The following is a 288,358-nucleotide window of genomic DNA, read 5'->3' as shown; positions in this document are numbered from 1 at the left end:
TCCATAGCTCCCTTCACCCCCACCACCGCACCTTAACCTTGCTTTTAGATCATTATGCATTCTTCCAAAGTGTCTGTCTTATGCTCTGAGTATACTCAGGTTTTAGGTTTATACAATTCAAAAATGAAGCATCTGGGGGGATTTGCCAGATTGCTCAGTTGGTTAGAGTGTGAGCTCTTAACAACAGGTTGCTAGTTCGATTCCCACATGGGCCAGTGAACTGCACCCTCCACAACTAGATTGAAAACAATGGATTGAGCTTGAAACTGAGCCGCCGGTGGCAGGCTGGTTGGCTCAGTGGTTGGAGCGCCGTGCTCATAACACCGAGGTCGCCGGTTTGAGTTCTACATGGGCCAATGAGCTGCACCCTCCACAACTAGATTGAAAACAACAACTTGACTTGGAGCTGATGGGTCCTAGAAAAACATATTGTTCCCCAATATTCTCCAATTAAACACATACCCCCCCACACACAAATGAAGCATCTGAAACTGAGGGAATAAATACTGCTCACTAAATGTGAGAAAAATAGTGAGGGGTACTAGGCTATTAAGTGGGTTGGTAATAGGAGGAATTACAGTAAAAATCCCCAAACATTGTCCCATCACATTAAAAAAAAAATCATATCCTTTCCCCACCCCCAATTTCACAGTTGAATTGAAGGCCAAAATCAGCATACTGTCACCCTGACACATGTTTATTTATGGAGAGGAAGCACTTTCTTTGACTCAGTAGTTCTGGGCGGGCTAAATGGCTTGCCTCTCCACTCACAGACAATAACCTCCCTTTTCTCAGAACATAATCACCAACTCATCTGTGTTTGAATCTCTGCTTGCATCATATTCTCCACGGATTTTTTCTGGACTAAATTCACTCGGTTTCACTAACACCCCAGGCAGCCCAGGCCCTCCCTGGAACCACTCGCTCTCCCCTCCTGGGAACAAGGTGTGTCTCTCCCTTTGTACTCATGTGAGCAATAGTTTTGAGAACGGGGATAATAACAATGATATTTTCTCTGCACTTTCCAGCTTACAAGGCTCTCATGCCTGGACAATGGTCTCCCAGGATGAGAGCCCTGTGAAGCAAGTATCATTCTTTTAAATGCAATGCAGTAGAGGCTTTGAGGGGCTGACTGGGCCCTTATACTCAAGTTGGTCCCAGGCCTGTGCACTCAGGCCTTCTGACATAGGATCCTGGGCTTTCCCTCCCAATTCTGTCCCCTTCTTTCAACCAAGACTGATGTGAACTTAAATGAGATCATTTGTTCATTCAGCAAACATCTACTGCGTGTTTTGTGTCAGGCCTGTATGAAGCATGGTGATCGCAACAGTCCCAGACTTTGCCCTCATGAGGCTTATGATCAGAAAGGGAAAGAGACATTTAACAAATAATCACACAAACATATAATTTAAAAATGTGTAAGGGCCTCGAAGGAAGTCATAGGAGCGACGGGGTGGGGCGCATGGGGAGAAGTCGATGAGCGGTGGGGGAGAAGGTGGGACCGATTTCCTGGCGAAGTGGTTTTTGAAATCAGTAGGTACTAAGTGGACAGGGATTGGGGCTAGAATTCCAGTATTTGTAAAGACCCTGAGGCAAGAGGGAACCTGGGCCTTGAAGGATGTGAGTTGCAGAGAGGATGGTCCGTGGTCAGATCCAAGCGGGCTCTGGGGACTCTGCAGGATATTTTGCATTTTATCCTGAGTGCCATTGGAAGCCAATGATGGTTTTAAACAAGGGGTTGGGGTGGGTCAGTGGTGGTGGTGGTGTCTTGATCCTGTTAGCGTTTTAAAAAGATTTTCTGGGTGCTGTGTGGAGGATGAGCTGAGAACGGTGGTAGAAGTGAGCGGTCATTTAGGAGGCCATTGCAGGAGTCCAGGTGAGCTTGGGTTCGAAAGGTGAATCAAGGCATAGAAGCGGCAAAGATATGCTTTTATCATTATGTATGTACTTATCAGTCAGGGTTCTCAGCAGGAAGATCTCGAAATGGGGTAATTTGAACAGCATTTAATAAAGGGATGACTTCTGAAGGTGTGGCAGGTCTAGGGAAATGAATAGGCAGCAGCAAAGCATTTCCACTACTCGGACTGAAGGGGTTGGGGGAGGGGACCGTTACCGACACTCAGAGACACCATTGGACAGGAGCTTTGGCCTTCAGTAGAGGGACACAGCCAACCCACATGAGGAGCAGCGAGGGATAAAATACCCAACCCTACCGTCACCTGCCCTCCAGCATCTGGTGGTGTTCTCCACTGGCAAACCCAACCAGCAGTGGGACAAGGAGTGTTGGTGCTGCCCACGCAGGGCACGCTCCCAGGGGCATAGAGTGGGGTGGAGGAGGGTGGAGCGTGGATCTCAGGGGCACACAGTTCTGCAACGCCATATAGATTCTGTATGTTTTCTTCCAACCTCACACTCCTCCCCTGCCACCACCAATGAAATGATCAATTTTTTGTAGATGGAGATTTTCTCTTTATATCGTAATGCATTATGTGTTAGGTGAAATACGGTAGTGTTCACCGTTTGGAACAATACGAAGTCTTTGCTTTGGTTTTCTCCGTTTTGACTATATTAACAGTTGGTTTAATAAAATCCTGTGAAATCTCTTTTCCACAAAAACCACCGAGCAACTGGCAGGGGTGTAAAGATTTTAGGAGTGGGGAGCTCATGTCCTCCATTTCTCGTAATTTCGCTAGAGACTCTATCATAGAGCAGCTCCCCGTGGCGCTGGCTCACCTCTCCTCGCATAGAATGGGGGCACTACTGGGTTGTTGGACAACCGCCTTAGGTCCATGATTCCTGAGTAGGTAGAACGAATCAATTAAAAGGCTGCGAGCAGTAGATTTGCTCTGTTCCTCCTGTTTGCCCTGGACCAGTGCAAGGCTGCACTCCTGAGTAAGGACACAGGTTCTGTAGCCCCAAACCTTCCCTCAGGCTTGAATACCACTAGGGACAAGGAGTTTAATTTAACTGAGTCCCTTAGTCTCGTCCTCGACTGTAGTTGTAATAGCAGTAAAACTGACATTTCAATCTTGACTGATCCCTGAGTTTATCTTCTAAATTGGTTCCAAACATGAGTGGGAAAGGGGGATTTTATTTACTGAATCCTCTAAAATCTCAGTGCTGGGCACTGCTAGCCCGGAAAAGGAAGTAGCACTGTGACCTATCCAGATCTCTTGCAGATAAACAGAGAGAGCTCAGGCCTTACTGCGACCTCAGGCACTTAGAGACGGGAGACATTACTTGGCGATCAGTAATGTCTGGACTGTAAAATGTCAGCCCCCTATGGAGAAGTGTTGAGAACTTGGGCGTATGCATCAGACCAGTTGTTTGAGTTTTGGCTCTGACATGTTTTAGCTACAGGGTGTTTGGCAATTTACTTAAGCTCTTTGGGGCCTTAATCATCTCACCTGTAAACTGGAAATAATTAATATTATCTGTGTTAGAGGAGTATTGCTAGTATTAAATATGACAGTGCGTGTGAAGTTCCTGGAATATAATAGCTCAATGAATTTTAGGTCTTAATTTTTATTATCATCACAGTTTAAGAAATTTTCCTAAGACAGGCATAAGTACCCTTCTAAAAGGCCAAGAGGGCCCAGGTATTCGCTTTGGCTTTGCCTGAAATACAGGGTAGGAGGAAGTACTCTGCCACAGGGAAAGAATGTTCTGGAATACATTCCTAAGACTTCTAGTACTTTTATCTCTGGTAATGAGATCTCTGAGTACAAAGTCAAATAGTTGAAATGTATCTCCTTTGTTAATAGAAGAGTTACTGGAGTTGAAATAGTCTCTATTGTGCTATTCAACTTTTGATATAGTATTCAAGTAATACCCTCTATCAGTTCTACATGTATATATTAGGTTGGTGCAAAAGTAATTGCGGTTTTTGCAATTATTTTTAACCTTTTAAACCGCAATTACTTTTGCACCAACCTAATATCTCAAATGGAACTTTAAACAAATTTTTTAAGCATTACCTAATTTAGCTGCTCTCTCAGGTTTATGTCTTAGTGTACCTAGGTCTGTGCCTAAATATAAATAATTGAAAGTTGACTATACTGTAAGGTTTTAACTTTTTTTGAAGGTGTAACTTTTTTTGTCAAGTTACTTTTCCTAACCTTTGGTAAAAAGTTACAAACCTGTTTGTGAAATGATTACAAAATAGCTCTCAAGAATCAACAGGATGAGCTTGAGGGCAAAATCATTTATTTAGTTGTTTAATCAATTACGAGCAAGATTTCCTTCTATTCAACAGACAATTGATTGCAATTTATAATCTACATGCTGATGGAGAAAAGGTTAATGGAAATTTTAATGAAAACAAAATGATAAATAGTAGTTTTAAGTTCTGAGGAGCTAATGCTCCCCATATTGTACTTACTGAGCTTCTGAAATTTTAAAACAAGAGGGATATTAGGAAAAAAAATCATAAAACATAATTATGCCAAATAAAGGCCATTCACTGTTTGAGTCAAGTCCAATGAATTTTTCTAGAACAACAAGAAAGCCTTATAGAGCACAAAGTCAGGAACAAGATAGGTAGGGGAATAAATGAATGAGTAGTGTTAAGTGGGAAACATAATTGGGGACTGAACCATCCCTTTAATTGGTCTTATAAAGACCAATGGAAGGCCTGGCCCTGCCCTCTAGAAGTATGGGTACTTTTGTCATTTGAAAACTTTTCTTTCTTCTCTCAAACTCCAAGCTCATTGAGCCTAGCAGAGTAACTAGCCATCAAGTAAATATTTGTTGATTTGATAAATCCAAGCACAGTCTTGGGGAGGCTGATCTTTCTCTACTGGTAAAATATGAATGGTGTTTGAAGGTAGATCAGACTTGACCTGCTCACGTGCTCTTAGTTATAATTCAACGTTTTATACATTTAGTCAGTTAACAGAGCAACTCAATATGTGCATTGGAATTGTCTTACTTGTCCCCAGTTATTTTGGAGCCATGCAACATTCCAAAGAAGCTTCAGAGCAATGCTGCATAATTTGATTCAATGACTACCATTAGGGACAATTAAGACCTAAAGAAGATGATTAATAAGTCATTAAAAGTGTTACCTAAAATATGCTTGGTTAAAGTTTACAGAGTATTTGTGGAAGCCTTTGCTTTTCTGTATCTCGTGGCCCCCTAGTCATTCTTCAAGATTCAGTAGAAATATCTCCTTTCTGAAGTTCTCCCCAATTCCTGTCTAAGCAAAGTTAGTGACTCCTTCACAGTGTCCCAGCAACACTCTGTGGCTCGTGATGGCACCATAATTTTCTGCTTAGATATTATCACATTGTTTTGAAATTGTCATCTGACTCAGGCTCTTTGATGTTCAACTTGATATTAGCAATTACTGGCCTGTGGCTTCATGCCTACCAAAGAATCAGGAATCAGTCAGGCCCTAGCTGGTGCTCTGTAACGATTAGTCAAATAACTGAATAACAAAATAGACACTCAAATCAATTTTTCTTAAAGAGGCAGTGTAGTTATACCATACTCTGTGCATCTGAGAAATGTTGCTGGAGTGAATGATGCCGCATGAATGCTGTTTGGAAAACCATATCTAAGTGACTTTTCCAGTTCTACAGGCTCAGGTATGTTAATAAGCAATAATTTCAGTAAGCTGTGGGTGGACCTGGACTATAAGGGAGGTGGAGCCTAGTGAACTACCCTCTCCCAGCCCCAAATGGGCATTTAAATTTAGGTAGCAATAAGTTGGAACCATACCACTCATGGACATCTGAGTCCTCGAACTCCAGCCATCTCTTTTGGGTGGTTTAAGATTCTACTTAGAGAATATATTTGCTCACTTCTTGCTCTGTATACACATCTCTATTAAAAGCACTTACCCTGCTATTAGTTATTTGCCTCTGTCTTGAGGCCAGACAAGTCTGTGAAATACTTGATGGTGAGGCCTCTGTCTCATTTATTTTTATATTTCAATTGCCTGATGCATTGCTTGCTATATAGTATATAATCAATAAACAGTTCTTGATGGAAATGAATAAGGGAAAATAGATTGAAAATAACTCCTTTTCTTTGTCCACTAACCTGATTTGTGTTTCCTACACTTGCCCAGTCTCGGTCTCTGAAGTTCTGGATCTGAGTCTCTCACCTAAAGTTAGGCTTTTAAACCCAAACATTTAAAGTCACACAAAAAACATTCCATCTTTTGATAAATATTTATTGAGTGCTTAGTATGTGCCAAGTGCTTTGAATACAAATATGAATGAGACGTGGCCTCGACCTCAATGAGCTCACCGTATCATTAAATAGCATATAGCAGCAGTTATTAGTTAATGGTCATCCACGCTAATGGTTTTACTCAGAATTCAGCTATCCCTAAGCTCTTGGGCACTATGAGAAATTACTGAGATGGAACATATATTTGTGTAAACCATTACTTAAAGGGAATAAAGTGCCATAACCTTTTCCCATAATGGAATTCTTTTCCAGAAAAAAATGTCAAGTCTCAGAGTTATGAATATTGAAAATTTTACCAGTACAAACACTTTAGTAAACAGAAAGAAATAGGAAATGTATAGTTTTAGTGCTATCTAGGCTTAAAAATAATTTTTTTTTTTTTTTAAGTCAAGTGTCAGGTTGTCAGGTCAGCGGCTTTTCAAGTATTTTTTTTTTTAAAAAATCACAACCTGTATGGGAAAGGTTTGTATTTAATGATAACTTTTTATAACACAGAGGATGTCTGAGAAGAATGCTTATAATATCATGTTGTAGATTGTTGTACACTTCTCAGCAGGCAGACCATAATTGCCTTAATGATGGAAGAAAGAAGAATATACCAGCCAGAATGTTAGCACCAGAAGTGAGGCAATCTTCCCACTTAGAATGTTAGTACATGTCAGTCTGAACGGTGGAATTACATCTTACACAAGGGTTGAGTTCTAAGTACAGCACATTGATAAACATTTCATCAATATTATCCTTGGAAATCCCTTAGAGAGAAGGCTAATGTTGGAGACTACAGTGGCTTTGTAGTGTGTCAACTTAGCAAAACTGAAACTACTTTTCGGAGAATTCCCTTTCATGTCTGGTTCTGGATTAGGGTTGGCCACAAGGAAAGCTTGCATGTGAAGGCAGAAAGGAAGTGGCAGCCATTATGCTTGTAAGGTGGATCTATAGCACTAGTTGCTGTGGTAGCTTGTGCACATTGTTGCTTATCTAAAGCCTTACCTTGTTGGTTGTGGGGCTGCAACTGGGCCTGTGGCTCCGTCAGCTCCTGCCAGATCTCCTTTCAGTTCTCTAAGTCTTGAACCAAGTGCATATGTAGCTCTGTAGTGAAAGGAACCCTCTACTTCTATATGTCACCAGCCTCATAAAATCGAGAGGTGGTAAGAGACAGATGCAAGTTCTGTTTTGCTCTCTGAGTTTCCAGTTTGTCCCTGTGGGTTTCAGTTTGTCTTTGCCCTTCCCCACTTTTCTTCTCAATGCCAGTCTTAGTGACCTACAGCAACTTCAGACCCACCAACAGATGCCTAGACAATAGCTTTCCATAAACTTTTTACCAACTTCCATAATTGTGTAAGGTCCTTATATTCCTTCTTCTGTATCTCATAGTGGTTCTGCTTATTTGCCTGAACTCCAACCAATACTGAGATTAACATATGCATATATCTTTTAATTAATCCATTGACAAGATTTCCGCGTATCCTGCCATCCCATCCGCCATCCCCTATCCCATCGAGTACCGGGTACAGTAGTTGGCTTGAATTTAAGGACACTTTTAAAAATCCACATCTTAATACCCTAGATTCATATTCAGTGCAGTAATATGCCCACACAGGGAGAGACACTTATGAGCTAAGGGGAAACAGATTCATGCTGTCCCTCTCAATTTCACTACAGAGCATGGTTCATTGAGTGGGAATAGCACGCAAAATCAGCCATACCTCGTTAGGTTATTATTTCCCTTTCCTTTCCTTTATGTTTGTGGTTTCCTTGATCACATGTAGTTGAACTTCATTAAGAAAAACTCACATATTAGGTTGGTGCAAAAGTAACTGCGGTTTTTACAATTGTTTTTAACCTTTTAAACTGCAATTCCGTTTGCACCAACCTAATACAATGCAGCCCTACTGTAAGCGCGCTGGCTTCTTCATCAGACGTTTCCTTCATTTCATTTCGAGTTTCAGGACTGATAACTTTCTGCCCTCAGTTATTTCACTCCTGGGCACCCTTGCTCTGTAGAAATTGCATTCCCCTCTTTTCTTCTCCTTCCCCTCAGTCTCCTCAGCCCTGCTTCAGCTTTAATCTTCCTTCCCCAACATCTACAATTGGGCTTTGCATGATTGCTACTTCAAAGCTGTAACTGTGCAAATTATAGCTGTGGATTTTGTTCTGGAAGGGAAATGAGTGTGCCTAGGCCCTTTGAAAACTTCTTGGGAAACACCCCCAATCCTAGAAGGATTAAAGGAGGATCATGATTTATCCCATTGTTCAATAAGAACAAAGTTTCTTGGAAGAAGATGTTATGTCAGTACTGTTACTCCAGAATTGTGTAAATCTTATACTTGGCTGTGAGTTTTAATTAATGAACTGCTTACATTAAGGTTGGATCCTTGATTTATTGAGATTTTGTTTCACCTACATTGCACTTAACTAAATCCACAAGCTTCAAACTTCATTTACTATCTTGTTTCAACTGAAAACACGTTTCCCTTACAATATTTATACCTTTCTTAATAGGATAGTTATGGAAAAACAAGACTTTATTCACTATAATGATATTAGAAAATAGTAAAAGTTCACTCGTTTTGTTTTTACCTCCCCCCTTCCCTATCTCAAAGCCCACAGAGGTTCCCCATTGCTTAGAAGAGAACGACTCAACCTTTTTTCACCCAATCCATGTCTTAATGATTTCCACTTGGCATCATAGTCCCAAGGAGGCATACACTCTGGATTATATTTGTAACCCATATCCCTCTGGCTTCACCAGTGCAAATGAGGTCACAGTTTAACCTATCTTGATTGATAGTCTCCACCTGCATAAGAGCAGGATGCCCTTCTCAGGTTCCTTCTCATTTCTTTGAGGAAGTCTCCAGGATTGTTTCACACGGGCTCCCAGCCCTGTGCATGTGACCATGCTGTTCCTAATTTCCAGCCTGTTGATCCCTGTGTTGGCCAAGGATTGATGCTGCCTCTGTCACTCTGACTTCAAGGTGAGTTACTCTTTTATTACCGGACTAAGCACAGACACAGACCCTTTCCATAAGTCTATGGAGACCAAGCTTTGACATTAACCAAAACTGTACTGGAACTCAGGAAAACAAGAAATTGCAGCAAAGAAACTTATAACTATAATAGTTATTAAATATGGAGGCTCTTGGAGCCAGCCCACCACTTTGGGGTGTCTTGCTTAGTGATTCCCTGGCTATAAGATTTCTTATCCAACTGGTTACCAACCTGCTGCCAACCTACCGAGGATGGCAGCTATCCTCATGACCACCCAAGGAGCCTGGATATTTTGGGCTCTAAGCTTAAGAGAGTAAAGCCCCAAGAAAAATGGGTTCCTGCCTCATCTCCAGTTTAAGATCTGCCTTCCCTGTTGTCATCTCAGGCCCCAGATCTGCCTCTTCCCGGGATGACTGGGAGTGGGAAGGTCTTCTGCTCCTAGGAGAGACCTCACTTCCTATCCACAGCTGAGGCCTTCAAAGAAACCATAATAGAACTCCAACCATCCAGTTTCATACAATGGATAAACAGATGTAGGAGAGTCACTTCTTATATTTCTCTCTTCCAAAATACAACAGAAAGGACAGCTCCTCCTTTTCTAAATTCTCAAAGTTTGGGATTAGTAGTTTTAAATAACATCAGATATGTTGAATTTTGCCAAATCTAGTCAAGTTTTTATTTATGCATTTTTCCCAGTATGAAGTGAAAATTGTGCCTGCATGTTCTTCTGTGGTCTCAGTTTCTAATGCCCCAGTAGCACCTACTCAATCAAAAGCATACATATCTCAAGGAAAAAACAAATTTTTTAAAAAGCCCACGTATCTCTAAGGCAACCAGTTTCTTCTTTGGATTGCAAGGTACAGTCTAGACCCATACTTAGAAGGAAACCCATCTGCAAAGGAAATAATTTGCAGAATATACATCTGCTTTAAACATGTAAAAATTTTTACTTTAGATCCACAGCTTCTAAAACAGTCCATGTTATTTGCATAATTAAATAGTTCATTTACGTGTCAGTCAGTACAGGTTATGCCGCAATAACAAACAATTCTCAAATTTTAAGTGGCTTAAAATAACAAAGATTTCTTTCGTACTTATGCTATGTATCAGCCTAAGATTTCTGGGGAGCTTCTTTCTGCTTGTTGGCCTGGAAATTAAGTCATGTAATGTTTCCTTCCTTAGGCTATCGCCTAGGAATCTCACTCCCTACACTTTTCCAACGTCATCTTTTGCTAGCCCTCAAAAATAATAGCTCTACCTATGTTTCTCTGTCGACCAGAAATACCATCCCTATTTCTTCTTGCCAACATACGTCCATTTACTGAAAATCCAGCTCAAAAGTCACCTTTTAAAATAAAACATCCAATATGCCCGTTTCTGTTTCTTCAGCATTTCAGTAGAAAATTTCACTCTATATAGATTTGTGTTTGATCATACCTGGCTTGATGTATATTTTCTAATTGATTACTTGGATAGATTACAACTTCCTAGAGGTGGTTCCTTTGCTTTGTATGCTGCAAAGTGCCTTGTACAAAGTGGACAAGCAGAGTCTTAATCAATTGTTGTTGAGTTAATTAATTTGCTCAGCCTGTCTAGGAAGTAAAAGTAGTTCTAAACATGTTTATTTCAAGCCACAGTTGTAAGTCTCAGCCAGGCTATTTTAAACAAAAAAAGAGGTGCTCATATTGAGGTTATGATACAGCTACTTTTAGTCTTTACTTTGTCTTATTTGACACATAGACTAATGTTAGGGTGTTTTTTTAAAAAGCTCAGATTTCTCAAAGAAATTATTCCAGTGAGAAAAAAGAATCAATTTCCTTAGTCTCTCTGTTCAAGCTAAACATGCCAAGAAAAAACTCTTGAAAAATACAAATTAATAGCTGCAAAAATAAGACTACAAACTGAAAAAGTCAGCAGAGAAAAACAAAAAAAATGGAATAGTGCTATGTCTATTAAATAAATTGAATCCATAGTTAAAACCTACACCTCCCCCCTCCAAAAAAGAAAACAAGAAAAAAAAACAAAAACCTGTAGGTCCAGATGGCCTCACTGGTGAATTCTACCAAACATTACATTAAAAAAAAATAATATCAATTCTACTCAAAAGTCTTCCAGAAAATTGAAAAGAAGGGAATACTTCCCAACTCACTTGTGATATCAGCATTATTGTGAGAGCTATCCAATATTCATTAACACAGATGCAAAAGACCTTAACAAAGTAGTTGCAAATTGAATCCAGCAATATACAAAAAGGCTAATAAAGCATTACTAAGTGAGGTTTATCCCAGGAATGCTAGGTTGGTTCAACATTCGAAAATGAACATATTTCACTGTATGGACAGCCTAAAAAATAAAAGCCATATGATTATTTCAATAGGTGTATAAAAGACTGACAAAATTCAAGATCCATTCATCAAAAAACTTTGCAAACTAGGAATAGAAATGAATGCCCTCAACCTGAGTGCATCTACAAAATAATAATAATAATCATTATCATCGTTACCATCTACAAAAAAACTTAATGGTGATTGACTCTTAGATCTTCCTACTAAGATCAGGAACAAGAAGGGATTTTTGTTGCACTGAGGTCCTAGCAAGTACAATAGGCAAGAAAAACAAATAAAAGACATACATTTGGAAGGGAAAATTTGTAACTGTTTATATTTTCAGATGATATGATTGTCTACACAGAAAATCCCAGAGAATCTACCAAAAAGCTGCTAGATCTTTTTAGTAACATTAGCCAAATTTCAGGATGCAAGAACAATATATTTTTTAAAAACCAATTGTATTTGTAGATGCTAGTAAGGGACAATTGGAAACAGAAAATTTTTTGAAAGTACCATTTAAAATAGCATCCAAAACATGGAATACTTAAAGATAAACCTAACAGGATATCTGCAAAACTTGTATGCTAAAGGCTAAAAAACACTGAATGCAGAAATAATAAAATACCTAAGTAAATGGAGTGCATACTGTCTTTATGGATCAAAAGACTAAATTTCCTTCAAATTGATAAGTACAATTTCAATGAAAATCCTAGGAGGCTTTTAGTAGAAATTGACAAGCTGATTTTAAAAAGAATATGGAAAAGCAAAAGATCCAGATAGAATAGCCAAAAGAATTTTTAAAAGAACAAAGTAGAAGGACTAACTCTACCTGATTTCAAGACTTACTATAAATCTACAGTATGATATTGGCAAAAGGATAGACACGTAGATCAATTGAATGAGTAGAGAGCACAGAAATAGACCACACAGATAGTAACTGATTTTCAGCACAGGTGCCAAGACAATACAATAAAGAAAGGATAGCCTTTGCAATAAATGGTGCTGGAGTATTTGGACGTCTATTTGTAAAAAGTGACATCCATATGTAAAAATCAATCCGTACCTCAAGCTATATTCAAAAGTTAACTAGAAATGGATCAAAGGCCTAAATTTAAACTTTAAATTATAAAATCTCTGAAAGAAAACAGGAAGAAAAATCTTTGCAACATTGGGTTAGGCAATGATTTCTTAGAAAGAACACAAAAAGCATGATCCATAAAATTAAAAAGTTGATAAAATTAGATTTCATCAAAATTTTAAACTTCTGCTCTTCAAGTTACATTGTGAAGAGAATGAAAGGACAAACCACAGACAGGGAGAAAATATTTGCTAAACACCCATTCGATAAAGGACTGGTAAGCAGAAAGTATATTCTCAGAATTTTCAAAACTCAATAATGAGAAAAGCAACAAACCATTACAGTGAGCAAAAGATCTGAACAGATACTTCATCAAAGAAGAAGTACACATGGCAAATAAGCACATGAAAAGAATGCTCAGTATCACTAGTCAGTAAAGAAATGCAAAGTATAAGCAAAATGGGATACCACTACACACCTGTTATAATGGCTCAAAAACAACAAACTGATAATACAAAATGCTGGTGAGGGTGTTGAGTAACTGGAACTCTCATGCTTTTACTGGTAGGAATGAAAAGTGGTGCAGCCACTTAGGGAAAGAGTTTGAAAGTTTCTTATAGATCCCAAAACCTGGGCATGAATTTTTATTTAGAGCAGCTTTATTCGTATTTATCCAAAACTAGAAACAACCAAACAACCAGATAATTGAATGAATAAATAAGTTGTGGTCCATCCATATAATCACAATGGAATAATTCAGCAATAAAAAGGTATGCACTACTATTAATAATACGTGTACAACATTGCTGAATTTAAAAGCATTTTGCTGAGTGAAAGAAGTCAGATTCAAAAGGCTACATACTGTACGATTCTATTTATATGACATTCTGGAAAAGGAAGAAATCATATCTGTGGTTGCTGGGTACCAGGGGCTGGGGTAGGACTACAAAATCACATGGAGGATCTTTTTAAGGAGAAGAAGATATTCTCTACCTTAATCGTGTGGGTGGTGACCTGACTGTACAGGCATAACTTGGAGATATGGTGGGTTTGGTTCCAGAACCACCGCAATAAAGCGAGCATCGCAATAAAGTAAGTCGTAATCTTTTTGGCTGGTGGAAGGTCTTGCCTTCCATTTGTAAAAAATGCAACATCTGTGAAGTGCAATAAAGTAAACCAAATCAAATGAGATAATGCCTGTATAAACTTCTCAAAATTCATAGAACTGTACGTTTTAGAGGATGGATTGTACTGTTTGTCAATTATGCTTCAATTAAAAAACACCACTTTATAGGCCACCTAAAGAAAGCGTGTGTGAATGAAATTACGAGGATCAAATTCAGCTCAGTGTGGCTGTTCCAGCATCTCTGCTGCTCCAGCTGCTGCTCCACACACTTTGCTACCTGGCGCTGGGCTCATGGTCATGAGCAGGTGTGTTGAGGAGAGAAGGAAGAAACTTCCCTTTCTGAGCTCAACACTGCCTGGGAATTCCTTGCTTTGTCCAGGGAAGACAACACCAAAGACAAACAAACACAAACAAAACCTCCTCTGCTGGAAACTAGTAATTTAAAAATAAATTATCTATCAAATTTAAAGGGCACTGTCTGACTTGAATACTTTTTAAATAATCCAGTTTGCAAATGAGTTAAGGCCCTCATCAGACGTGATGTCTTTTCCAGTTTTTGCATTTCATTAAACCCACAAATTCTGCATTCTCTTCCTTAGATATTTTCTTCCCCACATCTCGATATGTGCATCTCAAAGGAGATAGGCTTATCCTTAAGATATGAGGAAAATTTCCAGCATGTTTTGCCAAAAAAACAAACAAAAGTTCATTGTGATAGGGAGCATTTGCACAACAGTGAAAATTTGTGAGGTAGCGCTCAAGCGATTCCTGCAGCTTTCCAAACAAGTGTAACAGCTGTGAAGAAGTTCTAAGCAAAAGACTGCAGGTCAAATATGATTCTGAATGTTACATTTTGGAAGACTTGCTTTTTTCCCCTCTAATAGTCTCAATAGGAGGTCTCACCAAGCATATTTTATATCCATATTGCCAGACACTTCTAAAAATTCAAAGAACAACACCAAGGTGTCTTATTTCAAATGTTGGGCCACACCATTTCCCATGACAGTTGATTATTTTCCCTTCTGTGCTTGAGGCCTGACATTTCACAGGGGGATGAGTGGAGATTTGGGTGTTTCCTATGCCTTAGAACCTGGCATAGAAATATATGACAACCATATTTCTTATATTTTCTTGGACTTATACAATTACAGACTTTTTTCTTCCCAGTTGTCAAGCCTTGTGTCCTAGATTTTGACAGAGAAATACAGTCATTTTATTTAGAAGAGTACAGAAGATGGGCTAACCCCAAAAGCTCTGCATCCGTCCTCAACAAATTATACCTTACCCACAACAGACCCATTATTTTGTTATTTTTATGACATCAGTATGACAGTATTTAATGGCATGAAAATACTGAGGGAGATGTGGTTGTATGAAAAGTAAGTCTTGAAAATGTATAAATAATAATTACTGGATAGACTTACTTCTCAACTAAGAAACTAGATGTCTTTTCTCAAACCGTCAGACTTTTATTATAATCTGCTTGCCTCTATTTGCTTTAACTTTTGCTTAATTTTTTTTTAATGAAATGAACTGAATTGAATTGTGTTTGGGAGGACTTTCTGTGTGTAAAAATCAATATGTCAAAGTATGATTCTTACAGAGCAGTGCTGATTACAACCTGGAACACAAGACAAACCCCTCCATTATAGCGTTTCCATACTCTAAAGAGTGAGACCATGATATTAATAATATCTCTGTCCCTCCAAGATACTTAAACTCAGTATTGCCCAGGCAGAACACTGAATTTTGCCCACCAAAACTTACTTTTTTATCTTTTTAGGTGCTTATGTTTAAAAGTCATTGTTCATCTCTGTCCTTCAGCTCCCAAATTGAACACATCAGCAAATTGCAAATACAAATCAAATCTGCCCACTTTTCTACATCCCCATGGAACTAGTCAAAACCACCATCTTGTCCAGAGCAGGGATTGGTAAACTTGTTTTGTAAAGGGCCGATAGTAAATATTTCGGCTATGTAGACCATACAGTCTCTATGGCATTTGCTCGACTCTGCCATTACAGAACAAAAGCAGCCATAGACAATATGTAAAGAAATGCATATAGCTGAATTCCAATCAAATTTTATTTATGAAAACAGACACGTGGAAGTGGTTTCCTGACCCCTAATCTAGGCTACTTCAGTAAGCTTTTTTCTCCCCACATCCACTCTTCCTCCCCTCCCATTCTTTTTTATTGCAACCAGAAGTATCTTCATAAGTGAAATCTGATCACTTCATATCTACCAAAGACTTTCTCTTGCTCTAAGTTCTAAAATTCTTATCATGGCCAAAAGGCCCTGTATTTTCTGATGTAACTGCTGCTCCACTTTCATGAAGTATCATTTCCCTCATCTCCATATTTCATTCACAGGGTTCCATTCTTCCTTCCTGCAATGCTCTCTCCAACTGCCACTGCCCAGTTAATTCCCAACTATGCAAGTCTCAGTTTATATGTCACTTACCTTAAAAGGTCTGTTCTCACCACCACCTTCATCCAGACTAGTTTAGATACCCCACTACTTACTACTTACCCTTCATAGCAGTTGTAATTAAATAGCTAATTCTGTAATTACTTGTTTAGTGTTTCTCTCATTAGATAACAAGCTCCCCGAGGCTAAGGACCACGTCTTATTCACTGCTGTATCTCCTAGGTCCAACGCAGTGCCTGATATACAGTACATATATCAATCAGTTAGTAATACAGTCTAGCTGTAAATAACAGAACCTGATTGCAATAGCTGAACCAAATAGAGACTTATTTTTATAACACATGAAAAAAACTGAAGATAGGCAATCCATGGCTGATACAGTATCTCCATAATGTCATCCAATTTCTGTTATCCATCTCTTTTTCTATTCTGTATTCTCATGGTTGCAAAATGGCTACCACAGTTCCAGAAATTGCATCTGCATAAAAGTCAAAGATACTGTCAAATGAGTCTGCCCCCTAAAACAAAACAAAACAGAAAACCAAAAACTCTTCCCTTTACTTCTCTTTGTCTAGACTGGGTCACATGGCAACCCAGCTGCAAGTGTATCTGAGAAGTTTATTTCAGCAGAACACATTGACATCTTGAAAAAGGTGGGATTATATTAGTAAGGAGTATGAGGAGAATGACTATTGAATAGACAAGTAGTAGTGTCTGCCCTAGTAGGCAGGTTCAATAAATATTTTTTGAGTAACCAAATGACCTCAAAACTAATTTGAACTTGAAACAATTCTGCAGAAAAAGAATGTGAATAACAATGGCATCTGGATCTCTATCAATTTTCTTTTTCTTTTTAATAAATTGCACTCTTGTGCTTAATTTTATTGGTCTTCATTTGCTGTAACTGTTTTCGAGGGTCAGGAAAAAGGCATTTAAATGGGCAAAATCCAAACTTACAATAACTGGTGTTTTTGGCTTTTGCTCCTGCAGAGATTTTCAAACAATATTACCCTTAAATGGCTTTACTAATATGTGCATTTTAAGCCAACATTATTTTCTTTGGAAATACCTTATTACAAAATTATAATATATAAATATTTTAGCAGTAATAACATGGGTAATAGTCCTTAACGGCCTGATCTGCCTATGGGCTTCTAGTTCAGTGTATGGTATTATTTTCAGGCAATGCTATAAAAATCTGATTTTACGTTGCCCCGCTGTGAATATCTTCAAGTCAAATAGCAGAAGCGATACTCTCCTCTTATTTAATTTTTTAATAGCTCCCTAACCTACATTCAGAAGACGTTCTACATAAAATGTAACCAGAAGACAGTCTGAATAACAAAACAATCTAATCTTCTGCTGTCTGCTTTTTTTTAGTGTAAACTTTTTCTTTTTCAGTTCTGATTCAGTTTAGCCAAGTGAAAATTGGATTTTTCTGAGGTAGAGAAGAATTGGAGCGAAAATGTGTTTTTAAGATTCAGGTACAATATTAAGACTTTTGCTGTGCTTAGTATCACTTGAGAACTTGTGATCTGGAAAACTTAAATCATTTTACAAATATCAGCCCCTTGGTCAAAGCCCTGGATCTGTTGGACTGCTTAGTGCCCTGGCCTCTTTGCTTAGTAAATGCTCCATGACTTCCTTTTGGGGAGTCACCTCTCCCATGTGTGCGGACTTAGTAGGATTGCTAGGACCCAAGCCAGCAGTTGGGTTCATCTTTAAGGCTTTGTACCACATCTTCTTTGGTTGGGGTTGATTTACCGAATGAGACCACTCAGAGACTGCCTTGGTTCCCATCCTTTCACAGCTTGATTCTCCAACTTCCCTTTGACTATGTGAACTGGTTTACATCCTTCCAATAAATTCCTTTTCTGTTGGTTCTAGTTGTTGCAACCATAGAGCCCTAGGAATACAACCCACTAGACCAGAATATGAGCTCTATGAGGCAAGGGCTCTGCAGAGACTGCTAGAGAACCACCCAGTGCCTTTCTTCTTTACTAATAGACTCTCAGTTTCATTTGGGTGGAAATATGTCCAGCTAAAAATGGCCCTCCCTCACATCTGGTTTGCAGCGGGAGGTAGCCATGTGCTATAGCTCTGGCCAATGACGTGAGCAGAAGTCTGTTGAGGATTTTTGGGGATTTTTGCCTCCTTACAAGGGCATTGCCTCTTTCTTCTTTTTTCTTCTCTTTCTTGTTTAGAATGCATATATGATCACAGGTGACTTGTGATCATGAAATGACAAGTATGAGTATGAAAAGCTGCCCTTTAAGGAAGGTGAGCAGAAAGGTAGAAAGAAAGGTGTGTGCCCTGATGGTATCACAGCACATGCCCCAGCCCTGGCTGCCTCCGTCGTGATTTCTTATTAAGTGCAAATCATGAAACCCTGTTTGGGAAAGCTAGTGTCATGGCATTCTCCATTACTTAGAGCCTTAGGGTTTCCTAACTGATATGGGTGCTTTGTTTATTTTATTCAGTGTTTTAACCCCTACCCCTAAAACATTAACATTACCTGGCATATAATAGACATTAAATATATGTATTTGTTGAATGAATGAATGACGATTCATTCCAACAGGAGAATCCCCATTTCTGCATATAAACCCTTAATCATCACCATCTCACAGACAGGGAAAATGTTACAGATATTTAATGTACTTGCAGTTAGTGGCTGTATCATTTGACTTATCCATTATGATGTATAGACTTTATCCAAGTAAGTTGCAGAAGAGAAAACGAAAACGTTTGAAGAGAAAAAGAACATATGTAAGAAAGAACAAATCATTATTTAATAATTTATGAACCAGGAACTATGGCAAAATGAGATATTTCAGAATTTGAGGATCTCGTTTGTTCTTTCATCCCATTGCCCTGGTCTTTTGCTGTAAGTCGTGCATACTTACTTGTGGTTCATACTCAATTGAACATACCATCACCTTTTCCTTCAGAAATAAAGTATAACAACTTATCTACTATCTGTAAGATATAAACTCTGAGTTATTTTCTCAACAATCATGAAAACACAGGTCAGAATTATTCTCTTTTATTCTTATTATCCTATTCTCTTGTCTGCTCCTTGTGGTCTGCGGCACCATATGGGTTATGAAGCTGTTGTTTCTCAGCTCCACCTTCGACGATCCGCTCTGTGACACTGGGGCTGGAACTGGGCAGTCCACCTTTTTTTTCGCCATCTGGCTCCTGTTGAGTCACACCAATAGGAGACACTGAAGGGAAACTGGAAGGCAGGAGGAGTAAAGGGGAACTTGGCCCTCCTTGGTTGTTTGTTGCTACCACCGGTGCCACTCTAGCAATGGCCCTTTTCTTGTGGTAGTTTACTCCAGTCCCCATCTTTTTCCTCACCTTGCTCAAGATCAGTCTCATTGTCCCCTAATCAGAGGTGCCAGTACCAGCTGGGTAGTATCTCCTTCCACGAGGTCTGAGTAGCAGCTCAGTGTGACACTTCTTCGAACCTCATAGGTTTTATTTATTTACTTATTTACTTATTTATTTATTTAATTTATTGGGGGGTGACATTGGTTAATAAAATTATATAGGTTTCAAGTGTACAATTCTATAATACACCATCTGTATATTTCATTGTGTGTTCACCTCATAGGTTTTTGAAATGCCAACATCTTTCCTTTGTTTCGCCAGCCCGCAGGGGAGAAGCTACACTTCTCTTTGTGTTCCTTTAGTGCCTTGCAGCCCTCCAACGCCATCCATCCAGTTCCTCATATCTTATTTTCTCTGTTCAAGTAACTGAGGTAGTTTCTGTTTTCCTGGCTGAATCTTGAATGACATGTGCACCGTCCCTAACACAGCAGAACTGTGGCTGATATGGACTTGTCTTGTGTGAACTACCCCGTTTCCAATGGTGTCTAATCACCTATATCACCTCTGCTTCCACCAAAATAGCTCCTCTTTATATATTTGGCTGCCGTGTGAGATTCTTGGTCCGCAGGCTCAAAAATGTTGGAAAACCACCAAACTGAGCTACTTGGTCCTGAATACCAAGAAGCGATTTAAAGACAGAACTTAAGAAAATTGTAGTCCATAAAATCTTTACTTTGAGGAAATTAAAGAAATGTTAAATAGTTAATAAGTCACCAAGACCTGTGAGATTTTTCAAAACCCAAAGCTGTCATCTCCTTAGTGTCCTCCTAATTAGAAGCAATGTGTTCAGTTTCTTCTTTTGCCCCATGAAAATCCTGATCACCCTTTACGGCCCGACCCTACTGCCATTCCCTTTTAGAGAGCCTTCCCTTGCTAGCCAGCACACATTTCCCTCTTTTGTAAATGGATATGATATGGGGTTCCTTCACTTAATCAAATAGAGCGCTGTGCTTGCTCCTCAATGATAAGAGTCCTTAAGGCAGGACACTTTCTTCTCAAATGAAAGACTATTCATTTGCATTTGTGCTAGAAGTGGTATTTGGTAAGTCCAACTGGGCAGCAGGAAGCAGGGGAAAGAACAAAGAACTGAGAATTAGAAATCTAGATTCATGTTTGAGATCTAATCTCAGGTAAGTCATTCAGTTCACCCATGAACATGGACCACCTTCTTGGTTTTAATCACTCCTTGGAGTCTCAGTCACGTCATCTGTGAAGTGGAGAGAATAAATAAAACCCATCTTACAGGTGATGTTGGGCTCAGGTGAGATAATAGATGTGACACTGCTCTATAACTGTTCATGTTGTGTCAGAGTAAGTGCTCTAAATGGACCTATTGAGTTAAGTTTTATATGGTCAGTACTCTCAAGGCAATTACATAAAACGAGTGTTTTCTCTTGGTCGCTTGACCTCTTTAGGGTTTTATGCTATTCTAATTTGGTTGTGTCACAACCGTTTTTAAGGGCCTATTACCCCACATCATTGGCCATGCAGCCTAATACCCATGATATGGCCCCTATAAATTATCCATTAGCCTCTGGAACTTTGCCAGGATCCATTCAGCCAAAGAGCTCAGACTTGAATTGATCAGACATGGAAGTAGTTACGTAGTAAATGCTCTTGAGGGCCTGCAGCAGAAAGAACGAGAAGCGGGGCAGGGAGAACCCAGCTCATCAGTGCAGAGCATGGGAATAGTCATCCAAGTATTCCCACAATAAAATATAATGAACTTAATATACAAAGTGTCCTATCTCGTAATGTTCTCTTCCATTTAAAGTATTTTTAATGCAAAGCAAACATAATCTGATATTGCCTTGTGTTTGGAGCATCCATCTAAAGTATTTCTAGTTTATATGTCTGGAAATCACCTAGACTTGGGGAATGGAATGCCTTGGTTTGGGTTCCCTTGAAAGCAGAGCCTGAGATAGGCAGTTGGGTGCAGGTAGTTAATTTGGGAGGTGAGTGAGGGAGCCCAAGAATGAGACCGGTAACGAAGAATAATCTGCTGCGAGAATTGTGGGGAAGACAATTCTGCTGAGATCACCTGAGCAGCTTACAGGACACCTAGAATTGTCTCCTGAAAGACAGTGGCACCTGCCTCCCCTCAGTGGAGAGCTTCCGCATAGCTCTAGCTCCCCTGCACTTCCTGGCTGTGCTCCTTATGCCCAGGTGAGTAAACTACAGCATGCTGAGTGCGGTATTGCCTTTGAGGTGGGCTGCTGGTGAGGTGGAGAGCTCACTCCTAACTGTCCATTGCAGCTGTAGCTGACATCAGAAGTGGCAGAGAACATGTAACAAGGACACCAGAGGCACCCATGACCTGGAAGTTCTGCTTTTATGGGTACAGATTATCCTGATTATAAAACAGTTACATGTAATTGGTAGTTGTTTTCAACAACAACAATAATCTAAAATGTATTGAGTAGTCTGTGTGCCAGTTTCTGTAGTAAGCATTTAAAAAATATTTCCTCCAGGTAGCTATCATTATTCTGGTTATTATTATTAAAATAACTACAGTTGCGTGCAATGAATTCCCAACTAGAATAATTTGAACCATTTTTGTCATTATTATTACTAGTAACAATAAATATTATACACGCAGTCAAAACAACTTCAGATTCTGGATTGAAGAGGAGCCTGACTCCTGGGTCAGATTTTACTTTAAAATATCCAGATATTACCCAATTATGGTGTTTCAGTGTTAGTAGGGAAGAGAGGGTTGACTTATATCCAGCAAGCCATATTCCGTGCAGAAACTTGTAGCCTATTGTGACTGACTGTTACAGATGGGACATGTGTTGTGTTGGAGAAAAGTCAAGAATCTTTGCTCTAGGCTATGCCTTCCTTTTTTTTTTTTTAAACTTAAACTAAAAAAAAAAAAGAAAGTTCTTTGCAATATCATGTATTTTTAATTTGCTAGCAGGAAGTATATTAGATATGATCATCTTGAACATTTTCCACTTGGCTCTTAACTATCAAATTCCCTCGGAGGAAGTGTTGAAGGGCCTTCTTCTACCCTGGGGACCATAAACTAAAGAAAGCGCCAATCAAATTGGTCCCCTTCCATTCAAGATTGGCAGCAGGGGAAATGGCAGGTGCAGTGGTGCTCTAGGAAACCTGTGTTGTAGAGTGTGCTCCAGTGGTATCCAGGCCTGATTTATGCCTGGTAGCTCCTTTGCAGAAAGCTTCACACGTGAACGTTAAAGGCACAGAACACCCAGAGAATTGATATCAGTACTCCAATAATTGTGATTACACATATATATGTAGATTTCATCTTGCTGCCTTCCTATTGGATGTATACCTCATGACCACAGACACCAGAACAAGTACGACCGCGTTGTTGATTTGTGATGCTAGTGGCAGGAGTGCTGTGCTAAGAGACAGGTGAGCTGCAGTTCCACATCCAGCTCAGCAAAGGTGAATGTTGGGGCCAGACTTCCTGAGATGTAAGCTCCCTTCTAGCATCACATTCCATGGTATATTGGGTGCAGTTCAATATTTTTTCTCTTCTTGTTTGGGATATAGTTAGTTATGGAAGAGAGCAAAGACAGAGAAGTTTCCAAATCAATAACAAATTCAAAGCCAAATAGAAATATGCTTGATAGTAGATTAATGTACACACTTTTGCTCCACTTAGAATATTTTTTCAAATATTCAGATTTATTTTCAAATTATATTTTAATTAACATATGTTATGTGCTCATGTTTTGTTTTGTTTTTAAATTCCATTCATTTTAAGACTTTCAACTACACATTTCTTTGTCTTGAGATTCTAGTAAAATCTTGAAATGAAATGATTATTGATTTGCATCAGTCTCTTTCTAAAAGAGCTTGGAGGTGGCTTCTTGGTGTGTAGGTGTGGTATTTAGAGAACTGGCATTGTTACCCTGTTGATCCCCGTCTGGTGGTATTTTAGGATTTTCTGATCCTTCCACCTGGTGATTTTCCCCATACTATGTTTACTGTTTATTTTTTAACTTCCGGACTCCTCAATTCTGAACTCTTTCTTGTTGATGCTCTTTGGAAACATAATTTCTAAACCCATCAATTGCACTCTGAAGATCCAGTTCTTTTTTAAAAGTAGTTCCAAATCCTCTATTCAATTCAGGTATATTTCGATACAGCAACTCAGAAAAAACAAAATCGATCTTATTTTTCTCTCCTTGCCTGATTTTTAAAGCAGGTAATTTCAGATGCTATTAAAGTTGAACAAACATACTTGAAAATGAGTTGACTCTTTAACAAAGAGCAAAATATAGTCTAACAAATGGGAGGCAACATCATAGTATGTTTTTTTCATAGCAAAAAATTGGAAGCCTTGTAAATGTCCAAAAATAGAGATCTGATTAAACAAATGATGGTACATTTATACATTGGATTATTCCTGTGCTAGTAAAAATAGGTTGTAGAAAATTATTTTATAATGTGAAAAAGGCTTTTAAGAGTACTGTTAATGTGATGGAAGGAGACTGACTCTGGGTGGTGAACACACAATGTGATATATAGATGATGTATTACAGAATTGTACACCTGAAATCTATGTAACTTTACTAACAATTGTCACCCCAATAAACTTTAATTTTAAAAAAAAAGAGTATTGTTAATGACAAAAGCAGGTTGTATAACAGAATTTACAAGTAAATCTGTTTTTTAATTTTAAAATTGTGTGCAATACATAGAGAAAAGAACTGAAAGGATATAGGCAGAAACATTCATAGGAACTCTATCTATATTGGGAAAGTGGAGTATTAGGAGTAATTAAATTTTTTATTGTTTGTCATCTAAAGCTTCCTAAAATGTGTATAAGACATCTATTATTTTGTGATAAGAAAGGAAACAATACAAAAATAAATTTCAGATGGATGAAATAGTAAATGTAAAAATAAAATAGTAAAAATCTTAGAAGAAAATTTAGGAGACTATATAATGTGGGAAAATAAAAATAGGCAAAAAAGTAAGTAGGTTGAAAAATATATGCAATGCATATATCAGATAAGGGGGTAAGAGCTATAATATACCATCTCTATAAACACATTAAGTAAAGAAACTCAAACATCAAACAACTCAATAGTAGACTGGATTAGGCATTCAGATAGGCAGTTCACACAACTGTAAAGACAAGTAGTATATGGAAAAGGTGTTTCATATTCCTAGCAGTTAGGCAAATGCAGATTAAATAAAAATGAAATATTTGACACTCACTGGAATGGCAGAAATCAAAAAAAGTATTAATACCTCATGCTGTCAGGTACAGAAGACAGTCCTCTGAATAGTGCTTGCTAAATGTGTATCATGCTTTCACTTTTTTGGAAAGCAGTGTCGCAAGGAAATTGAAAGACATTTGTTCCAGCAGTCTGATAGGAGATGCATTATATCCCTCATCCAACATTTTTTCCATGTGGAGAGAGCTCCATTTGAGGACCAATCCTGACTTCCCTCCACTCCTCCAAACTCTCTTCAGCAGTTGAAGAGCAGTGAATTATCTGAGGGGTAAATTTGAGGGTCAGGATTTGAGCATGTGTAGCTTAGCCCCTCTCCTTGCCACTCTGGCATCTGCCTACATGCAGAGACCATGTGCTCTGATACTTTCTTGGCCATATGGTAAGCTCAGGGTCAAGGCTCTTCCCCCATAGGGGGCCTATAGTTAATTAGCACTGTCTGAGCCTGGATGAGGGGTGAGTGAGTTTGGTGCCTCTGGAGACGGGCTCCTTAGATCTCCCCTCAAGATAACTTGCTGTGAGAAGCACAACTGGTTCACAGGCTCCAGCTGCCACACCTTCAGATCTGCCACAGCATTGATGCTGAGGCTACCCTCTCTGTGGGTTGGTCGGTCTTCATTCTGTAGCCCTCGAATGACATGGGTGAGACTTTCTCAGAGCTACACTGCAGTTGAGGCTTTTCCTATCCGATCCTTCCTTCCCTCTTTCCTTGCACAGATGTCAGACCTGCATTATAATCTGTAGGCTGTCCCTGCTTACTCCTCCCTTTCCGTTTTATGCCTCAGAAATTTTTTCTCCAGTAAATTATTTGCCAGTTTAATTCTGTCTTGGTGACTGCTTCTCAGAGGACCCAGACACACATCTGGCACTAGGAATGATCTGAGAAAGCAGGCAGTAAGAAGGGATTGAGCCTGGATTATTTGCTGCTGACGAGGCAGCTCTCACCCTATGTGTATCCTATGGTTTCCTATGGCTGCTGTAAAATATTATCACAGACTTAGTGGTTTAAAACACACACATTTATTATCTTAAAGTTCTGAAAGCTAGAAGTCCAAGATGGGTTTCACTGGCTACAACAAGGTGTCAGCAGGGCTGTGTACTTTCTGGAGGCTCTAATGGAGAATTTGTTTTCTTGCCTTTTCCATCCTCTACATGCCACCAGGATTCAGTAGCTTATAGTCCTTTCCTCCATCTTGAAAGCCAGCAGCATAACATCTTCAGATCTCTCACTGACTGACTGTCCTATCTCCTTCTCTCACTTATATATATAAGGACTCCGATGACTGCATTAGACCCACCAATGTATAATCCAGGATGATCTCCTCATGCCAAGATCCTCCGCCTTATCACATCTGCAAAGTCCCTTTTGCCATCTAAGAAAACATATTTACAGGTTCTGGTGATTTGGACGTGGACATCTTTGGGGCGGGGCTTTGTTCTATTCTACCTATCACACCATGTGATATGTGTGGCATAGATAGTCCCTAGTATTATTAGACGGTATAAGCAGCCCAATTACTAAAACTTCACTGTTGGTGACCTGAGTGGATGGAAACATCCTTGAAGATTCAGATATTTGAAATGTAGTGGGGAGAACAAATGCATATGAAGACATTGGTGTTTAGAGGTTGTATTAATGCTCTGTAGAGAGAAGAGGTCTGTAATGAGAGGCTGAGGACTGTTAATAAACCTGGAAAGGCTAAGTGTGAGAGCTAGAGGGCTTTTCTGTAGGGACTACTAGGGAGTTTACAAAGAGGTCCTGTCTTTTTAGTGGAAGCATGGATAGAGCTGAGGAGCAAGTGCAGGGCTTAGTAGTTAGAATCGAAGACCTTTAGATTCTCAACAAGCCAGGTCTGTAGTGGTAAGGGCAGGGCCCTAGTTAGGAGAGCGCAGGACCCTGATATATGAGATGAGGACATCTAGGCGGATGCCCATAAGCATCGTGGTTCTGTAGACTCCTCTGAACCCTCAGACTTTCAGTTCACCCCTGTCCATGAAGTGCCAGCACTTCCGTCATGTGGGAAGACACCGCAGAGACCTCATCTCTACAAGGCAACTCAATAGTAGAGATGTTGTCCCTGCTGCCTCTCCTGAATAACTAGGGTTAACTCCCAGCAGAACCCAGCTGGAGATATGCTAGGCCAGATAAGGGGAGACTAACTAGCACGTACTAGCAGGAGCCAGAGAGGTATGCCTGGGAATAAATTTTGATGGGCTTAAGGAGGCAGAACATAAAACTGGATAAGCAAGAATTTACTCCCTTTCTCAGGTCATGGGATTTAATGCTGGCAAAGACCCCAGGGCAAGACCCCTGCTGCGTAGGGTGACTCTTAGAAATCTGGGCTGTGTCCAGTGGCCTAGCTGGCTGCCCAGGGGCCTGGGGGGAAAAGGATGGGCACTATTCCTCAAGGAGACCACCAGTGCCTTAGTGGCAACTCAACGACATTGGATCCCTCCGTCCTGCAGGGGCTGGTGGTTTGTCCTCACAGGGATAAATACCTATTCTCGGTATGGGTTTGCCTTTCATATCTGCAAAGCTGCAGCTGTAACTCATCCAGGAGCTTACAGAATGACTGATCCACAGGCATGGAATCCCAGACAGCGTAACACCCAAACACAGGCTCCACTTTACAGGAGGTAGGTCAAAACCAGCTGACTTGGACATATTTATGCAATGTATTGTTAAATGCAAAAAGCAAAATCTATAGAAGTGTATGTATAGTGTGATCCCATTTTTGAAAAACAATGACAACTCTACCTCATATATGTATTTATGTTTGCTTATGATTCTAGCAGCATGGAAATGTCTTGAAATGATACAGACCAGGTCATTAGCACTGATTACATGGGAATTGGGATGGAGCAGAGGGATGTCTAGAAGAGAGAGGTAAGACAGAGAGTAGGAGGAGGTTTTTTTTTTTTTAAAGACTACATTTTAAAAAATTGTCCATGATGAAAAAAATATTTGATATTATCCCATTTGTACAAATTACAGGAAAGATGGCCACTAAAACATGAGTAGTGGTTATCTTAAAGCGATAGAATTCCAAAATATGCCAGCATCTGTCATCATCTGTTGCTTTTTGGCAAAACACTCAGTCTTCTACATGGAAACCTCTGTGCCTTATCCACTGTGGTTTTCAGTGTTTTCATCTATGAAATAGAAAACCAAGGTTTCTGTGGTGTGCGAAGGCAATAATAGGGTTGCAATATTTCAGTTGAAGTTAAACAGCTTAATTCAGTACAGAAAAAAAAAGTTCTGAATGTGTGATATATGCCACGTAGGTTGCTGAGTGCTGGGATATGGAGATGAATAAGACACAATGTTATAGTACAGAGCTTATCTTAGTCAGTCAGGCTGTTATAACAAAAATACCATAAACTGGGCGGCTTATAAATAACACACATTTATTTCTCACAATTGTGGAGGATGGGAAGTCCAAGATTATGGCGCTGGCAGATTTGGTGTCTGGTGCAGATCTGCTTCCTGGTTCAGAGACAGCTGTCTTTTCTCTGTGACTTCACACAGTAGAAGGGGCAAGAGGCCTCTCTGGGATCTTTTCATTAGGGCACTAATCCCCTGCCTGAGGGCGCCACCCTCCCAATCTAATCACCTCCCAAAGGCCCCACCTCCAAATACCATCACATTGGGGATTAGGTTTCAACATAGGAAGTTTGGATGGACACAAACATTCAGACCACCGCAGAGAGAGAATCCACCTAATAACAGATTAACTTAGTACATGTGGGAAGTGCTATGACAATGGTGTTACTGGATGGTATGGGGGCTAGAGTAGGGAAGGATAAATGATACTCAGTAGCTCTCCACCCCACCTAAAAATATGCCCATTTTCTTTGCCTTAGGGATATGTAACATGCTTTCAACTATTACAAAATGGGTGCCTAAAATAAAGGTTGAAAGGAAATATGGCTAAATCTTGACAGTCGTGATAGAATTATGAGTGGTGGTCTACTTCTTTACTCTTTTCTGTATTTTCCTAATTTTTTTTCCGATGAGTGTATAATGGGGACTTTTTATTTTATTTTGGTTGGATTATGTCAGCTAGGACGGTAGCACTTCCCTTTTACATGCATGAAATGCTCTCTAATGAACCGAAGTGAGGGATTTATCAATTTGTACTTAATATGGTCAACATCTTAAAACATATGGAGTTCATGAGAGACATCTAGTAAAAGGTATCCTAAGTGGTGAAAGGTTTGGAAGCCACCAGACAAGAACCCAAAGATATTTTCTGGCTCTGGGATTCTATGGACAAAGCCCCTGCTGTTCCCTTATGTGTTCCACTCTGACATGATCTCTTCGAAGAAAAGATATGGGGTGGATCTGACAGTTATCCATTGATCTCACTGCCAGGTTTTTCTGCCTCTGTAGACTCCTCACAAACCATGGAAGCCAACACAGTAATTTTAATTCTTTCCTGATAGCAACCCTGATAGATTGACATTGTATGTGTCTGGAAATGGAAATTGAAAGGTCAAATGATTTGCCTAGAAAGTTTCAGAATTAGGGCTACGTATTAAAATTCTTAGTCTTCTTTGTCCATAAGCCTTGAAAATAGCTTCAGAGCTGTTGGGGAATATCCCTTTTTGCTGCTGCCGCTGTTGCTGCTTCAAATGCAGCTGGTGTCCAGTCTGGGCACTGGCATTACCCATCACTTTCCTGATCCCTAACTTCTCTCCCCTGTGTGCTGCACAGCACTTACTTCCGCTGCCATAACACTCATCACATCTTAACTAGAATTACCTAATGTCTATCTTTTCCCAGAAATTAGAAGACCTTTTCCATTGTTTTTCCCAAATGCCTAAGAGAGTACCTGACAGAAGTGGTAATTAAGTAACTGATATATAAATTAATAAATAAATATGTGACTTTGGGTCATGTCATGGCTAAACATATTAAGTGCTTACAATGTACCAAGCGTGATTCCAAGTGTTTTATACGTATTAACTCATTTAATTCTCCCAACAACCCAAGGGGGTAGGTACTATTATTATTCTTATTTCGTACATGAAGACAATAAAGAGGAGTGAGGTTAATTAACGTGCCAAGTCACACAGCTAGTGAATGGTAGAGTTGAGACTTGAACCCAGTCAGACTGATTCTGTAATCTGGCTCTTAATCACTATTCCACACTGCTTTTTGGGTCCTTGAACCTCTCTCTATACCTTAATTTTTCTAACAGAAAAATAGCTAGTCACTGGATTGTTGGAAGAATTAAAAAACAAAAAAGTACACATAAAACTTTGTAGGCATTAGGTATTATTACTTTTATTGTTATCATTAATATCATTAATATGTTATCAATAATATTGTTAACCATTAAATATCACTTTTCTACCAAGAAAAATCAAATATGATGATTAAAAAACATATTGCTGGGTAATTGGTAATATTAATGGATTAAAAGCTTCCCTTTTATTAGTGAGTTAAAAAGTTAATCTTAACTTTTTTTTCCAGTCTTTATGAATGACTTTGGGAAAATAATTTCTTGTCACTTAGTTGGGTTTCATTCCCCGATCCCATAAGTGGCATTTGCTGCGTTGTAACCCTATTCATCAGTTGCTGAACTTGATACTATTCAGGAAATGTTCATAGAGCATTGGGGTGGTGACTGAGCGAGGGGATTTACCTTCTCAACTGAGAAGGGAGAGAGTCTCCCCCTAGCGTTGGCCTTTGTGTAGAAAGATCTGAAGCCCGCTTCAGGCTCTTCATAGGGACTTTGTGATTTAGTCTGATTCTGTTGACGGGAGTGAAAATTTTGGAGCTAAGAGTTCAGAGTCCCAGTTCTGCAGCAGCAGAAATGGGGATTTAGCTAGCATATTAAGTGTTTTATGTAGACTATGGATGACTGTAGCCGCACACTGTTGAATACCTATGTATTCACAGATGTTCTGCCCATTTTTCTTTGAATCACTTAGTTTTTAGGTGCTTGACCCTTTATCAGTTCAGGATTAATAGTAATCACTCTACAACCCAGTACAAGGTTAACTTGAGCAATACGGGATTAAATAAGAAAAGAACCTAGTTTTCATCAGGTACCTACTAAGTAACAAGTTCCTTAACAAGAATCATCTTTTCAATTCACATAACTCTTAAGGTAGGTCTGAGAACCGAGGCTCAGAGATCTTTAGGGGATTACCCGATTATTATACATCAGAAACATAATAAATGTTTAAAGCCCAGTTCCAAAGCCTATGCTCTCTTCTTTACACTTTACTGTTCAACCTGTTGCTCTTGACTTCTCAGGGGGCTTATGAGAATGACTCTGTTCCAGCCTCTACTGAGTAGAGCCTGGCATCTATGTTTCTCTGAATTCTTCCCTTCCTTCAGTTAACTTACCAATCCTAGTATCCGTAGATGTGGGTCTCTGTACTTTGATAGTTAACCTGACAAATTGCCACTGTTACTATTCATGGATAATAGTTCAGTTTACGGATAATAATCTTAGAGAGTATCTTTACGCAAAAGAGTGGCTGGTACCTTACATAGAATTGTAAGAGATTAGAACTGGATAGGGCATTATTTAAAACATCTGTGTTTTAAATCACCTTAGAGTTTGGCAACCAAATCTTTCAAAATCTGGGGCTGTGATGGCAAAATAATAAAAGTGATGCTTGCTGGTGAAAAAGGAGGCCTCTTGTTATGTCTTAAAGCACAGCTTTTTCATCCTACATGTGGGGCCTGCCAGGCCAATAATTTATGATAGGCTTACGTACTATCTTATATTTTCCTAGCAATTTAGTATTTAACTGGGAGTAGAGGAGTGGGGGGAGAGGGAGAAGTAGGAGGGAGGATGTTTGGCGGTTGGCCAGTTTTGTGAGCAAGTTTTGGTTTTTGTGGTTCTGTAGTTATTTCAGTGAATAAAGTATGCCTTTCATATAGCCCGGATTGGTTATAAGTTGGCATTGAGTGATGGCCAATTATAGGTTATTCGTATTTGGATCGATGTCCCAGACATGAGCACATTAACCCCAAATCCTATTATCTCACACATGTGAACCAGATTGTTTTTAATGTGATGACATTTTCACTGTCTACAAACCTGAGTTCTGATGTAGTAAAAATCGTCAGCAGATATAAGCAGAAATAAGCAGCTGGGTTGATATCTACACAGTCAGTGACATGACATGTGTAAATTAATTGATGTCTGCTTGTGCCACTTAGGGGTTCAGCTTGAGAGTACATGACTTTGGTGAATTTCCTCTAGTTCCTCGTCTTATTCCCCATCTCCTTGGGATTCCAGCTCTTCCTGGCATCTAGAAATCTCTCTTCTTTTAATGTCTGTAGATTATAAATCCCTGTCTTCAGGCAGTTTCTTTATTTTCCAAGATATTGGTTTTTAGACCTGTTAGTGCTACGGCTTTTATCTATTTTAATCTTCTTTGTGTCTCTCCATAACAATTTTAATTAATAGGCAGACTTTCTTTATAGATGAAATGCTCATACCTCCTAAAGACATATCATCACAGCTATTAGAATCATTTATTCACATGCTATCCCATTTTCCATCTCTGCAGGAGCAGGCAAATTTTTCTTCAAACCATTATCTCTACAGCTAATGAATTGAACCCAAAATTATTCTGAATTACACAGCTGCATCTCAGACTTGTTTTTGTTTAGGGGGTCCTCTTTGAGGCTGGCTGCCTGATCATCCCTTTTGTGGTCTTCAAGTAGGAGGGAAAAACTCTGACTCCTTACTAAAATATTTTAAAAGAAAAAACCACAGACTACTTTCTTCTGGTCTGATACATGATGCCATCTCATCCCAGTGGTTCATAATTTAAGTTTGGATTGCACGACATTTAGTATTATAGGATCGTGTTTTCCCCATCTATAAAAAGGAGAATATCTATCTAGCCTGCTCACACAACTATTGTGACTACAAATACATTTGCAATGTGTGAAATGCTACACAAAACATATATACATATACATGTATCAGTGGGTCTCATTTGGCCTGCTTTTGGTACCCGCTCCCCCAGGGAACATTAGCAGTATCTGGAGACATTATGGAGTGTTAAAACTTGGTGGAAGGTGCTACTGGCATCCCGCATGTAGAGGTCCGGGATGCTGCTAAGCATCCTATAATACACAGAGCAGCCTCCCACAACAAAGAAGTACGTGGCCTTAAATGTCAATAATGCCAAGGTGGAGAAATGCTGAATATGATACAAGAAGCAGAAACTGAGTTTTGTTCAATAATCGTCTTCTCTCCCGCCTCTCTCCTATGTCCATCCGGGCTTATAGATACTTTCCTAACGAATCTTTTTCTCTTGTGGGCAAACTGAATGAGGTAATGAAATGCTAATTGAAAGCGCCCTTCCTTCTACAGGTCGTTAGACAAAGGAAGCAAATTTGATAAACACTATTTTTAGCCTTTCTTATGAATTGACAAACATCGTATAGATGAGTTTTAGTTGTTGGAAGGATCAGGAGGAGCAGTTAGTCTCTGTTTTTATTTCCACGCTCTGGTTTGTCTTCAGTATAATACCTAGTCGTTAAAGAACAGAATCCTAGGACCTAGGGTGGTTGCCAGACATATCCATTTCACCTTCTATAGGTCAGTGACGGAGTCATCACAGACAGATGGTGTCTAATCTCTCCCCGTTAATCGCCATCCTAATGGTAGTGAGAGCCGGCATCCATTGCGCATTTATAGGGTGCATGACCTGACATGCATGACCTTATTTTGTCTTCACAACAACCCTGAAAAATAGAGAGTTATAGCGTGCTAGTTAAAATCTTTTTTAGAACTTTTAGAAAAAGTTTACCAATAGAACTTTCTGGAGTTGAAACTTGCTTCTGCTGCTCATTCAATTCTCCTAAAATGGTCAGGAAATAAATAAATATTTTAGTCAGGAGTTCCTGTCTGCAGAGCTCTTTGAGACTTCAATAACATTTCCTTCAAGAAACATGAGCTTTAGCACGAACACGATAGCCCAAATCACTGTAAATACTATATAACCAGTAAATGGTGTAAATGTTTGCTAATAAGTTAATGGTTATTGAAATTATAGAATAGATCTTTATATATTGATACAGGTAGATCTCAATACAGTGAGTTTAACATAAAGCTGTATGTTGAACAGTATGTATAGCATAATACATTTATGTTGAAAATATATCTATACATTCTTTTTTAAATAAATTTTTATATTTCAATTACAGTTGACATACAATATTATATTAGTTTCAGGTGTACAACGTAGTGATTACCATATTTTGCTGTGTATAATGCACTCCTGTGTATACTGTGCACCCATGTTTTTGGCCCAAACTTTCAGGGGAAAAAATCTTTTGTTTTAATTTTTTAATTCAAAATTTTATTTTGTTTATATTTACATACTTGTTTCTTTGTATTATAGAGGAATTTTAGCATTTATTTATTTATTATTACACTTTGAACTCATAAGCATAAATAAAGGAATTAAAAACATTAAAAACATATATATATATATACGGAATTAGTACTACCCATGTATAATGCACATCCTTATTTTTCCGTCACAAATTTGGGCAAAAAAGTATGCATTATACATGGCAAAATATGGTAGATATTTGTATAACTTACGAGATGATCACCCATCTGACACTATGTATAGTTATTACCATATTATTGACTATATCCTTTATGCTATACCCGTGACTATTTTGCAACTATCAATTTATACTTAATCCCTTCATCATTTTCACCCATCCCCCCTACCCTCTCCCCTCTGGCTACTATCAAAATATTCTCTGTATCTATGAGTGTGTTTCTTTTTTTTTTTTTTAATGAGTGTGTTTCTGTTTTGTTTGTTTATTTGTTCTTTAGATTCCACATATAAGCAAAATCACATTGCAACTGTCTTTCTCTGTCTGACTTACTCCACTCAGCACAATACTCTCCAGGTCCATCCATGCCACCTAAGATGGCAAAATACCATTCTTTATTATGGCTGAGTAATATTGCATTGTATACGTACGTGTACCACCTACTCTTTTTGCATTCATCCACTGATGGACATCCACATTGCCTCCATATCTTGGCTATTGTAAATGATGCTGCAATGAACATATGGATGCACATGTTCCTTCAAAATAGTGTTTTGGGTTGCTTCGGATAAATGTCTAGAATTACTGGGTCCTTTTTTTTCCTTTTGTTATAGCCTTTGTGTTAAAGTCTATTTTGTCTGGTATAAGTATTGCTACTTCAGATTTTTTATTTTTATTTTTTTCTATTTCCATTTTCATGAAATACCTTTTCTATCCCTTTACTTTCAGTCTTCAATCTGAAGTGAGTCTCTTGTAGGCAGCATATACAAGAGTCCTGGTTTCTTATCCATTCAGCCACCCCATGCTTTTGATTGGAGCATTTAATCCATTTACATTTAAAGGAATTTTTGATAGATTTGTATTAATTGCCATTTTATTTTTAGTTTATATCTTTTCCCCCCCTCTTCTTCTTAAAGAAGTCCCTTTAACATTTCTTGTAATATTGGCTTGGTGGTGATGAACTCTTTTAGCTTTTCCTTGTCTGGGAAGCTCTTTTATCTATACTTCCATTCTAAATGATAACTGCTGGATAGAGTAATCTTGGTTGCCAGTCCTTGCTTTTCATCACTGAATGTTCTGTGCCAATCCTTTCTGGCCTGCAAAGTTTCTGTTGAGAAATCAGCTGACAGTCTAATGGGAACTCCCTTATAGGTAACTAACTGCTTTTCTCTTGCTGCTTTTGAGATTCTCTGTCTTTAACCTCTGGCATTTTAATTATGATGTGTCTTGGTGTGGGCCTCTGGTTCATCTTGTTTGGGATTCTCTGCACTTCCTGGGCTTGTATGTCTATTTCCTTCACCAGGTTAGGGAAGTTTTCCATCATTATTTCTTCAAATAGGTTTTTAATGCCTTGCTCTCTCTCCTCCTTCTGGTACCCCTATGATGTGAATGTTGGTACACTTGATGTCCCAGAGACCCCTTAAACTATCCTCATTTTTAGGGGATTCTTTTTGCTGTTCTGATCGAGTATTTTCTGCTACTATATCTTCTAAATTGCTGATTTAGTCCCCTGCTTTATCTAATTTGTTGATTCCCTCTAATGTATTCTTCATTTCAGTTATCGTATTCTTCATTTATGACTGGTTCTTTTTTGTTTTCTATCATCATTTTTGCATTTCCTATCTCTTTGTTGAAGTTTTCACTGAGATCACTGAGCATTCTTATAAGCAGTGTTTTGAACTCTGCATCTAGCAGATTACTTGTTTCCATTTTGTGTAGTTCCATTTCTGGAGTTTTGTTCTGTTCTTTTATTTGGGACATGTTTCCTTGTCTCCACAGTTTGGCTGCCTCCCTGTATTTCTTTCTATGTATTAAGTAGAGCTGCTATGTTTCCTGGTCTTAGTAGGTGTCCTATGGGGCCCAATGGCACAGTCTCTCTCGTCACTTGAGCCAGTTGCTCCAGGTGTGTCCCTTGTATTGGTTGTGTGTGCCTTCCTATTGTAGTTGAAACTTGTTTGCTGTTTACATGTCAATGAGAGAGATTGACCCTTAAGCTGATTGGTTGTCAGGACTGGCTGTGACTACAGTGGAGGAGCTGCTGTGCAAGGGCTGACCCTAGGAGCATGATTTAAGTTAGCAGGGCTCTGGTGCCTGCCTGCCTAGTCTGCCCTTTGGGTGTGTCTTCAGTGGAGGAAGCTGGGTGGTGCTCCAGCTTAGTTAAAGCTGGCCAGCAGGTGTGCTGTCCCTGGGGCCTCCTGGAATGGGCCACAAAGCAATCCACAGATGGCTGCCACCTGCGCTGGGCTTGGAGCTCCCTGGGAGAGGCTAAGCTGCAAACAAAGGTTTGCTGACATTAGTGCCAGACTTGGCGCTGCTTAGCAAGAAGTATGGGGCATGTTGAGGCCAGATGCTGCTTGTTTGAGGTTTGTGAACCTTTGAGAGGTTTTAGGAAAGTCTGCATCATGAGCCAAGACAGGCCATTTATATGGAAAAGCCACTGAAAGTGGCTTATGTGGGACTGCAAGTTGGGTGGGTTGGGGTCTCAGGGAATCACCAGGACAGGATGACCAGTGTTGTCCAGGTTGATGGAGATTCAGATATGGCACCCACCTGTGTCTGCAGTCTGGAAGGGGGGAAGGCTCAACAAAGGATCAATGGATTCTGCCAGCACTTCTGTCTGGGAGAAAGCTGCCCCTCTTGCTCTTGCTCTGAAGCCAGACAATTCAGTTCCTCTCTTTATGTCCCTGGTATCTTTTGAGCTGCTGCCCCAGTGCTGGAGCACAGAACGAGTGAGTTCATCAATGAGTAAGTCCATTTGTGGGCTCTTTAAGAGGAGCGTCTGGGACTCCAGCTGCTGCCCATCTCATCCAGCCATCATCTCCACTGGTTTCCACAGCCCAAAGTTGTTGAGACTTCTCTTCCTGGCACTGGAAACCTGGGCTGGTGAGCCTGGTGTGAGGCTGGGACCTCTCGGTCCTCAGGGGACACCTCCACAGCTGAGATATCCCTCCTGATTTTTAACTACCACACATGGATGTGGGACCAGCCTGTTCTATATCTCTGCCCTTCCTACCAGTCTCGATGTGGCTTCTTCTGTGTGTCCTTAGTTGTAGAACTTCTGGTTCAGCTAGACTTCAGACAATTCTCCATGATGGTTATACTGCAGTTTAGTTGTAATTTTGATGTGGTCGCAAGAGGATGCAAACACAATGTTTACCTACTCCACCAGTTTGACCAGATATATTTATACATTCTTAAATAGGCAAATTGTCACGTAGAAGAAATTTTGCCAAATTGTGAAGTTAGGTTCCCTTTAGGATTAAGATTACAGAGAAGCATTTTCTTTCTCTACATAATTTAAATCTTTTATAATGATCATATATCATTCCAGAGAGCAATAAAGATGTTTCCATTTAAAATATACAAACAATAGAAATTAAGAGTAGCTCAAGATAGCCATGCAAAATACGATTTTTCACAAAGTGGAAGTAATAAACCAAATAATGGTTAATATTAATTTAATGCTTACTCTGTAGGTAGTATGGTACTAAACATTTTATATACAGGAACTCATTTAATCATTGCAACTTTACGAGATTAGTCTAAATTTTATTCCCATTTTACAAATGAGGCAACCAATGCACAGAAAAAGTAAATAAGTTGTCCAAAGTCACAGAGCTAATATTTGGTTGAATCAGGACTTGAACTTGGGCCATCTGGCTTCAGAGCCCATAAACTGAATCTTCATCTGGAAGTGCCAGATGAATGGCCCCAGTGAGTACTAGAGAGCTTTGGAGGGGAAGGGACTTGAGGACTTGTGGTCACTTTGGGTTCTCTCTGCAGCAATCATTATGTTCCTACCAGACTTTGAGCCCCTACAGGGAAATCACAGTATCTGGGGCACGTTTATTTTCCCCTCCGCCACTAGAATCGGGTCTTTTCCATATAGACAGCAGGCATTTAACAGATACTTGTTGTATTTAAAGTTTTTAAATAGCCTAAGATTAATTTGTTTTCTTAGTGTGGTTAGAATCCATTTCATAGAAAAACTCTTCATGTGGAAAAGGATTTGACTGTTTTGTGTATGATCAGAGGTGAGAGGGTCTAAGAGGTTAAAGAAGGTGTGCATTTCGTTGGTCATTCAACTTGCGTTCTTGAACACCTGACACGTGCAGGCAGTGTTCTGGGGTGCAACAAGACTTATAACATCTTGGCTTTCATAGCATTTACATCTCAATGGTGAAAGTTGTCAGAAACAAACTGGGAAAACACCGGGAACACAGATAGTGTCTGACCCTTAGGGATATCACAAACGTAAGGTTTTGAGAGTTGTATGAAATGTATATTTTGTAATAAAGTGTTACTTTAACAGAAAACTGAAAGAAAAAATTTCTAGTGTCAGATAAGTCACTGGTGCTGTATTATTAGAACAAAGAAATTAAACTTAATGGCACCAGAGGGAAAATGGTAAAAATGATTTTCTGGTCACGTGTTATTAATCATAATAAAATAAATAGAGGAGTGGTGAAGTGGGGGAAAGGGCTGGGTTGTTCATACCCTCAAGGCATGGCACAGTTAGCAGGAGACAAAAGCTGCGTTTTCATTCCAGCTTAACTCTTTCCTAGGCTTTACACAACACCCCAAAATGTATGTGTGGCTTTGGTATTCCTAGGGGCCATAAAGTCCACCTTTAATGATCCTCATACAAGCCTCAGAGTTGCTTTATGTTGTCCTTGGAGACAGAAAATAAGCTTTTACCTCTCTTCTGGATTCATTTTCAAAAATGATTCTTGGAAATGAGTTTTCCTTAGACACATTTATATCTAATGACAGCCTAATATCTTACACACCATTACTGTATGTAATAACAATGTGACAAAACTGACAAGCACTAGACTATAGATGTAAGGCAATTAGCTGTGGAGGGAGAACTATCCAGTAGAAAGGATGAGCATCATCGTACCGTGTGGTGACTTAATGGTTACTAAGTGATGAATGTGGACATCTCCTGAGGCAAAACTTCAAAGAAATGAAAATTGTCGTCACGGCCCCACTTTTCTTTTTTGGCATACACTTTCCTGCTGCCAAGTCCTTCCTGCGTAGAGAAAAGTCCTAGCCCAGAGACCTAACTCTTAGTAAGTGATCAGTAGCTCTTATTGAATGGATGGATGGAGTCATTCACGGTAAGGTACAAGGAACCTACCATGTCACCCATTTAAGTTTCAGGCGGTGCTTATGTCAGGAATGAAGAGCTGATGGGATTTTAGGGATCAGTGAGATGTTTTTAGACGGAAAGGACTTCTTTCAGGTACTCTTCCGCTTCGTATACAGTCCAGGGTGTGGGGAGGACTGGCGAAGTCAGCAGACTCTGGAGCAGGGCTATCAGGGATTGCTGTGTCATCCTGAGCATTTTTCTCGGCGGTGAATGGGGCTAATTCATCTTATCTGCCTCCTAGAGATGTTCTGCGGATCAAATGACTGAATTCACATAGAGTGTGACCAGGCACAGGGGTGGCACTGCTTCCTCTTTCCCTCTCACCCTCCCCTCTTTGTGAGAGCCCATTTTCTTCCTCTTGGATAGGGGAAGATTTCATCTACTCCTACTTGTCCCCTTGCACACTCTGCTCCGTGCTTTTCCTCGGATACACCAGACAAACTTGCCCAGTCAGCCGTCTGCACTAACTCTTTCCTCTTCTGAGAATGCATTTCTTCAGACATCCCTCAGTGAATTCTTTCACCTCCTTCAGGTATTTACTCAAACATCACCTGCTCCTTGAGGCTTACTATGACCACCCTGTAAGAGTTACACCCACCCTGTCATTCAGTATTCCTGAAACCACTTACTCTGCTTTTTTATTTATTTCAATAGCTCTCACCACGTCTGAATATACTCTATATTTACTTATTTATTATAGATTATTGATGATGCATTTCTCCCCAACCAGGAGGCAAATTCCTAGAGGGCACACATGTTTGTGTTTTGGGTTCACTGGTGTATCCAAGTGCTACAATAATAGCCAGGCATGTAGTAGGCACTGAACAAATGTTTGGTGAACAAATGAATGGTTAACATGAACTGCCGAGCATTTGCAAATAAATTGAAATGTAAAGACAAATCACCATCCTCCTGTCATCTAAACATGATAAGAAATCTAGGGTTTATCTTTGACTCTTCTCTCTCCTTTCCTCTTCATATCCAACTGGTCAGTAGGCCCTGAGGATTCTGCCTCTGAAATATCCTTCAATCCATTTCTTTTTCTCCATTTCTACACCTCATGCTTCATTAATTCATACAGAATTCTCTACTGCCAGTATTTTTTCTTCTCCTGTAGTTCCTTGCTACGTTCTGACACAAGGATTGCTTATGTAAAATACAAATTTATTTAAGTCGCACAAAAACCTTCAGTGTCTCCCAGGATGAAATCCAACCCAGGATGAAATCCAAATTGACCCTACCTAACAGCTCTGCCACTAACAAACCTTCTGAGGGAGGCAGAATAACTACCCACCCACCTCCCCACACACACACAAGATGACCATGTCATAATTCCAAGAACCTAGGAATATGTCAGGTTACATGACAAAGGGGAATAATGTTACAAATGGAATTAAAATCGCTAATCAATTTACCTTAAAATAAGGAGATTAACCTTGGTTATTTAGGTGGGCCTAATATAATCAAGGGTCTTTAAAAAGTGGAAGAGAGAGTCAGAAGGAAACGTGACTGCAGATGAAGGTCAGAGTGATGCAATGTGAGAAGGACTTGCCCAGCTGACTTTGAGGATGGAGGAAGGAGGCCACAGGCCAAGGATGTGGGCAACTGCTAGAAGCTGAAAGTCCAGGAAATGGATTCTACAACAATCCTAGAGCCTCCAGAAGAAAATGCTGCCCTGTTGACACCTTGATTGTAACTGGATGAGATCTGTGTCAGATGTCTGACATCCAGCACTGTAAGATAATAATCTGTGTTGTTTTAAGCCACCAAATTTTGTGTCATTTGTTATAGCAGCAATAGAAAACTAACACATTGTGATTTTTTTTTTTTTTTTTTGCCTCCTTGGGCTTAGAATTTCTGAGGCTACACTGTAAAATGGGAATAAGTGATACCAACCTTGAAGGCTATTGTAAGGATTAAAGACAATATTTGCAAATGCCTAGCCATGTCCCACCCATAGTAGGTACTGAATAAATCATAGCTCTTAACTCTCATCGTCATTTCCTTCCAAGCCATATTGTCATTTCCAAGGATAATCCATCATTTACTCTTAAATATACTTCCAGGGAACAACCCAGTGCCTACCTAGTAAACCTCATTCATTAAGGCTCCATTTAACATCCTCTCATTGGACAAAGCTTCCCAAATCCCGCTCCCATTCCAGGGAAATATCATTTACTCTCTCCCTCTGCTTCTTCAACTTCATGATTCATATAAGAACTATGCGATGTAACTATTATTCCCAGAGGCTTAGATGAAGGTGAGGCAATCAAGGTGCCATGAGAACAAAATTTAAGGAAGCACTCACCCTCAGGTTTGTGGAAGTCCTCATCCTGGTCCTGGTCCTGATGAGTCCCATTTTATTGACTAAGAAACCCAGGGTTAGGGAGAGGAAGTATCTTGCTGGCAGGTGGCAGAGGGGACAAAACCTATATTCTTTCTTTACTATCCACAAGCTCTAAGAACAGAGCTTGGCAACACAGCTGATGCTCAAGCATTTGTCAAAAGGATGAACTGAGGTGGTAGGTTGGGGAGCAAGGTGCCTGGTAGTTGATGTAGCAGTGGTAATAATGATGCTGATACTGTATTTCCAACCTTTACCTCATATGTACTGTGCTCGGCATTCTGCTAAGTGCTTTGCATGTAATTCTCCTCACAACTCTATGAGTTAGGCATTATTATTATTATCATTTTCATTCTAATAGGAAGCAGGCTCAGAGAAATTAATCCCCTTTATTCCTGAGGTCACACAGCTAGTAAGTTTTCATTAGTCCTACCGTGTTTCCCCGAAAATAAGACCTAGCCAAACAATCAGCTCTAATGCGTCTTTTGGAGCAAAAATTAATATAAGACCCGGCCTTATTTTACTATAATATAAGACCGGGTATAATATAATATAATATAATATAATATAATATAATATAATATAATATAATATAATATAATATAATATAATATAATATAATACTGGGTCTTATGTAAGACCGGGTCTTATATTAATTTTTGCTCCAAAAGACGCATTAGAGCTGATTATCCGGCTAGGTCTTATTTTCGGGGAAACACGGTAGTATGAGAACCTGAGCACCCTGGCTCAGGAGCCTTTAAATTTGATTTTGTTTCTTTTATTTTAAAGGACTTATTGAATATTTTGTGTCTGTAAGAATAATCAAAGGCTAGTTACCCATGTAAGGGTTAGCTCTGAAGTTTCAAGGGTCTAATGGTGTTTTTAAACCTCTCTAAGGAGGGCAGGTCCGTCCTATGTCAGCAGGGCAGATGTAGGAATGAGATATTGAAGTGGGCACTGAACCTGAAGGAAACACACTCAGGAAAGAAGACATGCCAGCCCCGGTCTTGTGCAGTGTGTTTACTCATCTGTTATGAGCTCACTCTAATGCAACTTTACTTTTTGTGTAATAAATTGTATTAACTTTATGCTTGAGTGAGTTATCTCTCAAAATAGAAAAATGTGTATTTCCAGGAGTCTTCTTTCATTTACACATGGAAGTCTATAGGAGTTTAAAAGATGGATGTTAAGAGCCTCAGTGATAGCTAAGAAATTGCTATTTCAGTCTTGAAAATTGCCTTTTCTACTGGAAACACTGAGCAAAGAAAGACCATCTGATCTTGCTGCATTGGAAAAAATTATTCAGGGGCTGAGATGGCCTCTAAAATTTGATCCCCTTTCCCCCCTCATAATATGGTAAAAATTAAAACTTGGGTCCCTCAGAATATCTAATAAATAGGATAATACAGGAAGCAAAATTGTATTATTTCTTTTAATGAAAGAAGGCACCCAAATGTTCTGAGCCTTTTTTCTTTATTGTGCTGAGATTCATGTAACTCATAAGTTTGGTGCTAACTTTCTCTACACAAAGAGCTTAGTCTCCCATCTTTAGACCACAGCTACCTTACTTAGGTTTGATGACAAACAGCTGCAGTGATTTGGCTACATCTGTATAATTTGAATGGCCCAAGTCCTATAGCAATGTCTAATCCTTTTTCTTTAACAGCCACATAAAAGTAGGTGAGCCCTCCTTTATATACAACTGTGGAAAGTCAAAGATCCTTTCCAACTTCTCCCCAGTGTGGGAAGAGTGCTTGTATTTTCTTCGTGGTAGCCTTACACCCTTGATTGCAAATATTTACTGTCAACACAATTCTCCATTTCTTGGTTGATCTCTCTACTGCTTTTGTCCTTTGCGAAACCCTCTCTAACAATGCTATTGAATGTAATAGCCTTTTAATGAAAGTTAGGGACTCAGTGGGAGACCGCAACGCAGAGCAGGAAGCCATCCAAAAATGAATATTAGAATTTCTAGTTTCCAACTAGGATGTGGAAAACCGGAAAGAGTGTTGCTCCCACCCAATGAACAAGAAAAACTTAAATAATTGACAAAATCGTAAATTGTCTTGAATCTCTCAGAAAATTGAATTCACAGGGCAAACAACTAGCCTGAAGTCTAAAGAAAGCGAAAGACCTCTAACAAGAGGCAGTGTGCCAACCCTGGCAGAACTCAGCAGCCATCGGATAAGAAGAGTTGGGTTAAATATTTTACCAAATTGCTAAAGACTAGGGGTGGGCAAGTTTGAAACTGTGGAACACCGAGGTGCCACTCAAGCAAGGAAAATGTGTAACTGTTTGGAGGCCTTCCTTCACCAATGTTCGCAGGGAAGACTGGTGCGCCTTGGGCACTTAGAGAAAGCCTACCTCGGTGATGCAGTCTTAGAGGAGGGAAGCAGCTACTTCTGTGGAAAAGCCATGACACTTGGTGTGGATCCTTTTCTCTTTGAAGAATAAAGGCCTTAAGACACTGAGGGGAGCAGCAAACCCTGAAGCCCTAAAGGCATTTTGAAGACCTGTGTGGTTGAGGGATAGATAAAAGGAAAACAAACAAACAAACAGACAAAAAAACAACTCCTCTGTTTCAAGAGGTGGGGCAAGGAACCATCTGGGACCCAGGCTATTAGAAGTCCCTTATGCCTCTTATGCCTTTTTTACCTGGGTGATCATTACCTGGGGAAGATCATTAAGCAAGTCTTACCTCTGATACTCAGGGACACAGAGCCTGCCGACAACTGAGGCTGGACTAAGACAACAGACAGCCACCCTCCTGTTTCCCACAACCTGCACTCCCACCAAGCTGGAAAGCACTGAGTAACAAACAACAGCCGTCTTCTGGGGCAAAGGCAGATTCTCTCTAAGGTTTAGGTGCACAGGTAAGACGTAAAGCTGAAGATGGAGCAGGAATGTTGAGAAAATCCCTCTGCCAAGCCAGCCTCCACAGAAGTCATTTTTAATTGCTCTAAAAGTTAAGTGACTGACTGTAAAGAAATAGCAACATAGTTTGGTTTAAAAGCATGGGTAGAAGTAAGATACTGAAAACAATAGTACAAAAGATGGGAGGAAGAAATTGGGAACATACAGTCGTAAGGTTAGGTTCTTATACTAAACATAAAGCATTATTTAAAGTCATACATTATAAACCCTAGGATAACTACTAAAAACTCTTAAAAAGAGATTTTAAAAAAAACAGCCAGTTATGGAGATATAAGAAAGAAGGAAAAAAAGCAGGCAAAGAAAGGAACAAAGAACAGATGGAACAAATAGAAAACACCTAGCAAGACTGTTGACTGTAGTCCAGTCATATCCTTAATTATATTACATGGAAGTGGTCTGAATATACAAAGTATAAACCAGGAATTGGCAGAATGGATTAAAAAATTACCCGTCTACAAGAAAATCATTTCAATAATAATGACATAGGTAGGTTGAATTGAAAGAATGAAAAAAGATGCACCATGCAAACACTAATCGAAAGAAAGATGGAGTGTTTATGTGAATGTCAGACTAAGTAAAGTTCAGAACAAGGTCTATTACCAGGGATAAAGGAGGACATTACCTGAGATAAGGGGTCAGTTCACCAAGAAGACAGCAATCCTATTATAGACGCATCTAACAACAGATCCTAAAAAATTGATAGAACTGGAAGGAGAATTAGACAAATCCACAATTATAGCTGGAGGCTTTAGCACTCCTCTCGGAATAATTAATAGAACAAGGTGACAGAAAAATCACGAAGGACGTAGAAGACCTGAAGAACTCGAGCAACTAACTTGACCTAATTGACATTTATAGTACACTCAACCCAATACCAGCAGAATACACGTTCTTTTCAATTGCACATGGAACACACACCAAGATAAACCATAGTCTGGAACATAAAACAAAGCTCAACAAAGAACCAGTGGAAGCTTTGAAATGATAGCTTTTTAAAAATACTTCAAAAGTCAGGATCACATTTTAGAAAGAGCTCAGGTCAGTGAACATTTGCTTCTCAGCCAAACTACAGTTTCTGTCAGTGGAAGGGGGCACCAGAAAAAGTGCATTTCCAGAGAGAATCCTTGGAGGTGTGCCCTCACCACTGCAAACTAGTTGGTCGTTCAAGTGGAAAGAGGGTATATGTTAGGAAATCGCTCAAAAGGCTGAGTTGAAGGACTTATGTTTCCTCTTTTTTAAAAGAAAAAAAGAAGAAGAAGAAGAAGAAATACCAGACCTTCCATCCCATGAAACTGGGAGTACATTAAATCATTCTTCCATTCAACAAATATTTTAGGGCCTATACTCGTATGTGTTAGGTGCTTTTTTAAGGGCTGAGGATATGAGAAAAATAATAAAGGAACTGGCTTCGTGGAGCTTAAATTAAACTGTAGTGAAACAGACAGACTCAAACACATAAATATATAATTTAATACCAGGTAATGATTCATGTTTGGAAGGAAAATAATTCAGGTAAACACACAAACGAAAATGGCATGGAATGCAATTGTAAGTTATGGTCTAAGACAGACTCTCCGAGGCCTCCTTTTTCTGTCCTCATTCTATATCTTTCATGTTTCTTTCCTTCATCTCTGAGGGGTTGACATTTGAGCAGAGACCTGAATGAAGTGAGGTAGCTAGCCATGCAGATGTGTGATTGAAGAGTCTTCCAGGCAGAGGGAAGTGTACATACCCTGATGCGTAATCTTGGTGTATGTGTGTGTACTTGGCTTGTGTGAGAAACAAGAGTGGGGCAAGTGTGGCCGGGGGCTGGAGCAGTGTGAGAGAGGAGAGCGCAGGGAGATCAGATCTGAAACACAGACTGGGGCCAGATGCTGTAGGACCTTGTAAACTGTGGTATGAAGTTTCTAGAGTGCCTGCTTTCCCTAAAATGCGATGAGGGACTTATTGGATACACACACATACAAATGCACGTGTGCGCGCACACACACACATGCAGGAACACACTCAAGTGTAGCCTCGAGAAGACTCTTTGGAGAGACTGTTGTTTCTGTGGCATTTTTTATTATTTGAAGGACTCCTTTGTGCTGGTACAAGGGGAAATTACATGAGCTGGGTAAATGTAGGAATGCCTTGCTGGCCCTCCATGGACCACAGGGAAGCTGATGAAGGCTGGGACAGGCTGCCTCAGGAGGATTTAGATGGATAGTAATGCCTTAGTTCTGGGTGCAATATAGAAATAATAGGGAAACTCTGACATTTTTAAAGCACTTTTTTCCCCCTCCAGATTCCTACTGGTTTCCCTTTTCTAGTAAAAGAGACATCTGCTTCTATGTAGAGAAGAGGCTTCAGGCCCTGAATTATAGTGTGGTAATTCATGCTTAACTGAATGGCTGCATAGCCCTCAGTCCTGCGTCTCCTAACACACACGATACTAATTATTGGACTATAATTCATACTGTGTGAGTTCTTATTGCTTATCTTTCTTGTAGGATACAGATTACTAGGAGCATATAGTGCCTGTGAATGACCAGCATGTGCACTCAAATAACATTAGGCAAGCAATTTCACATAGCACTGAAGAAGGTAAAAGGGTAAAGAGAAATAACAAAATGGCCTTTGAGAGACAAAGATTGTTTTTCGCAAAGTGCGTTAACTAATTAATAGTGGTAGCAATGGCACACAGCCTGCTCATATGAAAACTTTCTATCAAAACTTTAGTCCCTCTTGTAAGGAAAAGGGCCTATAAACTAACCTTTCAGCCTTTTAAAGAGATTATAAAAGGCATTGATATTTGCCTGTGAATTCACCTGCAGAGCTGATGAAACTTCGGTGATGGATTTGGGAAACCTATTTATTTGTCATAGCTTAAGGAAAAAGCTTTGGTGTCTTTTGATGGTTCAAGAACCAGAACTTGTGAAACCATGGGAATAATACAAATTGGTAGGAAACAATAACATTCTCACAGCTGGACCATCTGGTGGGTTATTCAGACATGACAGTGTATATCACTGAACGGCTGCCATAAAACACCAAAAGAAGATAAGAGCTGCCATCAACTTCTAATTTTCTAAGCCTTAAATTGCCTTTAGTTCCTTAAGTTCTGGAAATGAGGACTTCATTTGCCATGGTCTCAGCATCTTCCCAAATGTGATCTTTTTAAACAAATTATTTTAGTAGACTTTAGAACAAGAACATGACATCTTCATGGTCAATTGTGTGCCAATGAAGTGTGTGTTCTTCTTCAAATAAATGTCATGTGCTCCACTATGCACTGCCCTGTTTAAAGAAGAATATCTGTTTTTATTCATCTCAATTTTTAAAGTCTCTCTCTCTCTCTCTCTCTCTCTCTCTCTCTCTCTCTCTCTCTCTCTCTCTCTCTTTTTCTCTCTCTCTCTCCAAGGACACCTGTGATCTCACACTGCCAGTGTGTGAACCCTGGCTTCTCCACTTACTGGCTATGTGGCAAGTTACTTAGCCTTTTAGGTCCCCAGTTTCCTAATCTTAAAACAGCCGTATGATTGTTGAGAGAAGCAAGTAAGTTAATTAAGAGCTTTGAACACTGCCTGTTAGGTAGCAATGTTAGTCATCTTTGTGACAATAACAGTAATTATTACTATTTTTATTACTAAGTAGAATTGGGTGTAATCTCAGCCTCTCATTCTTTCTTGATTGGCCAGTAGAATGGCTTATACATAAAGAGGCCTCAACAATAGTTAACTAATCAATCCAGATCATGTTATATAAATGTGAACAACAACAATGGTAACAATAAAAACAACTCATCTATTGTGCTACTATTATGTAGCAGGCTCTGTTCTAGATGCTTTCCACAGTCAACAGGTATTTATTAAATGTCTCCTGGATGACTAAGACATTGGAGATGCAGCAGTGAACAAAACAGACTTGGTTCCTGCCCTGTGAAGTAGTTATTATTAGTACTATTTTGTAGGTGAAGACATAGAAACTCCCAGGATTTAACTTGCTTACTGCCACAATGTTAGTAAGTGACAACTTCCTGAAGAGCTGTGTGACTTGAAAGCCCATTACATTTTGCTTTTTCCCTTGGTTTACCACGTAGAGTCTTTGAGATTCAATAATACAAGCCAAATTTGGGGCATTTTGAGCACCATAGGCATAATATTGGTATGGGTTGTAATACATTGAGTAATAAATAAATAAATAATTAAAATCCATGAGTCATAAAGACGGTTGGGATAGAAGAAAAAGAAAGCTCTTCTTTAAAGAAGAATGCCAATAATATGTAGACAGAATGATGGAAATAGGAAATCACCATTTTGCAACCCCCAATTTAACAATTGATTAAGGCAAGGATTCATAATAAATCCTAAAACTCACACTGGGTAAAGGCTTGTTGGAGATCTGGTTATTTATACAGTCTCAAAGTATCACTCCACAGGATAGTTATTAATTATAAAAGGAAAAGCTACCTTTACAATGGATCAAATTTAGCATCTCCAATAATAAGACAAGCCCACTTTATGCGGTGCAACAAGGAAAACACAGCATTGTCTGTGTATTACTCTTACAATATTCTAACTTTAATCATGAGGGAACAACCAGACAAATTCGGAATGTAGAAAAGACATTCTATAAGACAGCTGGCCTGGGCTCTTGTAAAAAAAACAATGTGGAAAAACAGAAACAAAAAGACATGCTATTCTATTGTAAAACAAACTAAAGAGATGTAACAACCAAATACAATGCTAAAACCTTGATTGCATTCTGGATCAAAAATTTAAAAAAACAGTTATAAAAGACATTTTAGCATCAAACAGGAACATTAGAATATGGACTGTATATTAAATGATAATATTGAATTAAATTTCTTGGTTGGGATAATGATATTGTGGGGTTATGAAAGAGAATATCTTATTCTTAAGATAAACATGCTGAAGTATTTAGGGACAATGTGTCATGTGTCATGCTGTCTGCAATTTAATTTCAAATGCATCAGCTCAAAATGTGTGTGCATATATGCATATATAGCATATATTATCTATTCACATATACATACATATATAGAGGGATATTAAGCAAGCAAATGTAGCAGAACAATCTAGGAGAAAGGTCTACAGGTATTCGTTGTATTATTCTTTCTACTTTCTGTGTGTTTGAAGTTTTTCAACATTAAAAGTTGGGAGAAAAATATAAACAATGAATTTTTTTTTTACAGAATAAATAAAGCTCAGGAATATAATACCTCCAGTAGCAAAGATAAACAAAGATGAAATTTCTTCCCCTGGTTATAGGAAGAAGGTGTCTACCCTATAGCTCCCAGGTTTACAGGTCTTTGCTTCTATTGATCAAGATTTTAATCAGTGAATGTGAATCCAAATTTCTGAGAGACAGAATCTAGTTAGTTAAACTTTGGTTTCAATGTAACCTAGTTCTGGATTAATCACCAGTAACCAAGGTGTTTGGAACTTTTTAGCTAGCACAGTGTGCCGTGCTAGATTTTACATATAAGAGAGATTTAAACAAGTGGTACTTGTTTTTCTCAGTCTGACTTATTTCACTTAGCATTTCACTTATTTCACTGTCCCTGTGAATGGGAAGGGGGATGTAGGGACCTGCTGGCCAGACGTTCTGGAGGACACTTTCTGTGATAGAGGCTGGCTCCTGCGCTACATGGATATACAGAATGAGGAGTTTGCTAGGAAAAGAAAATGGAATGAGTAGCATACTTGGGTAGGAATAGCTTCTCTAAGGCGGTAGTAATCTCTACATTTTAAAAAGATGTAACTCTTTCAGACAAAACCAAACCAAATAAAAACCAGCACAAAAAAAACCCACCCACTTTAAACATATGTATACAGAGGGTGCCAAGAAAATGTATATATATATTTTAAGAAAGAAAAGAAACTGTATTAAAATTGTAATACTCAATATATCCCGATAAAAAAGATGAATACAACTCACGTGTATACATGTGTTTGGCACCCCTGGTATTTGTTTTGTTAGTAAACTTCCCATTTACTCTATTTTACTAATGTTTTATTTTATAAAACACCCACAAAGATAGACATTAACAAGTATGAGACAAAATTAAATGTTAATCAAAGTTCATGTATTTTCTTCTCTCACTCCAATGTTTTGTGCTCCATTTTGCAACCACTTCAGCGGTGGTTTTTTTTAACACTGGGATTCCTTTATTGGCATCTACACATATATTTATCAATACCTGAAGAAGCTCTTAATTTGATTATATAATGCAAAAAGAAAAAGTAATTGAACTCTTTAAATTCATTGCTTTTGAAAGAGTAGTATATAGATTTTTATAAATAATGTTTATTTTCCCTTATCAATGTCTTAAGCTCATCAATAGCTATATCTTTCCTCAAAATAAAATCTGTTCCTTAGCTTACTATCCTTCCTATTGGTCTCAACTTCTCTCTCCTAGCTCTCTTCCATGTTGGTATTCACTATAGTTTTTTGTTGGGGGGGGTGTTAAATTTAATTTGAGTATTAGTTTTAGGTGTACAAAACAACATAATGATTAGACATTTACACCTCTCACAAAGTGATAACCCCACCAAATCTACTATCCCTCTGACATCGTATATAGCTATTACAATACCATTGACTATATTCCCTATGCTGTACTTTACATCCTGTGAATATATACATATATATGCATATATATATATATATTAATTATAGTTAGCATTCAATATTATTTTATATTAGTTTCAGGTGTACAGCGCAGTGGTTAGGCATTTATATAATCTATGAAGTGATCCCCCTGGTAAGTCCAGTACCCATCTGACACCCTACATAGTCTTTACAACAATATTGATTATATTCCTCACACTGTATTTCACCTCCCTGTGACTATTTTGTGACGACCAATTTGTATTTTTTAATCCCGTCACTTTCTCACCCATGCCCCCAACCTCTCCATCTAGCAAACATCAGTTTTTTTCTCTGTATCTATGAGTCTATTTCTGTTTTGTTTGTTCATTTATTCTGTTCTTTAGATTTCACATATAGGAGAGATCTAAACAAGTGGTACTTGTTTTTCTCAGTCTGACTTATTTCACTTAGCATAATATCCTTTAGGTCCATCCATGTTGTCGCAAATGGTAAGATTTCATTCTTTTTCATGGCAGAGTAATACTTCATTGTAAAAATGTACCATCTTTTCTTTACTCAATTGTCTATTTGTGGGCATTTTGGTTGTTTCCATATCTTGGCTATTGTAAATAGCGCTGCAGTAAACATAGGAGTGCACATATTTTTTTGAATCAGTGTTTTGGACTTTTCTGGATAAATACCTGGGATTGGAATTGGTGGGTCATAAGTAGTTCTATTTTTAATTTTTTGAGGACCCTCCATACTGTTTTCCATAGTGGCTGCACCAATTTGCAATCCTACCAACAGTGCACAAGGGTTCCCTTTTCTACATATCCTCACCAGCACTTGTTTGTTGATTTATTGATGATGGCATTCTGACAGGAGTGAGGTGGTATCGCATTGTGGTTTTTATTTGCATTTCTCTGATGTTGAGAATCTCTTCATATGTCTATTGGCCATCTGCATGTCCTCTTTGGAGAAAGAGGCCATCTATTCATGTCCTCTGCCCATTTTTTAATTGGATTATTTGTTTTTTTGATGTTGAGTTGTATGAGGTTTTTTTTATAACACTATAGTTTTCATTATGTACTTTTATCATATATTACTTAATCATTGTTTAGACTAGTGATCTGCAAACTTTTTTGATCATGTGCCCATATTAGAAAAAAAATTTTTGAGCACGCACACACATATGCTTAATTTTAAATTATATCATATAAACTATATAATAGATTATGTACATTATAAAAGTTTCACTAAGATAATTTTTTAGAAAGAAGATTGACAAATAAATATAATAAGTAGATATTTTAATATCTTCCTATAGCATACCACCTGTGTTAGTCAAGGTGAGGGAGAGAGCGAGAGAGAGAGAGAGAGAGAGAGAGAGAGAGAGAGAGAGATTTTAAAGAATTGATTTACATGATTATGGAAAAGTCCGAAGTCCAAAATCTGCCAGGTAAGATGGCAGGCTGGAAACTCAGGGAAGAGTTGATGTTGCAGTTTAAGTCCAAAGGTAGTCTTCTGGCAGAATTTCTTCTTCCGTGTCTGGTTCAAGGGTTTTGCTTATTCGGATCTCTAGGTAGGCTGTGAATCTCCTAAAGTTATATATATATAAAATTTGTGATTATGTGAAGAGGGTTTGTAGTTTTCACCAGATACTGAAAGGAATTTGGATTCATTGAAAAGATAAGGGTTAATACACCAATTATTTCCACTTCTATTTGCTATTTCACAAATTGATTAGCTAGAACTCCTGAAGGTGTGGCTCTTCTCTGAAATGTGGGGACAGATAAGCTCAGGGAAGAGGGATAAGAGAGGAAGGCAGTAGACAGAGGGAGGTGGCCCGGTGGTGAAGAGCATGAACTTGGGCACTACATTTTCTGGATTTTGAACCCTGACTTGGACACTTACTACTCATGTAAACTTTGACAAGTTACTTAACCTCAGTTTTTGTAAAGTGGGAATGATAATAGTAATCTTTTATAATCATAGCATTGTTTTGAAAATGAAAGGACATCAAAAAAATAAAAAGCATATAGAATGACAACTGGCATCAAGTGTGTCATTGCAATTATTTTTATTATTACTAAATCTCTAATGTTTCTAACTTAGGGGGCTGAGTGGATAATGATGCCATGAATATTCATCTTTGCATCTGGTATAGGGCTGCCCCAGTGCCTTTCACATCAGGGAATTTCATAAAGGTTTGTTGAGTGGAACACAATTCATAAAGATTTGTTGAATGGGAATCTCTGTGTTGAACTCCTGAAAGTCCATTCCTATCCTTTGATTCAACGTGCCTACTCCTTCTAGCTCACTCTGTCTACGTTAGGGCATTCCGTTGGACGTGTAAGAAACCAGAGTGTTTGGGGATCACGCTGGTACATTCTAGGAGAGGAGGGTAAAAACCAGGAAGGTCCATGTCTATGCATTACCCACACTGCTTTTTAAAAAACACCTGTGGCTGGGAGGGAGAGTAGACTTATTTATCAGCAATAGTTGCATCACAAAAGTTTTAAGTAGTCTAAGAGAAAATGTGTTTATTTTTAATATCTACTAAATATAATCTATGGACAAGCATTTTGAATACTTGTGTTTAGAAATGACTGTGAGATAAAAGGATTAAAGCAGAGAAACCCAAAGAAGTTGAGAACTTGATTTCTGTCTGTATTGGTTCTCCAGAGAAACAGAACCAATAGGATGTGTGTATATAGAATAAGATTTTTTTTAAAGGAACTGACTCACGTAATTATGGAGGCTAGCAAGTCCAAAAGCTGCAGAGTGGACTGGCAGGCTGGAGACCCAGAAACGGGCTAGTGCTGTGGTTCAAGTCCAAAGGCCATCAGACTGAAGACCCAGGAAAGAATCAATGCTGGAGTTCAAGGTCAATTCCCTCTTGCTCAGGGAGGTCAATCTTTTGTTCTGTTTAGGCCCTCAACTGATTGGGTCAGACCCACCCACGTTATGGAGGGCATCCGCTTTACTCAAAGTCCACTGATTTAAATGTTAATCTCACCCTCATAGAAACATCCAGAATGATGTTTGACCATATATTTAGGCACTGTGGCCCAGCCAATTGCACATAAAATTCACCACACATTGTCTTAGAATATACAAAGAGAAAAGCTTGGGGTCACACGCAACGCAATAGAAAAGTATGACTAAGGGCAAGTTTTAGATTCAGAACACTTGAGTTAAAATCCCATTTCCACCCCTTGATAAATGGGTGGGAACTTTGGGGAAGATACCACAGATGGTAACGTTAGGCATACCTGGAAATGAGGTAAGTTTTAACTTTTCCAGTGACAGGACCTCAAAATATTGTTTTGTATAAACATGTGAAATATATAAACATATGAAAACAGATTCAAATGTAAGATGTAATTTGTAATATTTACATGTATAGTTACATGTACATATTTAAAATTCTATCATATATGAAATAGCTCATTAGTTTAGAAGTATTGCTTTTTTTCACTCTCATACTTCATGGAATACTTTGTTTCAGATTCTTCCCACGCCCCTTCGACATCAGTGTCTTTGTTTCTTTCAGCTACTTTCTGAGTTGCGGCACAGATTTTTGGAGCATAGCTTCTCATCCATCCAAATTGTGTGAGAATCCAAACTTTGAATCGTTGTTTGATGCTGTCACTAGAAATTTTATCCCACTTCATAAGTCTATTTTCATAACATTAGGAAGTGGATTTTTAAATTCTTTAGGTGAACAATCATTATGTTTACAATATAACCTCTTCGAGTGATTTTTAAAAGACTTGACATAAGCTCTATTAGCTGCTCCCCCCAACCCCAGAGTAATTAGTAAGTCTGGATTAAATTTCTTTCTCTCTGTCTCTGTCTCTCTCTCTCTCTCTCTCTCTTACACACACTCTCTTGCTCTCTCACTCTCTCTCTCCCTCGTTCTATTTAAATACATCAGTTCTACCAGATTACGTTCATTAGCATCCAAAACTGGCTCCAAGTAGGATCATTTCAGATAACTATGTCTTTCTCATAGTATTCTGATGCTCAAAATCTTGTAATGAAAACATGCCTTATGAGAGGACTTTCTGTAGAATTGAATATGAACCAACATTTTTTTTTTCTGATGGATAATTTTGGGAAAATATATATTATTTGGATATATAGAATTTATTGTTTTATGGGGATAATGGCAGTAATTACCTCATTAGGTTGTAATGAAGATTAAATGAGATAATTTAAGGAAATCCATTGGTATAGTGCCAATACACGGTTAGGGCTCTAAAAGGTCAATTATAATTAATAAGCAATGTGACAGTATGTTGCAGATATCCCTTCCTTGCTCCACTAGTAAATGAGAAACAAGATAAAATGGGCTTGGAATTCTTTTCTTCCTTCTCCAGGTGCGGATTGCATGCCAGGCTTGTTTTGACTCTGAAACCTTCCTCAAAGCTGTTAGAGAATTTCACTGGGATCCATAATGCACCATGGAGGTGGCCACCACTTGCATCCTTCTGTTTGTATCCTATTAGGGCACTGCAAAAGCTGGTTATGTCCTTCCTTATCGTGCCACATTCAGGCAGCTGTATTTCCTCAGTAAGAGCTGCTGCTTGTGGGCAGTTTTAGATTTCTCACGCAATCCAAGATCAGGATCCTGTATGATTAGTTACCATGAAATAGTCTTGTCTCCTTCTGAAAGGGTGTAGTCTTCTCCTCCACCCCCACCATCAATTTAGCCCCTTAGGCAAAATTGAGGTAGATAACAACTTCAGAAGTTACTTCTGTGAAAACTTCTCAAAACACAGATAAAGGGAAAACCCTTAAACCTCCTTGTAATAATAATAGTAGCAGAGCCATTATTTTAGCACATCTGTAGTTTGTGTTTCAAGGGAGAGGGAAATATCTTGTGTCACCCTGTTGTTCTCTCTATTTTTATCCTGAAACTATGAAAGACTAGCCAATTACAAGAATAACAGCCAACTTGGAATTTTCCCCGTAACTGTTATCTTCTCCATCCCGTAAATTTAAAGATCAATCTGAGACCAACTTGTGTTGCAGTGTAAGTCAAGTATGTGCAATTATTAGGGTGAATCAGGAGAACCTGACAATATGATTTCTTGTCACATTAAAGGAAGTACTATCCTTATGGTTCATAGAATGAAGGGTACTTGAAGGCAATTTGGCTCAAATTCAGTGAATATCTCACAATGAGAATGGATTTTAGTTTGACAGGGACAGCAGGCTGACAGATGTGTATCAAATAGCATCTGTAGCATATGAAAATTAATTTTTCACGACCAGTAAGATATAAATATAGTAATGTTTCTCATTTTAAAATATCATTTACATCAACCAGAAATGTGATAGGTTAGGGAGAAAATTCACAGTCTATAAATAGTACTGCCTTGGAGTTCTCATCTGTGGGTAAATGGACAAGTGTGGTGGGGATTCCTTTCCCTGCATGTGGACTTACATCCCACTGTCCATACAACATTTCCATTTGGTTCTCTTGAAAGCACATTTTACTATCATCCCGTCTCCCAAACTTGGCTGTCTTCCTGCATTTCCTCTCTTTGTGCATGGAAGTGCCATCCATTTAATGGAACAAAGCAGAAACCCAGAAACCATCCTAGGTACCTCCTTCTTCCTCACCCCCTTATCCAATCCATCCTACCTCTTCTGTAACTGTCCACTTTTCTTCCTTTCCGTTGAGGACATCCTAGTCATCATCCAAAGTTCCCTGTGTTACCATCAAGGCCTTGTGCTTTAAAATGCACCTGGGATTTGTTTTAATGGGGTATGGTAAGACCTGCAGACACAGAAACGACTGTCACAAAGGAAGAAATGTGTAGTCACAGATCTCTAGAAACACGAAGCATGGCATGCCACCCAAGTGGCCCACATGGAGAAAGCACCAGAATGAGTCAGGAGCCAGGGGGAGTGAAGGGAAAATGCGGGCAAGAGCCTTTATTTTGGTGTCTGTGGGAAGGAATGGGCAAGGAAGTATAAGCAGGATTAATATTGGGTAGTTTGAGTCATTTCAGTGTGCTCTAGGGTAAGGGAGCTGTCCCTAACTGTCTGGTACTTGGCCCTGGTGTGATTAGGACAGGGGCATAGTGGCCCGGATAAAGGAAGTAGTTGGGGGTTTGGGTTTGGACTGGTCGGTTTGCATATGAAAGGAGCACTTGTAGGCAAATCCTTTACCGTCTCTATAACTTGGCTAGCCTTGGGATAGGCAGTATCTCCAGAGCCAGCAAGGCCCTAAATGCCAAAACATCAGAAACACCTGGTTAATGTACCATGTAACTAGTTTCTTTGCACCCACTCTCCCCCACCAGAGTGAGATCTTTAAAAAATACAAATATGAAAACATTTAATTCTTAGTCCCAATCCATCAGTAGCTTCCCATTGCTCTTCCTACAAGGCCTGAAGCGTCTGGTCCCTGTCTGCCTACCTTGGAGCCTATTTCATTGCCCAACCTCTTCCCTTTATGAACCCAGCTATGCTGGCTTGATGTTAGCTGTTTAAAGGGGGACGTTCCCTCCCTGGACTTTTGCATGTACAGTTCTCTCTGAATGGAACATGCTGCTCCACTTTCTCTTCCCTATGTTGCTACCCCACCACTCCGGAGCTATCAGCTTAAACATCACTTCCTCATGGAAACCTTCTCCTCCAGCCCCAGACAAGGTCATGTTTCCTGTTTTAAATTCCCACAGCATTTCATGATCCTCTTTCAGTGTACTTATCACAGTTTGTGATTATATGCTTATTTGTGGGGTTAATTTCTGCTGCCTGGGATCCATGAAGGAGGGACTGTGTCTATTTGACTCCCAGTTTGTTCCTAATTCCTAGCAGAGTGCCTCAAAACATATGGAAGCCTTCAATAAATATAAGTTAAATGAGTGAATAAATGCCAGTCTGGCTTTAGGATATAGACAATATTTTCAACTTAAAGACTAAGCTGGAAGAACAGAAATGGTTTTCCTGAGACTGCTTTTTTAAAAAAAACACTCGAAGCTGATGCATAATTGCTGTGAGTGATGTGTTATCAGAAGTGATGGGAGCCATACTGACCTGTCTCCAGTGGGCATTGTGTGTCATGGCAATATGACATCTGGCATGATTTGGAACACGAAGCAAATAGATTGTGAAAAGTCCTAAGTATATGGAAGTTTTTTTCTCTTTTCATGAGGATCATCTGAAAATTGCTTAGTGGTCAATGGCCTGTTTTATGGCCGGCTCTTCAGGGAAGATGAGAAAAGACAGTCTATAGGAAGCTCTTTTAAAATTGTATATAGAAAGGGAAACTTTGACTTGCTTTCCTTTTAATCACTCGTTACAAAAATTTAATTATAAGAATATGACACTGATAGTAACCATTCCCCAGATGTTTATTACGAGGAAAGAATCCTAATAAAAAAAATAGGCATCTATACACTGGATTAGTTAAAATTAGACTTGTGCTGTGCGGTACTCTAGAAAGAGTGCCTGAATTTCAAATTTTAAAAAGAAGATAGAGCATGTCAAATGAGGAACCCACTTTAGCATAACTAAAGTGCCACAGAACAGAGCAGACAATTCCCTGTCAAGAACTCTACTATCCTAACAGGAGATGTCAAAGCTTTTCCCTTTATACCAGTTCTGAAGGCACAGTGGAGTTTTAAAATCTTTTTTATAGTTCAACTCTCCACTTCCCCACGCCCCCACTCCTTCCTCTCTAGAGCTTATCTTCTCTTTGCATAGGAACAATGTGATCAGATGAAGCAGAGAATGGATGGAACAGACCCGATCCGTGTTGCAACTAGATGGTCATGGTGCTGTGGCGTATATTTGATCTGCAGAATACTATTGGTTTGTCCTGCAAAGGGTTTAAAGTTTCATGAATAATTTGTAACACTTAAAATTAAGACATTGTACATGAGTATCCCCATCTTTAATTGAAAACTGGGACACCCTGGGAGTCCTGAGCCCACGTTCCTACGTGGCCCTCATTCTCTTGCTGAGTACAGCTCTTGAACAGGGCACATGCTCGCCAGTGTGCCAGAGTCACTACGTGGCCCCTCGTCACATTTTTACGTTATCTGCCTGGCCCTGTAGGCATTTGACTTTGTGATTCTTAGAATGCATGATATAAGCAATTACATTAATTCTCCATTTGCTCCGACTGTAAAGAGAGTCTTTTACAGTGTAATCCACATAAAGAGCTCCTTTCTGAAATCCATGAGACTAGCACAATTTACAGTGACCAGAGTGTGATGACATATTTTGTGGATCACCTCTCTGTGAAGCTTTAAATATAAAGAACTCATTCGTTTACAGATTTTAAAAAACTTATTTCTTACAGAATTGTCAGGTGTTTCTCTTCATCTTTGTGGTGAAAGAAGAAAAGTTACTGGGGTACCTGATTCCAGAGATCTAAAGGATGGCATGCAATGGCTATCTATAAATGTCACTGGGCCATTACCTAATTTCTTGATTACTCTGAGTATCTTAACTTGTGAATACCCTGAGGTTGTTATAAGAAAAATCACAAATGGACGTGATGCTTACCTAGAAGCTAGTTCATGACTGTTTGCTTTACCTTTTACTTCGATTTCACTCTCACATAGCTGGTATAACATCAGAACAATTAGTCAATCTAGGACAACAATGCAATGGAACCAAAACATGGATTAGGAAAAAATGTACAAATAAGTCAAGAAACACACCACATTTTCAGCTTATATTCTATAGGACAAACTTTCCTAATATTAGGGTGTCTCTATCGTTCTTGACTTATTTACATAGTGATGAAAAGTTGAATTCATGAAATTGGAAATTAGATTGTGTGCCATTGTATCTTTAGCACAGAGAATAGAAACTAGCACATAATAGGCACTCAATAAAGTAGAAAAATAAGGGTGACATTTTAGACACAAACATATGTACGAATGAGTTACAGCCATTTTTGTGAAGGACAGGTCAAAGTTATATACAGTGTTAAACACTGAGGTAACTAGAATATTTAAGGAAAAAAAAAAAACCTCTGACTTTAATGATAGGGTACATTGGCTTGGTTTGTGTTCCAAAATTCTTAGGTGTCCAAAATATGCCTCTCTCCACTGTCTTCCATGGACCCACGAGTCTATGGAAAACCACAGCATCTCTCTTCTACCTTAGAGCATTTCTCTGCATTCAGTAATATCTTTTATTTCAATATTTATAGACTGGTGAACTATTCCCAGCCTATTCCTATGGTTCTGTCCCGAAAAACACTTGTGTTGGCAGGGTCCTGCACAAGGCTGCTTGGCCAAGAGCACCTGAAATCTAGTCTCTCGGTGGCTTCAGGGAGCCTTACAATCTGAGCCATCCTTGTCATTGACCATCTTCCTTTACTCCTATTGTTACTTATTCTTCACATTGACCAGCTTGGCTGTCACACTCTATTTCTATAACTTATTTGCTCAAGTATCTACCACAGACTTGGACTTCCGCATTTCATTGTTCAAAAACAGAACAAAGACTTCTGGCTTCTGGTTCCACATGCAAGGAGCTGGGAAGTCACTGATCCATTTTAACCACAAGTAAAAAGCAGATTGAATTAACAGATTGAAAAATTAACAACTCTTCTAGGGTCTAACAGAAAAGAAAGGACACAGGGCGATTGCTGTCCCCAGCGTTGGAGAGAGAAGTGACTACAGGGAGACATGGCTTACTGGAGCAGACTCACAAGCGGAAACTGCCACAAAAACCAGAATTGGGGTAGGAATCCTAAACTGTCACTGGTAGATATTAATCCAACTATTTCAACAATCACTTTGCACATCAATAGTCTACATGTACCAATTAAAAAACAGCTATTATCAGAGTATGTAAAAGAAAAACAAAATTTAACTATACGTTATCTACCAGAAACAACATTTAAATATAAAGACATATATAGATTAAAAGTGAATGGATGGAGAAAAATATACCATGCTAACATCAAAAGGAAGCAAGAGTAGCTTTATTAATTTCAAACAGAGCAGACTTCAAAGCAAGGAAAGTTATTACAGACAAAGGGGTTAATTTTCCAAGAAGACATAACATTCCTTAACATGTATGTACCTTATAACAGAGTGTTAAATTCTGTGAGGGAAAAACTGATAAAACTGCAAGGAGAAATAGCTGAACTCACTATCACAGTTGGAGACTTGAACACCCCTTTATCAGACATGGACAGAGACAGCAAGCAGAAAATCAGTAAGGGCATAGTTTAACTCAACAGTACCCTCAGTCACCTAGATGTGACTCACATCTATCATGGAACATTCACGAAGATAGATCACATTCAGGGAGATAAAGTATATCTTAACAAATTTAAAAGAAGAGAAATTATACAATGTCTGCTCTCAGATTGCAATGGAATTAACCTAGAAATCAATACCGGAAAGATAACTGGAAAATCTCAAAATAAGTGGAGATCAAACAACATACTTCTAAATAACACCGGGGTCAAGGAAGAAATCTCGAAAGAAATTTCAAAATATATTGGGCTAAATGAAGGTGAAAACACAATTTATCGAAATTTGTAGGATGCAGCAAAAGCAGTGGTTAGAGGAAAATCACCAGCAATGAATATATGTATTAGAAAAAAAGAAAGATCTTAAAATCAATCACCTAAGTTTCCACCTTAGGAAACTAGAAAAAGAAGAGCAAATTAGATCCAAAGTAAGCAGAAAAAAATAAATAAGAAGAACCAGAGGAGAAATCAATAAAATTGAAAACAGGAAATCAATAGAGAAAATCATTGAAACCAAAAGCGGGTTCTTTGAAATGAAATGATAAACTTTTAGCTAGCCTAACTAGAGGGAAGGAGAGAGAGAGAAAGGATACAAATTAGTATTAATAATATCAGAAATGAAAGAGTAGACATCACTACAGAGCCCATGGACATTAAAACGATAATAAATGAATACTATGAACAACGATATGCCCACAAACTTGACAATCTAGATGAATGGACCAATTCTTTGAAAAGTACAATATATCAAAACTCACACAAGAAGAAACAGACAATAGGCCTATATGAAAGAAATTGAATCAATAATTAATAACCTTCCAAAACAGAAAGCACCAGCCTAGATGGGTTTGTTTTCTTATAGCTGGCTTTTAAGAATTCTTTGTATATTTTGGATAACAGATTTTTTTATCAGAGGTATCTTCTGCAAATATTTTCTGCCAGTCTGCATCTTGTGTTTCATTCTCTTGACAGTATCTTTCAAAGAGCAGAAGTTTTCCATTTTAATAAAGTCCAGCTTATCAATTATTTTTTTCATAATCATGCATGCCTTTGGTGTTGTATCTAGAGTCATCGCCATTCCCAAGATCATCAAGATTTTCTCCTATGTTATCTTCTGTAATCCGTTTTGAGATTTTTTGTGTGTGTGTGAAGTGTGTAAGAACTGTGTCTAGATTTATTTATTTTTTTGCATATGGATGTCCAGTTGTTCCAGCATTATTTGTTAAAAAGATCATTTTTGCTCCATTGTATTGCCTTGCTTCTTGCTCCTATATGCATCTGGGTGTGCTCCTGGGTTCTCTATTCTGTTCCATTGCTCTATTTGTTCTTTTGCCAATACCACATTGCCTGATTACTGTGAGAATCATCATGGATGGAGAAAAGGCTCATCTGATGTAGCAAAGTAAATGGTGACGAACGGGGTGGAAATTTGAAGCTTGGCAATTTAGATGCTCTTACTGTGACTTAAAGTGGTGCTATTCAAAATATGACTTGTGAGCTTGATGGAAATGCACATTCTCAGACCCGAAGCTGGACCTAACGAATCAGAATCTCTGGCAATGAGGTCCTGATTTTCCAGGTGATTTGGGTATGCACTGAAGTTTGAGAAGCACTGGCTTAGAGGACAGTCTTTCCTACCCAATTGAAGACTATATAGAAGATGGAGGAAAGAAGGAGCCTTGGAGGGGTGTGCGTGGATTAATTCTGGGGTTTGAAGAGACAGAGATCTTTGGTACAAATGGCAATTTAAAACTGGCATCCCAGGATCCGTAAGGGGAAGGCCATTTACTCTTTTTTTTTTTTTAATTTATTGGGGTGACAATTGTTAGTAAAATTACATAGATTTCAGGTGTGCAATTCTGTATCACATCATCTATAAATTACATTGTGTGTTCACCACCCAGAGTCAGTTCTCCTTCCATCACCATATATTTGATCCCCCTTACCCTCATCTCCCACCCCCCAACCCCCTTACCCTCTGAAGGCCATTTACTCTTGAGAGGATATTGGTATACATGAGTTGAGCTTCTAGAAAGTGAGCAACTTCTGGAAAGGCACCTCTTTCCTTATACATCTGGAAAATTTGAACTGACTCCTAAGGTCAGAAATAATGGTGTCCTACAGTCATGCCCACCCATGTGTGGAATCAAGGACATGACTCCAGATGCACAGACATGTCATGGATACCACACTTATCAGAGAGTGTTCAATGGGGGCCCCAGGCAGGTTTGCCAGGCATAGCAAATGCTCGCACTTCCTCCCTGGCACAGATTCTTATGAAAAGTGTAGAAAGTAAGGTCACAGTTCATTTTATAGTAGATGATTATCATGAAGACCTTTCTGACTTTCTCTGAGAGCCTGGGAATATGTAGATAAATAATGTTTTCATGCCCAGAGTAGATTTTTTTTTTATTTTTAAATCTGCATTGATTTATCAAGTAGAACATGATAATGTCTATGAATGAAGCTGGGCACTTTCCTTTGATGCCAGGCTACTTGACAGAATTTTTAAAAAGCTGCTGGTATCTACTATTCTCTCTTTGTATTTCCTGATCTACCTTACTCTGAACACAAATACAGAAAAGACCCCCAAACCAAAAAAAAAAAAACACCAGATAATGTCCAGTTACCCTTACTACCACGGAAATAGACAAGATGACCCAGACTTCCTACTATGTATGATTACATGAAGATCAAAATGAATCAGAGCTTTGCCATTTCTACCAGTCACAATTATTATAAATATCTTCATCAGTTCTTTAATAACATTCTATACTAGCTTGACTAATAAAATTGATGGACTTTGACATGTAATATTCACAGATGCTAACAAAACTGTTATGATAGCTATGGTTGTGATAAATTATTTTTGAAGATGCATATTTGGAGGGATGCTCTTATTAAATGCTGCACCATAAGTCCATGTCCAGAACTGTCTGCAGCAAGGCCTCAGAAAATATCGATTTTAAATTAAGTATGACATTTAATCTTTTCTATCAAAACAGAAGACTGTACAAAAACAAAAAGGAAGATAAAGGTTGGACTTCTGAAAAGAAATGAGAAAAGATGTGACAGTAGCTCTTAGATCAAACGGATTGATATTTAGAAGGTAACCCATCCATGGATTAGTGAATTTAGATGGCAGATCTTTTAGAAAATTAGCTTATAGAACTACCTTTTTTATTTCGTGAACAATCTTAGTTGACGAGACAGGCTATGGAGAAAAACAAATTGCATTTATGATGTATCATTTGTGTTTCATTGTCCTTAGTGATGCTGTGTATGGAATTCTATGAGGACATAGAATTCCACTATAATTTATCATTTATGTTTCACTGTTCTTAGCAATGTTGTGGATGAGAGGACATAGAATCCCACTGTTTTTCTCTCAACATCAAATTGATGGGGTCTCAGGGCAGCCACAGATGTGGCTGATGGCTGGATCCAAGAGGTCACAGTTATCTCCTCAAACCTACTTGACAGAAACCTGAAATACTAAGTTATTCTACATAAATAAAAATTTAAAAAACCACATGAACCTTTTTATTCGTTCAGTCAGACAAACCCACCCAACAAGCAGCCTTTGGAAATAGTGGCTAACTTCTCTTTCAAGCCCTAATGCTGGGCTGTAAGGGACCTTCATTTGTACGTCAATATTTTCAGGATGTTATTTGCAACATAGTTGAGGTTGCCTGACCCTGATCTGTCACGTATTAAGCCGGAATCTTTTGCATCAGACTGAGGGCAGCTGGCACTAGCCATCTTCTTTTCCTGATAAAAGACATCTGAATATGAGTCAGGGAAACTTGGTACCAATCTTTAATGATCAATCCATTAGCACTTGTCAAACAGATCTCCCTCGTTTATGGCCATGTTTATTGTATGTAATTAAATTTGGCAAAAAAATTATTGAGTCTGTTCTAAGTGCAAGGTACTGTGGAGGAATCAAACAAAATTAATTATTTAATATAGTATAATATAATAGTAACAAGTTGTTGTTAGGTCTTAATTATTTCCAAAGTACTGGCACATTCATCATCTCATTTGACTTTCTCAACAATTCTTACCCCTTACAGATGAGGACAGTGAAGCCCGGAGGGGTGGAACACCTTGTAGTGGTCATTGGTGACCAGTCTTTGGTGACAGAACACAGACGAAAACTAACTCCCCCGCCTTCTGATCAGAGTTCTCACCATCATTCTTATCTCTGCCCAACTTGCAACAAGCAATTGATTTGTTGCCATCCACTCTTTATTGATGAACATGATGTGGTGGAAAACATCATTGTACACAGCATTTCCTGGTTGCTGAGCCACTCTTCACCCTGGACGTGAAAGATGCTGCCTGCCAAGTGAACCTGACCCAGAAGGCGAGAGGTTTACGGCATTAACAGGTACACATCAAGTCGTCATCTATCATTGTAATAGCTCATTCTTTTTAACCTTGCTCCGAAGTGTGATGCCTCTGTTAAGACTCAATTTTGGACGGAAGAAAGAGAATAGTTCTCTCCTAAAGAGCATGCTTACTTTATCAAATGCACTTTAAGACAAGATGAAGCCTACTCCTTCCTTGACTTTGTGTGAAATCCTCTCCCTAGAGCAGACTGGAGATCCTTAGCCAATTCCATCAGATGTTAACATTTGGTTTCTTATTAACATTTAGCCCAAACCTAGGAGAGTTCTAGGAAACTCCATGACACTCTCCTTTTTTTTTTCATTCCCTTATCTAATCCATAAGTAAGTCCTCCTGGCTCTATCTCTAAAATGTATCCCCTCTATCCAACCTTGTCTCTTCCTCTCACCTGCTACCCTGTGAATCCAACCTGCCGATGCTTCAGCCTGCCCTTCTCTGGTAGGAGCTATAGCTCTAATGATTGATTCCATTTCCTTCCACTCTTGCCCCGGTTACTGTCCAGCCTCCGCAAAGTACCAGAGAAATGCTTTTAAAATGTAAAATCTTCTCACTTCCTGTTTGAAATCTTTCACTGCCTTCCCATTAATTAAACTGAAACCCGAATCCCTTGCCTTGTCTGCCTGTCAGCAGTCATGGCCTTCACGGCTCCCTTGCATGCTGCTCCAGCTACACAGGATATTAGTGCATGCCAAGCTCCTTGCCATCAGTGGGCGGCTGAAAATTGCTCCCCCACCCTCCAAATATACCCACATCCTAATCCCTGGAGCTTGTGGATGTTACTTTATGTGGCAAAAAACCCCCAAGGAATGTGATTTAAAAATGGTTTGTTTGTTTGTTTTTTGCAGATTAAATTAGGTACTGTGAGGTGGAGAGATAGATTATCCGGGGAGATGGATGGTGCCTAAATGCCATCCCAAGTGTCTTTATAAGACAAAGGCAGAGGAAGATTAGTTACGCAGAGGAGATTTGAAGATGCTGGCCTTGAAGATTGGAGTGATTAAAACACAAGCCAAGAAATGCCGCAGCCTCCAGAAGTTGGGAGAGGCAAGGAATGGATTTTCTCCTAGCGCCTCCAGAGGGAGTGTGGCCCTGTGAACACCTTGTTTACAGAATCCTGGCCTCGAAAACTGTGAGAGAATAAATTTCTGTTGTTTTAAACCACCAAATTTGTGGTAATTTGTTAGAGCAGCTATGAGAAATTAACATACCATGAGACTTTTGTGGGTTCTTCTGCTTGCAGCTTATTTATATGAGACCTTGTTATATTTGCCTCTTTCTTGTTCTTTAGGACTCATTTGAAAATGTCACCTCCTCAGGAAGGTCTTCTCTGACCATTGGAGTTAAGGTACCTGGCTCCATTCAGACATTCTTTATTCCATTTACATGTTTTGTTTTCATCATTAAAAATATATATATTTATATGTAGTTTTCTTTGACTTATTATCTTATTCAAGCCATAAAACAGTATCTGGCATATAGTAGGTGTTTACTAAATATTTGTTAAAGGAGGGAAGAAAAGGAAAGAATATTACTAATTGCCTGGTGATAAAGAAACTGTTTTTAATAAACAGCTGGGCTTGTGAAAGATCTTTGGCTCCTATGGTGAATATCTTCTGCTGTTGATAAGATTGCCTATTTACAATCCTATAAATAAAATACAGCGTACCCAGTTAAATACCCAGTTAAATATGAATTTCAGATAAACACAAATAATTTTTACTGCAAGTACATCCCACAAAATAAGTATGCCCCATCAAATATTGCATAGGACAGACTTATCGTAAATGTGATTCATTATCCAAATTGAAAATTCAAATTTAGCTGAGCATCTTGTTTTGTTTTGTTTTGTTTTGTTTTTACAAATCTGGCAATCCCAATTGTAGAACACTACAGATCTCTGTCATAAACAGAGATTATTATTCTGCCAGGAGTGAGGGGATAAACTAAAAAAAAGAAAAAAAATTCATTTGAAAATGTTTTCTCACAATTGTTCTTCAAAGTCTTAGAACTATACACATACCAGTAGGTTTATCCTTCTCTCTTTGCAGGAAAACTAAAGAAGTGCTTGTCGACTCACATCTCCCAGGGAAGGGAAGCACCCGCTCTGCAAAGGCAAGCCCTGATGGTTTCACGAGTAAATCTGCACGCAGGGCGCCAGAACTGGGCCTAGACTGATCCCGCACAGTGGAACTATTTATATATGTGAAGGCAACATGAGTATCTAGGATGTGTTTTCATTCCCTGTATAAAGTGCTTTTGGGGGGATTGTGATGAGATTTTATGCATGCATCTTTTTACTCACTCCCTCTTCCTTATTCCCCAGATCTTGGCCGATAAATAGACAAAAGATGGATTGACAGAGGAGATGAAACATCATTAGGGCTTTCTGGTCATGGCCAACGTGGAGACTGGGGCCTCTCACCACCATTCCAATGGAAGACCTGGACCTGCAGAACACATCCCTACTCGGACCATGCCGAGAGGGAGAATAGAGACCTGGCGACTCTGGCAGTGGCAGGCCCTGCTCGTTGTGCTGACAGAGAGACCGGATAAGCAACCCTGTGCTCTGAAAGCAAGAGGCCATGAATCATGTGCCCAGTGGCTGTTAGCCTGCCAGGTCCACTCAGTAGAGAGTGTGGCCTGATAAATGTCCAGTCTGAGCAGCCAGACCTCTTCCTATGGAGAGGGGAAGTCAGGAGGACGTGGGGGATGGATACTCCCTCTCTAGCACTTCCTTGTCTCAGAGAAAGTGTTTGTGGATGTTCCCTTCTCTTTGGGTCAAGGCAGGAATATGAAAAGAGGAACATAATTACTTCTCCCTAAAATGCTGCTTTGGGGAAGGGGGGTATTTATAGGACGGTGTCGTCAGTACAATTGATAGATGTGACCAACCTTTAAGCCTGCTTAAAGATTCATTGTGAGAACCAAAAAGTTTCCACTGGGCAGCAGAATTCTTGGAATGACCCACAAAGCATATTCCAATATTTGTGTTTACCTTCAAGTCCCTTGGAAATCTAGGAAGCTCTACGTTGGAAAGGCTGCCCATCAGTAAGGAAACAGAGGGTGCCAGCCATCCAGATGCAGAGGCCCCAAACTTCATGCCTCAGTTTACCCACAGTCATACAATGGGAGGCTCAATTCTGTTCAGTTCTTCTCAATAAGTTCTCCCATCACAACATAGGAAAATACTCTAGAAGAAGAAATTCAAATAATGACTGAAAATTGAAATCCATTGCTAGGGCAACACAGTTTTTTTTGTTTGTTTTGTTTTGTTTTTAATATACAAACAAGATTCCTCTCAATCATCTAAAGAGAAAGGGAAATTAAAGAAGTGTCTTAATGAGGACACACCCCCATCTTTCACAAATTCCCCTGGAATTTTGTTTTAAATGTGACCATCACAAAGACAGTCTCCTTTCTAGTCAGCATCAACTTAGAATAAGTTTTGTGATTATTTTGTTTTTTAAAATGCATTAATTTTACATTTTAAAGAACACACTGAGCCCTAGTGGTTACAAATAGAATTAAGTATATTTTTCAAAGACTCAAACTTCAAGAACTGAGCCTGAGGTAAATTCACTCTTCTGGGTCATTGTTTAATATGTCTAGTAGGTAATTTGCCCAACTCTATTCTGATGTCTTAAAGAAATAAGTGTAAATCTAGTGGATGAGCCCATGCAATTGGATTGTTGTATCTCTTTAAAAACCATAAGATCTGGATCAAAGTTCTGTAGAAGAAAATGCTCAAGTTTAGCTTCACAATACTTTTTACATGCTTCTGTTAATTTCTAGCAATATGTGAGACTCCTTAAAGTTTTATACATTCTAAATTTCCCTATAATATATAATCAACCAATTAAAATACTTGTAGAAAAGCAATCTTATACATTAAAATTTTTCACTGTTCTAATTAAAAAATAATATGTGTGTTCATCGTAAAAATCTCAAGGTGTATAGAGTAAAATATAGAAATTTTCTTTCCTTTCACTCTAATTCTACACTCCAGAGATAACCATGGTTAACAATTTGATGTGTATCATTTCAGACTTTTTCTTAAGTACATAGAAACACACGCACACATAAATAAAATAAATAAAAACATATATTTTTATTTACTTTAATCTTTATTATGAAAATTTCAAACTTAAAGAAGTACAATATTATAATGAGCCAATATATGCCTATCACCCAGCTTCAACTGTTTTCAATTTATAGTCAATCTTGTTTGATCTACACTGCCACCCACTTTGTTCCACCCCCTCACTGGATTATTTGTAAGTAAATATAAGACATTATAACATTTAATTAGCAAAACTTTCATATTTATCTCTAAAAGGTAACAACTTTTAAAACCAATTACCACACCTCAAATTTACTAAGTAAATAACTATTGAATAACATCAAAGTACCTAGTGTTCAAATTTTCCCAATTTATAGGTACAGGTAAATAGATATATAGATATAGCTATATATACAGAGGGTGCCAAAAAATGTATACACGTTTTAAGAAAGGAAAACTGTATTAAAATTGTAATACTTAATATATACCAATAACAAAAGATGAATACAAGTCATGTTTGACTTCTGCAATTACAAGAGGTGCTCAAAGTGGTTACCATCAGCGTCCAGACACTTCTGATTATGGCGAACTACTGCTTGAGCAATGCTGACCAAAGTGTCCACTTGTATACATTTTTTTTGATACCCTCAGTATATAGATATGGATATAGACAAATTTTTAAATAAAAACTGAATGATACTAGACATAGTGCTACATAACTTGCAAAAAAATTAAACTTTGAAGAAAGACACTTGACAAAACAATGTTGTTGGGATTCAAAGGAACTCTTGCGTTTATGTTTTACACCCCTCCTCTTTATAAAATCCTAGTCATCTAAGCCAGGCTTTAGGCTCACTTCCTTTATGAATGGCTAGTAATGCCAAACATCTTTTTATGTGTTTATTTTCCATCCATATATCCTCACTGCAAAAAGAACTCTCAAAACGCCACACTAAAAAAAAAAAAATAGACAATCTAATTAGAAAATACACAAAAAGACATGAAGAAACATTGCACTGAGGAATATAAATCCTTTGTCAGATATGTCATTTGCAAATATTTTCTCCCAGGCTCTAGTATGTCTTTTCATCCTCTTAACAGGCTCTTTCACATAGCAAAGTTTGTCATTTTGATACAGTCCAATCTTTTTTTCCTTTATGGAACATGCTTTTGGTGTCACGTCTTAGAATCATCACTAGGCCTTAGGTGCCTAAGATTTCTCCTACGGTATCTTCTAAAAGTTTTATAGTTTATGAATTAAATGTAAGCTCATGATTCATTTTGGATTAAGTTTTACATAAGGTATGAGACTCAGGCTGGAGTATTCTTTTTCTATGCACAGCCAGTTATCCCAGTTCCACTGATTGAATTGCTTTTACACCTTTGTCAGAAATCAGTTGGATGTCCTCGTGTGGGGTTATTTCTGGGTTCTCTATTCTGTTCCATTGATATATGCATTTATTGATTAATATAAAATTTATGTAATGTTTGTAAATATTTCCTACCACACTTCCTAGTCTCCTGTCCACTATAGTCACCTGTCCACTATAGTCACCTGTCCACTATAGTCACCTGTCCACTATAGTTTATTACTGTGCTCAGCCAGGGCCTCTTACTCATTGGGTTCCTGGAGGATGATTGGGTTCCTGGAGGATGGTCTGTTAGAGAGATGCAGAGAATCTTGAATAGTATTTTGTTCTAATGGTATCGTGTGAATTTTCTTGTGAAAACTAGTTTCTTTATTAAGAATTTTTTGAAATTACCAAGAATAGGAAAATTTCAAGTTCATCTTCGTGTCATTTATTATTTGATGTTTATGTGATCCAAATGTCCTACATTTCATTTCCCTTTCATGCCCAACTTTCAACAATCTGTATCCCTTTCCATTTTTCTAGGTTCTATTCTTTCTTTCAGGTATCTCTGAGAATACTCTCATGCTTACATGTCCCACTAGTGTATCCTGGTTGGCTGTCACTTTAGCGGACCGTCGGGCCTCGACCCCAGTTCAGCTCTTCTGCAGGCCCCTCTCACTGCCTTGAAATAGGTTTTCTTCTGGCTGTGCTGCAGTTCTTTCTATACTCCTTTGCTTTAGGTATGGGCACAGTTCAGTGTGAAGGCTCTAGGTCCTCTCAGGGCTTTTCTGGGGATGTGTCTTCCCTGGTTCCACGTGTGTGCTTCTCCCCCCACCACCCCGTCCCCTGTTTCCCCATATACATGGCTGCTTTTGAAGGTCTTAATTTCCCATGAGTCTTCCTTGCTTCTTCTCAAGGCCTTAGATGTTCTGTTGTATTCCTTTTCCTATAATCCCTTAACCCAGGCATCCACTGTCTTCCTGCAGCTCTTATGTACCACAGTGCCCACCACTGCTTCTAGAGGCCTCCAACTGATATCCAAAGTATGCCACCATTCCCGTCTATGCCCTCAGTAAGGTGAGACAGACACCAGTCCCCCGGGACCCCCCAGACAAGCCAGAAAGTGGCAAGCAAGTTCCACTCTTTTCTTTCTGTCCCAAGGTATGTACCAGCAATTGACATCTTCCTACCAACCATACCTCAGCACAAGGGAGAGAGGGGCATGGAGAATAGGGTAACGGTGAGCAGAAACACCATGAAATTTCCTACCCTTTTGAGTATGACCTTTCTTGGTTAGGCATTCGCTTGTTTGCTGTAACTTTTCGACTGGTTTCTAGAATTCTTACAAAGCTACTTTGGTCTGTAAGTTATTGTTTATTGTGTTTCTGTGAGAACAAGGGTTAGGAGCTTACTAGTTGGCCATCTTGTGGGTATCACTCTACTATATAAGTCTTTTGATAGTAAGCAACCTTATACCTTTTTGGAAATATGTCATGAAAATTGAATACATAAAATAAATTTACATCATTTAAGAGGAAAACCAATTATATAATATTAATATATTTGTGCTTCAGAGAACTGAGCAGAAGAAACTAAGGTTTTCTTGAGAGATTAGTGCTCAGAGTAAATGCAATAAAAAAGCAGTGAATGGCAGTGGCTTAAATAGCTCCAGACCTGGGAGGCCAGAAGTTTAAAAATGACCTCCAAATAAAATAAGATAACATTTAGTGATTGTTGTAACATTTGGAGATTAAAGTAGTTAATTGGTCCATGAGTTTTTTGTTTTGCAAAATAGGTTTTGCATCAGTTAGGAGTATGTTCATTTGTAAGAAAAAGAATATTATTTATCAGTGGTTTAATAAATATGGTTACTTTTTCTCATATAGGAAGTCTGGAGATACAAAGATTCAGGCCGTGGTTCAGCAGCCCAATGATGCCAGAATGCGGGTTGTCATCCTTCTGTCCTTACCCTGAAGGTGGCAAAGCAGTTCCTGCTGCCCCACATTCAAAGCAGGAAGAAGAGGGAAACTTGGTTTCAGTTATCAGACCCTTTATTAGGAAAGCTCATGTTTCCTAGGAATCCCTGGGAGGCTTCAGGTTACAGGTCATTGGCCATAGCAGTGCCACAATACCTTCTTTGCTGCAGAGGAGACTGAGAAAGTGAGTCTTTACATGTTTCATTCTGTGCTGTGGAAGGTGGCAAGAGAGAAGGGATGTGGGAATGGCTGCTGGGTAAGCAGATCCGGCAGTGTTTCCCCAGGGATATTCAATGAGCAAAATCCCACTTGGTCCTCACGCATGTAAGCAAGAAATTCTACGCCTTTATTTTATCACAGACTCTGTAGTGCCCGAAGTAGTCTGACAGAGAGGAGCACACACAAAGAATATTCCTCAGTGCCTGTTTTAAGATGCAGTTTTGTATTTTGGAACAAAAGCATATATTGCCTTTTCTCCCTATTAACAATTTTAACAGCATTATGACCTTTTTTTATTAACTCATTCAACCAACATTAATTAGGCATCATCTATGTGATAGTAATTATAGTAGATACTGAGAATTCACTGATGGATAAGATCCCTAGCCTCAAGTAGTCCATAGTCCAGAATGTAAACACTTTGATGTAAACAATTATTTATAGACAATTATAATTTATTATAAAAAGAGCATGGATGAGCATATATGGTGAAATGTGCATCCAGCTCTGATGATATACATATTCTTAGTCTGCAGACAAATTTTGAGCTTGTTTGTTTTGCTAGGAGATCCAGGAAGATCGATCGGTTTAGAGATGACTCTAAGTTCCTTGAGCAAATATCACGTTGTAATGATGCTAACTTTTGTTAATCTTTACATGGTCCCTGAAGTCTTTGAAGCCTGTAGATCTTTTATATAAGGCTTGCTTACCCAACCTGATGATAATACAGTGGTTTGAATTTAGGTACCAGTGCTACGCTTAAAAATGATGAATGTGATTGGCTTTCAGCTTTATATCTAAAAAGGATTGGTGCGTTACTATGTCTGGTTCACTTGATGTACCTGGACCCTGAGTCTACGAGTAAGACTAAGTCAGAACTGCACTAGGCAGCCTGAGGCACTTTGCTTTAGGGCCACTGAGATCCACTGTTGTCAATCAGATAACATGGAGTGATTTTCCACCCCACACCCCTTCACTTTTCTGCTGTCAGAAGCACCAAACTACCTGGAATCATGAGAAAATTTCATTTTTCTTCTCTGCTGGGAATCTTCTCCCTTTTTTCCCAGTGGATTACATGAACCAGGACACGGCATTAAAGCTTACTTTTCTTTACTTTGTGACTCCGTGTCTCTGTACAAAAGTCCCTTATTTAGAAGAGAAGTCCACAAACTCCAACCCATGGGCCAGATACTATAGTCATGTAATCTGTGAGCTAAGAATAGTTTTTACATTTTTAATTGGTTGAAAAACTCAAAAGACGGATTTTTTTGGAAAATCACATGAAATTAAAAATTCAGTGTTGACAAATGAACTTGTGTTGAAACCCAGCCGTGTTCATTTGTTTACACATTGGCTATGGCTGCTTTTGAGCTGCAATGGCAGAGAGGAATAGTTGCAACAGGGACTGTATCATCTGCAAAGCTTAACATTTACTATTGGTCCTTTACAAAAAAATTTTGCCGACTTCTGATTTAGAAGAAAAATATCCACCTCTGATATAGAAAAGAAATCTATGATCACAGCAATATACTGAACTAACTAAATTGGGATTGTATATCACACATCAGTCTACTGAAGTGTAGAGGCATTGGCACAGCACCGTGGTGATCAGGCATTTTTAACAGCAGAAATGTTATTTGAAGTAATTTTTTTATTGGTTTATTGATGTATTTATTCATTCAATGTGAAACCATATATATAATATATACGTTTACTACATGAGATATAAAAATAATTTGTATGCACATATTCTGGATTGGTCTCTGGATTGGTCCCTAAGGTCCTTCTAGTTGTCTCCAAAGTTCTGTGGCTCTAGGTTTGCCTCTGCAGCCTCAGCCCCTTAATGTCTATGCATCAAGGCTCTGAGTTGGAAGGACTCTGTGGTATTGCTAGGAGCTCTACATGACCCCGAAGGTTCACTGTTCCCACCTTAGTAAATGGCACTGATCACCTCTAAAAACCAAAATCCTGCATATTAACTGTGACAACCTTTGTTCTCCTTTATCCCCACAGTCCACCCACCACAAAGCTCCATCAGTTCTGTCTCCTAAATGTCTTGCCCAAGTGTCCTTATCTTTTCCCTTTGCACTGCTACCTCCCTAACCAATGATACCAGCACCTGGACTACTGGAAAAGGCTCCAATGATATCGTTATTCTCTTTTGCTCCCCTCAAACCACTCTCCATAAAGCAGCCAGTGTAGGCTTTGAAAAATGTAGACCTGATGCAAGATTCCCTGATTTCAAATCCTTGCGTCTTCCCATTGACTTTCTCTTCAGGCCCATCTCTTACCTGCCTCTTCCTAAAACCCAACCACATTGGTCTTCCTTCAGTTCCTTTATTGAGTTCTCCCTCAGGGCCTCCAACCTTACTATTTCTTGCTTCTCACCCCCTTTGCTTAAGTATTCATTTTTATTTTTTAGTTTTTGTGTTTTGTTTACGAAAGGAAATACTTAGTTCTTATTATGTTCTAGATACTGTGTTAAGAGCTCAGAATACAGGGATGGAGAAAACATAATCCTGTCTCACAGACTTTCTAATCTAACAGGGGCATGAAACAAGTAGTCTTCAAATAATGAATTGCTTTTGTGCTAAGTGCTAGGAAGCTGAAATACAGGAAGATTTCAGAGACTAAAACAGGGGTATTGATCTAATCTTCGGGGCACGGGGAAACCTTTGTGGAAGTACTATTTAGGTGAACCTCTTAGGTTGAGCAATGATTCTCTAGGTAAGGAGATAAGAGAATTCCAAGCCAAGAGGAAAACAAGGACAAAGATCCCAAGACTGAAAAGAATTGAAAGAGAGGTCTAGTTCCAGAGCATGAAGAGTAAGAGAAAAACTGAAAATAAAGGCAGGGCCTAGATCATGCAGGGTCTCGTAGCCCCTGCTAAGCATTTTGGCCATTGAGGAATTTAAGCTTAAGTGTCCCTTCCTCCAGGAAGCCTTCCTTCACTCTCCAAACTGGGTAGGGCCACCAGCCCCCATTCCCAGCTCTGACATCACACACACATTATACCTAGCACAGTGCTTGGAATATAGTAAGAGCACAATATATACATGTTAAATGAATGAATGAATCTCAGAATAAAATTCAGACTCCTTTAATGTTGTCCTAGACCCACTGTGAATCGGCACTGACCTATCTTTCCAGTCTCACCCTTTCCTCGGTTCACACATCCTGAGCTCCAATCACAGCAGACTTCCTCAGCATACCAGATACGCCCCACACTGCTTGTTATCCCAGCAGGAATGTACTCCCCTCTGTCTGCCTGGGAGCATGTAGCTCATCCTTCGCCACTCGCCTGGATCCCAGCATTCTGTTCCTTTGACTCTGTTTCCATAGCCCAGTGGTTCTCAAAGTGTGGTCCCTGGCCAGCAGCAAACTGGTTAGATATGAAAATTCTCACCACAGACTTCCTAAAAACCTGGGGGTGGGACAATCTGTGGTTAAACAAGTCTTCCAGGTGATTCTAAGGCATATTAATATTTGAATCACTGCTCTAGCACACTGCTGTATTTCTAGGTTAGGATTTTAAAGTTTAATTTAGATTGAATTCTGGTTAATAGTTTATTTGTCAGTATCCCCAATTAGAATGTAAGTAGCCTGAAGGCAAGAACCAGATCTTACCTATACTTAATTCCACCACAGTGAAATAAAGAGGCAAGGAAGCACCGGGTAGTTGTGGGTGGTTAATGCTACTCCTTCTATTCCTAATACTATTTAAGGTTTCCTCCTCTGCAAATAAATTGATTGGCAAAGGAAGATATATTATAGTGTAATATAGTATGTTACGTTACACATTATATTACACTATACTGTATTGCATTTCACTACAGTAATTCATTCACTTGCAACATTCTCCGTGATGGGTCCTGGACTCCAATCTCAGGAACCTGATAAGAAGAAAGTGTTCTGAGGGGAGACTGATTTGTCTTGCCTAGTCAGCATTTAGAATTTTCAGCAGTGCTTCTCAGACATTAACATGAATATGGATCACCTGGGATCTTTTAAAACTGTAGCTTTCTGAGTCGGTAGGTCTGTGGAGAGGCCCGGCAGTCTGCATATCTCACAAGCTCCCAGGTAATCCTGATGCTGCTGGTCTGAGTAGACCCCAGAGGAAATTTTGCAAACAGACTATCTTCTTGCAAACTGGCTTTGCAGCTTCTTCTTGCACAGGGTGATTTAGTGTGAGGTCCAACTTTTTGTGTGTGATGTTTTTATCCATGCATGGGTCAAAGTCCCTAGCCAACAGTTCTCAATCCTGGCTGCACTTTTGAGGGACTTGGAGGTGCTTTTGAAAAATACAATACCCAGGCTCTACATTCTGAGAGCTGGATTTAATGAACCACAGCGCTAGGCAATGAAGTGAAACAGGTGCATAAATTTCTGTGTTCTATACAGCAGGTCTGTGAAACATCTGCCCTTGAGAAGTTTTTTGTCTAAATGATAAGATGATACAATGCATATTAAGAAGGACTTATCATTACCATTATTCAAAGGAAAAACAAAAAGAAAACCTTGTTTTTGATATAAAATATGGCAGACCACCTACTGCTTAGGATGGAAACCAAAGAGGAGTCCTGCTAATACTGGTATGTGCTCTTTTCTCTGGATGCACGCCTACGGAAATTATTTGGAAGAATAGAAATCTTGCCTGTCTTCCTGAATGATGAGGACAGCCATCATTATTTGTGCAGTGTGGCACATTTGCAGATACTAGGCTGAAGCATATTGGATTACGTTCCAATTCTTAATTCCCTCCTTTGTTACGGAATTACAAAACATCCATGCCCTTGCTATGTGACTTTTCAGTGCCTCCTACAAGAGTAGGGAGAGCATATACTCTTGTCTATTTGATGTTAGGCTGGGTCAATGGAATGTCACCACCCAGAGACACTAAATGTTCTTGAGTTATTTTGCTTGGCTTCTGTCACCGCTGCCATTCTACAATAAGATCACAGCAAGGATAGCAGAGGTTCCGGCTCACCCTCAAAAGATCTGGGGTGCAGTTCAGACATCTGTATTTATTAAATATTAAACACAGGTAATTCACAGACCTGGTTTAAGGGACTAGAAAGCAAAACAGGTAATGTAGATGTATTTTGTCCAATACAGTTATGTTCTTTTTAGCTAAATATCTGAAATATATGCAATCTGATGATTTCTGTCCCTGTTTAATTGTAAAATAAGGACATGATGGTTAGTATTTCATAAAGGATTCAATTTAAAACATTTTTATTTTGAGAATGTGATATTTTCTCTTTTTTCATTTAAATTGTTTCATTTTGAAATGATGGTAATAGGTGGTTAGCTATGTAGTTTTTCTTAGCAAAATAAAAAGTTGTAAGTTAGAAATCTAATGTATGTTCATAATTTTGGTGGGGTTCAGGGGTAAGTGCAGAATTTTCATGGTATGTGACTCCAAAGCTAGGGAACCACCTTTACAATCTATTAACTTCACTCAATGTGGATAAATCAAACTTAGAAGAAGACGACTATTATCTGAGGATTAAACCAAGCTATAGTTTCAAGGTCCTTCCTAGTGGCTGACAGGAGAAGCGAAATATGCCCTAAATAAACCCATTCTAATTAGGTGCTATACCTTACTGCCATATTTTGCGTTAGGTCTTTTGTTTTTTTTTTAACTTCATCTTAGGTTGGTGAGACTTCTCTGCAGAAGTCAGGGATGAATAAAATAGATTTTAGCTAAGCAAATGTAGTGTTTATAACAAACCATTCCTAATCATACAAAAATGTCAAAATCACTCTTTCTAATAGTGTTATGAGATGTTCTGAAATGGTAAGCTGTTAATTCCTCTTTCTGGGATTTCTAGCTGACTGTCAAAATAATGGTAATATCACCTGATATATTTTTGATATTAAAAAGAAAAGATTGGCAACATCTTCACAAATATGCAGTACTGCAGAACTGAGACAAATGGTACCAGACGGCTATGAACAGATCCCCTTGATTATTGTTTGGAGGTGCAGGAACTTCTTCAAACCCATGAGGTAGCAGTGGGGTGGCAGAAGCACACTGGTACAGGGACAGGTGAGACCTGGCCATCTGTGCGACCTGGGACAAGTCACTTAATCTTTCTGGGCCCCAGTTTATTTACCTATAAAAGGAAGGGTTTAGATTAGATGGGTTTTAAGGACTTGATCAAATATAAAATTCTATGAAATTATTTACATTGGTTTAGTAACATGTCCACATGAAGAGAAAAAATAAGGTTAGTTTGGCCAAGTTATCTCTCACTACTTTCTTAGAAGGCAATGCTTTTGCAAATGAGGAAACAGACCCACAGAAGGGTTAACTAACTTGCCCAATATCATACACAAACTTTAAACTTGATCTTTTGAATCTAAACTTTAAAATGTATGTAGATCTAAAGGGAGTCAAATATATGGTGATAGAAGGAGAACTGACTCTGGGCGGTAAATACACAATGTGATATACAGATGATGTATTGCAGAATTGTAAACCTGAAACCTATGTAATTTTACTAACCCTTGTCACCCCAATAAATTTAATGTAAAAAAATGTATGTAGATCTAGTTTTCCAAAAGAACAGCTTCAAAAAATTCTATTATCTATATTTTACTTTAGGCAGATAATAAAATAATTTTTATCCTTTTTAAAGTGGATTGTTAAAAAGCATATACAAATAAAGTCCTCTGTGTACTCCTCCCCATTCCCACCCTCCTTCCTGTCCCCTGAAATAACTACAATCCAGAATTTGGTGTTTATATACTTCTCAGAACATCTTTTCATTTAGCTGTGTATACCTCTAGACATATAATATTATCATACTGTTTTCCTTGTTTTAAAATTCAATATAATTGAAATTTATGATATATGGGTTCTGCATTTTATTTTATTCATTTCTTAGTGAATTTTTAAAATATTGTGAAAGTATGATATAGTGTAATAAACATGGTATTTTGTCATTTGAAACTTATAAATAAACAAACAAACAAACAAAATGGATAGTTAGATCCAGGGAAATTTTTCTTATTTAAAACAAAATGAACTATCTCTAAATACTAAGTGCCCTGACTGTAAAAGTCTTTATATCTTGTCTTTAAAAGATGAACAAAAACCAATTCAACAAACTAAGAAACGACTCCTTTCTCTCCCAATTTTTATCACATGTGCATGTGTGTGTGTGTGATAAAGAGGCTAACAATCTTATTTTATCCCATTACTTTTTATTCACATTCATTATAATGTAGGAATTATCTGAGATCTATGAAACATTGCCCAGGTGAAACCCTGCTATCCTTAGTTTTCAGATAAGAAGATCAAAGCCCAGATGTGTTAACTTTCTCAAGGTCACACAGAAAATTAGTCAAGCCTGGGATTACTCTTAAATTCCCAGACCCGGATGCTTTCCTCCCATTAGGCCGTTGTCCTCTCACAGAGTCAGTGTAGATTACTAATTCCTCTGCACAACTTGGGGATGCTTAGAAAATGCATCCTTCGTAATCACAGCATCCCTGAACATGGACACAGGTGGTATTCCCAGGTAAAGACTGATGGGTTTTCAACAGGAAGTTAGGGAGCTTACAGCATAAATTCACAAGAAAAGAAACTAAAGTGTGAGGACAACCTAAATTTTTACTATCAGTCAAGCCAGGGCTTTCATACCAGGATTCCATTTTGTCCTCTGGGCTGACCACTCTACTTCTACCAAGCATTTGTTTTTAATGTGGTGATGTCTCTGGGACTAGTATTCAATGGCATAAAGACCTTATCTCTTCAGTTTGATTTTTTTATATTTATTTATTTTTTATTTTTTTTTTTAGTGAAAGCAGATTTCCATGTATTTTGTAAGAACTCCTTTGGCGGTAACTACGTAAATCGTATTCAAACAAATTTCCCCAACCCTAATTAGAATATTGTTTTATTACTCTGCACATTTTCTAAATCTCGCACTAATTAAATGCATATTGTACTTCATTATTACCAGCAAACAACTATCTGTACTCAAGATTTATGGCTGTGTACTGTGCTGGTTGATGACTGTATCAGCATTTCAGTTTCAATGCATTTTGGAGGTTTAGAGCTTATCTGGAAAATTAATTGCAGCTGAAAACCTGGCAAGCCTGATCTTACACAAACCAGCCTGGGGCCCCCCTCCAGCTCCCGGCTCCTTTTTCTGGACCAGCTGCCAGGGTAGTGGAGTGAGGAGTGGAAGAGGGGGGAGGTAAGAGGAGGATGGATGGGGGAGAGTGGAATGCCATCCCTTTCTCCGAGCTTTCCTACCAATTATTGGAACCTGTCTGGAGGGGAAATGAAAGTTCTTCTCTGCCTAATGAACACAGTGAGTGGACAGAGCCCTGAGTTCCCTGCGCTCCTTTAGCAAGCCAGCCAGATGTAGGCTGCTGTCAATACTGGCAGCTTTTTCCCTTTATTATTTTTTAAGCAAAGATTTCAGTGCTTTTCTGTTTTGTTTGGTTTCGAGTAGATTTCAGCTGTGGGTTTTCAAGATAGGGGTGTGTTTGTTGGCTTAGAAGCAGATGGATGACCCTTGAAGGCAACTGGACTTTTTCCTGCCAGCTTGTCCCTTAACTTTTCCAAATGGAGGACAGGGAACAATAAGACAGCTACTCTGGCTGGCGGCCTTGCCACCAAGTAGTCAACATTTCTGCTTCGTGAATTTAATTGAACTCTACTTAGGAACATGAAAGAACAGTTTTCTAAAAAACAAACCAGGAGAGTTTACCTAATTGTGTTTTTTTTTTTACTAATTTCCGGGAAGATCCTGGTAATAGACTAGGAATTCTTTTAGCTTACCCTGAAAACTGAAAAGCAAAGTATCCCTGTTGAATTCAGGGCCATTTGGGTGCAAGGAGCAGAAACAAAACAGCCGTTTAAGAACATGGCATCTAAGAGCTAGAAGTCTAGTTGAACCTAATGAGAATCTGGAATTGTAAACTGGGAAGTCTTTAGGGACCAAGATTTCTCTCTCTCGTGCCCTCAATTAGCTTCTCTTTCTCTCCACTGTGTATCTCATTTCTAGCTCTTTTAGGACATCTGCTTCTCATCGGAGTCTGGTTCTCTTTTCTTGCTCATCCATCCACCCAGTTCCCAAACTCCTAGCCCTAAGGGTCTATATGACTCTCCAGTTCCAGTGACTACCACTAATTACTATAGTTTTGCTATCTCAGTTTAAATTATTGAGAAAGGCTCTAATTTGAGTCAGTTTGGACCAGATGACCAGCCCATGCCGAATGTTTTAATGGGCATGGTGGTACGATTGTGGCATTGTGGCAACACCATGACCACTAGATCATTACTTTTGCAGAATCCATGACAGCAGTATTGCTAAAGGAGAGGGTGTTGGCTGGGCACCAAGGCACCCATTCCAACTGTGATATAATAGGACCCAAGATTATACATACACACTAAATGGCTTAATGACAGGCAAGTGGTATCATCTGTGAAAGATAGCTCACATAAAACACTTTAATTCAATGGCTCTTAAATACTCGAGGGCATAAACACCCTTGGCGAGCTTACTGAAAATGCAGAGGCCAGGGCTCCTTTTCGAGATCCTGATTGAGTGGGATGGCAAACAGCAACCAAAACGTTTTAATAAGCCCTTTAGGTGAGTCTGATGCATGTGGTCCACATGCCTCATTTTGAGAGGCCCTGGTTTCTGATCCTTAAGGTGTAGTCAGGTGTAATTCGTGGTGGAGCATGTCTTTGCTGACACTTAGTTATGATGGTGCAGAAGGCCTCTGACTCCCTTGCGACTGGAACAGGTTAGGTAGTGGGAATGAACTGCATGCTACATCTGAGCTTTGGCTGGGACTTAGTGATGTGCATGTATAAACAGTTCAGGAGCCTATTCAGAGACACCCCAAGTGCTTTCATTTTACTAGATGTAGTTCCTGCCCAGAAAATAAAAGGTGAGTTAATTATGAAATAACATGGTCATATTAATAACGCCATACCAGTCAGCACTACAGTGAGGATGGATAGAAAACTGTCAGGGGTGACACGAAGGAAGTTGCAGTGCCATTACTCCCGCTTCACAGGAGCGTCATTAAGGAGGATAATTTAATTCCTTTCATCCTTGTTTCCAGGGTTTCATACCTTCCTGAAAGTGCTAATTTTAAAGAGCACAGATTTATAATTTTTCATCCCCAAAGTTAAAAATACACTTCACATTTGCAAGCTTGCTGTTTCATGTGGGTTTCAGGATGATTTTAGGCTTGCTGGTGGGCCAAACATCTCCCTCATAGCACCCAGGGTTCGGGATGTTTCACTGGATGGAAAAAAACAAAAAGGCAGTTGAGGAAGAATGAAATTAAAAAGAAATTAAGATATGAGCTTTGTACAGCCAAGTACATCATCTTCTTTCCACATGAAGCACAGAGGGTGGTTTTTCCAGGCGCACACAGGCGCATGGCACCTGTGTTCATTTAAGTGATTACACATTCAACAAAATTTGAATGTGTGATGTGCAATCATTTGAATCACTCATTATACATTAAAATAAACTGACACAAACACAACTTGTTCTCAGCTGCTTTTGAGAAACTAAGTAAATTAAACGAAAGAACGAAATGAAGGTGATGCAAGGCTGAAGAGTTGACATCCAATAGAATCAGAGAATTCAGAATTCTGTCTTTGACTACGATCAAATAACTTTCAGTGCTGGTGTGCAGTTAGAAAAGCAGAAAAAAAGGGAAGGAGACTGTCTCGTCCCTGCCCTGGACCACCACACCTGGGGCTCCCAGACCACTTATTTCTCACTAGGCTTTGGGCACGAGCCCAGATAACCACGTAGCACAAAGGGAAATAGTAGAGAAAAACAGTTAAAAAAACTAAAAAATAAAGTCAGCAAGTGACAGGAATGTAATTCTCAGGGGAAGTACAGGTGCTTTTCCCCCCAACTCTGCTACACTGGTTGCTGTCTCTTCCTTTTCTTCCATGGCTCATGATTTCTACAACCCACGTGATTGGGGCTTCTGATCCTATCAATCCACTGAAACTGTTTTCGAGGTTTATCATCATGCCAAATCCAAATGTCCCTTCCTTCTCATCTTTTTTGACCTGTCAGCATTTGGAATGAATGATCCCCTCCCACTTTGCCGCCTACCTGAAGTATCTTCTCTTGCCTTCCACAATGACGCTGTTCTAGTTTTCCTCCTTCCTCCTGACACTTTTCCTCCACGTCTCCTTCCCCGTTCAGTGTTTAATGACAAACGCCGGAGCATGGTTTGGGATGAGCGGCTTTTCTCTGTCTAGGGGATCAGATCTAGTCTTACATATGCATGCGGATGAATCCAGACTTACCTATATAGGTCCACAAGCATTCCTCAACTCCTCATTTATATACCCAATGCTTCCTTGATATTCTGACTTAGAAGTCTTACTAAGATCTGAAACTTAACATTGTGAAGACAGAAATCTTAATTTTACACTGATCTCTTCTAAACAACATCATCTCGGCCCACCCAGTTACTCAGGCAAAAAAATATAACAACTCCTGTCCAGCCCTGTCTTCATCCTACATCCAATTCATTATGAAACCCACTCAAGACAACACCCAAAATGTTTCCAAAATCCATCAGGTGCCAACTGCCATCATCTTTCATCTTGATGACTATCATAGCTGTCTAATAGGTTCTCTCCTTCTAGTAGTAGCCAGAATGCTCTTTCCCCCAATTTTCTTGACATGTTACCTTGTCAATCCATCATATTTTTCCTGGCTACCACATTTGCATTTTAACTGATCTCCTAATTCGGCAACCTAAGAGGTCCTCTAAAACTATAAATCAGATTTGACACTTCCTACAGTAGCTTCCTATTACTTTTAGAATAAAATTTGAGCTTATGGTGAACTTCAGATCCTTAAAAGATCTATTCCTGAATTGTATGAGCACATTTTCTACAATTATTAATTTCACAGAATGTTCTTTTAAAAACTTAAATCAGATTTCATCATTCCTCAGATTAAAAACCTTCAAAGTCTAGTAATCCTTACAACATTGTACAATGTTTTGTCCGTTAAGAATACTTTTGGCTCCATGTAATGGAAAAACTAATTGTGTTTTAAGCAAAAAGGGATTAATTTTTCTCACAGAACAAGAAATCCTGAGTAGGCAATTGGTATTGGTGCAGGTTTTTTTTAATGATTCCATGAAGTAAGTGCTCAGATTCTTTTCTCTTTCTCTGCCATCCTTAGTATGTTGGTGTATGACCTTATGCATGTTGCCTCATGGTTCGGAGATGGTTGTTACAGCTCCAGACATCACATCGATACCACGCATGTTCAAGGTAAGAAAAAGGTAGAAAAGGTAAGAGCTATACAAGCAAACTTATTCCTGCTCTAAGGCCTTTGCACTTTTCATTTCTTTCAGCTGGAATGAATTTTCCTCTGATTTTCATATGGTCTGCTTATTCAGGTCACAGCACAAATGTCATCTCAGAGAGATGAATTACTAATTCAAAGTAGCATCTCCTAGTTGTTCACCATCACTATATGTTTGTTTTTTTCCTTATAGAAATCTCTACTAGTTTTCTAGGGCTGCTGCAGCAAAGTATCACAGACTAGGTGGCTTAAGGTCTTAATCAGCATAGGCTACTATAACAAAAAAACCACATGGGGGCTTAAACAACAGAAATTTGTTTCTCACTGTTCTGGAGGTTGGGAAGTCCATGATCAAGGTACCTGCTGGTTCAGTTCCTGGTGAGAACCCTCTTTTCTGGTTTGCAGATGGTCACTTTCTTGCTATGCCCTCACATGGCAGGGAGAGAGAGAGAGGAAGCGAACTCTCTTGTCTCTTTATAACAGCACCAATCCTGTCATGGAGTCTCTACTCTCATGACCTAATTACCTCCCAAAGGCCCCCATTTTCAAAGCCCATCACACTGGGGACTAGGGTTTCAACATATGAATTTGGAGTTGGAGGACATATTAAGCCCATAGCACTTAAACAACAGAAATTTACTGTCTCGTATTAATATTTCTGGAGTCCGAGGTCAAGATATGTCATTCACCTTAACGACCTCATTTTAATGTGATTACCTCCGTAAAGACCCTATCTCCAAGTAAGGTCTTGTGCTGCGGTACTGGGGTTTAGTCATCTAACACATGAATTTGGGAAGAGGGCACGATTCAACCCATAACAGACTCAATAAATATGTGTTAAATGAATAGATGGATTTTAATCATAGCACCATTTGCTGAACATTTACAATGTGTCAAGAGCTACTTGAGACACTTTATCCTGTCTCCTTGAATCTTCACAATAATCCAATAAAGGAGGTACTATGTGCATTCTCTTTTAGAAATGAGAAAACCACAGCTAGAGATAGAGTGAGTAGTGTAGCAGTATAGGGGAGACATAAAATAAAGGCTGAAACGTCTCTAGCAAAATAGTGAGGAAAACGTCCTTTGAGACATCTTTATTATCTTTGGTCACTTAGGATCCTGATTAGACAAGAAGACTGAAATAGAGGGTTTAGACAGGGATCAGCAAACTCGTTTCTGTAAAATATATATTTTAGGCTTCTGAGTCACATGGTTTCTGTGACAATTACTCTGCCGTTGTAGTAAGAAGCAGCTATAGATAATACATAAATAAATGACTGTGGTTATGTTCCAATAAAACTTTATTTACAAAAGCTGGTGGCTAGCCAGATTTGGCCAATAGCCCATAAAACGTTTGTTAAAGCCTTGTTTAGGGAAATTTTCACTTCGGTTTTCTTTACTTTTGTTTTCCTAAAAGTATATTAATTTTATGAATTTAAAAAAACAACTGTGCTGATCTTTTGAGATGCCCAGCATTTGCTTCCCTCTTTTAGAGAGGGTTCTAAAGCGTTCAAAACCTGAGAGGCACTGAAAAACTCCCCAAATGTCCTCTGTAATGTTCTCTCCTGTAGGACAGAAGAGAGATCTAAGGGTCAGGTGCAAAGCCTGTTAATCCTGGGTTTCATTCCTGGCTGAGGGATGGACAAACATGTGGCTTTGGTGCCAGTTATTTCAATTCTCCATGAGTTGAAAGGAAAGTTATTGTCTTTCCTGATGAGATTACAAAACAAATATTATTTGTCTAAGAATGTAGTCCTTGTTGAACCTTAGGGGTACTCTGGATAAATATGCTTGATAAATAGGCAGGGTAAGAGTAACCTGATTTAGAAGTGCTGAAGAATTCTCCCCTATTGCCCGAATATTTATATATTTTCAACTTTTGAGTCCCTCTGTCACTTCTCAGACTTGTGTTGAGTGTCTTGTGTTACAGACCTTAAGGACTCCACTTGATTTTATTTTATTTTCTCACTATCTGCCCTGCTCTGCTCTAGTCCTTGGAGTTTTTTTTTTTTTTTTCCTACATCTAGATTCAGAGCAAGACGGGGTTCCCACCTGCCCCATGCTCTACCCCCAAGGAGCAGGGTCCATATGGACCCATGTCCATCTCATTTTAAGTAGTTTACTACTAAAGCAACCTGGGAAACAAGTAATGACAGAAATGAACATGGGAGTTATATGTCTGATAAAGATCTTACAATACTGCACCCCAGAATAAGACTCCTCCATGTTTTCATGTTCTTTTTTAAGGGGGAAAAAAAGTAATATTTTTCCTTATTACAACAGTAATAACTTGGCCTATAATTTTGGCAACGTGGAGACTAAATATCCTAAAAAGTCACCCACTACAAAACTCCTAGGAATGCTAGATAAAATATAACAAACATCCTTTAAACACATAGCTGAAATCATAAAAATGTAAGGGAAATCTCCAGGGGCCAAAAACAAAGAGGCAGCTGGAAACCTGTGTGGCAATTCATCCGGAAGCACTGAGTTCCCAGGGAACATTTGTCAATTCTAATAACCAAGAGGCTTTCATTTTAACGGTTGAACAGGAGATAGATGAGGCTTTAGACCATGCAGGATGGGGAATTGGAACTTAGGGGCTCCTTCACAGCCAGAACCTCAAGGGTTACATTGTGAATGAAAGAATGGACTAGAAAAAAATCCACCTGCTGGCAAAGAGAAATGACAAGGATTCATGACCTAAGCTTCAGGTTGGAAAAAAAGTGTCTTCCCTAATGTAGTCAAGGCCTTCCCATATGAGAGCTTGGGATTTGAACTTATATACCTGAATGTCTAGGAAACCCTAGTCTGAGGAATTTAAGTAGTTCCTCTTTGAGAGGACATGGCAAAAACAAATATATATCTCCCATGGAAGATTGTCTCAGGCTCTGTAGGATTCTTATAGATGAAACCCCAAATGTGACCTCAGAGTTCAAAATTTCAAAACATATAAGAAATGAACCATTATGTGTAACAATAATAGTTGAAACAACAAAAAATAAAATTACATACCCAAGATGTTCTGATATTGAATTATCAGATTCAGCATATAAGTAGATTTACTATGTCTTTTTGCCAATACCACTCTGATTACTTTACCTTTATAGTTAAGTTTTGAAGTCAAGAAGTGTGAAATCTCTAGCTTTGTTCTTTTTCAAGATTAGTTTGGCTATTTGCAATTCCTTGAGATTCTATCTGAATTTTAGGATGAATTTTCTTAATTCTGCAAAAAACATCATTGGGATTTTGATAGGGATTGTATTAACTCTATAGATCACTTTGGGTAGTATTGACATTTTAACAATATTATGTATTCAAATCCATGAGCACAGGATGTCTTTCCATTTATTGGTGTCTTTAATTTCTTTCAGCAATGATTTCTAGTTTTCAGTATACAAACCTTTTATTTCCTTGGTTAAGTTTATTCTTAAGTAGTTTGCTCATTTTGATGCTATTGTGAATGAAACTGTTTTCCTAATTTCCTTTTCAGCCTTTTCATTGTTAATGCATAGAAAAGCAACTGATTTTTGTGTTGATTTTGTATCCTGTAGCCATACTAACTTCATTTATAGGTTGTAAGATTTTTTTTGTGTGGAATAGTTAGGGTTGTCTACTTATAAAATATTGTCTGTGAACAGAGATAATTTCACTTCTTCCTTTTCAGTTTGGATGCCTTTTATTTGTTTGTTCTTGACTAATTGCTCTAGTTAGGACTTACAGTGCTATGTTGAGTGGAAGTAGGCACCCTTGTCTTGTTCTTGATCTTAGAGGTAAAACTATCAGTCTTTCACCACTGAGTATGATGTTGCTGTGGGCTTTTCATATATGGTCTTTATTATACTGATGTAGTTACCTTTCATTCCCAGTTTGTTGAGTGTTTATATCATGAAAAGGTGTCAAATTTTGTCAAATGATTTTTTCTGCATCAATTGAGATGATCATGGGTTCCCCCACTTCATTACATTAATGTGGTATATTATGTTAATTAATATTTGTATGTTGAACCATCCTTGCATTCCAGGAATAAATCCCACTTGGTCATAGTGTATAATCCTTTTAATGTGCTGTTAAATTCTATCTGCTAGTATTTTCTTGAGGATTTTAGCAGCGATATTCATCAGGGATATTGGCCTGTAATTTCCTTGTAGTGTCTTTACCAGGATTTGGTATCAGTGTAATGCCATCACCTTGTTCTCTGCATTTATGGGTCTGTTTCTGTTTTGTTTTGTATATTAATTTGTTTTGGTTTGTTTTTAGATTCCACATTTAAGTGAAATAATACAATATTTGTATTTTTCTGTCTGACTTATTTACTTAGCATAACACCCTTTAGCTTCATCCATGTTGTCACAAATGGCAAGATTTCATTCTTTTTATTGCTGAATATTCCATTGTGTGTGTGTGTGTGTGTGTGTGTGTGTGTGTGTGTATCACATCTTCTTTATCCATTCATCTATCGATGGAAACCCAGGTTGCTTCCATATCTTGGTTATTGTAAATAATGCTACAGTGACATACAGGTGCACATATCTTTTCAAGTTAGTGTTTATTTTATTCAGATAAATACCTAGCAGTGGAATTTCTGGGTCATATGGCAGCTCTAATTTTAATTTTATGAAGAACATTCATACTGTTTTCCATAACGGCTGCACCAATTTACAATCCCACCAACAGTGTATAAGGGTTCCCTTTTCTCCACATCCTCCCCAGGATTGTTACTTGTAAATTTTTAATGATGGCCATTTTGACCAGTATGAGGTGATGGCTCATTGTGGTTTTGATTTGCATTTCCTTGATGATTAGTAATGCTGAGCATCTTTTCATATGTCTGTTGGCCATCTGTATGTCCTCTTTGGAATAATGTCTAGTAAGGTCCTCTGCCCATTTTTAATTGTATTGTTTATTTTTTTGGTGTTAAGCTGTATGAGTTACTTACATATTTTAGATATTAACCCCTTCTTCAGTGTATCATCAGCGAATATCTTCTTCCATTTAAGTAGGTTGTCTTTTCATTTTGTTGATGGTTGCCTTTGTTGTGTGAAATGTTATTAGTTTGCTGTAGTCCCATTTGTTTATTTTTTCTTTTGTTGCCCTTGCCCAAGGAGACATATTCCAAAAGGTATTGCTAATACCAATGTCAAAGAATTTATAACCTATGTTTTCTTCTAGGAATTCTATGGTTTCAGGTCTTACATTTAAATCTAATCCATTTCGAGTTTATTTTTGTATATGGTATAAGAAAGTGATCCAATTTCATCTTTTTTTTTGCATGTATCTGTCCTTTTTATCTGTCCAGATTGAAGAGACTGTCTTTACCACATTGTATATTCTTGCCTCGTTTGTCATAGATTAATTGACCATATAAGCAAAGATTTATTTCTGGGCTCTCTACTCCACTGACCTATATATCTGTTTTTATACCAGTACCATACTGTTTTGATTATTATAGCCTTGTAGTATAAATATTCTATCTATTATTGAAAGTGACTTATTGAAGTCTCCTACTATTACTGTGTCTATTTCTATTCTGTCACTGTTTGCTTCATAGATTTTGGAGCTCTGATGTTTGTTGTAAATATATTTATAATTGTTATATCTTCTTGCTGAATTGACTCTTTTGTCATCATAGAATGTCTTTCTCATAACAGTTTTTGACTTAAAGTCTATTTTTTCTGCTTTTAGAGTAGTGTCCCCTGCTCTCTTTCGGTTACTATTTGCATAGAATATTTTTTCCATCCTCTCAATTCCAGCCTATGTATGTCCTTTGATCTAAAGTGAGTTTCTTACAGACATCACATAAGAATCTTGCTTTTAAATCTATCCTTACTATCTATGTCTTTTGATTGGGTAATTCAATTCATTTAGGTTTAAAGTAAGTACTGATAGTGAAGGATTTATTATTGCCATTTTATTTGTTTTCTGTATGTCTTACAGATTTATTGTTGCTTATTGCCTTCCTTTGTGTTTAGTTGATTTCTTTTATAGTGATACATTTTGGTTCCCTTCTGATTTTATTTTGTGTATATTCTATAGATATTTTCTTTATAGTTACCATGAGAATTATATATAACATACTAAATTTATAGCAATTCATTTTAAATGATTACCAACTTAAGTTCAGTTGTATACAAAAACTATATCTCTGTCCCCTTTGTGATTTATGTCATAAATTAAATCTTTAATGTGTGTCCACTAACATAGATTTATTATTTTTTTACATTTTCTTTTAACTCTGTATAATAATTAAAAAGGAGTTATGAAACAAAATTATAGTACTACTTTTTTTGTATTTGCCTATGTATTTACCTTTAGAAGAAAACTTTGTTTTTTTATGGCACTGAGTGACTTTCTGGTATTCTTTCATTTCAACTTGAAGAACTCCCTTTTCTCATGGGGCAGATCTAATGGTAATGAACTAGCTCAATTTTTATCTAGACTGTCCTAATTTCTCCTTCATTTTTGAAGGCCAGTTTTTCCTGATATAGAATTATGTGCTAACAGTCTTTCTCTTATACCATTTTAAATATCTCATCTTACACTGCCACTGGCTTATAAAGTTTCTGCTGAAAATGTTGCTGGTAATCTTGAGCATCCATTGTAAGTGATGAGTCACTTTTCCCTTGCTCCTTTCAAGATTCTTTTTGTATTTGACTTTAGACAACATGATTATACTGTGTATCAATGTGAATATCTTCTGGTTTGTCCTACTTGGACATCATTGTTTCTTTTATTTGTATATCTATGTTTTTCTCAAATTTGGGAAATTTTCAGCCATTATTTCTTTAAATAAGCTTTCTGACTTTATTTCTGTGTGTTCCTTCTGGGATTCCCGTACTGTGTATATTGGTCTGTATGATGGAGTCCCATAAGTCCCATAGCCTCTGTTCACCTATTTTTATTTATTTTTTTATTTTATTTGCTTTTCATACTTGGTAATTATAAATGACCTATTTTCAAGTTTCCTGATTTTTTCCATCTACTTGTTTGGATCCACTATTGAATCTCTCTAATGAATTTTCAATTTAGTTATTGTGTTTTTCAGCTCCAGAATTAATTTATCTTATATAATTTCTATCTCTGTTGATATGCACATTGTCTTCTAATATAATTTTTTAGATTTCCTTTAGTTCTCTGTCCGTTTTTTTTATTTTAGCTCATTGAGCATACATAAGATGGTTGTTTTAAAAACTTGGTTTAGTGAATCCAAAGCCTGTTTTTCTTTAGGGTTGGTTTTTGATATTTACAGTGTTCCTTTGACTGTCCAATGTTAATTTTTTCTTTCTTTCTTTTTTTCTCTCTTTTCCTTATTACATCTATCTTTAATCACTTTTCTACATGATTTATAGGATGGTCAGCACATCCATTCAGTGAAATGTTATAAACCTGGTGAGCAAATAGCACTCCTAGAAACTCTTATTTTATTTTAATTTTTCCAGCTTTATTGAAATATAATTGACATATAACATTGTGTAAATTTAAGGTGTACAATGTGTTGGTTTGATATGCAAATATATTGCATGAATGATTACACAATAGCATTTGCTAACACCTCCATCATGTCACATAATTATATTTTGTGGTGAAAACATTTAAGATTTATTCTCTTATAAATTTTTAAGTACATAATACAGCATTATTAACTGTAAACACCAGAATTTATTCCTCTTATAACAGGAAGTTTGTACTTTTTGACTAACATCTCTTCATTTCCTCACTCTCAGCCCCTAGTAACCAAAATTTTACTCTGTTTCTATGAGTTTGGCTTTTTTAGATTCCATGGATAAAGGATATCATACAGTATTTGTCTTTGTCTGACTTATTTCACTTAGGATAATGCCCTCAAAATCCATCTGAATTGTCACAAATAACATGGTTTCCTTTTACTCATGGCTGAATTATATTCCATTGTATTTGTATTTCATGCGTTTTTTTTATCCATTCACCTATAGGCAGACACCTAGGCTGTTTCCATATCTGGGCTGTTGTTAATAATGCTTCAATTAAAATGGAAGTGCAGAAGTCTCTTAGAGATCCTGTTTTAAAGTCTTTTGGATGTATACCTAGAAGTTGGGTTGCTGAATCATATGGTAGTTCTATTTTTAATTTTTTTGAGGAACATCCATACATTTTTTCCATAGTGGCTGTACCAATTTACATTCCACCAACGGTATACAAGGGTTCCCTGTTCTTTACAATCTCACCAACACTTGTGTTGTCTTGTCTTTTTTATGATAGCCATTCTAACAGGTGTGAGGTAATATCTCATTTGGTTTTGATTTTAATTTCCATGATGACTAGTGATGTTGAGCACCTTTTCATGTAACTGTTGGCCATTTGTATGTCTTCTTTAGAAAAATGTCTATTCAGATCCTCTGCCAATTTTTAAATCAGATTTATTTTTTTTCTATTGAGTTATATGTTTTCTTAATATATTTTGTATATTAACTCCTAGCAGGTATATTGTTTGCAAATATTTCCTCTCATTCTATAGGCTGCCTTTTCATTTTGTTGATGGTTTCTTCTGCTGTGAAAAAATATTTTAGTTTAATGTAGTCCCACTTATTAATTTTGTTTTTGTTGCTTGTGCTTTTGGTTTCATATCCAAAAAGTCATTGTCAAAATCAGTATCAAGGGGTGTTTTCCTATGTTGTCTTCTAGGAGTTTTCTGGTTTCAGTTCATATGTTCAAGTCTTTAATTCAGTTACATTTAATTTTTGTGAGTAGTATCAGATGGGGGTATAATTTCATTTTTATGCACGTGATTATCCAGTTTTCCCAGCACCATTCATAAACAGACTATCCTTTCCCCATTGAGTGTCTTGGCTCCCTTGTCAAATATTAGTTGATTGTGTATGCAAAAGGTTTATTTCTGGGCTCCTGATTCTGTTACATTAGCCTATGTGTCTATTTCTATTCCAGGACCATATTGTTTCGAAACAGTAGCTTTGTAGTATATTTCGAAATCAGGAAGTGTGATACCGCAACTTTTTTCTTCTTTCTCAAGATTGCTTTGGCTATTTGAGGTCTTTTGTGATTCCATACAAATTTGAGATTTTTAAAAAATTCTGTGAAAAATACCATTGAAATTTTTATATGGAATGCATTGAATCTATCCATGGCTTTCGGGATATGGACATTTTAACAATACTAATACTCTGACTATGAACATGGGCTATCTTTCCATTTGTGTCTTCTTCAATTTATGTCATCAGTCTTATAATTTTCTACAGATCTTTCATCTTTTTGATTAAATTTATTCCTAAGTATTTTATTGTTTTTGATTCTATTGTGAATGGCATACTTTTCTTTGTTTCTTTTTCAGATAATTTGTTTTTAATAGATAGAAATGCTACTGATTTTTGTATGTTGATTTTGTATCCTGCAACTTTACTGAATTTCTTGATTAGATCTAAAAGCTTTTGGTGGAATCTTTAGGATTTTCTGTATGTTAGATCATATCGTATCATCTGCAAATAAAGACAATTTTACTTTTTCTTTTCTGATTTTGATTCTACCTATGTATTTTCCTGATCGCTCTGGCTAGGACCTCCATTACTATGTTGAGGAGAAGAGTTGAGAGTGAGCACCCTTGTCTTGTTCCTGATCTTAGAAGAAAAGTTTTCAACCTTTCACCATTGAGTATGATGTTAACTGTGGGCTTGTCAAATATGGCCTTTATTGTGTTGAAGTATTTTCTTTGCATACCCAATATGTTGAGAGTTTTTGTCACGAGAGTTATTTTCATGTAGAGAGTACATCTCTCAATGATCATCTATTGAGATGATCATATAATGTATGTCTTGTATTATATTGTGGTGTATCACATATAGTGATTTGTATATGTTGAACCATCCTTGTATACTAGGGATAAATCCTGCTTGATTGTGGTGTATGATCCTTTTATTGTGCTGTTGAATTCAATTTTGCTAACATTTTGTTGAGAATTTTTGCATCTATATTTATCGAGTAATTTGATATGTAGTTTTCTTGTAGTTTCCTTATCTGGTTTTTGTATCAGGGTAATGCTGGCCTCATACAATTAATTAGAGAGTGTTCCCTTGTCTTCATTCTGGAATTTTTGAAGAATTTGACCAACGAGTTGGTATTATTTTTTCTTTAAATATTTAATAGAATTAACCAGTAAAACCATCTGGTGTTGGGCTTTTCGGTGTTGTTGGAGGTTTTTAATTACTGAGTCAGATTTCTTACTCATTATTGGACTGTTTAGATTTTCTTTTTATTTATGATTCAGGTTTGTTATATTGTGTGTTTCTAGAAAGGAACATATTCATTTCTTCTATGTTATCCAATTTGTTGAAGTATAATTGTTCATAGTAGTTTCTCATGATATTTTGTATTTCTGTGGCATCAGTTGTAATGTATCCTCTTTCATTTTATGTATTTTAGTATTCTCTTCTTTTATTCTTAGTTTAGCTAAAAGTTTGTCAATTTGGTTTATATTTTCAAAAAAAAACCCAATAAGCTCTTAGTTTCATTCATCTTTTTAAATGTTATTTTGGCCTCTGTTTTATTTATTTCTGCTCTGATCTTTATTTCTTTCCTCTGGTAACTTTGGGCTTAGTTTGTTTTTCTAGTTTCTTAAGGTGTAAAATTAAGTTGTTTGTTTGAGATTTTTCTTTTGTTAATGTAGGTGTTCATCATTATAAACTCCCTCTTAAAAATGCTTTGCACCAAGCAATAAGTTTTGGTATATCGTGTTTCCATTTTTGTCTGTTTCAAGATATTTGTGGATTCTGTTTTTTTCTTCTTTGACCCATTGGCTGTGAGGGCATATGTTGTTTGATTTCCACATATTGGTGAATTTTCCAGGTTTCTTCTCGTTTTTGATTGTTAGCTTCATTCTGCTATGGTCAAAAAGATACTTGGTATGACTTCAATCTTCTTAAGTTTCCTAAAACTTGTTTTGTGATCTGTCATATGATGTACATTAGATAATGTTTTATTTGCACTTGAGAAAAATGTGTATTCTGCTGTTATTGGATGGGATGTTCTGTATTTGTTAGTTCCATTTGATCTAAAGCATCAACAACTGTGTCATCTTTGGTGAACACTGTGGGTGGTCTGCAGTAGCTGCAAGCACTGTTGGTGTTCTCAGTTGTGCTTTCATGTCCAGTGGCTGGGGACCAAAGCAGGAAGTGCTAGTGGTGTGCACACACTTGGCTTCAGGGACCAGCTGCAGGTGTCTATATGGTGTCAGGGGCAGGTTGCAAACACACCTGTAGTGGTGGGGGCCAGAACAGACAGCCAGGGCAGGGGACAACTACAGGCTCATTGGCAGCTGCATTACCCTGGCTGTCTGTGTACTTTCACATTGCTGCATAATCTCCCCCGGGCATGTGCACTGCAGTGGAGACCAGTGGTGTGCATTATAAACCTCCCTCTTATAAAGACGAGCAGCGTGCAAAAGCACAGCTGGAGGGGTTATCCCCGAGTATGCACATGGGTGGGGGTTGGTTGTGCAAATCTAGGCTGGAGTCTGGCAACCAACCAGCCACAGAGGCCTGGGTTGGCTTTCAGTGCTGTTCCCAGACTCCAGCTGGTGGGGGTTAAGGGGTAGAGACAGGGAAGGACTTGGTTGGCTGGAAACGGTGAATGCAAATACCTGTGGGGTGAAAGCTGGGGAAATCTGCCAGGAAGTCACAGAAGCTATGTAGGCTGTTGGTTCCTTCTGTGGTGAAAGTTGTTGGGTTTATCTATAAAGCAGGTCACTGTGAATTGTGATCACTAGTGTTTTATGGCAGCTACTGGTAGCCTCGGCTTTTCTTCCTTTTCCTTGCTGTCTCTATATATCTTAGCTTTGCCAATCGGTGTGGGGTGAAACCAAAGAAGCTCCCTCATGTGGTGCCTCAAAAGGCTGGGAAAGCTGGCCACTCACCCTACTCTCTCTTTCCCAGTGAGCGGAACCCTTTCTAGCTGTGAAATTCCCTCTTGGCACTAAGCAATTCTGGCTTTGGGGATGAGATGATGCAGGCAAAGTGAAGCTGTATTCCTTCTCTTTTTGTGTAGTTATTCTCAGGTTTTTTGTTCTACTGGGTTGCTAAAGTTTCTTGAGTGGACCCCAGAGCTCACCCAGAGCTGCTTTTGTCCATGGACAGCTGTGTAAGTGTTGATGTTTGCTGCAGGGGTGAAGGCTGGGTTCTCCTATGTCACCTCCCTGTTTCTTTGTATGCCTTGTGATCTTTAACTGAAAATTGGGCATTTAAAAATACAGCCACTTCTTCCCATCTTTGCTGACTAGCTCCATGAGGTGGAGGATATCCCCTAACCAGGCCAGTGTGAAGGGTTAAGGCATTCTTAGGCCTTTTCTGGGCATGTATCTTTTCTGGACCTGTGCGTGTGCTTTCTTCCCAATATTCTTGTATACACAGCTGTTTTTAAATGTCTGAATTCCCCTTAGTCTCATCCCTGCTTCTTCATCTCTGCTTAGATACTCTTTTGCCTGTACTCTCTTGACCTTACTTGTTCGTCTTCTGTAGTCCCCTTGTAGTTGTGCACATGCCGGGTGCCCACCACTGCCATCCATGGCTTTCATCCTTCTATCCAAGCTATGCTGCCATTCCTGTCTGAGCTCTGGGTCAGGTGAGACAGAAACTAGTTTCTTGGGCATCCAAAAAGCCAGAATGTTGCCAACATTTTCCCTAGGGAACCTAGAATCAGATGCCTCTTCCACACCATGCCATGTTCAAGGAGGGGTGGGGCAAGGTTGATCAAAAACCCTCAACATTTCCTGCCATTTTGAGTGTGGGTTTTTTTTCTTGATTTGAGGGTTCACTTTGTTGTTGCAGACCCTTGACCAATTTCCAGAGCTCCCCCAAAGCTATTTTAGTCAGTCTCTAGTTGTTTATTTGATGTTTCCTTGGGGGGAAAAGGGCTTGGAGCTTCCTATTCCACCATCTTGCTGACATTATTTGAGACACAAATTCTTAAGCACACATAGAATATTTACAAATATAGGTTATATACCAGTTCAAAATCAGGTTTCAACAAATGTCAAAAAATAAGTATTACAATATACAGAAACTTTTCTTGCTATAAGGCAATTAAGGTCAGACTTGATCATGTAACGAAGCTGCTACAAATTTCAAATCTCACAACAATTATCTCTTAGGTAAAAAGGAAATTAAACTCAAGCTATCTTTAAGAATGAAAGTGGCATAACGTCATGTCGATTGAAAAGCAAAACAAAACAGATAAACAAAAATTTTAAGTATTTAGAATTTAATCACCACAACAAAAACTACACATAAAAGTTTGTGGATTGTAGCTAAAATGGGATGTAGAGGGAAATTTATGGTGTTAAACGCCAATATTAGAAAATTAATGAGCCAAACAACACTACTGCATCTCTAATATGTCAAACAATGTCTGTTACACACTAGCAACACAAATATTTCTTGAGTGAATTATTGAATGAATCTAACTTAAGAAATTATATGGAGAATATAAAATAAACCTGAAGAAAATAGCAAAGAACAAAATAGATATATTGAATAGAAAATAAAGATATAATAGTCAAAAGTTTGTTCTTTCGAAAGTCTAAGAGACAAACCTAGTTCAAATATGATAGTCAAATTACATATTGAATACCCTGGTGCTTATTGTTTCTAGCTAGGCTGAATGAAAACGAGAGCCAGCATTTACCTCTGAGTGTTTGTTTAAAGGCCCAGATTCAAATGCTCGTATGCCCAGACAGTCTCTCTTTTACCATTCTCCTATGGATGAGGAATAACAGGACATTAATGTGATAACCTTGCTTGATCTGTTTCCCAACTAGGTTTGTCTCCAACTGTAGGAACCAAGTAGGAATCAGTCATGAGAACCAACAGCAGATGAGTTCAGGAGTTTGTTCAATGCAGCATTAAGATATGGGGATTGAGAGCTTCAGAGTCCCAGATCCACTCTGTTGGTCATTTACATTAGCCTCTATATGTCCTATAACAAAATCATTGGTGTTGACCCATCTTGGAAGGCTGTTGTAGACTATGTTAGACTAATACTCACTTTAGTGGTGGGCGGGTGGTTGATGGCCAGCAGAGAGCTGTCAGTGGTGGCTGGAGAAGTAGCAGCATCAATAGTGAAGACACACAGGACACACTGCCTCACAGCTCATAATCAGGACTTCTGACCACTCAGCGATTGTATTAAACCATCACTTCCAGGTTTACTCATCTTGATTTGGTATCTTGAGCAATCAATTGTCATTTCCATTTTAACCTATTCTACTTTTGTGGGTATGCTTCCTAACTCCCTTAGCGGCATTCATTTACTCAGTAATCCATTCATTCAACAAGTATTTATTGAACATCTACTCTCTGCCAGGTCTGCTATGGATACAATAGTGAATACTACACTGTCCTCCTTGTTTGAAGGAAATGTCTTTAATGGGATTGCTTTCTGCCTATTCCTCGCAGGATCAATGTACAACCATGATTTTGCACTGGGTCTTTAAATAGCACCATGATTTGTAGTTCTGACCACTTTTTGCATGCTAGTCCATTAATATTGCAGGTTACATTCCCTCCCTTGGAACCCCAAAATTTCCAGGTAAAGTAGAGCCTGGAATCCAAAACATATACAAATATGTGCTGAATGTGGCAGGATCCACAAAAGAAATGGCAGCAGGGCCATCAAACTATGCAGCCCAGGACACACAGCTGGGAAATGTAGAATTCCCAGAGCTCAGCAGGCATCAGGTAGAGTTGAGGGGCTTGTCTGAGAAGAAGCACTGATGCAGCGCTCATGTTGGAGCCTGAGCTGCAATGGAGTCCACTGACATTAACCAGAAGCTGGCTATCACATGCACTGAGAGTGCAAAGCATATATGGGTCTTTGCTGCCACCCTCACACTTGGAATTTCATTGTCCAAATCAAATGTGGATGCCATGGTTGGCTCTGGCTCAAATTTTTATTATGATAAAGCAGTGTGTCTCAGAGCAAGCAGAGGCTATTTATTCTGAGCTTGATGTAGGTTTTGGTCTTAAAATGTTGAGAACACCCCAAAAAACACATTTATGTGAATCATATTTATTAATGTTTAGTGTAATAGAAACTAAAACTGAGACTTTTAAAGAGCTATTAATTAAATCTTAAATAACAATAAATCCATTGCATGTGAAACATAAAGTGTTTTAATGAAAAATAACTGTTTTTCAAAATGTTAGGAGAGTGCATTGTTTTATGTTTCTAATGTCTGGCTTAATAGAAAACAGCTGGATGCTGATAACTGCTGCTGTGTTCAATCCATGGCGGTATCCAGTGTTATGTAGCCTCTGGAACTCTACTGCACACTTGTGAGGGCAAGAGTGGAAAAGGCAGATAATGTCTTCATATTATTATGAAAATAGTTTTGCCTTTGTGGACCTCCTGGAAAGGTCCCAGGCCCTCCCAGGAGAACTTAGACCACACTTTGCGAATCATTGTTCTGGAATCTCACAAGGCTGACAAGGTGTTTTCAACCTATGTCAATATTTCTTAGACTTTTCCACCTAAGTTCCAAATGAATAGAAGAAAACAAAAGTATAACTCAAGAATCTAGGTGAAAACAGCTCACCTCACCAAAGCAGCATGCAACTTTTAAAAATATTGTTATTTTCTATTAAAAATTCATTCACATTTTACATTCAATTCCACAATGTACATGTGTTTGTTTTAAGTTGGCCCTTTCTTCCCTAATCATTGAAACATTAACCTCCAAGAGGATGCCCGTGTTCATCCTGTGGTTTATTATACTTCCTGACACACTGAATCCAGTGTGAGACATTAGGGACTTCAAAATGACATTAAGTGGTGGGAGCTATTTAGTCCCATTTTAGGAAGCTAGAGCCTAGAGAGGTTAAATAACTTTGTGGAAATAAGCAAAGATCAATCAAGTGAGAACAAGCAGAGGCTATTTATTCTGAGCTTGATGTAACAAAGGAGTTAGCCACTGTCACATGTGTTTTGGCAGAGACTCAAAGGCAGGCACAGGAATGGGAAAGCTTTATAGTGGAAAAAGGGAAGGCTTCAGGTGTGCCCTGATTAGAGGTTGTTGGCAGTGGGCAGCTGGAGGCAGGCTAACTAGAAGTGGGGTGTCCTACGTGACTGGTTAGAGGTACATATTTGGCTTTCTCTGGGTAGTCCTAAGTTGGAAGCAGGCACCAAAATTGGAGAAATTAAGTCATTTATTAATCAAGTCCTGGCCATTTGGAGCTGACTGTTTCAGGAGTATATTGTTTGGCTTCCTAAACCGTCACTAGAGATAGCAATCTGACTTCCTAAAGTCTGACTGACAGCAGGTTGGGTTCCTGGTCTGATTATTGTAAAGGGTTGGTTTCCTGGGCAGGTTGGCGCAGATAGGGGTTAGAGTTCTATTTATCTGTATGGTCTGGATGTTGTCTATATGTATATTCATCGTCTCAGCTTGCTAAAGGTTATGAGGCCAGCCAGTGGCTTTCCCATACCCCACACAGGCTGCCTGGAACCCCAGTAAAATAACCATCAACACCATCTTCTACCCAAACATTGCCCTCATTCTTTTTCAGTGACTTTCTGTTCTATTCTAAATGTACTTGTTGGCTCTAATTAAAACAGGATACATTTTTGGTGAGGCCAACTCTATTCTTGAGATACTTATATATAAATAGATTAAAATCCTCACTCTAGACCCAAAGTTTCAGTTCATTTACAATATGTAGGATGGTGGGGAGGGAGAGGGAGTTCATTTTCCCCAGGGCCTGGTCCACAGAATACAAAATTTTGTTTAGTTTGGATGGTGTAGCATGGCCCAATAGTTCCTAAAAAAATGGAGGACAGAAGAAAAGAGATGTTTATCACAGACATGTGCCCAGACTGTATCCATGGGCTGCAGCATTGAGGGGTGGTTGGTGTTCTGTCTTTCTTACCTTTAGGTGCAGCAGCTGGCAGAAAGCAGGGCAATTAATATTAAGTAATTAGGTAGCCATAAGTGAATGGATATGTTAAGCAGGACAAGATTTAGAAAATGATACTGTGTTATTATCGTGGCTGACAAACTGCAAAGGATTGGAGCCCAAGAACACTCAGGGACAGAGTCCCAAAGAGACACGCAGGGACCTGTTCTTTTTCTAATGTGGAGTGCCACCATCGAGTGTTAGGAATTATATCATTTCACATCCAAAGGGTGTGACCTTCAAAAGGTGACATGAAAGAATATTATCTGGGAAAAGTTTTATTCTAGGTTTTCAGTGCAATCTCCTAGATTAAAACAAGGGAGATAATGAAGTGATTTATCCTTGCAAAGAAAGTTGAAGAGGTCCTTAAACATATTACCCTGCCTAATTATTAGCAAAGGGTGAGCATTACAATGTTTCTTTCTGGGCCCTAGTGAGATTCCTGTGGTTGTATCTGACCTACTGCCACCAATGAAAAGGGCAACTGAGACAACTTCCTGGGAGCTGCTCTTTACATGTTTGCTTTTAAATATTTTGGGGTGCAGCCAAAATGGAGTATGTTTTGATAATTACACCCATGGTCTTTGTCATAGCAGAGATGAGGGACCTAGAATCTCGTATTACTTGCTGGATCTCCTGAGAGATTTGCTTTCTTTCCTGATTGTCTTCATTTCCCTGACTCTTTAAACTGCTTTCCACCTTCCCGTTCTAGCCCATCTTTGAGAAAGGGTTGTTCTACAATTTTGATTTTGAAGCCAGAGCACTGGGATGGTGGATACCGATTGTTCCAAAGGAAACAATATACTTGAAGGTAAAATTTGATTGGTCTATTTAAAAACAAAGTAGAGGAGAAAAGGTCCAGTGGTGAGGTTAGCCCTTGAATTTTGGTGGTCAGCGCTTGCAGCTCATTCTGTACCACAGAGCAGGCAACTTCTCCTTGGTTTCCTCATCGATAATAGAAACTTACCACTCTAGTCACCACAAGTGACTCTTAGGACAGAGAAAGTAATGGCAAGGTATGTATTTTGTAACCATACATGTGCTTATTATTATGCTGAACAATATTAGGAATCACTTTCAACTTATTTTAGAGTTCTGAGGTGGAGTGCTTCTAATCGCAAGACCTAGGTGTGATCGTGGCAAAGTGCCCAGATGGGTGACTGAAAAATGAAGGGTAGGGCCAGGGATCTTGCAGGTCCCTTCCAGTAGGTTAAATGATGAAAATAAAATCAAATCACTTCAGCATTGCAAAAGCTCCGATGTGCTAAACAGCTTCAGGAAATGAGGCAAAGGGGTCTTCCTATTTATGCTTGCCCTGTGGAGTCTGAAGACTCTGAGCTGAGGTGAAATCTTGCTTCCCTAACATGAGAGCTGGTCTCAAACTCTTTTTTGAATTTGAGGTCCAGGCACCTTCTGAGCATCTCAGAGGAGTGAGTTTAGACTGAAGGGAAATGAGTCTTCACCAGGGACAAAGATGAGATTGTTGCTTCCAGTTTTTCCTTCTGAAGTCTTTCATAAGTTCTCCAATGGCTATCAAAGGCAAAACTCTGTGTTACGTTCATAGCTTCACTTCTGGTGGGCCAATCTACATTTCCAGAAGATTTATCTGTTGTAGTTTACCAACCTTCCCTCTCCTACAACCCAATAATGATTCAAGGGCAGGAGTTGGCCAAAGTAACACTTCCCAGTGTTTGTCATACCCACCCAGCAATCCCACCCCCCACCTTGCATCAGATAGTAATGTGAAATAAATGAAGACCAGTCAGATGAGAACAAGCAAAGGCTATTTATTCCAAACTCCCTATAGCAAGTGAGTCAGTCATCATCAATTGCATTTGGGCAGAGACCCAGGCAGAAATAGAAGTGGGAAAGCTTTATAGTGGAAAAAGGGAAGGTTTGGGGAGTGCCCTGGTTGACATGGGGAAGCTGTAGGTGGGCTAACTAAAAGTGGGGTGTCCTGTGTAATTGGTTAGTGCTGATACCATGTTTCCCCGAAAATAAGACCTAGCCGGATAATCAGCTTTAATGCTTCTTTTGGAGCAAAAATTAATATAAGACCGAGTCTTATATTATTATTTTACATTATATATTATATTATATTGTATTATATTATATTCTATTAAAGACTGGGTCTTACAGTAAAATAGGACCAGGGCTTATATTAATTTTTGCTCCAAAAGACACATTAGAGCTGATGGTCCGGCTAGGTCTTATTTTCGGGGAAACACGGTATTTGGCTTGCTTAGGTTGGTCCTAAGTTGGAAGTAGGGACAATAATTAGGAAAGCTGTCAGTGTTAATCTAAGTGCTGGCCTTTGGAGCTGATTGTCACAGGGGTTATTGTTTGGCTTCCTGAACTGTCACCACAGATAAAACAGTTTGACTTCCTGTAAGTCCTGGTCTGATTATTGTAGATAAGGGGTTGGTTTCCTGAGGTGGTTACTACAGGTTGCGGATCAGAGTTCTGTTTTTATATATAGTCTGGCCATTGCCCACTTGTTTATTCAGTCTCCCAGTAACGAAGGGTGACAAAGGAGGACATGGGCTAAATGGCTTCATGGAAGGTGTCCTCTAAAGAACAGGAGAAAGAAGAGTTTGCACTCCCTCCACTTATGGCTTCTTGGCCACAGCTGGCCAGCAAACTGGAGTACTTTAAAAGGAAATGGAATAGACTAAATTAATAACTGCTATTTCAGATATTTTAAAGCATTTCATTAAGTGGAAATAAACATTCAAACTTTCCTTAAAAAGTGAAATAATTTCCTAAACTTAAGAATAGGATTTGGGCTGAACTTAAAAGCTTCAGGAAAGAAGTAGCTTTTCTGACCTGCAACTTTATAATATACTGAATATAATTTTTTGAAAACCAAAGCAAATCTCTGGGTCTCTTTGGGGCAGACTGCCCTTGATGACCTCAACTCCCACCTCCTGGGACCTCTGGGGAATGGAATGGGCTGGACTGGGGCGAGAGTAAGACTTAGGTTTCTTGCACAACCTTTTTGTACAGCTTGGGACTTTTTTTTAACATGTGGCATTTCTTTTATAAACATATACTACTTTTATAATCCTTTAAAAATCTACTTAAAATCTCTCTACCAAAAAATCATGTCGACAGTGAGATAATGCACAAGTAAACATCTAGCATGGTGCCAGGTGGGGGTCAGATAAATACCAGTTACAGTAGTCGCCCCTTTTCTTCAGGGGATATGTTCCAAGACCCTCAGTGGATGCCTGAAACCTCATAGTACGAACCCTACATATACTATGTTTTTAGTACCGAACCCTATATATACTATGTTTTTTTCTATACATACATGTCTATAATAGTTTAACTTATAAATTAGTTATAAATTAGAGGTTAACAATAATTAATAAAATAGAACGATTATAATATACTGTAATAAGTTATGTGAATATGGTCTCTCTCTTGGCAAACTAGCACAAATTTCTTTTTCCTTCACAATTTCCTAGATAGAAGATTCGTTCTTACTTAGATCTTAGTAACCTGAGCAAATGATTGTTTTCTTTCCATATTGAGAACTTTCACCTTTTCCCCTTAAAGGAAGCACTTTAAGGCTTCTCTTTAGCATATCTGAATTGCCAGTGTTACTACACTGGTGTTTTGGGGCCATTGCTAATTAAAACAAGGGTTGCTTGAACCCAAGCACTGCAATACTGTTGCAGACCTGATAACCAAGATGGCTACTAAGTGACCAATCAGCGGGTGGCTTCGACAGTGTGGAGATGCTGGACGAAGGGATGTCTCATGTCCCAGGCAGGACGAGATTTCATCACGCTACTCAGAACAGTGCACAATTTAAATCTTATGAATTACTTCTGGAATTTTCATTTAGTATTTTTGGATCGCAGTTGACTGCGGTTAACTGAAACCATAGAATGTGAAAACGTGGATAAGGGAGAACTACTGTATTTAAGATCTCACCATGCCCCCTCAATGAGAAGGGGGTACTTGGCTTAAGAAATGAACTTCTAGTTGCCCCTTTGCTGGACTTACAATGCTTAAAGGGAAGAATAACATTATTAGTGCCGGTCCCAAGGGTATTATTTAAGGATAAGAAAAGGCTTCTTTCTGTTGGTCCAGTTATAGACTATATTTGAGTTATAGTTTGATGGACACCTAATGAGATTTAAGCTGGTGAAAAAAAAAAGGAAGGATGGAGTGAGTTAAGATACGGAGTTATATTGTCTAGGATTAAAAAACAAGTTGATTTTTTTTTTTTTTGTAATAAGATTATCCTTTATATTCTATATTCTCCATAATTTCCCCTTTCTGTACCCAGGGCCACTGCAGGCCCAAATACAGCCTTTCTGAGACTTAGTTACTTGCCCTCTCTGGGTGACATTGCCCGTGATCATGGTTTAGCAAGCAGAAGCCATCTTTATGCAATTAGACAAGGGACCTCTTCCACCTACCGGAAGCGGCTGGACACTGGCGCACCTGTCATGGTCAGCAGAGGTGGGCTGGTTCTCAGGTGCCCCCTGGCCTTCGGGCTTGGTGCCCTCTGTAGGGCTTAATCCCAACAACTCTATGCAGCAGCCCTGGCTGAATCCTCACCCCCACCTTTCCCCAGAAAAGCCATGTTTCAAAGTAAGTATAGGCTGCAAAAAACTATAATTTTAGACATAATCTATATAACATTTGTTATATGAGTTATATATAACTGGTAACTAGCAGGTATATACTTGCTCTTTCTTAAAAACATTAAGAGAATTAAATAGAGTAGACCCCAGTATTGTTTTTAAAATGATTTTATTAAAATGCTCATAATTATAAAAGGATATTAAAATGCAAGAAATCACAAAACATTATAAATTTTACATTGTATGCCACAGTGTATGAAGAGCATTATGAATATTTCAGTTCTGCTTTAGTTAAGCGACTCATACATTTTAAATTTTCAAACATCATAAAATATAATACAAACATGACAAAATGGTATAAGAAGTGTTTCAAGAAAAGAGCACATTCTGCCCCCCACTGTCATTGTGAATTAATGTTTTCTGAAACTAAAGATGCATGCGCAATTGAAAGGGAAGACTTTGGTGACAGTTTATCACATGGCCTTGTTTAGTTGACCAACAAAAAATGATAGCTTTCCCTTTCTAATGATATAAATATCTGAGGGACATTTCAAGAAAAATCCCCTGAGTGTTTTGGTCTAAGGCTTCCATTCATTAAAATTCACAGGCATTACAAAAGGATACAGAACAAAACCTTTCTAGTGGTTAACACTGGGCAGGCTTAGGGCCACATTTTCCCTTCATAGGTCCACCACCACACCCATCATTTTCCCAGGGGGTGCCGCCTCTGAGCACATGGACAGATCCAGCTCAGGACTGCCACAGACACAGCCCCACATTTTTCTTCACCACCGACAACTCAGCACCAGACTGACATTAACACTGTGGATGTCACGGTGATCCTGGGTCCCCAGTACAACTCAGCTGTTTGGGGAGTATTGGCGGTGTCATACATCATATCTGCTGCCTTTAAAAAGGTTGAGGTTTTTTCCCTTCCTGTCCACAGAAGCACATTTCAGACCATGGAAGCAATTTATGCAAGATGATTTAGGAAAACATAAATGCATAATTATTTTAAAGTTTTATATACAAGGAGATAAGGCAAAAACATTTCCTTTTCTATGCTTCCATAAGCAATGAATGATTGCCAAATCCAATAGCAGGAGACAGTCATACAGTTCAGAGAGGTAATCCGAGACGAAGTGATACCACTTCCAGGACTAGTATCACAGGTGAGCGGGGAAAGGAACAGTGGCACGCCCGGCTACGCTGTGTGGAATGAGAAACAGTTTCCTCACTGGGAAGAAATTCATTTCTCACTTCCTGTGCAGTCAGACCTCATGTGGACTGATTGGAGCACTTTCTGATCACATCATCAGCATTGTCAAGAAAGATAGTGAAATACTGTCTCTGATCCAGTGAGACAATTCAAAAGTCCAGATACTGCTTTGATGAATACGACCTAAATACTGCTTTTATTTTCTTTTACTATTCATGGCAGGCATTTAGAATTGTGACCTGGAGTTAGGCTACTCTATTATAAGAAGCCTCTAAATCTGCTCACTAAAATACGTTTCCTTTCCTTTACTGCTGGGGTTCTGAGTGGCGTGGCTCCTGGGTATCTAGGCCGTTAGCAGCATCCCAGTGGGTGGTGGCCCATCTAGCAAGAACCCGGTGCCAGAAACCCTCTCCTGCACCCAGCACTTCCCTGTTACCAGTCAAGGGTGAGGGGTGCGGGCCCTGTGTAGCACCTGGGAGGCAGTAAAGCGCTGCAGAGACTGCTGAGCTGAACAAATCGAGGGCAAGATATGCATGGTGCAGGACTTCAGCAGGAAGTTACCTCCAGCTAATGGCAGCGTTTGTGACGAAATCGTTTTTCTTTTCTTACCCTAGAGTCTGACTGGCTTTGGCTGGGGGCTGGTAGCTCAAATCAAATCCAGAGTCTCCTTTCTTGATTGGGAATAACCTGGGTCTTCTCCTGTCTTTCTCCTCCCTTCCCACAAATGCTCCCCTGGTATAAACAAGCAATTACAAACAAGTTACTGGACTGGGAATAGGAAAATGGAGGGTGCAAGCAGCTAGCTAACTATGGCAGATACTTTGGGATGCTGATCACTTGGACATGCAAAATCCCTGCGGGAAGGTGCTCCCCTCTGGGAACACCGTGTGGCTCACAATTAGGGCACTTGGTGTTCTCTCAATCATGCACACACAGCTTCATGTCACAATGGCTGTATAGCGAGCCATTCTCCATGGTGCTTGTGATTTGTAATACTGTATGTTCCTCCTGCAGCTAATAAATAAAGGGCAACTGGTGGGAAATTGATGGGCTTATTTCTTCCAGACCATTATGTTGATAATGTAATTTTAATCATTTGATTTCATTTTTTTCAAGAAACTACACCTCTTTAGAAGAGGTAAATTAATTAACCTGATCAATAGGCGTTACAAGTTTATTTCAATCTAACTTTCCCAGCTTTTGTAATCTTATTCCCTTGAGGGTTGCAAAGCAGTCAACATTGATTAGGCACAGTACATGCTAGGACTGCTCCTGGAAGATAAAAGGTGTCACTGTGTATTAGTACAAATATGCTTCAGAACCTTGCAATTTTTATTCCAATCCATTAAGAGTATTTCTTTGAGATGGAAAGATAGGACAAAATTAAGAGTGAAACTATTTCCCGTTAACTGAGGTTTCCTTTTCTGTAGGGATGTGATAATATACCTAAATATCATGAATTCTTGACTCTATTTGCCACTTAATACAGCATTCTGAGTTAGCAATTTTTAATCATGCAAAAGATAGTATGTCTTGTCTTTAATGATGCCATTGTAAGGGAATAACTCTGGAACAATCTGGCAAAGTGTAGAAATGAAACACTACCTAAAAATAAAGATCATGGGTTTGAGAACAGAAATGAATGAAGTAATCACAGGGAAAAAAAGAATCCATTCTGCTTTAGAAGGGGTGTTTTTAAAGCACATTAAGAGACTTTTTCTGTGATACTGAAATTCCAATTTATCAAAAAAGGTAACATTTTAGGTTTTCCAGGTGATTAGTTTTATGCCCTTCTTGATCTAAGTTTTACATTTTCCAGTTCCTGCGTCGCTAGCTGAAACTGAAAAATAATCTACATGAAAATGGCAATAGTCAAAGACTCATATTTGCCAAAGTGACTGAACTTAAACATTCTCATTAGAGATTCATAATATTTTTTGACAGAGCAAAATTCTTTAAAGTGCTTCTCAGAACATAAAGCTCTTATTCTAATTTTGGTCGTAAATTGTTATCGACTGCTTCTACTATCCTCTCAGCCAAGAACCCCATATTTTTTGTCATGTCTTTGAGGTGATTCTCATGAAGAAGCTTTTGGGTTAGGTATTTTTCTCTCTTGATCTTGCTCTTCGTGCTTTTCGATACGTCTGGAATTGCATATGAAATGAAAAATTTCACAGAGTAGATGACATGCTGAAGGAGAGAAGAAGAAAAAAGTCAACCACAAAGCTATGGAGGGGAACAGAGTTCCTGTCATTTACTTTAGCTGGTCATTATGGCAGTGTGTGTGGACAAGGTGGTGGGCATTCGGCACGTCCATCCCGTCTCTCCTGCCATGATGTGGCTCTGCCAAGGAGTTACATTGTTCCTTTATATATTTCAAGGATATTAGGTGATATGTAGGAAAGAATATATCTAATAGCTCTAACACTCATCATGACACTGACAATGCTGTAGTTTTGTGTGTGCGCCTTCCTAGCTCGTTCCCAAGCCTCTTCCTCAAAGGTAAACACACCATCTGTGCAAGTATATCACTTTTACTTTTGAAAAAAAACAGTTTAACAAAATATGTATATATCCCCCATAACACATTGTTTAGTCTTGCTTGATGTGACCTTTATAAAACTCATAATGTGATAGATGAAAAAAATGTTTTCATTCAAAAGTAGTTTTTAAGATTTATCAGTGTTACCGAGCACGACGATCGTCCATTCATTTTCACTTCTGTACGGCATTCCATTGTTTGAATGTACTATAATTTATTCGTTTCTAGTTTTTGTACGAGAAACAATGATGCTGGATATGTTCTGGCACTGGGATTCTGAGCACATCTGTGAGAGTTTCTCAAGGGTATGCACGTAGTCCCAACTGCTGAGACTCTACGTAACATGAATGTTCAATTTTACAAGATGGTACCAAAGTGTTTTCCAAGGCATTTATACCAGCTTGCACTCCCCCCGGCAGTGTGGGACGGTTTCAGCTGCTCTGCATCCTTGCCAGCACTTGTTATCATCAGACTTTTTTTCCCTTAACCAACAGTGATTATGAAAGGTACTTTCACTTTGGTCTTGCTTTGCATTTCTCTGACGACTAAGGAGGGTGAACACCTTTATATTTATTCAGTATTCAAAAATTCCTGACCTAGCAAGGGCATAGAGATAGTATGCAATAAACATAATTTAAAACAAGTAAATTATACATGCTGTTAAAAAGTGATAAGAGCTATGGGAAAATAGTAAAGCAGAGTAAAAATTATTGTATTATGGTGGGAAGTGAATTTAAAATGGATTTTGTATAGATTAGTGGATGTGTCACATTGAGCAAAGACTTGCAGGAGGTGAGGGAATTAGCCACGCAGATATCAAGAGGAAAGCCATTCGAGGCAAAGGGAATAGCCAGTGCCAAGTCGATATGGTGGAAGCCTGCAGGCTGTGGTCCAGGAATGGCAAGGCTGGAGTGAAGGGAGCAAGGAGGAGAGAAGGGGCATCAGAGAGGTAACGGAGTGGGGCCAAATTGTGTAAGGCCTTGTATGTCATTGTAAGGACTGTGGCTTTTACTCTGAGTGAGACATGAAGACAACAGAAAGCCGAGCGAGAAGACTGTTGCCTTCATTTTGGCAAGAAATGATGGTGGCTGTGACCTGTGGTAGCAACAGAGTTGGTAAAAAGGTGTCAGATCTGTGAAAAAGCCAATAGGACTGGATGTGGGGTAAGTGGGGGAGAGAAAACAAGGAATTGCCATGATTGAGAGTGGGAAGACTGACTGTGGATGGAACCGATTTAGGGCAGGGTAGGGAGAAGAACATTAAAAGTGACTTTAAGCAAACATGGGAATTTGGGGCTGTATATTGGAGATATCTGTTAGCTATCCAAGCAGAAAAGTCAAGTAAGGAGTTGGAGTCATGAGTTGAGTTCAGAAGAGAGTTGTTTTAGGATAGCCACTTGTGACTCATTGGCATATAGATGGCATTTAAAGCCCAAACACTGCATCAGATCATCAAAGCTGTGAGTAGAGAGAAAAGCAGACAACCAAGGAATGAGCCCTAGGACATTCAGGAGAGACGGAAGGGGCTGGAAAAGAAATTAAGAGACTGCCTAGGGAGGTCCGAGGAAAGGAAGAAAAAAAAATGTTTTCTTAGGAGCCAAGTGAGGAAGAATTTCAAGGAAGAGAGCGTGAGCAGCTGTGTTAAAGGCTTCTGATAAGTAAGGTAATGTGAGGGTGGAGAATATTTTGAGATGAGAGAGAGATGAGTGTGTTTGAATGATGGAAATTACATAGTAAAGAGGCAAAAATTGATGCTGTAGGAAAGAGGGTTTTTCCCCCCATCTGTTTCTGAGGTAGGTAATTTTTATAGATATGTGGATTTTCTGTTACACTACCCTTGCATTTCTGTGATATAGTCAATGTGGTATGATGCCATCTTTTAAAAATATATTGCTAGAGTCAGTCTGCACATCTTCCTAATAGGTGAGATTAGCTTATAATTTTCTTTTTCTATTCATGTCTGATTTTAGGATCTAAAAGGAGAGTATTTCCTTTTTGTGATAGATGGAGGAGTTTGTATAAGACTGAAATAATCTGTTCTAGAAAGTTTGTATCACTCTCCTATAAAACCATGTGGACTGGTAGTTTCATTGTGGAAAGATTCTTCAGTTACTCAAGGTTTACAGTTACCTTCTTGAGCATTTTGAAGATATTAGACTACTCTCTTCTGACTTCCATATTGCTGTTAAAAAGTGCTCTTTCTCATTTTAATTTTCTTTGTCCGTCATCTGTCTTTGGTTACTTTTAACGTCTTTGGTGTGCTACATTTTCCTTATAATGTGTGTAAGTGTGGATTTTTTTATCTCTTCTGCTTAATTTTTTTTGTGTGGGAAAAATTTTAGCCAATAACTGCAAATATTACCTCTCCTCCATTTTTTTTCATCCTATGATTTTTTTTTGGAAAGCTGGTCCTCATTGTGTCTTCCTTATTGCTTAACTTCTTTCTCATATGTTCCATTTTCTTATCTCCTGTGATGTGTTAGGGGTAATTTTTTCAGACTTATCTGCCAATTCACTAATTCTCCCTTCAGTTTAAGCCATGTTAGTTTTTCATTTCAATAATTGTATATTTTCATTTCTAAAAGTTCTATTTATTTTTCAAAATTGCCATGTCATTGTTCATAGTTTCTTATTGTTTGCTCAGTTTTGATCGTCATTTATTAGTTTAAACATTTTTACGTACAGTTAATTTATATTCCTTATCTGATCATTCAAACTCTTGACGTTATTGAGGGTTCAAGTCAGTTGTTTTTTTCCAGCTGAATCTCACTCATGAATGTCATTGATCTTTGATTATAAGCTCATATTTGAGATTTCTCAATATAATTCTCATATTTATCAATCTGAGAAAAACCTGGGGTCTAAATTGAAGACACTTTTCTCCAGAAAAGATATACATTTCCTTCTGCTCTGGGACAAATTTAGCCCCTTTTGGGGTCTCTGGCTTAATCTAAGAGTCTCAAGCTCAGCTTTTTCACTTCACTTCTGACCCAAGTCTTGGTCTCCTTGAGCTTTCAGATGGAGGCATGATAACAGCAGTTGTTCTCAGAGCACTCCTGAACTTTAGGGGTGCTCACTACTCTATTTTCGCAAATCATCTCCCCCCACCCCCTTTGTAGACTCTCCTCCCTTCTAGTGAGCTCAGAAATGCACAGGAAACTATGTTTTAAGCTGATTCTAAAGGTTTCGTAGGGAGATAGGCCCTCACAGTATCTAGGCCACCATGACATCAAAATTACAAGTTCGAAACACTTTGGCAACAACAGATTTTAATATAAACTAGTGACTCTTGCTGATATATTAGATACTGTACTTCAGGAATCCAGTTGTAATGGTCAGCTAATGAGGAATTATTTTCTTCTGTTAGTGTTTGGTCGCTATTAAAAAAAACCCTAGAAAACTTATACCACTTCTTTCCTAACAGATTCTGATTTTGTTTGGAGAAAACCAAATATATCCTGTCTCAGACTTCTTCACTTCTAGGAGGAACCATGTGCTATAGTTCTAGCCAATGAGATATAGAGGGCAGGCTGCTCTGGTGGCTTCTGGCAAAGCATTTTCTTTCCTGACAGGAACAGATATGGCTAGCATTGCCCTTCTCCTCCTCCTTGCCTAGAACACAAACATATTATCTGGAATTGCAGCATTCAGACTGCAACCATAAAGTGATACTCAGTGAGAGGAAACCTAGAAAACCAGAGATGTGGTCCTTATATCAGTGAGCTGGTATTGATTCAGGAGTAATCACCGACTACCAGTGAACTTTATGTGAGAAAAATCAACCCTTGTTTGTTTAAGCCACTACAGATGGGTTTCCTGTTTCTTGCAGCTAAATGTAATCCTCACTCACCACACCAATCAAGCAACTACTAAGGCTTTGGAAGTTGGTAGTTAGTTATTCACTCAGTGTAAGAAGTAAAGCTGGCTAGATCAATTTCAAATGTATAGCTCCCTTAGTCATTTTTCAGAGCTGGTTAATTTTAGGGACATGAAAAAAAAAACTATTGTAAGAAGGCATATTATGGAAATCAATAAAAATATGAAAGTCAATAAAAACACTTCATAATACAAACAAAATTATTATAGCAATAAAAGTTTCTCAAGGCAGCAATCCCATATGCTCCATCTTGAATAAGTCCCTTCTCAGGTTAACATGCAGCCCTGTGCCTTGCTCCCAAAGGCACTCAATTAATACTGAATTGAAAAGAACTGAATCCCCTTAGCACACAACATGCTTTTAACTTTTAAAGCAGATAAGCAACTCCATTTAATTAATGAGAGCTTCACGGGTATTCTCAGGTCAAATCTGATTAATAAATATCCTAAAATAATTATTAGCAAGAGATAAGAATGTATTGTACGTTTTAAGTCAGAGTTGGCAACACTTAAAGCTAATAAAGGGTCTATAAATACACTGCCTTATTAACTATTTCAAAGTACTTCTCCTACCTCCATGACAATGATAAAAGCCAGCTTGGCTGCAATCACATGCCAATAGTAGATGTTGTGTTTATATTCTTGTGGGTGTCCTGGAGGGTACCGGAAATCACGATACCTGGAAATAAAATAGAGGCAGATCAGGAGATTATCCTTTTTGGTCAAAGGCTGTAAACAAGGGCCCATTTAGAAAGAGGTCATATTTAATACAATGCTCTTTTAAATTGGACATCACATAAATTTGTCCAAGAGTTTAATTTGGTAGTAAAACCCTGAAATAACTATTCCAGTAATACTTCATTTTACATACAATAGGAAAATCATGGTAATAACAGATTCCAGCTCTATAAAAAGAGAACAAAAGTACCTTAAATTTTTTGATAAGAGTTTTATCCCTGCTTCCTCAAGAGTATAACTAAAACAATTTAGCATATTTTCAGAAACGTGCTTACAAATTTATTTATATGGTGTCATAGATTTACATGGTGTCATCAGGGTTCACTCAGCTAAGGGGCTATCTCTCCCTGTAGAAAGTACTATCTGCTTATTATAATTTTCCTCCTAATTTCCCTGTTGTCAGATGTCTGTGCTACTGCTGGTAGTGTTTCTCCCTCAGGTAGCTTATCTCTAATTTTCTGCCTGTAACCTATTAGACCTAGAAGTATTTAAGTATTCTTTAGAATTACGGAAAGTAAAAGTAAGCAGATTCAATGTGGGATTCTGAAGCGGCCCTACTATGTGTAACTTTTACTATGTGAAACATTTATTTGGGTCTTATTTCTGGTGTCTTAGTTGTGTTGTTGGGAATTTGAATCAGAAGGCTTTGAGGAGTTAAACTAAATGAATTTTAAAGTCTCCTGTAGGTTTAAGACTCTGATTGAACACAAAACCTCAATGAACTATACAGTCTACAAACTTTATCAACTGATAATCTAGTTGATGTATACTGTCCACAGTTGATCTTACCAGCCATTAGAATCAATGCCGAGAGCTTTGGAATACCCTTAGAGAATACTGCCGGGCTGCGCTGAGGCATTCATTCGCATTTCTTGTCTTTGTATTCCTTTAAATGAGGGTGCTGGTTTGTAGTTCACCATTGTCAGATTGTGCTTGAATAACACATTAGTCATAACTCAATTATCTTGCTTTTTGGAACTCTCCGAGTTTCCTCATTTCTTAGATATAAGACTTTTCTCCTGGATCAGTCTCTCCCTGTAATCATTTGAAACTCTCATCTTTAAACCAACCTTGCTTTATGGTTCGGCTTGAAAGCTCTAACCCTATTTTGTATTAACTTTTATATCTTATCCTTTTTTAAGTTGAATTGAAAAGAAAGCTGGGAAAAGAAGTCTCTAGCAATTTTATTTAAATGATACCATATAGAATTACATTTAATTCTATGTGGTATTAATTACATTACATTAATACCACATGTAATTACATTAATACCACATAGAATTAAAAGGACTTTTACATTATAATAAAAGTTCTTTAAAAGATGAAGTACATTTTTAAACCCATAGCAGAACTTGCCTGCATGTGGTGTGGTTACCAAGCCCAGTGTATGGGTTTCCTTTGCTTCTGTTTTTGTAGTCTGCGATGTTGAAGAAGGAGAGGCTATTGTTGATGTATCCCTCCATGGTGTAGTGGGGGTGGTCGCCATAGGGAGGGACGGAGAAGGACCAGTAGTACACCAGGCGGGGAATCATGTCTGATGTGAAAGCAATGATCATGGCCTGTGTTGGGAGGAAAACAAGAAAGGGGGCATTAATTTAGAGCCTTTATAGCTTTGGCTACCAAACAGGCCAGAATTACGTTTTCATCAATTTAAAAAAAAAATTAAAAATTCAGAAACCTTAATTGTTTCCTAACTATATCTATAATAAATGGAGATAGTGAATATCCTAAAATCTTTGAGCAGCTGATTTAAAATAGTAGAACAGTTTACTGTTCTTTTGGTCTTCAATTCTAAGAAATGTGCAGTTCAAAAGCCAACGCTTGACAGTTGCCTGTTACGTTTCTTAAGTACAGTAAGAATAATTGTAGATTCTGGTATTGCGGATAACTTGAGAGTTACCTGCATATAACATATGTAAATTATATTTTTAAAAACTAGAATATAACAAAATTCAATCAACCTTGGAGCTCTATTCAACATAATTTAAATCTTTTACGATTTAGATGTAGAAGGCCCTTTTGTATATGTAACATTAAGGTCAACGTTCTGAAAATAATTGGGCTTTATAGAATTCCTTTGTAGAGTAAATAATACAAAACTGATTTTTTTACCACTTGCCTCTTAAAAATGGAATGTAAACTGCATAAAGTATGATTTCCTTGATCTAAATTAATAATGGCTTTTACATTCATATTTTTTCTCCTATAGTATATTGACCTGTTTAAACAAGTCAACCCATAATCTGATTTATTTTAAACCCTCAGTATATACTTAGGTATGTTGCTTCATTAGAAAGCAATAATTTTAAAATTAATTTTAATAAAATGTAGGTAGCAAAAAAACAATATTGGGTTGCTCCATTCACACAGTCAAGTAATGATGTCTATTTTGTTAGATCTAGTGTCTGAGCCTCTAAACTTCCAAAAGATATAATGGATAAAGTTATGAACATTATAAATTATCAAATAATAAAGTTTCATGTGCTCCCAAGTTAAAGGTATGAATATGGGTCAAACTTAAACCTGGGTCTGTGTCAGGCAGACATCTATTAGGAAGTCAAGCTTTTATGAATTACATGAATTTTCTCTAAAATTCTTTAATCTGGCCTTTAAGCTCTCTCCAATGTGAAAAACTGGTTTAAAGGAAGGAGAAAGTCAAAAATATATTTTAATCCAAATTCTATGTGAAAAAACAAAGCTAAATGATTCGGTCATTTACTGAAGCAGAAGAACAGACATGTGTTTGGCAGACAACATGATTCTGAATAGTATTTATCTGAACATATGGTTTAGACACAATGAGACCACAAGCCAACAAACAAGATCTCAGGCAAAGCAAGAAAAACAACTAAGGGGCTTTTCTATTGCAAAATTTCCCCCCTATTGCCAGCTTTTTCATTTCCTCTGAAATGAAATATTTGTGTATTTGTGTGTGTGTGTCTGCCTGCCTGCCTGTGGTAGCGGTGTAAGACAAGAATATTTCACTTTTTTCCCGATTTCAATAGATTAAAATTTTTATCATTTAACTGAACTATGGCTTTTTATAGAATCACCTGCAGATGTGCTTTAGGAAGCTACAAAAATTCCAACAAGGAAGATAATTCTATTATCTTCTGACAAGATACTTTTTCCTCCTAAACTGAGCTGCTCTGAGACATGCTGCAAGAGTACAAATAAATGCAGTGTGCCTCGTTTCCCATGCTGTTCCAAACACAATTTTCCATTTATATCAAAATAAATTAAAATTGCTCTTCAATAGCAGATGCTCTGGCATGATACGACAATGTCAATTCAGCTTATTTATTGAGCCAGCAGCTTTTAAATGAATGATTTTATAACAAACTCTTGCGTGATGTCCATTCTCATCCCCGGTGGCTATTCTCTCCTTCCTACAGGTAGAAGTTCTCCCATTATGGGAAGTTAGCCCTCCCTCGTATGTTAGACTGGGGAGGCACACATCAGGTATGTGAGGGGATAATATACATGTTTAATTCCTACAAATACATACAGGACCTGCATCGTGAAAGCTGTAACAAATCCTAATAATATGGAAAAAAGGAACGTCCATCGTTTAATGAGTTATCTAATAAGCAGTTTTCCTGGGGTGTAAAATGCCTAAGTTACAAGAAGAAAAGAACCTGGGTAAGAACCAGCAGCACCAATGAGCGGGTGTGTGTGTGGCTGTGTGCGCGCACACACACACACATAAAGTAGCCCTGAAAAAACGGCCAAGACTTCATCTGGGCTAATGCAGTGGAGCCAGGCTGGGATACTAGGAAACATGCTTAATACAATCAAAGCAGAATGCTTGAGGAATGGGGGGTGTGAGTCAATTGAATTTTCTGGTTAGCTGAAGGTCAAAGAAAAACACTTTTAGTTTCAAACCTTGTTGCTGAAATTTTTCCTACAGCACGTAAGTCCACGTTCCTGCCTTACTTAGAGTAATACAACATATTGAACATGACAGATTCATTCTCTCATGACTGTGGAACTGGAAAGGCCTCACTGTCATGCTTCTGCCCATCAGTCTTCATTTCGCAGCACAGTGGATATTGAAGGTGTGGGCTGTTTGGGTGAATGGAAACTGATATAACCTAGCAGTTGTTTGTGTGTGTGATTTGCAACTTTCTCCAAAAAGGAGGAATAGCATGCAATTCAGATAAATTGAGGGTTCTTGGGGGTGACCCCTGGGTTCCAGATAACTTGTTTTATTGTGTAAAGCTGTAACCATACTCAGACAGTGACACGCTATAAAATTCTTGTGCCTCTAGTTTAGGCACCTGTCAAAGTCTACTCAGAGTCACTGATAATGATGAGTAATTAAGATGATAAAATAGCAGCTAACATTCCACAAGGAGCAGGCTCTGTGCATTCCATACATTAACTTTCTGAATTCCCTAACCACCCTTTGTGGTATATAATAGTCTTAAAATATGTGATAGGGAATTGTTCAACTTACAAATGATAAAATGAAGCTCTGAAGTGTAATGCCTGGTCCAATGTCATGCAGCTGGGAAGCTGCAGTGCTAGGAGCTGGAGCTTGGGTCTGCCCCGACTCTGCAGTGCTCAGCAGCTTCCCTCATCCAGGAGCCAAATTTTGTTCTGCTTCCACAAGTGCTTGTGGGAAAGGCTGGGGACTCAGGGGGAGTGTAGCTTGATTAAGAAATTAAAACTGAGATATCACTTTGTTGGGGATTGTGACCTGGGAGTGAAATGAGAGAGGAAATAGTCCTGGTTAGCAGTATTTTAGGGGGAAGGAGGTCCACTGATGAGCTGGCATGGGAATTGCTCTGAGAGCTCCCTGTTGGATTGTGGGGTAAGAAAGAGACTGACTGTTCAGACAGGTCCATGATCAATCAGGTTGTAAACAACTGAGTTCTGTTCCCTCACAGCTGGAGTACACAGGGTATGAGGCTGCTTAGCTAATGACCAGCGAACAAGTGGCGAGCATAGACTAATGCGTGTGGGGTGGGAGGGAGATAGAAGACCTGCCCTAAACCCACCTCCCTGAGGAACCTCTGCCCTAGCAGACAAGGAAGGTAACACAGGATTAGGAATGCACGAAGTGTTCACATTCATCATCAAACAGTTAATATTTTAAGTTGATCATTTGGAATATACAACAAAATATGGTGGAATGATAGCTGTTATTTTAGGACCCTCAAATTCTAAATGGATAGATTTCTATGTCCATTATAAAAACACTTTTGGATAACTCCTTTTATATACTCACATGAGGATTCAAAGAGTCGGTACTTATTGTTATTACTATTACCATGTTTCTATCGAACAAAAACTTCACTAAATGTGAAGCAATAGTATAATGGTTAGTCTTCTTAGCAACTGCCTCTGTAAGAGGTCTTGAATTTGTAAGTTACAAAATATAACTATAAACAAACAATTAAAATACATTAAAGAATAACAATTACAGTTATAACAACTATTGTTGATATGAATGACAGTCTTGGCATCGGTCTCCCATTTTAAGAAATACCAAACATTTGACTCCTCAGGTAGCAACGCTAATGCAATTTCAGACTTTTCAAGATCTTTTCTCTGTGAAGCCTGGGTTTTACTCACATTGGTCACCACAGCCAGAATTGCTATTCCTTGCATGATGGGCTGCCATGCTCCGATGTCTTGGGCTTTTTCTGGCACCATGCGTCTATACTGGGTGGTCATTTTCCACGCGTCCACTCTTATTTCCAATATATTGTTCACCAGCGCCAACAGAGGGGCCAGTGGAAAAGAGGCCACAAATAAGGTGACGAACCCAAACTGAATAACTGTCAATGGAATGGACACACATCATGGAGTGGTGGATGGATGGAAGGACAACATTTCCTTTACTTTTATAAAGAAAGAGAAAGGCAAACAACACACTAAACCCCACCTAGAACAGACATCTATGGTAATAACAGTGTTCAACGGTGACAGTATCCAAACAAAACACATATATGAGATCTTTGGGAAAAAGACAAATTACAGCCTGTTTCTTTCACATATATGCATACACTTAATAGGAATAATATTATTTAAAAACCTTAAATCAACCAAAGCTATATGCTTGTAAATAATCTTGGGATACTCTAAGCATATTTTCCATTCTTAGTGTTGAAATAATAGAATGTTGGAAGATGATTCGAGATTCAGGATTAAAAAATATATATTGTGGCAGTATCTAACAAGTTAAAAGAAATGTACCTTTGGGAGGACTATACTTAAAGAATATTGGAGGAAATATGCTGAAAATAGGCCAATGGGCCAGCTCCTCTGAGTCTGGCAATGCAAGTGCAGCACATTCAGAGAATTTGTGATATTACAAATCACAGTAATGTATATGATACGAGTGTCTTACTCAGTCAAAATATAATCCTTTAGGAATTTTCATCTTGAAGTTTTAGTCTGTGGTTACAGTAAGTCAAGATTCAGGTGGTGGCTTAGAAGTGCTTTTCTCCTTGTCTGTAATTTCCACGGCATGTACCATGTATACACTATGCCATACTGTACTTTTCAGTTTTAGACCCCTCCCTCCTAACTGGCAGACCTTTAAAGTAAACTAGTACAGGTATGTAACGAAGGCTGGATGAGCAGAAAATGTACTGCCCCTTTAGGGCACTTCTCAGACAAGGGGGAGGGACCATGCTGGCCAGGAAGGGCAAGACGGTGGAGAGGTGGCGAGGTAGGAGGAGCTGGCATGTGCGGCTGGTCTGAGAGGCCAGGGTGTGTTATAGATGAGCAGACAGGGCTGAAAAGATCTGACACGTCTCCAGACCAGGCAGGAATGGTCACATTCAGTGAAATCAGAGAGGCAAGAGAGGCAAGGACCAGAGTTGGTGATGTCATAGAGTCAGCAGCATAGCAGTGATGTCAACATCTGTGTCTATGACTTATCTAACCCCAAATGAACGTATCCACCTACAGCAGCCACGCAAGTAACAGGAATGAACAGAATGGGTGCCGTCAACTGTAAACTGGTGAACTGGCAAAGTACATGTCCTAATGGAAGGGACCACTCCTAGCTTCCCTGTTGGAAGGAGGGCCCAATGTTGCCAGATCTCATTATTCAAGAGAAGCCAGAAATTCGGACTATATTAGCAATAAACTCCGTTAAAAATCCCCCCAAAATAAAATAAACCATTTAGAATGATAGCAAAAGCGCAGACTATTTAGAAATACATTAGTGAGAAATGTGAAGACATGATAATTGACTTAAAAAAATAAAGTAAAACAAATAATGACGAGTGAATGGTAGAATGTATCATACTCTTAATTGGGCAGACTTGTTTGGGGACATAACAAACTTTTCCTCCAAAATGCAATTTAGAATTTGAATGTAAATTTAGTTTATAATCCCAAATGGATTTCAGAAAAAAGGATGAAAGGTGATGCTAAAATTCTTCAAGAAATATACACAAGCACCCGAGTGAAATAACGAGGACGGATGTTTGAACGGATAGTATTAGGGAACATTCTAAAAAAACAATAAAATGGGACCAGTTCTAGGAACTATTAATATATATCATAATGCTATGGTAATTCACACAGTTTAGAGCAGGTGTGATAATAGCATGAATTAAACAGAAAAGATGCAGATATTCAGGGGATTTTAATATATTATAAAAGTGATACTTCAAATCAGTAGATTCAAGTATTGGATCAATTAGCTGAGTCACTGGGAAAACTGATTTGGAGTCCTCACTTTTGACACCAAAATAAATATACCAGATGGTATAATCTGTTCTGATATTCAAGCGAGAAGGACTTTCTAAACACCTTTTGAAACCAGGAACAAAAGGTAAGAAGAACAAGAAAGCAAAGACCTATCAATTCAGCAAGGCAAAAATTTACGCCCATTGGAAAAATAAAACCCTTGCTGGAACTTTTTCATGACCCTATACCACTCACTGATACTTTGCATGCTGTCTTTTTCACTTTAAAGTCCAGTTTCTTGAAGAAGTGCCTACATTGATTGTCTCTCCACCATTCATTCCTGCCTGAAAGCTTTCTATCCTACTGTAGCCCTCACCACTGCACTGAAACGAGGCTCTTGCTAAATTCACAGGTGGCTGCATATTCCAAAGCCAGTGTACATTTCAGCGCTTATTTAGCTGATCACTAGGCAGCTTTTGATATGGCCATTTTACTGTCTGTGGAAAGTTTCTCCCTCTTTGATTTTTGTTTTACTTAAATAATTTTAAAAAGCCAAGGTGTGTGTGTATCTCTGTGTGTGTATATGTATATATATGTGTACACACACACACACACACTTTTTTTAAGGCTACCTACTATAGTGCTTTTTCCCCTTTTGGAAAGCTCACGCTGCAAAGACAAGGAAATGTCAGTGCAGGTGGTGGACAGAAACAGAGCAGAGATGAGAGATGGGGGAAGACAGCTTGAGTTCTGGACAGTGTGTGTGGGAGGGGTGGGTATGTGTAGCACTGGAGAGAGAGGAAAAGAAAAAGATGGGTGCAAGGAGATGTTGAACAACAAGTCATATTATAGTAAATTAAATGGAGAAAATAATATGAGAGTCATTGTTTCAACAGATTTTTAACATGGCAGGGTGGAAGAGGAAGTACCAGAGACAAATAGGGCCCACTTCGTCACTTTCCTGATATTTCATTTATGGCACCTGCCCAGTGGGAAGGCATCCTCATGTTCCTGAGACACTGGTGTGTCTGCTGTGCTCTAAATACAAAGCGGTGTCTTATGACTTCCAGATTGAAAGACTGACAGACTATTTCTCTTACGTCCTGTGTCTGAGTTCTGAGAAATCAGGACCAGACACTTAGGGAGGCAATTTTGGTTAACACCCCAGGGTTACTCTAATAATCTCAAGGGATGGTGGGGAATTCACTAAATAAAAAGCAATTTCCCTCAGAGAACACTCCCCCCACCCAAACCATATGCTGTCCAGAACTCGGTGGGGTTGGCTGGGCACTGTTAATGTAAACTCAGCTAACAGTTGTATGTGTGTGTTGAAACTCCAAGCTCCAGTCTCTTAGATAAATATTTATGAGCACTAGGTCCAGCAGTGGTGCTCCAGCTGAGGACGGAAAAATGGAAAGGCTTTGCTAGCTACCTCCAGCAGGAACCATCTAGCCAGGGAAAGAGGCATGCATACAATCACATGCCAAAAAGACAAAAATCAAGTTAATGCCTGGAGAAAAGAGCAGCTCATCTGTGTGAAAAGTTGAGGGTCATTGCTGAGGTCTGGCCAGAACTCCTGATAGAAAGGAAGAGAAAGGTATTTCGGGCCAAAGGGGAACAGAACTGGTGGCTGGGGACAAGGCCTAAGCAAGGGTGGAGGGTTTGTCAAAAGATGTTCCCCTTCATAATGAAAAAGGTAGATGGTGGTATCATTAATGGATGTGGGGAAAACAGAAAGGAGGAGGAAACTGTGTGGTGATGTCACCATCACCAAAGGAACTCTATTTATTTTAGAGGAACAAAAATAATTCAAGAGGCACTTGGAAAGTCTATCTCCCACAAACTAAAAGAACAAAAAATCGATTTCACTCTGGTGCTGAATACAGAATAACAGACTTCCTGTTCTCAGAAATTAATTTTTCTATTCCAATAGGTACTATTTGGATAATAGGAAAACAATTTAATAAATCTAAAAAAGTCTGTAACAGTTGTTATTCCATCTTTCCTTGTAGGGTAGAGTAGGGCCAGGCCTAATTACTTAGTTAGTAATTATTTTAATGAGACTAAGAAACTCTAAAAGTCCCATCAACTTCTCCCCAAAACATGACCTCTCAATGTCATTTACCTGACTAATCAACTACAGGAAAAAATAACTTGAAGTTTTTTGGGAGTGCTAAAATAACGAATGATTTCTACCCAAAAATGTTTATTAATAATGTTGATAATAGTTCCTTAAGAAATATTTGTAATTATGATTTATTTTAAGATAACTGATAATTGTCTTGTAGTCCTTCTGAAGATAAACAGAATAAATCAATAAACATAGTTTCTACATTATACATGGCAGCTACACCCTTAATCGAATGTGGTCACAAAATACAACAAAGCAAAAATGAAATTCAAATCAGACTCCAGGCTGCAAAGCATTGTTGACTAAAAAAGCTGCAGGATGAACTTTTTACTCACTGAAGGAAACAGATGTGTTTCCACGCATAATGTATATTTTTAAAAGCAATTATTTTATATATAGAATGTGATTTAATAAAAAACCGCTCTCTCTCTCTCTGCAGACTTATAAGCAAGAAGCACAAAGGGGTGTCTTTACAAACACAAACCCCTAAGCATAAATGCAAGACCTGTCAACCAAAATGTTGTACCTCCTTTCTATTCTCCTAAGCTTAAAAAAAAAAAAAAATTGTAATTCAGTGCAATGGTTAGCTGAAAGGGCACAGATACAAAACATCTATTGGATATAAGCATGTCATGCATAATAGAAAAGATGGTGTTTCCTATGGAAATCTATTTTGAGATGCATCCATTTAAAGGCAACTGAGAGCTCAAAATCAAGTTCCACTGATGAGAAACAGAGCACAAGCAAATACTACACAAATGGACAAAGACATTCAGGAAGATCCTGTGCTAAATCTTAATTCCAGACCAGAAAAATGGTTCTGAATTCAAGCCAGTGCTTAGCCATGAGGTCACTCCAGGAACCGGGCAGAAAACACGGGCCAGAAGAAACAGACACACTGTCAAAGGCAGTGTGAGGTGTGAAGGGGAGGTGGGTGCCATGAACGCTTCTGTGACAAGAAGTAACATGCTCCTGCAGGTTTTCTGTACCAGCTTGCTGAAGTGACTCAGTTCGGAAGTGTATCGGCCAACAGCTGTGCCTGCATGGACTCCACCCCAAGCTGCATCACATCTAATAATAGTTCTCAGTTCATTCTCCGACAACATGGTTAGGATGCTCTGAGAATTAATGGTGAAGACGTACCTCAATGACTATTCTGTTTCATTGGTAATACATCTTTAGCTTTGTACAAACATAAATACTGACAAAGAGACACAGTCACCTTATTTGAAAGCCTGACTGTATAATTTTATCTAGTGGAGAAAAACATCCTCCTCTTCATTTCAATATGCGAAATAATTATTTGGCTTCATAAGCCATACTTCTGGGATCCAAAACATGCTCCAGTACAATTTACAGCACCTACAACTTCACTCGTGACTTACTCATTTCGAGATATTCATAAAACAATCCCAGTCTGCCCATGAGTTGCAGATGGTAGTCCTGTTCCCATCGTGGGGTTATCTTCTCTGAGCCTGAAACTGTGCCATAGCGTCCAATCAGATTCTTGATCCACCTGCCAAAAAGATCAAATTATTATATCAATTAGGACACTATCAGATCAAGGTCGACATCTCAGGTGGAATACATCATCTTCCCAATAAATTAGTTTTTTATTTGCATGCCAAATCTCTCATTTCTGCCTCCCCACCCAAAAATATTTTGAAAAACAGTAGTGACTGTGTACTTTGGTTTATCAAAATTCTAACTGCTATGTTTTCTCTTACTGCCTTTTCATGTGGGCAGTTTAGTTTTTTAAAAGACACTGTCCCTCATTTGATTAACTTTATTTTTTTTCATTTCCGTGCTATTATCCAAAATAGTCTTTCCAGTATGGAAATCACCAAAAGAAATACAGGCATAGGATGTGAGCTGGTGGTAAGTGCTGTGGAGAAAAATAAAATAGGACAAGGAGTGGAGAGTGTTTGCATTTGTGGGAGGGAGGAGTGGGAATGATGGCAGGGAGGCCTCACTAAGAGTGACATTTGAATAGATATGAAGGAGGCAACCGGGCAGGGGAAAAGTGACAACAGAGACGTGGAGGCAGGAGCCCGCCTCCCACGTGTGATGGACAGTATGGGGGGTGGTGGTCCAGGACTAGTACTAGGAAACGAGTCTGGGGGGAGGGGTGATGAAGAAACCATTGGGAGGATTTGGGCATTTTTTACTCTGAGGGAATTGGGGAGCCACTGAGGGGCACTGAGAGAAAAGTGACATACTTTAGCATTAGATAAAACAGGTCTAAGACCCTATTTTAAGCTGAATAGATCAAGGACCAGAGACGTGAAACACTTTCTCAAAGTCACAGTGCAGAGCTAAGAGAAAACAGCCTTGGAGGGTGGCCCAGGGCTCTACCCACTACTGGATACTGTCCCCACAGAGCTGTCTTTTTGTCTCTTCTTATATGGTAAGTTTTTCTCTTTCTCAAAGCCTGTGTCCCACATAAGTGCTTCCCCGTTTTTTATGGCGAAATTTCCTGGAAAGAAACCGAAGTTGGCAGTGAAGTGAGGGGTGCACCTGTGGCAGAGAGAACCGTTGTTCCCTAGAGCAACAGCTGGCTTGTGGGTTTATTTGTGGAGTTCATCAGAAGAGGCACAGCAAACAACTTCAAAACTGGATATAAACATCTCACTAAGCTTCGGCTGATTAAAGAACTTGTTTGTATGGATTTCAAATTCGGACAATGAGGCTTCACAGTACTCTAAAGACGGTTGTACACACACACACACACACACACACACACACACACGGTGTAAGATATGAATTACAAATAGCTCACCATGCTGGGTTTCCTAGTGCTACTGATGTCAGCGTTAACTTTTCACTGACCACTTCCCGGATTTTACTAAGGGAAGGTTTCTCTGAAACAGAACATGCCTCTGGCTTCACAATCTCCCCACTTCTTTCTCTCCTATGATATTAGGGACATAGCACAGGGATATGGTCTCAGACACCCCAGAATCCACACTTCATTGCTCACTCCCTGTTTAACTTTGGTCAGTCAAGTTCAAAAAAATAGGGTGACAAAACCTACACTGCCCAGGGTTGCTGTCAGGATTAAATGATTCAAAGCACCCTTGTGTGGGATCTTCTTTTGACCAATGCACGTTTACTGGTGGAGGCCAACTGTAAATACAGCCTAAAGTACTTAGAATCTTGGCTCAGGGACACAATGCTTTTTGGACGGGTGGATCTGACTGCAGCACTTGTAAGAACAGGGAACATTAGTGTTTCTTCCTATGCTCCAACCCAAAGCTCTGTAATCAGTCAAGTCTGGGAATCTGCAGTTTTACAGACATTCCAGGGGCCTTGTGATGTAGGTGGCACCAAGGACACACATGTCCATCCCCCTTCGTGATACCCACATTTGAGATTATTGGTTTCTATTGGTTTATTCTTTTGCTCTGCCTCATACTTCCAGCCTCAACCTCTTGCTGAATCCTCTCCAGGGCCCATAAAAGCAGGTCTTTACTATTACTGGGGCCCCAAACCTATCACAATTTGGATTCAGGATGACACTTCTGTTCTGGCAGTCACTTGTGTGACTAATCTGCTACTTTCCTCTTGCACTCCACTGCCTTCCCTCACCCATGATAGGCCACATTAAGTCTTTCTGAATACTATGTTTCCCTGAAAATAAGACCTAGCTGGACCATCAGCTCTAACGCATCTTTTGGAGCAAAAATTAATATAAGACCTGGTTTTATTTTCCTATAATATAAGACCGGGTATAATATAATATAATATAATATAATATAATATAATATAATATAATACCGGGTCTTATATAAGACCGGGTCTTATATTAATTTTTGCTCCAAAAGACACATTAGAGCTGATTTCCGGCTAGGTCTTATTTGAAGGGAAACATGGTAGCTTTCTTTTCTGAGATACAGACTCTGTGCCTCCTGTTCAGTCTTTCTCAGTTGAACCACTCATCTGTAGAAGGAAATCTTGGGTCATAGTCCATCCATCATGATCCTTGGTCTATTGGGTTGTGATTCCAGTGCTGGGATATCAATCTTGACTGCACATGAGAATCACCTAGAGAAGGTTTTAAAAATAGACACCAGACCCTTCTTCCCCTGGCCAAGGTTGGAAGCATCCTACTGTTATCAGGGGTTACAAAATAATTTCTTTAGGAATTTACCATGCGTATAAGCATAACAGCATCATGATAAATTGCCCTTTACTAAAGCACAATGTGAAGTACTTTGTACCTCATTTGCTCTTTGTATCTTCATTATCATATTTAATCCACATACTACAAATAATCACCATTTCTATTTAGGACATTCCCCAGTATTCCCACTTGCTAATTTGAATACAAGCATCCTTTACTCTCTGAATCTATTTTATTCCTGAGTTTACTGTTCCTGAATTTGAAAAGTGAGTGTGGATAGTGAGGGATACCTGTGTTGAGCGTTCTCTTATGTCAGGTCTTTGGTTCATCCTCTAGCCAAATCATGTAAGAGAAAATATCCCTTCTCAAGATACCAGTTCAATTTTCTTTTAAGTAGTACATATCCATTGTAGAAAATAGAGAAAACATACAAAGGAAGAAATTATGGCCACTCATTATCTCAACACCAAAGGATGATACTACTGGCATTTTGGATATTTAACTCCATTTCCTTAATATTTTAACATAAAAATTTCTCCAGAGTGAGTTGTGTAACACAGGAATCTTGCTAGCCTTTTGTCAAGTATGCACAGAATAACATTCCCAGGAATGCCTCAAATATCAAAATACTAAGTGAAGGTAGAAAGGCCAAAGACCTCTGAGCTTGTTCTCCGGGTCCAACAAACAGTTTACCAATGTTATGTATTTGAAACATATGAGTAACTCACTCACTCAGTTGGTGCTGAGAGAGCCTACCAAATGCCAGGTACTGATCTAGGTGCTAGAAAGACTCCAAAGGGAACCTAATCACAGTGTCAGATATGCTTCTTCATTTGTTCCAAGAATCCTAGCCAAGGACCTCAGGTGGGGTTAAGGGTGGAGGAAGGTAAGTTTATGGTGGAATTCACTTTACTTCATCCTTTTGACATACTTAAAGGGCATGAAAACAGCTGCTGACTTACAAGGCCTTTCTCCCCCTTTCTGTGTATTTTTGGGATGGGTGTCCTTTTGGGTGGCAAGAGTAACTAATATATCCTTCGTATGTTAGGATTCTGTATGAAAAAAGTTAGAAGGAAACTGGCACCTCTACACACAGAAGAAGCTTTGATGAGAAGAGCCCAAGCCACACTCTAATTTGGATAACATTTGGCATTCCCAGTTTTCAAACAAAGGAAAGCTATTCAAAACATACTACCTAAATATTTTAGGCCAAGAGTAGAAATATCAGAAGGCACGGTTCAGGTCACTGTAATTTGCCACAATGGGCTTACCTGAAGTGAAGGTATAAACATGGATCCATTTACATTGTTGGTTGGACCACCTTATCTGGAGATTTTTAATAAGCACAGAGTCGTCTACTTCATTTTAGAGGTGGGCAGGCATGCAGCTATGTGGACGGGCGGGCTGTGTTATCCCCCGTCCTATCCCCAAGATCATACAACTTAATACTCACGGAAATAACACCTCTTGTATGTTATTCCAGATTGCTTTTCCTCCCATGATTATTGTCAGCTGTGTTGTCAGTTCAAGGAGACAGCCACCTGGGTCACACTGGAATATTAAAAAGAAAAATCTCATTTAAATTTTAGATGGGTCTAACATGAAATAGAGTCCTCAATTTCTTTTTTTTCTGATGTTCTGTTTAGGCTAAAAAAAAAGTCTAAGAATGTACAATGAAGAAATGCTGGGCAACTGAGAGAAAACACCAAGCAGCTTACATTGTCAAGAGAATATAATTCTATATTCATACCTCTTCATTTCTATATTTTCCCAGCCAATAAACAGGATCTCCTGGATAACCTACAAATTTTCCCTTAAAGAATGCAATGTAGAAACACGAAGAGTAGTAGTTGACAAACTGGAATAAGAACATCTTCATCGTTAGGCTATTTTCATAATCAGTCTGGGTCCTTGGGAGTTCTGTAGTTAAAGCAAAGAAAATAAGACTTTAAAATTGTGAACAGCTTTGAGACCCTAATCAAAGACACTGATAAATGAGTTAACATGTTAAAAAAAAAAATCACACTGTTTCCATTTCAGCTGTCTTGAATTCCTTAATATAGCTACTTGTGTTAATTCAAGTTTACACATTGTTATAAGAGTTTCTCCCCCATAAATACAATATTCCACAGGGCAAAAAATATGCAACTGTTCCTTAAAATTTACAAGCACGATGTTATCAAATGGTCAGGAACTGTCTTTTCTTAGGTCTAAACAGACAGAAAATGGTCATTGAACAGGCTGCTAAATGATATTTCCTTGTCTTCCTGAATCTCAATAAGGTTGGTGTTGAAGAAAACAAATAAAACAAGGGTCCACTTGCTAGAAGCATTTGGGGAAGAACAAACAGGTCATCCTCCTAGTTTAGAATTTAAATTGGGCTGACCATTCTCAGAAGATGCCCACCGAGTACAGCATTCAGAGGATGACCCAGGCATGTGCAGCATATGGGAAGCACTTAACTTTGGACACAAAGCAGTTGCCTGGGATACAAGCCAGAGAGAAGAAAGGTTCATTACAAAAGCCAGAGCTGATGGGACTGGAGCTGTATTAATATGGACAGAAAGGGAAAACACACGTAACAGGGTGATTGCCTGTCCTCTCAGCAACAGAGGGGCATGTCTGCCACTGGAACCACGACCCTATTTCACTTATTTGCAATAAAGAAGACTATTGACTTTCAACAATAGGGTACAGGATCTAATGTAATTGAAAATATTATTCAGCACTGATCTGTTTACAAAAAGCTCAGATATTGTAACAACTGTCTTCGCTTTGTCCCTTTTACTCATGCAAAGCTGTAGATAATTCATTTCCTATACAGTCTAGAGAAAATACATTTATACTTGAAATTTTCTAAAAATTGTAACATACTGGAATTGAAATGCCTAAAAGATACAGTCTCTATTTTAGCCAGGTTCTAAAAATGTCTTCGAAATGCCCTAAGCGATGGTGGGAACTTACCAAAATTAGTAATCATGATCGCCACTTTCTCATAGATGATGTTCAAAATCATGATGATCACAAAGCTGATGAGGGAAGCAGTTATGGAGGTGGCTGTATGTGGAGTCAGATACTTCTGGATGGGGTCTGTTCCATTAATGTTCTTGGGAAGTTTTGCAGAAAATACAATGAACACTGATAGCCTGTAGACAATGATCCCAATAACTGAAGCGATGATCAGTAGGATCTGAAAACACAAACACAGCAGCATGAGACTCACCAACAACCATATTTTTACACTGAAAAATTGGCCCGACGCTTAAATGGGCAAGGCGCACGTGTGAAGTGATGTTAAATCACACATAAGTGCCACAAGAGAGGTGGAAATCGAGCATGTTAAATTTCGAAGAAAGGAAAAGGAATAAAGACAAAAAGAGAATGCATCCGGGCGGACAGGTGGCTCAGTTGGTTAGAGCATGAGCTCTGGGCAACAAGGTTGCCGGTTCAATTCCCACATGGGCCAGTGAGCTGCACCCTCCGCAACTAGAATGAAGACAACGAGCTACAGCTGAGTTGCCACTGAGCTCCCGGGCCACCGGACAGCTAAGTTGGTTGGAGCATGTCCTCTCAACCATAAGGTTGCCGGTTCGACTCCTGCAAGGGATGGTGGGCTGCACCCCCTGCAACTAAGATTGAACAACGGCAACTGGACTTGGAGCTGAGCTGCGCCCTCCACAACTAAGATTGAAAGGATAGCAACTTGTCTTAGAGCTGATGGGTCCTGGGAAAAACACACTGTTCCCCAATAAAGTCCTGGAAATACACACTGTTCCCCAGTAAAGTCCTGTTCCCCTTCCCCAATAAAATCTTAAAAAAAAAAAAAAAAAGAGAATGCATCCACTATAGTAAGATGTTAACAATAAGAGAAGTTGCGGGGTATATGGGAACTCTGTACTTTCTGTGCAATTTTTCTATAAACCTAAAACTGCTCTGAAAAAAGGTGTATTAAAAAAATGGGGGAGAGAAAGAGTATATCTTCCGATGGGGTAAAAATGGAATAACTGGTAGCATACCCTGGTAGTCTGTGATAGCAGAACCAGGAAAACATCCCTTCTACAATTATGAAATTATTTAGGTTATGAGTTAGTTTCTGCTCATTTAAAATCCATTAAGGGGCTATGTGACCTTCCGACAGAGAACCTAGCACTTCTTCAGGGCACTTGATAGGTTCAGTATTTCTTCATTAGGAGACAGGGAAGCTTTTCATTCTCCTTCCTCAAGTTTCTTACATATTTTTGTCACTATAACATACTTTTCTGATCATAACCTTAATATATGCTCATCATAGCAAATGTGGAAGTACCCTGTAGCGGACACTAGCTGCTTTTGCTACCCTGGATCTATTTCCAGTCTTAGAAAAGGACCCAGATTTTGCTTCTGGGGGAATAACCTCTCTATTGTTTCAGTCCTGTGGTTTGGGCTACATTGCCCCCCACCCTTTCCCCCAGACTCCAGAGGTAGATCCTGATTGGTTTGAGACAAATAGGTATCTCATCCTATTGGCTTCAGCAACTGATTCAAGGACTGACAAATAACATAATAAGAGCCACTGAGATGTGAGGCGATATCTACCCGTGTTCATGGGAAAGAGAAGCTTCCTTTATCCATAGAGGAATCTGCGAAAAGAGACCTCTCTTGGCTTGGACGTGCTGTGAGATCTGGAATGTTGCAGCTATTTTGCAACCATATGGGAGTGCCCACAACTAGCACGCTGGGAGATAGCTGGACACAGAATGAAGACAGAACAAACCACAGCCCTTGACATCATTTGGGCGGCAGCATCTATCCTAAAGCCGTACCTCAGACCTGGGATTTTCAGTTACAGGAACCAATAAATCCCACCCATCCCCATTTTCTTTTTTTGGCTGGAGATTGATTTTCTGTCACCTACAACTGAAAGACGCCTAACTATAAAAATAAAGATTAAAAAAAAATACAGGAAAAAATGTATCTGCTATCTATATATAGGCATAATTCCTTCAGAGATGTGCAGTATGCATATTAAAAATCATTTTAATAATTAATTTTACTTTTTCCTGAAGTTTATCATACCCATATTTACGTGTCATAAAATATTTTCACGGTCAGACCATTTTATGCCTGCAGAGTATTCTACTGTATGAAGGGTTGGAAGTAGGATATTTTGGCTGAGATATATGTTATATACACATACATGTACACACACATATATAAATATATATTTGTAATAAATATGTCTGTGACTAAATACTTAATGACTTTTACTTACCATTTTGAAATACTTCCTGATTAAAGTTTTTAAAATCTAAATTAGTGGGTTAAAGCATATGAATATTTTGATTCTTGATACATACCACCAAACTGCTTTCTAAGAAGGCCAGGGCAGCGCAAAATTCCAATAGCCTAGGTGTGAGAGCACGGACCACTGCATTTCATCCTCACAAACACTGAGTCTTATCACTTGAGAAATGAAAAACTATATCTCCTTTTAATGTGCACTGATTTAATTATTATCAAGGTTTGACATCTGCCATGATATTTTTTCCTTTGTGAATGGTGTTCATGTTCTCTGCCTCCTTAGCTCCTGAGATCTTTGGACTTTTTATGTATTGAAGGTATTAACCCTTTGCCCTATTTGTTAACAAATATTTCCTCTGATGTTTTGTTTAAACTTAGGATGTTTTTGATATACAGAAATCTTTAAATATTTTCCTCTGAAACGTCTTCCCTTGCTATTAAGTTTAGAAAATCTTTTTACATCTAGAAATTGTATATTCATCAATATTTATTTCTAATTTTGTGTGTGTATGTGTGTGTGTGTGTGTATGTGTTACTTTGTCTAATGTTTCTGGAATTTATTATAGTATGTAGTTCACAGTATGGTTTCAATATGCATATTTACCTTTCCCCCCCAATATCTAACAAGGGTTCCATTACAACTTACTGAATAGTCTTTATTTATCCCACTGATTTAGAATGCCTCCCTCCTTAGATATTAAATTATTATGATATCAGGGTTCATACTGGGCTTCTTACCCTATTCTCTAGTCTGGCTATTTTTGAGTCAATAAAACTCTCATTATATTACTAATTATTATATTACCAATATGATTTTATTAATAATAAATCCAAAGTTAATTTCATAAGTGCTGGTATTTTAGAAATATTGTCTTTTGATCTAGAATCATTTGTTTAAGGCTTCTTTTATGCCTTTCAGTAGTTTTTATGTTTTCTATGGTAGTTCCCATTATCTTTTTGTTAAAGCTATTCCTAGACATTTTATTTTAGTTGTTACCTTCGGAAAATTTTAGAATTCTTAATGCCTCCCGTTTGGTTTCTTCACCAGAAACTGGAAAATCCTGGACTACTGATCTGATTTAAACAAAAGAGGTGAAAGGAACTGAAAGAACCACTGTGTACAGATAGACATTCAGAACCCTCAAGTGTTGTTCCATGTGGTGGCTAAGTAGTTCTCTGGAAACAATTCCCTCTCTCTCTGTGGTACTAAATAGTTTCCAGCTCAGATTTTGGTTTCCTCGACATTTAAATTTCAGTAATAAAAATTTTGTGAAAGACTCTTACCCAGAATAAGACAGCACTTGCACACAGGGCTATACGTATACATTTTCCCCAGGTTGTAAAGGGAACGCGCTCTTCTTCCTAATTTAAAAATGAAAAAAGAAGAAGAAATTTAGTCAATCAAGGGAGTACGCCAATGAAATAATTTTTCTCCTGATCGGTCATTAAATCCTTGGCTTACTTTAATTTTTCTAAAAATTAGTTTTCAAATATAGCCTCCTTACTCATAATTGCATGGTTTTTGTTAACAATTTCAAACATACATATAAAACGTGCAGTGTTCATTTTAAATAATATATTTTGAAAATGCAGGCATGAATAATAACAGTTTAGCTGCCATAACTTGAGGTCAGGGTCGGGTTTCTGGCAATGCCAAGCTATAAAGCTGCATTTCTGAGCTTGTTTTAGATTTTAGAAGTGACAGCAATGATAGCACACAGTCCATGCAGGACAAAACATTTCACAGAAATCTGCAAATACTAGGTATCCAGTATGTGTTTCTTGGTTGAGCGTTACATATCAGTTTGGTATAACGATGAATTTTTAGTTTTCATTTTACACTTTACAAGAATATATTTAAAGCTTTAAGAGAGGAAATCACTACGTCTCATGATTTACCTGGATAGTAAGAGCACTTGTAGTATAATAATAGCTGTGAATACTTTGGTGCCAGGTACTATTCTAAGTAGGTTCTATACATTAAGTGGATTAATCCTTACTACAATCATATGAGGAAGCAACTGTATTTTTCCTAATTTTACAGTTGAGGAAACAATGGCACAAAGAAGTTAATTTGTCCAAGATCATTCAGCCAGTAAGTTGCTGTGTTCAGATTTGAAGTCTTCCTCAAGACTTGACCACCCCACTATACACTTCGCTAAACCAATGGAGGATGTGTTAGCAACAAAAGGAAAATGAGGAAGGAAATGAAAAATGAGCCTTCACTGGCAATTTTCTAACAAGCAGTTTCAATGGAAATTTAACCTATGAGTTGGCAATTTTAAATTTAAAATTGACAGATTTAAATGACCAAATTGTCTTTTCTTCAGTAGTTTTCCTACAATGCCAATATAAGCTTTTGTTTTTCAGTACTCCAAAAATGTGATGAACGTCTAATTTTGTCTAAGTTTCAGCTTTCATTCTGAATGTACAATCTTTCAACAACAGATGCTTTGACCCTGTGTTCTGTAGTAAACAGTGGCAACCATTCATAATGGGGATTATTTGAAGCTTGTTGCATTGTAAAAGACAAACGTCATCTTCTCTTGATAACTGAATCTCATTTTTCTCCCCATTTATAAATTGAGGAGGTTGAACTACTCCCGCCAGTCCCTTTTAGTGCTGACATTCTGTAAATCTGTGATTCAATTTATAAAATCTAGAGTTGGGAACATTTTCAGATGCTCTTGGTAAAAGCATTTCTATCCAAGAGTTATTCGTATTCAGAACCTACTGCCCTTATGCTGATGACTGCAAGTACCATCAGCTTTAAATTTTATGTGTTGGTGGAAAGAAGCAATAATGCAGATGATTCAAAAATCATCTTTTGCTGGCTTTAGAACATTTATACAGAGAGATATATAGTTGTTGTTTTTTTTCAACAGTAGCAGCAGCAAATTTACCTTTCCAATGATACAAAATACCTCCTAGTGTGCCTGGACATAGTTGGAGCTCAACAAATGTTTTCCTTCTTCATCCTTCCTCTAACTTTGGGCTAAGAGCCACACTATTTTGTGCACATTCTAACCAGAAGGGGGAGCAGTGACTGAGGCTTAGGGCAAGACAAAGGGTCAGCTAGTCTAGGATGAAAGGGGCTGAAATAATGAAGGTGCATGTGAAAAACTGAGAATCAACTATAAAAACCTGTGCATCTTTCCTTATACATTTAGATACAGAGTCTGATTTTTATTTTTGCTTTATTTTTTTAACTGATATTATGAAAGAAAGGACACAAACCAATGCATCCTTTCTTATACAGCAGGTCTTCAAATAACATCATTTCTTTCAATGTCATTTCATTACAATGTTGACGAGATGATGTAGGAACTTAACTCGTGTTTATATCAATGAGCCTACAGTAAAACTGGTTTTATTATATATCATCTCGCTTAAAGCCTCAGAACTTATTGACAACATTGAGAACTTACTACACATTTATTTCAGAGTAATTTTTTTGTTCATTTTTACTGTTGTTAAGAAAGAAGGAACCACATTTATCTCCTATGTCCATTGTTCTTAGCATAACTTCTTCATCTTGGGTGCACATTAGAATCACCAGAGGAGCTCTAAAAAAAATCCCTGTGCCCTGAACACACCCAGACCACTAAGTACCATCAGAGTATGTGGTGATGGGACCTGGGCATCTGTATTTTCTAAGGTCCCCAGGTGACCCCAATGTGCAGCCAAGGTTGAGAACCCCTGCAATAAACAGACTAAAATGCATCTAAATAGCATCCTTCTTACCTGAGTAATCTCATTTATCACCACGTGAGTACACTGTGCCTCGTATTCTGGCCGGGGTTGTTCTTCCTGCTGTAACTCAACAGTGTCCCATTCATACTCAAGTTCAGCTTGGCGCCGCTTCCAAAACTCCAAAAACAAGGTAACTAATAGAGAGAGCAAAATCATGTGGATCTTTAATGATGATTGATGCTTCAGAAATCTGTACCAAATAATATTATGCATAAGACGTATATGGTCAGTAAAATCTAATTTATACATGATACTAATATTTAAAAGAGGAAAATGAGTTCTTTTTGGAAAATGTTGATAATTTATTCCACTATTGCTCTTATGTGAAAACAGATTATAACTTACAGGGAAGGTAATAATACGATGGTCAGAAGGCATATGAGTGTTTCTAATGCTAAAGTGTCTGCTACCAGCACTTTACTGCCAACTAAACACAAATAACTATCATAATTCAAAAGCAGTTCATCATCCATCCTTCAGGCTGCTCTTTCCCACATCCCTCTCCCTTTCTTCTTTCTTAAGGGTGGGGGGATGCTTTAGTAGTTCCCAAATCTCTATTTACCACCACCCAAGCCACCCCAAAGTAAGACAATAATATTATTAAATATGGAAAACTGATTTTCCTCAATCTTGTGTAAAGTATAAATGAAAAAATTTTTACAAAGTTTTATTATTTTTTTAAGACTTATTACTTAAAATGCTAAATAAAAACAACATTAAATGTTAACTGAAAGTCCCTAGGCCCTTCTTCCAATCAGACTGCTACCACTAAGCTCTTCTTATATAGAAATTCTGAAATTACCACTAGTATACTGACAAATATTTTTTGAATGTCTATGATATGCTGAGAATAAAGAGAAAAAAGACATAGTCCCTACTATAAGGGTCTCTTAGGTATATGAGAATTATAGTGAAGTGATAGTTACAGTAGACTATTAAGAGGGCTATGATAAAAAAATAACATAGGTTGTTCTGGGCACACAGAGCCAGGCCATACAACCAAAGAAAGCCAGGTACTTTCCAGGTACTGCAAATAGTCTGGAAGTGAGCTCACGGTATGATAAAGAGGGTGGGGCAGCCAGGTGGAGAGATCCACGGGGCACATCACAAAGGACTTTGTGTGTGCTATGCAAAATGGGGAAGATAGGATCTACCTCATGGTCTGTTGTGAACTTAATGACATAATATCTGGAAAGGCCCTCATAACCCTTTGAGGTAATTGTTACTGCTATCCCCATTTTTGATACCAAGAAACAGAGGCACAGAAAGGTTTAAATACTTGCCGAGATTACAGTGTTGGAATAAGAAATCAATCCCAGGCATTCCTGGCTCCAGAGCCCAAGCACTTCTTACTACGAGGTACTGCCCAAAGCTGCCTGCTCCTCAGCTACCCTGCTCCATAACCCATCTTCCTTTGGCTCTGTACCATGCATGGCACCCATTCTTTACCTAGGTGTCATCACTGCTTGCTTTTCCAGTTTCTGATTCTGGCACTCCTCTCAGGTATACTGCTAGTAACTGTCGTCTGGTCCCACACACTGCCTCCATGGGTACACCAACCCTCTTGTGGCCATTGCTGTGGCTACCTGAATGTTTACAAGGGAATATAGATGGCGACTCAGCTTTTTGCTATAGGTGCTATTGTTAATGGAGGCATAGAACTCAGTAGGGGAGACCATTTCTTATCTCCTACTTGGTTGGGGAGCTGGAGGGAAGCTAGTCTTCCTTGTGCAACTTTGAAACCCAAGGCAGGAGTTATGTAAGGCCTCCTAGGCTCTTTAAATAGCAATGATGCCCCTGCCCTGCTCCCCACCAAAACCTGTCATCAAGTTGTAGTTTACATTGTCACCCATTGTCCCCATCAGGGAGCAGAGGCAATGGCCTAATCGTCTACCAAGTTCCATCTCCTGGCACAACAGCTACAATGGGATGAGTTATCTTTGGAGGGTGAAATTTGCAAAGCCTTGGGTGTTATTTCCTGATACTCTCAGGTTACTCAAATGCCAAATCTCCTAAGTGAATAACTTGTGAGAGAAATTTAGCTGGCTTACCTGTCAGAGCCCTGACAGTAGGACTGATCTATCTAAGGCCATGGCTTAGGCAAGGGACCCACATTGTTGAATGTTTGGTATGATATTGATGCCTCCATCACTGAGAAACTGTCCAGCCATTTATATTCTTGTCCCCAATCAGGGGGAAATGAGGTATCAATGGGATGAAAGTCTTGAGGGACCAAGCTATAACTGGCTCGTTCCATTCCCTACCTGATCCATGCCGGCCTCATGTGGCAAATACTCCCAAAAGAGAACTCTACTGGGACGAACGAGTCATGCATGAGCTAACTTTTCTTGGGCTGCATCTGAAGCAGCACAATATATGCCACCCACTTACTGAAGTCCCCTAGGTTCACATCTCCTTGATAAACGCCCATGTACCCCCATTAAACAGGAAACCCCTCCTTTTTACTTTTTCTGAGAACTGCCAGGATTGCAATACTCTCCACCCCTGAAATTCTTTCAACTCTGTCTCTCATCTAAACTATGAAATCAGTCCAGTGGTAGCGTACCTTCTCTCAAAAAGCGCACACTTTATTCCCTATGCTGACCTCCACTTCTGTGCTTCAATATAGATAGCACTTATGCATCCTGACCTATATTTGCTCCTATGTTTATTTTTTATCATGCCCACTAGAATGTGACCTTCATGGGTGGGGATCTTGTTTCATTCATGTTGCAGCACTAGCACACAGCAGGCACGGAATAAATATTAGCTGTAGGAAGCCATTCAAGAAACTGGAGGCCCCTCATCACGTGGGAGCTCTGAAGGATGGAATCATCCACTCAGAGGGCCCAGATGACTCCAACTGCTCCTCTCTGTGCATGGCCATCCACTTCCCATCATTCTCTGCTACACCAGTCCACTTGGACCCTCAGTTCACCCTGTATCCAGCAACGGATCTGGATAAGCTGAGATGGAGAACAAACCATGGAGAATGTGACAGGGTATTGGTGAGGTCATGGTAGTTCTAGCCTCTTGACCACTGGAAGAAGTTCAGGGTAAACAGACTGAAGGAATCACCATGTATTCCCTCTGACCTCACAGCTTCCTTAAAGCACTAGGACTACACACTGGCAGCAACTGTGGCCTAAGGAAAGAAACTATGGGTGGGAAGAAAGTGTCTGGCCCATTATGGCCTCTATGAACCCAGCCTACTGGAAAAAGCCCTCTAACGCCACTCCATACATCTTCCTTATGTTTCTGTAATTCCTCTAAATTTTGCAATTTTAATCTAAATGTTGGAAATGTAGATGTTTTTGCAATGCTTTTTCAAAAATGGAGAAAATCCCCAGTTTCTTTCTCTACAAAGTAAATAAAATACTTTTCATTTTATAAAACTGCTTACTTTCATGAAATATCTTTAAACATATCTGTTTTTAAAGAAAATTGTGGTTAAGAACATTAAAGTCCTGCTCACGCTGGCACCTAGAGGCTGGCATAAATGAAACGAACCAGGATTTATCTCAAGGCTGGTAAAATGAGGCTGGAAGCCTGGTGTTTTCTTCTTGTTACACCTGTGTCAGGTAAAGTAGAACCAAGGGCATGGAACCACCATTTTCTAACCCATTCCTATTATTCAAAGCCCCAGACAGAACAGTGCTATTATATCAATCGAGTAAATATTTCTTCATCTTTCTGAAAGGTTCCTACAATTTTATTACTATACACTGCATTTTGTCATTGATCTAAAGGCTGATGACAGCCAAATTATTTGCAAAGCTCTTATTCTGTGCTTGTCACTTTCTGTCTTTGGGGACTTGAGCAATTTAATTTTCCTGAGTGTCATTTTCCTCATTTTTAAAATAGGAGTATAATAGCCATCCATTTACTCACTATCTATCTAGCAACAGTGTCAACAGGAGACGACTTATGAAAAGAAAACTTACTTTTCTCACAAAAAGCAATATAAGCAACTTTAATCAGCACTATAAAGGAAGAACAGTGAACACCATTTTCTGTCCTCCCTGAACTTGAACATAAGGGGTAAAGAGGCTGCTGTTTACCAAATCTTGAACTTGAGGAGCAGTTCTGCCTAGGAAGTGATAGGACGGTCATGCAAGCAAAAAATGATCTGGTGAGAAATAATGAGTTAACAAATCCTCAATCTTGAAGGCAAAAACCCTGAGACTTGCAGAAATGGATGGGAGTTTCTTAGATCCTCATTTCACACAGCCAAGGATTTGCAGGGTCCATGGAAGACACTGGTAACCTAGTATAACCACCCAATGTTCTGGAGTACCCCTGGGCCACATCCCTGCAGACTCACATAGCTGTGTGTCCCACATTGGGAGCGCCAGGGCCTGGGGTGACTGTGCATGATGTCAGACAGGGATTTCCAGTTCTGTATCTTTTGCTCTCTCCCTGCAATCAAACAACTGGTGGAACTCCAGATGGGGGCACTGCAATTATATTCTCTGGCAAGTCACGCACCATGAAGCTCTAGCTGATTAGAACACAGTTAGGACTCTTACATCAACGTATAACAAGAGAAGAGGGACAGCTGCTCAGGACCTTGGGAGTTAAGAACAGCTTATCCTCTTAATCATGATACTATTACATTTAGAGAAAGTATGCATCAGATGAAGAAGATGTCCATATACACAAAAAGGGGTTCAGATCACTAGAGCGTTGGTGGTTTTATATCTAGCAATATCTATGGACAAGAGGCACACTCTGGTAGATGGGATTGTGCTGGTAGCTATAAGAGTTTGCTGCTGAAGAGCTAGGACATTTTAACAGGTCTTGAAACTATTCAGATTTCTTTACTCACAAAGGCAGATGAAGTAGATGAGTCTGCTCAGCCCTTATTCCGACTTCCTAATTGAAAGACTGCAAAATTGAAAACTACATTTCTCAGACTCTCTTGCAGCTAGGGTTCCAGATGTGATTTTTAACATCTGCATCAGATGCATCCGTGTGTCACTTAAATCAGAAACTAAGTTGAAGGGAGGCAGAAGTGGTTGTAGGAGCTGTGTTACTTTGCTGGTGTGGACCCAGCAAGAGAGCACAACTCTGGAACTAACAGTCCCAACAGCCATTTCCTGACCGTCAAGTGCACCTAGTTAGGGTAACAGAATCCTGATCCCCTAACTCCTTATAAGCCAGGTTTCTGGTGTTTTTCCAGAAATCACTAAGCCTAGACTAGAACTCAAAAGTGAAAATGAAAAATTGCGATCATGCATCCAAGAGCCTGGATCCAGGGAAAATAAGGTAGAAGTAGGTAAGACGTAACAAGAAATGAGGAGGGGAGGATATGTTAAGAACCTTTTTTTCAACCACAGGTTAGTGTTTAGGACCCTATGAGTCAGTATGAATGGGTAGGCTGGTTTGGCCTAGAAGGGTGAACATTTTTCAGATAAGTATATGATTTGAACTATATTTTTATTATAAAATTTTTTCTGTCCTCAACTTCTATAACTCCTAGGGAGCAGAAAAATACTAAGTGCCATATATGTCTGGGCACAAAAGAAATGCTACAGGAATATGATGACGGTGATATGAAAAACTTCACATGATCTTCCTGCTTCTTTAGTTATACAATTTCAGGCTTTCTGTAATGAGGTTCACAGCAGTAGTTCTCATAAGGCAGAGGTAACAAGAAAAGCAATATAAGGCACTTAAAATAAAGACTTCATCATACATATATCTCCTTAAAGATACACATATGGTGTGACGAGCAGGGCTGAAATGTTTTCTGCATTCTAAAATCTGATGAAATAAAATCAACAGCTCAATATGCTTAAGTCAGTTCTATAAACATAGTGTAATTAATGATCACAAAAAGCAATGTCAGCTAGGAAATCTGAGGTTTGTCTTTACAGTGCCAAAATTAATATATATATATATATATATATATATATATATATATATATATATATTGCTTTAATTAAGATGTCTATTTAAATTAGGGCTGTCAGCATCCATTAGTATATGGAGTTCAATAGAGGTGTTAGAATTTTATATATTATGAAACTAAGGTTTAGACCAGAGTTAAAAGTGCCCACCACCAATGTGTTCAGCACCTATGCTCCTACAGGGGAAAAAATGATTGTTTTATAGTACAGAGGCTCTTAATACATGAATTTAAATTGTATTCTTCTATGTGTCAAATATTAGCCAGTGTTCGGTCTCCAGCTAAAACATGCTGTGTCTGAATGGCAATGTAACTTATGAGTTACAGTCTACTCATCTTACAGACTACTTTGGCCATCTTACAGTCTACTTTATTCAAGAGTGGCAGCTAGTTTCTCTAAAAAGTGTCCAAAATAATTATTGTCTATTCTCAGATCCACTTGGTGACCCTTCATAGGCATGATCACTGCAAAAGAGAAATACTGCCGAGGACACCTGTAAAGAACTATTTCTGTGAGTCACATGTGTTGATGTGTTGTCTTAAGAACAAGAGACTTGGTTCTGTTTCTTCCCCCACCTATATATAACCTGAACTCTATTTTCCCCTTGACTTACACAGTGAAATTGGAAAGCCATTTATCTTTGAAAATGGAATTTTTTTTTTCTTCTGCGATGGAACATTTACATCAATTAAACATGTAAAAGTTTGCATTTAAAGAAAATAATTGCCTCATGAATAATGCTGTTCAAAGCAAATAATATGAATATAATGTTAAAGCTTCTATATGAGAATTACACAGAGGGCGCCAAAAAAATGTGTACACATGTTAAGAAAGGAAAACTGTATTAAAATTGTAATACTCAATATATACCAATAACAAAAGATGAATACAAGTCACGTGTATACATTTTTTGGCACCCCCAGAACTTTTAGATTTATTAAATAAGATGAAATATTACTATAAGAGTAGCACATACTTATTAAATACTTGCTTATATATTGGGGTTTTGAAAATTAATCTGGGGAACGTAATTTAGTGGTTACCAGAGGGTAAGGGGGTTGGGGGGTGGGAGATGAGGGTAAGGGGGATCAAATATATGGTGATGGAAGGAGAACTGACTCTGGGTGGTGAACACACAATGTAATTTATAGATGATGTGATACAGAATTGTACACCTGAAATCTATGTAATTTTACTAACAATTGTCACCCCAATAAATTAAAAAAAAATAAAAAAAATAAATACTTGCTTATATAGAAGTGTATAAAAAAGAAAGCTTACCTCTGTAATCTCTATGTAGGTGCTTCCCCTGAACCCCAACCCCGTGAAAGTCAGGTTGGTTCACAGCTGTGGGATTGTTACAATAATGGCTCCCAATGAATTATGCCTCCCTCCATCCAAGCCCTTGGGAAATCCTCCCACCTCCTCATATTGTTGTTGGCTTGGCCATGACTTGCTTTGGCTGATGGGACTCTTGCAAACTTGATGCAACCACAGGCTTAATGAATGGCTGTGCACTGGGGTTTGTCCTATTTTGCTTCTCTTTGGAACCCTACAGCAACCATGTGAAGAATCTCGGGCTAGCTCACTGGAGGATGAGAGACCCTGTGGAGCAAGATGAACCAGCCCACTGAGCCCATGGACCAAACCAGCCTGGTGACTGCTAGACCATCTACCCCAGTGCAGCTGCCAGAGAAATCAGCTGAGCCAGCCCATGCCTGAAGGTCCTCCCACAGGACTCAGAGAATCATGAGAATAATAAACATGTGTTTTAAGCACTACATTTTGAGGCAGTCTCTTATGCAATAACTAATACAATGGCCTTAAGAGTTATAAATGGAGTTCTAGGGAAGCTGAAGCTTAGGTAATCCAAAACCCTAAAAGTGGGTTACTTTGATAGCCTATATAAAACTTGTATAATGTTATTAAACTGGGTGCTTGCATAATGTTAGGATTTTTTGTTTTTGTTTTTTTAATGTTAAGAGGCAAAAGTAAACTGAAAACAAGGTAAAAAACTTACCCCATACCCCCATAAAGACTGCAAAGACCAGGGTTCCAAAACTGTCAAAGATGCACAATTTCTGGAAAATAACAATAATGACATATAAATGAATCCTGTTCTCCACTTAGAATTCATCAAATATGCACTGCTTCGTGTATATAGAGTCCGAATTTCTTTTTAAAGCTGATAACAAGTTTAACAATCACTGTATGTAGTACATACTAATAGATGGGATTTCTTGTTCTTCTGTAAGCAAACAGCCTTGTTGTACTTACCAGACTGCACTTTCCAATGGAATCTTTTGATATAATAAAGAAATAGGCATAGCTGTTAAGATTCCGTTCTGTCTAAAGTCTCTATCAGGCTTTTACATAGTAGCCTCATCTATGAGCTGTCATAAAAAGAATTTGAGGAAGTAGTATGGTCCTAAGAATACAATGAACTCCCAGCAACTTTTAGGTTATGATTTGCATCTTATCATCATCCCACCTTGATCAGAGGATAAGTTCCTGAATTCCTGCTTTAATTAAGAGAAGTACAAAGCTGGTTTCTTCTCAGATGGCTCTCCTCCAGGAGAGCTCTGTTTCCTGAAACCCAAAGAAGGCTTTTCTACCATCACTGACAGAGGCTTCCCTTAGAATAAAGATGCACAGGTGCTTTTGCTGACATTACAAAGGGCATAATGACCATGAATGAATAAATGACATGCCTGTGCAAAGAAGGCTCTATTCTCTAGTTCTGCTAAGTTTCATCTTTTTGCTAGTATAAAAATAGCTTACCTCCCTCTATGAATTCCTGGAAAAAAATCTTTCAATTAGTTACTACTTTTTTATTAGTGAGCTTTTTTACATCTCCTAAAAATATCTGTAAAGTTAATGGGAAAAATGGCAAACATATATAATATCAACTTTATGACAGCTCATATGAAAACTAAAGATAACAGGGTAAAAAAAGAAACTATAGGTAAGAAAAATGCAAGCTTTTCACATACTAAAGAAAATTCCAAGTCCCTTCTAAGTGAAAGTCTATTTTGGTTTAGGTAACTTTCTGGCGTTACCCTTTAGACTGATGTAAAGTGGCTAATCTTTCATCTGCGTAAAAACACGTTACGTTATTTTCATAAAAGAATATCTACCGAATCATCTTCTCATATATCTGTTTTTCAAAGCATTTAGATGCCCCTGAATCACCCATAGAGACCCTGATCAGAAAGCACAATCCCAAAATGCTGTCATCCAATTATTCCTCTTAAAAAATCCAGCTCTAGGAAGACAATAAATGAGTGAGCGCTCTGGGGAACAAAGCTCTACACCTACTCCTTTAGTCCTGGGATTCTCCGCACCACACCTTTCAAATCTCTTAGCTTTGACTCTTAAGGAACCATCTTCTCCAAGTTGTCTTTTAATATCACGTGTCATCCCTTATTGAAAATTATTATAACCCTGTTTGAGAAAAACACTCTAGGAACTGGTTTGGAAAACAAGGATTTCTGAGGCAGGCACTAACCATTTGACTTTCCCAGGCCGCTGTTCTACTCCACATCCTGAATTTTCTAGCCTCCAGCCAGCCTGCTCCCTTCAGACTGGCGAGGCCCCACCATCCAGATGGCAGGTGCCAATAATTTGTCCCCTTGCTACTGTTTCTCCCGATAGGGACTTTGTACAATTGGCTGCTGCATACTAACAAAGACTGAATCTTTGAAAGCCAGGGGACATTCTGGCAGCAACCAAGGATCTCAGTTCACTCCTGAAAGGGTTTTCCCTCCAATTGCAAGTTTTACATGTCTCCCTGTCCCTAGTTTAGTTATGCCACTTAAATGTGTATAGACAAAAGTTTATCACTCCTTAGGTTCTCTTAATTAAATATATTCTGCAAGATCTATCACATTCTTAATTCCACCAATCCATCTGTACATCTCAAAACAGGACATTATAGCCAGCAGTATGTAACGGTGATATTTAAGTACAGTAAATGAAAAGTGAAATTGAAATGAAATTGAAATGAAAATTAATAAGTTAACTATTTTAAGGAAAGGTAAAAATATAAAACAAAAATTACCCCCTTCAATAAAATAATTATAAGAAAAGTTTTATGAAAAATAGTTCTGCATGCTACCATGTTATTACTGAAGATTCTGTCCAACGTTATTCCTCTTTTAGGAATCAATGCAAGCCTCTCGATGATACTGCCTGACTTGCCCTGATATCTCTGCCCACCCCACTCCAGAAAGAAAAAATCCTACCTGTGAATTCTTTGCCTTACTAAGCTGAATAAAAGCACATCTGTCAGTGAGAGAGAGAGAAAAAAAAAGGTGCAGCGAGAAAAAGCAGGTTTACTGCTGGTGCCAAAATCACCCCAGTTGTCTAGCTCAAGACAAGGGATGTTTGCACTCCTATGAGAAGTAGGTAGGTGGCGTGGATGAAGTTACTACTTTTGCCACATGTGTGAGAACCAAGAACCCAAAAGAGAGAATATGAGATGGCCTCTCTTCTCTGTGCCCCACAAGTGACATGGAAGCAAGAAGTAGGAGAGAAGGTAAACAAGGGGCTTTCTTGGTAAGAAGCTTGGCTTAGCTTGCTTAGATAACACAAAAAGGCTTGACGCTAGTGAAGGCTTGGCAGGATGGCACAGCTGTGTGAAGAGCAGGCATGACGATTTTAAGAGAGGACCCAATCAGAATCTGAAAAACGACCATCTGTCATGCTTTCTTTCAGTAAAGGATCAAAATTTCATAACTTACTGTATTTCTAAGAACAACATATTATAACTTGCTATTTTTCCCTTTTATCTTGCCAGCCAAAAAGCTAAGAACCTTATTCAGTGCTCAATCACAAAACAATATTAATCTTATTTCCATAACTGTTTCTTCATTTCCTTGATCCCGATTTCATATTTCTATTTCTAATTTGTTAACCCTCTTAGCTACATGTCAACTAGTGAATACTCCATCTCTTTCCAAAAGAAAGGTAGAAATGAATATCCAAATAAATATATAAATGAAGAAATGACTGAATGAACCAACAAAACAGCAAAAGTGCTCTCCTTTTTCCCTTTTTAAACTTATTTTTCATTTCATTATTTCACTCATTTTTTTACATACTTCCTTCCCTTTGTAAACCACTCTGACAAGGCTCAAGGATCCTTCAGGAAACTAGAGGAGCTTGATTCATGTTTTCCAAAACAATGATGAAAAATGTACACAGGGTCATATTTAAAAGTCATGTGTTTAAGGATGGATAGGTGGAGAAGAAATGAGAAAAAAGATGGCATGGAGTGTGTGAAAGAGAATTCCTTAAGGAAAATGGAATTTGCAATTGTACTTTGTGGAGCACAATTTGCCTCTGGTATTACTGTTGGCATTTGCCTTAAATCCAGTGCCTGGGGATATGTCCTAACTTGTGACATTTATGAGTTGACATCACTGGAAGGCAGCTTCTCTTTTATTAGCTTCAAGCCTTTTGCTTTGTGTTATCCATGTGACAGATATTTATAGTATAGAATTTATGTTGGTTTGGGGAAGTGGGCAATGAAGTCTATTCTAATTCATAAATTAAGTGTAAAACTCCATGTATTGACAATACCCTGCAATCATCTTAATTAAGCGGCGAAACAATTTTTTTCAAACACAGAGCTCAGTTTGAGAGTCAAGTGCCTGGTGCTATTGTCAGGCAGTGAGGAACATGGTACTGGCAAGAAATGCAGATTTTTTCCATCAATTTCTGGCTTTCTTAATTAATAGGTGGGTTACCTTGAGCAGATTATTTAACTTTTCAAATTCTTAGTGTTTTAATCTGTAAAATATAGATGATATCTGTTCTGCCTATCTCACAGGGCTGTTGTGTGTGTCAAAAGTGAAAAGTCCAAGACTTTGCAAAGTATAAAACATAAAGTGACATCACCATCACAGCAATGTCTTTCAGTTAAAATAAGACTTGTATGGGGTAAACAGAATATTCTGAGGTCATCTGAGGACTCCTAAACTTACATGGCAGAACAAGGGGACAGAGGAACGAGCATAACAAGGGGGATGATATGTCAAAGTTGTCAGGAAAACTCTCCAAAGCAAGCTGACCATCCTTCTTCCTGTCTGGAGTTACTGGCACACCTTTCAGTAGGCTCCCTCTCGTCTCAATGCTTGTCCTAAACCTCCTGGAGTTTAAGAGGTCATATAACTCAAGACCATCTGCATGTATAAGGGGAACCAGATGTTTTATGGGACTATTTGGAGAGACAAAGTGAGTATATGCTATCATTTATACACAAAACCTTTTTTATGCATATGTATAGATACAGTCTAAATCTGACCCGCACAGTCTTTAAAAATCCAAGCATAGTTTCAGGATATTTTAAAAGTGGGAAAACACAAGTACGCATTTCAGGTTTCCACTCACTTGAATCAAGGAAAATACCTACAACAGGAAACCTACTAAATAGTGTTCCTGAGATAAGTTGAGTTTGAGACTTCTGCTTTGATTACTTGACATACTCAAATCGTTTCAATTGCGCAGTGCCTCACTGACCCTCCAGGAGATGTTAGATAAGGCTTTCAATCCCAATTTATTACTTGTTGTAAAGGGGAATAGACATGTACTCCACATCTACCTTTCAGAATGAAGGGTTAGTTGAAAATTACCTTTCTAAATTCCTCCGAGAAAAAAAATACAATCTCAATGTTGTGCTAAAATTATTAGAAGAAAAAATATCTTTCATTATTTGTAAACGTTTGGAATAACAACAATTACCTTTGAGGACTCGCAAGTAATATTCAGTTTCCAGAATGGACAAAGCCTATCACATTGAGGACACATAACGATCTTGCCGCCAATATCAGGATGACAAACTTCTTTGCTAATGAAAGGAGAAAAATTAAAATTTTAAAAATTTAATGAAGAGGATTTCCTTTCTAGCAGCATGATAAAAATCCAACGTCCGTTTACGATAAGAAAACGAAACGAAATTCTTAAAAAACTAGGAGTAGAAACAAACTTCACTAACCTGATGAAGGCCTACAAAAAACATATTTAAGGGTAAAATGCTGCGAGTATTTCCTTTAGATCAAAAACAAGACCATGGGGTTCTTATAGCACCACTTCTTTTCAGGGGAGGTCCTTGCAAGCACAGTAAGTAAAGAAAACAAAGAAAGGGGGATTGGCAAGGACGGGGGAAAAAAATGCTATTACTAACAGATTACATGATTGTCTGTATACACAAAACAATAGAACCTACAGATAAATTATGAGAATAAGTGAGTTTAGTAAGTTTGCTGGACACAAAATCAATATGCAATATATACATAGGGGCACAAAAAGAATTATGTCCCTATAGCACTGCAACAAGTAGGAATTAATTTTTTTTAATACCATTTTTTTCAATAGCTTAAAAAATATAAAAGGCCTAGGAATAAATCTAATTCAAGAGGTATGAGATTTACATGGAGAAAAATTATAAAACTGTTCTGAAAGAATGAAATACATATAGTAAATCCTATATAAATAGGTACATGCTCATGTTCATAATTTGGAAGAATCAGTATTTAAAAATGTCCTTTTTTCCTCAATTGAGCTATACATTCAGTTAGTAGAGTAAAGGGCTCAGAACAGTCAAAGGCACCCTTAAAGAACAAGGTGCTATTGGCATAGGTTAAGCAAAACTGACCAAGAGAACAAAATAAAGAGTTCAGAAAGAGACATCTGACTTATGACAGGGCTGGCCCAGAAAATCAGTAAGGTAAGAACTGACATTTCCATAAATGGGGCTGCTGCATTGGAATATCCCCTATGGAAAGACATGAAATTGAACTCCTAAATCCTATCAGATACAAATCAATTCCAGGCAACCTGAGAATGCAACAGTAGCAACTTATTAGAAAAAACAGAATATTTAGATGACCTTGGGGTAAGGAGAAATTCCGTAAGTGAGAAACCAAAAGGCATAAATCACAAAGGACAATAATCGGTAAGTTCAAAATCAAATACACCATAAAGGGAGGGGAAAAATACTAGCAGAAGTTTTGCAACACATAAAAATGACACAGAGTGCCAGAGTATTTAAAGAACTCCTACATGTTGATAAGGAAAAAACAAAGGACGACTAGCGACAGGATGCACACTGCTTGCTCTGGAAGCCATCCAGGGGAGCTCTTACGTGAATGGGACTTGGAGCTGTGTAACTGCTCACTTCCAAGGAGTGCATTTTATGGTATGAAAATGATTTCTCCGTACAGCGGTCATTTTATAAAGTGGGGGGCATAAGCTTTAAACAGGCATTTTATAGAAGAGGAAATATCTATAGATCCTTCACTTATGCATACATATTTTCAAAAGCACACAAAATGAAATATATTTTGTAGGGATACAAGTATATGTGATAAAGAATATCTATTACATGTAAAGGAATGATAGAAGTCACTATTTAGGACAGTTGTTATTTCCAAAGTGGAAAGTGAGAGGAGGCAATCCAGCAAAGCACTTCACGGATCACAGTAATTTTTTTTTCTTTTTAATTGGATGATGGATCATTATTCCTTACAGCTTAAATACATTTTCTATGTGCATTTTTGTGAATCTCCTGAGTATGTAATAAAATGAACTGAAAATAGTTAAAATTCATATTTTTAAAAAATATTTAAAAGTTAATTAAAGCCCCAAAACTTCTGAGTACAGGGACCATATTCCCAAGACCCTCCCTAGTTTTCTATAAATTAATCTGTGTAAAATAGTAGGAACCGTGTGGTGTATCATGGTGATTTTATAAAATGAATTATCATAAGAACCACCACAATTCAAGAACCTTACAAAAATGTAACTTTTGCACTTTGAAAGTGTATATTTGAGATGCCTTTTTTTGGCTGGAACAATATACAAAACAATGGGGGCACCAAAGACATATTTAGGAAAAAGGTAGAAACATTCAGTTTTTGACCCTAAACTCTTTTTCAGTGAAGAGAAGTGAGTATTTCCAAGACCATGTGCAGCTTTCTGGCTAAGAAGCCATAATGGGTACAAACAGCTCAAAATCCTCTATTATAATAGAAAGGATAATTATGCCTACACATCAGGGCTGCCATGTGAGCTTCCTGCCTTGGGAGTCAGCCTGATACGCTCCGGGTTAGAAAAATGTGGTCTGCTCATCGCTGGTACCCAGACATTTCGATCTGGCTGTCACATCTGGATTGAGGCCAGAGGATCAAGAGAAAATATTAATACTTGGTTCAGTGTTTATCCCTTCTGGAGGCTGAGACCACCAAACGCAGAGGAACAGTAACAATTCACAAGAGCGATGGTGAAATTCAGTGTTCTGGCACCCACGTATTTCTCTTTAGACAGTGCAGCTGGTATTAATTCCAACATCATCTAACATTTATCACTTACTTTTCCCCCTAACTTTGTAAGGGAGAATCTTTCCAAAGGAAAACAAAAGTACTGTTTACTTGAGTTTTTAAACATGCATTTCTTAATACCTTTTCTAAAAGTATAAAAACACCAATTTTACCAGTTTTGCCACTGAAACCTTGGAAGAACTCAGAGCTGCTCTAGGCCTATAAGCTGAGTGAAACATTCCTCTCGGGGCCAGAAGTTCAAGGACAATCCTCCCTCTAGACTCCCATTCTTTTTCAAAGCATTGTCTTAAAACATTGAAGTGTTTCCTAATGGTAATATTCCTATCAGAGACTGGGCTGTATTATCTAAGAAAAGTTTCCACTCCACTTAGTTGTTATGCTCAGAACAAAAGGGATGGCATCATCCAAAGCAGTAAGTGTTCTGCAACGAGTCTTCGAGTCTTCTTTTACTAAAAGAGTCTAAGACCCTGAAAATAATTTTATGTCTCATCAACTTTTCACCATGGAAACAAGGAACAAACAGGGTTTACCTCCATGTACAGTTATTTTGATTAACATATCCATAGAGAAAGCAAGCCACTCCTACGACTGCTGCCAGGAGGAGCATCTGAGTGTAATAGCCCAGCCAAGCAAAATAGATTCCAATCTTCTCTCCATAATATTTCCTGAAGAAAGACAAATTATTTTTAGGAGACACACATAATCACTCTGCAGCCTCATCCTAACATTAATTTCTGATTTTAAATAATGGAAGCTTTAAGCTTAAACTTCTGACTCAGTTCACACTTAAAATACACTCATTTTCATAGCAGACCCCAAATTCCACTATAAAACAAAAAGTAACTTACATATCATAGAAGTACTGATCACTGGTTAGCCTGGGGAAGCAAACTAAATTAGAACAGAGCAAACGAAGGCAAAATGCTGAATATGGAGCAAGTAGAGAATATCACCATAGTTCTTGGTAAAGACTAGCACTTTTGACACATTCTCCAAATGATTATTCTTAATATGCACGAAACAAATGAACATGACCATCTGCTCACAGTTACCTACTTTTGCTTATTTAGGGAAATTCACATTTAGGGAAAGTCCTTGGAGCAAATGTAATGTAAATCACAAATAACAAGAAATCACAAATAACAACAAGAAAATTACTGGTACTAATAATAATTAGTAGTGGAATGTCCAGCTGACCAAAATATTTGTAACATTCATGGTGAGAGTGGGGAGAGGGCCGGATGGATACAACTGGGGAATCCAGCGCCCTGAATTCCTTCTATCTAGCACTTCAATTTTTCAGTTTTAAAGTTTTAAAAACTGATCAATGGTGTGCTCTGGGGTAAAATGAAAGACGTCAGGTAGGCAAGGCTGGATGGAGGGAGGCTGGGCATGAAGCAATGCCAGACTGTTCTTGAAAAGGAGACAAATACAGTTAGGCAGAGGGAAAAAAAGGGTTTAGGGATGAGGAGAAAATAATGAGATGATTTTTGAGGTGATTATTGCTGTTGTCGATCTTTTCTAGACTGATTCACTTCTGTCTCCGCATTGGTTGGTTCAACGTGCAGATTTACTGAAGTCGGCGGCCTTTATGATGCTCCTAGCTCAGAATGGAGCTGGAATGAGCTCCCGGGGCTGAGGCCAGTGGGCTCTTAGCTCTGAGAAGGATGTGGACACCTGGAAGATTTCAGACAGGAATCTGCCTGGGCTGGACCAGCATTCACCAGCCAGATGTGAGACCAGCATCCTAGTGACTGGCGTGCTGTAGGCCACATCCCTGGGGAAAGGGATGAAACCAATATGCAACCAGGAGAACAAAGTGGGTCCATTTTCATATGACTGGGGCTTTGTTGTCCCTCACGCATATGGCGGGCTCAGGATAGCTCCTGGGACAGAAAGCCTGGCAATGGGTTTGAGATGTCTTGGCTCTTTGCTGTTAGTCTTTCTGTAATATGTTCTTATTAACCATCCACCCTAGAAACGCCACGTTTATCATTGAAAAGAATGTTAAAAGTTGCATGGTCCAACTCCCTAATAGTAAAAATATCCTGACAGATTTAGAGAGCTGATGAGGTGGTCTCTGCGTGGATATTTACAGTGACAGGGAGTTTATTACCACATTACACTGTAGGCAAGGTCAGAATTTTTTAATCTTAAACAGAGCCTGCCTCCTAGCTCTTGCTGAAAGGCTAGGGGGATAATGAGGATCCCTTCGAAAGTGATACTCTAATCATTATCTCTCTCTGCCAATTCTTAACATCAATTTTTAAAAATTCAGCTTTGATTTTCTTTATCAAAGTTAAAACTGTACATTTATTAAAGAGCTAAATAGTTCTAGAAGACTGATTATAAAAAGCAACCTCCCCCATTTTCTATTGCCCAGAAGTAACCACTTTCAACTCTTATTTACCTCCGTATGTCTACATAATATACTTGTAGTGTTGCTTATTGATTTTTCAGTTTTATATATCACCCGTTGACTTTCTACTTTGGAAGAGGAGGATTGAGCTCTCTTTCAACCCTGTCTCTTCTGCTCATCCACACCTCCCTTCCTCTACCCTCCTGACCTAGTAACGTTATAATTTTGGTTAGATTAATTTCCTTGCTTTACATTATTATGGCTCTGTAAAGACTATTCCTGGCTGAAGCAAGTGGTCTGCTATGCTTATTTTCTTTCTTGATGGGCCCCAAGAGTTTACACTAATGAGATGACTCAGGATGGGGGCTGGCTGTGTGATTAGAAGGTTGGGGCTTTCAGCCACGTGACACTGACCCAACCTCTGGGGACAGGAAGGGGCTGGAGACTGAGCCATGTGGGTAATGACTCAGTAGTTCATGCCTATGTAATGAAGCCTCAATAAAATCTCTGGGCAACGAAGCTCAGAAGTCCAGGTGAGTCTGCCTGGCAATACTCTGAGTATCGTCACCATTAGATGCCACGAGGGCTACTCTGAGTCCGTCCTTCCCACTGGAGTGCTCTGTACAACACCTCACCTGATAAGATCCAAGGGCTGTTTTTTGTATATGCTTCGAGGATGAGCCCATTCTCTGTACAGAAGGTACCGTTCATTCGGGCAGTTGAAATCTTCTGACGGACAGCTGAAGTTGCACTGGGAAACAGAAGCAAACAAGTGAGCATGGCAACCCCCATGTGTTCACAGATCTGCTTGTTAAATGCGGTGCTAATACTTCACAGTCATTCGTGACTAGGGGGCCCTCATTTGCTGAAGTGGATGGAAATACCACATAAATTTTAGTGATTCTCACTCAACCAGGGGGATTACTAACCCCTTGAGGGCCATTTGCATATGTGGGGGGGGGAGGAATTCTTGGTTGTTCCAGTCTTGGGGAACACCGCAAGTATTTGGTGGGAGACCCAGGGATGCTTAATGTCCAACAAGTGGGCCAGTCCTAAACAATGAAAAACTGGGTCGCTCAAGTCCCCAAACTGCCACAATGAAGGGACACCTGATAGTCCAGACCCCTCAATGGACACTGGGGGAAAGCAGGGCCTTCACTTGTTAGCAGCAGGGTCAGTTTTAAAACCCAGGTTACTTTGTCCCTCAATTCAACAGTTATTCAGTGACAAATGTGGAATATAAACAATGAAGAAATTTGATGTCACACACTTAGCTTATTCAAGAAACAAAACTCCGCCTCTGCTTAAATGCAGTCACTCTTCTTCCCACCTGACTCGTTTCCTTCCTCCTGTGCTAGAACCAGATTATCACTCGGCCAAGTCTTAACTTGGGTCCTGACCTCCACTCACCTCCCTTCCAAATATCACATGAGATCATTCCTTGGCCTGGATATGGCATCTCTGCAATTATACGAGGCTTTAATGGAAAAGAACTGGGCACGGGCAGATGCCAACTGAATACTACAGAACCTTGGCATCCCAGATTAACATTCATGAGAGTGCTCTGCAAGTGTCCCCAAAGTTCATATTATCATGCTATAATTGCTAATTTTCCTGGGGCATAAATATAAAACACACAGACTGTCAGGCTGGACTGCTGCATTGGGTCTCTCAGCCAGGAAGCTCAGCGTCTGCTTCTCTACCCTTCTCTCTGGTCTTTATGCATGTTTACCAAGAAGCTGTCTAGTGTCCTAGTTTTAGTACCTTATACGGTACATTTCAATATTGTCTTCATCCATAAATACATGTACTACACAGTAGCAATTACCAATCTCAGTGTTTGCTTTCTTTGGTCTTAGAGATCAGATAAATTGATAATCAATGTAACAAAGTAACAAGTGCAATATAGTATTCAATTTATTTCAATGACAGAATTTACTTAAAGCGCTTAGATATAATATCCTTGCATTTATAGAATCCCTAAGGGTGTGAAGCACTCACATATAAAATATTTCACTTCATGAGAGATATCATCAGCTAGAGAAGTGCTCCTGAATTCGAGGAGTTGCTGTCATCTCAGAACTTAGTCCTTAAAAAATGTCAACACTGCTGTATTGCCATTATGACAAGAACCCTGACAGATGCCTTTTTAAAAGCCCTGTGATATTCCAGGGCACAGTTTGAAATGGTATTTCAGGGGGTGAAAAAACCTGTATCACAGAAGATTATAAATGAGGTCTAACATGTATTTTGTTTACAAAGAATTAATACTTTCCTGGATGATAATGACATCTGTCAGTAATTATGAAAATAGCTAACACATACATAGTACTTATTATATGCCAGGGGCTGTTCTAACATTTGACATAGATTATTGAATTCTCACAGCACTTCTATGAGGTAGGCACTATTATTTTCCCCATTTTATTGATGAGGAAATTGAGGAACAGAGAGTTTAAATGACGTTCACAAGGTCATCCAGCTAGAAAATGGTAAAGCAGGCATTTTGGCCCCAGTCTCAATGCTCTTAACTTGCAATCTACACCACTTTACACATTAACTGTGGGAGAGCTACTGTTGGTTCATTCGTTCACTCATTCATTCATTTACACTGAGGGGATCTCTATGCCTGGTTCCTGGCCTGGATGAGCTTGTAATCTTTCGATATATTATCTTCATTTTACTGAGGAAGAAACTGAAGTTAGGTCCAGATGATTATCCTCCCCTATTAACAATGGCATTTTCATTAGTTATTTTATTTCATATTTGCTGTTTGACTTACATCATGGAGAGGGAAAGCTGCCTTGTAGATCCCAGAGCTGACAAGTTTGTTAATGCCAAACTTTTTAACATTTTCCCTTACTTGATACTTGATCCGAGAGAGGATGAAGTAAACCTAAAAAGATTCCAAAACAGAGTGTGTGGTTTATATAGTATAACCAACCAATCATTGTTTACTATCATAACAAGAATGTGTAGGCATAATTCTTTTCTTTTTTGTGTATGTGGCAGCTTTTAAAAACAAAACTAAACCAACCAAACCAAACCACTAATTATTCAATAGCAGATTCCAAATCACCCAAGACAGCAACTAAATTGGGTTTAGACTTACAATGCGGCTTCTGGTGGCCGGGTTAAAGAAGGTATCTTTATCACGGATATAAAAATCATTCATCCGGTTCTTCTCAAATGGGGCCGTGAAAAACTCTTGCTCTGGCTTGATGATACTTTCATCCACTTGGAGGACTTTGGTAAACCAGTTGAAATTACTGAAGGCTGAGGCCCGGGTTTTTAGATCATTGGGTTTCAGAGGCAATTTGATGTGCATTATCTCAGCATATGTACATAGTACCTCCCATGGGGCATGTACTTTTACAAATACAAGCTTGTCATCCAAAACCTATATTGCAAGAATAAAAACACAATCTAGGAAAACCAAGCCAACTATTTTCACAGTTTTAAAACACACAGATTTTTCTTATGTTGCTGGTAATTAGAACACACGTGTGCGTGACACCCCCCCACACACACACAGGCAAAAGTAAAGATACAATAAAAATAGATTTGCAAATGATCATAAATTTTTGCCTTAATTTCATGGTTTGAATTACTGAGAAAGTAATTAAAACTCTTATCATAGTTCTTTCATAAAATTATTAACATTTTAAACGAAAAAAAGCTAACTTGTTATTTGCCCATCACGCCATCTAAATTAGTGAGTAAAAATAAAACAATGGAATACACATTGTAATGCTATTATAATAACAATTTTTAAATTTCTGAAACCTAGGACTGTTTATTATACATCTGTTCAATATCATGTTATGTGGTCATTATAAAGGATGTCAAAAAATTATTGATATTGCAACATATTTACTATATATTAAAGTGAAAAAAACAAAACACTGTGATATAATAATTCACCTTTCTGAAAGAGAAAAATGCATATATTTGAGCAAAAAAAGTCTAGAAGGACTACAAGGTGATTTATGGATCGTTAAGCTACTGATGATTTTTATTTTCACTATTCCTATATTTCCTATTTTTTTTTGTAAACTTTGCTTATGTAATAAAAAAAATATTTAAAAGAGTTCTTAAAAGAAGATCATTTATACATGTATTTATTATTACATTCTTTGGCTGTTAAAAAAAGATCTGCTGGCTTTGATCAGAAATTACAATAACAACTCATTCACGATAGATGCTGACTGACTCCCCTCCCCGCCTACAACTAAGGCATGACTGGGATTGCATGTTTCAAACGGCATTCTGGAATTTCCCGAGAGCAACGGTGAGCCAAGGGTTGGAAAGGGACCAGATACTCACCGATCTTGTGGCTTCCAGCTGCAGGCCATCATTGATGAGGTTAGATTCATAGGCTTGTCTTTTTTTCTGTCAAAAGAAATTGAAAAATATGGTAGGTCTTTAGTTTTACCAAGGGCAGAAAAAGGTTTGCTTTGTTTTGTTTTTGTTTTAAGAAAAAAATGAACAACTAATCAGTTTGAGCCTGATTAAGAGAGACGTTTGCTCAAAAAGGCACAGAAGCGATGGAGGTGCTCTGGCTCTGACCTGTGGGTGCTGGTTCCTCAGAGGGAGGGCTGTGGAGTAACCTGGGCTCCCTCAGCTCTCTGGAAGGCCCTCGGTTGTCCCCAGGGGTATTTCTGAGTTGCATAAAAGTCTCACTTCCAAGATTTCTTTGGGTTTGTAAGAGGTTTTGCACACAAATGGAGTTTTCTGAGTCCCATTCACTGATGTCATTTACTTGTTATAGTCCAGATCTAACATTCTAGATTTTTAAAATTTTATTTCTATACCAGACATTCAAATGGTTCAGTTTTCGATGCATGTATTTCATCTCTGCATGCCTTAACCAAATGCAATAAAACAACACAGACAATTTCGGCAAAATAGTGAATTTTTCTTTCTGCAAGACTGAAATGATTTTGAAGCTACAAAAAAACATGTAAATCTAAAAAAATGGGGAACTAATTAATTGGTACTGTATTTGTCTATGTTACATGGCCATTTAAAAAGGTACAGAATATAGTTCTGTATTTATTGATATTAAATTTTCTTTCTGGCTAGGCTTTTGCCATATTGTGTCCTATGTTGTAAGGGAAACATGTAAAGGTAGAAACTTGTTTGACCTTTTTCTTTTTTTAATTTTTAAAATTTTTATTGGGTAATATTGGGGAACAATGTGTTTTTACAGGACCCATCAGCTCCAAGCTCCAAGTTGTTTTCAATCTAGTTGTGCAGGATGCAGCTCACTGGCCCATGGGAGAATCTTACCGGCGACCTTGGTGTTATGAGCACTGTGCTCCAACCAACTAAGCTAACAGGCGGTCCCTTGTTTGACCTTTTAAAAGAATGCTCCTGATGATGAAGCAGTTATACTGCTTTATGAAAAGAAGAAAATGGGTGGACTTAGGGTTAAGCACATGAGCTCTGAAACCAGACTGCCTGTGTTCAAATTCTGGGGCCATTACATATCAGCTCTTTGACCCTGGGTAGGAAACTTAAACTCTGTTGCCTCATTTTCCTCATCTGTAGAATGGGGAAAACCTCACCAGTTTCTTTTTGAAGTTCTTGTGAGGATTATATGATTTAAACTACATATAGCACTTAAACTAGAATTTCTATCTCTAGGAATCACAGGAGGTGAATTGGACCCATTCTCCCACTGAAGAAAACCGAAAAGGCTGGATTAATTATTATTAGTTTTTTAACTTCAGCTGTTAATAAGATAGAGAAGAATTACAGGGTCAAAGCCAAGGTAATCCAGTGGGTCTGGCGGTCAGGCCACTGCCCAGCCAGCACCATTCATGACCTGCCAATTGTGAATGGGCAGAGGCGGGGCTGAGCTGCAGTGCTGCAGACAGTGCCCAGAACACGGGATGCACCTAATGAATGGAAAGCAGATGCTGTCAGAACAAGGCTTGACAGTCAAAAGGTGAAAAAATACACCTCACATTTGGCTAAACGTAAGTCCAAGAGGAATCCCAAACCTATTTTGTGGAAGTATCAGAAACAGAAGATCGCGTTGTTATTATATATTTAATAAATGGTTATGTAGTACTTAAAACATGCCAGCCACTGTTAAGAGCTTTGCAACTACAACAGATTTAACTTCTCATTACAATTTCAGCATACAATAGTCAGAGAAAAAACAGCAAGTGCTAAAACTCCCCCCAGAATGAATAAGCAACTTGCTTAGAAATGCCCAAATCAGATGAGAGCGAGGAGAGCTGGAGGGGAGCTTTCCCACTCCATTGCCATCAGGCGACTGTCCACTCTGCCTGCCTTCCACCCCGGCCATTTCTGCAATGCACCTGGCTAAGTTTTTCAGTCCTTTCTACCCCAATCTGCCATACCCCCAACCTCAACTTCAGAAGCTGATTCACGCTCAGCCTGCTTCCAACTAAGCAGTATTTCCCACTAGATCCTAATTCTTCTATTTTGATTCTTGAACGGTAGTCCACTCCTTGTTCCTGATTGCTTCTTTCTTTACCATTGCATAAAAGCATTTTTGATCCTGCAAACCATGTTCAACACAGCGTTTGGCACAGAGGATATGCCCAATACATGTGGGTGAAAAAATATACTCAATAACACATTGATTCATTCTACAAAAATTTCCTGAGAGCATCCCACCAAGTGCTAAGGATTCAAAGAAGAATTTAAAATAGTCTGCTATAAAGGAACTACAGAGAAACTCAGTGTCTAGTGAACTAAGACTTTCTCACAATGCCAAACTAAAACATTTGTTCATCTGTTTCATGGCACTGGAATGGACATCTGTCGTTCTTTATGGCCACCCAACATTTCAACTCCTGCCAGAGCCCACATCCACTACAGTAGATAAAAATGCAGACAGTCCTGTTCTTGTCTCCCGTGAAGTTCAATTATTGACACACGAGTTGGCACTATTAATCAGACCTCCCACTCCGCAATGTAAAGAAGTCAGGCCAAGCAGAACCCATGGTGTGAGAGTGAATGCCAGTCCCAGAGACGGTAGAAGTTTTGGCAGCTTTTGGGGACCACTGCCAGTCAGTGGTGTCGGCGGTGCCAACAGCAGCTTTGGGCTTAGGGGAGCAACCATATTTCACTCCTAGAGTGGGTTTGGGGTGCTGCTACTGGCTGCCTCCTCTCCAGGCTTGTTTGCCCAACCGTTCATTAGAACCTGTGAACTCCCTAACACTCCAGACAAATTCTTCGTCTGCTTAAATCAGAACTCATTTCTGTTACTTGCCAGCAAGAATCCTGACTGAAGAGAAGCCACGAACTAGGGAAAACTATCAGCCTAAAACCGAAATCACTGTCCAGTGGAGGGAGCAGGGGTTCTGAATAGACCAGACACCCTGACTTCCTCTCCTTCAGGGGAGATGACTCATCCCGAGGCTGTACAAGGGGCAACCTGGATTGTCTCACCAGTGGGTCATAAGCCAGATCCATGACTGTCTTCTGTATCCTCTATGTCAGTCAGGAATAATTTCAATTAGGATGTGAAGGCTCAGACCCAAGGATTTTAACTCTCATGGACAAATATCCTTCCTAGGGAAGGAAAATCAGTCAGGGACTTCTCCAGTGGTCCAATGGGCATGTGAAAAATTAAGTGCTGGTAAAAAGAAATCACATAACTATGTTACGTGGCCTTGTTATGTGGCCTATGTTACGTGGCCTTGTTGGAAACTCACAGTTCCTGTCACAGTTAGGCCCACCATGATGTACAGCTGTCCCCTTCCTGACCCCTACGCATCCCCCAGGGAGCTGTTCCAAAGCTTCAAGGTGCTCTTCACACTCCATATCTAACTCCCAGACCAGCAGACTCACAAATGACCCTGCCTCCCTCATCACGGAGAAAGTAACTGCCACTCACTGTGAAACCCTGCCAGTGTCTTTCACCCCACCTACCAATAGCTGAACATTTCTCTTCTTGGTGTAAAAAAATTGCATCCTTTTCCTATCTCTTCTTGAGCTTGTTTCGGCAATACCTTCTCTTTGTTCTTTTTTCTTCATGGCTTTTACTCAGCCAACAAACACCTTAAATGTTTCCCATCTTTAAGAGTATTAAATCCTTTCACAGCCCTGCCTGCTCTTCGGTTACCATCCCCGCACCTAGAGATGTTTGTCTTTTAATCTTGCTCTCCTTGTCACTTAGAACAGGCCTAAACATGCCTGGAACAGAATAAACATGCAACAAACGTCTAATGAACGAATACACCGAGTGGACGATGGATCGATGGCTGCCTGTTAAGTGGGAAGGGTTGCCGAGTAGCAACTGGGCTCCCTTTTACTGAGTCCCCCAAAATGTTCCATGAGCTTTTACTGATGGGCATTACAGAATATGATGAAGAAGGAGAGATCCAGTTTAATTCTGGAGTGTACTAGCACCAGACAGCTCAGGGCATCAGACCATGGATTCTGAATTACTAGGTGACACAAGGCGGGTGGTTGCCGAGAGCTGGGAATGAACCAGCCCCACAAGAGGGCAGTTCTGTCATCAAGTACAACAAACAAACGACTCCTGTCTTGGTTGTATCAGCTGCACGGACCATGACTGTAACATGCAGCGTGGTTTAAGTTAGACATGGGTCTCCCTCTGTGGAATTTCTAAACGGAGGCTATAACTTCTCCTCACCTCATGGGACTCTCTCCGCTCAGATTTTAGTTGATCACATTGCCCATTTAGTTCTTGCAGTTTGGGTTTTCCTTTTACTCTTGGGCATAAAGGTTAGATTAGGAGTCAAAATGCAGATCCTGGCCCTGTGATTTGCTAGCTCTGTGACATTGGCCAAATAACAAACTCTGCCAGCATCAGTGGTGTCATCTCACAAAATGGGGTAAGAAGTATCTTCATCTTGGGAGCTTTTTTAACGATTAAATGTGATTATAGGTAAAAACTACTCAGCATTATGCCCTTCAAACACGCTCAACTTCTCTTATTCCTTTAAAAAAAAAATCTTCTCTACCCTGCAGGGTAGAGACTCTACCTGTCTTTTTTAGTACCAACCATCTGAACAAAAATAGGTAATTCCCACTTGGCCTCCATACTATGCTCCCAATGACACCTTAATCCCTCTAGTGGGACACCAATGACACCCTTTTATTAGAGGTCCAGGAAATGAGTACAGCCCTGCTTCTTCTTTACTCTTTTACCATGTTTCCCTGAAAATAAGACCTAGCCGGACCATCAGCTCTAATGCGTCCTTTGGAGCAGAAATTAATATAAGACCCGGTTTTATATTATATTATACCTGGTATATTATATTATATTATATTATATTATATTATATTATATTATATTATATTATCATATTATACCCGGTCTTATATTATATTAAAATAAAACCATGTCTTATATTAATTTCTGCTCCAAAAGATGCATTAGAGCTGATTGTCCGGCTAGATCTTATTTTCAGGGAATCAGGGTACTTCTCTACCATTTCATTTTAATGGCATGATAATATGCTCTCAGAGACATGTACTGTAATTTATTTAACCAATATCAAATTGTTGGATATTTAGATTGTTTCTAATATTTCATTACTATGAAAATCCTTGTAGAACATTCTTTGTGCATTCATTACTACTTCCTCAGGAGAAAGTCTAGTAGCAGAATTATAAATCAAAGACTGTATGCAATTTTAAGTTCTTTAATACACATTGCGACACTGCCCTCCAGAACAGTTATACTAATTTATCCTATTTTAGTTCTTATCTAGTTCTTTACAAAGAACACCTGAGATATTTACCTGCTTTCTCTCAAGATAATTGGTAGACCTTGAAGTTGGTTTATAATGCCCTCTATAACTATAAATAGTTAAACAGTTGACTCAAGGATAGGACATTTTTATTTACTTAAACATGCCGTTAATATATCTCCTTGGTGTTACTTAAATAAGATAGCTCTTGTTATTTTCCTTTGGCAAGGCAATTCACAAAGAACTAGTGGAATATTTAAAAAATTGATCACACCAGTTTTCTTGGTTTATTGGGTAACTAAATTAGCATAGTGCTATATTTGTCAAAAAGGCACATATCAGGAAAAGACTGCTTTCTTAAGATTGCTTAGGTCTGTTTAATATGAAACCGTCATCTTTACTTCTCCGTACAATTTACACTTGGATAAATAACAGTGTTCTTGACATTTAAAAAGTTAGGGTAGAGTTGTCTTCCATGTTAAAATGAAAGAAAATTATTATTGTGTATTGCCTGACATAGCCATTGCCCAATAAATATTTGTTGAATAAAGGAATATCTGAGGTCACAGAATTTTTAACTAAAAATTATCTATGTGCCTTGTTGGAAAACCTTACATATAAGAACCTAAACTATGTTCTGTAGTCTATGATATGTATTTGGCAACACAAAATGATGAAACCAGATTCACTGGCTCTGAAAAATGCCCAGTCATACATTACATTGTGCTGTAAATTATCTATCTCTAGGGGAGCAAATTCATGGGCATTGCAACCTTGATCTACCTCCTTCTTCTTTTTTTTCCCCCTACCTATTTCTAGTAAAGCCAAAGTGACTATAATCATTGAGGAGGACCTATGTACAGCACAAAAAGATGCATGTGATTCTATTATTGTTGGTGGAAGATAGTACTGGGGGTTCAAAGTGAAAAAGGACAAGAGCATCTATGCCATTCCAGAAACTGATATTTTATTCATACCTCTTTTGAGAGGTTAATAAAGCTGTCAGAGAAGCAAAGAATAAAGCAATCAAAATCACAAAGGACAGACTGGCTTAATTAAGAAAGTTTTCTGTCCCTAAGCACCTTAGATTACACATCTCATTTGGCTTAATAAAGTCATTGTTGGGAAGGACTTGCTGGCAAATTACACCATAATAATACTGACTGTAAACACCAATCTACCTTTTTCTTTGTCATCCAGGTTTTTCAGCATAAAAAAAGCAGGGGTTGTCATGTCTAAGAAGTAAAATTTACTGAATACACTGTGATGATAATAAAGTACAAATCAGTTAGGATTAATGAAATACACACATAGATTAATTTCAAATATTCTTACAGCTTTGTTAGGCATATTACTGATGGTGCTGTGACTGTATTTTTCAACTTGCCAATCTTTGTTAAGCCTACGAAGACGGATGAGAAATAAGTCAAAGGTACTTAATTTGTGCAAAACATTACTGTCTAATTACTCTAAGTGCTATTTGTTGGTTGTATATCATGTGCTCAAGAAGGTTTAGGAAGGAGAATAAATTACTTAATCGAGACTTAATTTTAATTCATGGGTTGGTGATAAGCCATTGAATGTGAGTGGACCTATCTGATGAGGGATTTACTCAAGAAGGTCAAGTGTGTTCACTACGGGACAGAGAACAGATGAGCATCCGAAGTGATGAGCACAGACTGGAAGTGAATATTTAGATTAAGTTCACTTCCAACTTTTCTTTTTTAAATGAACACGTTCAGTGTAATTACAAAAATAAATAAATGGTAACTTAGGAAACAGAAGATTTCCAAGAAGGAAAAAAATATCACCTATCACCCACTGCTCAGATAACCACTGTAAATATTTTAGGGCAGTGTTTTCCAAACTTTTCTGCTTAGATGAACAACTTGGAGCACTGCTTAAAAAGCAGATTCTTGGGCCTCTCTTCTGGAAATTCTGACTCAGTAGGGTACAGGATGAGGCTGGAAACAATCCACTTTTAACAAACAAAGCAGATGACTCTTAACATCAGATAAGTTTAAAAAATACTGTTTTTCATGACACATCTTTCCTGTGCATCTAAACAGCTATTTTTAAAATAATTATCCCACTCAAGACTGTTCCATATGAGAATTCAGTACAGCTGATTTTTCAGAGCCCTTCACCCTTCTATAGATGACCCTTTAAAAAAGTGAGACACAGGCAACTTTCGGGACCACGGCAAATGACAGCTTCTTCATTCAAACCTAAGGCCAGATCTCAGAAGGGCTAATCAGGAAAAGGGTTTTCTTGCCCCACATCTTTGTGAGATGAAATGGGATAATCATTTTATTTTGCAGGATTTCACTGTCTTCTTTGTTTGTTGTTAAGGATTGGGTCCAAAGACACTTCCTACTTTAGAAATACGAAGTAAGATTTAGATTCACTGTTCTTGTCCCGAGAACTCAAAAATAAAACCAAACATGCTTATACCAGCAACACATTTTGTAGCTGTAATTTAAAACTGCTGATTCTAATTGAATTTATTCCTTTTAACCTACAATCTTAGTATAAAAAAGTAGGGTGTAAAGGAAGGAGATAAAAATATAAAGAAGAGCTCCCTGCCTTTGTCTAAAATATTAAAGAGTTGAAACTAGACTTGATTTTGTTTCCTAAAACAAAAGACAGAACACCTACCAAAAGTTATCAGAGAAGGTTGAAACCACCCAACACTGGCTGCCCTCATCTTTTCTTAACCTATCCTAATATGAGACTCAAGTTTCCAATTCATGGACTATCTGTGTCATTTCAGGAAATGTTTTATACTGTTCTGATTCTTCATTATTCTTCTCTGCCATCCCTTTATTTCTTCAATTTGGAGAAGGTATGCCAATAGTAAGTCCACTCAATCAGGCCTTTCCCTTTACGAGGATCCATGGGATACATCTCTTCTGTGGGATCCTCAGACCAGAACATTACATTTCTTTCAAACAATCAGTTTTGTTTTTATTGGGTTGAAACTGTAGACTGTATTACTGATGACATTCCCTATTTTCGTTGGCTACGAGGAAACCAGGAGGCAAACTTGCCAATAAGCCCTAACTTTTGATTAGGACCTTATAGTTAATAATAAATCATTTTGTTTATTACTCTAATACATGGCTTCACTTTATTTTCTGGCCTTTACATTTCTGTTACCCTGATTTCCTCATCTAATTATTTTTATTCTTGATATATTTTTGTAAGTAAGCTCAAATACTTTTTAATGAATTATAAATTAATAAACTATGCTAATGTAGTATTAGCACAAGTAGAGAGCTAATGACTATGAAGACTGTACATTGCATGTTGAGTCCAATAATGATTTGTGAATTATCTTTACTGTTAGTTATCGTTTTATTAACCAGAAATAACCATATACTTAATGCACATAAGACTTAATGAGAAATCAAGCCCTATGATCACCTCGATACAAAAAAAAATTTAAAAATCATCTAATAAAATTTGAAATCCAACTATAAAAACTCTTAGCAATATATAACTGAAGAGAACTCCTTTAACTTTTTAAAAGAATACCACTAAAAACTTATAGCAAGTGTGATATTTAATGGTGAAATTTTAGAAACATTCCCACTGAAATCAGGAACAATACAATGATGATTACTACGTGTTATTGGTTCTATGTCTTAGCCATTGCACTTGGACAAGAAAAAAGTATGAAGATGGCAGAGAGACAATATGATCTTTTTTTTTTTTTTTTGGGGGGGGGAGCAAACTTGAAATATTGTAAACTGCTAGAACTAGAAAGAGTTTATCAAGGTTCTTAGATAGAACTTATAAAAATCAATAGACTTCTTTTTTTAACACAATAAATCACAAACTGCAATTTAAAATTCTGACAACAAAAATTTAAAACATTAATAATTAATAAAATGTACAAGATATTCATGGACATTATCTAACTTCACTAAAGAATGTAAGACACAATAAATGGAGTGATGTGCTGTGTTAATTATACTAGAACTTTTTGATGAACTTTTAAACATTTCCAAAGAGATCTCATGCAGCTTCTATACAAACAGTTCCAGCCTCAAGGTAACAACACATCTACAATAATGTGTAACAGTTTTAAAAGCTAACAGGATCTTTAACCAATTAGTCAGTTGTCTCACATTATTTGAAAGTGTGGATATAATTTAGTTTGATCACTCATTTTTTAAAAATCTTTTTTTCTATGGTCTCGTCTCCATGGGCCAAATCCTTCTAGCATACAGTAAAGAATTTTTAAGGTCAGACATAAAATACAAATTTTTACTTCCATATATAAACTTTTCATCAACTTTAAAGAAATAAATTTTCCATCAACTTTTAGGAATGGATTCTGCTGATATAACATAAATAAATAGAACACATATTCAGGATTGTTTCTACTGTTTCTGTGCTATCTAGACCCCCTATCTTCTCTTTACCATCATTTGAATTATACCATTATTTGGTCATAAACACATCTGTTTGAAGGGAAGCCAAGTGGCAGACAAAATGAAATTCAAATAGATCAATTCTGCCACTTGCTAGCAGTTCTAAAAAAAGGAAATGAAAGAAAGAAGCATTACTAACCAAACCGAGCAGGAGGAGTTGGAAAAGTATATGAGAATCTGTTTTATTTAGAACATTTTTGTCCTTCACAATATATATCAAACATATTTAAATATATTTAATCACTTACTGTGGCAGACACTGCTGGCTGCCTAGTGAACAGTCATTCTCTACTTTTTCATTACTAAGAAAAGTATAGTCGTTTTTCAGATATTGAGTGATCAGGTGTTTCAAGAGATGAAAGACTAGTCTTGATTAGTCTATGCTAATGATGGTAACTCCATTCATCTTGCCAGGAGTTGGTTAGGAATAGATTTGTGATAGACAATGAACTGTGAAAGGACGTCTGTTTTGGGCCCTTCCAGGGGAGTTTTCTTTCCCCTTAAAAAAGGGCCATGAGAAAGGGCATTCCCTCCTTTTGCCTCTGGATGCCTGGAACTGTAGCAGCCATCTTACAACAAAGTGAAGCCAGTTTAAGAATAGCCAACATTTGGAGGATGGCAGGGCAGACAGACGAAATGAACTTTGATTCCTGATGACCTCATTAAGCCAATAAATTATCTACCCAGGAAATGGTCCTATCTCCAGGCTACTTCTTAAATGAGAAAATTATTATTTTCTTTTAGCATGTAAGCCATTTTGAGTTTGATCTTCCTATTACTTGCAGTAAGAAAAAAAAATCAAAATGATTCTGTGTTAAGAACAGTACTGGCTAAAAGAGGGTTTATAACCACTTAAAATCATCCCCTTGAAAAATCTAAATGTAAATTTTTTATGCTTTTAAAAGGAAGGTGTGAGGTTTATGAAGTATTTTCACTAATATAAAGGGACAAATTTACAAGATATTTGGAGGTTTGGTTAGAAAAATAATTTCTCTTTTACTTTTGGAAAGATGTAGCCTTTTACTCCTCTGTGTTTTTGATATTTGTGGCCCTATCACTTCTACCTTTCTCCATCATCTCTAAAAAAGTATTTAATAGTAGTCTTTAGATCAGCTCCTGGCAAAGTCAACCTTGGTGTTGCTTTAGGAAATCAATATGGTTCAGACATTTTTTTTTTCTCTCAAAGTAAACAGTATTTTGAAATTGCTTTCCGTTGGTGTTGTCCTAAATCCTATATGAGGCCTGGCAGGGAGTATGACAGAACTTGCAAATGTTTTTCCAATTAATAAAAATGTGATTCCAAAGCTGAGCTTTGCATTCTGGTAGAGTCTAACTTAAATAATTATGTACAAATAGAAATGCAAAACACTTCAAAGCACGGCTTATAAAAACCAACATCATGGTACGTCAATCCATGAGTTCAGGGATTGCCTAAATTAATGATTTTTTTTTCCTCCTGATATATGAGTTACCCTGGGACCTATGTTTCTGTGTAAAGCAAATGTAGAACTTATTAATAATGCAAGCAGCTCTAGGGCTCCTTCACCATGGCAGTGAAGCTCTTTTCTAAAACCAGAATTACTTCCTTTATACTTTACTGGGTTAGATTTGTTTAACGTACTTTATGTAGTACTCCATCCAGTTCCACTGGCATTCGGATGCTTAATGAATATTTGATGGCGGTGACTATGACTGCACAGGAGATATCTTAGTGTCCAAAGGAACATGATAAAGTACTCTAAGCTATTTAAATAGTGATACAACTATACAATAATAGGAGAGTCATGCCTTTTCATACCAGTGCACGGTTTTAAGAAAAGCCCAAATAAATGGGAAGTGACAGGAATTAACATTACTATGTGCTGAAAATTTAGATAACATCTCTCTGTATTATTTTATTTAATAAAAACCACAACCCTATGGACTAAGTATCAGGATTCCCATTTTCCTGAATCTAAGATGCCATTGGTTGTATGGTGAGCCAACATTCTAGGTACCAATAAGAAAAAATTCAGCCAATGAAATTATGGCACGCCATTTGTGAGATGTACTCGGATATCAGAGATGTCAAAATGTAAAAATAACAGGCATCTCAAAAATAATCATAAAATGTGATGATAAGAAAATTCACTGAAGTCACACAGCCAGTTAGTAGCTGTGGCAAGGAGACAAGCTAGCACCCAACAAAACTCCTGTTCCCCTTCCACAGGGTGGAGTTCCTACTGAGAAATGGCTGTCCAGCAAGAAAGTACACTTTCCACCTTCCTGAGTTCTGATCAATAGAATGTGAACACAACTGATGTAGTCACTTCTAGGCCAAATAGGTAAAGAAGCATGGGTACTTTCTCCATCCTCTCTCTTATCCTATCTACCATTTGTGTTGATGCCCAGGAAGATGTCAGAAACTACCTGTGAATATGGCAACACCTCTGTGTCAGTCGGGTTCCTAAATGACTGCAAGGAACAGAGCTCAAGTCACTGTGCCAAATAGGGATGCCACATTGGGCTTGACATGAGCAAGAAATAAACTTTTATTTTGTTAAGCCTCTGTCATTCGGGACTAGTCTGTTAAAACAACTAGAATTACTCCAAATAATATAGTGGCAGAATTAGAATCTGAATGTGAGGTTCCAAAGCCAAGGCTCATCCTGTGACACCATATAAATACAAGCCTCCAAACTTAGCCCTTCCAAAATAAACAAACAAAAAATCAAAATACAACAGGACTGATTACTTCATTTTAAGTAGGTTTCACTTGGTTTGAACAAATGGGCACACATCAATAAATTTAAGAATATTTCACAGAGAGTCCAGCTAGGGACAATTAAAGCTGTATGAATGTAATAGCACAGATGTGAGAAAAAAACGAAAACAAAGAATTGAAGAAGTGATTTTCAAAGTGGGTAAAAGTGACACTTACAGGTATGCTCTCTTTTTCTCCTGTTCTAGTTTAATACAGTTTGAGTTCAGGGAAAGGAGATCCAGGCAGGTGTTAAAACCCTAGCCTACTAAACAGTTTAACCTCTTGAGGTAAAGATGGCCCTGTTACCTGAAAGAGCTTGAAGCAAAGGAAAGGGAGGAAGGAGCAGCTTGATTGGCAATGGATGACAGGGACAGAAGGGAGGTGACAGAAAATGGGAGAGGTCAAGAGGACAGTTTCTAGATTCAAGACAAGAGTTTGAAGCACGGCTCCACTATTTCTTATACTAGAGCAATCATTTAAACTCTCTAAGGGTCAATTCTGTCCTCTAGAATGGTACGATAATGAAATACATCTCATGTTATGGGGATTAAATGAGAAAATGCATGTAAAAGGCACGTACCGTCTGTGAGTGAGCACACCAGAATGCTAGTTACTACCCTTGCTGTCATTATTAATCGTTACCTTCCTTTCCTACCTAGTTGCAAACAGCCACATGTATTTTTAATATAAACCTCTTCTGTAGGTAGTACTTTTCCTTGGAAGAAAGTCTGCCTTCAGCTGTGAAACCAACTGAGGTTAAGAACCTGTGGAAGTTTCTATTTCAAATTAAAAATAAAAAAATGTGTTTAACATGCCTTGAGGGAATGATGAGCAGAGAAAATATGAAGGTATGTATGGCGTATGATATTTCAAACACCAGTTTCACCTTACTGCTTACATAAAAACAGCACTTTTTACTTTTCACAATATTATAAAGAATAAAAAGAAAGGAAAAGAGCATATGTTATGCGGGGCGGCCTGCAAGGTCTCAGCTCCCACTCCCCACATAAGAACGCAGGATGTCGCTAGGCCAAAAAGGAACACTCACGGAGCCATAGGTAGGGGAGTCATACCACTATAGTCTCGCTGGCGGCTGGATTCACATGACGTGTGACCTGCTGTCCGCTTTTCTGCCAACCAACCAACGACTCTCCTCGACTCCCCTCGACTCACCAACCAGCACAGCTGCAGCAGCTATATCAGGGGCCAACTGTCTAACTGGCTACAGCTGACGGCCAACTAGCCACAACCGATGGCCATTTACTACCCGAGCCAGCACCTTTCCATGTGAGGCCTAGAGCCTGGAAACTGCTCTCTGGGGCTTTGTCCCCACAGCATTAAAACTTACCTTTTGTTTTTCATTTGAACCCTTTTTGTTGGTCTCCTTCTTCCTACTTTCATCTTCATACACGAGAACAAAGTCAATTCTTCGGTGGCCGTCATTAAAAAAGAGGGAGTCAGGTTTTCCATTAAAATCTTCCTGTGTGCAATGGAAAAACAAATTTAAATATAATTTTTTGAAAGAAAAATGCCAATTTCTAAGTGTTTATTTTCTAGCTTTAGTGGGTACATCAATGTATTTACAGAAAAAGAGAAATACATCCATTACTAGTTACTTGACAAAGGTCACTGTCCCCATGATCTTCGCAAGCATAGTCTGTTCTTGGTGAAAGGAATGCCATGAATTGAGCAGTTTCGCATTATTCTACAAGTGCCTGGGAAAATGCCAGCAGTATATATGCGACACAATTATCCCAAAATTATTCCCACCTCAAACAGCAAAAGGAGTATCCGGTTTGGAAATGAACACAGTAACCAGAGATGCCTATCCACAGGACTGAAGTTCATTTAACAAGAAGAAAAAGCTCCTAAAATGAAGCACTGTTGATGAAAACCTCATCCTTCCTTTGTCTTATTTTCTAACTTTTTCATTAATTTTCCTGACTTTTCTCTGGACCTCACCACTTTATCGAAGGTATCATTTGATAACCTTAAACAAATGCCAGAAGATGCTTCAATATACACAAAAGCTACAATGGTCTTTGGTATTTGTTCCAAATTTCACAAAAGATACCCCCTCATTCCTAGGGAGAAAAAAAAATAGCAACAACAACAAAATAAATGAGCCTTTCATTTAGATCTTAAAAGCCTAATGGGTTAAAAAAACAAAGAAATAATGGCAAAACACAGACCTAATACAATTGAAAACCGTCTCTATTTGGAAATGAACACAGTACTATTCTCTATTACTATATGGATTTGAAAAGAATTGTTTGAAAAGACTTGAGTTTGTTTTCTCACATAGCTTGTCAGGATGCTTATGTAAATTTTGTTGTTTAAGAATCAAACTGCTTTTTAACTAAGTAATATTTTTAATATTTTGAGTTTTTTAATTAAAAGCTCATGGGGAGATTGCATTTTGCAGTCATTTGGTGGAAGCACTTAATCATTCAGTGTGATTAATCCTTCTCTGCATTCAGCATCAATTAGTACAAAAATAACCTAATTTATACCACCACTTCCTCTTTTTCTTCCCACTTTGGAGATGTATCTTTTGCTACACATACACAACCTGATACTTGTGATTCCTTTCCTCTTTTCCAGCAGGGAGCCTGTGAAGGCTTATTAGTGGCTGACATTCCCCCCATTTAGCAGGGTACTCACTCCACCTGCAGAATGCATACCATTGATGTAACCTAACTCAACACACCTTCATCGCAGCCTCATTTAACCACAGACTCTAACCACAGACAGTGTGACTTTGCCTGGAGACCTTTCCTAGCCAGGGTACTGTGGGGCCAGGAAAACAGACACATCAATGTCTTAGGCTGATGCCACTACCCAATTCTTTTATTGGCAATTTAAAACCAACAAACTTTAAGAGTATTAAAAAGCTATACAAAAATGCTAAGCCCTGCCTTTTTCCTATCAGCCAGAGTCCTTGAGGCCTCTTCGATTTCTCTTCCTCTCAATGAAGATGTTACTATTGGTGCCACCCTGGGCAGTTGCTAGAGGAAAATTTTGTGTAGAGTAAAAAGAAAAAATGAAATAATTTCTCAGAATGGCGAGGAGGAGGTAAAGTAGGGTGGAATACAGCCACAAAAACCAGGTTATCATTGCAGACATCTGTAAAGTGTATAAAAGCAAATTGTTCTCTCTTGCCCACATTATGTTGCCTTTGGTGGCATCCAGCAGGAGCTCATTGAAGTTAAGTTCTGAAGAATTAGGCCTGAAATGAGAACCACATTTTCTTACGACTCCAGGCAGTCTTCCTTGCGTGGCCATTGCTCAGCTGCACAGGATGGCAGCTAGCTCTACGCTAATCTGGTCTGCACGCACATCTCTCTCGTGTGATAGAAGATCATGGCCCTTTGTTTGGAGGAAAACCCCTACAGACTTGGCAACAGTTGTCTGTGAGAAATAACTAGGTCAAATTCTGATATGGTATTATTAGAATGCAATGTCAGGGAAAGGGTGCCAATTTTCTACTGCTGTGAAATCCAGGTTTCCTATCTCTTGGCGGAAAACATTCTACCAGGCAATTGGGAAGAAGGGAGAAACTAAATGCTGGGTTGGAAAGAATATGTAACAAACAAGGGAATCAGTCTAAATAAAAAAGGCTAATTTATGGATAAAACTGTTATGTTTATAAAAAATGGAAAAAAGGCTGGATTTTTTCAGTAATAAGTCCCACTACAGGCCCAACTCACCCAACAGGACATCAAAATAATAGAAAACTTAAAAAAAAAAAAAAGAATCCTCTCCTAAAATTTTGCTTTTGTGTTATATGAAGTGAAGTTTTAATAATTTCTCAGGATAAATACAGTTTATCTTTAAATGACTGATTATTCAGAGGTGAATTATTCAAGTCCTGGCCTCGTTATGCCTTCTCTCAGTTTACTCAAAATTTGATCTTTAAACATTTTACTCTCAAAACCCCATTGAAAGAAGGCAATACAAGCTGCTGTTGAACTCCTATGGAGTTTCAAGAATCATTCAAGTAAACACTTGAAAAACCTGTTGAATTTTATTTTATTCTTGTTATTTTTATTGTTGTTGTTGCTGTTATTATGTTTGTAACGAGTATTTTTAATGCATTTAACATTAACTTCCTATCTGAAGGTATCTGAAAGGAAGTTCAACATTTTTACCAATATGTCTTCTGACATTTTATTTTCTGTTGTCATTACCTCCTCCTTGATGCTCATATTTATCACCTCACTCTAAACCTTCTACCCCGGCTGTCTAGCTTTACAACTCATCCCATCAAAGCAACATTCTTTTAAAAATCACTCTCTTATTATTATTCCTCTATTCTGAAACCTCAGAAGGTTTCAAGCTTCTAATCCCCAGGTTTTGTAGGGTGATACTGAAGGGCTTTTGCAATTTGAACCTGTTAAGCTAGGATAAAACACCTTGGCTTCTTCTTGCCTCTATTTTGATTCTCCTAATAATGTTCATTCTGTCCCACCCATCATCCATTTATTCAGTTCAAGAAATAAGAGCATGCTTAATTCCACAGTAATCTCTTTATCTTATATCAGTGTCACTGAGTTGGTCAATAATTTGCAGATTTCTAGACTCCATCCCAGTCCTACTAAATTAAAATCTAGGGTTTAGCATGAAAATAATCAGCATTTTAAACAAATTCTGCAGTTAATTCTTACATACACTAAATATCTGAGAAACTCTGTTCTTAAGCTCTTTAGAGAATTTTCCTTATACTGCTTGGCATGAGCCTAACTACTGGGTATTTAATTAGTATTTCTATGATATGAAATAAAAATCACACATTAAGTCATTTAAACCCCCACCAAAAATTTGATCTTTAGTCTTGTCTACCTAGTCAAATGGCACCAAGATAAAATTTAAACAAAGAAAAACAAAAGAAAAGAAAAACAACTCTGAAACCCAACTTTTCCTATTCAGCAGATTAAACTTAAAAAGTACTTGAAGAGGTTTAAAATTTTATCAGGTAAAATCACTTTAGCGATCACAGCAAATGTATGGTTACTGACTTTCTGGCTAGAAAATCTATTAATTCGTAAACTCATCGGGGTAACTCACTAATTGTTACCCTGAGACCTTAGGCAAATGTCTTCAATGCCAAGGAAGTCAACAGAGTCTCGAGCTATTAATACTTCTTCCTTCCTGGAAAACAATAGCAAGCAAATTTCTAATTACAGTTTGAAATCTATAATACATTACATCTGTTCACACCAATTGCCCTCTCTGGTCCCAAGGAGACTAGATTCCACCAACCTAGCATTTATTTATTCATTTGTAGCAACCTCACTTAACACTATACTAAAAGTTAAAGGCTCCTGTAGTTAAAAGGACTAGCTATGTTCATTGTATCAAAATAAAGCAAAACAACATTGCCAACCATTGCAGAATAGCGACCTGACCATTCTGTCTTTGGCTGTTGGCACTGATATTTCACACTTGGGATAAAGAAGAGACATGCTTGGTATGAGCGAGGGAAGAGCTGAGAAATAAGAGCTTGGCTGAGTAGTGTAGAAGCGAGATCATGTGTGATTTACCCAAGTGATGTTTTCCAGGTCTCCCTCCTCTCAGCTGGTTCCTCTCCTTTTATTTGTGGGCAGCTTCTTCAACAGAAGAGCTAACAGAGCACGATCCTCCTTATCCAAATCAGGATAAAAAATGCAAGCAGCAAAATTATTCTGCCCGGTGCTTTCAAGCTAGAGTTGTGAGTTTGAGAACATGAAAAACGAGGATTGTTTGCTATTAGCTAGGAAGTATGTGTGGGTACCAGTTCTGGCCCCAGAGCAGTTGGAATCTCTGTACTATAGGACAAGTGCTTGAGAAAGAATATCACAGTGGACAGAAAGACAAGTCCAAAGATGAGCATTTTCCAGGAATCATTTGGTAGGAAAATGTCTCATAAGCTGTCTCTGAATGAAAGAAGGCACTGGACTCCTCCTTGAATAAGATGCTATTCTTCAGGAATATGAAGGGTCACATGATGATTACATCAGGGTGAGGTCTGTCTTCTGGGCAAAGAAGGGATAGAGTAAGAGAGGACCTGGGGAAACAGCTGCCCGAGTGTCACTGTTCTGTGGCATCTGGGTCAGTGATAGGTGAGGAGCCCACTATTGAAATCCTTGGCATCAGCACTTGGTGAGTCCATGAAATGACCTGCTGCTTAACACTGCCCCACATTCCTCAAGGGTCTCATAGAGCCCTGCAAAACCGAGATCAGAAGTCCCATGTCACAACAGAGGCCTCTACTCCGGGAGTCTAAAATGTTGAATTTAAATCATTTGTGCAGGGTCTGGATACAAAGCAGTCAGACTGGCATCTTTGCTCAAACTCTTGTTTATGTGTAAGGGTGCTGGACTTGCCTTGGGCAGCAAGTGATATTATCTAATTGTATCTCTAGAATTTCCAAATAGGCTATTCCTGCCCTGCTATGGTTGTCATTGACTAAGATTGGAGAACATTCCAGACTTTTTTGGGCTAATGGTCCTGACCTCTACACAAAGCAGAATGCAACAAAGGTGTACCATCTAACAATAATAGTCGAGGAATTACACTATGAAAAACAATATCAAAACATAATTAAAGAGCAATTGATATGTGAATGTTTGTAACAAACATGTGGCTCTCTGCAGTCTTTAAGACCAGCAAAACAAAATAATTAATTCTAAGAAGCACAGCAGAAAGAAAAACAAGCTAATCAGAGCAGAGGACTAAAGCGAAAATATAGGATTTTCTATTTCTCATTAAACCCTGAATCCATGCACAAAGCGAGTTCTAGGGAAACAAAAGTATAAAAGCAAAAGCTTTTTTGTAAATATTTAGATCTCAAATGGAAAATAATGAAATTTTATTTACATGCCATGTAACTATGAATGAAATATAGTTCGAAGTATTTTCCTTAACTGTAGCAGAGTTCAGGCAGATTCAAGGCATAATAGTGAAACTTTTTTTTTCCTTTATACAACTGTGCAAAATTACTGCAGAAACAGGAGAGACCTGGTCAAATTTTATGCCTTATGTTTTAATTACCTCCTCAGCCTATAAGAACACTTGATAGTGAGACAGTTCAAGGAAAAATGCCAAGAGCTGCAGGTACGAAGGGCTAAATGCTGAAGGTGGAAGGACTAGTACTATGAGAAGCAAGGGTGGGAAAAGGGCAGTTAGAAGTTAGATATTGGCCCTAAGAGGAATAAGTCATTATGTTAAGTAAACCATATCAACTCAACCTTTAAAAAAAATAATAATAAAATAAAATAAGCCCACAATGGAGAATTTGCCAAAAATCCTATTGTGAATGTTGTAAATAATATATCAATTTTTGGTAATCTCATTTAATAGATGTTTGCTAAAAAAATCTAATATATATTAACCATTCTCCGTCTACATTGAGTAAACAACTTATTATCAGGACATATAAGAAGTCTGAATGCTTGTGGGTTGTTTTGATAAGACTGAACGTTATTATAAAAGTAATATAATAAAAAAATAGAAAGAGAGAATACCAAATATTCATCATACTAAAGCAAAAAAAAAAGTTAGACATTAGTAACAGGGATAAGGAGAAGTACACAGACACACAGGGAGCCACACAGGAAGTCAGCTCAGCGAATGGCACATGGCGGATGATGCACGAGCACATTTTTGACAGGACCCCGGCATTCAGGAATGTGTTGAGAGGGAAGAAGTGTGGTGGGTTCAAGGAGGAGGGTGCCTCCAGAAATGAGGACTCCAAATATGTTACAGAGTCAAGTGTGTCAGGATGTTCCAAGAACATCCCTTGGTGGTGACTCTATGACGATCAAGATGAACTCAGGAGTGACCGAGAACAATTTTTGTACAAATCCCACTGTCTCCTTCCCCACTCTATTAACCACACTATTAATTTCTGAGGGCCAGTAGCCAGGTCTTGCTCACCCCGAGTTCTCTGCTGACCCTTTGCATGTAGTAGGAGCTTGGTTTACTTTGTCTTAGAATAAAATTAGCGCCCCTCCCTCATGATCAAAACTCTATACACAATAAAAATTCTGAAAAAACAAAAATATAAAGAAAAAAAATAAGTCATATGTAATCCCATTTCCTAGAGATGAGCAGAGCTTCTTAATATTTTGGAGTACATCTTTTTAGGATTTCACACGCGTATGCATGCACATCAACCAAAATGGTACCATACTATACGTACTGTTTTATAAACATCCATCACAGACATTTTTCTAGCTTGATATAAAGCCCTGCATCATCATGTTTAATAGCTGCAATATAATTTAGTTAAACAGTTTCTCCACTGATGAACACATAAGTTGTTTCCAATTTGTTGCTTTTATAAACACGGCTGCAATGATCATCCTTGTACATATGTATTGGTGCACATGTTCAATTGCTATTCCCTTAGGCTAAATTCTAGAAGCAGATTTTAACTAGCATGGTCTTTTTAGAAGTTTCTGATATGGAGGTTGCTAAACTGTCATCCAAAATATTTATAAAAACGAACACTTTACCAGCAGAGTATGAAAGTGCCTTTTTCTACCATTTCAATCATTTTCCTTTTCTCATTTGAGTCATTTTGTGTGTGTGTGTGTGCACTTCTTAACTAGAGAGTTCTAACATTTTTATGGGTACTGCCTAATTGAATTACTGCTTTTGTGAGTGCCCATTACTATTCTTTTTTTTTTTCTTTTAAAGCTTATAAGAGTTTATTTGAGCCAAACTGGCGACAATTGCCAGGAAGCAGTCTCAAGGGACTGAGAAAATGTTCCCCCATTACTTTCTTGATCTAACCAAACCACCTTATTATGTAATCCCTTTCCAATAGATTTTCTTGCGTTCTACTCATGAGATTCCAAAGACCACACAAGCAAATGAGGGAAGTGGGTGGACTTTCCATTATAGTGTACATGGCACCTGTGTAACTACCAAATATCAGTTGTATCTTGTGACTTACACCGTTTCCCCGAAAATAAGACCTAGCTGGACAATCAGCTCTAATGAGTCTTTTGGAGCAAAAACTAATATAAGACCAGGTCTTATTTTACTATAATATTATATAAGACCCGGTCTTATAGTAAAATGAGACCGGGTCTTAAATTAATTTTTGCTCCAAAAGATGCATTAAAGCTGATTGTCTGGCTTTAATGAAACACGGTATTTCTTTAGATTTAGAACCTACTATTTATTTAGTTTGTAAATGATTTCTGTTGCAAGTCAAAAACTGATGTATAAATTTGTAAAAAAAAAATAGTCTTGTTATTTTATATTGGTAAATGGCTATAACTAGTTTTCAAATAGCTGAACTTGTGATTTTCAGTCATTTCTCATTAAGGATAGATACAATTCACTTATAAATATAATTAGAGGGGATGTTCACACGCCAACAGCTTCCTGATTCGATATATGCATTTTGCCTTTGTTTCCCTTTGCCTGTGTTAAAATAAACTTTAGAGTTCTGTTATTAGAACATCGCATTTTAAATCCCGAGTGAGAGTGAAGGTATAATGCCTCAAGCTAATTACTGTTAAATATGTTCCTCTAGCCCATGCCAAGGAAGCAATAGTTTTATCAAGTGGAGTTCTCATATGATTTTAAATATTATATTCTTAAATTTTCTGAACTGGACTATAGGAAACACGAAAATAAAACTTTGAAACGACCTTTAAAATAAAACTTGCTTAAAAGCAGTTAAGAATCCAGGGTAGATAATAAGCTTAGTTAGGAACCTTCTCATAGAAGAGGGACTCTGATTGAACCTTTTTCTCACACCCACAGTTAGAGTTGGGACTGTGATTTTCAATGAGCATGATTTCAAACTTTTTTTGCTTTCCTATGTTCCCATGGGCTTTCCACCATTTCAAAACCTCAGTTTAGCCTTTCTTAAAGATGATCTTCAAAAAAGAAGGAGAACAAGTAAAAGAAAGTCAAAAAAGGAAAAATGCGAAAATGCCTCTAGTGGTTGTTTTCATACTTTTCCTTTTCTAGAAGAAGCCATTATCTGTTTGCCCTGTTCTCATCTGGCTGAGGTAACACTGGTGAAAGAAATGTGGTGATATTAAACTGTAAGACATTCCCAATAAAGTCTTAGGAACGATCAAAGTGATAGATGTGACAAAACAAGGCAAGTGGTAGTTACAACAGGACATTTGTGAGAGAAAACGGCTATCCTTCTGGAAGCTAACCACTTAAGGTTTCAATGTCCCCACAGTGCCTTGCTTTGCTTCAATGTCCCATTACAGATTTAACATCCAACCAGTTACCTAAAACTTTTTTGAACCTATTAACATTTTCAGTTTGTACCACCTCTTAAGAAAGAATGTTCTGTATGTTTACCACCTAGGCAAGATGGTTGTCCTGAATTACATTTTTGTGCCTTTAAGAAATAGCTCCCAATCTTCTATTCTAGAAATCAATTAGAATCAAAATAATATTGCTACAGCCAGATCCTTCACGACTTAATGGACTTCCACAATATTCTATCTACAACTTTAAGATTCTTAGTCTTATGGAACAATAATTTTAGCCTGACTTCACAACCACAGTTTCCCTTCCACCTACCCTTTTGTTTCCTTTAATTAACCACATCTCAACTATCTTTGCACATCTATTTTCAGTTCTTGGAAAACTAACTGGTTATGACTCAAAAATATTTACTGGTAGTTCCCATTCACCATATCCATAGCTGTGAGCTGTCCCCCTTTTCTCAGTCACCTGTGTCCCATGTGACCCAGGTTAACTAGTCCCTGAAATTTCATGCTTTTGAATAAAGAGCCAATCTCACAGAAGGTGACTATAACCTGAGAAAGAATGGAAAAAGGAGATTCAAGCTATAGCTATTCAGGCTGTTGAGCTGAAGAAGACACATAAGGTATAACTGAGGGTATAACTAAGGCAACAGGTTTTAAGCTCTTTACCAGGCTCCTGTATAATTTTTCTTCTGCAGACTCCCTTAAAATTATAATCCGCCATTCCCAGAAAGCTCTTCAATTTTCACAGGAGGTTTCTGTTTCTAGTCTAAGAACTGCCCTGAGTTATATTTAGCTTTTCAGCTGCTCAGGGTTTGCAGCATGAGAGTCCTGTCATCAACTGTAATCCTTCATGGGGCTGTTATATCCCATGTATCTCTTGGCCATAATCTTCTCAGACCACTTCTCTGGAAATTCAGGTTTGCAACTTCATTCAAAGCAAGAGGAAAAAAAACAAATCAGAGCATTTAGTTCCATGTAAAGGAAAGGACTGTGACGATTCCTATCAGTTGGTTAATGTTTTATATAGTTAATACTTTCCCTCCTTTAACTCAAGAAGCAGTTTACAAGAATGGTTGCTCTTTGTGGCATGAAAACAAGGATGCAGAGATGTTTCCAAAACAAAATGAAAAGAACAATGACTCATTTAAAACAATGGCACAAAAACAAGTTTCAAACTGACTACAGATAATAAACAACACCTTACAAAATCCTCCTCCCATCAATTCTTGGAAATTTTCAAGAAATAAAGTGCTCTGAGACAATGAGTTTTCAGACAAACTTTATACCAATTTTAGAAAGGTTACTTAAACTTTTTGTGCTCAAAATATTCTCAATATAGTACATAGTATTTTTTTATTTCTTATACACAGGATATTGAACATAGCTATTACTACTACTACCACCCCCACCCCCACTATTATTATTATTAGGGAGATAAAAATGAAGGAAACCCAAAATAAGAAAAAAGAACATGGGCTTTGACTTCCGGTCAAGATGGTAGAGTAGGTAAACTCTGTGCTCGCATCCTCCCATGACCACATCAATATTATAACTAAATTATAGAACAACCATCACTGAGAACCACCTGAAGACTAGCTGAACATAAGTCCTATAACTAAGGATGTAAAGAAGATGCCATGACAAGACTGGTAGGAGGGGCAGAAAAGCAGAACGGGCTGGTCCTATATCCACGGTGTGGCAATTAAGAATCAGGAGAGATAACTCAGCTGTGGAAGTCTCTCCAGAGGAGTGAGGGGTCCCAGCCCCACACTGAGCCCCCCAACCCAGGGCTTCAGTTCCAGGAAGAGAAGTCCCCATAATGTCTGGCTGTGAAAACCAGTAGGGATTACACCCTAGTGAGAGGGACAGCTGCTGGAGTCCCAGCGTTTCTCATAAAGGAGCAGAGTATGGACTTACTCGCTCACAAGCTCACTTGTTCTAAGCTACAGCACTGGGGCAGCAGCTCAAAAAGTGCCAGGGACATATGTGGAGGAACTGAACTGACTACCTTCAGGTTGAGGACTGGAGGGGTAGGGGTCAGGGCAGCTCTCTCTGGGGACAAAAACATGGGCAGGCACCACTGTTGCTTTGTTGAGCCCTTTCCACACCCAACTGCCCCAGCATAGGCAGGTGCCAAATCTGAGCTCTCCAGGCCCTGGTGAATCCCTGAGATGGGATGAATCCCTATCCCAAACCACTTCCGGAGACTTCCACGCAAGCATCCTGCCTCTCCTTGCACTATGGGCTTTCCTTAAACTTCTCAAACCCCAAACAAGCAGCAGCTAGTCTCGGTGTACCCTGTAACTCCCATCAGGAGGCCTCAAGCCTGGCATAACATGTGGCCAGTGTTGGCTTGGAATGTAGCCTCAACTAAGCAGCCACAGTCTGGCACAAGTGGTAGCTGGCTCATAACTGTGGTGCCCATGAAAGGTTCGCAAACCTGGCACCAGTGGCAACCGGCTTCAGTTCACAGCATAGCCTCTCTTAAGAACCTCCAAGCCCAACACAAGTGGTAACCAACTGCAGATCACTTTGTAGCTGCCACCAGGTAGCCCATGCCAGGTACAAACAGCAGGTGACCATGGCCTGCACTGGGGCCAACATACCAGGTAGCTAGCCACAGACCACACCCAAACACCAGTCAACCAGCTCTACAAATGACACACCTGAAGGGAAGACTAGGCTGGCACCAGAGCCCTGCAAAAGAGGCTCCCACTCAATGGGATCAGCTCCTGAACAACAGCTTGTCCACTGTAGCCATGGCCAACCTTCACAGTCAGTCAGACTGAGGGTCAATTCCACCCTCTGATATAATAACAGAAATCATGGCTCAGCTACAACAGGAGGGCACACACAACCCACACAACAGATACCCCTGGAGCACCCAGTAAGGTGAAAAGGGAGGCTGAGCCACTGAGCCCCACAGGACAACTATTACATAAGGCCACTTTGCCAAGACTGGAAGACATAGATCTACCTAATACACAGAAACAAACACAGGGAGTCAGACAAAATGAGGAGAACCAGACAAAACTCCAGAAAAAGAATTAAACGAAATGGAGACAAGCAATCTACCAGATACAGAGTTCAAAACACTGGTTATAAGCATGCTCAATGAACTTATGGAACTTATGAACTTAAGCATGCTCAAATGAACTTATGAATAGATGAACTCAGTAAGAACCTCAACAAAGAGATAAAAACCATAAAAAAGAACCAGGCAAAAATGAAGAATGCAAAAGAGGAACCAACAGATTAGATGAAACACAGAATCAAATCAGCACATGGAAGACAAGGTAGCAAAAACAAAAACAACAACAACAACAAAAAAATCCCAACAGAGCAGGAAAAAAAAAAAAGAATTAAAAAAAAAAAGAGAATCGTTTAAGGGACAACATCAACATTCCAACATTCACAACATAAGGGTACCAGAAGGAGAAGAGAATTGAAAACCCACTTGAAAAAATAATGATAGAAAACTTCCCTAACCTGGTGAAGGAAACAGACATACAAATCCAGGAAGTGCAGAGAGTCCCAAACAAGATGAATGCAAGGTGTCCAACACCAAGACACATCGTAATTAAAATGCCAAAGGTTAAAGACAGAGATAATTTTAAAAGTAGCAAGAGAAAAGCAGTTAGTTACATACAAGGGAGCACCCACCAGACTATCACCTGATGTCTCAACCTGAAAAAAATGGATAAATTCATAGAAACATACTCTTCCAAGACTGAATTAGGAAGAAAAAAATCTGAACAGACCAATAACTACTAATGAAATCAAATTAGTAATTAAAAAACTCCCCCAAAAGTCCTGGACCAGATAGCTTAAACAGATGAATTTTACCAAAATCAAAAAAGAATTAATACGCATCCCTCTCAAATTATTCCAAAAATTTGAAGAGGAGGGTAGGCTCCAAACTAATTTTACAAGGCCAGTATTACCCTGATTTGCCAACCAAATTCAGCAGTACATTAAAGAGATCATACACCATGATCAACTAAGATTTATTCTTGGGATGCAAGTTGGTTCAACATCCACAAATCAATAACATCATACACCACATAAATAAAATTGAAGGATAAAAATCATATAATCATATCAGTTGATGCAGAAAACAATGTGACAAATCCAACATCTATTTATGATAAAAACTCTCAGCAAGTGAGGATAGAGGGAACATATCTGAACATTATAAAGGCCATGTATGACCAACCCAGAGCTAATATCCTACTCAATGGTGAAAATCTGAAGGTTTTTTCTTTAAGATCAGAAACAACACAAAGATGTCCACTTTCCCCATTTTTATTCAACATAGCAATAAAACAAGATAAAGAAATAAAAGTCATCCAAATTGGAAAGGAAGAAGTAAATTAGCAGATGACATGATACTATATAAAGGGAACCATAAAGATGCCACCAACAAACTATTAGAACTAATAAATAATTTCAATAAAATATCAGGAAAAATATTTAGTTGCATTTTTATATACCAATAACAAATTATCAGAAAGGGAAATTAAGAAAACAGTCTCACTTACAATTACATCAAAAAGAACAAAACACCTAGGAATAAATTTAAGCAAGGAGGTAAAAGACTGATACTCAGAAAACTGAGTAAGACACTGAAGAAAGAAATTAAAGAAGACACAAATAAATGGAAGAATATACCATGCTCATGGATAGGAACAATTAACATCATTAAAATGTCCATACTACCCAAAAAACAGACAAATAGATCAATGGAACAGAATATAGAGCCCAGAAACAAACCCTCACCTATATGGTCAATTAATCTATGACACAGGAGGCAAGAATATACAATGAGTAAAAAGATAGTCTCCTCAAAAATGGTGTTGGGAAAACTAAACAGATACATGCAAAAGAATGAAACTGGATCACTTTCTTACAGCATATACAATAAACTCAAAATGGATTAAAGACTTAAATGTAAGACCTGAAAACATAAAACTTCTAGAAGAAAACATAGTAAACTCTTTGATATCTCTCTTAGCTATATAAACATACACACACACACACACACACACACACACGATATGTTTCCTTGGGAAAGGGAAGCAAAAGAAAAAAATAAACAAATGGGACTATATCAAACTAAAAAGTGTTTGCACAGCAAAGGAAACCATCAGCAAAACAAAAAGACAACCTACCAAATAGGAGAAGATATTTGTTAATGATACATCTGATAAGAGGTTAATATCCAAATTTATAAAGAATTCCTACAACTTCTCACCAAAAAAAAAAATCCAATTAAAAAATGGACAGAGGACCTGAATAGGTATTTCTCTGAAGACGAAATACAGATGGCCAATAGACATATGAAAATATGCTCAACATCACTAATCATCCGATAAATATAAACTAAAACCACGAAGAGATATCACTTCATATCTGTCAGAATTGGCTATCATCAATAAATCAACAAATGACAAGTGTTGGTGAGGATGTGGAGAAAAGGGAACCTCATGCACTGTTGGTGGGATTGTAAATTAGTGCAGCCACTATGGAAAACAGTATGGAGGTTCCTCAAAGAATTAAAAATAGAACTATCTTATGACCCAGCAGTTCCACTGCTGGGTATTTATCCAAAGACATCCAAAACACTAAGGTGAAAAGATATATGTGCCTCTATGTTCATCGCAGCATTTTTACAGTAGCCAAGATATGGAAGCAACCCAAGAGTCTATCTATAGACAAATGCATAAAGAAGATGTGGTACATATACGAGATATAAAGGAATACTACTTGGCCATAAAAAAGAATGAAATCTTGCCATTTACAACATGGATAGACCTAGAAGCTGAGTGAAATATGTCAGACAGAGAAAGACAAACACCAAATGATTTCACTTATATGTGGAATTTAAAAAACGAAAGAGATACAAACCCATAGATACAGAGAAGAAATTAATGGCTACCAGAAGAGAGGGGGTTAGGGGGATGGATGATAAAAGGTGAACGGATTAAAAAGTACAAGTTGCCAATTATAAAAACAGTCACAGGGATGTAAAGTATAGCATAGAGAACATAGTCAATAATATTGTAATAACTATATATGGTGTGAGATGAGTACTAGACTTACTGGGGTGATCACTTTGTAAGTTATATAAATGTCTAATCACTATGTTGTACACCTGAAACTAACATAATATTGTATGTCAACTGTAACTGAAAAAATAAAAAAAGAACATGGGCTTTGGTATCTGTCAGAGCTGGGTTCAGATCACATCTCTGCTGCATACAACTAGCCATCTTCCTTTGTGTACATATTTTATCTCTTTAAAACTAAATTTATTCATCTATAAAAAGGGGGAACTCATACAAAGAAGTGACGGGTTATTGTGAAAAGTAAGATGCACGAGTCTGAAACACAGTAAAAGCCCAAATGGTGAGCTACTGGTTCTCTGTTTTAACACAGAACAGTTCTTTATTGACTACTAGCTCTGCTGAGTGCATTCACCCACTTTATACCCATTAGGAACGTCCACCTGCATCTTGTTTTTTCCCTCTGCCATGATTCAGATTATGAGGGTCACTTCTTTTGCTATTATGTTACCTGTCTTTAATAGGTATTCCACAGCCCTTTTATTTACTGCTTTGAATTGGGCAGCTAAATTAACTGAATTTGTCGGATTTCTTTGAAATTAAACTTTGGTGGTTTGGTTTTGGACACCAGAGGTTTTATAGCTTTCTTAATAAAATGCAATTGAAGTGGAGGGCCCCATCATACAAATGAATAATATATGTTAAGGGTTAATACATCATCATTATACTATATTCTCCCCTGTCCCCAATATGTTTCAAAAGAGGTCTTACGGCATGTGGCCTCAAACAGAATGAAAACAAATAAGATTAATGAATTATAAATAGAGATAGAAAATCAGAGGCAGAGAAAGTAGGAGGAAAAAAATGTACTAACCACTGGGACAATTGTAATTGTTGTGATTTATTTTTTTTTTTTTTAAGACTTTATTAGGGAAGGGGAACAGGACTTTATTGGGGAACAGTGCGTATTTCCAGGACTTTTTTCCTAGTCAAGTTGTTTTCCTTTCAATCTCAGTTGTGGAGGGTGCCGTTCAGCTTCAAGCTGTTGTCCTTTCAGTCTTAGTTGTGGAGGGCACAGCTCAGCTCCAGGTCCAGTTGCCAGGGGGCGCAGCCCACCATCCCTTGCGGGAGTCGAGGAATTGAACTGGCAACTTTGTGATTGAGAGCCTGTGCTCCAACCAACTGAGCCATCCGGGAAGCAGCTCAGCTCAAGGTGCTGTGTTCAATCTTAGTTGCAGGGGGCGGAGCCCACCATCCGGACTCGAGGAATCGAACTGGCAACCTTGTGGTTGAGAGCCCACTGGCCCATGTGGGAATCAAACAGGCAGCCTTCGGAGTTAGGAGCATGGAGTTCTGACCGCCAGAGCCACCGGGCCGGCCCTAATTATGATTTTAAAATGACATTCGATACAAGGCCTTCTAGTGGCAGGGCAAAAAGGAAATGTGTTCCATGATATGGTTTTTGTTATCAGAAAAGAGGAAGCATTCTGATTTCAGCAAGGAAGCAAAAGTCTCATGTGAGACCTTACATAAAAACTCCCGGTTTTTGTGTATTTCCCGAACAAAGTCCTTGGCAAGGAATTGGGATTATAAAATATAATAAATTGGTAACCTTTGACTTTTTGGTCTTTAATTCTCATTTTACTTCTACCTTTGAAGCAATCAGTCTACATTTCACTCTGTTCCATCTAGTGCCATCACTCTTGTCTGCGCTCTTAACTCTTACTAACTAGATAACAATTGATACCTCAGTTGGTCTCCTTGCATCCCGTTGCCCTGTTTGCCATTTCATCTTACACATTGCCACCGTATGGATGTTCCTAAACCAATATGCTCAAGTCACAGGATTCAAACACCTTCAGTTACTCCCAGTGACCTCTGCAGAAAATGCAAACTTTTCAGATGGGTATTCAAGATCCCTCATACTCTCACTATGTCCCACATTCTGTTAACTATCACTCCCCAGTCCTACCCCTCCAACCCAACCATCCTTTCCAATCAGTGTTTTGACTATGTCATGCCGCTTCCTGCCTCTACTCCTTTCCTTCTCCTTCCCACCTATCCAAAGCTTAATTCTGCCATTCTTCAGCTGAGATCTTCTTTGAGGAAGTCTTCCTGACAACTTGGGTTCATCCTTCTTTTCCCTCACTATACTACTGGTAATGCCTATCGATGGGTGTTCTGTAGACTTCTGGAGATTCCTGAGACCCTTCCAGGGAACTCATGAGGTCACTACCATTCTTATAATAATACTAAGATATTATTTGTTTTTCACATTGTGTTAACATCTGCAATGATGGTGCAAAGATAACGGTGGGTAAAATTGCCACCATCATAGCACAACTCAGCAGTGGTACCAAACTGTACAAGGCATCATTGTGTTCTTCACCACCACACACAGTAAAAAGCAGTTACTTCACTTAAGAATGTTCTTGATGAAGCTGCAACAATTGCTGACTTTATGAAATTTTGACCCTTGAATGCATGGTTTTGTAATATTCTGTGTGAAGAGATGGAAGTACCCATAAAGCACTTCTGCTGCACATCAAAGTACGATGGTTGTCTTGAAAAGCGTACAATTTTTGAGTTGCCAATTATTTTCACAGACACTGTTTACACTTGACACAAAATTCAGTTATGTGGGTATGACACAAATACCCAGTTGGTGGGTATTTGGCACATTTTCCCCAAAATGGACAGTGGAACTGTCATTTCAAGGAAAACAATGACAATATTTATTGCTAATGATAAAATCTGAACTTTCAAGCAAGCATTATAATTTAGGACAACTTGTATTCACCACTGTAAATGTGACGGCTTCTCAATATTCAATGGCTTTTCTGATGAGATTGGAAGTATGCTATCAAATGTAGGGTTTTTTTTTTCATATTGTATAATGAAATAGATCAACATTTATAAGAGCTAATTAACTCAGTGAACCAATATTTTCCAATTGCCCTCTGCATGGTGATAAAAATCACACTTGGGTTTCAAAACGCAAGATGTGTTTTTAATATACAAAAAAATTCATTGATATGATTTTACATTCCACATTGCAACCAACCTTTAAGAAACAACCACTTGTTGAGTTTTAATGTGGTATCAAAGAAAAATATTCACAATTACCTAAAAAGGCTTTAAAATACTTCTCTCTTTTCTGACTCTCTATCTGTGTAAGGCTGGGTATACTTCACATACTTCAACCAAAACAACATATTGCAACTTTTAACTGCAGAAGGAAATATAAGAAGGAAACTGTTCAAAGGAAACCAACAACAAAATGAATGGGAGAAGATATTTGCAAATGATACATCTTATAAGGCCTTGGTGGATATTCAAAATATAAAAAGAACTCATATAACTCAACATGAAAAAACAATCACATTAAAAAAAGGGTAGAGGACCTCAATAGACATTTCTCCAAAGAAGACATGCTGATGGCCAACAGGCACATGAAAACACACTCAACATCACTAACTATCAGGAAAATGCAAACGCAAAATGAGATATTAGTAAGGAAATATCTGTCAGATATTGGTTAAGGTAAAACCTGTCAGGATGTCTATTATTAAAAAGTTAACAAACAGCAAGTGTTGGCCAGGATATGGAGAAAGGAGAATCCTTGTGCACTGTTGGTGGGATTGTAAATTGGTGCAGCCACTATGGAAACAGTATGGAGGTTCCTCAAAAAATTAAAAATGGAACTACCATTTGATTCAGCAATTCCACTTCTAGGTATTAATCCAAAGATAATGAAAACACTAATTCAAAAAGATATATGCACCTCTATGTTCACTGTAGCATTATTTGCAATAACCAAGATATGGAAACAACCTAAGTGCTACTGATAAATAAATGAGTAAAGATATACTAGTACGATGGAATACTACTTAGTCATAAAAAGAATGAAATCCTGCCATTTGCGACAACATGGATGGACCCTGAGGGTATTATGCTAAGTGAAATAAGTCAGATGGAAAAGCGCAAAAGACTGTATGATTTCACTCATATGTGGAATACAAAACAAAACAAAAAAACAAATAAAAAAACTTATAGCTACAGGCAACAGATTGGTAGTTATCAGAGGAAGGGAGTCAGGGAGGAGGGCAAAGTGAGTAAAGGGGGTCAAATGTCTGGTGACATAGGGATACTAGACTTCTGGTGGTGAGCACAGTATAGTGTATACAGATGTTGAATTATAATGCTGTATACCTGAAACTTACACAATGCTATTAACCAATGTTACCTCAATAAAAAACAAAATGAAAAAAGAATCCAGCTGTTCCGTCTTAAGGAGATCTGTAAAATATGCAAAATAATGCCACCCTTCTAATATTTTTGTTTTAGTAAAATTATGTTAATGTATATTGAATTTATTATTGGTTATATTTGAATAAATTAATAAACATTTAAAATTTTCAGTTTTAAGTTCTGATACAGTAAATACTGATAGGTACACCCACATAAAAAAAGGTCTTTGGGATCAATACTTTTATATTAAGAGTGTAAAGTGTAAGAATACATAAACTTTAGAAATGCTATTCTATACCATTCATTTTGGCTCTTAATTTTGCATTATACAAATCATAATGGCGTGATATAATACATATATAGTATAATGTCATCAATTTTTATGTACACATACTACCATTTTAATTGGATTATAACAATAAAGAGGACAACCTGCTTTTTGTTTTTAACCTATAACACCTAGGAAAACAAGACAACAGATACTTGCTGAACTGACGTGAGATAACACATTCAAGTCAAAGTGTTTCACAGAAACACCTTATTCAAGTTTTATAAAAGTTCAGTATTACTGGATTCCAAAGGCTGCTCCAGATGGTTTGGAAAATTTAAGACCACATTTCATCTCAATTCAGCTGTCAGTTTCTATATCCCATTAATGTTTTTAATGATTACATTTTATTCCATCAAAGTAAAGTACTTCTGTCCTATATTTGCACATGCAGTTTCCACTTCCTAGAATCTTCTCTCCCTTCCCCTGGCTAACTCCTCTTTATGGAGTCCTTCCCTGACCTTCCTGGCTAGTTTAGGTCTCCGCCTTATATACTCTCAGAGCACCTTATACTCCTCCTTAAATAACACATCTCACAATTTTAATTGTCTAGCTATTTGTGAAATTATTTGATTAATGGCTGTCTCTCTCATTAGACCATATGCCCCAAGGGATAGCTCGGTGATATTTCCCAACTGTCCCTGCTTAATAGAGTTATAGAAATAGTAAGTGGATAAATATTATTAAATAAATTAACTGAGATTAATTAACCCTTTATCCTGTGACATTTGTAGTATGACACATAAAGCAACAGGAGGAAAATTCATTACACAACACAGAAGAAATGAAATGACCTGATTTCTACTTTTGAAAGAATTGTTTAGATAACAGATAGGTGGTTAGGTGACCAAAGTGGTCAAGGGGAGACTGTGAGACTCCAGCGAAGAAAGATGACAACCTATCCTGAGGGATTAGCAAGGGAGATGAGGAGAAAGGGACAGGTGGAAACTGTAACAGATATTTAGCATCAGCAGGTCAGAAACAAGGTGTCAGAAGGATTCTGTTTTCTGGCTTGAGCAGCTGAGAGGATGACGATTATATTTAACAAAATTCAGAAAACTGGAAGAGAAATAGGACTAGGAGGTGAGACCAAGAGCTTGTGAGATTTCCAAGGAAAGGTTTCAGGGGTCTGGGGTTGAGAGGAAAGATCTAAAACTGCACGTATGAACTTGGGCGTTGTTAATGTAAAGCTTGTTATTGAAACTAAGGAAGTGTGTGTGAGAAGAGTGAGTGAGAAAAGACGAGTTGGGATGAGCTCGGAGGAAATCTAATAGACAGGAAGGGCTTGGATGGAAGGCCAGAGGCAAGCAAGAAGGTAGAGACGCTGCTGGAAAGATAGAGAAGTGGCCAACCATAAGATTGTCTTTGATTCCCTTCTCCCTCACATCTCATTTCTCTCTCTTCCTTTCTACTTTCCTGCTTCTGCCCCACCCTACCCCAGGACTATCAGAGTAGTCTAACTGGACTGCTTGCTTTCTGTTTCTCCTTCCAATGAATCCTGTATACTCCTGCCAGATTGATTTCTCTATAGCTGCACGCTCCAATACAGTAGCTACGAGCCACGTGTGGCTATTTAATTTACATCAATTAAAATCAAACAGAATTAAAAATTCAGTTCTTCTGTCTCACTGGCCACATTTCAAGTGTCTTTCCATGGCCACACGTGGCCAAGTGACTATTGTGCTGGACAGCAGCACAGAGTCAGAACATTTCCAGCACCGGAGAAAGTTCTCTTGGACAGTGCTGCATAGCTCAAAAGTCCAAAACGCTGAGTCCAACACTTCTATGTTCAACCCTAAGCTCTCTAACTTCATCTCCTCCCACTCCCCTAGATCAGCTCTATGCTTGGTACAAACTGGGCACATTCACTCATTCCCACTTTCATTTATTCGTTCCTGCAATGCTATTAGGATGCCCTCCTGTAGTAGATGCACTGGCATTGCTCGGGTCATACGTCAGCATGGCTGTGGTACCATTCTGCCCCCAAACACCAATCTAGGTGCTGCTATGAAGGTATGTGGTAGATGTGCTCAATGTCCACAACCAGCTGACTGTAAGTAAAGGAGATTAATCTCTGTCATCTGGGTAGGACTCACCCAATTAGTGGTATGGCCTGAAGAGAAAAACTGAGGCTTCTCTGAGGAAAGTTCCATCTACAGACTGCCGTGCCAGTCTGCCCTTCCTACTAGAGTGACCCACAACTGCAGAAGCCAATTCTTTGAGATAAATTCTTTAATAAATCTCTCTCTGTATCATGGGTATGTGTATGTGTGTGTGTGTGTGTGTGTGTGTACACACATATATACAAATATGTACACACATACATATATACATATATGTACACACATGTGTGTAAGTACAAATACAAGTATACCCTACTGGTTCTGTTTTCTGGTAAAACCTTGAATGGTATAGATTTTGGTAAAGATTTCAGTATCTACTGAAATGTGCCTTTCAAGACTGAGCTGTGTACCCCCTCCTTCAAAAATACAAACTTGATTTTTCAAAGATAATGATTCTGCACATGAGTCACCTTTGTAAACTTTGTGTCAACAAATTCATGTTCTAAACCAGAGCAGGATGAGCCCATGAATGTGGAGCGTGGGCCTTCACTTTTTAAGAGCTCTCTAGGTAATTCTGACACGCAGCCAGGGCTGAGAACTGCAGTGCTAACCGAATTCATCTAGCACTTTTATTGTAAGTGCCACTAGAACTAATGAAACATTGCACACTGCCTATTACACTTCATTTAACCAACCAACCAACCAACCAACCAACCAACCAACCAACCAACCATCGAGCATGAGTTGTCTGCGGATACTCATCCGATAATAAGACACTGTGCGGGGGACAGAGGCAACAGTATATCCACTCTTGGCCTTGAGGGTAAACATTGAGATATACTGTTTGGCATCCCTCCACGTACATTGATTAATAAATATTAAATGATTGAATACATGAAAAATTTACTGCAAAATTTAGTGAAGCTGACAGTGGTTTATTCAAAATAGTGCATAATTTAAATAGCTCTTACATCTAGTTCAATTGAAAATTCTATTAGCAAGTGTTAGTGTTAGTAAGTGCTTGACATATTTATTGATAGGCTGTACTGTTGGTCTTTTATAATATTAGTGGGTATGATTAATTCTCAGCCCACTGATAATGTGGTAGGCACCTAAGGGCATGTGATTACTTTCTCAGGAGCATTAGTCACAAATGCTCCTGTGGACTCTTCTAAAGAGAACACAACCAAGTCCTGACGCCAACACAGTCTGATTTCATTTGAAAGGAAATGAGAAGGGGTATGGGCTGGGTTGAGCAAAGCAGGGATGTGGCCATTTCAAGGGTATACAGCTCTGTGCCTGCAAGGTACTTTATGGATAAGCATCCATAAATGTTAGATAAGATTTCTCACTGTATTATTATTTTATGATATGCTTTTAAGATAGCTAAAATAGTTTTCAATCACTGTGCAATCATTGAACAACACTTCGGTGAGGAAATCTACTGCTGATTTTTCTGCTTTTTATACCTAAGGAGACGGAGGTCCTAAAAGGAAAAGTGACTTGCCCACGGGGGACTGAGAGCAGAACTGCGCAGGAACAGAAGGCTTCTAATTCCCTGAAATTCCATCTTCCACTCAACTGGAAGGGTTGGGGGTAGGGGGGGTGGGGAGGGAGGGGAAAGTGGTGGGGGGGTGGCTTTTAGAACCACTTTTCCTTACTGAAAAGAAAGCATTTCTTAAAAAAGTAAAAACTCTTTTCAAAGTCTCAGGAGTATCTTACCTCATTCACTTCTTTCTTCAACCTTCTTCCTATTTCACAAGGATATTTACTTTTTAAAAACACTTAAGGCTAACGTAAGTACATGAAACGCTGGTGATACCATTACCATCACTGAATGATTTGTCACAATTATCATGATGTGCTTTTTAAAGGGATTTGGACTTGGCAGTCAAGTGTTACTCCAGCTCCAAGTATGATCCTGACTTGATATATTCTAATTCATACTAACATTGTATAAAGATCCATATTATTGGTCTGCCCATTATAATTAATGAAAATGCTCTTTGGTAGTTACTACAATCTGTAAGGTCACATTAACCTACATTTCAAAAAGTGCCTTGGGAGAACTGCCTTATTCCTTTTGGAAGAGCTGTGAAGGTTTTCCAGATAAAGCATATGTATAGTGTTTTGTTTGTTTGTTTTACCAAAAACAGACTTATGGAATACATTTGGGACTTATAGTAAAAATGCACTTTTTATTATTTGTTGAAATAAGGAAAACTACAGTTAACTAGCTGAACTTCAGAAATAAAAGGATTTTAAATCATCTTTCCAAAGTCCTTAATACTTCCAAATTAATTAAGAGTTCAAAATACAGGATGGACAGCTGCAATTGAAATCTCACGGGTCTCCCTTTTCAATCTTCAAGGAATCCTATCTATTCATATTGTGTATACATTTCCACCAGTTCTGTATTTCTCTTTAAATTTTAATTTAATTTAATTTTTCTTTTCTTTTTTTTTAGGTAACATCACGGTCAGGTTATTTACCAGCAGCCTCTCAACTTTAACTCAATTCTTTTGCCTCTGTTGGCTTTTTTGGCCATTATTGTGATATGCTTTCAGATGACTTATAATCAAATGAGTTCCATGGTAAATACTGATATCACATCTTTGTGCAGAATGCCCAGGGCTCCCTGCTTTCCTCACACATGTTTTTGTCAAATTAGTTTTGACACTCTCTGGATAATAGATAGTTCTCTGAATTTCAAATGGGATACTTTGTAAGGCAGGAATTCACAAAGCATTTTACGGTCAAGGGTTTCTGAAAACAGGGGAATAAAACTAGGTAGAAGGAGCACTGCAATATGGAGGAAAGGGTTTTAATCAATTACATAATTTGACTGAGGCGATAATCGGTTGAATGAGAGAAAAAGTGAAAAAGAAAGCAACTCAGAGTCATCAGTGAGCCACATATATCTCACAGGGGTGGTACAGGCCCAGAAACACCCTCTCCCCACTCATTCCCCACTTTCATCAACTACCAAGTCCAGTTACACATAAAGCAAGCGTGTCTTTCCGTCCCACCCCCACTGACATGTCCTGGTTCAAACATTCATCATCTCCTGCCAAGACTGTTAATCTAGTCTGTCTGTATTTGAACTACTCCAAGGAATTAAGGTATTTCAGTTATGAGAACATTTTTCTACTGAAATAAAATCTGTCTGCCTACATACACGTATACCTTCTATTCAGAGTCTTAATACTATATTTTGTATTACCACCAATTACTATCGTCAAATATTTAAACTTGCTGTCATGTTCTTGCCTAAGTGTCAGGACACACCACCATGTTGATCTTTCTTCTTTCTGTATGCTTCCCCTTAAAATGGGGGTGGATCCACCTAGAATGGGAGGTGGATTTACCAATACTGAACAGGAGAAGCCTCGTACTTTCTTTGTTCTGGGCACATAAGTACGAATGCAACTTAGGTGAATTATTACATGTTCAATTCATACTTAGTTTAAGTAGCCAAATACCTAGCCTTTTCACGTGATCAGTCATTACCCTTGCCTTTATGATCTTTATTTAAGCAGCTGATATTTATGAATCAGCAGCAGGAGCTTACTTTTAACTTATATTGATTTTGGTCTCCTCTCGAAATTGATTTCTATCCATTATTCCACAGTCTTGGTAAGATCAATTGCCCAGATAAGCACATTCTCACATGGCCCACAATTCTTCATTCTGTATTTAAATGCAACTTTTTTGTACACTCTTGTTAAAACTCGAAACACACAAAAATGTCTGTGGCTTTCTCTTGCTCTACCCATCTAATAACTCCTCATTTTAAAAAGGGAGTGACCTTTTCTTTTTCTAACATTCACAAACTATGGTCTTATAAAATCTCATTCCGTACTATTCCTAGAGATGAGTGCTCCAGCTACAATGTCCCCATTTATCAGTATGTGGTATATGCCCAACTTCTATCCCAACCCCACCCCTCTTTGAAAATTGTCACATTTGTCCCTCAACTATTTTGGCACTTGTGCTGGTCCCCATATTGCCTCGAGATCACTAACTGGGGTTCCATGAGCAAATCTACAAGCTCTTTTAATACCCTGGTTGATACATAATTTTTCTAGCTAGGAAATTGAAACTCACTTGGAATAATTATATTCCTGTCTGGCACAGTCTCGTGCAGCATGGGCTGCTGCAGCCCCTCCCTAGGGCTTGAACTATGCCCATCTAAAGTTCACCTTCATTAGTAGAAAAGGCAAAACTAATATAGAAGCTGATAAGCAAGCTCTTTTCTCTCTCATGTCCTAACCATTAAACTGTCTTCCTGTGGTTTTGGACCGATCACAGCCTCTCCCAGGTCTGACATAACTCAAAATCAATCTCTCCCTCTTTCTCTCATCCTGTTCAGCATTTTCCCACAAGCCTCAACTCAGTCTCTCACTCGCTCTGGACTTGAGTTGTACTCTCACCCTTTTTAGTAATAATGGAAAAAATAAGACTGGATGTTCCAGAAAATTCTTAGTACAGAAAGATAATAATGCTAGCACTCTGAGGTAAATTCGTTTTAGCAGGTCTGGCCTGGCTGGGCCTAAAAGCCTCCTCACCGTTTATGACTGTTTCTCTGGGAAAATAAAGTCTGCATTCCAAAAGAGTGACTCAGAAAGAACTTTCCAACGGAGATCTGTGCATGCTGACTGCCTATTTGTGCTCCTACCCACCTACCTACCAACTTCATAAATGCAGCTTCAGAATCAGTGACATAAAGCAAAGGAGCAGGTCCCCTTTGCTCCATATTCAGGCAAAGGACACATGCCATCACCTTGTGCTCTGAAATGCACAAAAAAGATTTCAAGTTGAAATGCCATAGGAATTCCTGACACAGTAAATAGGCCAATTTAGCCATTCTCATAAGCCAGTTGATCTTTGGTCTCATTTCCCCTTTTGAGAATCCTTTTTGCCAAGTTAATGTTCCTCTGTTTGGCTTCCTTTTTTTTTTTTGGCATCTCTGTTTGGCATCTCTTTTCTCTTGTAGTTTGGTGAACTCGGTTCCAAAAGCTACCAAGCAATGTCACCCTATTTCTCTGTCGAGAGCAGATCCAAGAGTGCAAGCCCAAGTGAAGAAATGCTTGAATGGTAGAGTTCTACCTCTACCATTCTCAGTCTTCCAGATCCTGAAGATCCTGGGAGTTTGAGGCAGACCTTGGGACTTTGTTGGGTGTCTGGGATTAGCCAGAAAGACCTCGGACTGACCATGAAAGAAACCTTAATCTCTCTGAATAGCCCCAGCACTCATTCAATTGCCTCAGGGCTATTTAGACTAGAAACAGCCCAAAATGAAGTCTGGATTTTTTAGGGGTAAAAAACCAAAAACAAAACCAAAGATAAAATTGAATCTGCTTTGAAAGAAACCTGACTGACCACCTTGAAACAAAACCTGCAAACAAAAATCTTCAGATCTGTGGGCAGCTGGTTTTAATTATTCTCTCACACCGTTCACACCTCAGGGCAAGAAAGGATTGACATTCTCTTTGTTCCATGTGTCACTTCAGACAATTACTCCCCATTGTCCTTGGGGGAAAAACTTTTAGGTCCATGAAAATAAAATATGCTCCCAGAGTTTCCTAGGGTCTATCATCTCCTACGCTCGCTGCTGCTTCTGATGTAGGAAATTTCTGTGAGTTCCAGAATCGTGTCTTGTGAAACCAAAGAATGGAAGCGTGGACCAAGGAGAGGTAAGAAACTGTAAAAGAGGATAGTTTATTAAAAGCAAAGGATCACAGCTCCCGAGCAGGAGGGGGTTCCCGAATGGGATGCCCCGTGACTGAGGCAAAAGCGCTTACTTTTATATCTTCCCTTGCCTGGTTGGAGAAGGGAGTTAGCGCCTTCTAACGGAATTCGTTTATCAGGTTTGCTCTGTTTGCCCACCCTGAAGGGATTAATGAACCCATTTCTATCTATCAGATCTGCTCCGTGTGTCCAGCCAAAAGGGATTTATGAGATAATTTATTAACCTCAAGGCGCCGTTACATTTTGTCCTGGGGTGAATGAGCCATTTCAGAACCTGGAGTTTCAGGATATGGCTGCCTTTTGTTTATTCCACCAGAGACCTTCCTGTCTACCTAACAACACGCTAACTGACCAGTCTCACTCCTGGTTCATTGAAAATCTGGCTCCTGGCTCACGTTTCCCTCTCCATTCTGTGTCCTTCTCCATCATACCAGGACTTCCACCTCAGATATGACCAATGCTCCTTGCGCCTGCAGGACCTTGACCTCTTATCACCGACGATCTGCTCCCTTTTGTACACTAACTGCCAGGGTCCGACCCTGGACCTTGTCATCACTTGAAAAATTCCCTTTTCAAAATCACTTATCCAAGAATCCCTCTTTCTGACTGACCACAACTCACATGCCCTTCTCGTTTCACAAGGACTACAGAGGCCCCACTTTTTCTAATCTATTTGCAGATCCTCTCTTTCTTCCCTCCCTTCCTTTTTTAAGGTTACATTTCCAAGCTCATCATTTCAGTAACACTCTTGCCAACTCTACTCTTTCAATTATGTCCATCTAGCAAGGCCCCATCTCTGGCTGAAGTCTACTATCTGCTTTCTTCATGTCTGAGTGGTGCTGGAGAAAACCACAGCAGGGCAGTTTGGTATCATTGTAAATCCAGGTTCATTGGTCCACACAGGCCCTCACTACTGCCCAGAAACCCTAGAATTTTTTTCTACGTTTTTCCAGATCAGCTTCACTTCCCGCTCTCCACAACCACTTCAAAGTGCCAACTCCTCCCCCTCAATGTTCCCTCACTCCCACCAAGTGAAAAATGAAGCTCTCTTTGCAACAACATGGATGGATCTTGAGATTATTATGCTGAGTGAAATAAATCAGACAAAAACTATAGAGCACCATATGATTTCACTGATATGTGGTATGTCAAACAGAAAACAACAAAAGAATAACACAAACAAATGAAGAAACAAAAATTCATAGACACGGACAATAGTTTAGTGGTTACCAGAGGGTAAGGGGGGTGGGAGGGTAAAGCGGATCAAATATATGGTGATGAAAAGAGAACTGACTCTGGGTGGTGAACACACAATGTGATATATAGATAATGTATTACAGAATTGTGCACCTGAAATCTATGTAACTTTACGAACAACTGTCACCCCAATAAACTTTAATTACAAGAAAAAGAAAAATGAAGCTGTCAGATGGGAATTCCCACAGCTTCTCTCCACCAAATGTACAACCCGAGAGCATCCACTCTCTTACTCCTGTACCGTAGGAGACACTGCTCCTCCTATCTAACACTGACTCTTCCACATGTGCTCTGCAAACCACTCCACAGCCCTTTCAAAGCCACTCTTCTCTAGATTCCATTGTCCCCTCACACAGATGCTGCTTATCAATCTTTAAACTTCTTCAAGTCTCTCCATCTGGCAGAAAGATATCATCCCTGGCTCTCATATTCTCCTCCAGTTGCCTCTTTCTCATCCTCCAGCCCTTCATAGTCAAACTCCTTGAAAGATAAGTATATTCTATTTTCTTCTTCTCATTCCCTATCCTCAGAGGTCCCATGACTCCCCAGCACTCCCTAGAAAAAGCTCTCTATAAGGACACCAGTGACCTCAATGCCTTTCCAGTATCCATCAAACTTAGTAGTTCTCAAATGGGGGCAATTTTGCCCCCTAGGGGATATTTGGCAATGTCTGGAGATATTTGGCTGTCACAATTGGGGAGACGGTTCTTTGTATCTTGTAAGTAGAGGCCAGGGATACTGCTAAACACCCTACAAAGCACAGGACAGCTCCCCGCAACAAAGAGAAATCTGGCCCGAAATGTCCCTGGTGCTGAGGCTGGGGAATCCTCCTATGACTGAATCCCTACACAACACCTGAAACTCTTCAACACTTCAAGTGCTTCCTGGCTGCTATCCTGCCATTCTCAAGATTTTCTTCCTGCCTCTCTGGTCATCTCCTTTTGCAGCCATCGACTGATCCCTGAGTCACTGCCCCTCATTCTTTGGAGATTTAAGCTTTAACTCACTGTTAGGTCTTTAATAGATTACTCCTGACATAATTCTTGGGGACTTTCATATCCACATATGTGATCCTCGCAGGATCCTGTCCTTCCAACTCTACCCTGCCTTAGCTGTTCATTCCAATATTCACATCCCAGACTTTGTCTGTACTAGTTACTATAACTCCTTTCTCAATTATAAACATCTGACTCTCCAACTACTGCCTCTTATTACTCCAGTTCACTTTCTCCAGGTTCACAACTCCAAAAATTGGCTAACCCCATGACAGTCTAAGTCTATTGCGTCCCTGGGTCCTTTACTCTCTTGCAAACGCCTGGTAACTCTCTTGCTTCACTGAACTGACTTGAAGAAACGCTAAAATCAGTTAAAACAAACTCTGCCTATTCCATACCTGCTCCCCAAAGCGGGACTTCACTGGAAAGGCACACAACTGTCATACCTACTAACCTCAAACGGGCTCTTTGGGCTGCTGGGCGATCATGTGACATTTCCCAGTGCGTTCACTCTCTGACGATTATCTCATACCTGCTCCTCTATTTTCAGATCTCTTTATCTCTTGTCCTTCCTCAATCTTAGCAAATGTCCTGCTTCTCAATACACTGGCTTCCCTCCTACTTCAAAGAATGAACTGTTTCTACAACTATGGGCGGAGGCCAACCCTGCCTTTATGGACCAGATTCTATCCCCTTCTTGCTCTCTTAAGATGGCCTTCCAGAAATTCTTCCCTCTCACTCCTGCATCATCAGATTTTCTCTCCTTACTGAATTATTTCCATTACCTTACAAACAGTAATTGCTGCCATCTTAAAACTAAATTAAAAAAAAAAAAACTTCATCCTAACCCCCTTCCAGATAATACCGCCTTTCTCTGCATTCTTATTCAGCAAAAACTTTTTGAAAATGTTGTCTAAATTCCATGCACCCAATTCTTCTTCTTGCATTCCATTTTGAATCCTCTCTAGTGAGGTTTTGGATCCTACCACTCAGCCGAGACTGCTCTTGTCAAGGTCCCTCCATATTGCTAAATCCCATTTCCCATCCTCATCAGCAACATTCAGTAATTTCCTCCCACGTACTTTATTTCTTCATTGGGCTTCCAGGATTTTCCTCATTTTCCTCATACCTTTTCAGTCTCCTCTGCTGATTCTTCCTAATCTCTTTGACCTGAGAACACTGGAGCTCTCTGGGCTCGCAGCAGGATCTCTTCTTTGCTCTATCTCACTCACTGCCTTCCTTGCTGCTTTCATTCAGTCCCACAGCTTTAAACACTGTTTGAGTGCTGACAACTCTCAGATCCCTAGCTGGACTCCTCTCTAACTCTTATCTCATATATCCAATTGTATATCAACATCTCCACTTGGATGTTTCAAACTCTGCATACACAAAACAGAATTTTGGTTTTCCTCTGCGTACTCTTCTTTCTAACTGCTCCTTGCAAAGTCTTCTAAATTAAAAACCTTGGAGTCATCCTCGACTGCTCTTTCCTGCACATCTCTCATCTGATCTATCAACAAATCCTACTGGTTCTACCTTCAAAACATACCCCGAATTTGACTATGTCTCATTACTGCCATAATTAACACCCAGGACCAAGCCACCATCATCTCTCACTTGGATTCCTGAAAAATCCAACAGGTCTCCATGTTTCTGCTCTTGTTTCTCCACCATCTATACTCACCAGAGTCAAAGTAATCCTGTTAAAACACAAGACAGGTGAAGTCACTCCTCTGCTCAAAATCCCCAGTTTATCCTCCAAAGGCTTACTCTCAAATAACTTCCCAACTCACTCAGGGTACAACTCACTTGTTTACAATGACCTATAAAGTCCCCACTATATACTATTCCCACCATCTTTCATTCTATTGCAATCAAACTGGCCTCCTCCCATTTCCTCAAATGTATGACAAACTTCCACCTGAAGACCACTATCTATGCTATTCTTTCTGCTTAGAATACTCTTCCTCTAGATTTTCAAATAGTTTGCACACCCCTGTTTTCAGGTCTCTTAACTTGTCACCTTCTCTGTGAGATATGCCCTGAATACCCTATTTAAAACTATAACCCTCTCCCCGCCCCCCAATATACACGTACAAGCCTTACTTTATATTTTCCCTTAAGGATTTACCATCATGTTCTGTATTTTATTTATTCTGTGTTTTATATCTCCCCTACAAAAATGTAAGCTCCACAAGTGCAGGGATATTTTGTTTGTTCACTATAGTGCCTACAATAGTAGACATCAAATATATATTTATTGAATAAATTCATATTTTAACTCTTTCTTGGGGATCACATATGTTTTCACCTAAAGAAAATCTTTATTTGAATTTCAGGGAACCAACAGTATTTTTCTAGAAAGTAGTATCTCCTTTCAAGAAAGGGAGCCAGTTACACAGAAACCCAAACAGGATAATTACTCTTCAGACCTTCTATCTGCATCATCGTGAGTGCTGAACAAAGGGGACATATATTTACTCCACTTTAATACTCATCTTCCTGAGTCCATTTTTCTAGTTTAGTCTGTCTAAACTCTGTGATTTCTCATCATCATCCCTGGTTGTCCCTATTGCAATCCTAACACTCTTTTGCCAGCCCACTTTCTTTATTGTTTACTCCAAATTTGGAAGAAGCTAAACAAAGGAAAACATCATTAGCTGGCATGAGACCAGAGGTGACAGGAATCTTCCTGCCTCTAAAAAGCCAGTAGAGTTACACATAGACCTCAACTTGGCAAAGGCCAGAAACGGGGATATTAATAGTGAGCTCAGATCATAAAACATCATTCCTTAGCCTTCTCTTTCCTTCCAAAGGGTTCTCTGCTGACCCCAGCCTGGATTCTATTCAGCTTGCTGCGAGGAGATTCACCACTGCTAGATCAGAGTTCGTTCCCACACCCCATCCGTCACCCCATGTACTCAGGCAATCGGGCCCATGTGAATTCCTGGGTCAGCACCAACAGAAGCTGGGTTTCTAGAAAGAGCCTTCACCACTATCCAACCTTTCCTTCTCCTAACCACTCTAGACCCAGTTTTTTTCCCACTCTTTGAGACTTGGAATACACCTGGGGTCTGCTGGGCCAGCCATGACTGTTGAGCACCTGGAGGGACCTTAGCTTCACATCACCTTTGCTCTTAACCAAACCTGAAAGTAGGGGCCCTGGGGGAGACTTGGATGCCTGCTACCACATTACAGAATACCCTTTGTCGGTTCCACCGCCATGGGGATGACTCCCCCTCCTCAGCTCTAACCAGACTGCCTAGCTTTGCCATCTCAAAGTCTGAACCTACAAGGTTATCTGTCGTCTGGGTCTCGGATACTCAGTCCCCAGCTGCTCTCTGGCTAATTCCCTTTCCCGGAATCTGACACCTGTCATCAAGTACTTAGTCTATTTTTGGGGTCCATGTCCCAAAATGATGGTCATCAATCACCTGGTCCCAGATCATCTGGCCATGCCACCATTTCCTTGAGTAGATACCCCTTGAACTGTTTTGAAAATTATAATGTGATTATAGTTTATCGACACAAGGAACAACGTTAGAGGGAATAATGTTAGAGACGATAACAATATTAGAGAAAAAAACAGCATTGTGCTGCAACCTAGTACTATACGTCACAGTACTACACGTCAATTGTATCTCAATAAAAGTGGAAAAAACCAGCATGGGAAAATGTTCAGGATGAAATTTTAAGTTAATAAAGCAGGTTATAAAACAGATTTTCACTGGGCTTGAAAAACTGCACTGGGATTGAGATGGTTTCCCAGCATAGTGAGATCACCAAGTTACTTTCCACAAGGTCAGCACTTAGCCAGGTTCCTTTCACCTGACTCACACACCCACGTCATCTCAGAGGGGTCTATGTCTAGTTTCAACATGTTCCCAGCTCCTCACACACTCTGGAGTAGCAAGAACACATATACCTTGTATCCACATCACCATTCACCCCTTTACACTTCAAAGGTTTGGCTGAACTCACTCGCCTGCAAAGTGGGGTGGCAGGTGAGGAAGAGCAGCACAGGTATGTAGGTGACAGATCATCAATGGACAGACTCTGCAGTAAGCAGAGGAGAACCAGGATGGACCCTGCTGGGCACAAAGTGGGCCACACAGGGGGTTCACGACAGCATTTGTCTCCCCATGCTTTGCAAAGACTCCGGCAACATAGGCTTTGTCTAACTAGTCACATTATAGACACCTGTGCTGTGAAGGAAACCTTTAATGTGCTTATCGAGCCAGTAACCAAGGCTACTCAACTAGCACTGCTCTCTGGCCTTGTTTCAAAGGAAAGAAAAGCAGAAATTCTGAAGGAAACAAACTTAATCATGATAAGCATTTTTGTTCTCTCTGTTGGCCAAGCTATATAAATACACTCTGTTGTATAAAAACACTAGGTTCTTGATCCTTCTAAAATTTGAACTATTTGAGGATAAGGGCTGAGTCAACATGGTCTATGCTTTGCTTTATTTCAGTTCAGCTCAGCAAACTGCCAGATGCAGAACAGAATACTGATTTTCCAGCTCTTTTTATTCCTCTGTCTTCTGTTTTCAATTTTGCTTTGCTGTTGGGTTCTCTTTGCTCCCAGGTTCATACTGTCTCCCCTGTTTCTGATTTAAAATTTGGGATTGGATCAACTTACCTGATTTTGTCCTGGCATTTGCCCAATCCACATGCCTACACGACAAGCCACCCGTTTTCACTGATGGTGTAAGTTTCTGCCTACAAAAAAGGCTACCCTTAAATGTCACGCCTCATTCCCTTGAGCATCTTATTCTCAAGGCACCTTGTATACCTCCTGCTTACCATGGAGATAGCAGTTTGGGAAATATGTTTACTATGGAACTGGGAGTACACAGGCTAGTGATGCTGTGGAGAAAATACAAGCAGCTGTGTACATGCTACAGAGATGTAGCATGCAGGGAGCATCAGATGTGTGAAAATTTATAAAGCACAGAAACAAACCACAGATTCCTTCCTTAACATGGTGTGAACACATACTTAGCGAAAGATAATAGCCAGGATATAGAAATAGATATCAACCACACATAGAAGGAAACCGTGATTACAAACTTCAATTCCACCCCTGTGGTCTAAAGAAATGACTGGATAGTCTTGAATGAAAAATGAAAATATGGGGATTGATCTTAAAACCTCCTTTCAGCTTGAGTGTTCTCAGACTCATTGTTACGACAAGTCTCTCCAAGCAGTAAGTACATGCTGTGATTTTCCAGTTCCACCCTGGTCATTGTAGCTTAGACTCGCCAGTCTTTACACCGTGAGCAGGGATATGTGGTAGACAAGAAGTTAATCTTGAAGGTGGAAGGTTATCAGTATAATTACTAGTGTAGAGTGTCTGTGGCCAAGACACCACAGAGGCATGCCAATCTCAAACGTCATAATCTACTACAATCTGTTCGTGAGAAAAACACTTGTATTTTCACACAGGGAATTGGTGTGAACTATATCTGTATTTACCAAGCACACCAACACCTTGTTGCACACAGCTCTTTTCAGATTAGCTATATTGCAAAAGCAGTTAGAAAATAACAACACCAGAAAGGGCTAGTTTAGCTCCATGAGTCTGTACCAAAATCATACTCAAATGTGAAATATCTGCGTCAATTCTGTTCTGGGACTCTAACTGCAGAAATCAGAAAAAAAAAAAAAAAAACCACAAAACTGTTCTGCTACTTTAAGATGCAGGAATATTGGTGAGCATTCACAATTTTCCTTCACTGAAAATCTCGTTTAATATAATAGGGAAGTCATTGAATACTATGTCTTTCTATTATATCCAAGTGATTTTCACAGCAGGCAATCTGCTAGTACACCACAGGAGTCCACACTTTGAAATAAAATGGCATTGTGGATACAGTTTTATGTGTGATCCCTTTTCAGTCCAGAGCACTACCTAGTTTCCTTCTTCGTGGCTGAATTGAGTGGGCAATCCATAAAGAGAGAGTGAGAAGAGGAAAAGCACATAATGACTTCTTTTTTTGCCTTTATCAATAATACAATTGTGTGCTGCCAATTACTGGCGTGGTGACTGTATATTACACTTTGAAAATAAATCAAAAAAAAGATTTTTGCATTGCTAAAGTGCTAGACAAGCCATTTGCTGCAGGGGCACAAATCAGTAAATCTAGGTGGATCCTGGCATGCTTTCCCTACACATCTGGTGGAATAGTATGGTACAGGAGTCAGAGAAACACTTCTTCCCATCTCCCTCTTCAAACAAACCTAATATAAAATCTATTTAGCAAGGACATTCTACACAAGGCATCCTATATCCTTAATTTTCTTTAAACAAGTCATTAATAAAATCACAGTAGCATTTAATAAAAATTTTAATTCCTTAAGGGTAGGAACCATGGCTAATCTGTAATGAGTCTAATTTAGTGAAAGCATTTAGTTCTCCTCTTGGTAGGAATAACCAATAGACTATTCCTCGCCCTACAGGACATATCTATGTAGGATGTAGGTTGTATTACTAAAGTCTCCAGAATGAAATGGGACTCAGACTGGTTAATGTACCTGCACGTGCGCAGAAAAGACTGGTTTCCAGAATTACTAACAGCAGAAACTGATAGCAAGGGTATCAAAGAATGATGGCAGAACTTCAAAAACACGATGCTATTTTATTGCAGAATGAGTTCCCATTTGCGGTTATATGTAGCATGAGGAACAAGCCTACAGAGCATGATGCTGAGACATTGTATAGTTCGGTAACATGTTCTCCAAAGCACCAGTGCTTTGAACTCACAGTCACTGCCAGTGCGACCTGTGCCAGATCTAGAGCCACTGAAGACAAGAACACCTTCTCCTCCACTTGATGAGAACTCTCTGGCTCACCAATACAACTTTAAAATACAATAGTAGTACTCACAAACTCTGGGGATGGACAATCATGCTGATTCTCCAGGGTTCCAAAACTGGAGACCATCATCTGGTCAATGTTTTCCAATTCTAAAAGTAAACAAACAGAAATAAATGAAGCATGAAGTTTCATCGGCTCACATATTTTTTTGCTTTCATATCAGCAGCACTGGCTTACCACAATATATAGCATATGTGGCACACTTACAGCTTTCCGTTATTTAACGCTTTCAGCTATCAGGGACACAAAATCTTCAGTGGCTGTTTCACGTACTGGACAATGTCATGCTCATAGGATATTAGGTCTGAAAATGCTCTTGGCTAAATCTACCATGGAAAATCATTTTCCATCTACATGGAAGGACAGAGGAACTAAATGTTATAAATCTCTAGCTAAAGAACACTTTTTTCCCACTACATCTCAGAGAACTGATGTGCAGTCATTCTGGGGTAACAACTTTCTGTTTTGGAATCTGTCGAATAGCACTATCTGATTGGAACACACTGGGAGACAAAATTTTCTAGTAGCTACATTAAGAAAATTAAAAAGCAATTTTAGTAATTAATTTTAGTAAAATTTTACTAAAATTAATTTTAGTAATATGATCTATTTAACCTGATATACTCAGGTTATCATTTGAACATGTATTCCATATAAAAAATTGTTAGTGAAATATTTCACCTTTTGGGGGTACTAAGTCTTAGAAATCCAATGTTTATGTTATACTGACAATGCATCTCAATTTGAACTAGCCACATTTCAAAAGCTCAACAGCCATCTGTGACTAGTGGTTTTACTGTATGGACAGCACAGTGCCAGAGGGCTAAAGGAACCAAGTCCAGAAGAGGGGCTGTTGTGCAAGACAGTTGTCTTGTTTTGTCAACCAGCTCCTGACATGAATAAAAGGAATTGTGCCAGATTTAAAGACACTAAGAGAACAAAACCACCATATGCAGTGTGTGGCTCCAGACTGCATCCCCGTTTAAACAAACCAGGTGTAAAAGACTTAAACACAAGATGGGAACATTTGAATATTGGTTTAGTTCTGGATTATATTAAGGAACTACTACTACTGATAAGCGTAACAATGCAATTTTGGCTGTGTAGGAAAAAAGTTCTTAACTAAATAAATATTCTTAAATATTTAAATAAGTTTAAATAAAGATTAAAAATTTAAATAAACTGAAATCAATATTCTCATGTATCAACAGGTCCAGCCTCTTCAACAAATCAATGACATGGAAAAGGCAGACTGTCAGAAATTTAAAGAGCCCTCAGGAATGTAACTCCAAAGTGTGCTTTTTCCCATACCACCAATTAACTCCATTCTGACAGGATCTGAAGAGAGCATCAGATTCCCCTGCTTCAGGGCTCAGTCCCACAAGACTGCCTCCACTTCCGATGCCAAAAGAAAGTTCAGATTGTCACATATGCTTCTGATAACTGGCTGTAAGTCAGAGGTTCCCATCACCCTCCTTGGGTTTTATCAATATTCTGGAAGGGCTCATGAAATTCAGAGAAACATTTATATGCATTTACCAGTTTGTTATAGAGGGTTGAAGGGATTCAGAACAGGCCACTACAATGTGCCACGTTGGCCTGAGGACGATTTTGAGTTAAAGGCAACTGAGACGCTGCAGGCTTAAGAGAAATTTCTACCTCTCCTTAAAAATATTTAAGTCTAGGGCCTTGCTCATAATAAGAGTCATTACCAGAAACAAACTTTTATGACCTATCTGTATGGCAGGGCAAACACCTAATCACTGAGTATCTGTTCTTCTAATCATTCTATGAATGACCTTCCCCCCCCCCCCGAAGTCTTAGGCCCCTAGCCCATTCCTCAGCTCGGTAGAGTATATATATCGCATTTTACCTCTCTCTCTTTGAACTTCTCATGTATGTGGGGTCCCTGTATATACGAAATTAAATTAGTTTTTTTCCTGTTAATCTGCGCTTCATATCAACTTGATTATTAGACCAGCCTAAGGAACTTTTGTAGGGTGGAAGAAAAATTATTTGTCCCCAACATGGTGTTACAAAGGATATGATAAAGGATACAGATGAACAGCCCGATGAAGAGGTACAAAGGACCATGTACGAGGGAAGAGGCACAGGGTTTCCAGACCTCTCCTCGTAGGCCTCTCTCCCCACATCTCCATGTGTTCACCAACCTGAAGTCCTTCCAAATCCCGTCCTTTTGGAGTTTTATGGAGGCTTCATTATCATTATATAGGCATGACTGATTGACGATCATAGCCAATGGCGATTGATTTCACCTCACCCCCACCCCACCAAGGACAGGGGGGGTCAGACTGGAAGTTTCAACCCTCTAATCACATGGTAGGCTCTTCTGACAACTAGCTCCCAACCTTTGGTTACCTAGGGGCTTTCCAAAAGTCACCTCTTTATCCTAACAAAAGGCATCTTTATTCCTTTCATCCCTTAGGAAATTCCTAGGGTTTTAGGAGCTCTGCCAGGAACCAAGGAAAACCAAATATATATTTCTTATTATAAATCACAATACCGAAACAGTCATTGGCAATATGTGGCACTCAGCTGGATCCTAACTTGGACAAACTAGCTATGAAGCACATATTTATCCAAACCAGGGAGACTGCGTATGGAATAAGCATTAAATTATGTTAAGAAATTACTTTTAATTTTATGAGGTATGATATTATCTTAGCTTTGTAGCGACTTTTTTTTTAATGCATACTAATTTTTTAAAAAAATCCATAAAGGCTTTTGTGAAAGAAAAGCTGGGTTCCTATGGATCCAGGAAAATTCCCTTAGGTGACACAAAAGAAAGCTGGGCATCTATAAGGAAGATTCATAAGAGACCTCTAAGCGATTGTTTAAGAAAACCAAAATATCAGCTAACAATTCAGCTACCAGATATTTAAGTTTGGCACATCACTAAGAAACATCCCGTACCTGGATTAGATTTGAGCTTCACTCAGAAGCTTGTCCACTAAATTCATATTAATGTACATCTAGGAACTGAAAGGAAATGCCAGTAGACATGACAGCACAAACAAGTGACTCTAACTCTTTTGAAAAACTGAGTTCATCACAGGACCACTACATGTGAACCAAAACAGAAACAGAAACAGGAAACAGATGAGGGGAGCCAAGGCTTGCAGAACTGCAACCAAAGCCGAAGTTAAGGTGCCTGCCTCTGAGAACTCTAGGAGGGAGCCTGTTACACTTAGAGAACTGTACTATAGTAAGATGATTATTTCCAACATCACAACAACAGTTGTCCAAGGTAATTACATTCTTGCAGACCACCTTTAAAACTTGCTAAAATGTGTTTCCATTAAAGGCTCTGAGGGTGTGTTTCATTGTTTTGCCGCTTGGTTTACATTAGGAAGAAAAGGCCTAACCTTTTTATAGAATTTAGAGATTCAAGAAATTACATCTGTAGTATTTATGAGACGTTGTTTTTTGAGCAAAACTAGCAAGTCAATGAAATAACAGTGCAGATATATTTTTTAAATGAGTACGGTAAATCTGACGGGGTGACTTGACTTTCGCATTTTATCTTGATTACATTAGATAATTAGATGCCCAATTTAACTGTTATGTACCTGGGGTCAACAGATGGGACAGAGCTGATATTGTTGATTTTTTTTTTTAAATGAAAGGACAGTCTTAAAAAAGTGTACATTTTGCCTAAAGACAGAGGAGAAACAAGATACATTACCCAGATGTTCTATCAAATTAAAGGCATCCATGCAGCTTGAAAAGGTTTGTGCAAGAAAATAGAGAACTATTTATAATTTAAGTTATTCTGCTGGTAATGCAAACTAATAAATTCACTAATTAATGCCAAAACAAAGTTGAAACTGTAAATTTGAGTGAATAAAAACAGAAACAGCTTTATCGAGACATCATCTAGGTAGGACAAAGCTGCAGCTGCTGCTGTCATGACCAAATACAGTATTGAGAAGCAAATGATTTATGATACTAATATGATAATTATACTTCCACTACTGAAAGCCTCCAGTTATTGGATATTTTCATTTCTGATAATCTAATAGAGCTGAAAAAGTTCATTTCTCAGCAAAAATAAAAGTCAAAATCAAGGTGACACTTTGAGGGCTTTTTATTAAAATAGGAGCATAATCAATGAAAAAGATTCTAAAAAGGCAAACATGTTAATTTTACTTCTTCCTTCATATAAATCATGTTTTAAAATGTAATATTTTGAAATGTAGTTTTAGTATTGTCACAATACCTCGTTTTATACAACCGAGGTACCACTGTGAATTAGGTATCATGAATAGTTCATTTAATTTTGGCACTTGGAATATAAAAAAGTATTTGGGGAATATAATCAATAATTTTGTAAAGATTTTGTAGGGTATCCAATGGACACTTGTCTTATCAGGGAGACCACTTCATGGACGGTGTAGGTGCCTGACCACTGCAGTGTACACCTGAAGCTGAAGCTGAATAATAATGAATGTCAACTATAATTTACTATATATATAGTAACAGGATGTGGAGTATAGCATAGGGAATAGAGTCAATGGAACTGTAACAGCTATATATGATGTCTGAGAGGCAGTAGATTGGGGGAGAGGAGTTGTCACTTTGTGAGGGTTATAAATGTCTATTACATTGTTTCGTACACCTGAAACCAAAAAAAAGGAAAAAAAAAGTATTTGAGACCTCTATGTTATCTGTTCATCTAAAAGCTGATTAGAGAACTGAAAACGAGTCATTCTAATATGATGAAAAATCTTTGGTATTGACATAGCAATGGAATTTTGTATAGAAGCACAATGAAAGTTGAACGGAAAGTCACGTTCGACAAACATTCACTGCCTAGTTTATATCAGAAATTGACCAATTAAAAAAAGCCACTATCTATAATGTTGTAACTCAGACAATCTATTATCCATCAGAAAACACAAAATGACCTTTCAGGAAATTCATGGGTAAAACCCAGAGTGCCTGATAAGTAGTGCCCCACCAATAAAAGCAATCAGAATAACACATCCACATTGTATCTAACGTACAGCACCATCACGGAGGTGGTTGGGTCCAATGGCCGTATTTACTATGATTGTTGGTTGCCATTGAAATGATCAGAGATGTAGTGAATATATGAGAGACAGCAGGTAAAAATAGACTGGGGCCTGGTGCAAAGGGCACTGGGCATGGATTAAGGGGATTGACTGGGTTCAAACCTGAGTCTGCAACTTAGCTGCATGATCCTAGGCAATAACTTACCCTCAGTTTTTTTTTTAATCTGAGGCTGGTAATAAAATTACTCTCCCTGGTTATCTGACAGGGTGGTGCAAAGGATACAAATAACATTTCAAAAGCATGTTGTAAAAAAGTATAGCACTATATAAATATAAATTATTCATGTACACAGGCACAGAGATATAAAAAAATGTAAATAGAAATTTCCTGAATGTGTTTTTTTGTGCCTGGTACTGCGAAATGTCTGATCCTATCTAATTCTGTTTGTATCCTTGTTTTCACAGATGATGAAAAATTCGAGGTTATTAGTTGCCTGAAGTCAACCGCTAGAAGTTACACAATAGGAATTGGAATCCGTCCAGTACAATAATTTGTCTCCTGAGCTGCTGTGAATAATTCCAAGGGGTCCTTGATGCTAAATACAAGTCGATAAGGAATTAAGATAGTATTGTAAATATAAGTAAAATATATATATATGCACATATATATGTGCAAAAAAAATTAAGAAATAACAGACTAACATATCTTGAACAACAAATAATGATAGAACAATGCAGTGAAATTTATTGATATAATGGTCACAAGTAGAAGAGCTAGTGGAAAAGCTCCACAGAATAAATAAATGGATATAATATTCTGTCAAATGACTAAAGATATTCATGAGCCAAGGATGGAGGTAGGTGATACGTGTACAAATGCCAAGATGAAGAAACCACAGAAGCTGTCCTCAGGAATTCCATGACCTAGGGAATATACAACTGAAAAAAATGTCAAGGGAATGGCCCATATCACTTTAGGAATGAGGATGTACGAGTATTCACATATCCGGGTTGGACAGGATATCTAATGATGTGTCAGGCAGTCCTGTACCTGAAACTCTCTTCTCTCCTAAGTCTCTGAATACTGGTCTCAGCATACATACATGTTTGATTTGGATGCCAGTACCTGCCAACCACTGTTCTTAAAGCAGCCATTCACCTGAGCCATAATTTTCTGTCCCTCCATAATTTCCAGATGTTATGTGGGCCTGCCCAGTCTTACTCCCCACGTCATTTACAGCTGAGTGTACCCCTCAGGTCTCACATCACCCTGTGGTAGTCATATTTGGTCTCCAGGTTCCAATATCTCTACATTTTGGTGAGAATTAGTAGGGAGAAACCTATTTCCCGTATTATTGAGAGGTTGTACACCTGCAGATTACAGGCCCTATAACATTAAATGAGATTTTAAATTCTCAAATGGGGCCAAAGAGTCAATATTAACGAAAAGAATAATGAAACATAAAACACAAAGACCAGAGAGTGTCTTACAAGGCTAGGACAGCTGTTTTACCACACAGGGCAGTGAACTTGAATCATAAGATCTCTATACAGAATAATCCTGTGGCTTTAGGCACATCACTTAACCATTAAGTCTCAGTTTCCTCATCTGAAAAATGCAGATTATAATACCTACATCAGAAGGCCATGGTGAAAAATAAAATTAACTAACACATATATAAAAGTGACTTGAAAACTGTTAACTACTGTATGAATATTGGCTATTATTACATTTTTACTTCAATCTTTAATAAATTTGGCCATCCTTAACCTTGTTAGGCACTAATTTTTCTGTCTGACTTTTCACTTTGACTATCCCTGCCATTCATTCCGGTGTTTTTTAAACTTTTATTTATTTTTTAAGTGTGTTTGTTTCAATCTAGTTGTGGAGAGCGCAGCTCACAGTGAGTGGCCCATGTGGGGATCGAACTGGTAACCTTGTTGTTAAGAGCACCGGTGCTCTAACCAACTGAGCTAACCGGCCACTGCCATTCATTCTCTTTTTAAATAAATTAAAACAGAAAAATATAACATTAATTCAGCATTTTTGAATGACCTCAATGTCCTAAGCACTCTTGGCTACTATTTTCAATAAAAAGAAATGTAAATCAGGAAACATTTCCTCTTTTCTGAATCTGTATGGATCAATTTCTGACCCCAGGTTGTTACTGGCATATAAACTCAATGACTGTAATTTTTTTTTATTAAAGATTTTTATTGGGGAAGGGGAACAGGACTTGACTGGGGAACAGTGTGTACTTCCAGGACTTTTTTCCAAGTCAAGTTGTTGTCCTTTCAGTCTTAGTTGTGGAGGGCGCAGCTCAGCTCCAGGTCCAGTTGCCACTGCTAGTTGCAGGGGGCACAGCCCACCATCCCTTGCGGGAGTCGAACAGGCAACCTTGTGGTTGAGAGGACACATTCCAACCAACTGAGCCATCCAGGAGCTCAGCAACAGCTCAGCTCAAGGTGCCGAGTTCAATTTTTAGTTGCAGGGGGCGCTGCCCACCATCCCTTGCGGGACTCCAGGAATTGAACTGGCAACCTTGTGGTTGAGAGCCCATTGGCCCATGTGGGAATTGAACCGGCGGCCTTCGGAGTTAGTAGTATGGAGCTCTAACCACCTGAGCCACCGGGAGGCCCTGTAATATTTAAATGGAGAAAAAAAAAGAGGCATTCTCCTCTAATCATTTCTGGAATGCAAATTCCAAGTTCAAGTTCATGATTTCCATTAGAGGTCTCTGTTTTTCCCATTTGAGAAAGACGAAAGTGCTCTTTGTTACTCTAGAAAAGTTACTAGTGTTCTTTAGTTCCTCAGAATACAATTACTTATATAACAATAAGAGAGTTTTTGTATTTCCAGAAACCTATTGCATTGGCCACACTGAGATATGTTCACACACAAAGCAGTCTAACAATATAGTGTCACTTCACAATAATATTCTACAAATATTTCGACAATATTTATAAAAAGGAGGGGCTCAACTTTTCCTCCACCCTGACCACTGCTCCCACAACACATCAAAGAGACACATGCTCCTACCCAAGCACAAAAGACAGCACAGCAGAACAAAAGGACAACAGTTCAGCGAGTTCCTTGGGCATCTCCCCCTTCCAGCCCCACCCTAAGTGGTTACGTTAAGGATTTCTTCCATCCACAAATAACAATACTATCCCCAAGAAGATCTCTGGTAAACACAATTATCTCCATCTAATTACATTTCCAGTGATGTTTAGTGTTTTTTTAGCTCCTCTTACACACTGCTTTTCCCTATTTGAAAATCCTCTCCCTTTCTCAGTAATTTAGCTCGAAAAATGTACCTAGAAGTTAAACATGTCTCCTTTTGAAGAGCTGGGAACCATCACATTATTCATTCTCCCAGCCCAACCACATTAGCTAATGCCTTTATAGAAAAGCCCAGTGTATATCACAAACCTATTAGTTTCCAACTGAATGTATTAGTTCCTCTGCCACCTTAAAAAAAAAACAAAAAAAAACAAAACAAAAAAACTTCCTTGTGGTAATATATACGAGTATAACATAAAGTTTGTCATTTTAACCATTTTTTAAGTGAACAATTTGGTGGAATGAGTTTCATTCACAATGCTGTGCAACCATCACCACTACTTCCAAAATTTTTTTATCACCTCAGAGACTCTGGAACCCATTAAGCAATAACCAGTCCATGGTAACCTCTAATCTACTTTCTGTGTCTATGAATTTGCCTATTCTAGATATTTCATATAAGTTGAATCATACAATATTTTTCCTTTTGTTTCTGGTTTACTTTACTTAGCATAACGATGTCAAGGTTCACCTATGTTGTAGTATGTATTAATCCTTTTTATGACTGAATAATATTCTATTGCAATGTATATACCACATTTTATTTATTTATTCATCTGTTGATGGACACTTGGATTGTTTTCATTTTTTAGCTCTTGTGCATAATACTGCAATGAACAATGACATACAGATATCTCTATGAGTCTCTGTTTTCAGTTCTTTTGGGTATATACCCATGAGTATATAGAAATATAAAAATTACTATATGACCTTTATATTTAGCTTTTTGAAGAGCTGCCAAATTATTTTCCACAGTGGCTGCAACATTCTACATTCCCATCAGCAATGTAGGAGGGCCCCAATTTCTCCACTTCCTTCTTGTTTTCTTTTTTTCCTTCTTCTTTAATTCTAGCAGTTCTAGTAGGTGTGAAGTGGTTTTGATTTGCATTCCCCTAATGACAAATGATGTTGAGAATCTTTTCATGTGCTATTGGCCATTCACATATCTTCTTTGGAAAAATGTCTAGTCAAATCCTCTGACCAGTTTTTCAACTGGGATGTCATTTTGTTGAGTTATAGTTCTTTACATGTCCTGGATATTACAGCCTTATTAGATACATTCTTTCCAAATATTTATCCCACCGTCAGTTATGTTTTCATTTTCTTGATAATGTCCTTTTGATGAATAAAAGTTTTTAATTTTGATGAAGTCCAGTTTATCTATTTTTGGTTGTTGTTGTTGCTCATATACCAGAGAATCACTGCCCTATCCAAGGTCATGAAGGTTTACCTCTCTGTTTTCTTCTAAGAGTTCTATAGTTTTCGACCTTATGTTTAGACTGTTGATCCATTTTGAGTTAATTTTTGTATGTGATGTGAGGTAGAGATCCAACTTCATTCTTTTTGCCATGTGGAAATCCAATCGTCACAACACCATTTGTTAGAAAGACTCTTCTTTTCTCATTGAGTGTACATGGTATTCTTTGCAAAAAAGTCAATTGGCCAGAGATATTTAGTTTTATTTCTGAACTCTCAATACTATTCTATTGCCAGTACCACACTGTTCTAATTACTGTGGCTTTGTAGTAAGTTTTGAAATCAGGAAATGTGTTCTTCTGAGTTTGTTCTTCTTTTCCAAAATTGTTTTGGTTACCCAGCGCCCCTTATAATTCCACATGAATTAGAGTCAACTTTTCCATTTCTGCAATCCTAAGCATTTTAATAAACATATTTTTTAAATTTAGATTTAATAACATTAACAATAATCAATCATAGAACTAAAGAGTGATTTTATTTGACCAAATTTGGTGTTGTTTTTGTTTTAAAGCTTGGCTAAGACAGTTGATGTTCTATAAAAGACAAATGGCATTGATTATAGAAATATCTTCTAACAATATCTTGGAAAGCTATCACTATCATTTCACAGTCTAACTGGTTCAGGTTTCCGAGGACCCTCAGAGTTCCTAGCTGAACACCAAGTTTGCAGTTGGCTTTGGCGCAGCTGAAACTTAGTTCTAGTCACTGACTTATCAGTTCCCAGATTATAGTGATGATGCACGTCCTGGGGATGAAAGCAGACACCACTCTTAAATTCCTATTGTCTTTAAACTCAGAACACATTTGAGTCATAACTCCATGCTTGACTATCAGAGTACGACTGATTTCAAAATTGGTTTTTGAAGTCTGGGAGGGATAAGAACATATAAACACAAGGAAAAAAAACCCAAAAAATCATAAGTTCACATTCCCTTATCCAACACCTTTGATGCCAAAACCTTTGTGTTTCAGAATTTAGGATTTTCAGAATTCAAAAAGAAAATAACTCTTACATGTACATATAGGATATTCCTATGCACGCTTAGTAGAGTCTGGGACAGCACCCCTTATTCAAACACTTTTTTGCAAGTTCCTCTTTTGCAGCCAAAAAATATGAACTTGGCAAATGTAGGAAAAGCTTTAATATTAGTCACATCCTTTGATCTTATAAATTCTATTTCTAGGAAACAATACTTGCTTGCTTAAATCAATTAGGATACAGCTATATGTTAGCATATAATGCAATCATTAAAAATAATTTTGTAGAGGACTATTGATGACAATGTATTTCAATGTGAAAAGGCAGATTATTAAACAATATGGTATATACTCAAAAGAAGGAAAAGGAGGAACTCAAATATTTGCACATCCATGTTTATAGTAACATTGTTCACAATAGCCAAAAGGTGGGAGCAATGCAAGTTCCCATCAACAGATGAATGGATAAACAAAACATACAATGGAATATTACAATAGTTAGCCTTAAAAAGGAAATTCTGACACGTACTATAACATGGATGAATCCAAAGGACATTATGCTAAGTGAAATAAGCCAGTCAAAAAGGGGCAAATTCTGTATGATTCCACTAATATGAAGTCCCTAGAGTAGTCAAATTCATCAAGACAGAAAAGAGGATGGTGGTTGCCACAGGCTGGAGGGTGGGAAGAATAGAGAGTTGTTGTTTTGTTTAGTGGGCAGTTTTAGTTCTACAAGGTGAAAAAATTTTAGAGATGCATGGTAGTGAGAGTTGAACAATAATGAGAATGTAATTAATGCCACTGATATGTATTATACCCTCCGAGTCTTCCACATTTTGGAAATGGCCCCCAAATCTACCAAATTAACCAGAACAAAATTCCTGGAGTTATTCCTGACTCCTTTCCCTCATAGTCCGACATCCAATTCCTCAATAGTCAGCTGAATTTTCAATAATCTACCCAGAAGCCAGCTATTTACTTCTCACCACTTCATAGGGCCTAGGCAATTAACCCTAGTACCTAACGCTAATATGTGAAGAGTGCTTAACAAATTGTAGTGCCTGTTTTATATCTAAATGCTTTTCATATATGAATCCATTTCATCCTCGCAACAACCCTAAAAGGTAAATATAAATGTTATCGTTAGCTTTACATCACCAGTGAAGAGGCACAGAGAAGTCAAGTATTTTGCCCAAAATCACACAGCTAATGAGCAGGAGGATCAGAATTTGACTCAGGAGCCCATAGGCTGGCTATGCTTGTAACCACTATATGACACTGCTTGGTCTCAGGGAGCTTGCTCTCTCGCATTAGTTAGGTCTCTGTTCAATATCCCTGCCTCGGAGAGGTTGTCCCTGAAATCCTAACTTAGTCTCAGAATAGAGCCTCCATTCTCTGTCACCTTGCTCTGTTGTCCTTTAGCACTGAATTAATAATTATTATATATAATATTATGTGAGCTCCATGCGGGCAGAGATTTCACCTTGTATGTAGCTGAATCCCAAACACCTAAGATAGTGCCTGGGCCACGTTAGACACCCCGTAATTATCTGCTGAAAGAGTGCCTTTTATAAGGCTGGCTGCTAGAGTCTGACAGATGTGAATTCAAACCCCAGACCCACTGCTTCCTAACTCCGTGACTTTGGGCAACTTATTCAACCCTTCTATGTCTCGGTGTCTACATCTGAAAAACAGTACTTCCCCTCAGGTGTGTTTTGAAGATTAAATGAGTTGTAGTACGGGAAGTGTTTAGCATGGTACCTACACATACTAGTACACGCTAGACAAATATGAGCTACAAGTAATACATAATAAGAGGAGAAAATATCATGGTGAAATGTTCCTGAAATGCTTTTCTTTTTTTTTTTTAAAGGGTATACACACTGTGGAGTATGTCAAGAAATACAGATACTGATGGCAGTTTGTTAAAGATTCTGTAACAACAAAAAGTAGGAAAGTGTGTATAAACTCAGTGTAACACTAAAAATGAGGAGAGGTAAAGAAACATGTAAATCCCACTTTCACATTCTCTATTGTTACTTAGATATTTCTAAATCACGCTCATCACTTCAATTTTGAATGTATGGGCACATTTTTTTAAGCCACCAGTTAAATAACCCACCAAGATGACAAAAAAATTCCTTGCAAATAAATCAGTTTTAGTAGTTCAGGACATAATTTTAGGCTAAATAGAACTGAATGCCTATATTCAGTCACTGCTCACTGTACTGTCGCTGCACAGCGGAAAGCCGAGGAGTCAAGTGCAACCCTGGCAGCAATGCCTCCTCCGCGTCCTTGTTCTCCCTTCAATAGCCCAATAGTTCCAAGGGACTGTTCAGAAGTGGGGGTGCCCAGATCTGGCCCCAGTCACTCACTTCTACTAAAGGAGTGGCCAGGAACATGGCCATCAGAACTGTTGAGACTCTGCATGAATAGGTGGCTGCTGGAGGGAACCTCAGACCTGGCTGGGGACTGAGGAGTCACAGCAAGAAGCACCTGGCCCTGTGCCCCAGGGTGCTGATCTCTGTCTCTGAGACTGCAACCCTCATAGCAAGCACCTCTCCTGACAGTCCCTGGGATGTAGAAGTCTCTCATAATCTCCAGACCACAGCATTTCTCAGCAGCCAATATAATGCTTTAGAACAGGGGTGTCCAAACTGCGGCCCAAGGCCCAACTGCGTCCGCAATCCATTGTTAATTGGCCCGCAGCAAATTCCAAAAATATATTTAGTTTACTTAAATAAACCAGGTGAGGCAATACGTACTTCACCTCGAGTGAGTGGCCCGGCTGTTTGTGTATTTTACTGCATATGGCCCTTGGTGAAAACCGTTGAAAAAAGTTTGAACACCCCTGCTTTAGAAGGTCTGAACCCATGCCGTTTGCTCCACAGAAAAATAGCCAACTCCTTATGTCTCTTCTTTACTACACTTTGATTATGTAACTGGAAATATCAGTTTAGTTGCCAGCTGGTAAGGATCTCCTAGTACTCACTCTCCCAGTAGATGGGGACGGGACACAGTTATGCAGGGGAGGTAGGCAGACTCAGATGGGAACGTTCCATCCCCATTTGGGAGCTCTTTATTTAATGGGTTGAAAGGCCATTTCCTTTAGAATCCCATCAGGGACTTGAATCATGTGATTACCCTCTAGCTAACCCGATGCAGCTAAGAAGGTTCGGGTATTTCTACTCTAGAAAATACCACAAAGTATATATAGTTAATTAATAGAGGCTTTAAAAATAAACAGATCATCTGAATATAGCTAAATCACCTGAAGAGATGCAAAGTATTTAAATTTTCTCAAAATATGCACTTAACATGCTAATTACAAAAATAATATAAGTGACACAAATCAGATTGCCTCTCCCTAGGGAGTGAGTAATAATCCTGAAGTTTGTTCCAGGATCAAATGTCTTAAGTTCCTGGTCCTTTGTGAGTTCATCTCATGTCTGCTTTTGTTCTCGCCCTTCTTTTTCTTGTACAAGTTTATATAAGCGTCAGATTTTCCGGCATAAAATAACACCTATCACTTTTTTTTTAGCATGCAACATGAGCTAAGCACTACAGTAGGTGTTAGAGATTTAAAAATGGCCACTAAGACATTTACACGTGAAGGCTTGAGATAAATAAACGTACAAGTGACTGACTGACTACCTAGGGAGAGTAGATCCCCGGGGATCTGAAGAAGAGAGAGAGCTGAGCAATACACAAGAGGAAACAGGAGACCATCTAAGACGCTGCTCTGATAAAATCCAGGCTGGAACTGACATAATGATGGTGGCAGTGGAAATGAACAGGATTAGACGGAGTCCATTCATCTGAAGGTCTTAGAATCAACAGGCCTTACAGGCTGGTTGGAGAGGAAGGAAGCAATGCCTACACTAGGAGTCCTGTTTGACCTGAGCAACTGAGTTCACTAAACAAGAAGGGCCTTTCAAACCTTCAACTCCTCCTTCCCCAGATTCAGTAGGAAATCTTAACCTTTTATTTTGTACAGAGAATGGAAAATTTGATGCTTTCAGACAGAAACATCATTAAACTCCATTGCCGAATCAACCAAACGCCGTTTGTTTAATCATTCAACCAGCAAGTATTTGTTGAGTGCCTGCCACGTGCCAGCACTGGGCAAGGCTCTGGGGACGCGGCAGTGACTGAGGAGCCTGCCCCCTTTTCCTATCCCCCTCCTCAGCCCAAAGCCTCCTCCTCTCGTGCCTTGGTTTCCACGCCCACTGGCCTTCTCACTATAGAATGAATATTCAGCACTTTTTCCTCGTGACGTCAACCTATTCTTTATTTGTCCCTCATTGACAGTTTTCAGGCTCAAAGTTCTTCCATCTTAAAAAAACAAGACCCTCTCCTTGGGCACTGTAGCAGCAACAAAATGTCAAATGTGGACTTACTCCTTTGGCCCCACAATTCCCCTTTGGAACTTGCCCTACAGAAAGTCTTGTACAGACATGATAGATATGCATGAGTAAATTTGCACAGGTATGATCAGGGTAGCATTATGGGAGAGTTAAAATGTCTAAATCAAACTCAAATATCCAGAGAATACACGACAGCACAAGAGAATACTACGCATTTGCTTATGTAGTGAGATGTCTGAAACATACAAGTTTTTGCAGACTACATAACAATAAACCCAAGATTTGTAAAGTAAATGTGTAAACGTATGTGTATGTGGTAGCATGTACGCAGAAAAATCTTGAAAGATATACCACAAATTGTTAACAATGGTTATATATGAGGGAATGGGATTATGAAGATTATTCTCGGTCATATTTTTAATGTTTAAAACTTTTACAATGAGTACATACTGCTTTGGTAATCAGAATAAAATAATAAAGATAACAGGCTATCATAAAAAGGAAAAACAGTAACTTTATCAGCCTTGTCCACTGTATCTATTGCATTATGACATAGTCCAAAATCCTTACCACCGCTGCCAGGGCTCTAGGTAAACAGGCACCTTTCTAATGGGATTCAGTCTCCATCACCCATCACCTGGCTCTGCTTAAGGTCATCCAAGACTTGCACACTGCTAACCCTAATGTCCATTTTAATTTTTGCCTTATTTGACATCTCAACAATTTTTGATACAACTGAACGTAACTTTTGAAGACTCTCTTGCTTTCCTGCTCGTAGAGGTTCTTCCATCTCTCTGGTCTCCTCTCTTGGTGCCTCCTCCCTGACTGGAGTTTACTTCTGAAAATACTCAAGACTCCACCTGAGGCCCACTCTTCTATAATCTATCCCAGAGCATCTGTTAACACCTTTAGGCTAAGGGTTCCAAATGCATCACTCTCTTTCAGATGTCTATTCTGAACTCCAGATTCATACACTCAACTGCCTATGTGACTCCCCTACTTGGAAACCTCCCAGACTTCTCAGACTCAGCGTGCACACAGGACTCATGTTTATACTTACTTACACACACACACACACACACACACACACACCCTATTCTTTCTCATTATTTCTTGTAAATGGCACCACCATCTATTCAGCTGGTCAAGCCAGAAACCTGGGTGTCATCCTAGACGTCCCTCACTCTCTCATCCCACAGCCAAACATTCACCATGTGATGGTGCTGAGTATTTCTTGGTTCTGTCTTCCTCTCTCCATCTTATGCTGCCAAGCCCGCAGCAGCCCCATTCTGGATTATAGCACTAATCTTCTGACTGATCACCACCAGCAGCTTCCACCCCCTTCCAATCCTTTCTCCCGTCAGCAGCCAAAGTGACCTTTGAAAATAAAATTCTCCTTTAAACCCTTTAGTGGATTCCCATTAGGAAGCTATTTTCAAATTTATGACAAAAAGCAGTTGTGTTTTTTCTGTAATGGGGGAAAATTAGATAATTTTTAACAGAGTATGTTTAGAAAGAGACTGGAAGCACTATGAGAGCAAGGGCTATATCTATTAGTTTGCTGTGGAACCTCAGTGCCTAGCCAAGGTCTTTGCACATAGTTGACCCTAATAAATATGGAATGAATGAATGAATGAATGAATGGGATACAGCAGAACCTAGGATGGTCATAGAGTTGAGGAAGGTACATTTTTGTTTGTTGTGCCTTGTCCTGTAAAATGAAATACGCATTGTTATTGCATATATTACATATTCATGCACACAAATGTTGATGGAAAAGAGTGAAAGAAAAATACATAGGAGGGATCATTGATGGAGAGAGGCCTAAGTAGAGGGGTTAACCTTAATCAGAAAAGCAAACATTAGTGTAGATATACATTCATATATGCATTATACACATACTTTTTTTTTTTTTTTTGAGGAGAGAAAAGAAGTTCCAGCAGTATCCCCGGAAGACTTCCATTTCCTCTCTGGTGTCACAAGCGAGACGATCTACTAAGAACGAGGAGAAAGGGTGTGGAGATGTGAGGAAGGCCGTGAGAGTTTGAGATCGTTTCTGTGAAGTGTCAGCAGGCTAGGTGTGCTGGGTTCAGTTTCTGTTCTGCTGGTTTTTTCCTGAGCTCTGCAAATGCTCGACTCAGATTTTCTTATTGGCCTCCAGCCCCTAAGATAATAGTTCCCCAGTTGGTATAAGAATCAAGTGTATCATAATAACCTGGGGAACTTTGACAGAATGATTCCTGAGCCCCATCACACAGAGATTCTGTTTTAGTGACTGGGGGCGGGGTGGCTGTAACGTACAGCTCAATTTGTGAAGTACTGCCCTAAGGAACCGCACCTTGGTCTCTGAGCCACGAGGTCACTGGCTTCACAGATCACATGTTCTCCTTAGTCATTACACTAACCGCTACTGAGCACACTGGGTTAGTGATAAACCCACCCGTCAAAACCACAGTGACATGCAATGTCCACTCTGTCTCTCCACCCAACTGAGAAAGAGCAACATGGAGGAGGGAGAAAATACAGCTGGAGCTATTATCTACTCACACTTGGCTTGGCTGGGAAGGATACATTTCCTGGTGGGGTGCTACCAGGATGTCCACCCCTGCCAGAGGGCAAAAGGGAAAGAAAAAATAGACCTCATTCTCTATTATCTCTCACTTTTCTGGCTCAAAACTAACACTTTATCTAGCTACTGAGAACCTGAATCCAAGTAACTTTGGAGCTGAACTATTATCAGCTAAAAATAGCCCAGAGGGGAAAAAGAATTCGGAATTTTTAAACTTTTAACAATTTCTTGTTCATAAAAAGTGGGTTGCAATTTTACTTGGGACCTCAAAGATGTCAGAGTTACAGAGACTGACTGACAAATACAAGGAGAAGCTTAAATTTTGCATTTCTTCAGTTGGCTGCTACAACTCTATTTCCTAATCTGATGCTCAATTACACATGATTATCTTAATTTCTTGAAAATAAAATCAATCTATGGGTACAAATGATGACAAGAGAGGATGCCCATATTAAATAGCTTGTAGCAAATCTGGAACCAAAACCCAGGTCTCCTAACTCCTAGTCCAAGGAACTTTCCACCATATCTCACCCCCACTGTAGGTAAGAAAATAATTAAAATAGGGGGAGAATGGAGACTCACAGCTTACATAGAAACCTGTTTCACACCTGTGATCAAATGACTCGTAAACAACAGTTAAAAACTCATGTCAAGAGAAACTTTTGTTTCAAGATAGAGTACTGCACAAAGGCATTTAGTTCTGCTCCCTCCTCAAATACTACAAGAATACATACAGATAAATACAAAGAGAACAGAAGAAAACATAGTAACAATTTTGGAAGATGGAGAGCAAATAGACAAGTGGAAACTAGCTTAGCAAACTGGAGAAAGCTCAGTCCAAAACTAGAACCACCAAGACGCAATTTCATTTAAATTATAAACCCCCAAAAGGCTGTGGGACTGGTAGCACCAGATTCCTCTGGAAGTGGGAGTGGATAATTGGCTGAAAGTCTGTTCAAGAAAATAGTTAGATTCCCCTGATTTTCTCCCTCACTCCTTGAGGACAAGCGACTGCCTCCAAAGCCAACAATCCCCACCCACCGTGTTTCCCCGAAAATAAGACCTAGCCGGACCATCAGTTCTAATGCTAATTTTTGGAACAAAAATTAAGACCTGGTCTTATTTTACTATAAGACCGGGTCATATAATATAATATAATATAATATAATATAATATAATATAATATAATATAATGTAACATAATATAATATAATACCGGGTATCATATCATACCATATATCATATCATATATCATATATCATTTAATACCAGGTCTTATTTTTTTATAAATTTTTGCTCCAAAAGAAGTATTAGAGCTGATGGTCTGGCTAGGTCTTATTTTCAGGGAAACACAGTAGGAGAAGACTGAACATGTATTCTCTGAAAAGTCAATAAAGGATCTCTGGACTGAAGGATCCCTGACATAGTTAAGGATGGGGATTTCATACTGAAGAGACATTATACAAAAGATTACTGATGAATATTGAGACCCCCCAGCCTAGCCATATTTTCTCTGGGGAATCTGATCAACTAAATAAAACAAACAAATAAAAGAAACCACACACAAAAAAACCCTAAAGACCTAAAAATACTAATATCCAGATTTACTAAACAAAACCATAATAAATAGCCCAGCCAGGTAATCCTAGAATGAAACCCAGAATTGCCAAACCTCATGCAGTATTCAAAAAAGCTTCCCATTATCTTTTTAGACAGTTATTCTAAAACAGGAGGGAACTGTAAGACTTGCCAAATATTAAAAAAAGCATCTACCAAAGAAACAGCAAACCAACTTAGAAGAGACAAAAAAAATCACAGGAAGACGAAATTTAAAAGAACAAAAATCAAAACTCTAGCATCTTCAGAGATCTGAGAAAAGTACATCCCTGATATAAGGACAAGATGTTATCAAAGAAAGAGAGAGTATTACACAGGTATAATAAAGTAAACATTGCATATTGATCTTACCAAAATTACAAGACAATTACAATGGGGAGGATGAGGGTTGGGAAAGTTTGTGTGAGAAGGGGAAAGGTAGATGAAAGCGAGCTAAATACTTTTTCATTAATGGATAATTCCTAAAACTAAAAAAATAGACAAGTAACAACATAAGTATGTTAATGAAAGATATAGAAGTAATGACTAAAATAATCAGTAATTACTTGCTTCTGGCAAATAGAAAATGGAAAAGGATATGCTGCTGTTTTTCATAACAAATCTTATTATTAAATTTTCTAATTACATAAACTTTATGAACTAATTATACAAAACTTTAAAAAAATAGGAAAATTTTTCCCTTTAAAAAAAATGGAGACGAGGACTCATGTCAAATATCTCCCAACGTGACACAGGTAAACCTCAGAATCTTCGTTCTGGCACCTACCATTGCCAAGCACTGTGCTAGAACAGCAAACATAACAAAAAAAGTTCCTTTCAGGAAACTTACATTCCATAATAAAAACTAAACGGAAATACTTTTTAAATAACTGACTCTGCTTAGTGGATAAGAAGGAAATAAACAGATTGCTGTGATAGAGAAGAAGACAGGGAAGTGTTTCGGGCAGTGTGGTCAGAGGAGGCTCCCTGACAGGTGATATTTAAATTGAGACCTGAAGGATGAGAAGGTGTTGGCCATGCAGGGCTAAAGAAAGAACATTCATGGAAGGGGGAAAGCAAGCCAATGGTTCTGAAGCAGAAAATACCTTGGCGTGCTCAAGGATATGATCAAAAGAGGTCAGGGTGACTGAAAGGTACTGAAAAGATGAGAGGCTGGGGAACAAAATGAAGCTGAAGAGGAGGCAGGTGCCATATTACAGCATGCACAGACAGGTAAGCGGTGTGTGGCATCAGCATGACAGAGCACTCTGCTGTGGAGAGAGCAGACACAACGGACCAGTTATGAGACACTATTGAGGTCCAGGCAACAAAGTGGGTCTAAGAGAGTAGTGGTGGAAACACAGAAGACAAATTCAAAACATATTTTGAAGGTAGAACTAAGAGTGCTAGAGGAAGAGGGGACAATGACAGAGAAACTAAGGATGATACCCAGGTTTCTGATGTTGGAAAATGGAAGGATTGTGGTACCATTTACTGAGATGTCAAAGACAGGATGTGGGATATGAAAACAAAGCAAAAGTTCCTCCTTGGGCACCCAAAGAGATGTCAAGGAGGCAGTCAGATGTAGGGTCTGGAACTGAGAAGAGTTCCATCTCAGACACAGATCGGACAATTAAGTTTGTGAACTTTCCACTGTGTCAGTGCATGGTGGAAAGTTCACGAACTTAATTGTCCGACCTCGAAACACTGGGAAGCCTTAAAATCATCAATGGTATTTAAAGCCCTGGGAATAGATGATTGTGTAGAGTAAGAAGAGGGCCTAAGCCACACCCTGAAGAATTCAGAGGTTCCAGAAAGAAAGAAATGCCAGCAAAAGATGAAGGAATGGAGGATAGGGCAGGAAAAAGTCAAATCAGGAGGGAATTTCAAGAACATACTAGAAAACTGTTCTTAAATCTTCTCAGAGACCCAGTAGGAGAGAACAGGAATGTATCTGTTGGAAGCAGCAATGCAGAGATCTTGCATGACCCTGAGAAATTTCACAGGAGTGAGTGATTGGCAAAGACAGCAAATTGTAACGGAGTGAAGAGTAAATGAGTAATAAAGAGCTACAGTACATCTAGACGACATTTTAGAAATTCTGCCTTAAAAGGAGTCAGAGAAATGAGGTGAGGTACATTAGGATCTAGGCAGGTGTTTGCTTCTTTAATTTTTAACGTAAGGGGAACCGGATCATGAATTCACTTATTCCTTCAGTTGTTCAAGCAATACTTACTGAGTACCAGAACAATGTCCTTATGGAGGTTACGATCACCAGCGGACAGAGGCAATAAACAAATACACACATACTAATCTCAAGTGGAGATATATGCTTTGAAGTCACATAAAGCAAGTTAAGGAGATAGAAACAGTGATATTTTAAATAAGTGAATCAGGGGGTGGCATTTGAAGGGGGTGACCTGAAATACAGGAGCGAGAATCCTAGACAGGAAGGGGCTGACAAGTGAGAGGAGGTGAAGAGAAGAAAAATGTTCCAGGCAGGAGGGCGACATGTCAAGGAACAGTGAGAGGCTGACGTGGCTGGAGTACGTCAAGAGACAGGCAGAGCGGGAAGAGATGGGAACAGAGAGGCAGGGGCCTTACAGTACATGGCTAAGAGTTTAGACTTTATATTGTTCGTAGAAAAGCCATTGCGAGTGGTATAAAACAGAAGAATCATGTGGATGCTGTATGAACTCAGACCATGAGGAACACACGTGGAGACAGGAAGATGGCTTAGGAAGCGATTGCAGAAGTTCCGGGAAGACTGGGCTTGGTGGTGGCCTGGGCTTCGAGCTAGGTGGGGGGTGGGAGATTAGGAGTGCTTGGATTTGGGATAGACACTAATAGATCAAATATGAGGTGTGAGAGAAAGCCAGGAATCTAAGATGACTAGGTTTTGGATTGAGCAACCGGGTGGAGTCACTGCTGAGATGAGGAACAGTGGAAGAAGTATAGGTTTAGAAAACCAATCAGGAAATTGGTTTTGGACATGTTACCTTTGAGATGTCTATTACAGTGCTTCCCTGAAAATAAGACCTAGCCAGACCATCAGCTCTAATGCATCTTTTGGAGCAAAAATTAATATAAGACCCAGTATTATATTATATTATATTATATTATATTATATTATATTATATTATATTATATTATATTATATTCATTATATTCATTATATTCATTATATTATATTATATTATACCCAGTCTTATAGTAAAATAAGACCAGGTCTTAAATTAATTTTTGCTCCAAAAGACGCATCAGAGCTGATGGTCCAGCTAGGTCTTATTTTTGGGGAAACACGGTAGATAACCAAATGGAGAGGTCAAACAGGCAGCTGAAAAGCAAGAGATAGGGATTGGAAATAAGTACGTGGAAGTCATCGACATATAGATGGTATTGAAGGCCCTGGAAATGAATAAGGTCACCTAAGAAGTGAATGAGATGGGGAAGAGTTCAGAGAACAAAGCCCTCCTGGCACTTCAAAGTTTAGAGGCCATGAATAGGAAGAGAAGGATCCAGCAGGGGAGACTGAGGAAAAAAACCAGTGAGTTGTGAGCAGAATCAAGATAGAGTAGCATCAAAGGAAGAAAACATTTCAGGAAGGAGGGAGTGGTCACCTGTGCTCTGTGCCGCTGAGACAAGCATGCGCTCCATGAGAAAATGTCAAGGGCCCTTGTGCCTCATGATGAATGAAGAATGCTCTGAGATAACATTCTTTCCCCATAAGAGTACCCAGACTATTCAGTAATCTGGAAAAGGAACCCTCAGTTCATCAAGAACACCAATGCTGTTTCCATCAACGACTTACCACGGGGCCAGCCCTCCTTCAGGGTTCTCCCAGGAAGCAACCCAGGAGAGCCCTGTGCCTGCAAAGCAGAAACAGCTCTAATGAGGAGGCTTCAAAAATGGGGAGCAGACCAGTGCTCACAGCCAAGAGAATCAGGTGTGGTAACGCAGGACAGAACCATTCTACTGGTTTCCACATCTTTCTAACTCACAGCCTGTGAGAAGAAAACTAATGAGTTCCTTCCTCCCATCGTATCTAGTCACCAACACTGCAAACAGCTGCAGTTTCTGAAACTTCTCATTATTCCTTGTTTTTAACCCCTTTTTCTTCCACCATTTTTTGTGCAGATTGCAGCACCTGACTTTTTGTTACAATCAGGTTTATTGAGGTTTGACTTGTATACAGTAAAAACTCACCCTTTTTAAGTTTGATGTGTTCTGACAAATGTATACAATCATGGAACCTCCACCACAATGAAGACATAGAGTATTTCTATCACTCCAAAGACTTTCCTCTTGCCCTGTGCAGTCAATCTCCTCCGCCTACTTCCAGTCCTTGGCAAGCAATGATCTGATTTCTGTCTCTACAGTTTTGCCTTTTCAGAATGTCACATAAACGGAGTCAAATAGTATGCAGCCTTTGTATCCGGCTTCTTTTACTTAGCATAATGCTTCTGAGATTTATCCACAGTGTTGCCTGTATCAGTCATTTGTTCCTTTTTGCTGCTGAACAATATTCCATTGTATGGATATACCACAGTTTGTCCACTTGCTAGTCAATGGACATTTGAGTTGTTTCCAGGTTTTATCTATTATGGAAAAAACTTCTATAAACTTTTGCTAAAAGGTCTTAGGTGAACACAGGTTTTCACTTCTCTTGGGTCAATACTTGAAAGTGGGATCGCTGGGCCATGGAGCATGTCGCTTTTGTCCACTAAGAACAGGTAAACATTTACTGAGCACTAACTTTACATCACACAATGTGCTAAGCTCCTTCTATGCCTCATGTCATTCAATTCTTAAAATGACAATGAAGTTATTATTGATCCCATCTTACTAATAAGGGACTAAGGCACAAAGACGTCAGGTCACTTGTCCAAGATCACACAGGTAGTAGGAAGGAGAGCCAGGATTCTCAAGTCCAGAAATTGCAGGGCAAAGCACAAATTGTCAACCATTTTGCTCTGCTCCCTCCTCCAAGTCCAAATGCATGATGTCTGAGAGATCACAAAATTCTACCTGATGCTTCCATGTCTTTTGATCCAAAAGGACCATTGCTGATTATTCCTTTCCTCCCTTTTAAATCATGACAATGAATACACTGGAATTCTCTGAGGGCCATTATAATAATAGCATGCCATTTTAAAGTCAGAACTTAATGGGACATTATGAGGAAGTGCTTGGAACTGTTTCACACAAGTTTATAAATATTAATTTACTGGTGTTAAATAACAACTCTAAGGGACGCAAAAGTTAGCCTTCTTCTACGAGCATGGTAAGTACTCATGGCTAATAACAGTCTCTTCTAGAGACTTTTCCACTCTCATGGCATGAGGCATGTTTGGCAGAAAAATACAAGGACTCTGGAATCAGACAGGCCTGGATTCAAATTTTGGCTCTGTTCCCTAGTGGATACCTCCTCACAGTTGAAAACGGGTGTCAATAAGTCCTAATGTGCAGGGTAGTCAGAAAGATTCCAAGGCACAATATGGGTGAAAACACTAAGTACTGAGCGTTACTTAGTTAATAAACCCTTCCATTCCCTCCTTCTCCTTCTCTTCCAGGATGTACTGCTGAGCCTCTGAAATTAGTATGATAGACATAGGTCACTCAGCAAAAACTTTAATTGGTTTGTTAAGTTTTCATTCAAATAGCAGCAAAGGGGAGACTGGAAGGAGGTGATTCTGTAAAATTTCATATTTCATCTTTTAAAAAGTCATGTAAACTTTGTACTTCATTCCACAATATAATCAAAGGCATTTTTTTGGTATGTCACATGTCTGTACCACAGATTTTAAAAATAAATTTATAGCCCCTTCACCCATTTCTCCCAACCTTCCAACCCGTGTATCTGGCAACCACCAATCTATTCTCTCTGTATCTATGAGCTTGGTTTGTTGTTATTATTGTTGTTTTTAGATTCCATATATATAAGAGATCAGATAGTATTTGTCTTTCTCTGACTTACTTCATTTAACATAATACCCTCAAGATCTATCCATGTTGTTGCAAATGGCAAGATTTCATTCTTTTTTATGGCTGAATAATATTCCATTGCACTGTATACCACAATTTCTTTGTCCAGTCATCAATCAATGGACACATTTTTCCCCCATATCTTGGCTATTGTAAATAATGCTGCAATGAATATGGGGGTGCACATATCTTTTCTAATTAATGTTTTCCTTTTCTTTAATACCCAAAAGTGGAATAGCTGGATCATATGATAGTTCTATTTTTAATTTTCTAAGGAACCTTCATACTGTTTGCCATAGTGGCTACATCAATTTACATCCCCACCAACAGTGCAAAAGTGTTCGCTTTTCTCCACATCCTCTCCAACACTGGTTATGTTGTGTCATTTTGATAACAGCCATTCTAACAGGTGAGGTGATACCTCATTGTAGTTTTGATTTGCATCTCCTTTACGATTAATGGTGTTGAGAACTTTTCCACATACTTGTTGGCCATCTATATCTTCTTTGGAAAAATGTCTATCTAGATTTACCCTTTTTTAATTGCATTGTTCTTTTTGCTATTGACTTGTATGACTTCTTTATATATTTTAGATATTAGCCCCTTAGATATATGACTTGCAAATAGTTTCTCTCATTTAGTAGGTTGTCTTTTCATTTTGTTGATGGTTCCTTGCTATGCAGAAGCTTTTTAGTGTGACACAGTCCCACTTATTTAATTTTGCTTTTGTTGCTTTTGCTTTTTGGTGTCCGATTCAAAAATCATTGCCAAGACCTACATCAAGGAGCTTCCCACCTGTTTTCTTCTAGGAATTTTATGATTTCAGGTCTTACATTCAGAGGTATTTTAATAGAAAAACATTGTACACTGACCTCCAGCTAAATAACTTAGCTTTCTCCTGAAATTTTTAAGAATATTTGTTTTAGGAAGATTTCCTCTGATAAACGGTGGCTTTACTTATATGCTGCCACTCTGCCACTCATCTGGAATATGAAGACTTCCAATTATAAAGAATGAACCTACAAGTCTTATTAAGACTTCAAAATGATTTCACATACTCTGGTCATTATTCTCTCCCAGCTGCAACATTTTAACGTCTATCCTACTACACCGCCCTGTTTGCAGTCTTGGCTCCAAAATCTTTTAACTCTGAATTCTCCAAAAAAGAAAACAGCTACTTTCTGCTACCCGTACATGGAGTCTCCTGATACTGGCTGCAACCTGCTTTCTGCGATACACCTCGGTTATAGCTACAAGTGTAAACATAAATACTGCACATCCAAAATAAGACACTAGCCAAGCACGACCTTACGTAAAGTGGGATGACAGAAGATCAATAGTGTTTTAAATCAATTGAAGACTTTAACATATCAATCCAGAGAAGCCAAAGGATTCAACTCAACTGCTCAGTTATATATGCAATATGGTAAAGAAGTAATTTAGTCCTTCAAACACATTTTCATGAAATAGCATTATTTTTCTTCATACAATTTTTTTGTCCTAAGGTAATGCCACGTGCTGGCTTTTGTTTATGTCATACACACTTTAAGTATGTTATTCAAAAGTCCCTGGTTGTTGTAAGTACCTTGAGTAACATGTAGAGTCACTGAAATCTTCTTTTCATTATTTTGTCATCAAAATTCTCTTGATAAACATATTTTTTTGCCAAAGAGGTCCCTCCTGGAAGGCAGGGGTGGAATGTCTTTGTGTATGAGATCTTGACCCACCACACAGTGGGCTGCAGACAGGTGAGAAATAACTTTTGCTTTCAGAAGCTATTTTCAGAAATTAGCATACAGGAATGGATTATTATTTTATTATTATTACTTTTTAGCAATCCATGTGGACTAACTGATGAATAAAAAGTTAGGAAACTTCAACTCAATGAATATTATCTGGGACCCAATGACGTGCCAGCAAGGAACAGAAAGGACAACAGAGATATGGGCTCTGTCCTTGTGGAGTTGACCATTCACGAGAAAAAAGGTAAGTATGAAGGAAGGACACCTTACCCAGACTGGATGCGAGAGTGTGAGGTCTCAGAAAAGGCCTCTTGGAGGCAGGAACATCACCTGAAGCATGCGGAGGCATTAACAAACACAACAGACAAATAAAAGGGGGTGATGTTGGGCATCAGAAAGACCAGCTGGAGGCATCGCACCTGGGTTCCAGACCTGCCTCCACCAACAACCCGTGCAAGCCGTCTGACCTTTCTAGTCCTCATTTTTCCTCACCTGTGATATGGGATGGTTAGATTACGTCGGTTGACCTTATCCCTTGCTCTGCATAAGAACCATTTAGGAGTTTTCTAAAAATACTGGCTTCCTCCCTCAGAAATGTGGTTTTAGTTGGTAGGGCATCCGCATTTCTTTCAAAAGCTTTCCAGGTATTGCTAATACGCATCCAGGACTGAGAACCACGGAATGTAAGGTCTGTGGTTATCAACCCTTAGTGCACACCCTCTGTGGAGCTTTTAAAAATCCCAGCGCAGGCTGCATTTCCGACAATTAGGCCAGAATCTCGAGGGGTGGGACCCAGGCATCAGTATGTTTTAAAGTTCCCAGGCTGATTCCAAGGTGCAGCCAATGTTGAGAACCACTGTTCTAATCTATCTCGATACTTCAACTTCCTATTGCGGCCCCTGAAGGAGAGGAAAAAGGAGGGAAAGGGAAGCTCATACGTTTCTCTCTCTCTCTCTCAATCCTATTTCAAATTAAAAAGAGGACAGAATGCCAAAGTTCACTGATGGATTTTAAATGGGGTGTACCATAGAGTAGGGTTGATTTTGGACATGTGCGTAATTCATGTTGGTGAATGACAGGTAGAAAATGCCCATTACAAAATGCTCTCAGTTCTAAGTTTAGAATTCAACAGAACACATCTCTAAAATGACTCCATGGTGCGTTCTCTGCAATAGTTAGAATGTGATTTGCATGGTTGACTATAATGTGAACATTACAATCTCTACCCCCAAGGTTACTTAAATCCACTTATTAGGCAATGGTGAACTAAACAAACAGTAATTAGAAACACTCCAGACTACTTTTTAAATCTGTTGCTAAATTATATTTTTCCTGCACCAAAGCCCGTACACACAGCATGTCCACAAACATCATGAAACCAAAGCCTCAGAAATATTTACATTAGTAAAAGCACAAGCTACCCCTGGGCCTTCACATCAACTTCTGCAGGGAATCAAAGGCTGCTTTACAAGAGGACTGTTCATTCGTGTTATTTCTCACATCTGGGTAAATAAAGCACTGCCCACATGTGGTTAGAAATCCCAGGAGAAAATGAACTCTCCAGGGGTCTTGAAATGAAGAACACCTCTGACAGACCGCCTCATTTCCTAAAATGAGTCCGAAATGAAAGTGATTCTTCAGAAAAGAACATCTGCACCATGGCACAGCTTATAATATAATGCCAGATGATACCTGTGGCGAAGAGCCTGGGCCTGGGGAAGGAGGGAGGGCCTGGCGAACAGGACTGGGGCCTCCGCGCTGCACTTAATCTCAGAGCCGCACTGTGAGCTTGGAGGGTCTGCAAATCCAGTGAGTGCTGAGTATTCTGGTCTCAACTGTAAATCTTGATAAGCAGTAAGACTGCTCACATTCCATTAGAAAGCTGGCCCCTCTCCAAAGGGTGGAAGCAGCTAAAAAGGATTCATGTGCAGCCATGGGTGTGGAAACAGCAATTCTTACCAAAAAAAAAGAAAAAGGAAAAAAAAAAAAACTGTTTTACTAAACTAAAAATAGTCTATGCCTGTTAGTGATTTCAATAGACGTTTCTTCCTGAGGAGGAAGGACTGCTGTAAAGAGATGACCTAAAGCAGCCAACGAAAGCCCCTCCTTTCACATTATGCAGGAAAGAGACGTATTAGCATATGGTCAGGTACTGGAAGGTAAGGAAGACTGAGATACCTTTCACAACACCTCTAGTAAGAACCCATAAACAGAAAGGTGAAAAACAAAAGCTGTCTTCATCAAAATCGGGGGCTAGTTATTTTTGTTACACGGCTCATCACTATTCTTCCCATTATGTTTTTTTTCCCCCTTAATTTTTATTAAATTTATTGGGGTGATACTGTTTAGTAAAATTATACAGGTCTCAAGTGTACAATTCTACATCATCTATAAATCCCATTGTGTGTTCACCACCCAGAGTCAGTTCTCCTCCCATCATTATATATTTGATCCCCTTTACCCTCTTCTACTACCTCCCCCCGACCCCGTTACCCTCTGGTAACCACTAAATTGTTGTCTGCATTTATGAGTTTTTGTTTGTTTGTCTTGGTCGTTTGTTGCTTTCAGTTTTTTATTCCACATGTGAGTGAAGTTGTATGGGTCTTGATTTCTTCTGTCTGACTTATTTCACTTAACATGATAATCTCAAGATCCATCCATGTTGTTGCAAATGGCAGTATTTCACCTTTTCTTATGGCTTAGTATTCCATTGTATATATGTATGTTTATGTGATCTTCTTTTATATATGATCTTTTCTATCCAATCACCTATCAAAGGACACTGGTTGTTTCCAAGTCTTGGTCACCATGAATTATGCTGCAACAAACATAGGAGTACATACAGAGAGTGCCAAAAAATGTATACACATTTTAAGGAAAAAACTGTATTAAAATTGTAATGCTAAATATATGCTGATAACAAAATGTGAATACAAGTCATGTTTGACTTCTGCAATTACAAGAGGTGCTCAGAGTGGTTACCATCAGCGTAATTTAATACAGTTTTTTCCTTTCTTAAAATGTGTATACATTTTTTTTGGCACCTTCTGTATATATCTTTATGGATAAATGCTTTCAGATTTTTGGGGTAGATAACCAGAAGAGGGATTCCTGGGTCGTATGGTGATTCTATTCTTAATTTTTTGAGGAACTCCATATTGTTTTCCATAGGGGCTGTACCAATTTACATTTCATACTACATCAGTAGTATGCTAGGGTTCCCTTTTCTCCACAACTTCTCCAACACTTGTTACTTGTTTTGATAATAGCCCTTCTAACAGGTGTGGAGGTGGTATCTCACTGTGGTTTTGATTTGTATTTCCCTAATAGCTAGTGAAGTGGAGCATTTTTTCATATATCTGTTGACAGTTTGCATGTATTCTTGGGTTTTTAAAAGGACTCCAACTCTATTGTTTATAAGTGAGGGGGAAGGAGGAGGGAACCTGGAAACAACTTAAATGCCCATTAGTAGGTGACTAGTTAAATTAAAATCTGGTATATATACAATGAAATACTATGTAGCCTTTTAAAGAAAGCCAACACAGAGAGAGATCTATACTCTGTATAATGATACATTAAAATGTGGGGGGAAAAAAAGCACCTGGTCTCTATATGGCAAACATTTGTGTAAATGTATTGAAAGAAGTTGCCTTAGTGTAGAAGAAGGCGGCCAGGAGAACATTCTCTCCTTTTATACCCTTCAATACAGTTTGAATTATCTTTTCATGTACTTACACGCTCCTCTTTTTAATAATAGGCATTGAGTGGGTGGAAGGCTATATTTGGTTTCTTCTTAATACTAGCTTCTCTATGTATAATTTAAGAGAATGGAATGTTATTTTAAATAGATGTTACGGGCTGAATTGTGTCTCTTCAAAATTCCTAAGTTGAAGCTCTAACCCCCAGTACCTTAGAATGTGACTATATTTGGAGATAGGGTCTTTAAAGAGGTGATAGTTAAAATGAAGCAGTAAGAGTGGGCCCTAATCCACTCTGACTGGTGTGCTTATAAGAACAGGAAATATGGACACACAAAGACACAAGCACACACACAGTGAAGAGACCATGTGAGGACATGGCGAGAAGGTGGTATCTACAAGCCAAGGAGAGAGGCCTCAGAAGAAACCACACACGCCATCAGCTTGACCTTGGACTTACAGCCTCAAGAATTGTGAGAAAATACATGTCTGTTGGTTAAGCCACCCAGTCTGTGGGTGTTTTGTTACAGTTGCCCTAGCAAACTAATACAATATATAAATAAATATACTCTTATGGATGAAATTTAACTAACAACATGGAGAGAGGCACCCGTAAAATCTTTGATGGGTCAAAACCCCACTATGTCTGCTGAAATGCAGACGGCCTCATCTGATAGGTGAAGAAACTGGGGCTCATGGTGCTTCTGACTAAATCAGGACCACTCCGTGAAGTGCGTTGAACCAGGAGTAGAACAGGACCCTTTTTGCTCATGCCATTTATCTTTAATGGTAATTTTAACAAATTCCATAACTCAAAGGATTAGAGCTCAGTATATTTTATTTATTAGTGTCTTTTTAAGGCTTGGCTTATATTCAAACGGCTCTCTTCCTGTGCTGATAACTAATGAAAAGGAAGGTGCCACAGTAATATTAATTTGATTTAAAAAAAAAACAAACATGCCTTGGCACCAGGGTTTAAAATTCCAGAAAAACAAATGATATGCCATATTTGTATACCAACCTAATTTTTTTATACTCTAATACGTGCAGTGTCAGATCACAATACAATATATTAAAAGTATGGTAGTCCAAAACTAAAATTTTCTTTGTGAAATTTTATAGATTTTTACAAATTAATCAATCTTCCCTTTAAATATTAGAGTTCGGAGATCAAAGATACATTAAAATCACAGACTTTGCCTATAGAGTCTATAACCTAAAAGTGGATTAAGATCCAAGCACATGAAAAGATGATTAAAACTTCAAGATAAATATTTGATAGCCAGCTCAGGCTGCATTCAGAGGAGGGTGGCATCATTTTTGCCTAGAATTGTTAGGAAAAGTGTCACCAAGGGCAAGAGCTCTAAACCAATCTGGAATTAGGTACATAAAGGTTAAGGGGAAGTGATTGATGTCCAGGTTTGTCTTGCCACTGAGCATCAAGTTTTGAAGACAAGAACTGGGTACCTAAGCTCCTAACAGAGTACTTGGCAAAGAGCAGGCATTTGTCAATGGTGGGGCGGGCCAAACAGGCAGGAAAGCACACAGTACAGATCACCTTAGTGTAGGTCTGGAGTACAGGTTCTTGCAAGGAGGTTGTAGGGATATAAGGCTAAAGAAGTGGGGCCAACCTGTATGTACTCAAGTTGGGGTTTATCCCTATCAGGGTGGCGTCTTTGAGGGTGTTTCCGAAGGAGAGAGTTATAAAGAACACAGATAAGACCAGCAGTGATGTAGAGGTGACAGGGAAATAACCAAAAATCAACTAATCAAGGGGCATCGGGAGGTTACTCAAGTGATTAGTTGTGAAAGGTCTCAGCTTCCTAATCTCCCAAATGGGCATTGTACTACCTACAGTAATAGGGCAATTGTAAATACTAAATGGGACATAACACGTGGCCTGGCAATAAGCACTTAAGAAATGTAACTATTATTATTATTCCATACTGAAAGATAGAAAAGCAAATGAGTGAGAGAACAAGTGTGAGGTATAGAGCCAGGGTATGTCTCTTTGGGTTTTCCTCAAGTCCTCTACACTAGAACGGCAATGGCTCTCCATCTCTCTTGGAAGTAGAATGTGCTATATGTATTCCTTAGATCTCCAGAACTTAATACATCACTATAGTAGACCCAACACAGGAGGAACAGATGTCTGAAATGACCTTTAAAACTGAGATACTACAAAATCAATTTTTAAGTTGCTTTTGTATAAAAATAAGTATTCAGGCTAATGCCAATCAGTTTTGAAACACTGCATTAATGGACTCAGCTCCAGGAAAACCATTTTCACAATGAAAATGCCAATGCCTTTTTAATTAAGAATGAAATTGCCAACATAAAAGACTTAAGATAAATGAGGAATTGTTCCTTTCTCTTATAAATGAAAGGACCTAATAACTATGTGAATTATTTTGAGATACTGATTACCAGAAATTATTTAGAATCTAACCTACAAGATCTTCCAACTGCATAATAATCATTTCATATTGGGGCCGACAGCCTCAGACCAAATTTGGTACTTTGCTCTTTAAGTTCCTTTTTCTAATTATTATCAGAAGGCCTATGGTCCTATATTTAGAGTCACTATATAGATATGAAGCTCTACTGAAGATAATGGCACGTTGTCTAACACAAAGCAATGCTAACTTTTTTTTTTGAAAATTTGACCTCAGAAGGAAGATTTACTGTACATAAAAAGTACATACATATTTACATAAATATATATACATATGTTTATTCACGATAAAGCTTTATTAACTAACCATCATCTATTAGCCATCATGAAATGAATACATCAGAGATGTGTGGTAATATTCCTAGTCTCAATATTAACGATCTATTTAAAAACGGTTTATTCTTTGGCCCTACACCAGGTTTCCACATTTACTATTATCACTGGAGGGTGTATTACTTCTTAAAATCAATACAAAATCAAAACCCAATAAAATGGCCCAAAGGGACTAACACCAAAAAGGCAAAGGGGACAAAAGAAGACATCACTTCATCCAAAGAAAGCAAAATGAGACATAACTGATTACTTTTGCCAGAGCCAACAGAAAATTTCCAATCATCAGTGAGGCCAAGATAAAGAGAGCTGAATTTCAGCAGTCAAACCAATTAGTAGGCTAAGGTCCAAAGCAGAATGAGGCAAGCAAATACATCAGCATAATGTGACGACTGTTAATAGACATTAGCCAGCACATACATGTATTCAACACTGACAATGAATAACCTCTTAGAACAAAGCAGCAGAGTACAAAATCAGGAATTTAAAAGCGAAAAGAAGAAAAAAAAAATCCTGTACGAAGAACAAAGGCTAAGACAACCTGGGCAGATCATGTGGTGACCACCATCTAAATCAAGAGATGTGAGTTTCAATCCCTCTTCTATGCTTACCCAACTGGTTTCCTTCAGAATATTTAACTTTTTAAGCCTCAGAATCTTCATCTGTAGTCTGAACAAGAAAGATTAAAGATACCCAAAGGTCTCTTCCTGCTCTGATAATAGGCCGGGAGTCACTGTTTAGATGATAAACACACTTTTTTTTTTTTTTTAAGGCTATTTTTAGTTCACAGTGGACTTCAAATTCACAAGTCTGGAATTTTACCAAAGAAAGCCAAGCAACATCAGCAGGCACATGGGCACAGCCCTCAAGCATGAGTCAAACCATAGCCTCTGAAGCGCGTACACACAGCTGGAAAGTCTGCATGTTACCTGTGACATAAGTCAGCCGCAGCCACATTCACTTTCCCTCTGCCCTCCCTAGCTCTTCCCAGTTGGATACACTTAATTCTCAGTCCCATCTCTTCACACAGTCCTGCCAAATGCAAGTTAGATACACATTTATAGAAAAGTTTGGAGAGCTCATAAGTTTAATAGGCTGTGGACACGTTTGGGGGAAGCTCCTCATCTTGAGAATGGCACAGTGAATAACAATAAGCAGCACTCCACAAGAACACCTCTTACTGCCCTGGATGACTAAGTTATAGTCCATGCCCTCAGGTTGCTTATAATCTAACAAGAGAAAGACATGTAAATACATGAAAGTAACAAATTTTGTGGGATCTCTGATACAAGCACCTGTATAGTAGGGCAGAAAGAAGGGTGCAGTTAGTCTCTCTTCATCTGGGGGGTGAATTAGGGTAAATTGCTCAGAAGGTTTTCATTCAAGGGTGATATTCTGCTGAATAGGTATTTCCTGGGCAGAAAACTTCGGGACAAGTGTTCTAGGCAGGACATGGGAGAATGGTCTCGCATTCAGTGTGGTGATGAGTGGAGTTTGAGGTGGGGTCTGTGTAGTGCTCGGCACATGGCAGAAGCTCAAAAATATCCCAAGTGAGCACTGTGCCCCTTCCTGGTATCTGTATATGGGCCTCAGGTTTTGTGAATCCCAGAAGCTGTATGTACTCTTTTTTTATGTTTACCTGCTTCTGAGAATTTTTCTGGGAGAGGCTCCTTGAATTTCACTAGATTTTCCCAAAGCATTGCATGGCCTATGAAAGGTGAAAACCAGTCTTTTGACAAATATTATACCCCTGGAAATGGGTGAAGTAAGGGGCAAAGGACAGAAAATGATTAGAAGATAAACTGTCCCCAGCTGCTGTGGGTGGTACACACCTGGGCATCCACAGGGCACTGACTCACCTGCGGGAGTCACTGAGGGCCAGGTTGCCATGGACATTTCTGGTAATGTCCCACATACCCTTTTCTAGTTCCTTGCAGCCAGCAGGCTCATTCCTGCCTCTTTTGTTTGTTCCAACTAAGCCATTACAGTGTTCTTTCCCTGATAGTCAAAGCAACTCTCCGGGGCAGGAAACATTATGGGGTGGAAAGACTTGGGAGAGAATGGAAGCACCATATGTTTAATTCTGAAAATAAAGTGAGGAGGTAAATTTGTGAGGAGAAGAAGAAAGCCAATAGAGTAACCAAAGCAATTCAGTGGCAGTGGTATTAAACAGACCGCATTAAAAGGCTCGCAACAGCATTAACCCCCAGAGACTCCATAGGGCAGCTCATTCATTCCTCAGCGGCCGGTAAAGAGATGTGTGAATTATCCGACTCTTAGAATCCTGCCCAGGCAGGATGTGCAGCTCTGCCCTGCTGTGCAGCTGTAATAATACCCTGTACATACCTTTGTTCTCGAACATATTGCACTGTGGTATAATTGTTGATATTCTTTTCTTCCATAAGGCAAGACCGGCTTATTTTCGAATGTCCAGCATTTAGTGCTGGGCTCAGTGCATGTTTATGGAAAGAATGAACTTGAGCTTTCCAGCCTGAAGTGGAGTTCATAGTTCATAGTTCATAGTTCAACCAACACAAAGGAAGCCCTGAACAGCTGAAGATTTCCATTATCCTTTGCCCAGTGAGGCACTCAAGTAAAAGAGTTAATCAGGAAGGGAGCAGATCTTCTACAGAGATAGGGGCTGCTCTTTTGAAGGGAGGGATTTGTCACGATATGGAGGCTGATGCAATCAGATGCTATCAGCTAGCTAAACAAATGTTGATAACCACAAGGCAAAGCCAATGACAAAGGTTATTGGAGCAGACGTGGAAGGCACTGTTGGTGACACTTGGCTCTGGTTCAGGAACACCCACACACCCTCATCCATCGCCCAACGTCAAGCTACCTTCAGAAGCATGATGATTAGTTGTACTTTTCAAAGTTCTATCCTGGGATGATGAATCGGGCATCTGCTTTGTGCCTGAGGCTCAGCCTTGTCCACGGGCATTCACAGCACCCCCACCGAACAGAATGTCGGGAGGAGACTGCAGAGGGTTCAGAGGAGCCACAGACGTAAAGATTTTAAAATGGGAATGTTGAAGAAGAAACTGAAGGGTGGCTTCATGGTCTAGGAAATACACGGAGAACAGCGATCAGTCTTTTCCCATTACTGAAGAACAAGGAATAAGAAAATTGTTTTGAACTGTATTGTGAAGGCTTCTGAATTAATGGGGTGAATTAGAAGGTTATTGAAAATATCTTCCTATATGCCTATGATATCAACTTTATTAGTTATAGATAGTTGGTCATGTTTAGCAACTGTTGTTTTTTTTACGCTGCGGTTTTTTTGGACTAGACACTTAATCTAAAGAAGGAAAGGGAAGGAAACTGATACTAATCGAGCACCTACTGACACCAGGATCTCGGTTTTTATATGTCTCTGATTTACAAACATCATCCCATTTACTACCTAAGGGGTAGGTATAATTATCCCCATTTATTTGTGGGGAAACTGAGGCCAGGAACACTCAAGATGACAGTCATAGGTGGCAATCCGAGGTCTGTATTATGTTCCCTCAATCCTGAGTCTTTGTGACTCCAAAGGCCTTGCTTCTAATTTATCCGTAAGAATGATACACCTAGCATGTACTGAGGCCATCTGGATGCCTTAGTCTCCATGAGGTATTCCTTACTGGCCCATCCCAGGTCCTGAAAGCCTTCCCCTCCAGACCAAGTGCACATTTGATCCAGATGGGCATGTGTATGTCCAAACCAACCATCTATTAATACCCCACAGTCTGGACAAAGCCAACGTACGAAGAAGCAAATCTATAATGCATGCTTTCTGACATAGCAAAATGAAGAAAAGAAAAATACATTCCAATATGACAAAGATAAAATTTGAACTCCAGTGGCACGCCTTTGGATTGTCTCCACAGTGAAGGCAAGCACAGATGGTATGCAGTGTACAAGTACATCAAGGAGCACAGCAAGGTGAATGGTTCCCATCTAGATAAAACCTGCTAGTAATCAAACCTTTCTATCTTTGACGTCTGCTGGGCCTCATCTTTTTCTGATTATAAACGTTATATGTGGGCCAATGTAGATATTTTGGAAAATACAGAAAATTGCAAATAAAACACAAATCACCCCTAATGCTACTATATGAAGATGAACCAAACATAAATAACTCAGTGTGCTTCTTTCCAGCATTTTAAAAGTGCAGGTGTAATTTTATATAGTTTAGACATACAGTATCTTGCCTTTTCACTTAACTTGCCTCATGGGCATTCCCTAATACTTGTTCTTTTTTCCTTGTGGCAAAAATATGCCTAATGCAAAATTGACCATTTTATCCATTTTCAAATGTGCAATTCAGTAACATTAAGTACAGTCACAATGTTGACAACCATCACCACTGTCCATCTCCAGAACTTTTACGTCATCAACACTCCCTATATTTAAAAGTGCTTCACAAACCACATTTAATAGCTGCGTCATATTCCACCATATAGAATTTACCTGAAAGCATTTCTCTCACACATTCAACAGATATTTATTTTGTGTTCACTATGACATACACTTGATGGCGAAGGCAGTGAACAAAATGTGGGTTTTGCCCTCTAGGACTTTAAATCTGGTGGAGGAAATGGCCATAGACGGGTAGTTTGAGTCTTGTAGAACACACAGAAGGAGAACATTGAGGTATAATTTACATAATCATTTCTTGGTTATTGCAAATTTAGTGTGCAGCAGGTTTTTTCCTGTTATAATATTGTGAGATATTTGTAGGTATTATATATATATATATATATATATACACACACACACACACACACACATATGTATACATACACACACACATATATATACATATATATATATATATATATATATATTCACAGTTCAGGTCATTTTATGTAGATTTTGAAAAGTGGAATTACTGGACGAATCATTGTAAAGGGGCTTGCAAAAGGGGCTTGAAAGGAGCAAGAAAAGGGTATGTGGGACATTACCAGAAATGTCCATTGCAACCTGGCCCTCAGTGACTCCCGCAGGTGAGTCAGTGCCCTGTGGATGCCCAGGTGCGTACCACCAGCTGCAGCCGGGGACAGTTCATCTTCTAATCATTTTCTGTCCTTTGCCCCTCACCTCACCCATTTCCAGTGGTATAATATTTGTCAAAAGAGTGGTTTTAACCTTTCATAGGCCATGCAATGCTTTGAGAAAATCTGGTGAAATTCAAGGATCCTCTCCCAGAAAAACTCTCAGAAGCACGTAAACATAATATACATATATATATATACACACACACACACACACACATATGCAGCTTCTGGGATTCACAAAACCTGAGGCCCATATACAGATACCAGGGAGGGGTACAGTGCTCACTTGGGATATTTTTGAGCTTCTACCATGTACCAAGCACCACAGAGACCCCACCTCAAACTCCACTCATCACCATATTGAATGCGAGACCATTCTCCCATGCCCTGCCTAGAACACTTGTCCCCAAGTTTTCTGCCCAGGAAACACCAATTCAGCAGAATATCACCCCTTGAATGAAAATGTTCTGAACAATTTACCCTAATTCACCCCCAAAGAGGGACTAACTGTACTCTTCTTTCTGCCCTACTATACTCTACAGGTACTTGTATTAGAGATCCTACAAAATTTGTTACCTTCATGTATTTACATGTCTTTCTCCTGTTAGATTATAAGCAACCTGAGGGCATGGACTATAACTTAGTCATCCAGTTTCTCATAAAGTCCTCGTTTTGGAGGAAAACATTCCATTGAGGGAAAGAGACACAAAATCAAACAATTTTAACACAGGAATCCTGATGCTGAACCTGATGGGATAAACGATTTTAAGCTAAATCTTATGAGGAGGAGCGGCAATAAATTAGACGAAGTTAGGAATGGATGTTATAGGCAGAGGTGACAGCAAGGCAGGCAGGCAGGAAAGAGTGTGTGCAGGGAATAAAATGATTCAGGATTCATGATGACTGAAAAGGTAGGCATGCAGAAGTTGTAAGGAGAAAGATGGGGTTATGGAGGGCCCTGAATGAGCTTGAGTTTATTGTGTAAAGATGGGAAGACACTGAGATTTTTTTTTTTTAATTTTCTACTTAAAAAGTAACAAATGATAATTGTAGAAAATGGAGAAAAGGCACAAATAAAAAAAATTTATAACTTCACCATACAGACAACCACTATTATTGTCTTTCACCTTGATATGTTTTGTAAACATGTATGTATGTATGTGACTATGGTTTTCAAGTTATTTTCATTCTGCTAACATTTATTAAGCATTTACTAGGTACCAGACATTTTGCTACAGGCATTCTGTCATGTTATTTAACCCTCAACTAATTCTTAGAAAAAGTTCCTATTGTAATTCCATTTAAAGAGAAAGACATAGGGAAGGGGTGGGGGGTACAACTGCCCAAGGCCACACAGCTAATGTAGCAGAGATTTAACATCAAGTTTTTTTACTGCAAAGACCATACTCTTACACTTCAAGTTCCACTTATTCTCACTCATTTAATTTATAAGTGAATCATTTTATACTATTTTCTCAGAAAAATCCTTTGTAATCTTGATTAGCACTGTAAGAAACTGAAAAAAATAAACCTGGAAAGCATGGACATGTTACTGTATTGTCTTCCCATATATGGAGCACAAAAAAATATCTGGCATTTATTACGATCTTTTTGCAGTCTTGGTAAAGTTTGCCGTTTTCTTCATTTGAAGGCTTGTAAATTTAGGAGGGTGACATGTTCAGATGACATAAATTAATCTGGCAACAGTATGAAGAAAGATGGATTGGAGAAGACAAGACTGGAGGGCTGAAATACAAACTACTGAGAGATATGGCCACAATCCAGGTGAGAGTCATGAAAGCCTAGGACCAAGGCAGTGATATCTGGGGTGGAGGAGAGGGACTGGACTCAGAAAACACAGAAGACGGAATTTAAAGGACTGGATGTGGACCAGAAAGAAGCAGCAAGGTAGTGTTAGGAGAGAGAGGAGGTAGGGGAGACTGGATGGTGGATACCATTCACTGAGAGATGGAACACAGGAAAGAGATGGGTGTGTGTGTGTGTGTGTGTGTGTGTGTGTGTGTAATAATGAGCTCAATTGTGAGCACTAAATCACTGAACACTTTCCAAGTGCCTACTCTATGTCAGGGGCTTTGCTGAGTGCTCGAGAGTGGAGAGTCAGTGGAGAACCAGAGTGAGGAGGGCACAGGACAGGTGGAATGCAGGTAACAAGGTGAATGAGAGGGTAAAGGAAGTGCAGAGTGGGGTGGCGATCTGGTGAGACAGATGGTCTGGAGAGGGGCCTGAAGGCCAAAAACAGGCCAGAGTCTATAAACCGCAAGTATGAATGAGAACGCCCTCAAAAAACACGTACAGTGCAGTGAGAACAGAAGTGGACTAAGATTGGGACTTTAAGTAACACCAGTGTTTTAAGTCAAGCAAAGGAAGCAAGAGACCAAGAAGGAAGTCAGATGCAGGCAGAAGACAAGAGAGCCCAGATCACAGTAGCCAAGAGGGGAGAAGAAGGAATAATACCCCATCTTGAGATCACACTGCTCTTGGACGTCTTAGGAAGAATGATTTCTTTCTTTCTTTTTTTTTTTATTGAGAGGTCACTCAGTCGATTTTAAATATTAAACAAAATCACATAAAAAGTCTGCAATGAGGGTAAGAATTTTCATCTCCTGGCTGCCTCTCTGAGCTTTATCCAGCAGCCATATGGAGTTGATGATTAATATTCAGTAGGAAGTGAATTTATAATCATGTGCCTGCCATTCAAATGTGAAAAGAAATGTTTTCTGCTCAGTACACCCAATAATACATTAATATATCTCCAGTTTAAAATACATTTATGAATAATTTTATACATTTTATAAATTTCCTGGCAAGAATGATAATAGAACAATCTATTTTCATGCTACATGAAACAAAAAAGAGAAATGAAAGGTTCAGTTAATCAAGGGATTTAATATGCTTTGTAATAAATATCAAACAGTCATTACTTGGGCTATACAAAGGGTGGCTGAGGTCAAAAGATGATTACAATAGCAAGAGTTTGTGCCCATATTTATTCTCTGTCAGTTGCTTACATTTGCATAAAAAGTTTCCTCTACTCATGAATTTTTTAACCACATTAGAATGCTAAAAATCAAATTTGTTTTTCCTGATTTATATGTGGAGAGTAATAAGATTTCTGTAATGATTAACAGTAGTAACAATCAAATAAATGGAAAACACTAGCCCTTCCAAGGTACCAACAGACAGATATGAAAATAAATTACCTTCACTGTCTTAGGTAAATGTGGTTTAGAAAGCCAGGAAAGCACCAGAATCTGAAATGATTACTATAGCAGTGTTTGATAAAATCAGGAAAGCAGAATAATGTAAATTCTACATCTTTTATCATCTATGTCAACAGTATGTATGTGTGTATATATGTACACAACGTGCACACTCAAACTGATGTCATAATGACTGTAAGAAGAGATGCGGATGTTATTTCAAGACTGTCATGGAGAGACCTGGAGCCAAAATAAGCTGCAAAATCAATCCATCTCCAGCAGGAGCTAACGAAGTCATAATTTCCCCTTTTAATAACCACCTAGAACTAGCTAGGAGTCACAACTAGTAGAGACGAATTTAATAAAACAGTAACTTAATAAACCAAAAGGGACTTTGGGATGATTCTTCCTAAAATGAGGAGAAACCTATGATTCCAGGATGGTTCCATTAGAAATAATGTCCAAGGAATAATGTTCATTAGTACCCTGTTCAGCAACATTTCTGCTTTTTTTGGAGGAAAGAATTCCAAGGAAGAGGGAGAATACTTTACAGTTAAACAAACTAGAAAAAGAAAAACAAATCCAAAGTTAACAGAAGGAAGGAAATAATAAAGATCAGAGTGGGAAAACAAAATAGACTAAAAAAATTTTTTTTAAAGATCAGTGAAACTAAGAGCTAGTTTTTTGAAAAGATAAACAAAATTGACAAACCTTTAGCCAAACTCATCAACAAGAGGGCCCAAATAAATAAAACAGAAATGAAAAAGGAGAAGTTACAACCAACACCACAGAAATATAAAGGCTCATAAAAGAACATTACAAACAATTATATACCAACAATTTGGACAATCTAAAAGAAATGGATAAATTTCTAGAGATATACAACCCTCCAGTACTAAACAAGGAAGAAACATAAAATCTGATCAGAATGATTACTAGTAATGAAACGGAATCACTAATCAAAAAACTACCAAAAAACAAAAGTCCAGGACAAGATGGCTCACAGGTGAATTGTCTCAAACATGTAAATAATAATTAATACCTATCCTTTTCAAACTATTCCAAAAAATTGAAGAGGAAGGAACGCTTCCGACTCATTGCACAAGGCCAGAATTACTCTCATACCAAAACCAAACAAAAACACTAGAAAAAAAGAAAAGTGCAAGTCAATATTCCTGGTGAACGTAGATGCAAAAAATGTCAACAAAATATTGGCAAACAAAATACAACAATACATTAAAATAATCATACACATGATCAAGTGGGTTTTCTTCCAGGGATGAAAAGATGGCTCAATATTTGCAAATCAACATGATATACCACATTAAGAAAAGAAAGTATAAAAAAATCATATGATCATTTCAACAGATGATCATCTGACAAAATTCTGACAAAAAGCATATCACAAAATTCCACATATATTTATGATAAAAAAGAAAAATTCTCAACAAAGTGGATGTAGAAAAGAAACGTACTTCATTAAAATAAAGGCCATATATGACAAACCCATAGCTAACATTATACTCAATAACTGAAAACTTATCATCTAAGATCAGGAACAAGGTAAGGATGCCCACTATCACCAATTTTATTCAACACAGTATTGGAAGTCCTAGCTACAGTAATCAGACAAGAAAAAGAAATAAAAAGCATCCAAATTGGAAAGGAAGAAGTAAAAGTGCCACCATTTGCATATGACATAATACTATGCAGAAAAGACTAAAGACTCCACCATATATATATATATATATATATATATATATATATATATACACACACACACACACACACATATATATGTATATATATTAGTGTATATACATATATACACTAATAAATGAACTCAGCAAAGTTGCAGGATACAAACTATGTACAAATTGGTTGCATTTTTATACACCAATAACAAACAGAAAGAGAAATTAAGAAAATTCTTCCATTTACAACTTCATCAAAAAGAATAAAATATCTAGGAATAAATTTAACCAAGGAGGAGAAAGATCAGTACTCTGAAAACTATAAGACACTGATGAAAGAAATTGAAGATGACACAAATAAACAGAAGGATACACCACGCTCAACGATTGGAAGTACTAATATTGTCAAAATATCCATATTACCAAAGCAATCCACAGATTCAATGCAGTCTCTATCAAAACACCAATGGCATTTTTCACAGGACTAAAACAAATGATCCTAAAAGTTATATGGTACTACAAAAGATAATGAATAGCCACAGCATTTTTGAGAAAGAAGAACAAAGTTGGATGTATCATGCTGCCTGATATCACACCATACTGCAAAGCTGTAGTCATCAAAATAGCATGGTACTGGCACAAAAAACAGGTACAGATCAATGGAACAGAATAGAGAACCAGGAAATAAACCTTTGCTTATATGGCCAATCTATGCAAAGGAGGCAAGAAAAATATAATGGGATAAAGAGTCTCTTCAATAAATGGTGCTAGGAAAACTAGACAGGTACATACAAAAAATGAAACTAGAGTACTTTCTCATACCATATACAAAAATAACTTCAAAATGGATTAAAGAATTAAATGCACAACCTGAAACCAAAAACCTCCTAGAAGAAAATACAGGCAGTAAATTCTTTGTTAATGTTCTCAGCAGTATTTTTTTGGATATATCTCCCTGAGCAATGGTAACAAGAGCAAAAATAAACAAATGGGACTACATCAAACTAAAAAGCTTTTGCATAGAAAAGGAAAGAAACCCTTAACAAAACAAAAGGGTAATCTACTGAACGGGAGACGATTTGCAAATGATATATCCAATAAGGGGTAAATAACCAAAATATGAAAAGAACTCACACAATTCAATATCCTCCCCCCCCAAAAAAAAATCAAATTAAATAACAGGCAGAAGACCTCGATGGACATTACTCCAAAAAAGACACACTGATGGCCAACAGACATACAAAAAAATGCTCAGCATCCCTAACCATCAGGAAAATGCAAATCCAAACCACAATGAGATAGCGCCTCACATCTGTCAGAATGGCTATTACCCAAAAGTCAACAAACAAGTGTTGGCGAGGATGGGGAGAAAAGGAATCTTCGTGCACTGTTGGTGGGAATGTAAATTGGTGCAGCCACTATGGAAAACAGTACGGAGGTTCCTCAAAAAATTAAAAGTAGAACTACCATATGACCCAGCAATTCCACTTTTGGGTATTTATCTGAAGAAAAGGAAAACACTGATTTGAAAAGATATATGCACTTTGTTCATTGCAACATTATTTGCAATAGCCAAGATATGGAAGCAACGTAGGTGTCCATATACAGATGAATGGATAAAGATGTGAAACACATATCTCACCCACACATATATCTCACATACACAAAGGAATATTACTCAGCAATAAAAAAGAATGAAATCTTGCCATATGATGAAATCTTGCCACATGGATGGAGTTAGAGGGTATTATGTTAAGTGAAGTAAGTCAGACAGAGAAAGACAAATACTGTATAATTTCACTTCTATAAGGAATCTAAAAATCAAAACAAGTGAACAAACAAAACAGAAACAGACTTAAAGATATGGAGAAAAAACTGATGGTTACAAGAGAGGAAGGGTTGAGGAGGATGGATAAAACAGGTGAAGAGAAATAAAAGGTACAAACTTCTAGTTCTCAAAAAATAAGTCATAGGGATGTAATATACAGCACAGGAAATATAGTCAATAATATCATAATTACTTAGCATGGTAACAGACAGTTACTAGACTTATCATCATGAAGATCACATTATAAGGTAAATAAATGTCAAATCACTGAAACTAATATAATACTGTATGTAAACTATAATAAAATTTTTTTAACTACCTTATTCTCAATTATAAAATATGTAAGGGAGTTAAAAATTTGATGACTCAAATCTTGATCAGGGTTATTATATAAAATGTAATTATTTCATGATGTGGCATTCAGATAGAAGTAAATAATAACAGAACCAGAAAACTTTGCTTTTATGCATTCAAATATACTGAGTTTATTTATTCATATAAGAACTCGGCCATAATGTATATCTCCACTTCACTTTCAACTGATAACAAGATCTAATCTTTCCTTTTTGTAATTGTGGAAAATTTCCACAATTCATTTCATCATAAGTATATCTAGTGAAAAAAGTTAAATATCACCATTTTATGTTCATTCCAAAGTGTGATAAATACTTGATTATCCAAATTTTAAAAAGAAACAAATTACTGAAACTAAACTCTGCTTATATTCTTTTCCCAAAAACAAACTTAAAGTATGATGATGATAAATAGTTGGTTCTCTAAGCATAAGCAGTTGTTAGTCTCTTATGCCTTCAACAAACTTGTCCAATCCTACACAGCTGCTGGGAGAGAATACTGCATAGTGGTGAAGGGCATGGATTTTGGGGCCAGATGGCTTTCGTTCAATTCCCAGCTCAATCACTTGCTAATTAATTATATGAACTTGGCAATTTACTTCATTTTTCTGTGCCTCAATTTCTTCACCTGTAGAAATGGAATCATAACAGTACCAACCAACCAAGGTTTTGTGAGGAGTAAACACGTTAATGTAAAGTACTTAGAAGAGTGTCTGGCTCACAGGAAATACTCAATAGGATTGGCTTATTAGTATATTATTGTAATTATCATCATTATTGTAACCATCACCTATTTTGTGGGCTTTTCATGTAATAAAAGTCAACTGAGATTTGAATGCTTAGGTCTAACGACTGTGTTTCCCTGAAAATAAGACCTAGCCAGAAAATCAGCTCTAATGCGTCTTTTGGAGCAAAAATTAATATAAGACCCGGTATTATATTATATTATATCATATTAGACCTGGTCTTATATTATATTAAAATAAGACTGGGTCTTATACTAATTTTTGCTCCAAAAGACACATTAGAGCTGATTGTCTGGCTAGGTCTTATTTTTGGAGAAACATGGTAATAATCAGTTCTCACATATATAATACCATATTTTAAGCACACGATAATTAAAATTTAAGACCTGTCCACGCTTTTGATGCAATATAAAAGACAATTATTAGTCAACGGCTAGTGTGGTGTGGACATAGCCCTGTACCAGGTGCACTGACTCATGTTGACCCTCCTTCTATGGTAACTTCTAATCTTGGTAGGCTTTCAGGAAACCACAGCAACAGGTACAAAAATAAGCCCATAAATAAATAACCCACCAAGTTAAATACTTCCCCCATAGATCACAGTTAAAACAATGGAGATATAGTCAAACCATCCAACTGCACAGTTTTGTGGCCTAGATTCTTTGGCCACACGTGATAGCCAAAACGTGACAGGAAAAGTAATTGTCACTGGGCCAAAGCTTTGATCTAGCAGGTACTGCCTCCCCAGGCAAGAAAAACCAACAACATCCCCAACTTCCTCTCTCCCACTACTTCTTGGCCCACCTTCAGAAGGTGTGGACAACTGTGTGACAAAATAGGGCTTCCAGAATCCTGGAGTAACGTTCTTTTGTATCACCAAACTGTAACTCATAAGTCTTTCCCTATTGCCTTCTTCTTTCTGTACCATCCAGCATCCATCAACCTCATGAGATTGGTAAATTTTCTAGAATCATTACATGGAAAGTTCTGAAAAGCTTTTACAAATCTAAAGTGTACACCAAACATTAATAGCCTCATAATAGGGGTTATGATTAGACAATTATGGAATCAACGAGCTGGGAGGAATCTTGGATATATTCTAGTCTAAATCCTTCATTTTACAGATAAGGGAACAATGATACTGGTGTCCACCTCGTGTAACCAGAATAACAATGGATTCAAGGCAATCTAACACATTCACACAACTTCTGAGGCATTCATTAGAACCTTATACATTTTCATGTTTTAATGTTGTAAGAGGTTAACTACCTAATTCCAGCATGTTAATGATATTTTATATCTCCTAATTTGTAATCATGTGCAGATTTAGAGTTATGCTCAAACTTTTTAAATCGTGTGCTTCTTCCATGGACCCCGGTTGCACATTTTGTCATTATCAACGGCATCAACATGCCTATCATAAATTATTTTCGAACAATGAATAACTTTAAATGTTTAAGATTTATGAATTCTGTTTCCTCTTCTCTGCAACTGGATCAGAGGCCAAAGGCTTGGTTGGAAAGAGATGACAAGCAACCATTGGTCTCCCCCTGACTTCAAATGGGAAAGCCCCGTGGGAATGAACAGGATGAGGATAATCTGTAGGGCTCCACTTCTTTTCCTAAAATGTGCTCTGCCTTTAAAAAGATGTACTATCATTTTACATTTCTAAGTGGAAATCTTCCATTACTATACGTGTAACAAGCAAAATCAAAAGTAAATTCATAAACAAATAAACGAGTAAATAATTTTATTTTTCAATACTGTGGACTCCACTTCTATTTCTTATACATAGATTTCGGTTGGTATAATCAGTCTGTGAAACATTCCAGATGCTTTTGAGGGGCCATAGTAAGAAAGCTAATTCTTTAAAATATATAGCATGTCTATGTACATATGGGAAATACCCAGAGGAATACAACCCAAGACCAGATGGCATGTGTTGTGTAAGACCAGAATCCATTCTGATTAGTTGGTGCCTGTGACATAGTTGCTGTTAAATATTTTTTTATTTCACTGCTGATATAAACCAAAGTTTAACAGACATTATTATCAGGTACTATTATTTTTTTCCTTCCTCTGTATATTCTCTTTTTCTTCCAGTGACAAGGCAATACTCGTGCAATTAAACAATTATGATATTAAATAGCCTGAATTATAGAATGTTCCCTACTCTGTGTAAGGATCTTAATATATGTTATGCTGGTCTACAGAACACCTCACTATCAATAAAGCAAAGAAATTTATTGGCAGAACAAGGAGTGGTAGCCAATTTAAAAAGCAGACACGATAAACTTTTAATAAAACAGTGTTAATTATGTCAGCCACTGCAGAGAGTGAGCAAGAAAAATACAGTGGTAATTTTTTTCCCTGAAGGAGTTTCAAAAGACAGATACTAACACCCACACAAATCAGGAACCACGACAATTTCCTGTTGTGTGCAGATTTCTACAATCTCCAAAGCTAATTTAGAGAAACAGATTAAGATCATATCCTTATTGTAATTTGCTCTCAGAGCCAATATTTATATTGAAGTATGTTGATGACCAAATCATCACATACAAAATGTAATGAAATGAAATAACATAACATTTAAAAAAACAAAATATATGTTTTCCCACCACCTCTTTCTGGTTAACGTTGAGCCTCAGAAAAATGTGAGAATTGTTTTGGTTTAATAGAAGGGTAAATTACGTGCTGGGAAGGCTGTTCCCCACCTGTGTCCAAGTGTACCACTTTTACGGTTTTGTGCTCCAACAATAAAGCTTTATGAGCTTGGGTACCAAACTCCTTCACAGTGGTGAAATGAGTATTTAATGAGAACACTGATTTTCGGCCAAATTTCAGCACATATCCTTGTCTACGAAACAATGGGGAGCCATCATTTCTTATCAATTTTAGCTAATAAAAACAGTAGTTTAAAAAATTACCTAGATTTTTTTAAAAAATGATTAAGCATCTTTGGAGATACAAATGTGTTGGTGTTTAGAGTTTTCTGACCACTTTCCTATAATATTTGCTTAAATAATTTGTTTATGCGTATACCACCACCTGTTATATTCAGGATATAAATACAGGTCTCTAGGAGAAATGAGTTCAAAGTATTTCACTTAACGTCAAAATTATGGAAACATGATGCATCAAATCAAGCAGTTTTGTTGTTTAATCACAAATTATTCTCTATTTTCCAACTCCTAAAATGATTTTTTTTGTGATGATGGTCTGTATGTGTGTTCTGCCAGGTGAAGCCACTACTATCATCAGCTTCTTCACTTCTTTACTTACTGGAAAAGAAAAGGTTTGGGAAACATCCTGAGTACTTCACTCCAAGTCAAGCCCACAGAAAATGCTCTCAAACTCTACTTAGTAAGTCCTACTACCCTGAGCACGACATGCTGAAGGGGCCACATGTAGTCACTGAGGAACGGCCCCAACTGAGCCCAGCCTTCCAGACATCCCTGCCAAGGTCAGAGAAACATGAATGAAGATAGACCAAACTGTCTGACAGCTGAACACTACGCAGCTGAGCCCTGCCTGAATCTCTGTGCAAAATCACGAGGTATATTAAAATAGCTATTGCTTTAAGTCACTAAGCTATATGATAGTTTGCTATGCAGCATAAAGAATCACAGAATTTGGAAGGGACTTTAAAGATCTCCTGGTGAAACACTGTTTGATTTAATGGACACTGAGAGATCCAGACTGGTTAAGTGTCCCAGGTCACTAGTTGGCAAACAGGGTAAACCAGAAACCAGGTCTCCAGGCTCCCAACTCTGTTCTTTCAAAGAGCCCATCTTGGTTTCACCACATCGCACCTCCACCTTTTCATTCTGCTACTTTGGCACTCAAACAGTACCAGGGCATGATCGTAGAAGTCATGTCTTCTACCTAGTTTTAAAAGTGAACGATAATTTTGACTTCTCTTCTTTTGTGTCTTAAATATTTTCCTTAGGTGAAATTGGGAAAGAATTATTATGCTATCTTAAACATTTTCCATGGGTGAAATTGGGAAATAATTACTATTGGGAGAGTATGGAATAAAATTTCTAACCGAAATTTGCTTCAATAACGTGGACAGTAATGTTAACTTCCAAACAGATGCATAACGTTTCACTCTTTATTCCCATTTCACATGAACTACCTTCAGGTAAACTTGGTGTTACTTTCCTCTAGTACTTACACAGTCAATGTTTTGCTCCAACTCGTTAAGACAATATATATGACGTTTTACTAGATCTAGGAACACAGTTGTCGAGTTTTATTTCTTTAGTTAGCTGAAATACATATTAAAAGGCAACACTGAGCTTCCCAAGGTTAGCCTTTTGTGAGAGCAGTTTCCAGGAAACATTTCAGATGTTCTTTAGGCTCCATATGAACCTGAAATTGCAGATTAATGATCTACTCAGTAAGACGTTTTCTCATTAAGTACTTCAGTCCTTTAGATACTGCATTCCTGAAACTGTTAATTAGTAAAGAAAAGACAATTCCAAAGATAAAGAAAACAAGTTCTGGCAGCCATTTAAAGGGAAAAATAGGTAAGATATTGGCATGCAGGCAATGGCACCGCTCTAAGTACCTGGGGGTCATATGGCCATGAATGATTTGGAGAACCATCAGTATCTAACATTTTCTTCACAAAGAAGCTTTACTGTAAATTTACATGATATGTTATTAAGATTTTTGAAAGTCAAGTTTATTACCTGATGGATATTCTCTTCTTTCCTCAATGAATCTATATCCTCCATATTCTATCCTCAACAAAAAAAAACGATCCCTCGTCTTAAAATGGGAATGCCTTGCCCTGAGGATGGCTCTGTCCTCAGAAAACACCGATTTTTAAATGCGTGACTGCCCTCCCAAGAATCAGAAGAGTTCTATCATGTTAAAAAGGTTTTTCCAAATTTGCAAACCTTTATAAACTTGTGGAATATTTAATAAACCAAATTCAAAATGGAAGGTTGTAATCCAAAGGAATTAACACCTCAGGAGAATTACTCAAGGTGAAATGCTGATCACAACTTTAAAAACATTTGAGAATATCTCATGAACATGATAGAAATTAGGTCAATTTCCTGTGTAATACTCTTTCCTATTATCCAATTATAGTTTTTAATCATGCATTTCGCTGTTCTGCCTCTTTGATATGGAAATTAAGCTTCAGTTCACACTAAAAGACTCAAAATTACTTAATGACAAAACTTCTTACTAAGTAGACCATTAATTTGCAATTTCAGGTTCATATGGAGCCTAAAGAACACCTGAAATGTTTCCTATAAACTGCTCTCACAAAAGGCTAACCTTGGGAAGCTCAGTGTTGCCTTTTAATATGTTTTATTGTATTTACAAGGCATTCTAGGTCCAGGACATTATAGCAATTGGGACAAGACGATATATCGGCTTGCAATTCAAAATCTTTCAAAGCAGTTTAACATCTACTCTATCATTTCATTCTCACAGAAGGTCCTATATTGGTCAACCGACAGATAACATTATGATTTTAAGACAACCTGAGACTAACCAAAGCAATCTACAGATTCAATGCAATCCCCATCAAAACACCAATAGCATTTTTCACAGAACTAGAACAAATAATTCTAGAGTTTATATGGAATCACAAAAGATCCCGAATAGCCACAGTAGTCTTGAGAAAGAAGAACAAAGTTAGAGGTTTCACACTACCTGATATCACATTATACTACAAGACTATAGTAATCAAAACAGAATGGCACAGGCATAAAAACAGATTTATAGATCAATGCAACAGAAAGAGAGCCCAGAAATAAAACCCACGCCTATATGGCCAATTAATCTATGACAAAGGAGGTAAGAATATACAATGGGGTAAGGACAGTCTCCTCAATAAATGGTGTTGAGAAAACTGGACAGAAAAATGAGAAAAAAAGGAAAGAAAAAGAAAGAAAAGAAACTAGACCAATTTCTTACACCATATACAAGAATAAACTCAAAATGGATTAAAGACTTACATATTAGAGCTGAAATAATAAAACTCCTAGAAGAAAACACAGGCATCCTAGAAGAAAACTCTCTGACATTGCTCTTACTAATATATTTTTGGATATATGTCCTCAGGCAAGGGAAACAAAAGAAAAAATAAACAAATGGGACTACATCAAACTAAACAGTGTTTGCACAGCAAAGGAAACCATCAACAAAACGAAAAGACAAGCTACCAAATGGGAGAAGATATTCTCCAATGGTACATCCGAAAAGAGGTTAACATTCAAAATTTATAAAGAAGTCACACAATTTAACAGCAAAAAAAAAAAAAATTAAAAAATGGACAAAGGACCTGAATAGATATTTCTCCAAAGAGGACATACAGATGACCAATAGACATATGAAAGGATTCTCAATGTCACTAATCAAGAAATGCAAATTAAAACCACAAAGAGATATCACCTCACATCTGTTAGAATGGCTATCATCAACAAATAACAAATGTTGGTGAGGTTGTGGGAAAAAGGGAACCCTTGTGCACTGTTAGGATTGCAAATTGGTGAAGCCACTATGGAAAATAGTAAGAAGTTTCCTCAAAATATTAAAAATAAAAATACCATATGACCCAGCAATTTTACTGCTGGATATTTACCCAAAGAAATCCTCATTATTTACAGTAGTCAAGATATGGAAGCAATCTAAGTGTCCATGGATATATGGACAAATGGATACAGATGTGATACATATATCCAATGGAATAATACTCAGCCATAAAAAAGAATGAAATCTTAACATTTGACACAACATGGATGGACCTAGAGGGTATTTCATTATGCTACATGAAATAAGTCAGACAAAAAAAGACAAATGCCATATGATTTCACTTATATGTGGAATCTAAAAAACAAAATAAATTAACAAACAAAACAGAAACAGACTCACAGATACAGAGAACAAACTGATGGTTGCCAGATGAGAGGACACTTGGGGGTCTGGGTAAAAAAATGTTAAGGGATCTTAATCCCTTAACTGGCAGTTACAGTATAAATTAACAGTTACAAAATTATCACGGGGATGTAAAGAACAGCATAGGGAATATAGTCAATAATAATATTGTAATAACTATGTATGGTGCCAGGTGGGAACTAGACATCAGAGTGATCACTTCATAAATTATATAAATGTCTAACCACTATGTTGTACACCTAAACTAATATAATATTGAATATCAACTGAAATTTAAAAAAAAATAACATCTAAAAAAAACAAACAAACCAAATAATCCCCCAGAAAACCTGCATGTTTTAAGAACAAATTATTTTTAAACCCTCCAAATGTCCAAATATTTAATGTTCATTTGAACAGATTAAGCACCCAGCACAAAACTTCAGACTATGATTAAATATTCTGTTTATTATCTAAATTTAAATACAACAAATTAAGAATACCACCCTAAAAAACAAACAAACAAAAACACGATGACTTGAGGAGCAGAGAGGTTGAGCTCCATCACTGGATTACAATCCCAACTCAGGGTAACAGTTTCCATTTCTGCTGCAGGCTTACTCTCCAAAAAGGAAGTATTTATTATAAGTGGCAAGTCTTACTTTGAGCTATGGCTAGCCAAATGGGCTCAGACCAGATATTTTTGAACTGAAACATTCTAAGACTGACTCAGTGGGGACCCACATCTCCAAGATACAGTGTTTCCCCGACAGTAAGACCTAGCCGGACCATCAGCTCTAATGCATCTTTTGGAGCAAAAATTAATATAAGATCCGGTATTATATTATGTTATGTTATATTATATTATATTATACCGGATCTTATATTATAGTAAAATAAGACTGGGTCTTACGTTAATTTTTGCTCCAAAAGACGCATTAGAGCTGATGGTCCGGCTAGGTCTTATTTTTGGGGAAACGAAGTAGTGGCACAACCCTTTGTTTAAATGACTTTTGCCAGTATCTTCCTCCTTATTCCTTCAGGTCAACTGACTTCAAATTCCTGGTTTTATTTTTTTTTTTTAAGTTTACTTATCAATAAATACATTTTCTTTATGACTTCATGTTCATTCCCCATAGACACACAAAAATTCAGCCGCACTACTTGGTGGAAGCTTTCTAAACTGAACAGTGTAATGGGAAAAGTTCAGGGTGACTTAGCACTTCAGTTTCCTCATCCATAAAATGGATGCCCTGCCATCTTTACATGACTGTTGTAAGAATCAAGTGAGTCACGGTACTTTGCTAACTATAAAGTGCCACAGCTACACAAAATGAAGTTATTCCCACTATATATGCATACCAAGCAAAAAGCGTAACTTTACAGTAATATTCATCAAATTTTTTCCTTCCACTAACTCCAAGGATTCACTGTCATGTCCAGAAGGAAACTAGCAGGATTTTCAAGTGGATGAAACAAAATCAATGGCAATGAAATCCTATAGATTCTGAAAAATATTCATAATCCCCCAGTACCTTCATCAAGTATTTATACTGTTCTTAGTTTTTCATTCTTGTATCCATAACTACACTATCCAGGGTCAGCTTAATGATTGAGTCTATGTTCCAATCCTGGCTTCACCATAGATTTGCTGTGTGACTTTAGTGAATTACTTAACTTTCCTGACTCTCAATTTTATCATGCATAAAATGGGTATTATAATAAGAGCACCTACCTAATAGCACTGTTATAACTATTAAATGTGCTACTAGAGATGAAGTATTTATATTTATACCTGGCACTTAATATGTTACTCTTTTTATGCACCTTCTTAGTGTTTAACACTGATAGGCATAGAGCAGACACAATAATTCTTGGGTTGATGGATTTCATTAGAAAGTAGGATGGCACTGACCCATGTGAAGTCATCTGGTCTACTCCCATTTGAAGCAAGGCTGTAGCAAAACAATCAGACTAATCCCTGCCTTGTCTATTTTTAAACATTCTCAGGGGAAAAGTCTATATTTGGGCCTCATTAAGTGTTTAACAACCTAAACTGTTACGTTAACTATAGGAATGAGTCCCTTAAATCTACTAGGATTCCCTCTATATCCATTTCCAGAGCTGACCTCTCTACATTATTATAGGCTAGTCAGCTTTCTTTTTCAGAGCCCAGCAACCTCAGTCCCATTACTCCTTCCTCACGGTTAGCAATGTTTATTTTGACTTGAATTCCCAAGTGTAGAAATATTTCAGGTACTATATTGACCCAGGTTAAAAAAATCCTGAAGAACTCAAAAAGGATTACACTGGAAAGGGCAAGAAAACCAAAAACCACAAAGTAAACTTTCAATAGGTTTCAGTCTTATACTCAGTGGCTCCAAAGAATGTCACTGATTCAACAATTCTGATCAGAACTATTTATTATAGAAGGTAAAGGAATATATTCATTTTTATTAATTCCTATAATATTATGAAAAATGAGCCACAGTATAAACTGAAAAAAGTCACCCAAGGAATAAAATCAATTAAAGATGTACTGTGTCTTACACTCAGACAGACTTGGAAATTCTGTGCTTTAAGCTAATTTCCCTCTTGATATTTTCTGATCTAATTCAGTAACATAAGTAATGCTTGTTAATAATATTAATGTATCACATTCTATCTCTGTCAACTTAATAATCTTCTTGGTTTTTTTTTTTTTTTACTAAAATGTCAATCTCACTTCTAGAATCCTACCCAAGAGAATCAATGCAAAATTACAATGAACAGATTGCTTCTATAGGCATAGCAATTAACATGGGCCCATTCATGAATGCCTGTAATTAAGTTCTTACACATATTATAATTCTATTTGAAATCATGGTATTTGCATAATTTGGCTAATATAAACAACTACTAGTCCCAGGCACTGTATTCAGTCCTTTACGTACATTATCTCATTTTCTCTTTATAATGAGAAAAAACAGCTCAGAAATTCAACAATTTAGTTAAGGTTGTACAACCAGCAAGTAACAGAGTAAAAATTTTAATTCAGCCATTTGATCTAATAACAGAAAACCCTTCCCAACGAGCCTTTTCTACTGCTTTGTACTACAGAGATATTCAAAAAACATTTGAGGGAACACCGTGAAAAAGCAATTTAAGCCAGGGAAATATATTTTCTGTAAAGAGCTGCCACATCACCAACCCAAGGAGAAAGAAGAGGGCTCTAATGAGGGACCCCCCCAAAAAAAAAATCAGTTTTCATTTTTTTAAGACAGATGAATAGAACATATTTTATGTCTCCAATTTCTATATTAAGAAAGGGAGACATTAAAGCTATTAGATTATTATGAATATTAAAAATTACATTTAGTACATTGAATTAACAGATGATTTCACTGCAGTTTTAGATTTAGAAGGTAATAATACAAAAATTCAAAAGAAATGTACACACTCCCCTATTACATTTATGTGGCTTAAGTACTCGTAACTCTACTCTCATCTAGGACTGATCAACATACCCTGTAACTCACGTCCACAATGGTGGCTTCAGGGATGGGTATATAATCCCATCAGAGCAATTGGCTGTGATTTCTAGGGAAGAGAAGTTACCAGAACTCTTTCTTTCTGTGGATGGCATGTTGAAGGGGGATTAACAGGTGAGAGACCACAAGAGAAGAACTGCTGGACATCCCTTCTATGAAACCTGAGGGTGAGGCTGGCTCCCAAAGGTATTAATAAAAGTGAATCTGAACATTTCGGCTATGGCACTAATAAATTCCCTGTATTCTTCAGGCCATTTGATTTGGCTTTCTGTCCCATCACCAGATTCCTAATTAAAGTGGGCAGTCAAAAGTCAAAAAAAATATTTAAAAAAATAATATTCTCTATTCCTTTCCTGGTCTTCTGCCAATAAAACTACCTAAGGGAGTCAATCCATTGTAGTGCACATATTTTAAAGCAGGTGGACCTTAAGAAATGTCAGTGTGGGAGCTGATGATGACAGCAGAAGAAAACAGATTTTCAGTTGCAAAAAGCAGCAGTGTTGGTTAACAATTTGACAGCACTGTGCAGCTGACAAACCTTAATTCATGAGTTCTGCACCATAACTACCCCAATTTTATTGAACTGGCAATTCAGTCCTTTTGGATCAAGGATTCCGTTAAGAATGTGGTGAAAGTTATGAATTTCCTTCACCAGAGACCTGAAAATACGAAAATGAACACATTTCCCATGCAGTTTCAGGGATTCAAGAACTCCCGCACCCCAAGACCACATGTGCAGATCAACAAACCTCCAGGTAAGCACTCATGTGGTACCAATGCTTGGGCAGTATGAAAATCAGAAAGGGAGCAACTAGCATCTTCCTGATGAGGTTCTCAAAAGGGGCATCCTCTATGCCGGAGACCCCCACACATCTCCTCAAAGATGCCTGACAGATATTCTCCTTCAAAGAGCCTTTCTGAATCCCAGCAAACGGTGAAGGTTTTCATTCACTCAACTTATAATGGTTACACTGAGAAAATAAGGCAGGAATCAGGAAGAACATGAACAGAAACTTTTCATATTCTGTCATCAAAAATCAAATATGATTTTATATTATTACTATATTTCCCTGTCCGATCAAATTTTAAGTTACTGGGAAAGCTTTATGTAGCATGTATATTAAAGTACTTGTAATTATTTCTCTAAAACGTAGGACAAAAAGCCCTTAGGATAACATACACTTATACGCTGTTCCTATGAGAAAATGAGCTTCAATTTATTTTCTCTATAATGCACATATGTAGGCAGTAATTTGCTGAAATGAGAAGGTAATCAGTACTATGTCTGAATCTCTCCCATTTAAGCTGAAGTAATTAATTACACTAAAAAATTTATCTATAAACATTTCCAATAAGATCAAGAATCAGGTAAATTCAATCACTGCTTTATACATCAGGAAAAGGAGATATGCAGAAAAATTAAATGCTTTATTCCAGGTTGTCATAGCTGGAAAATATTAAGAAAGTGGTGCTTTTAAACGTTTAGAATGCCTGGTCAAGATTACTCCTATATACAATAAATACATTTACACTTCAAAAAGCTGCAAAAAAAATTTACTACAATTATTATTTTATTATCCAAATAATCTCTCACTACTTGTGGACAAATAAAGCAACATAAACTAACATGGTATACAGCAGAAATCACAAATGATGGATTTTCTACATATTTGGTTGACCCTTGAACATGGGTTTGAACTGCGTGTGTCCACTTACAAGCAGATTTTTTTCAATACATACTGTAAATGTATTTTCTCTTCCTTAATGATTTTCTTAACATTTTCTCTTCTCTAGCTTACTTTCCTGTAAGAATACAGTATATAATACAAATAACACAACATATGTGCTAATTGGCTGTTTATGTTATTGGTAAGGCTTCAGTCAACAGTAGGCTATTAGTAGTTAAGTTTTGGGGGGGAGTCAAAAGTTCTTTGTGGATTTCAACTGTGCGGGGAGTCGGTACCCCAAACCCTGTGTTGTTCAAGGGTCAACTGTACTTGTGAAATAATGATTAATACATGAGTTCCTATTCTAGTTGCAGATTACAAGTCATGTCACAAACAACTTTTTTTTTAAAGGCATGTGAAACACTGTAACCCTACTGATTTTATAAAACAACAAGTTCAGAAGGGAATCTTTCTCAATCCACATTGAACTTCCTCTGTGAGTTCACAAAGCTTAATAAAGCGAATGTCCGTGGCACACACTCACTGTGTCAGTCAGACAATAAACTATACAGCTTACCTATTCACAGCATTTATCACTTTTTTTTCCAAGTTAAAATTTGAACCAGATATCTTTTAAGTTCTGTCACAAGGTTAGGTCCGTTTTGCCTGCGCATTCACCTACAGCTAACTTCCCTCTCCTCAGACAGACAAGAGCCTCTTCCCTTCGTATTCAAGCATAACTGCTTTCATTTCCAAAGACAGTCAGCTTGATTCGGTAAAGATCCAAGACAGGGCTTTGAAGGCTGCGTAGGAGGAATGAGGCCTGCCTCCAGAGTGGATCAAGTGCCTGGGAATAAACCCAGTGTGGGAGCCAGGAGAAAGGCCTTCTGGGAGAAGATGTGGTAACCAAGAAATGTGGAGACAGGCAGGCATGCTAGTCCAGGAATACCATCAACGTCAGGGAGGGAAGGAAAAAGCCATGAGTGGTGCTCAACTTTTTGGATTCCCAACATATTTTCAAATACTGGAAATTCTGACTCAGGGCCTTTTCTTAAAGCTGTATGTGCACACGACTGAGGAAAACATCTATTTCCCACATTGAAGAAGAAGGAGGGGTGGTTTACAGCCACACCCATAAGTGTTATGAGTGCTGCTGAACGCTAGCTCTGCTCAGGTATCCTTCAGCTCAAATAGGTGACTTCTCAGTACTGTGGAAGTACTGACTGTTTACTGCCCGGCCTAATTTCCACTGTGCCGGCAAGGAGGTTTACCCACATTCCAGTAAACACTTGATCTTTCTTAGGTGCCAGGCTGAAGTCTCCTATCTTTTACTGCGGGAAACTGTATCCCACCCTTACTCACAGCCCCACTTATAGCAGCCAGCAGAGCATGACTAATGAAGTGGAGTGAAAATAAATACAACGCTTTGAGCACAATGTAGGGCCCAAGATTTAAGGTGCCGCGGGTGTAACGGCTAAAGAGAGGAATAGATGTGCCGTTCATGTTATTAAATCTGGGAACACAGGCAGGCCGTCATCTGGGTCCGCTGCAGACAGGGGGCAGGTAGCATCACGCAAGGAAGGACTTAATTGCCAGGAGATGAGCGCAATTAGGAGATATTGACAAGAGTAAGACCGGATCTGAAGAATAAAGAGACTGGGGGCCTAAGCATGTTTCTGAGAAACGAGTTTGGGCAACTGGTGGGAAAAACAAGGATAAACCAAATTATCAAAACCGAAACACAAGGTTAATGCTGGACCGATACTAAACGCTGAATTTTCAAATCCTCCTTGCCTGGAGTCAGAATTGGTTCCAGAGACTACTGTATGGTTAAGCCAAGAGGTGGGAATCAAGGGAAGCAGGAGTAGGGGGGACATCTGGGGGGCTGGAATCCAGGCAGAGTCTAAAAGCCTGCTTAACACAAGCAGTGGAGATGACTAATAGTGAAAACTAGACTCAAGAAATCATGAGTCATCTTTAAGAAAAACCAATGTCAGAGTGAAGAACTTCTCTGGGAACTTGGAACATGTGCTTGAGCAAATATTTGGGAATCTAATACCTTCCACCAACATGGAATTACTCCTTCATTTTGTAGAGGTCACTGCTCTTACTTTTCTGTTCTCAGAGCTCTTCAGTTACCAGATGAGGCTAATGATATCTGTTTAGAATATTTTTACCAGTAAAAGACAGCAATAAGAGCTGACCTTTTGGAAAATGAATTGTTACACTTGAACTCCTTACACTGAAGGAAGATGTCCACAAACAGTCCACGGCTGTCATATGCATCAGTGAAACTGTCAGTGGACTAATGCTCAGAATGAACGTGAGACTTGCTTCCACAATCACAACAACGAAATTAAAATCTGAATTTCTGTAAAGTGAGATATGAGTTAATTTTCTCGCACATTCCCTTCCAACTTAAGAAAACATTTGCTAATTTCCTATTATAGGCAAGGCATTGTGTGAGCTACTAAAGGGATTACAGAAATAACAAAGATAAAAAATATACTTGACTTTAAAGTGAAAATAGAATTAAAAGGTTAAGTATTGTTAGTTTGCTATCTGTGAGAGATGTAATACTTCAAGATTTAATTCAAAACATTTTTCCAGATATTCTTACAGGTAAAATATACTGGACGACTACTGGTAACCACAACAATATGGGTGCATGTCCAACAACATTAGGCTAAGTGAAAGAAGCCTAGCAGGCAAAAACTACGTTTTATATGAGTGTATTTATCTGAATTTCAAGAACAGGCAAAAACAATTTATGGTAGTAGAAGTCATTATATGTGACATATGAATTGTGGAGAGAAGGCTTGACTTGAAAGGGCAATGGAAATGTCCTCTACCTTGTTTGTCAAAACTTACCAAACGGTTAACTGTATATTTTACCGCATGTAAAATATGGCTTTTAAATGTTAAAAAAAAAAAAATACCAACAAACTAAATGAACATTACTAAGAACAGAGTGTTAAGATAAAATCATGGCAAAGAGTTAATAGTATACTTGATCTCAAAGGCATTTATAAAGAAAATAGTCCCAATTTGGAAGGAATTAGATATAATGGCTATAACAGTAAGTTAATACTTCAGTCACATTGCCTGCTGGAATTCAATCATATATGAAAGATCCTAACAGAAAAATAACAGGATGTTTTAATAGTAATGAAAACAGAATTTGCGTCTTGCTGCCCTATCAACTGAAAACAAAACAAGTTCTAATTTGCATCTTCCATATTACTCTATTACCAGGGTACTCTGGCTATTCACAGAGAAAGAATTCTAGAGAGTGATTCTCTCGTACAATAGTCCCCTCTTATCCCCAAGGGATATGTTCTAAGATCCCCAGTGGATGCCTGAACCTGCAGATAGTACTGAATCCTATATATACTATGGTTTTTCCTATATATACATACCTACGATAAAGTTTCATTTATAAATTAGGGATAGTATGAGATTAATAAAGTTTAAAAATTATAACAATATACTGTCATCAAAGCTTTGTGAACGTGGTGTCTCTCTCTCTCTCTGATAACCAATCTGATAACTGAGAAGGTTACTACATAAATGACTAATAGGCAGGGCACATATACCACATGGATGTGCTGGCTAAAGGGATGATTCATGTCCTGGGTGGGACAGAGTGGGAGCAAGATTTCCTCATGCTACTCAGAATGGTGCACAATTTAAAGCTTACAAAGTTCTTATTTCCGTAATTTTCCATTTAATATTTCCAGACCGTGGTTGACTGTAGGCAACTGAAAATGTGGAAAACAACACAGCGGATAAGGGAAGGCTACTATATTAGGATTTGTCAAAGGGAAAATCCTTAATAGAGTACCTCAGAGTCCCTGTGGGGCTTTTCCACCCTCACACAAATTCTGATTCATGCCTCAGGGGCTTGGTTATGACTCCCAGCCAAAGCCCGTCACTTCTAGACAGGATTGAGTCACACCCCTCAGCCAGTACGGCAGAAACACTAGAGAACCTGTTCCTGGCTCAGAATCCAGGAAATGGGCTCTCTGCTTGCTCCCTGCCTCTTTCAAGTTAGGAGAGGAAACGATGAAGTGCAGGGAACAGATATACCTGCTCCACCTCTTGCCTCTTCCTCTGTCAACTCAAGGAAAGTACAGAATGGCTTAGGCCCAACCTCTCAACTCCTTCTCTTTTAACTTAAGAGAGAAGATTGTGGCAAACGGAGCTACAAAGGAAGAGTAAAGGGAACTGGGAGTGACCTAACAAGTTTTGTTCCTTTCCAACCCAATACTAATATTTTACTCCATCTACCAAGGAATAAAGGGGCATGGGACCATATAGCAATAATGCTACCTGCTCACCTTTGCAAAGTACATGAATAGCTATAGAAATCAACATAAGCAAAGCTCCCCATGGAGGAGTCCCCCAGTGTAACTGGAGTTGTGAGCCTGAAAACAACCTTCTTATAGACCTGCTTTTTCAAGAGCCTAAGGGCGTGTTATTTTTAGAATTATGAAAATAATAGCCGCACTTGTCAGTTATCCCCCAGTGACACCCCATCCCCTTGAACTGGCTTTGGATGCACCCAAGTTCTGTTCTCAGCAGTGCTATCCTGGTTCAATCTCTCTCTCTCTCTCTTTTTTTTTTTTTTTTTACAATATTTAAATATAATTTGCTGGTCATCTATTGGCATGTTTGTCTTCCCTGCCAGTCTGCCTACTTGTTGAGGGCAGAAGCTTGTGTATTGCTGACTTTCTAGTGCTGAAGCACAATGCCTGGTACATAGGAGGTGCTGAATAGACACTGGGTACAGGAATGGATTTCTGCATGCATATTTAGTTTTTATTTGAGCAGTTATTAGAATATAAGCACCACTGAGGATGGGATCCTTTCTATCTGGCTTTATATCTTAAGGCCTTAAATAGCGCATGACCCACAGGAAGTCTGCAGTAAATACTTAACTGAATTAATGAAGATTGTGAGACACGATCAATCCAGGGCTCTGTGTGAAATTAAATGTCTATGCATGTGACTTTTTAAAAGAGCAACAGACCCAAATGATGAAAGCCACTGTGAGCAGATTCCACGATCAGCTTTCCAAAGGACAGTTCTGCATATGCCAAATAAGTCAGTCAGGATTGTGACTGAAGGCTTCCAAGTGTTTGGGAGTATGAAACAAGCCACTAGCCACCGTGTAGGGAACTGTAACTCAGAAAAACTATGATTACCCGTTGCTCAAAAGCTATTTTCTGTGTTGCTTACAGTGGATGACAAGCCCTGTTAGAAATGTTCACATCACCTCTGTTTTGTAAACTACAATGTGCTTGTTACAGAAGAATGTACCCAGTGGGTACTAAATACTATTTAAACTTAAATGGAGGCAGGAAACATGAGACAGGCTGGCAATCTTCTGAATGGAAGACAAACTGAAACTCCACGGATCATGAGAACCGTAATTGTAAGCGCAGCAACCGAAGACTGGGATTTTGGCTTTTATTGAAAAGTCACTTCAATGCAAGGCTTAACTATAAAGCAAATATCTTAAATTCTACTTGATTTGGGGGATAAAAACAACCTTCTTCCTTTCATTTTGCTGTCACCTACCCAAATGGAACAGAATGTCTAAATTTTCTTAGGTCTGATATAGCCGGAGGGACCTGGCTGGCTGTTCTTGCTTAAGTTTGAACAACTGGATAGAAAATGAATCATTCCCAAACTTCCAACATGCAAAATGAGAAACTCTATTTCATACACTTGCATTGAAAATCAGGTAGAGATTATTTTCATTTCCTATCTCTCTAAATGCAAAACAATGCAAACCATAATGGTAGTGATTTCCTTGTGTGTTCATGTCTCTAGTTTTATCATTTTCCTCCGTAACACATTCATCTCTTTTAACAGGTTTTATTTAACTTAAAACTTCTTGATAATATTCAATGAACAAATTTTAGTCTTGTGGGCAAATTAAACATTTTAGAATTTTTCCGTTTAAAAAAAAACTGACCATTCAAATGATAACTAAAAATTATATACTTAGAAAATACGTATTTTATTAAAACTTTACATGATCAATATCTAGAACACTACTCTCCAGACCTTAAGATACTTTTAAAAATTTAAATCTGCTAAATTTATGCTCTTTTTTCTTGTATATTTTCTTTAAAGGCTATCAAAATATCATTTAAATTTCCTTATAAATCTTGACACTATATTCTCTTACCTTTCTTACAAAAATTATATATATTCAAAAGGATGGTACAACTCTATTATAAAATGCATCTACTACAAATTCCAATTTAATTATTGGATTTATATTTCTCCACTTTTAGGTGTTTTATAATGACTGTGACTATTATTTATCAGTCTATTATGGGTTGGGACCTGTCCGTCATCCTTTTATATGTTTATATATTAAACCTCTAACAATCCTATAAAGTATCATTAACCCTTATGTATTATTATCTCTACTACATTTTTCTGATATGGAAACCCAAGGCTCCAAAATTGTAAGAACCTGTCCAAGGGTTGATCTACATCCACAGTCCTACCTTTCCAATCATACCACATAGTTCTTCAATAATCAAGATCTTTCATTCATTTACTCATTCATTCAACAAAAATCTACTGATCACCTACTATGTGCCAGGCACTCTGCTGCTCACTGAGGTGACAGTTCTCCTCAAGATGCTCATAGTTTAATGAAAAAGACAAAAAATGACAATGAGCTGTATAAATGAAAGCTATAACCTTGGAAGAAAGATAAAATCTCTAATAAAAAACAAAAGAGGTAAATCTAGGTTAAGATAGAGGTAAAAACAGCTAGCTACCTATGATATTAACGTTACCTCATAATTCTGGAGAACTTTAATGTACCCTGTTTCCCCGAAAATAAGACCTAGCCAGACAATCAGCTCTAATGTGTCTTTTGGAGCAAAAATTAATATAAGACCCGGTCTTATATTATATTACATAAGACCGGGTCTTATAGTAAAATAAGGCGGGGTCTTATATTAATTTTTGCTCCAAAAGACACATTAGAGCTGATTGTCTGGCTAGGTCTTATTTTGGGGGAAGCACGGTATCAGGCACCACAATCCTGCAAAGTAAGATTTTTAAAAAATTATACCATTTTTGATACAATCACCCTTCAAGTAGGTTCTAATATTAGCCCCAGTGTAAAGAGAAGAGAAAAGCGCTATGTTAATCACTCAAGGTCACAGAGCTAGTGAATGTCTGTGCTAGAATTTGAACTCACATCTGTACACAACCAAAGTTTAAGTCGTGGCGGTAAAGTGTCTAATGAAAATCCTGAGACAGGGGAAGGATCAAGAACGCTGAGGAGAATGATGGGCAACTGAGGAGCAAGAAAAGTAGCCGATGTGGGATACACAGAAAGGACCACAGGCCAGCACAAGGGTCCCTTTCTCTCTCACCACAGTGAGCCCAGTACAGCAGGATGCTAGTCCACATTCTTGGCTGAGCTCAGGTGAGGCTATCAAGAGCAGATGGTGGAAATTATCTTTCAACAAAGGGAGGAGTCATCCTTTTCTTTTAATCTCCAGTATAAGTACCTCTAATCAAATGCAGGTTTTTACTTGCAAATCTAAACCTCAAGGAAAGTTCACTTTCACCTGATCCCTAACACCCACACTCATCCAGGGCTCTGGGGGAGGGGGAAGGTGGATCCCCTCAGGAGAGGAACAAAGAACATAGTCTCTCCTTCACCCCTGCAGACCCAAGTGGATGCAGATTCCCTAGGCATCCCCACAGATCTGTGAGAGAGGGCTTGGGGGTGTAGGAATAACAAGGTGGCTGAGGAGGTCCTTTCTCAGAGACCCAAGAGAATCTCCAATTCTGAAGACATTTAAGAGAATGAGGGGCCCAGAGTGATGCTGCCTGCATACACAATTGTCAAAAATCGGGATGGGTGGGGGCAGCCGGTTGGCTTAGTGGTTAGTGCTCACAACACCAAGGTCGCTGTTTCAAGTCCCACATGGGCCAGTGAACTGCGCCCTCCACAACTACATTGAAGACAACGACTTGACTTGGAGCTGAGGTGCGCCCCCAACTAGACTGAAAACAACAACTTGACATGGAGCTGATGGGTCCTGGAAAAATATACTGTTCCCCAATATTCCCCAATTTAAAAAAATAGAATAAAACAACGGGAAGGGGGTGGTGGCAGGAAGGATGTCAAATTCAAACAGGTTTTTAATATCAGGTCAATGGCATGACTGCCTCCCTCCACAGAATAGTGCATTTTCTAAAGGATCCCCCATTTCCACAATTCATTAGGAACAATGGGATCATGTAGAACCCCGGCCACTGAGAATCTCATTGTTAATCTTCCTCTCCTCTGTTCTCCTCGGATGTTCTAAAGGCTCAATTTGTAATAGAAGCTACTCATTTCTTGTGCGTACAATGATATGGTGATATACGGGAGCATACATACTTTGGTGAGAATGGCCAGGCAGCAACTGGGAGAATGGGACAGGCCACAGGTACCGCTGATCGAACTACAATCCCTACATTCATGAGCCCTTTACTGGGAAACAACTAAGTGTCAGCCCCTAGGACCTCTTGCTAAAGCTCCCTGAAAGAAATCACCCCTGAAATAGGTTTCCTGGAATGTGTAGAATTCAGTCTGTCTGAAGATCTGTGAGAGTACAGGAAAAATGCGCACACACACTGGTTCTCTTCAGAGAAATGACATGCTATTCTTCAACTCCTTTATCTTTAAATACATGTGTCTGCAGCACCACCACTGTCGTGGTCATCCTTAACCTGACAGTTCCTGCACACACAGCGTGACACAGAGAAACACCAGGCAGTAGGGGAAGGACTTAGAGCTCTCTGAGTTTAAAAGTACCAGCTCCAAGACTGCTTTTAAATACAAGAATTCATTATGGTGGTGATAGTGCAACTGCCATGGGAAGAGTAGAGTGTGAGTGAAAAGGCTCCATGCAAGCACTATGCACCTTAACTTGCATCCCCATAACAATGCCACAAGACTGAAGAAACAGGCTCAAAGATGCCAAGAAATGTGCCCCAGGTGATAGATTCCAGGTGACAAAGCCAACCTGAAACTGCAGTCTTCTGACTCCAAGGTGATCCTTTTCCCTCCTCCCCATTCTGCACCACCCATGCTCTCTTTAATTTTTTTTGTCCTCTTAGAGATTAACTTTTCCCAAGGAAACCAAGAAGCTCAGCATAAAATCTCCTATTTTTCCTAAGTAGCATCTAAGACAATGAATTTATACTCTGTTTCTTTACTATTAGTATCACTTAGATACAAATAGTGGTGGGTTTTGTTTGTTGGGTTTTTTGTTTGTTTGTTTTTGCTTTTGAGAAAGAGTATCATGTTTTACACAAATTAAGCATTCAGGGATTGTTTAATAAGTAACAGAAGGAAATAACAAACGAATGCAAGTGTTTCTAACTATAAAGTAAATAGCAACTTTAAAAATAATGTTAAAGGTCTGAGTTTTATATGTGGGAAGGGTATATTTGTTTAGAATTTAGTGGGAAATAATGTTTCTTAAAAACAGCACAAAGGAGGACGGGGAAACATGCTGAAGGTATGTCTGTGTGCTGCCACGAGAAAAATTTAGCCATCATTTTATCTGTGTAAAGCAAGGACTGTTTTTCAAACATCTAGATAGAATGTCTGGAGAAATCATAACAAATTCAATTATGTAAACACAATCTTAGTTTATATAAAACAAGCTTTATAAACAAACCTATAATTTGTATAATTAGGTTTTGTGGAAGAAGATCTATTTACATGACTATGACCTGCAGCTAAAGTTCTGCCAAAGTTAAAATTATAGAAAAGAGAATTTTAAAGACCAATATCCTTTCCCCCCCCCCAATTTCAAGTATTTGTATTTTAAAATAATGTGGGAAATGTTAGAGTTTCAAAGTCCTAGATTGAAAACATTAAATATAAAAGCCACATCTGGACTTCACAAAAGAATATTATTTTCTTTCATTTGTATTTTTGGCTGCTGAATAACTTACTACAGCAAGTTCTTTCAATTAGTATTCAGACATGTAGCCAGGGCAGTAATAAACACCATGGCAGAGAAAGTTGCCTATTAACCCTTCAACTTGTCTTCTTTGCAAACGTTCCATCTGATGCTTTGGCTGAATAGTATTTGAATTGCTCTTTGGTACCCATCCAAAATATTTTATTGTTGACTTTCTCAACTAGTATTCTTTAAACTGGCGGCTTTTTAGGGATGGGTGCTGATTTTACTTGCAGTATTAAAAAGCAAGACAAAACTAAAGAAAAAGCAATAACAATAGTAATAATAATGACTTAAGATAATCATTTTATTGTATTAAATTCTCACCATCTCTATCCTTACAGATGAGTTACCAATTTGTCAAGAATGACAATTCCTTGGTTGAAGGTAATTGGGAATAATGTTTTTCTGTTCTAAAACTAGTGATTTTTACACAACCCAGCCCCAAATGCATTACATCAAAAGCAGATCAAGCAATGTAAATCTAATGGCATGCAAAGCCTCCAGTACAATTTAAAAAACAGCCCCTTGAATATTTGTTGAGTATCTACTATGTAAAAAGCATTGTGACACACAGGCTGTGGGGTACAAAGGTCAATATATTGTAAATCTTTTTGTTATTTTCCATTTCAAATCCACAGTGGCGGTTTATCTTCCACCTTCCAACTCTCAGGTCAAATAACTGCTTTCCAAAAGGTTTCCCAGTGTTTCCCAGTCTACTCTCATAATCCTCATTGTTCTTCGGATCTGACACAAACTCAGCTTTAAAAGAGTAAAGGAATAAGATAGTGCTTATTCACCCTCCCAGACTATAAACTTTTTGTTAACTTGGCGAAAATACAAAATACAACTGATAAGTATGGTAACAGAAGAAAACCTAAGGTATTTGCTAGAGTGGAAACTTTTATTCAAATATAATCATTTTAATCTAACCTACAAATACCATTTTGAGAGTTCAAGACCATAATTGAACTTAAAGCTAGACTGTGCAATTCTTAATAACAAATTATATAATCTCCCTCAAGAATTTCAGAATTTAAATAGTATCTCTGATGTAAACCCTCACCGGAGCCTGTGATCTGAATTTCTTGGTTCCTGGGGAAAAAAAAAAAAAAAAGGTACAGCAATCGACAATCAACAGATGTGACCACTGCAACCACTTGAGGAAAAAAAGCGAGGTCTGTGTGGAACTCTTTTACTCTTTTAGACCTGAGTTTGTGTCAGATCCAGAGAATGATGAGAATTATAAGAGGAGACCAGGGAACCTTTCGGAAAGCAATTATTTGACCTGAGAGTTAGAATGTGGAAAATAAATCATGACTGTGGATTTGAAACGGAAAAGAGCAAAAGGTTTAAGAAAAAGGGCAAAACCGTCTATGCTCAGAGAGAAACACTTTAAGGACAGTTTGCTTTGTTTTTCAGCTGACATCCCCCTAATAGAGAATACATACCTACACACATACACATACACACACATGCATATACGATATGCTATGGCAAGGGGAATATATACATATGTACATCTGTGAGTGTGCTTACATATAGAGGACGCCAAAAAAAAATGTATACACATTTTAAGAAAGGAAAAAACTATTAAAAATTGTAATACTCAATATACACCGATAACAAAACATGAACACAAGTCACGTTTCACTTCTGCAACTACAAGAGGTGCTCAAAGTGGTTACCATCAGCATCCAGACACTTCCGATTATGGTGAACTACTGCTTGAGCAACATTGACCAAAGTGCCCACTTGTATACATTTTTTTGGCACCCCCCGTATATATACATATATGTATACATATGTATGTATGTATACACACACATATGTATGTACACACATGTTTATATTCCCCTTGCCATAGCAAATAAGGCAAGGGCAGCATCCAGGTTTATTCTCTGAGTAAAGCATGGCACATTTGCGAATGCTCAGTACAGCCCCTTGTCCTCGCCTCATTCCCTCACCCTCTCAGCCCTTCCTGGGCTGGCTCAGGAACTGCCTCTGAAGAGCTATCTTGGATTCCTCTAAGCAAGGTTACATGCGTTCCCCTCCATATCATGGCTGACCCTGGTACACATCTTGATTACAGCACTAATCACAGATTACTGCAATTATCTATTCACATGTCTGTCTCCTCCCTAGATACTGGAGATCAGGGACTCAGGAACCTCGCTGAGTGCCTAGGAAAGTATGTACAGTCAACATTTTTATAACAGATGATGGAGGGAATCTCAAATGCCATAAAAGAATTCTAATAGGGTCATAAAACCACTTAGCGTATGTTCATCAAATTATTTCAAAAGAGCAATTCATTTATTCATTCTTCCAAAAATGATGATTGGCTTCTACTGAAGAGCAAGCACCATTCAAGATGCTAGGATATAGCTTGGAACACAAAGCACACAAGACACTTGCCGTCAGGGAGCTTACATTTTAGAGAACAAGGAGGAAGAGGGCATTGTCTTCAAATTATAGCAATGGAATGTCTACATTTGGGATATTTTGCATGATCTCTAGAAAACCCCAAATTTGGGACCTAGTTCCAATCTCCCCCAAATTTACACTCTCGTTGTGGGGATAATGAATGCAAAAATAATGAACAAAGACAAAATACAAGGTGAATGCTACTTGTGTAGAACAGAAAAATAAAGAGTTTGGGAATTCTTTACTGATAACAGCTTTCCGGGTTTGTGACACGCTTGGAAGGAGGAGGGAAGTGAGTCTGGTATTATCAGGAAGGGTGTTGGTCTGACCCAAAGCAGAGGAGAAAAGCATAAGACTTGGAAGAATAGAAAATTCTCCCCTGCTGCCACTTTCCACTGAATCACTCAGTTCAAGTCTGACTCCTCTCTGCTTGCTGGACGCAGTATCTGAGACGTGACAGATGCTGCCTCTTTCCTAAGCTTTCCGACTCACTTGTCTCTGTTCCCATGGCCACTGTGGGTATTTCTGAACCTGACTACTGTAAAGGCTTATCTCTACCATCTCCCCTCTCCAACTGATTTTCCAACATGCTGTCAGGGAGAACTTTCTAAAAGCAAATTTGATCCTATCACTCCTTTCCTTAAAATCTTTCAGGAACTCAAAAATCATGGACACAGTAAAATCCTTAAAACATGCGGAGGATTCTTCATGGTGCAACCCCTGCCTGCCTTCCTAGCCTGTGACTGCTCCCTCCCACCACAGGCAACTACTAGGAACCCCCGAGTCTCCTTCTGATCTCTGTGCTACTACACCTGCCTGGCCCTTCAACACCTGGCCCAACAATCCCTTCTGTGCAGCTGTCTCCCATTCTCCTCCCACAGTTGTACACATACCTCAATAATGGCGCTGCAAATGTCTGGTTCCATGGAACCCACCTCTCCATGGCCAAAGGGTGCATCTTACTCATTTTCAGTGTCCCAACATCCAACCCAGCACCTTATCCTGCACCTCGCAGAGCAGCTTTGCTCAATTAACGTTAATAAAGCAAAACTGGGGCTTGGATCAGATTTGCAGGTGATTAAACATGAAGTAGGTAGTGAGGGGATAGGGATTGTGTGGGAAATCAGTGAAAGGGGAGCCAATAAAAACACCTGAGAGGTGCAGCTGAACCATTACCTTTCAGAGGTAATGGGCCTCTGCCCACCCACCACCCACCCTAACGACGTGACGATTAGCGGTGGGATCAGAGAGTCAACTCTACCACACACAGATTGGGAACCCAAAGCAACCAACCAGCTAAACCAAACACAATTTGCTTGAACTATCTGACATGTTTCTGTAACCCCTTCTTTTTTGAGAACACTTTTCCTCCCTCAGTAAAGTTTGAACCATGGTAATGCAAGAAACAAAATAAAACAACATACTAAATAGAATAGCTACATTCTGGCTATAAAATATGTTTCTATCACTTTCTACAACAGCAGGAAGAGATGTTGAATTCAATTTACTGACTAATTGGGGGGGGGGGTGAGGGAGGGTGGGGAGTGTGTTCTGGAAGCAAGGCAGCCAAGGACCCTCTTCCACAAACCAGGCACACAGAACGGGCTTCGACATGTGATCTCCACCAGCACCAGTGCAATTGGGCTGCAGGCCAAATACGTCCTGGCCTTACTGCCGGGATGGAACATCTGCAGCAGGTTGCCGAAACTGATGGAGAAACTAAATGGCCTTTGGCAAAAATGGTCTCATGCCAATAGGCTGCCTCATTCACAAATCTTTGGACACAATTTCTGGTGGCCATGAGGTAAGCAAATATCGAAAAGACACCCATGGTGAGATTTACCACCTTTGATTCTCTAGATCAGTTCAATGCAAACAAGGTGACAATCCTCATGCTGAAAGTACTCAACAGGTCTTCAAAAATAAGCAGAAACCCATCGGTGACGGCGGTGGTGGTGAAGACCCAAATGCCAGCCTAAGAGAGGGCACACTTCCATATATGTATGTAAAACATTGTTATAATCAGGGACCACATCTAGTTTACAAAGTTTTTCTTCTTGTCTTTTGCAAATTAACTGATGATAGATGTTTTACCCAGGAATTTATGTCAAAATTACTCTCCGGCTCTGAATTATAAAGTTAATATTTATAGAGAGATCATAGGACTCTTCAATACCTAAGTGGGGTTTAAGTGATTATAGAACTATTCGTAGTGATAATCAAGTCCTACCGTGTTTCCCCGAAAATAAGACCTAGCTGGACTATCAGCTCTAATGCGTCTTTTGGAGCAAAAATTAATACAAGATCCGGTCTTATTTTACTATAAGACTAAGTCTATATAATATAATACAATATAATACTGGGTCTTATATTAATTTTTGTTCCAAAAGATGCATTAGAGCTGATTGTCCAGCTAGGTCTTATTTTCGGGGAAACACAGTAGGAGAAATGTTAGTCAACAGCTTTAACACAGCCCTGCATTACAAAACTAGAAGCAAAGGTCAAAATTATAATCTTCATTTCACCAGTCTCCTCTCCCATAGTTGGAAATAGTTTCATAAAAGGTTACTTATGATAACCTTTTAAAAGGCTTATTATTTTACAATGACAAACTTTCCATTGGCATGGTAAATATTCTCTTGATATAAAATCACTGCAACCCTCCTTAAATTTATATAACAACCAAAAATTGCTGAGATATATTTAAATATTGGTTGCCTGACATAAAATGTGTTGAATTGACCCCATACACACCCTAAAGTATTCCTTTCAGTAGCCTATGGAAGGCGGGATAAAGGAGGGTAGAGATAATTACTTTTTCTTACATATATCTACACTTTTGACTTGACAGAACTGGCATAGATTACACTCGTAACTAAAAATAAAAGAATCTATTGCCACACACTTAAGATGAATTTTCTGATGCCTCATCATGTAAACACAGACTAGACCAAGTTAGTTTTCTTTCTAAACTGAGATCTGTTGACAGCACAGGGGAATAAACAAAGCTCAGAGTGTCCTATTTACTTTAATTTCCATTTTGGTTTTTAACCTTATTTATTTACCATCCTCAGTACAGACAGTGACATCTTACCACAACAGACAAGAGTATTTTTTCTACGAAACAGACGGCTAATTTTATCATTCTTTTTAAAATGTGCTCTTATGATTTATATTTTTATGCAATCACAATTTACTACTAAAGCCTGCCAAATAGCAGTAGTATACACGCTCTGACAGCTGGAGTCACCAGGTGGAAAGTGTATTAATCTGCACAGGTCTCGAAGTCAGAAAACCTGGGTTTGAACCTTAAGTAGTTGTGCGAGAAGCTAAGCAAACCAAACTGTGAGCTTCAGTTTTCTCTCCTGTAAAAAAAAATAACACTCTTTGCTCCCTCCATAAGACTGGATACCAAATAAATTGTTCTCGAATGCCAAGTAAAGCTAAACCATGAAGTGCAACCCCCTGTATTCAATTTGTCCCTAGTCAACAAGGAAGTTATCAAATTCTCTGAATTTAAATGAGCGGTGACTACAATAGCCAAGATATGAAAACAATGAAATTGACTACAGAAGAATGGATAGAAAAGATGTGGTACCGTGTTTCCCCGAAAATAAGACCTAGCCGGACAATCAGCTCCAATGTGTCTTTTGGAGCAAAAATTAATATAGGACTTGGTATTATATACCCGGTCTAAGACTGGGTCTTATATTAATTTTTGCTCCAAAAGACTCATTAGAGTTGATTGTCCGGCTTGGTCTTATTTTCGGGGAAACACGGTATGTACACAACACGAATAGTATTCAGCCATGAGAAAAGAAGGAAATCCTGTCATTTGTGACACCACGGATGGAACCTGAGGGCATTACACTAAGAGAAATAAACCAACAGAGAAAGACGAATAACGTGTGATATCACTTACATGTGAAATCTAAAAGAACTGAACTTACATAAACGGAATGAGGAGCGGAGATTGGGAGATGTTGGTCAATGGGTACAAACTTCCAGTTGTAAGGTGAATAAATGCTGGTGATCTAATGTACAGCGTAGTGATTATAGTTAATAGTGTGTTATATACTTTCAAGTTGAGAAGAGAGTAGATTTTAAATGTTCTCACCACAAAAAAGAAATGGTAATTATGTTACCTCACGGACATACTAGATAAGGCTACAGTGGTAATCAGTTTGCAATATAGTATAAACGTATCAAACTGATAACATTGTATACCTTGAACTTATACAATGTTGTATGTCAATTATCTCAGTAAAGATAGAAAAGCAAAATAAATAAAAAAGCTGTGCCTAGGATATGAAAGAAAGAAAAACCACACCTTACTCCTAGAATTAAGTTACTTCTAAAATTATTAGAGAAGAACAGAGCTTTAGGATATGAGCAGGAACTGTTGTTTTAGTGATCTGGAATCTCGGAAACCGAGGCGGAGACTACTGAACAGACCAGTGGTAATTTAATTGCCAGTCTCCAGGAGCGACCCAATATTTCATTATTCCCTGACACTATTCTCTTTAGGGACCTGATTTCCTCCCTACTCCTCCAACTGCTTTTCCGTTCCTCGGCTCCTTTCACCACTTCTGTTTGCTTTTCCGCTCTTAAACACCTCTCCCCCCATTCTGTTTACAACTTTTATGCATTTTTAAACTCTAATTAGAAATGGGGAACCCCGGGCTTGCTCCCTCCCGCCCCCAGCTCCAGGGGCCTCTGGAAGAGTAGGAAATGTCTGCGGTCCACCGTACAGAAGAGCTCCTTCCTCGGACCACTTCCCCTGCGGGCTCTGCGGATGAAAGAGAGCTGCCGGCCCACGCCCACAAATCTGGTCCCGAGGCCGCCCCACCCGGCGCTAACCCTCCCTCCCAGGGCGGTGCATTCGCTTTCACCTAATGAGGATTCAGGTGGGTCACACCCCCACTCTCCAAACACTGGCCGGCACTACCCTAACCCTTCCTACGGGCTCGCCACCGGCCCCGGCTATCCAGATTCCCCTGCGCTAGTTCGAGGAGGAGGAAATGACCCAAAATAATGTTTCTGAGTCAAGACTTCCGCGAGCAGAGGCGTCCATGTGACTCTCGTGACTGATCAGGGGCTGCGTCCCTTCCCCGTCCGGAAACTATTGTCCCGGCCCCTGCGTGCCCCGCGCCTCCACGCCTTCCCGGGGGCCGCCGGCTGCCGCCAGCGGAGCCCCGAGTCTAGCCGGGTCCGCGGTGCGAGACGGCCGCATTGCGGCCCCGGACGCCGGTGCAGACTTCCCTCTCCCCGCCCCGGGCGCCCGCCCCGCTCCTCGGAGCTGCCGAGGATCCCCGCAAACCTCCCCCGCGGTCGGTGCAGCGCCCACGCGCACTCCCCAACTTCCTCCCTGGTGGGCTCGGGCTTTCCGGTGCGGACGCGGGGACCCCGCGCGGGTCCACTGGGAGGAACCCCTTGCTCACCGATATCTCCATCCTCGTCGTCCTCCTCCTCCTGCTCCATTTCTAACAAAACGTCCCTGTTCATCTTTTGCATGGCTCCCCAGAAGGCGGCTCCGAACTTGGCGCGAAGTTGGGGTTCCCGGGTTCCGGAACGACGCGGCTCTCGCAGGCCGGGCGCCGGGGCGGGGACCGCGGGGGGCGCGTCTCACTCCCGGCTCAGGGGCCGCAGAGCCCAGCCCGCGCCCCGGGAAGCCGAGCCGAAGCGGCCGCCGACCCGAACCCAGCGCCCAAGGCTACCACTCGCCCGCCGAGGGGAGCCGGGCCACTGAGCATGCCCAGTGCGAGGCGAGGCTGACTGCGGAATGACTGAACTTCCCCCGGTTTATTAGGCGCCCAGAAGGAAGTCGGGAGTCTAGTGCGAGTGTTGGCGCTCGCGTTTCTGCACGCGAGTGACCTCGCAGAAGGGGGAGGCGAGAGCATGCGAGGGTGGGAGTGAACACGGCTCCCCCAAACGTTGCCCCCAGACGAGGCAGCTTTCTGTTCTAAGGTCATATATGGGCATGTCTTGTAGCTCGCTTTCTTTGACATGTTACTGGGGAGAGGAAAACGCTGCTGCAGCTCACGTTGAAAACTCTGAAGGCGAGCCCGTTCGAACGCTGCTTAACGGCGACGTGGAGCCAATGGAGCTTCCTAAAGTATCAATTACGCTGACTCCAAAGTGGGGGACGTGTATTCTGTAGGAGGAAGGGGAGAGGGAGGTTACACAAAAACGAGGCAAAACTCGTAGATCGTAAGCAACAAAAGGAAAAAAAAAACTAAGAGACGAGATCTAAAGAAACATGTTCACAAAAGGATTTCCGCATAAAGTGAGGTTAGAAAGACAGAGAAGCGCCCCCTACCCCCTCCCGCTGAGCACACACAGGGAGTGGTCGAAGAGGATTCAACCCATTTAGATCTTGAAAAGCTTAGTCCTACCAGGCAAAAAGGCAAAAAGAGCTGAAGACTTCCATAGTGGTTAGATGGAAACTCTAAAGCAGTGTGAAC

The 288,358-nt window shown here is 38.6% G+C and overlaps 1 protein-coding gene across 2 annotated transcripts; it reads right to left on the bottom strand.

The window, feature by feature from the left end:
- Nucleotides 1-109,695: 109,695 nt before the first annotated feature.
- Nucleotides 109,696-287,714, bottom strand: ANO6 (anoctamin 6). 2 transcript variants are annotated; one of them, XM_033116822.1, is made up of 20 exons: nucleotides 287,336-287,714; nucleotides 211,124-211,203; nucleotides 174,639-174,770; nucleotides 160,731-160,796; nucleotides 159,517-159,804; nucleotides 159,187-159,300; nucleotides 157,040-157,155; nucleotides 154,576-154,710; nucleotides 151,449-151,554; nucleotides 146,725-146,785; nucleotides 138,784-138,926; nucleotides 136,324-136,401; nucleotides 132,724-132,949; nucleotides 131,510-131,679; nucleotides 131,213-131,310; nucleotides 127,022-127,152; nucleotides 121,433-121,638; nucleotides 117,209-117,411; nucleotides 115,688-115,793; nucleotides 109,696-110,887 (listed from the first exon to the last, which is right to left on the bottom strand). In XM_033116822.1, exons 1-20 carry the CDS (start codon nucleotides 287,406-287,408, stop codon nucleotides 110,681-110,683), a joined length of 2,739 nt encoding a protein of 912 aa, XP_032972713.1. In that variant the 5' UTR covers nucleotides 287,409-287,714; the 3' UTR covers nucleotides 109,696-110,680. The 2 variants fall into 2 exon arrangements, with proteins under 2 accessions (XP_032972713.1, XP_032972714.1); XM_033116823.1 differs by lacking the exon at nucleotides 287,336-287,714 and adding an exon at nucleotides 246,817-246,847.
- Nucleotides 287,715-288,358: the final 644 nt, after the last annotated feature.

Source organism: Rhinolophus ferrumequinum, chromosome 10 (genome assembly GCF_004115265.2).
Source record: "Rhinolophus ferrumequinum isolate MPI-CBG mRhiFer1 chromosome 10, mRhiFer1_v1.p, whole genome shotgun sequence".
Taxonomy (NCBI): Eukaryota; Metazoa; Chordata; class Mammalia; order Chiroptera; family Rhinolophidae; genus Rhinolophus; species Rhinolophus ferrumequinum.
This window is presented reverse-complemented; position numbering and strand designations above follow the sequence as displayed.

Bases quoted from the DNA above. Each gene is read 5' to 3' on its own strand.
- ANO6 (XM_033116822.1), bottom strand. From the start codon at position 287,408: ATGCAAAAGATGAACAGGGACGTTTTGTTAGAAATGGAGCAGGAGGAG. The intron at 159,301-159,516 runs GTAAGTCTAAAC...GAATCTTTTTAG, and splicing joins CGGCCACCAGAAGCCGCATT to GTTTACTTCATCCTCTCTCG. The intron at 136,402-138,783 runs GTAAGAAGGATG...TTTTTAAATTAG, and splicing joins TGATAAATGAGATTACTCAG to GAAGAAGAGCGCGTTCCCTT.